General features: G+C 37.0%; 2 protein-coding genes across 2 annotated transcripts; both read left to right on the top strand.

Moving 5' to 3' along the window:
• The first annotated feature begins 99,293 nt into the window (after positions 1-99,293).
• On the top strand, positions 99,294-100,286 carry LOC131692555 (centromere protein J-like). The gene is made up of 2 exons (XM_058979659.1): positions 99,294-99,855; positions 99,913-100,286. The coding sequence occupies exons 1-2, from the start codon at positions 99,308-99,310 to the stop codon at positions 100,253-100,255; spliced, it is 891 nt and encodes a 296-aa protein (XP_058835642.1). The 5' UTR covers positions 99,294-99,307; the 3' UTR covers positions 100,256-100,286.
• A 34,162-nt stretch (positions 100,287-134,448) lies between these two features.
• LOC131691697 (BEACH domain-containing protein lvsD) lies at positions 134,449-254,628 on the top strand. Its single transcript, XM_058978291.1, has 5 exons — positions 134,449-135,374; positions 202,442-202,930; positions 203,011-203,115; positions 217,999-218,102; positions 253,441-254,628. The coding sequence occupies exons 1-5, from the start codon at positions 134,807-134,809 to the stop codon at positions 254,134-254,136; spliced, it is 1,962 nt and encodes a 653-aa protein (XP_058834274.1). The 5' UTR covers positions 134,449-134,806; the 3' UTR covers positions 254,137-254,628.
• The last annotated feature ends 33,730 nt before the right edge of the window (positions 254,629-288,358 follow it).

Here is a 288,358-nt window from a genome sequence, read left to right as displayed (position 1 = left end):
CAGACTACGATTCCATGGCTGGTTACGTTCAATACAATGGTGGAAATGAATATTACATGTTCAGTACGATTTGCACATACGTACAATGGATCGACAGCCACGATCTTGAGATACTATGTGATACTGAAACATCGCTTGAAACCAGCGGAGAATCATGGAGAAAGGTCCGGGAGGTCCAGATCCCGCCGAAAATTTTCAACTTGTTAAGAAATTTTAAACTAGTTTTAATTTTAAAGTAGCAACCCCTCACTGCATACTCCCTCCGGGCCGGTATGATTGTCGATTTTTAGAGTGATTGCATAACCTTTCTATATGAGAAAGGCAAAAATGTACCAAAGTCCAAAAAAGTCAATTTTTGTCAAACATCTCAATGTTTCATGCATTTTAAAGTCATTTGGCATCAAAAATACAAATTTGATTTTGAAAATTTTTCATTTCAGTTTATATGGGAATTTGAAGTGATTGCACTCTTCAACTCGTAACTCCGGAACCGGAAGTCTAATCAATAAAAAATTCAATAGCAACCGATGGGAAGGTTGTACCTTTCATTTGAGACTAACTTTGTGCAAATCGGTCCATCTCTGAGAAACAGAGGTCACATTTTTTCCACATACACACACAGACATTTTCCGATCTCGACGAACTCAGTCGATTGGCATATGACACTCGGCCCTCCCGGTCGGGATTAGATTGACGAATTTTAGAGTGAACGAGAAAGGCAAGAACATTTTTAGCAAATGTTGAAAGTTATGCATTTTTTTGGTGAGCAGTTCTATGTTTCAGAGACATTAAATCAATTTTAACTTCTCTTCCAATTAAATAAAGACCCTTATTACAGTACATCTCTACAAAAACGAGATCAATTTGAAAATAAATCTGAGGACTATGATTGATTGCAGAACTCTGTAATTTTCTATTGGAATGTTTTCAGGCAGGAATTTGATATTGATGCTATTAGACAACTGTGAAATCAAGACCAATAGATCAGTTACATATCAGGACCCCATTCCGACAATTTATCAAAAGTCCTCATGATGTTTACAACAACAAGTTATCAATCTACGGATCAGATAATTGTTATTGTAATATTGAATTAAATCAGTCAGCATCAATAAATTTTCAACTCCAATCCAATTTTTATTTGGTGTGGTGGGGGGGGGGTCTGTATGGTGTTAAACCCCAAAACCTTCTCTTGGCTTCGCCGTTGCTTGGAGTTATTTATTTCGCTTTTCATTTTCCGAAAGATTTCAGATCGATCCGATGGTCATAAGTTAGAAAAATTTCAGTCAGAAGGTTCGCACAAATGAACATTTTTGCACTGATAAGTTATCAAGTTCCTTCCAGACAACTTGGAAATGTTCAGTGATTATTTCTAGCGGTTGTAGATAGAAAAATGAAATACAAAATTCGATTTGTCGAAATAATGTTTGGCTTATTTCAATGGATTATTTCTATATTGAACAATAAATAGGCGACAAAGAGTAGTCCACAAACAACAAGCCATAACTTTTAAAGTATTCAAAATAGATATTTGAAGTCTTCAGTAAAGTTATTCGCAAAAGTAAGAGCTACAAATTTGTAGAAAGCATCATTTCGATATAATCACTTCCAATAAAATTTGTGAAAATATCTCACTCATAGGGAGATTAATCAGCAAAAGCACAATACCAGAAGAAAGGGCATATTACCTCCATTAAATTCTCCGAAGATACTATTGACCTAAATAAGCCGTTTTGGCGTTAATAATAGATTACATGTTTTTGGTCATATTTCTGGCAATGGGAAATAATAAAAATCTTTCGTCCGCATTTAATGTTAAATATCTCTTTTGATAATAGTCCGATTTCAACAATCTATAGCTTGTTCGAAAGGTATTCGTTAAAGCTGTCTAAAAACATATAAATTGTTAATCTTTATTGTCAATTTCGGCAGATAATACAAAAAAACTGCAAAAAACGCCATTTTTACGCATTCAAACATTCATATCTTGGAAACTAAACATCAGAATCAAAAACAAATTAATAGCGTTCATACTGTTTTTTAGTTCTTTCATTTAAAATTGGTTTGGATAAGATCGGTTCAGCCATTGCTGAGAAACACGAATGAGAATTTGTCCGTTACATACACACACACACACAGACACACACACACACACACACAGACATTGTCCCAAATCGTCGAGCTGAGTCGATTGGTATATAAGACTCGGCCCTCCGGGCCTCGCAAAAAATCTTGAAAGTTTGAGCGAATTCTATACATTTCTTTTATAAGAAATGTAAAAAGTTACTTAAAATGCAAATCAATGATCGAAATACAATGTTTATTTAAAGTTGTTTATTGATCCTCCCTAACTCAACACATAATTGTAAAACAGAAATATTTATGACATCTTCGATATGTTATATATAAGTCGATTAGGAATTGGATTAAATTGTAAAGTTGTTCGTAATAGTAATATTATTTTTACAAACGTTGCTCTTTCGCGGAATTTCCTGAGTGTCGAAAGAATAGAGAATGAACGCTTTCGTTATTAAAAATAAATTGACTCGTATTCGCAAAACTGGAACGTACAGTCGATTGCCCCCAAAATGCAAAAGACAGATTTCTTCTCAATGTAAAGATCGAGTAAGTAGAGATTATTCTGGCCTACAATATTGTGGTTCATCACTGGAACCGTTAGAAGTTCCGAATATTGAAATCAATGAACAAGAAAATATGCACAATAACGAAGTTCCGTTTGAATTATTTCAAGAAGCTTGTAAAGTAGATGATTCTGAAAGCAAAGGTATTTTTTACTTATTATTTTGAATTGGACATAAATATGTTCTAGTGTCTAGGGTCACTAATGTCTGCTATCCGAAACTGGGCTTCTGAATACCAAACATTGCAATCTGCTCTAAAATCACTTATTAGTGTGCTGAACACTCATATACATGCTGATCTACCAAAAGATCCCAGGACGCTTATGAAGACTACAAGAGAACTAGAAATAATTAACATGAAGGATGGTGGAAAATACTAGCATCATGGATTGAGATCTGGTCTTCAGAACCGTCTAAATCATCTCTATCAACATCAATATCGACGATCTGCCAATATATAAAAGCATATAACAATGTATCAATAATTATTTTCGATACTCATGAGTTATATAAATGACCGGTTAGCAATTCAATTTATGTCAAACCTAATCGCATATATTTCCCAATAAAATCATTTAGCGAGATATCACGCATTGAATTCTAAGCAATGTTAGAGTATCATATTTGGATTCGATTATGGTATTTCGAAATCGTAAACACAAAAAGAATAAGATGGGCGAATATTACCACTCGTCAACGGAATATACATATATATACATATAGACCAATGTATAACAGCTACGCTGCGGGTACAGATATCTCAGGATCGAGACTGGAAGCAAAAGGTAATTTAAATTTAAAATTATATGTTCAGAGAATAACGACTTCAACTATGAAATATTAGCAGTCTTAGCAAATTCAGCAAAAATTATCCAGATTTATGTATTTTGAATGTATAGGAAGAACTCTCTTTCGCATTTTTAAGCAAAATGCAACCCGTATTCGTTATAGGATACATAGCTTAGGGAAAATGTACTTTTGCATATAAAATATTTGAAATAATCCATAAAGAATTGTAAAACGATCCATAAAAAAGTTGTCAATGTTCCATAAAACAAAACTGAAAATCCATAAAACTGTGTGAATGATCCATAAAAAAGGGTGATTTGATCCATAGATTATGTAAAATTGAACCATAAAATGGTCTCAAAAGAGCACTAAAATAGTAATAAAAGAGCAATTAAAATGAACCAATGCCCCATAAAAATATTGGAAATGTTCCATAAAATGATACATTTTGCGCCATAAATTAACTGACATTGATCCATAGAATATTAACAATGTACATTAAAACACGTCGATATGTTCCATAATATCGACAAAAATGTTCCACGGTATTACAAAATGGAGCAATAAAATGTCAGAAAAAGTTCCATAAATTTGATGAAAATGTTTGCTAAATAATTTTTCTTGGTCCATAGAAGATGTAAAAATGAACATTAGAAATGATTCATATATCGAACGAAATTATGGTTCATGGATATTTACAAAACGATCCATGAGAAAAGAAAATGTAAAACGACCCATTAATATGTGCTTATGCATTAGAAAAAATAAATTTAATGAATTCATGCGAAATTTTATGGTAAACTTAAAAAATAAGTTGTGCTTAATAATTCTCATAACAGTGACAGTGTTTTAACAAGTGAGCTTATACTGGGAGCTAGTGTGATGCGGCTTGGCCGCATATCCGAGGCCAAGGATCCGAAGCGGCGCAAAGCCGCTGAGGATCCGTTGGACGAGGCATTGATTAACCCGTATCTGGAATTGCAGGCAAACCTGTGATCCTCTCGTTTGCCCGGTTTACTTAAACATAGGGGCTATAGCTAGTTAAAAGCCGACTGAGCGGCAGCGAAGTCGGACAGTGCACAAGAAAGCAATGTGGCGTAGCCACATTAGTCAGTGTTCGTGTATAAAGTGTCCGTTTTCGCTTCAGATAGTTATTCAGATAGTATTTGCGACTCATGCCAGCCTGTATAGGTGGTCTAATAACACTCAGCGCTCTAATATCATAAATACCCTGACGTTTAAAGAGTTGCCATAAAGATTTCAGGTTAGCTAAGGTCAGTTAGCTGACTAGTTGGGTACGGAAGCTGAAGTTTAACTATAATGTATGCATTGTTTGTTGTAGTTTGACATTACAACCAAATGTAATAAACTTTATTATTAGTTCGAATAGCAAAAATTTCGCATGAATTCATTAAATTTAATTTTTCTGGTGCATAAGCACATATTAATGGATCGTTTGACATTTTATTTTCTTATGGATCGTTTTGTAAATATCCATGAACCATAATTTAACGTTCGATATATGAATCATTTCTAATGTTCATTTTTACATCTTCTATGGACCAAGAAAAATTATTTAGCAAACATTTTCATCAAATTTATGGAACTTTTTCTGACATTTTATTGCTCCATTTTGTAATACCGTGGAACACTTTTGTCGATATTATGGAACATATCGACGTGTTTTAATGTACATTGTTAATATTCTATGTCAGTTAATTTATGGCGCAAAATGTATCATTTTATGGAACATTTCCAATATTTTTATGGGGCATTGGTTCATTTTAATTGCTCTTTTATTACTATTTTAGTGCTCTTTTGCGATTATTTTATGGTTCAATTTTACATAATCTATGGATCAAATCACACTTTTTTATGGATTTTCAGTTTTGTTTTATGGAACATGGACAACTTTTTTATGGATCGTTTTTCAATTTTTTATGGATCATTTTTGTTGTTTTAGCGGCGCAAACTTAGGGCTGCCCATAGCTTATTTTAGCCATAAAGTTGTATGAGCTTCCCAATATAACTGTGCAGCTAATCATATACAAATTCAAAAGAAAAATCTGAAGGATTGTATAAACATTTTGATGAAATTAACATACATCGTATATCACATTGTATCTATAGTCCGAGTTGTACCTATATGGCCTCCACTTTTGTTCATATAGAAGGATTGTATGCATTTTATACAATCATTTGCATCGTATAAACGTATGTTTAATTAGTTTGTAATCGGTAAAAGTGAATCAAAATGTTGGCTGGGCCTTTTTTCCGATTTGGACATTGTGTCGACATTTGGTGCTCTGGTATTTCGCTTGCAGGCCAACTGCGGTATGGGTGATCGAGAGTACTCTTCGTGAATTTTGTTAGCTACACAGAAATTTTTTTTTTGTAATTTTAAGTTTATTTTCATGCACATATTTGGAGCATGAATATAAATGTAAAATTAAGTTCCACCAAAAATCCGCACGACTTGTCGTGCTTTCTTCAACGAATTTTCTTATAATTCTACACGTGGATTAAAAATTACAGTTTCTTCAATCGGAAAACCAATGCACTTTAATGTATTTTTTACACGCTTATTGTTGTAAAATGAATGACATGTAATATTACACGAATGAAAGTGTAAAATTCTATGCTTTTTGATGCTCCAATTAAGTGCATTGATTTTAGGGACCGTTCATAAACCACGTAGACCGAATTTTGAGTATTTTTAACCCCCCCTCCCCCCTAGTAGACCTTAGTAGACTTTTACCAACCCCCCCCCCCACGCCAAAAGTCTACGTAGACTTTTAATTTTTTTTATTCGCTGCAAAAGTGAAATTAGCAAGAAGCCCATTATAATGTTTAATTAAAAATTAGCGTTTAGATTTATTTCAAGCTTTTTAAATATTAAAGAAAGTTTTTTCACATTGGGTTTTTGTCTATGCTTGATCAAATCAATTAATACCAATTCAAGATGGTTTCCAACGTTTGTGTAGCGGAATATTTCTTTTCAAGGTTACTCACTCAAGTATATGTAAAAAGATATATTGCTATAACTAGTTCAAATTTTGGCCGAAGTGCTACATACACCAACAATGCACTTTTTGAGCCTTACTGGTGCATTCAAAATTGTTAAATTATAAGAAACAATTACAAAATAATACTGTCGATGTGTACTATCATCTAGACTAAAATAATAAACCAGACATGTACACAAATTTCACTTTTCGTGAACAAATTTTAATATTTCTAAGATAATAAGATAATCTAAATTGCCTTATTTGATTAAGGAGACGAAGCTATTTAAATCTTCCTAAAAATATTCATTTTTCTTATGTAATTAATAGCCACATCACCTGAGAGTATTATCGCAAAGTATCAAAGTTTAACTCCGAATATTTTCCAAGATAAATATAGTAGAACCGGTTTGCACGGAGTTGCGTAGGGTGTTTCAGATGATTTCACAGTCAAAATCTTCCGTCGAGAGCAATTTTGGATGATCGTCTTTGGAACTGTCATTTTGTATTATTCCTAGATCAAAACTATATCAAAATATACACAAGAAACAACAACGTGTTAGGTTGTCCAAAAAAATCATGGGTTCTGGGTTGAGTGGTCGCTTAACGAGTAGTTACCTCAATAGTGTACTAGCTTTGAAGTGTCTGCATAAATACACCTAGCTTAATAGACCGATATTTTGAATACAACTCTCTTTAAATCCCATTTATAATTAGTAATACGAGAATAATAAAAAATAAAAGTCAACGTAGAGTTTTTCAAAGACCCCCCCTCCCCCCTCGTAGACAAACGTAGACTTTTGCCAGACCCCCCCGTCCCCACTATGAGTCTACGTGGTTTATGAACGGCCCCTTAACGTAATTTTCAATCAAAGTTTTGATTCAATCTTTGTATGTTTACATTCGTATTGATTTACATGTCGTTTAGATTTAATTATTTTTTTGTGTGTATGCCAAGAATCGTGCAGTCATCGCCGGATGTCCTTTGGAGAAAACCAGACCAATTGAGTCTTTTTCGACTTAAGCCATTTCTTCTGAGCTGTCGATAATGTAGGGTGAAAGTCAGCTTTCTATCCAGAATGATACCGAGGACCCGGACTTCTTTTCGGAGTGGTATAATGGAGACTTCCAGCCGCACTGGCTTGTCAGTGGTTCGGCGATTGGGTGTACAGCAGGGGGATATCACTCATTTACTGGTGGATAACCGGAACCCAACTGAGGGATTGTATGCTGACTAGGTACTAGGGTGCCGATCCTTGTGGAACTCCGTTTTTGTCCATAAATAAATCGGAGCAGTTGCCGCCGACTCCGACACGGAATTTTTGATTAGCCAGGTACTGTTGAATAAAAATCCGCACGGATCCCCCATTTATGTAATTGCTATAGTACTCTATCCGTCTTCGCTTGATCTAACACTTCTCCGAGGTATCCGAGGTACATACTGGTATATATCCCCCTACAAAACGCGAACTGATGACGATCGAGTCGATTGCCCCTCTTAAGAACGGTTACGAATCTTCCATGGTAAGAGGCTGATGGGTTGAAAATCTTTCGGTGATCATGTTGCTTGGTTCTTTTTTGGTATCAGTATGATAAGGGCTGTACGCCAGGAATCTGGGAAATGATCGCCTCCCCAGATATTGTTGTAATTGGCCAGCAACGCCTGCCCCCCCCCCCCCCCCCCCTTTATGCGGTAGGTATCTTAACAGCGGTTATCCATCACCGTTGATACCTGTTGTCTTTCCATGTCCTTAGTCGAGAGCCGCTGATAATCCCGTTTCAGAAAAGGGTTGAATATATTCCTCACTGGTGTCGGATGCGAAAGTAATTGGTGTGGCTCCTTCCATTTCCATTTCAAAAACTCGGGTGGCAGTGATGAATTCGCTGATAATTAATACGGGATACATGGTTGTAGTACCGTCGATTTTCAGTGAAAAGCCATGTTGTCTTTTCTTTCCTGTCAATGCGTTTACTCTCCGCAAGAGTTCGCTCGTCGGAGAGTCCGAATGGATCCCATTTAGGAACTCGGCCCAGCTGGCGACCTTGTGCTCCTTGATTGTTTTCCGGCCTAGATGTCGAAGCCAGCAGTACCCGATGTTTCTTCCCAGAGGATGTGATTGGTGGCTGTCCATCGAACTACCCGGAGTGCTTTCCGTCGGCTGCGGATCACCTTGCGGGTTCCAGGTTGAAGGAGGGGCATGGTTGAAAGATCTCAATCTCAATTGGATTGTGATCGCTACTACCCATGCTACTGTTTGTTGACCAGAGGCAGTCCCGGGCTAAAGCAGCAGAGCACACGGTCAGGCCGATTGACGATATCGTTGAGCCACGTAGAAAGGTGGCATTTCCATCATTCAAGAGCACATTGTTGTCCTCTGTAACCTCAAGAATGTTTTTTTTTCCATACGTTTATTTGACACGGCATTTGCAAAAGCTTTTTACGCCAGTTTCTTTTTTTACATAGCACGTTACAAAAATCCTTAAGACTAATTTTAACTATACTAGTACTTTGTCTAAAACTAACACTGAAATCACTTTATTGTTTGCTTTTTTCCTTTCATTGTTGTATTTCATAATGATCTAGTATTTTCGGGTGTATTTATTTACTTTTTTCTGTTATTGTCTAAATTTAAAAACTAAATATTCTAGGACACTTTAATTGGTGAATGATTAGCCTTGGATGAGAGTATGAGGAGATGAATTTAATTAAATTTTGACAGACGCTGTTTTTAGAAAATTATAGATAAGTTCCATGTATAGAGGATCGCGATAGGCCAGGATGTCTCTAACAGGAACATGGATTGGTCTTCCTCGGACTTGTAAAGAATCTACTAATTGTGATCTGGCTTCACGATATTCAGTGCAGGACCAAACAACATGCTCAATGTCATGGTAACCTTCTCCACAAGCACAATGATTACCCTCAGCGAGCCCAATACGACGGAGATGCGCATCTAAAGTATAATGATTGGACATGAGCCTAGACATCACACGGATGAAGTCCCGACTTACATCCAATCCTTTGAACCATGCCTTCGTTGATACTTTAGGGATAATTGAGTGTAGCCATCGTCCCATATCTCTTTTGTCCCAAGATGTTTGCCAACTATCAAGTGTCCTCTGTCGAGAAGCGCTATAAAATTCATTGTAAGCGATGGGTCTTTCATATATTTCACCATCTAGTGCACCAATCTTGGCTAAATTATCAGCTTTCTCATTGCCCGCAATAGAGCAATGGGCGGGGAGCCACACTAGGGTAAATTTATAACATTTTCTTGTCAGGTTACTCAGAGATTCTCGTATCTTCCCCAAAAAGAATGGATCGTGATTATCAATCCTCTTTGAGCGTAGAGCTGCAATTGTGCTGAGACTATCAGTGAGGATAAAGTAATGGTTCGGGGGTAAAGTATTAATTATTTGAAAACTATAGTGAACTGCTGCTAGTTCCGCTATATAAACAGAGGCGGGTTCTGCAAGTTTGAGAGAAATTGAAAAATTATTGTTGAAAATACCGAAACCAGTGGCCTCACTGATTCGTGACCCATCAGTGTAAAACATTTTAAGGCAGTCTATATGTTGATATTTACTTGTGAATATTTTAGGGATCTCCCGCGAGCGTAGATGATCCGGAATTCCACGAATCTCTGCTTGCATGGACGTGTCGAAGAATAAAGTGGATTCAGGAATATCTAGTATATTGACGTATGTGGGAACATACCTAGCAGGCGTTATTTCTTGTGACATGTGATTGAAATACACTGTCATGAATCTGGTTTGGGGTTGAAGCTCGACAAGTCTTTCAAAATTTTCAATTACCAGTGGGTTCATAACCTCACATCGAATAAGTAAACGAGAAGAGAGATCCCAGAATCGGTCTTTTAAAGGAAGAACTCCCGCTAGTACTTCAAGACTCATCGTATGGGTCGACTGCATGCAACCTAAGGCAATTCGTAAACAGCGATACTGTATCCGTTCCAGTTTAATAATGTGAGTGTTCGCAGCTGAACGGAAACAGATGCATCCATATTCCATTACTGAAAGTATTGTTGTTTGATACAATCTTATCATGTCACTTGGATGAGAACCCCACCATGATCCAGTTATTGTTCGCAGAAAATTTATCCTTTGTTGGCATTTCGTTATTAGATACCTAATGTGGCCTCCCCATGTGCCTTTAGAATCGAACCAAATTCCAAGGTATTTAAAAGTCAGGACTTGGGCTATCGTTCTACCAACCAACTGAAGCTGAAGCTGAGCTGGATTACGCTTCCTTGAAAAAACAACCAACTCTGTTTTCTCCGTAGAGAAATCGATGCCTAACTTCAAAGCCCAACTTGATAAATTATCCAAACTATCTTGCAGTGGTTGTTGTAAATTTAAGGCTTTTGGTCCTGTAACAGAAACCACCCCATCATCTGCAAGTTGCCTTAGAGTGCATGGGCTGACAATACAATTATCAATATCATTCACGTAAAAATTGTAGAGAAGGGGGCTTAAACAAGAACCTTGTGGGAGGCCCATGTAACTTATTCTGAGTGTCGCCAAAGCGCCATATGAAAAATGCATGTGCTTTTCTGACAATAAATTGTATAAATAATTATTTAATATCGGTGAAAGACCACATTGATGTAGCTTCTCCGAGAGAACATCAATGGAGACTGAGTCGAATGCTCCTTTTATGTCTAAGAACACAGACGCCATTTGTTCTTTTTTTGCGTAAGCGAGTTGGATTTCTGACGAAAGTAGCGCCAGACAATCATTCGTTCCCTTTCCCCTCCGAAAACCTAACTGGGTATCTGATAGCAAGCCGTTCGCCTCAACCCAATTGTCGAGACGTCGTAGGATAATTTTTTCCAACAATTTCCTGATGCAGGATAGCATTGCAATCGGTCGATACGAGTTATGATCGGAGGCTGGTTTTCCCGGTTTTGGAATAGCGATAACTCTCACTTGTCTCCAGTCGTGCGGGACAATGTTCTGCTCAAGAAGCTTATTGAATAAATTCAACAAGCGTCTTTTTGCTAGGTCAGGCAGATTCTTCACCAAGTTGAATTTAATTCTGTCTAGTCCCGGAGCATTATTGTTGCATGAGAGAAGTGCAATTGAGAATTCCATCATTGTCAAAGGCGAATCTATGAAATCGTTACTTGTGGGAGCATCGCGAGTGATTTTCTGCGCAGGAGCAGAATCGGGACAAATTTTCTTGGCAAAATTAAATATCCAACGATTCGAAAAATCTTCGCTTTCATTAGTCACGTTTCGATTCCTCATTCTTCTGGCTGTGTTCCAAAGAGTACTCATTGATGTTTCTCTTGACAAGCCATCAACGAAGCGTCTCCAATAACTAGACTTTTTGGCACGACGGAGACTGTCAAATTTGTTTTGCAAAATGAAATAATTTTCAAAGTTCTCACGTATACCCCCTTTCTGTTTCATAATTTCTTTGTAGGCAACTTGTTTAGCTTCATATGCATCAGAGCACTCTTTGTCCCACCAAGGATTAGGGGGCCGTCTATTTATTGTCATTCCAGGATTGCATTTCGTTTGGGCTTGTTCTGCTGCTTCAATAATTAAACCCGCTAAGAATTCATATTCTTCGGTAGGGGGTAGCTCTTCTGTCGAAGCAAGAGAAGTGGAAATTAATGTTTCGTATGTTTTCCAATCAATATTTCGTGTTAAGTCATAAGGAACATTGATTGAATTCGTAAGGCCTAATTCACTGTTAATTGAAACAACGATTGGCAAATGATCGCTACCGTGAGGATCAGGTACAACCTTCCACGTGCAATCTAACCGAAGTGATGTCGAGCACAGAGATAGATCTAATGCACTTGGACGTGCAGGAGGTCTGGGGATGCGTGTTGTTTCGCCAGTATTTAAAACTGTCATATTAAATTCGTCACAAACATTGTATATCAAAGAGGATCGATTATCATTGTAGAGGGAACCCCACAATACTCCGTGCGAGTTGAAGTCTCCCAGTATCAGACGCGGAGCAGCCATGGATTCCACTACCTCAAAAATTTGACGTTGTCCAATTTGAACTTTGGGAGGTATATATATAGAAGCGATAGACATGTCTTTGCCTTTAATGTTCGTTTGGACAGCTACAGCCTCAATGCCCGCAAACAAGGGGATGTTAATTCTATAGAAAGAATAGCACTTTTTAATTCCTAGAAGCACTCCTCCATACGGGGTGTCTCGGTCTAGGCGAATAATGTTGAAATCATTTAAGTTGAAATTAATGTTTGAGGTAAGCCATGTTTCACATAGAGCAAAAGCATCGCATTTTAAATTATGCAGTAAAATTTTTAAGGAATCAATTTTAGGTATGATACTTCTGCAATTCCACTGTAAAACAGTGATGGAATCTTTCATTGGAGGAGGTGAATTACCCATTGAAAGATACAATCGCTGCAAGGATGGGCCATTGAGCAATCAGCTGCTCTAAAAATGTTCTAATTGTTGGGAGGAAAGCTGAAAGTATACTCTTTAGTGGTTCAGAAATATTGAATGCTTTAAAAATCCAATCAACAATTTCAGAAAATTTCAATAATCCTACTCCCGGCTGAGGCTCAGAGGAAGTCGAAATTTTATTATTTCCAGTAATGGTGTTCTGTTTGGATTGTACGTTCCCAAAACCGGGCGGAATTGATTTCGGTTTTGAATCGGAATTTTTCGGTTTTGGGCGCAGTTTATCTATTGGTGGAGAAATTTTAAGGCCCTTTCTTGGCAGCTTGGGAAAAGAAGACTGTTTTCTTTTTCTGGAATTTCCGGGTAAAACAAATGATGTACCTTCGCACGCTCCGTCAGAGTCAGACTGTTCCGAAAATAGAGATGCGTAAGTGTTTTCTAAGAAGATGGGTTTAGGGGTAGCATTTTTCAACATTTCTGCATAGGAGCGCTTAGACCTCTCCTTCAAGGATCGTTTAATTTTATCCTCACGCAATTTATAAATGGGGCATGCAGGGAGCTCATGTGAGTTTTCTCCGCACATTAAACATTTTTCTGAATTTTCATTGCATGTATCCTCTTGATGAGAACCCCCACATTTGCCACACCGTGCCTTATTGGAACAGTAAGTGGCTGAGTGGCCAAGCTGTTTGCAATTAAGGCAATTCATTACACGAGGGATAAAAAGGCGAACAGGGAGACGAATCTTATCGATAATGACATAGTTGGGCAGCGCAGACCCAGCGAAAGTCACTCGAAATGAGTCAGACAGTCGATAAACTTTTTTATCTCCTTCGTGTGATACTGAATGCAATTGCTTGCATTCAAGTATTTTTACGTCTTTAAGTATGGTGTCTTTGAAACGGCCAACCCCATGCTTAACTAAGTCATCAACAGTCAAACTCGATTCTGTGATGACCCCATTAATTTCAATTTCCTTTGAAGGAATATACGCTCTATACTCACGCGTAAAAAGCTCGCAAGAAGCAATTGCATTGGCTTGTTTGAGACTACCAACGACAATGCGTATTTTATCTTTATTAACTTTGACGATCTCTTTTACATCCGAGAATCGCGAAGTCAAATCTTTAGAAATTTGAATGATATTTAGCGCCTTTGCTTTACGCCTAATAAATACAATCCATGGTCCCGTTGACGACTCTGGGTAAATTTTAATTCTAGTCGGATTTACATTTTCAGCATAAGGCTTAGGGGGAGGGTCTGTTACTCGTTCTCCCATCTCTTCATCCATTTTACCTAGTAAGAAAAACTATCACAAAAAGGAATGAAAAATATACCTGTTATCTGCTCTCTATTAGGTGACGAAGACACCGGTAGAACACACCTCATGTGTTACGTTGTAAACTCGGTGCCCGTTGTTTGACAATGTGACACTTGCTGTCCTTCTTCGTCGCGTTGCTTCTTCAGTAGAGAAATAGTCCTACCTGCAACACTTCAAAACTCTCTCCGATTAAGCTGCTCGTCGGTATCACCACCACAAGCGCGCTCTCTCCGTTTCCACCACCTCGGTAGACAAATGTGGCTACCTGTGGCTTGCTGCGAAAATCCCACTGTCGATGCGGCACTTTTCGGTGCCACTTGTTTTCCTTATTCGTCGTACCCCTTCTGCGGTAGACAAATAGAGCAAATGGGTCTACCTGTGACGCTTCCCTCTCGTCGATTAGAATTGCCCGACGACACCAATACACTATATTTTTTTCTGTGTGTACAGGCACGATCACTGTCGATTTCTGCCACCGCTGTAGGCAAATTCGTCTACCCGCCGTTTGCTGTCAAAACACCACTTGTCGAGGATGCCGTTGACCACGCCTCCAACGTATCAACTGTCGACTCTCACTTAACAAACTCGTCTCTCTCTCTCCCACAATAACGCATACAGCGTCTCGCACTCCGTGACTCTCTCGAGAACAAAACCTTCCACCTGGAGGCACAACCGTCTCGTTCGGTTGCAAAAACTGTTATGCTCAAGAATGTTGTTTTCACATCGACAGCAGTTTTTGGGTCCCCAAGCAATGGTGAGCATTGAAATCGCCCATGATTAGCCACAAAACAGGGAGTTGGTCGATCAGTCGATTGAGTTTGTCCCCGACTTGGTTGATTCCTTGGGGAATATACAGCGATACTATCGTGTATGGTACTTAATTTTTCGGGCAACTGCCAATAACTCGGTGTTTAGCTGGATGATGGTACTCATCCAGTGACCGTACTCTGTCTTGCCAGGTATTTGATTCAACATTCAATGTCTTCCACTGTGAACTCGCTCAACAGCCGTAAGCTATCAGGGGGTGGTGTGCTTATCGCCGTTCGTCGTGGTATAAAAGCCCGAGTGATCAATGATGACCTGTTTTTCGCGATGTCTTATCAGATTGTATCTATTGCAAAAGGTCCGGATTGGACCAATGTAAATTCCACAATTCACACATCGATTAAGCGAAAACAGTTGATATTATCCAGCAGATCTATAAACACGATAATGAACTTGATTCAATTTATTGTTGTTTCCCACAACAATCTAGTTATTTGGCATATTTTTTCATTTTCAATGAATTTCAAAAAAGTTTCTGTTATAGATTGTAGTCTACATTAATTGCAATCAATTGATGTATAAATAAGTATATGTCACTGCTTTGAATTCAAAGTTATAGGTTGCATAAATGAGAACCACGCTTGCTTGCACATTTTCTATTCATTGTCGTTTCATAATGCGGCAAAAGCTGTGACAGCGATTTTGGTCCAAGTATGTTCGCGGCAACGCAACCTGTTTAAGTTTTCATTCTGTCAAGTGCATAAAATTAAACAAAAATGAGATTTTTCGAATAGGGAAAATCACTATGAATCTGTATCTCTTGACGGTTTCATTGCTGATTTAATCATTACAATCGGTTAATAGGGGCGTCTGCAATAATTTTTTAAAACCAAACGGACTATAAACTTTAAATGGTAATATAATTTCGCCAACAATTTTTTTTCGCAAAATCCATCTGGATTCGAGTTTCCAGTGACTACCGAAAAGGGGAACTGTTTTTGAAATTGTAATTTTATTCTTTTTAGGTATTTTGACTCAAATCCGTTACGCTTGATACTTAGAGAAACTTCTTCTCGGTAATTCCTAATGGCTTTATGTAGTAAGATAGCGGGTTGATAAACGTATTCTTTCCAACGTGATAATACCATTCAAAACACACGGAACAAACCAAACCAGGGCAAACACCTATCAAGGACAGATTAGTTTTTTGCACATATTGTATTCAGATGGCAGGCGGTGGCCTGCTATTTTCGTCCGCGTCCCTTATCATCTATTTTCATTGAATATTCAAAATCTGTCAGCAGTGCAGCAGTTTGACAATGAACCATCTTGGTTATGCAACTATTTTTTCCGATTTTTTTTTGCACACAAATAAGTATTTAGTCTTCACTTTATTATATTCAGAAACGCACACATTTTGTCGCACGTAATTTTAAATGTTCTTTGATCCGCCGGGTGATGCCGATCGAGCTGACATTTTTTTGGACTGAACGAGCTAATTTCTTTGTTTGTTCAGTGACTATTTGACCAACAAGGGAACTGACCCAGCGTTTAGGTTGCGTAGGGAATACGCATGGTCTTGTCTGAGTGGAACGGTGACTGTTTAATCATGTATGAGGATTGAGAGTTGACAATCCGTGAGAAGAACCTACCAGTTACCAAGTCAGTCATATCAGCACAGTATGATTGTCATATGCATTAGTTCATTCAATTATAATAATTGTACTCATTATACTGAGTATTTTCATATATTTTGGAGTAGTACAGCATTGTATTATTGATTGTCATATTAAACATGTTTCTTCAATATTGTAGCTTGATTATTGACGTGAACGTGGGCAAAACCAGGAGTCCCTTCTTGATATCTTGTATTTGCTCCATTGTTGTTTTAAATCATATTTGTTTTTTTTTGTTCTTACTGTCTCCTATCTAGTTCTAGTAATCAGTGGCGGCGCGCGGTGTTTTGGCGCTCGGGGCAAAAAATAAATTTAAGAGGGGCGTTACAATGAATTTTCAAAAGAGTTTAATAATTTCCTACCTTTTCATATGAAACAAATATGATAAAAATATTAGAAAGGGTCTACACAAAAATTAACTTTTTCACATTTTATTGTCAATATTTTGTCCTGGCAGTATAGTGTTGCGCATACATTTCCTCGCAAAAGGTGTGGCTACGACTCCTTTCACATGTTCGCTCCGCTCTCTTGTCCTTTAATTATGTCAATAATTGGAACCTATTTTTTTTTGTTTGAGCAAAGAGGCCATTCTTCATTTGGTTTATAACTACTGGTATAATAAAATATTACATATTTAAACAAACTGATCAAAAAATTGGACAATTCATTTCAAAATATTATTCTTGTGAGATATTGGCGATCAACCTTTTTTTAATTCTCTAGCTGAACGTTCAGAGAAACATAATTTATCTTCAACCCTTATCAAAACCATTTTGTTTATAAGCAATAACGTTTATCAAGTTATAGCTGAGGCAAGACTAGCTTATAAAACTAATTATTGAGACAATTTAGACTGTCTTCGACTACCTTTTCCATACAATTTGATTATTGTAAACATTGTAGAGGGATTGTATTGAGCATCGGATGGTAAATTTTGAGCAGCTTGTAGCATTGCGAAAGAAGAACCTATCTTAATTAAAACAGGTTTTTATTCTCTTTGATCGTCACAGTTTTGATGAAAAATTGTTTTGGAGCTCTATATGCACCAGGGAAAAGTGGGACTTGTATGGGTTAATGTATATTTTTTAATTATTAACTTTTCAACCTCACAACGTTCACTTTCTTCATGTCTTTGGAGTATTACAAATAACACAGTGCTATAGTTATTTTGTACTTTTCAAGTATCTAAGATTGTAGATTTCATTATATGCAACATAAAATAATATATGAAAAATGCTGCATACCCTCAAAATCTTTATTTATGGCCAAAAATTTTATTTTTCGGAACCTTTGCCGCTAAAAGATTTTCTACGCGGTCATTTTTTAACCAATATTCAATTTCTGTGTTCTGCAAAGAAGAAGAAAGGACCTTACCAACGGTATGCTATGGCATGTTCTTTTGTTTAAAATACTCTGCGGTTTGGAACAACAATTTGTAAACAATCAATACTTTGCGATTTTTACATGTAAATTAGGAAAATTACTCAACAATTTTATTAAAAATTTAGAGAGATTTAATTCTGAATCTAACCAATGGCATTGACCTGCCAAGCCAAACTAAGTTTTGGTTTATTAATTGTCATCAGCTTATATTATTCTGATCGCAGTAGGCCTACGGATATTTTTTCAACAACAAAATTGAAACGTATTTTTTTCAATTTTCGTTTTATTCTTGTGTTTGCTTCATTTGTGTCAAGAAAAGATTGTGCAAAATTAGTCTTCCCGATTAACCATATCTAAAGAAATTTAATTTCAACGCGGATCATTCGGAAGACGTGACAGGTTGTCCCGTGGACGGCGGATGCTACGCGTTTTACAAGTCCTTTGTGCGTGCAAAATAAAGTGATCTCTGGGCCGAATATGGTTACTCGAATATCGAGTAACCAGATTAGTGAAAATGTCAGCATCGGTATTGGTCTATGGTTTGCAGCCAGACCAGCCACCCGGATCATCATCGATGCCTTCCTCGTCAACTTCGCCTGAGATATTTTATTATTGCGGTATTCCATTTAAGCGGAATGCTCGGAAAAAGTAGCATAACGATGGTTCTTGAAGCCTGCACCTGTTGCAGACCAGCCAAGTGAATTTGGCGAGATCAATCTAATTTATAATTAATTTTTATTATCCATTTAGTTGATATTACATAAATCACTCCAAACCTAATCCCATTTGCTTCCCTACTAACTAATTCTAACATCCGTAATGCCTATAGAGATTGCGTGGGTTTCCCGCATCTTCATAAGTAGGTATTTAACTAAAATTTCCTTCCCTTTGGCGATCGTAAGGATATGGCCAGATGTGCAGTGAACTATGCTTAAGTTCATACAAGCAAGTTTCTAATTTAGAAACGTTGTCATTTTTTAACCGATTGTGATTGAAAATACCGCATAACTCTTTTAACAAAAGAATATAACGTAGCATACCGTTGGTAAGGTCATTTCTTCCTCGTTACAGAATACTCAAAAAATTTAAAGACGGTTGAAAAAGGACTACGTAACTAATATTTTGGACTCGAGAAATAGTTTTTTTTTCCATAAATCAAGATTTTGAGGGTAAAGTAATTTGATCAAATGTGGCTTTGTATTGTATTAGACCTAACCAACAACTAGATTACTTGAAAATTCCCTTTTTTGTAACCTCGTACTAATACCAAGGCCGTTGAATGGAGTATACTCCCATGTGATCGCCAGCTGCTACCTCGTGCCTCAGCTTTGTAAGTAATTATTTGTCACAAATTGGGTCCTATTTATATGCTCCCAAACGACCCCAGGTGAAAGGATGGCCAAAATGTATCTGCCATAATTTCAAATTTACGTAAACAAATTAAAAATCGTCATCATTATCTTAGTGACCTAGTACCGAACAATCCGGATAATCCGAAACATAATTGAATGTATTTTAGAGTTCCAGGTTATTTGATAGATAGATTTCTACCTCGAACCCAACACGACTGCTACGTTCTCTACCAGCTACCATGTACTTTGTCTTGTCAGAGTTTACAGTCTGTTCGATTCTTGCAGCTTCCCTTTTAAAAGGCAACAATGCCTTCTCTACTGCTCTGCGATCAACGTCAATGATGTCGATGTTGATCGCGAAGCCAAGAAGTATATGAGATCTTGTGATGATGGTTCCGTCCTTTTGCACATCAGATCTTCGTATCGCTTGGTTTTATCCCACCCAGTGTCATACGAATCAGATTAATCAGTTTTGTCGGGAAAACTCGCTCAATCATTATCTGTCACAGTGCATTTCGTTTTACTGATTCGCATGCCGCCAAATTCACAAACAGATAGTGAGTCTGCAAGTTGTATTCCCGGAATATATCCAGAATTTGTCGCTGAGTAAACATTTGGTCCGTCATTGATCGTCCTTCTCGAAACCTGCTTTGATATTCACTGACAAAGCATTCAGCCAACAGGCGCAGTCTCCTCAACAGAACACAAGAGACTGTCTTGTAGGCGGCATTGAGTTATGCCTCGTAAGATATTATGTTCGAGTTTGTAGCCCTTCTTGAAGATAGGACATATGAGGACATTCAACCAATCCGAGGGCATGTTTTCTTCCACGCAGATTATCCCGGTCTCGGAGTGGATTGCTCCTCACAGCAGGTCTCTTTTTAGACTTTTAGAATTTCTCCAGAGATTCCGCCCTTCCCAACGGCTTTATCTTTGTTAAGCTTGTTGTTAAATAGTAAACAGGCGCCAAAATATTATAAACTCAAGCGTTTCACCCGCATCTAATTAGATGACGCGTATACATTAGGACAGTTCATGTTTTACCACAACATTACACTTTACAAGAAAACACAAAGTTTTTAATCCTTGATAAAGGTGGAATAAATCCATTGAAACGTTGGAAGTAGAGCAATATTGTTGTTTTCGCTGTCTAATTTATGACTGATTAGCCGAAAAACTCCTCATAATAGAAGCTCGACAGTCAAGAAGACATTCATTATAATGACAACTGCAAAAGCTGCGTCCAGCACCCCCAAAAGAAAAGCCCCATCAGCGAGAAAGCTAATACAAATGACGGCAGGATTACACTCGTGAGCCATAAGTGCAGTAGACAAGGAAGAATAATTAATTTAACGATGATGATATTGACGTTAACGAATAAAAAGAGAGAAATGAATGATTCCCCACGATGCAGCGTTTTCCTGTTGGGAAAGAAAGCCTCCACGCGCAATAGCACGTTGTGGGCACGACATATATCAGACACTGAATAATATTTGATTTTATTTATTTTATTTAATTGCACAAATAAATATATTTCTATTTTGAAGTGTGACTACAGGTTTGCTCAGGAATACAATTTGTGTCTCCGTTTCTTGGAGTTAGCGTCAATCTGTCACAAAATTAGTGTCGGATTTTGATGAGACGAAGTCGAAATGCAAATTTCATAACTAATTTAGTTACAGGTTATGTGCTCGTCACACGAAAAGATGGTTTTAAACACTTTTCTCTCTAATGGAGAAAAAATAGTTTTTACTAAAATTGTTCTCCAATAAGGAGAAATATGGCATAATTCTCTACAATTTCTTTTTAGTTGGTAACATAATCAGTTCTTCACTGTAAATGCGTGACAAGTTCCCATTCTTCCAATTGTCCCACTTCAATGACATTGCTCAGTCGATCATCTTGTACTCTGTTCAATGTAAAACTGATACCCCCCTTTCAAAATCACCCCTCGAATTACCGGGGCGTACTTCTTGGCGACTAAGCATTATTTTGTAGGAAAAAAAAAAACTAGTATTTTTACCATTATTCAGTTCAATGTCGAATCGCCAAATACACAACAATCTCAGCCCAGCGGGGCAGTCCAAAGTTCGGCACGGATTCACTGGAATGACGAGTGTAAGCAAACAGATTGGAATCAATCGAACACACGAACAGACAAACGTCGCAAGTGTTAGCAGGCTTTGAGAAACAAGTTTTATTAAAATGTTAACGCATTAGTCGGATAAAGACGGTAACCGTACCGAAGAAGCGCGGGTTTTCGAGGGGGTACTGAGACTTTCAAAAGATGGTCATACAGTCATATACTTTGAATGGGTGCAGACATACGCCGAAAACAAAATGCCGCCGGCGAGAGATGGTTTATGGTTGTTTGTTTCTTTCATGCTGTTTGGTTGCTAGGAGAGGTTCATGGTTACTGGTGACTCGTATATCTTACCGTTTTTTGGCTCTTCAAACTTGGCACAGTTATGGTTTTTTGGTGATTAATGGATATTTTTGAATTGGATTTTTTTGCGAAACATACATAGTAGAGTAATGTTGAAAAGGTCCGAAAGCTGCATATAATTACAATCAAACAATTTCGGGCTTGCTTACTGACGTTATTTATTAAAGAGATGCTTGCCAAAAGAGAATGAGAGGCAGCCAGCCACCGGTCAGGTGTTATGCAAAACTGTAAGTGTGCACAATTTGAGTTTCGCCGTGTTCTATTGCGCAGGCAATGAAAAGGTTAATTTTTCGAATGCAATTCAACGTCTTTGGCTTTTGCTCTCTGGCATAGAAAAAAAGTTTTAATAAAGAGCCCGGTCGCGAAACATGAAAATTTAAGCCTCGGCAGATTTGCAAACGATAATTATTCGCGCTTTAATGGCGACCTGCTGGCGCAAGGCACTTGAAAGAGTGATTTCGACTGTGAATTTTTTTTGCGCTATTGGGAGCTTGTACGAAGGAAATTATTTCGTTTATTGCTTCAATGAGAAGCGTTAATGAAATTTGAACACTATTAGAAAAGTAAAACCTGATTAAGTTCAAAACCTCTCAACCTCATCACCGTCATTTCCAAAAGTTAATCAAATCAAATAAGTTTCTCATATTTGGAATCCCCTCTCATTCTGCCCATTCGCCCAACCGCCTTCTGGTCACTGTTAGCGCGTTCAACCAAATGCTACCGCAGACGGCAACCGGCCTGACCAAAACTGCCAATGCCTACTACTGTAATGGATGTGAGCTAATCTATTGGAACGGGAAATAAAAATGTTCCTCTCGTGAATCATGTATGCGGTGCGGGGATGTGAGATTCAACGGTCGCGCCACAACGAAATCACGACCCTCACCGGGGCAGAGAAGCAAAACAAAAAAAAACCTACCGACACACGAGTTTAGCAAAAGAAACCAACTTCTAACGGACGGCGGAGAGGAAAAAAAATCACATACAAGTGCTTCTGACAGCTTCATCGTCTGAATAATTGTATGCTTTTTATTGCTCCCTTTTTTCCGTCGGTTCCTTGATGGAAGCGGGAGTTTTCCTTTTTCCACTCGTCGCTTATGGGAGATTTGCGGGAAAAAAGGTTATTGATTAAAACTCTTTATTTTTAAATTGCTTTCGAAAAGTTTAAACTTTAACATTCGAGGAAAGAACACGAAAATTTTGGAATGGGTGTAGATTACAAATTGTCATGTATTTCGTAGAACATAATGAGTCCTAATCATTCATTTCCCAGGGTTAGTTATTCAGTTACCCCTTTCGTCGAACAGCAGTTCTTTTCAAGTCTGAAAACATGCCCATTACAACACACTCGCTAACAATGTTTTGACAAATTAAACTTCGATTTCATTCATCTCAAAGTGTCATAAAATTTTAAATTTATGACTTAGTTTTAAAATGTTTCATTCAACCTAACCCTCACTGAAAAGAAGCAATTCAACCGGCCAGGTACAACGATGGAACATGCCCGGTATCCTTTTCAAACGCCAAGCAAATTGAGTTCCGTTTTTCGCCAGCAAGAGGGAAGGAAGGGATTGCTTAACCGAAAGTCAAACCTTTTTCTGTATCCCTCTCTTTGCCTGTTCCGGGTCGGGTCGATTAAGGGTCTTAATTGTTGTCGTTTTACTGCTACAAAATGTGTGTTTGTTGCTGACTGCCAAAGGGTTTCGATTAATAAGTGGCACATTTTCTGGCTGGGAGGTGAATTAATAAATGAATTTAGTTTTCAGCAGCTACCAACAATGGGAGCGATTGTCTCGAACGCACTTTGTTCCGATGAGGAGGGTTTTGCGATGTTTGTAATTGAAAACAATTTGGTACTTTAAAACGGGTGATTTTGAATGAATTCAAATTTTATAGAAAGACACTCACTTTTTGTATCAGTTTCTAAGTTTGAATTTTTTGTTGAAAGGGTTGGGTTGCAGAATTGCACATACAGCAAAACTATTCACTGCTGCTGGGCAGTATATTTAGATACTCTTTCCTAACAAAATCAATTTTATTCACGTTTAAAGATTTTGGTTTAGAATAGAATCTTTTAATAAAGAGAACCCTTTCAAAATACCTGAAGCTGCAAAAATATGAGATTTTATATATAGAAACTTTCGTGGTGAATGTGAACTTTTCGATTGTGAGGACTGAATATATCATAGACTGCATAGCCGAAAAACCCCATTCATATGATAACTTTCGTTTGTGGAAAGTTATGAATCGCTTTTTGTTCTAATTACTCGAAAACTGTAATCGCTTTCTTATTTTTTTGTATATAATTCGTTTATTTGATACGGTATATTAAAAAATTAAAATTAAAAAAAAATATTAGTGAGATTCCGTCAAATGCCATGAGTAGTTTGCGCGCGTAGATCTTTTTCGCGGTGGGGAACTATTTGTTTCCTCGCCAACTACATCTTGTGGGTCATTCATGTCTTTTGTTGACGTACACTTCCATGATATCATCGTGGTGGCTGATGTAAGGTTCGTTGTCAGATGTTGTTTCTAACTTCATGCCCTTACAAGTCACGAGTGTAAACCCTTCATTTTTGTTAATCGCTACTTCACTAACGGTACTGGATGTTAATTTTGAAGCAATAGGCGTAACTTTGCAGTTGTCGTTATTGATGAAACTGCAGCCACAAATTTGGCACCCATTTGTAATTGATATTGGATTCTGTATGTTGAAATTTATTTCCGCAGATACAATTTGAAATACCTTGAAAGTAGTTCCTCCTTGTGTTCTCTGTAATGGGTTCCACTTCTCCGAAATAAGACGTGAATCTTTGCAAGTAAGTGATGACATAGATAGACAACAATTTTTCCATATGGGGATCTTAATTTTAGCGTTGAGCTTGAGCTTTAGATTGAGCTTGTGTGAGCACCCCTGGCTGATTCTTTGTTATCGATCTGGACTAGCTGAACTTGCACAGGGAATCAGTAGGTAATTATGCTTGGGAATAACTAAACATCTTTCAATGGACAACTCCTGGTAATCCTAAAGTGTTTTTATTTATCAATACCGGCGCCGATTAGGCCCGAATGTTGGGCCGATATTTGCTTTTGCTAGAGGCCGAATATACTACTGCGCACTCCACAAGTATCACGGGAGGAGGAGATATTTGTTAGTAAGTATAGACGTTGGATTTTACATCTTTTTTACCGACGCCAGAGAGGTGACTCCACTATCTGGACTAGATATCGCTCCGGGGACCAACGGCGTTACTTCGCTTCCGAAGGAAGACGTGATCACAGATTTTTTCACCTCAGAAAAATCTCAACGACCTCGATTGGGATTGAACCCAGACCAACTGGAATGAGTGGGGGTCACACTTACCATTCAACCATCGGCGCCGTTGTCACTTAACTTAACTCCTTTGGCTAGCACCAATTTGTTGAACGTTATCAGCATTGAATACCTGACGTGGTGAAACTGGATGAAGGCGACTTCCGTAAGCCTCCATTTTCACCTCGCATTCTCGAATGCTCGGACATATGCGAAAAGATCGGAAGTCAGTGATGGCAGATTGTCTCGATATTAATTCCGGCGATTTGCTCAGCACAAAAAAAAAAGAAACAAAAGTATCCCAAATAATGTTTCACCCACTTTTAGAGATTGTGTGCCAAAAACTAATTCCGAGTGGAAATTGTTTTCATCAGTGTATTTGATACTTAAATATTTATTACTCTACAAATACTTCGTGCCGGTACGCAGCATTTTGAATGAACAACAGCAGTAAAAAGTGCAGTTGGAAGTGTACTGTCTGATCACTACATTGATAACCTATTGTTTCAAGCATTATGGGGACTTTTGGAAAATTGTGGCAATGGGATCTTGTAAATGATCTCCTAACCGAGATCCCCTAGTTAATAAATGATATCAACGACAAATACAATACTCGTGTGAGCTCTTTTTTGAAGAAATGCTCCGAAGTATAGATTAGGGATAATTTTTTGAATGTGAAGCGAAGTTTGAATGAGTTGATTTTCTATGAAACACAGAGTAGCTCACCGAAAAATCGCATTCATTTCAATATTTGCTTACCCGGGCCCCGTGGTGGTGGAGGAACGCTACGTGGGAAGCTGAGCTGCAAGCAACCGGGCGGGTCATAGGTGGTGGATAATGCTTAATCGCGATAGCAACTAGTTGTGATTCGCGACCCGAACCAGCAGCGGGGGCTGACTGCGGGTGTGGTAGGACGAGGTAGTGGGCCCTATACGTCCTAGGCCTAAATACCACATGTCCTAAAGCAGCCCTGACAAGGCGAGCCAGCGCCGCCTTTAAATAAGCGCTTAGCCCAAATCTCTCTCCTCCCGTTATCCTTCCTTCCTTCCTTCCTTCTGCGGCTGTTCGCCCATCTAAATATGGAAGCTGTTCTTCAATGTCAGCTTCTTTCACCGAACAGACTAGATAAGCCGTGTAGTGTCGGTAGTGGTTGTTTCAACCGGCTAAGAATAACACTACGGACTACCTGTTTCAGTGGTAAAAATCTACCAAACAGGGAACCCCAATTCCATAGTGTCATGCGACCCGTGCTATGGGTAAAATTGTTGAGGGGGTTTAAAACATTCTCAATGGCGAACGGAGCCTGGGAAGAGTCGGGCGAACTCCCCAGTATGCTGCATTACGCAGCGGAACGTTCACTCTACACACCGATTTTTTTTTTCACCGATGATCCACTTAATTTTGCCGAATTTTTGTTGGCTGGGGGTTTGCTGAGACTCTCGGCTGATGGTAGTTCGGTGAAGTTTTGCTGAGTTTCGATTATCAAATTTCGATGTGTACAGATGAACCTGCCCAGAGGCTGTGTGGTATCCGGCCTAGAATTGAGCCACTGGAGTCCTGCTCCCATGTCGTAGGAGGCGACTGAAAGTAGGAGACCCTAAGTCAAGGTGTAGTTCCGTGCCGAGGACTTAATGACTGGAGGGTCTAAAATATGCCAGTCGCGAATGGAGCGTTTTGGGTTTTGCCCTTGCTGTGTTATGCGAATCTCTGACACCATTATTTTCTTCGCAAATCGCGGGAACCAAATGATCATGTCCCATTTAAACCTGATATGGCTCGCTAAATGCGTTAACATCCCAACTCGCTTGGTGTCCTCTAGTTGTTGTGCAATTTGTGTTGGAGATGAAATGTACAGTTCTCTAATCAACAATGGTTAGAATAGCACAAGTCAATCTCCAACATAAACGTACAGCAACTATGAATTTATCTCGACTCATGCAGGAAGGTAAAGCTTCCATAGCATTGGTTCAAGAACCGTATTTCCATAAAGGAAACTTCTATTTTGGAAAGTTACTTAACACTACCTTCATTGCTTACAACAAAACAGGCATGACTAACCCACGTGAAATGCCTCGTGCTTGCATTCTTGCAAATAAGGCTGCTGACGCGTGTCTCATATCGGAGCTCACAACTCGCGATATCTGTGTTGTCACAGTTTCACTGACTGTCGGAAACGTAGACAAAAAATACATATATTGTTCAGCATACCTACCGCATAACGAATGATCTCCTTCTGATGATTTCAAAAGCGTTGTATCATATTGTAGCAGAAATGGGCTTCCGCTCATTATCGGCAGTGATGCGAATGCTCATCACATCATTTGGGGCAGCTCAGACATCAAGCTGAGAGGCTCTGAACTGATGGAGTACATAAGTAGTACAAATCTCCATATTCTGAATGTGGGAAACCGACCAACTTTTGCGAGGTCCGGGAGGGAGGAGGTGTTAGACATAACACTTTGCTCTGATAGAATTTTGCATGAACTGGGAAATTGGCAGGTTCCAAATGAAACTGAATCGTCTCTATCCGATCATAAATATATATTTTTCGAGCATTTTGATGTCACCTTCAATGTGGTGACATATCGTAATCCTAAGTCTACAAACTGGGACCTCTTTTTGGAAAACTTAGCGACTAAATTTCATGGATATTTTCCAACAATTAGTCAACTAGACGACTTAGATGACGTCGTGGATACGACCAACTCATTCATATTAGCATCCTACGAAGAAGCTTGTCCACTTCGTACTGTTAAATCGACTAGGGGAACCCCTTGGTGGAGGGCTGAGCTTGAAAGAATGAAGAAAGTTATGAGAAGAGCATGGAACCGGCGTCAGCGTGATGACTCCAGGGCTTTCAGGTCAGCTCGTAGTGCATATAAGAAATGTCTTAGATCTGCAGAACGGGCTGGCTGGCAAAGCCTATGCACTAATGTCTCTAGTCTGAACGAGGCTAGCAGATTAAATAAAATTCTCTCCAAATCGAATGATTTTCAGATGAACTCCTTGGAAACCAGAGATGGTGTTTATGTGACGGACGAAAAAGATGTTCTTAATTGTCTCTTCGACACACACTTTCCAGGTTGTATCGATCCGGAGTTGAACAATGTTCACAGATCTCATTCTGGTGATTCGGACTCGTGGGCGTTAGCACGCACATTGGTTTCCACTGAATCGGTCAAGTGGGCGGTTGACAGTTTTGCTCCATACAAATCACCCGGAAAAGATGGAATACTTCCCATGCTACTGCAAAAGGGATTTGATATTCTTAAACATGTCTTGAAAAAGATTTTGCTTTCCAGTCTTGCTACCGGGTATATCCCGAAAGCATGGCGAGAAATAACTGTTAGATTTATTCCCAAAGGGGGGCGCTCAAGCTATGAAGAAGCCAAGAGTTTTAGGCCTATCAGCTTAAGTTCTTTTCTTCTGAAAGCTTTGGAACGGATAATCGATCATCACATCAGGAACGTTAGTTTAGTTGAATATCCACTGCACAAAATGCAACATGCATATCAGTGTGGGAAATCCACGATCACTCTGCTTCACGATGTTGTTTACAACATTGAGAAGGCCTTCTCGCTCAAGCAATCTAGCTTGGGTGTATTTCTAGATATTGAGGGTGCTTTTGACAATGTGTCCTTCCAGTCTATTCTGGAAGCTACGCACGGTCATGGGATACCTGCATGTATCTCAGGTTGGATAAACGCAATGCTTAGTAACCGCATACTTTGCTCGTCACTGCGACAGGCTGAGATACGGAAGTTGAGTATTTGCGGTTGTCCTCAGGGCGGCGTTCTGTCACCTTTGTTATGGAACTTAGTAGCTGACGGCTTGTTGAAGAAACTCAATGAGCTTGGATTTCCAACCTACGGGTTTGCTGACGATTACCAAATACTAATTACTGGATTTTGCATCGGAACAATCTTTGACTTAATGCAACAGGCATTAAGAGCTGTCGAACAGTGGTGTCGACAAGTTAAACTATCAGTTAATCCAAGCAAAACTTCAATGGTTCTTTTCACGAAGAAGCGAATAACAACCGGGGTTCGTCCCTTGATTCTGAGCTACTGTGTGCAGATCAAGTCAAATACGTTGGAGTCATATTGGATTCCAAACTGAATTGGTCTGCTCACATTGAGTTCAGAGTCAAGAAAGCGTGTATGGCCTTCGGGCAGTGCAGACGAACTTTTGGAAAGACCTGGGGTCTCAAACCTAAATACATCTATTGGATTTACACGACAATTGTACGTCCAATACTGTCATACGGATGCCTTGTGTGGTGGCAGAGGGGAGAGGTGGTGACAGTCCAGTCAAAGCTAAACCATCTGCAAAGAATGGCGCTCATGGCGTTGACTGGTGCTTTCACCACGACTCCGACTGCTGCTCTTGAGGCACTTCTAAATATCAAACCATTACACATACACTTAAAACAAGAAGCACTATCATGTGCATACAGACTGCAGGTTACTGGGCTTTGGAACAGTAATCATGTTGATCTTGCTACCAGTCATACACGATTGTGGTCACAAATGGTTACATGGGGTGAAGATATTCTTGCTCCCAGCGATATTACACTCACTTGTAGTTTTCCTTACAGGACATTCCATGTGAAGATTCCCTCTCGAGAGGAGTGGTTGTCTGGTTTTATGGAAAGACAACAACAAACGCAAGTGGTTTGTTATACTGACGGTTCTCTGATGGAGGGACGTGCTGATGCTGGTGTCTACTGTCGTGAAATGAGATTGGAACAATCTCACTCACTAGGTAGATACTGTACTGTATTCCAAGCAGAAATCTTTGCGATTATGTGCGGGGTGCAATCGGCCCTTCAACAGAGTTTGTCCGGCAGAGTTATAAACCTCTGCTCCGATAGTCAGGCTGCAATCAAGGCCCTTAGCTCAGACAAATCCCGGTCCAAGCTAGTGATCGCGTGCCGAAGAACTAAGCATTGTCAACACTATCTACCTTGTCTGGGTGCCCGGACATTGCGGTATTACTGGAAATTAATGGGCTGACGAATTGGCCAGGGCAGGTTCAGCGATTGACTTCGTTGGTCCTGAGCCCGCGCTGCCAATTTCGACAAGTTGGATAAGGGAAAAAATACGGTCCTGGGCTTCGTCCGAGCACCGCAATTATTGGAGAAATCTACAAACGTGTCGCCAAACAAAGGCGTTTCTAGAACAACCATGCCCAGTGGTTTCGAAAAATCTCTTACATTTTTCGAAGCTCCACTGCGGCATGCTGACCAGGGCTTTAACCGGCCACTGCAAACTCAATTATCACATGGCAACTATTCAGCGCGCTGAGTCTTTTTCATGTGATCTTTGTGAATCCGATTACGGAACTTCATATCATCTGATATGCAACTGCCCAGCGCTAGCGCAATTGCGATTACGAGTCTTCAGCCGTCCTTATATAGACGAAACCATGTTTGGTCGACTGAAACTCAGAGACATACTAAAGTTTCTTATCCAATGTGGTAAAGAGCTTTAGGCTTATTCGCAGGCAAGTTGAACTACTTGTGAGTTTAACTTACCTGTTGTTTATTTTTGTTTTTTGCTGTTATTTTTCCCACCCTTCCAATTCTACTTCCCCACACCTCCTTGTCCTTTCCTTCCGCTCAGGAAATGATGAAACACACGGCAAGGCACAAATCCCCGACTATGTACGGGGAACGTGCCATTTGAGCTAATATATTCTGATTCCTGATTGGTCTTGAAGGGCGCAGGTTGGTTTAGGTGGGCCGCGGTGGTCCCTCCCATCACCCGTCCCGGGTATGGCGTTGTGAATGGCTAGTCGTTGTTCGATGGGGAGGCCTGTAGGCGGGGGCTGAGGTGCGCTTTCCTTGTGGGTCGCGGAGAGTCCTCCCATTACCCGTGCTGGGTGTGGCGAGGGGCCCGCGGTTATGTGCGGAAGGTGAATTTTGATGTTCGATGGGCCGCGGTGAGCCCTCCCATCACCCGGCCCGGGGGACCGCTGTGTGGGGTGTGTTGCGGTAAATTCCAGCGGATAACCCTCCCATCACCCGGTCCGGGTGTGGCGAGGGGCCCGCGGTTCTGAGTGGCAGTGTAGCTGGGTGGTATGCCGGGGTTGGTGAAGCTAGATGAGTTCAGAAAGTCCTGAGTCTTTTAAAAAGTTGAGCATGACCTCCTCTCTCACAGGATCGTTGGAGAGTGAGTCGCGGATGGAGAGTGGTAGGTCGTGCATTGCTCGTAGGTCTCGTAGCTCGATGCAGTTTATGAGCAGGTGCTCGACTGATTTCCGAGTCCCGCATGTGGTGCAGGAGGGAACGGGTGCGTTGGCGATGGTATGCTCATGGGAAATCCTGGTGTGTCCGGTCCGGAGCCGGGGGAGAACCCTTTGCTCCTTCCAGCTGTCCCGGTCATCCCATTTGGCGGGAGTTCCCTTGACTCTCTGCAGATAACCACGAGAGGTTCGCCAGTGTTGGACGAAGTGATTGTAGATGGCCTGGGTGAAGTGGCGAACAATGTCCTTGGATGGAATCTCCTTGGTTAGCGCTTTCCTCGCTGTCCTACCCCGGGCTGCAAGGGAGTCAGCCTCGGCGTTCCCCTTTATACCACAATGTCCGGGGATCCAGCAGAGGGTGTGAGAGAGTCGATCTCCTCTTCGATGGCCTGTACGAAAGGGTGGCGGGACTGGCCGTTCTCGAGGGCGCGAAGAACCGAGAGCGAGTTGGTGAAGATGACGGTTGCAGAGTCGGAAGGTCTTCGGGCTAGGGCCAGAGCGATGGCTGCTGCCTCGGCCGAGAATATGGAGCACTGGGGCGGAAGCCGGAAGGAACAGCCGTTCCTGACGCCGACTCCAACCTTATCGTCCATCCTCGATCCGTCGGTGTATATTTGAGTGTGGTTGGAATACCGTCGCTCCACCAGTTGGCTATATGCTGTGCGAACGACTTCAGGGGCTTCTCCGGCCCGGAGAGATTTGGAGAGGGAGGTATATATGAGCATGGGAGGGGCGTTCCACCGGCGAGGCCAGACCCGATGCAGTCGGGCAACTGGGGGGAGTGGTTCCCCGGTGAATCGGGTGTATATCTCCTGAGCTGTCTGTAGTGTCGTAGATTCATCGCTGCTGTAGGTCCTCTCGAGTACGCCCAGGGCCCGTCGGAGGATGACGAGAGCAATCCTCCAGCGGAAAGGGAGCACGCTGGCCTCAACGCATGCGCTCTCGGCTGGGGTGCTGGGTAGCAGTTTGGAGGCGTTTCGGATGGTTCCGTGGTACAACGGTGCTAAGATCTTGATGAGGCTTTCGTAGTTGTGTCCCGTAATCTCGATTCCGTAGAAAATTCGGCTGTAGATGAGGGCTTCTCCGACCCGCAGTGTTGTCCCTCTGTTGCACTTGGGATGTCTGGCCGAAATTGTTTGCACCAGACGCTTGCGGTTGGCACATTCCCTTTTGATTCTCCTGAAGTGGGGGATGAAAGATGTTTTGCGGTCGAAGGTAACTCCGAGGATGGTCGGTTCCTTCTTGAAGGCGATGGGGGTGTCGGCCATACGGATCGGGCGGTCGGTGGTCCGGTGGAACGAGTTGCAGAAGTGTGTGTAGAAGCTTTTGCTAATAGATAGCCTGAAGCCGATTTTTGTCGCCCATTGTGAGACGGCGTTGACAGCGGTTTGTAGTTTGATTCGTGTTCGCCCTTTGGTTTTACCGATCGAGTCTAAAACAATATCGTCTGCGTAGACGAATATATAAATCCCCTTGGGGAGGGTGACGAAGATGGAGTTCATGGCTATGAGGAATAGGGTGACCGCCAGGACCGACCCCTGAGGTACCCCGTTCTCCTCATTGTTTCGGACTCGTTGCCGCCGATTCCGACCCGGAACTGGCGGTTTTGCAGGAAGCGTTGAATGTAAAAAGCTAAATTACCTCCGATTCCCGAGTTGGCGAAGGATGCTTTCTCGCCATACGGTGTTATAGGCTTTCTCGATGTCTAGCGCTGCGACGTCTACGTGGAGTCCGTCTCTCCTGGCCTGGGCGAGTGTTTCTCCGTGGGATGCCAGGTAGGAGCCGGTTCCCTTTCCCTTCCGAAAGGCGTGCTGTCTACTGTCAAGCAGCTGGCGATGTTCAATGATGTCTATCAGTCTCCTATTGGCCATTCTCTCGAACGTTTTGCTGAGGCAGGAGAGAAGACTAATGGGTCTAAAGTCTTTGACCGTTCGGGTTCCCTGGACCCGTTTGGGGATTGGGATGATCATAGCAGTTTGCCAAGAGTCCAGGAGGGGCCCCACCCTCTCAGATTCTGTTGTAGCTTTGGAGTAAGGCCCGTTTTCCGATTGGAGGAAGGTTCCAATCATTTGAATAGAGCGTATTTTTCAGTGAAAATTATGTATAACTTTTGAACCAGACAAGATAAAATTTGTCTTCCCTCAGCAAAAGTTGCTCCTAATCATGCTCTAATAGTTCAGAGATGAGTATTTTTGTGAGAAAAATCACACTAAAAACGGCACGGAGAAAACTGTTTTTTTTTTAGAGACACCCTAAGTTATGACATGGAACTCACTTTAAAATGAAAGCTGTTTGAGATACAAATTCAGAATTTTCAACAAAGTTGCTCAGAATTGATTCTTCTAGAATATTGCAGAAGAAAGTATCATTCTGTCTCAACTAGAATGTGAAATAATTTCTACAACTTTGACATTTTAAGGACCACCCAAAAACCGTTTCAGCCAATAGATGTAGTTTATCACACACAATAAATGTTTCTAAGACATCCAATCTTTAAATCTAAAGATGAAAGCGTAATCAATTGTTTCCCGCTAATTTCGCTTCCTAGACCACTGTGCATTGTGGGAACTTTTGGAAAATTGTGGGAATGGGATCTTACAAATGATCTTTAGCTGAGATCCCATAGTTTTCAAATCATACCAAATAAAATATTCGCATGAATTATTGTGAGCTCTTTTTGGAAGAATTGTTCAGACACATAGATTAGGGAAAATTGGGCACCCCGCCATGTTCCGGTTATTAAACTTCTGTTTCGGATACCTAATGTGACATCTCCGACCTTAAGAGTCGAACCAGACCCCGAGATATTTGAAAGTTGAAACCTGAGCAATAGTTTGACCCATTAATTGAAGATGTTGTTGCGATGGTTCACACTGCCTTGAAAATACGACTAGCTCAGTTCAATCCGTGGAGAACTCGATACCCAGCTGGAGGGCCCAAGCAGAGTCGGTGAAAGAGCATGCTGGTGCAGCTTCTCAGAAAGAATATTGATAGAAACTGAATCAAAAGCCCTTTATATATTATCCCTTTATTACCTCTTTGCTACCATAAGCTATTTGATTTTCGGTTGAGAGCAACGCAAGACAGTCGTTCGTACCTTTGCCTTTGCGGAAACCAAATTGTGTATCTGACAGTAAGCCATTTGCTTCAACCCAATTGTCGAGGCGAAACAAGATCACTTTCTCGAACCACTTTCGGATTCAGGACAGCATCGCAATCGGTCGATACGACTTGTGGTCGGAGGCTGGTTTTCTTGGTTTTTGAATGGCGATGACCTTCACTTACCTCCAGTCATGAGGGACAATATTACCCTCAAGAAACTTATTAAATAAATTCAACAAGCGTCTCTTGGCAGAGTCTGGCAGATTCTTTAACAAGTAAAATTTGATTCTGTCTGGCCCTGGGGCTCTATTGTGCCATGACAAGACAGCAAGTTAGAACTCCATAATCGAAAACGGTGTTTCGTTCGCGTTATCGTGAGGGGACGCGGTGCGGTAGATCTTCTGTGCCGGGGCGGAGTCCGGACAAACCCTCTTGGCAAAATCGAATATCCAACGGTTTGAATATTCCACGCTCTCGTTAGTAATGTTTCGGTTTCGTAAGCGCCGGGCCGTACTCCAAAGAGTGCTCATCGATGTTTCTCTCGTTAGTCCGTCGACGAACCGGCGCCAGTAGCTACGTTTTTTTGGCTTTCATCAAACTCTTCATGTGCGTTTCCGCCATCGCGTACTGTCGGTAGCTAGCCGGCAGCCCGTCGTCCCGGAAGGTCTTATACGCAGCTGCCTTCTCCGCATACGCGCACTCTTTGTCCCACCATGGATTGGGAGGAAGCCCGCGTGAGTTCGCGTCTGGTACGCGTTTAGTCTGAGCTTTAATCGCGGTATCGAGAATCAAGCCAGCCAGGAACCCGTACTCTTCCTCCGGAGAAAGCTCTAGAGTGCACTCGATTTTGTCGGATATCGCTGACGCGTAGCTCTTCCAATCAATATTTCGTGTGAGGTCATACGAAACATTGATTGTATTCGGTGGCCCTCAACCGTTAGCAATATTAATTACGATTAACAGATGGTCGCTGCCGTGGAGATCAGAGACTATCTTCCACATGCAATCTAACCGCAGCGATGTTGAGCAGAGGGACCGGTCTAAGGCGCTCGGACGCGCTGGAGGGGCAGGAATCCGTGTCATTTCACCCGTGTTCAAAATGGTCATATTGAAGTTGTCGCAAAGCTCATGGAGTAGGGTAGATCGATTTTCGTCATGCCGTACCGTGGGAGTTGAAGTTACCTAAAACTAGCCTCTAGGTGCGGGGAGGAGTTCCGCAATATCGCGGGGAGGAGTTCCGCAATATCGCGAAGCCGTTGGTGGCTAACTGAGACTCTAGGGGGGATGTAGGTGGAAGCAATACAAAGGTCTTTGCCTTTAATTCTGGTTTGGCAAGTGACAACTTCAATACCTGGTGTCGGGGGGAGGTCGATTCGGTTGAAGGAATAGCACTTTTTGATCCCCAAAAGTATGTATGGGTATGGTATGGGACGATATGTTGTTTGGTCGCTGAGTAGAACTAGCATTTTCTGTTTATAGTCATCTGCTGAAATGAGAACTGTTTTGTTCCCTTTGTCTCACTGTTTAATGAAAAAATCCGGATTGTCACTGATAAAAAATTTGGTGACCTTGATTGCCTTTTCGCAGAACATTGTCAGCTCATCTTTACAGGCGTGGTGTTGGTTGTAGTGGATGTAGTTGAGGGTTTAATTGGTTATTGCATATCGTGTTCTATCTTGTACTGTCGTATCTGGGTTCGTTTTTAATATGTTTTCTACGTCGGCTTTTAGATGGAAGAATGGGATTTCCTGAATTTTTGTGGTTGGAAGCGCAAATTTTGGACCAAGGCCAAGCAGTGTTTCCATTTCGGACGGTATGTGTTTGTTTGTTCCGTTGTGTATTGCTTTTTAATTATAGACTGGGTTGGTACTGTTTGATGCTTATGCTGTCCTAAGATGATCCTGTTGAATTTTCGTTTGGTGTTGTCGTTTCTGTCGCGGAGGTGTTTGCTATGGTAATTGGATTGACTGGCGAAGAACGATGTTGCGATATCTTCGAGAATATTCGAATCTCGAACACGTGTTTCTATTGCAGATTGTTGATGCCTTAGTGCTTTTAGTTTGTGGAATGTGTTTTCAATTTCAATATTGAGAATGGCTTTCTTAAATTTTTAATGCATTTTTGTAATTTTTGTAAGTATGGTCCCTCTTCTAGTAGTGTGTAAGTGAAATGGAATTTGGTTGTAATATGCGCTGGAAAAATGCCTCTTTTGCAACAGCGTTTCAGACGCAATAAGTAACACGCAAACTTTTTGATAATTATAATTATTGACATTAATTCTCGAAAATAGCTACTACTGGACGTCATTAGAAATCATACACACTAGACAACCAATGTTAGACACACAGACACACACAACAATAAAACGCACAGCTTCTGTAAGCAAATATTTCACAGACAAACGGAAATAGTTGTAACGAATATATTATAATTATAGATTCCTTGAAAAAGGTTAAATAAATCCCCGAAATCGTCGGACATTGAAGCAATACGTCGTTTTTGCTGTTTTTTTTGACTGTTCAGCCGAAACTTGTTAACGAAAAAAATCTTCACAGTCGTTAAACATCCACAAATATTATTCTAAGTTAAAAAAATCGTAAAAAGATCTTAAAAAATTACCTTTCATTGAAAGTTTCCAGTTCGGCCATTCGGCCATTCGGTCTAATGACCCATTCGGTCTAATGACCCATTTGGCCTAAAGGCTTATTCGGCCTAATGACCAATTCGGCCAAATGACTTTCGGCATAGTAACCACTTCGGCCTAATGGCAGTCAGCCTAACGGCATTCGGCCAAACGACTTTCGGCCTACCGGCTTTCGGCCTAATGACCCAGCACCAACAAAAATGTATATTTAACTGGCGAGATAAGCTATGTAAGACAATAAAATATAGGTTGGCGTCTACCTGGTATGTTTATTATAATATTATAATTATTATAATTATCAACTAGAAAAAGATCAGTTCGGTTTCTCATCTCGCTCAGGCCAGACGCTAGAAATCGCTCCGCTGCTGTAGCAGGGCAAGTAATCGAATTTACAAACGAGCCGCTTGGTCTATTTGCAAAGGCAAAAATTGATTCCTTCTACCTAGTGTGTGAAACGTGAACAAACAATGAGTGACAATACAAAGCAAGAGTATGTCCCGTTGCGGGCAAACTGTGTCGCTGTATACTTCTCGAAATGTCCGGTAAGACCATCGATTAGTGAACATGAAGCTCAACGTAATGCGGTGCAATTCTTCTTTTTTGTCGTTCTATCAGCGAGAGAATCGAAACCCCGAAAACATGCGATCATTTGTATTTCAAATTACAAGTTCATTGAAACTAAAGAACAATAACTAGCCGGGCCTCTTAGATCCCTTGTCTTTTTGTGGGTTAAAGCCGTAACTCCGGAAACGGATTCAAATCGACATAAAATTCAATAGAAGCGGAATTTTTTTCCGACATAAAATAACTTCATATCCCCTTAAAAAAATTCTGGCTTGTGTGGGAATTTCATATGTGACCGGAAGGTTCGGTCTATATTGCCCAAACCATATAACCGAAACGTACGAAATTTCATGGACATCTATGGCGATTATATACCTTTCATTTGGGACTAAGTTTGTGAAGATCGTCCCAACCATCCCCGATAAACTGGTGTGAGTTTGTTAATTTTTATAGGTGGCGATTCTTCCGGGGCACTTCCGGGACTGTCTATGATGGCCAATGCGGTCGACGAGACTTCGGTTGGCCGTCAGTGACCTAGAACGGCTAATGCAAGTTGCTTGACACGAAGATATATTCATTTTAGCGAAATTTTTACCTTTTCGCCTTCATCGAGGTATCATTTTGAATCGGAATTTGTAGTTAGATGTAGTTAGTTATTATTCTTGTATACTTCCGCCTGGGCTTCCGGATCCGTTGATGGTGGTCAATGTGGCCAAAGAGACTTTTAATAACTGTTAGTGACATAGAGCTACAAATCCAAGCAGTTGTGGTCACATTTTTGAAAAAATTTCACCTTTATGCAATAATCGCAGTATCCGTTCCAATCGGGATTTTCTGCGTAATCGTACTCATCATCCTATAATTCAGGAACCAGAAGTCCAATCCACACAAAATTCAATAGCAACCGATGGCAACGTTGTACCTTTCATTTAAGACTAAGTTTGTGATAATCGGTTCAGAAAATTCCGAGAAACCGATGTAGACAAATTATAACAAGATTTTCTATGTATTTGTATTTGTATTTGTATTTGTATTTGTATTTGTATTTGTATTTGTATTTGTATTTGTATTTGTATTTGTATTTGTATTTGTATTTGTATTTGTATTTGTATTTGTATTTGTATTTGTATTTGTATTTGTATTTGTATTTGTATTTGTATTTGTATTTGTATTTGTATTTGTATTTGTATTTGTATTTGTATTTGTATTTGTATTTGTATTTGTATTTGTATTTGTATTTGTATTTGTATTTGTATTTGTATTTGTATTTGTATTTGTATTTGTATTTGTATTTGTATTTGTATTTGTATTTGTATTTGTATTTGTATTTGTATTTGTATTTGTATTTGTATTTGTATTTGTATTTGTATTTGTATTTGTATTTGTATTTGTATTTGTATTTGTATTTGTATTTGTATTTGTATTTGTATTTGTATTTGTATTTGTATTTGTATTTGTATTTGTATTTGTATTTGTATTTGTATTTGTATTTGTATTTGTATTTGTATTTGTATTTGTATTTGTATTTGTATTTGTATTTGTATTTGTATTTGTATTTGTATTTGTATTTGTATTTGTATTTGTATTTGTATTTGTATTTGTATTTGTATTTGTATTTGTATTTGTATTTGTATTTGTATTTGTATTTGTATTTGTATTTGTATTTGTATTTGTATTTGTATTTGTATTTGTATTTGTATTTGTATTTGTATTTGTATTTGTATTTGTATTTGTATTTGTATTTGTATTTGTATTTGTATTTGTATTTGTATTTGTATTTGTATTTGTATTTGTATTTGTATTTGTATTTGTATTTGTATTTGTATTTGTATTTGTATTTGTATTTGTATTTGTATTTGTATTTGTATTTGTATTTGTATTTGTATTTGTATTTGTATTTGTATTTGTATTTGTATTTGTATTTGTATTTGTATTTGTATTTGTATTTGTATTTGTATTTGTATTTGTATTTGTATTTGTATTTGTATTTGTATTTGTATTTGTATTTGTATTTGTATTTGTATTTGTATTTGTATTTGTATTTGTATTTGTATTTGTATTTGTATTTGTATTTGTATTTGTATTTGTATTTGTATTTGTATTTGTATTTGTATTTGTATTTGTATTTGTATTTGTATTTGTATTTGTATTTGTATTTGTATTTGTATTTGTATTTGTATTTGTATTTGTATTTGTATTTGTATTTGTATTTGTATTTGTATTTGTATTTGTATTTGTATTTGTATTTGTATTTGTATTTGTATTTGTATTTGTATTTGTATTTGTATTTGTATTTGTATTTGTATTTGTATTTGTATTTGTATTTGTATAAAAAAAGTCCAACTGACAATTTGTCTTAATGAACTATACTAAACTAAGGTAAACTAAACATAATTAAAATAGTGACAATACACGACGACGAAACTGCGAAGAGTTCATGACGAAGTCGAAAATTTCAGCAAACTCGTTGAAGCGACGACTCATTGCTAAAATTGGACTATTGGTAGCGTAGTTAGTGCTGCGCATTTCAGAATGCAGCAGGGCTCGAGGGCGAAGAGAACGGGTAGGCGCATAGAGGTTGATTTGCGCTAGTAGCTCCGGATCATCATATTCAGCCAGCAGAATCTTTGACACGAAGGTAGCTTGCGCAGCATGTCTCCGGCGTGTTAAAGTATTAAGTCCTAAAAGACGACAACGGTCCTCGTACGGTGGCAGGTTTAATGGATCGTTCCACGGCAATTCACGTAACGCATATCGTATAAATTTACGCTGGACTGCTTCGATCCTATGGCTCCACGTAGCTTGATACGGGCACCAAACGACGTTTGCAAATTCCAACTGCGGGCGCACCAATGAGCAATAAAGAGCCTTGAAGCATAGAGGATCCCGAAATTCGTTGGATATTTTGAAAATAAATCCCAGCAAACGATTGGCTCTGTCGAGGGTCGCTGAGACGTGATGAGTATACGTTAGCTTATCATCAAGAATGACTCCTAGATCCTTCACGTGGTCAACGCGTTGTAGTAGAGTTCCTGCGATGTTATAGTTGAAGGTAACCATATTTCTCGTTCGGTAATAGCTGATGACAAAACATTTTGCAACGCTAAGGACCATCATGTTTCTTACACACCAGCTATAAAAGGTGTCAATAAGATGCTGTAGCTCACGGCAATCGGCTTCATTCCGTATAACAAGAAAAAATTTTAAGTCGTCGGCAAAAAACAGCTTTCCTCCACGGCTTAGAACGAAAACCGCATCGTTCACGAACAGTGAAAAAAGTAGTGGACCTAGCGTACTACCTTGAGGAACTCCGGAAGTGTTGAAAAAGGATTCTGAAACAATATCGCCAATTTGAACAACGATTTCACGGTGTATAAGGTAGGATCGAAGCCAATGGCAGAATCTAGTAGAACACCCTAGCTTATCAAGCTTTGTTATCAGTATCTCATGATTAACTCTATCAAAAGCTGCCTTTAGATCAGTGTAAATAGTATCCACCCGCAATTTCTTAGACATTTGTTCCGTGCAAAATGACGTAAAGCAGACGAGATTCGTCTCGACTGAACGTCCTGGGAAAAATCCGTGCTGAGATGTACTAATGTAGTGTCGACAAGCAGAAAATAACGCCTCGTTGATAATTGATTCAAACACTTTAGATTCGACTCCTAGCGAAGTGATTCCGCGATAGTTCGCTATGTTGCGTTTGTCACCTTTCTTGAATACCGGGAACATAACTGAGCATTTCCAATCCTCAGGAAACGTTTGCTGCTGAAGCGATAGGTTAAAAATATATGCAAGTGGTGTTACAAGTAAGTCCGAACATTTTTTCAATGCAGTTGAAGGTATAGCACTGAGGCCGGGTGCATAAGATGACTTGGTTTTCCGAATTGCAGATATAACCATTTGTTCAGAGACAGTAAACACATCCAAATCAACAGCACAAGCAGGAACGTCGCGAGAGGCGTTTTCGAGTTCGTTTGCGGTTGGCGAGTCAGTTGAAAAAACACTCGAGAAGAAACTGGCAAACAGCGTACATTTCGCCACAGTTGTCGTAGCTTCTTCGCCGTCGTAAAGCATCCTTGATGGAAGTCCAGTTTCTTTTCGCTTCGTGTTGACAAATGACCAAAAGCCCTTCGGGTTTCGGCGTAAATTATTCTGGATACGGTTTACATAGCGTTTGTACAGAAGCTTGTTGTAACAACGATACTCATTACTGGCTAAAGTGAACATGCGCTTAGAAAGAGGACACCGTCGATTTGTGTACGCACGTAGGGTTTTTGCTCGAGTACGTTTTAGCTTTCGAAGAGTGCTGTTTGACCAGGGCGGCTTGCTAGGAGGCTGACATTTAGGCACTGAGGTCTCAACACAGTTCAGTAGTAGTCGCTTGTAGATGGCAACTGCAGCATTAACACTCACTTGGGCATGCAGTACACTTCAATCAATTTGCGACAGAGAACTGCGCAGCTTTACAAAATCAGTTTTGCGAAAGTTGAGACGGTCGACAGAAAGAGTTTCTACGTACTGAACTGATCGAATAGTGCCAATTGAGATTTCAAGCGCGGGATGAAAGTTGTCAAGTGGAACAATCACGCTGGATGCTTCATTGACGGAACATACAGGTATAATAGTTTCACTAACAAAGACGAGATCCAGAAAGCGTGACTGGTGGTTAGGAATCATGCTTACTTGACTTAGCCCGTTGAAAGCAAATCCGTCCGGTAGCAAACGACTGGCGATGTTGGTTGTCGAAGCAATCGGGTCTGGGTAAGCGTATCCGTGTCGTGACGGCACCCAAATGAGCCCTGGCTGATTTAAATCACCAAGGACAATCATCACGCCATCCGCGCCAGCTTGTGAAGAAGCGTTATTCACAGCATCCATGTGAAGTTGCATGATATTGCAGTCGAGTCGCTTTTCAGGAGGAATATAGACAGCACCAATATAAAAGTTCCTCGATGGAGTTGTAATTCTAACCCAAACAGCCTCAACACTGGTTAAACTACATACATCAATCTCACATGAGGCAAATGCGGTGGAAACACCAATCAAAACTCCTCCTCCACGTCCGCGAATACTCTCTAAAATATTGCTCAACCAGAAGCCGCCATCTTGGATTTTAAAATGGTTCCAATTGTCCATTTTCAGTATCTACTTGTCAAGCCCGTTCCAAAAATACCCATATTGTCAGGGTTATCGAGAATATTGCTCAACCAACGAATATTAATAAGAATGTGAAGCAAACTTTTTTACGAACTAAATCTCAAATAACGAACACTTTTTTTACGAACTAATTCAATTTACGAACCCCCGGTTTGGTTCGTAAATGGAGGTTTCAGTGTATTTGTAAAGGACTCTTTAATATATCAACAGAGGCTGAAGCAATTTGAAACAAACAATATTTTGTTTGAGATATGGCAGATTGCGTGAAATGCGTTGAATTGGCATTTTTAAATTTGCTAGGGAATTATGAACCATCACATAAAGTTGGAGAAATGGAATATTGTTGTGGTTTATTTTTATAGACGATAAATTTTAAGATATTTTTAAACTAAAGATGAGTTAGAAAAGTGATCTGTTTCTGAATATTTAGATGATAATACGATTCGCCGCAAACCACCTGAGGTCGCGGTTACGGCATGGGACGATGTGGAAGAATTCTGTTCTACGCATAAAATTGCCAATGATAAAGTTGGCATGACAATAGAAACATTTAACAGTAGTTACCAGATTTTGATAATTTATAACTTAGCGGCTAATGACGGCATTCACCATTCCCAATGGTTCACAACTCCCCACCATCCCCTACATTTTTCCATGTAAATGTTTTTAGCTTTCCAGTGGAAACAAAAAAATAGGATAAGTGACATACTTTTTATTCATAGCTAGTATAAAAGAAAATTAAATAAAAAGTTCAACAACCAAACACATGGAAAAAAGGAGATAAGTATATGACGTCAAAGAACTAATTAAACTAAACTAAACTAAACTTTTTTCATATGAAAAATCCGAAGCATTAAAATAATGATGTTAACTATCTAAGTTTTCTAGAAATTGACCAAAACTCGACTTTTAAATTTTACTTATACTCAATAACTGAAAGATTTGAGGACACCTTTTAATATGTGATTTAAGCTCAAACAATCAAGTCCTCATTCAATCATATGTCTAGTTTAGTCTAGTCTACACACACAGCCAATACATGTAGGGAAATTGGAAAATTGCAGACGTTCGCCCACAATTTTTCTTGTCATTATTAATGTTTGTGGCACATATTGAATATGACACAAGCATTAAAGCGGCCAGGCCAACTGTGCAGCGTACAAAATAAAGATGATTCAAAATTATACGGCAATTGAATTATTCATTTAATGAATAATTTAATCAAAGGATTATTTTGAACCTTGAATAAGGAAGAAACGTGGACAACCGTACACAACCGTTTCAATTTGATGGGGGTTTGATAAATCGTTGGGAGTGACTTCACTAAGAGGGTTAATGTCACTCCTTTGGTTGCTGGGATGGGACAGCGGTATTTAGACCTGTCCTGGCTTATGAGCCTTGGTTATATCGCCTTTATTCGCTCCATGTCCTCATTCAATCATATGTTTCATTAAACTAAACACTCATAATGACTAAATGGCGTTCGGCCGAATTGAATTCCGCCAATCGGCATTCGCCTAGTTGACCTCTTCGGCCAAATGACCCCTTCGGCCGAATGGCCTTCGGCCAAACAACGTTCGGCCAGCCAGCATTCGGCCAAACGGCATTCGGCCGAATTACCGGGCACCCTAAGATACTGATGCCAATCTATACGCATCGCTGCTTACATAATGATACACTGCGGCGCCTCCCCCCTACTAGGTCCAAAATATGCTCTTTACTCTATTAACTCAGTCAAATCGCAATTATTTAGCTACGCTAGTTTAACAGTACATTAATCGAAGCTCTACTCTATCGCACTATTATTGCACCAACAATCCCGGGAGACCAATCATTCTTCACATCTGACCACAGCAATTCAGTAAACAATTTAACAATTATCCTCTAATAACACCGTCTACCGAATCTGCTATTTCGGCATACGATAGTAATTGCAGTAAAGCCGATGGTGTACAGTGGTGCAATATTATGCTGTAGACACTATGATGCTGCTTGCCGGTCACCAATAACCGACCAACAATGGCAACAGAATTGTGCTCATCTCGTCACTATATGGGACCGAAATCATCTCTTAACTCCTAACGATTATCCATAGGCGAGAACCAGTGGGTAATGTCAAACGAATTTTCTATGGCAGTTAATTGTCATAGCACCTAAGTACCGGAGCCAAGGGGCAGCAATGCAAAACTAACGAGGTCCATACGCACCAAGTCTGACATAGAAACAGCACGCCATCAGCCCATTTTCCTCTCAATCGTAATTAGATATGTGTATTGGTATTTACAACAGACCAAGCTGTTAAAGAGCGCCGTTCATGTGCTATTTTGTTTCACTCGTGGGTCCCAAATTGAAACATAATATCTTGATCGAGTCAGTGGTTTTTAATTGCATTTACGTCTGGACCGAAACAGAACACAACTAACGATAAATACTACACAGTTTGGTCTGCACAAAAGTTTCAACTACTATTTGCAGCCGTATGACCAATTTATTGGAAGAAGAAAATAGTAAAGCACCCCCTCTCCCCAACCGATCTAACCTAAATTTGAGCCGATAAATTATGAAATTATGCTCTTATCTAACTGCGAAACAGCTTCTTTCCTTTCTCGCTTGGTCCACCACCATGACCCACTGTCCGCGTACAGCAGCGCAGCCGGGCAGTGTGTTAGAAGTGAAAATGCAATAAAATGCAGTGCGGTGGGTTCTCGACTGCATTTTGCTGCGGTGGTTGCGGTCGTCTAATCTGTGACCGAGGGTCGACAGAACACGACACGGCGGCGACGACAACGGCAACGGCGGTGGCAGCGAACCGGTTGAGAGCTGTCCTTTCGCGCGAATTCAGAGAAAAACATGTGAAATGGCTTTCGACACAAGCTTTCAGGTTTGTCCACATTTACGATGGGGTCAACACACCTACCGCATTTCGTAGAGCAAATAAAAAAAAGTGCTGCATTTGATTTCATGTGTCATGCTTAATCGGAGGTTTACAGCGAGAAATAGGTGGATATGGGTTGTTGTCGAAAAATAAGGCTACTGGAACGAAAATTTCGGTTGGTGGCTCCTGGGAAAGTAGAGCAAGTGAGACAGCCGTTAAAATTCTTCAATTTTAATACTCAACGTATCACATTTTCTGAAAAAGACAACTGTCAAATATTAGAAACATAATTTGTTGAATTGGCTTCCTTTTATATAGCCTTGATTCGCTAGTTAAATCTTTATAGCAGCTTTTAGTTGCAAACTAAACTGCTCAAGCGCAGGAATGTGAAATAAACACGAGATGTGCACAAGTGACATGATTACGGTGTCGTTAAAAATGCAGTTATGCTCATGAGCTAGCAACATCATCCACAAAAGAACTTTAACCCTGCAGAACTAACGACTCTTTTCTGGATTACACAAGTCCGGATGAGACCCAGGTGACCAATGCAATTTGACGGTTACATTTTAAACATCTATAATAAGTCACCTTAAAAGCACATTTGTCAAAACAAATGTCTGCGTTACTGCTGTGTCATGGAAATTTTTATTTATGGCTATTGTGAAATCAAACTGCTTAGCACTGGCAAGAAGCATTGAAATAGTTTTTACTATGCTAATTTCCAACAATTATGCTACCCGAACTGATCGTCTGCCACTTTTTTTTTTTAATTCATTTCGTTTATTTGATAGGCACAAATGCGTTAGCTTGGCGGTGCCAAATGCTTATGTTTTTACATTTTGGATATCTTAAAACTAGGAGGTTACAATGTTGAAATATTTTTTTTACAAAGGAAAAAAAAAAGTTTACAGCTATCTTAAGACTAGAAATAAGATTCAATATACAAGAGAGGGCTAAAAGATTTTTTTATGAAAAAATTTAAAACAAGGGATTCACTTTGATATACAAGAGGGGGAGTAATAGTATTTTACGAAATATTTTACGGTTATCTTAAAACTAACAATATAGTTTAGTACACAAAAGGGGGAACAAATATTTATGAGAGACTTCACAGAAATCTTAAAACTAGGGATTCAATTCTATTTACAAGATGGAGGACAAGAGTTTCAATAAAGAGTAAAAATTATAGCTATCTTAAAACTAGGAATACAGAATACTAATTTGAATTTTTTAACTAAAACTTACGCTTGGTCAAGATATTCAGAGGGTGGCTTATTTCCGCATCAGTGTAGCAGCAGTTGTATCAAGGACAGGGGAGAGACAGGGAAAGAAGAGCAAAACTTGCAACTTTCGCTCGAACGGGGGGGGGGGGGGGGGAGGGGGGAAGGGGGATCAGCGAAACAAATTTGCGCCTCAGTCTAGTAAGTCGTCGAGTACCGGATTGGCGGATGGTATTCTTCGGACCCGCGGGGAATCCTTCAAAAGTCATCGGACCTCGAGTCGCTCTCGCTTCAGTTTCCTTCTATGCAGGCGTAGTGGTAAGGGCGACGGCGGTTACATAGTGGCACTCTGGAGCTGATCGGTTCCACAAGGCAGGAGGAAACTCTAAAAACGAGAAATAAAAGAGAGGGGCTAAATTGGGATATTTATCGTTTTTATGAAGGTATAAATAAGGGACATATAGGGGAAATCACGAGTTGCCAGCATATCTCGGACTGGTACATTGGGTGGTCTACCTCGGGCCCGAAGGGATTCCTTTAACTGAGACCTGGCGTCACAATACCCGGCGCATACCCAGACAACGTGTTCGATGTCGTGATAGCCCTCGTCACAAGCGCACAGACTACTCTCCGCAAGCCCAATACGCCGCAAATGCGCATCCATGGTGTAGTGATTGGACATAAGTCGGGACATTACGCGAATAAAATCCCGACCCACATCCATCCCCCCGAACCAAGGCTTCGTTGATACCTTTGGGATAATCGAATGTAGCCATCGTCCAAGTTCCCCGTTGCTCCACGAGGTTTGCCAACTGTTGAGCGTCCTCTGACGACAAATACTAAAAAATTCGTTGAAGCAGATTGGTCTTTCGTATATGTCACCATTTAATGCGCCCGCCTTTGCTAATGAGTCGGCCTTTTCATTGCCCGGGATAAAACAATGAGAGGGGACCCAAACAAAGGTAATCTGATAAGATTTTTCAGATAACGTACACAAGGACTCCTGTATCTTCCCCAGAAAATACGGGAATTGCTTTTTAGGCTTCACCGCACGAAGAGCCTCGATAGAGCTGAGGCTGTCCGAAATGATGAAGTAGTGATCTGTGGGCAGAGTGTCGATGATCCCAAGGGTGTACTGAATTGCAGCTAACTCTGCGACGTAAACTGAAGCGGGATCATTGAGCTTGAATGAAGCGGTGATAGTATTGTTGAAGATACCGAAGCCAGTGGACCCATCGAGATTTGATCCGTCAGTGTAGAACATTTTGTCGCAGTCGACTTCTCGGAATTTATTATAAAATATATTGGGAATCACCTGCGGGCGTATATGGTCCGGGATTCCACGAATCTCTTCCTTCATGGATGTGTCGAAGAATACAGTAGAATCAGAAGTATCTAGGAAACGGACACGGTTGGGATTGTACGAAGAAGGATTGATGCTCTGTGCCATGTAGTCGAAGTACAAGGACATAAAACGGGTTTGAGAATTAAGCTCGACGAGCCTCTCGAAGTTTTCAATCACCAACGGGTTCAGAATGTCGCATCGGATGAGCAATCGATATGAGAGTTCCCAAAATCGATTTTTTAGCGGAAGAACGCCCGCCAGCACTTCGAGACTCATCGTATGGGTCGAATGCATGCAACCCAAGGCAATGCGCAAGCAACGATACTGGATTCTCTCCAGTTTGATGAAGTGTATGTTCGCAGCGGAGCGGAAACAGAAACACCCGTACTCCATCACCGACAATATCGTTGTTTGGTATAACCTGATCAGGTCTCCTGGGTGAGCACCCCACCATGTTCCAGTTATTGTTCGGAGAAAATTGATCCTTTGTTGGCATTTCTGTTTCAGATACCTAATGTGACATCCCCAGGTACCTTTAGAGTCGAACCAGACCCCGAGATATTTAAATGTGAAAACCTGGTTGATCGTTGCACCCATTAATAAAAGCTGGAGTTGCGCCGGCTCACGCTTCCTAGAAAAAACAACCAACTCAGTTTTCTCCGTGGAGAACTCAATACCCAGCTGAAGAGCCCAAGCAGACAAATTGTCCAAGGTATTTTGTAATGGTCCTTGCAAGTCGGCAGCTTTGGGCCCTGTAACAGAGACCACCCCGTCGTCTGCAAGTTGCCTTAGCGTGCATGAATTGGCAAGACAATCGTCAATGTCATTCACGTAGAAATTGTAGAGCAGGGGACTTAGACATGAGCCCTGGGGAAGACCCATGTAGCTAAATCGCGATGTTGTTAAATCGCCATGCGAAAAGTGCATGTGCTTTTCAGACAACAGGTTTAGCAAAAAGTTATTTAAAATTGGCGAAAGACCATGCTGGTGCAGCTTCTCTGACAGAATGTTGATAGAAACTGAGTCAAAAGCCCCCTTAATATCCAAGAAGACTGATGCCATCTGCTCTTTGTTAGCATAGGCCATTTGGATTTCTGTAGAAAGCAACGCAAGGCAATCGTTCGTCCCTTTGCCTTTGCGGAAGCCAAATTGTGTATCTGACAGTAAGCCATTTGCTTCAACCCGATTGTCGAGGCGAAACAAGATCATTTTCTCGAATAACTTCCGAATACAGGACAGCATTGCAATCGGCCGATACGAGTTGTGGTCGGAGGCTGGTTTTACTGGTTTTTGAATGGCGATGACCTTCACTTGCCTCCATTCATAAGGGACAATGTTACCCTCAAGAAACTTGTTAAATAAATTCAACAAGCGCCTTTTTGCAGTGTCAGGCAGATTCTTCAGCAAGTTGAATTTGATTCTGTCTAACCCTGGGGCGTTATTGTTGCACGATAAGAGAGCAAGTGAGAACTCCACCATCGAAAACGGTGTTTCGTTCGCGGTATCGTGAGGAGACGCGGCGCGGCACGTTTTCTGTACCGGGACAGAGTCCGGACAGATCTTCTTGGCGAAAGCGAATATCCAACGGTTTGAATATTCCACGTTCTCGTTGGTACTATTACGGTTACGCATACGTCGAGCCGTACCCCAAAGAGTGCTCATCGCTGTTTCTCTCGTTAACCCGTCGACGAACCGGCGCCAATAACTGCGTTTTTTGGCTTTCATTAGACTCTTCATTCGCCTTTCTAACGACGCGTACTGTTGATAGCTAGCGGGTAACCCGTCTTCCCGGAAGGCCTTATATGCAGTGGACTTTTCCGCGTACAGCTCTGAGCACTCTTTATCCCACCACAGGGTGGGAGACCGTCCATGGGTATTCGCGCTGGGTACTGGTTTAGTCTGAACTTGATTCACACTGTCGAGAATCAAGCCAGCCAAAAACCTGTACTCTTCCTCCGGAGGAAGTTCTTGAGTGGATTCGATTTTAACGGATATCGCGGTCGCGTAACTCTTCCAATCAATGTTCCGTGTGAGGTCATACGATACATTGATTGTTTCCGATGGTCTTGAACCGTTAGCAATTGAAATCACGATAGGCAAATGATCGCTACCGTGGGGATCAGGGATCACCTTCCACATGCAATCTAACTGTAGCGATGTCGAGCAAAGCGATAAATCCAACGCGCTTGCGCGTGCTGGTGGTGTAGGAATCCGCGTCATTTCTCCCGTGTTTAAGATGGTCATGTTGAAATTATCGCAAAGATCTTGGATTAATGTTGATCTATTATCATCATGAAGACAGCCCCATACCGTACCGTGCGAGTTAAAGTCTCCCAGAACTAGCCGCGGTGCCGGTAAGGATTCCGTGATATTACAAAGCGTTCGGTGCCCTACCGAGGCTCTAGGAGGAATGTAGATGGAAGCAATGCAAAGGTCTTTACCTTTGATTAAAACTTGACAAGCGACAATTTCAATGCCTGGTGTCGAAGGGAGGTTAATTCGGTTGAAAGAATAGCACTTTTTGATCCCCAAAAGTACTCCTCCATAGGGGTTTTCTCGATCCAGACGAATTATATTAAAGTCGTGGAAGTTGAGATTTATATCGGAAGTTAACCAAGTTTCACATAATGCGAAAGCATCACATTTTAAACTATTTAGTAAAAATTTAAAGGAATCGATTTTCGGGAGGATACTTCTGCTGTTCCACTGTAGAACAGTGATCGAATCGGTGACCTCGTTCGATGACTTAGCCATCGAAGGATACGATCGCTGCAAGGAGGGGCCATTTAGTAGTCAACTGCTTCAAAAATCTTTGCACTATAGGGAGAAAACGTATCAGAAGGCTTTTAAGAGGATCAGTAACATTGAAAGCTGTGAAAATTAAGTCCACTATGTCAGAAAATTTCATTAGTCCGCTACTGGACTGAGTATCTGTTTGAAAAAAGGGGACACTTGGGGTTTTGGATGTCCCTGGAAGTGGTGGGTACTCCTTGTTAGAATTAATATTTCCAAGTCCTGGAGCAAATTGCTTCGGCTTTTGTGCATCACTTCCGTTGGATTTATTGGTTGTAGATGGCGCACTCTGAGTGGACGACACCTTGGCACCCTTACGAGGCAATGTAGGGGAGGCTGGATTTCTCCTCTTCCTGGATTCCCCTGGGTTAACCAAAGATGTTCCCTCTCGTGGGTCGTCAGATTCTTGCGCAACGTTAGCCAAACCAGCATAGGGATTTTCGGACAGGACAGATGGCGAAGCATTCTTTAGCATTTCTGCATAAGAACGCCTTGAGCGTTCCTTAAGGGAGCGCTTAATTTTATCCCCGCGCTGCTTGTACGCAGGACATGATTTAAGAGCATGTGAAGGGCCCCCGCAGCAAATACACTTTTCAGTTTCTTTGTCGCAAGAGTCATCCTCATGCTCTCCTTCGCATTTGCCGCATCGTTTCTTATTTCCACAATATGTGGCTGTGTGGCCCAACTGCTTGCAATTGCTGCAGTTCATGACCCGCGGTACGAACAGGCGAACTGGTAGGCGAACCCTGTCAAGGAGGATGTAGTTGGGAAGAGAGGACCCGGCGAATGTCACCCGAATCGAGCCTGATAGAGAGTAGGTAGTCTTACCTCCCTCGGTGTTTGCGGTATACAATTGTTTGCATTCTAAGATCTTAATCTGTTCAAGAGAGGGGTCCTTAAAGCAGCCAACCCCGTGCTCCAACAGTTCTTCGCATTTCAGGCCCGGTTCGGACACTACCCCATCGATTTCACAGGCCACACAAGGCACGTACGCTTTAAATTCCCGCGTAAAGCGCTCACAGCAAGCAATCGCGTTTGCCTGGCCGAGATCACTCACTAGAACACGTATCTTGTTTGCCCGAACACGTGTTATCTGAGTTACGGCCGAGTAATTAGCAGTCAGATCTCGAGAAAGTTTTAATATATTAACCGGTTTCTCTCCGGTCCGAAAATATACCACCCATGGCCCAGAGGAACCTTCTGGGTACTGCTTTATACGGGGAGCAATGCGAGTATTAGGGGGATCAGGGACTTCCATGATTACATCAGATGGTATTTCGCCCTCGGCCATTTAAGCACGAGGGCAGAGCGTTATATAAACGGAAATGTGTCTTATTATTTGATTACAAGGTAGAGTAAAAGTAGGGAAAAGGAAAGAAAGCAAACGAGGAAATAAAATAAAGCAAAACTTATCTGCAAACAACGTCGATTGTTCCGCACCAGCGAAAACAATGTACTGGATTTACTGCCGGCACCAGCAGAATGGCAGCTATCGAACGAACAAAGGATGACCTTGAATCACTGAATTTACACACCGAACACCACTGTGAAATATAACGATCCGTTCCGTTCAAAGGTTGGGAGACGTATGATCGTCTGCCACTTGATCACGCGGATCCCGCTCAGGGAGAAGGTTGCCAGCTGTCACACGATGCACGTGTTTCAGTGGTGAAAATTTCGACTTGATATGTTCAGTAACAGGTTAACCAAGATGGAACACTAGAACAGGCAATTGATCCTGCATACCGAACACCCATTTCTACAGGTTTCCGAACAAGTTTTTTCTGGCTCCCAGAAAATCCAAGCTAGCTTCGCCGATAAATTTGCCCAAAAACTGATGATCTCGCAAGGAATTTACAGCTACAGACTTAAAATCCAGCTTTTCATCCCCAAGAAAATGGAAAAACATATACTTCCTTTCACTAAGGCTCACAAAGGTCCGAAGAAATTTTGGCTACATTTGGCAAGCTACTTTTACTGTCGGGCAGTTCTGCAGTGATACTGAGACAATCAAGTGACAAGAAAATTAATCCGCCCAACCGTTCCTCCTAATTGAAAAGTATTTGCCAATTGTCAAGCGGCAATATGAGTCAGAACGCTGCCCAAAAAATGCGATGTTGGAACAATAGGTTGCTGGGGTTGTCAGGTTTCCAACGTGCAGGATCAAATTTTTTCTCGTGTTTCGTCTTGCACAACTTATTTTAGACTGCGTGTATCGAGGCAACACTTTTACCAGTCAAAGACGTTCATAAATCCGATTGCTAGAGTAGTGAAGGGTATAAATGTAAGTAGCTTTGTTGACAAAAAGCAGTGGAAGAAATAGTCCGAATAAAATGATGATAAAGAAATTCCATTCTCTCGGAATGAACTTGATCTGAATAATTTTGAAATATGTTTAGGTTTGGGGACTAAAATGAAGGATATTTGAAGTAAAAGAAAGGACACATCTTAAAGCCGTTGAAATTAAGAACATGTCCTTTAAAATAAAGACGGTTGGTAACTCTTATTGACACCCATAGACCGTAATGGTCTCGTCATCGTTACAAATATTTTATATTCTATGAAGATCCTTCGTATGATGAAAGCACTCCTTGTATTTTCTGGGGGAAAACACGGAAACTTCTCAGTGCTTTATTTGAAAAATCATGCCATTTTTTAGTTTAGGTCGCTTCCAGTTGCTCGAATCCGGGTAATGAGAAGACTATAATGTGAGCCCATTAGAAGGTGATTTTTATGAAAGATCAATTGACCTCAACGAATTTTACATTTTTGCTCGTCAGAAGATAATCGAAAGATGACAAGCCTCGTGGAGCAGTTGAGACTTAGGAAGATGGCTACGTTCTATTATCCCAAAAGTTGTGATTTCATTCGAATGATGCTCCGGCTCATTTTACGTTAGATACCTTGTATGGAACGGGTTTTGAGCATGTGACGACAATTATCACGACATCCAGCATGTTGTCAGGTCATGCGACAAATATTGTGGTGCCAAATCCCAGTTAAACGATTTCTTTTGGGTTCTGCATGTACTGGCGATAACTATCCAAAATGTAGTTATTTCTTTTCCTTTTCTATCATTCTAACATCAGAGGTTAGAAAATTCAATGCTGCATAAATGAAAACCGAATGCTAGTAAGAGCTCAGACGCTTGGCCCCTAAGCCAAGACCAGTTGAGATATCTTCCGTGTGCCATAATGATGCAAGTTTGTGTTCACCTTCTCCATGTCATCGTTGTCCGCTGTCTCTTCCCTCTCCCTAATATCGCAAAATCTCAAAAAATGAGATACGTAATGATAGCACTGGATAAAGAATATATTCAGCTATATTCGACTTTTGCCAGCATTGTAACATGTTAAAACTGGAATGAATTATGGCAAAATAAATTTCGAATTATAATGTAAAGGATGCAGCGATTCAAACTTTAAAGTCGTTTTTCTCGAAGTCAATACAATGTCATCTAGTCCAGTCTGACTTAGCACTTAACAATCCACTCTTGTGAATGTCGCTCTTATGAATATTTTTTCACAGAATTGATCCCCCATGTGAATGGGGGCTCACTAGACTGCCCAGAAAAAATATGAATTTTTGAAAACTCAATCGGCCCACCCCTGATTCGATTCCTAGTCCCACCAGGAGGTCTTGCACCAAAGATGAAGCAAATCGGACAAGTCTAGCTACCGGACCAACGCGCCTGAATTTTGTATGAGATTTATTGACAATTTACATGGAGAAAACCCATTAACTCGCATTTTTGCCGCTAGGTGGCACTGTATGCATCGTATTATCACTGTAAGTGGAAATAAGAAAGATAATTTAATTGTCTACAACTTTGTCAAAAACTTCTAGCCAATCCGGCTTTGTTAAAAGAAGTTATTAAAATTTTAACGAAGTGATGTCTGAGTCAGTTTTCCATGGGGCCTAGCAGTGCATGGTTGTGTATCAGTACTTGATATTCACGAACTATATATTTTTGTGAAATAATAGTTAGGTTTAGCTCAATAGTATGTTCAGAAGAATTATACTACGTAAGGTTGGAAAATTTTAGTTCCAACTGTGACCGGATAGAGGGCGCCAACACTAACTTTTCATAGAAGAGAGATAGAATATCGAGATGTTCGAAAGAATTATTGCAAAATGTCTTTTCTACAACTTTGTGGAAGACACCTAATTCCTATCTCTCTCCGTTGAAAAGTTAGTTTTGGTGCCCTCTATGCGGTACAATGTGGAATTAAAATTTTCTAACCAAAACATGACTCCTATTATTTACTACAATTCTTCTGAACATACTATTGAGCTAAATCTAACAATTATTTCACAAAAATGTTTAGTTCATGCGAATCGAGTACTGATACACAACCATACACTGCTAGGCCCCATGGAAAACTGACTCAGACATCACTTCGCTAAAAGTTTAATAACTTCTTTTAACAAAACCGGATTCACTAGCAATCTTCGACAAAGTTGTAGACAATTAAATCTTACAGTGATAATACGTTGCGAACAGTGCCACCTAGCGGCGAAAATGTAAGCTGGTGCCTTTTCTCCATGTAAATTAATGTTGTGATGCACTAGTATTAAGAGGATTAAATTGTAAAACAACAACATTGCACAGTGGTCCAGAATGTAAATTTAGCAGGAATTTTATCTTTTTGCCAAAATTAAAAGACTTAGCCTTACAATATGTTTGGCAAAGTTGTTGAATTTTGTAAGGGCCTTCTTTTTGATTTTAGAAAAAATTGCTGAAGGCATGCTCTAGCTTTTATACTTTCCATTGCACGAGAAATCCAAATGTAAGCTCTAGGGTGTTTCTTAAAAAAACGGTTTTATTTCTATAACTTTTGTAGTTTTATTTTACACAAAAGTACCCTTTGGACAACTTGAAGGTTATTTTAGGGCGCATAATTTGCTTTAAAACACCAACAACTAAATCTTTTCGTTTCAAAGTTATGAGAACTTTTATATAAAAATCCTATACATTTCTTTTGTAAAAAATGTAAAAATATAACTTTTTCAAATGGCATTATCTTCGATTAGAACACTTAACAATAAATACTCTTACTGCCATATGAAACATCATGCTGTATAGTATAGATCACCAAAAAATGGATAATTCTTCATATCATGCAATATTTACTCATTAAATAGTTTATTTTTAGTAAAAAGTTTCTTGATTTTAATAAATAAAATGATTTTAATTAGTAGAAAAGTATTATAAAGTACAATATTTTATCGTGAAAACGAAACTATATTTTTTATTTTCTCCACCGTGAAAGTAATTTAAACATATTACAATTTAATTTAAACATATTTCAATTATTCATGAAAAAGCAATTTTTTAATATAACTTTTTCAATTTTCATTTTTTTTCTAACCTAACCTTCTGATGTTTTTCGAAGCTTTTGACGACCAACATTTTCTTCATACACATTAAAACTCTAGCTTCTCTCGTTCAAAAGTTATAAGCACTTATGTTATCAAAAATAGATTATTTTACTCAAATTTATGAAATTTAAAAAAAATCGTATTTGCCATTTTTTGCACAACGATAACTCTAATCATGACCTTATTGATAGTTGAAAAAGAATTACCTTTGTTTGCCCCAATGAGTTAAGTTTTTATTGCAAAAAACCCCATTTTTAGTGAAAAATTATTCGCCTTAAAACAATCTGAAAGTTGTCTGAAGACTAGTTCTGTTTTAACTCTATACCGCAAAAGTTATTTGAATAAAACAGTTTATCTAAGAAGCACCCTAACCTTCGATTTTACATTTGTTTTAAAATGAAAAGTTTGACAGCTAGAGCTTACATGTCTTCAGCAAACTTTTTCAAAATTCGTCGTTCTACAACTTCGCTGAAGGCTTGTTCTACAACTTCGCTGAAGGCTCTAGCTGAAATGATTAAAAGTTATTTTTTTGATCTCGGGAAAATTAGAACCACCCTGACTGTTGTTTTAATAAAAAGAAGATGCTCATAAACTACGAAAACTTCTCCAAATACTTAATGAGGTTAAGTTGTTTAGTTTTAGTAAAATTTCAAAATTTCTGCTAAATTTGCATTCTGGACCACTGTGCACTGTTGGCACGTCAGAACGTCAAACTAACGTTAATTTTCCAGTTAACATAAACAATATGAATAAAAAAAATTAATCACTACGGAAGAACTTAAATAAATATTTTATTTGCGTCAGAGTATATAACATTTAATGTGCTACCGTTTGTGTTCACCACTGTTGTGTTGTTTTCAAATGTATTGTCATGAGTTGTACTTATCTTGAAACAAATTAATAGTTGCTTTAAAATTCTAAGTAGCTTGTAATAAAGAATACTCTGAAATTTGAAATAGAGCAGGGTTTTTGATGAATTCAGGTAACTAGCAGATTCAATATTTTGCCCTGTTGTCCCCCAATGCGACATTTCGACTCTGTACTTTGCAATTTTTAACTACATCATGGAGTTTTTGATAATTTTTTTGGAGAACATATTATGGAGAGAGTTAACAAAAACGTGATTTAGCAAATTATTTCTGAATGCAAAATATAAACAATATTATTTCGTAACGTGCTTACCAGGAGTGATAAAAAAAAGTTCTGATAAGTTATTTTTATGTGACAACGGCCCCTTTCGTCTAAAATTGAATATGATTCGAAATCGAAGAACACAACGTGGAATGCAAATACGAATGGCCCACTAAAATTTTTTTAGTACCAAATACATTTAAAAGGGTACATCGGTAACCTCTTTATGTCCACGATATTTATAAACTACAACGTTGATACACTTGAAACCTACTCTTACAGTCGTCGACAAAAGTTACAGCCAACGGGCTTAGATTGCTAAACAGAACACGAGAGAGTACCTTGTAGGCAGCATTGAGAATCGTGATGCCTCGATAGTTATTACGCTCCAGTTTGTGACCCTATCATTTTTATATACTCTGAAATATAGGTTCCGACTGAATTTGAATTATATGCGAGTTTCATGAATCCGTCTGTAATATGTCCTGTGAAATTCATATGTGGCATAACCAAGAAAATATGTAAATTGAAATTTATTATTTATTTATTTAGAGGCTTTGATTTACTGGGTCATTCGCCTTTCAAATTTCAGTTTTACATCGCTTTGTAATGTTGTTAATGTTTTGTGGTACAGGTGTAGTTGTTACTGGAGGAACGGTGTAGTTGAGTCCATTACAACTGGTCGGCTAGGATCTCTTCTAATGGAGAACTAAGCTTCATATACCTATCGTGAAGGGATCAATGTAGACTTAGTGTGGTGTATTAATTAGTTACGAAGATAAATGACCCAGAGTACTACATTATCAGAGAGCCGCATACTGTGGCGATATGCTTTGAGATCCCGATTTTTGGGACAGCAAATCTTCGTAACGGATGAATATTTTGATGCAATGAGAGTTTCTAAATGATTCTAACCCTTTATTTTAGGTATCATAGGAAAATGGACGCAATTTAAATTGCCAAAACAGGGGAGAACGTGAAAGAATACAGATGCAAGATTATCACTGATCTCATTGAACACCTTGGGATTTTATGCAAATTTGGCTGTAAGTGGGCTTAAATTTACTGGATAAGTAAGTTCTATAATATTTGCTATTGTTTATGAAGGCGACCTCAAATGTAAGTGGTATTCTTGTAATGGATCGTTGGATGCTATCGCCTTCATACCGGCTTGAACCTACGTTCGAACCGGTCACAAATCTTGATAGCTCCTGGTTTACCTAGAGTTTTTCAACAGCAGCAGTCTTTCTCAAGGCTACCTATATTTTCGCTCGATAAGTCTTTCTCAAGACTACCTATATTTTTTCGACAATTAGTCTTTTTCAAGACTACCTACTTTTTCTACTCAATCGGTCTTTTTCAAGACTAAAACATGTTTCAAGAACAATTCAGCCTAAAGAAATATTTAATTCTTCCAACATGCCTGGGTCCTCCCAGAAAGGCCGTGTACCAAAAATTAAAGCTAAACGGAAAAGGGTATCTTCTCCGCCCGAAAATTCAATTGACTGCAGCAACTCATTCGATGTTTTATCCGAATGTGAAGCTGATGAAATTTCTAAATATCCTCGCATTGCGCATAATGCCAATGAGAAGAAAACGCAATCACCTCCACCTATAACAGTGATGATCTCAGACTTCAAAGCCTTTTGAACTGAGCTTTCGACGTTCCTTCCGGACGTAAAAGTCTCTTTTCAGATTGGCCGAAGAGAAGAATGTCGAGTTACAGCGGAGGAATTGATTGGCCACAAACAACTACTCCAGTATTTTACGAAGAAGTTATATAAATTTTATTCATATGATTTCAAGACAGATAGACCATTCAAGGCTGTCTTGAAAGGGCTACCTCAAGGTCAAAGTTTGGATGAAATATCCAACGAATTGAAAAATTTACTTGGCTTTTCTTCTTCACAAGTTATTCTTATGAAGAGAAAGGCTAGCGGCGATAACACGCCAGTACGCTCTGGAATTATTCAGGAGCTTTATTTAATTCATTTTAACCGTAATGAGGTTAATAATTTGAAAGTATTTGAAAAAGCACGTTTTATGCTTCACGTGCGAGTAAAGTGGGAACATTATAAACGACATGGGGGCAGAATTCAAAATCTGACCCAGTGTTGTAGATACCAAGGCTTTGGGCACGGCACAAAAAACTGTCATTTGGATTCCAAATGTATGATCTGTGGTGATAAATCGCACACGAAAGATACTTGTCCGGTGAAAAAAAACACAAAAAGTTTCAAATACGCTAATTGTAATCATAAATCGAATTTCTGGGGTTGTCCCGTTCGAGAAAAAATTATAAATTCTCGTTCTAGACAACAAAAAAAAAACAAATAAAAAATGTACCTACTTCTTCAGCTACACTTCATGAAAACACCCCCAAACGTGTTAATCCGATTCAAAATAGATTAACAACTTCTTCTACCACTATCCTACAATGGTGTGGCATCTTATGCTTCAGTGGCAGGTTACAAGGCCAAAATAACGGCTACAGTTACCACGCCCACAAACTCGTTTGCACTCAACGCTTCCTTTAGTCAAATGGACCTAGATAGCGTAACGGAAGAAAAATTAAATTACCTCCAGGACTCAATGTTACCTATGATGATTGCCATGTTAAATTCTACCTCCATGTTTGAAGCTTTTCAAGCGGGTTGGGAATTTGCTAACAAAATTGTAATGAAATTAAAGTTTAACAATGACTTTAAATAATCATTTAAATTTATTAAATTGGAATGCTCGTTCATTAAAAACGTGCGAAGACGAATTTTTCAACTTCTTGAGGATACATAATGTGCATATAGCCGTTGTGACCGAAACTTTTTTAAAACCAAATATTAAATTGAAGAGTAACTCTAATTTTGTTATTCATCGATTTGATCGAACTGTTGGATTCGGCGGAGGAATCGCAATAGCGGTTAATCGCAGGATCAAACATTCCGTTACGCCGTCTCAAACTTACAAGAAATCGGTCGAAATTCTTCATAATCGGTGATTTTAACGCCAAACACCGAGCCTGGAATAATGCTCAAAGCAATTCCAACGGTAAACTACTTTTTAATGATTGCACTGCTGGTTATTATTCAATTTTGTTCCCGAATGGTCCTACATGCTATTCGTCTGTAAGGAATCCATCAACAATTGATTTGGTTTTGACCTTTGTAGCGAATTGATTACACATGCTGACTTTGATTCTGATCATCTTCCAGTAACTTTTTCACTTTCTCAAGAAGCTGTTTCCAATCACAGTAGCTCAGTGTTCAATTATCACAAAGCGAATTGGGAAGGGTACAAAACTTATATTGAGAATAATTTCAATCATGACCTTGATTTACAAAATAAAGCTGACATTGATACGGCATTACAAAATTTAAGTATATCTATAGTTAATGCTAGAAATTTATCAGTACCAACAATACAGAAAAAATTTAATACTCCTATTATTGACGACGATCTTTAACTTCTGATTCGCTTGAAGAATGTTCGAAGACGTCAATATCAACGTTCTCGTGATCCTGCTATGAAATGTATCTATCAGGATCTACAAAAAGAAATTAAGCATAGGTTCACACTCTTAAGAAATGAAAATTTCGCGAAAGAGGTTGAACAAATCAAGCCAAATTCTAAACCTTTCTGGAAACTTTCCAAGGTTCTTAAGAAACCTCAGAAACCAATTCCAGCTTCAAAGGAAGCTGACCACATACTTCTTACAAGAGAAGAAAAAGCTCAAAAACTTGCTCAGCAGTTTGAAAGCGTCCATAATTTTAATCTTAACATTGTGAGTCCTATTGAAACCGAAGTCTTACAAAAATATGAAAACGTTTCAAATCAAGTATTGTCTCTAGACGATATTGTTGAAACAAACTATGATTAGATCAAATCCATCATAAAAAAGTTAAAAAATATGAAAGCTCCAGGTTATGATGGAATTTTCAACATTCTTCTTAAAAACCTTCCCGAAATCACCATGAGATACTTGGTCAAAATATTCAACAAATGTTTTGAATTAGCATACTTCCCTGAAAGATGGAAAAAGGCCAAGGTTATTCCTATTTTGAAGCCAGATCAAAACCCGGCAGAAGCATCTAGCTATCGACCAATTAGCTTCTATTAGTAAATTATTTGAAAAAATCATCCTAACTAGAATGATGTCTCACATCAATGAGAATTCTATGTTTCTTCCTGAGCAGTTTAGATTTCGTATTGGACATTCAACTACTCATCAACTTGTGAGAGTAACTAACATGATAAAGGCAAATATCTCAGAGGGCTATTCCACTGGAGTTGCTCTTCTAGACATCGAAAAATCTTTCGACAGTGTTTGGCACAAAGGTTTAATAGCCAAAATCTGGGATTTCAATTTTCCAATTTACATAATAAAGATAATTAAAAATTATCTTACTAACCGCACCCTACAGGTTTCTTATCAGAATTGTAAATCTAATAAGCTACTCGTTAAAGCAGGCGTCCCTCAAGGATCAAGCGTCGCACCAATACTGTACAATATTTTTACCTCTGATCTTCCAAATCTACCTACAGGCTGTAAATAGTCACTTTTCTGTGATGATACTAGCATCTCAGCCACTGGGAGGAGTCTTCGTATTATCTGCAGTCGACTGCAACGAAGCTTGAATATTTTCAATGATTACCTGAAAAAAATGGAAAATTTCCACTAATGCGGCAAAAACACAATTGATTGTGTTTCCGCGTAAGCCAAGAGCTTCTTCTCATAAACCAAATAATAACCATATTATTAAATTTAATGGTTTGAATTTAACGTGGTCAGATCAAGTTAAATACTTGGGTTTGATTTTCGATAAAAATAACTCACTTTTAAGGATCACATTGAAGGAATCCAAACAAAATGCAACAAATATATAAAATGTTTATACCCTCTTATAAACAGGAATTCTAGGCTCTGCCTAAAGAACAAACTATTAATTTATAAACAAATATTTAGACCGGCAATGCTATATGCAGTGCCAATCTGGGCAAGTTGTTGTGCTACTAGGAAGAAAACGCTTCAAAGGATTCAGAATAAAATTCTGAAAATGATTTGGAAGCGTCCTCTCTGGTTTAGCACAAATGAGTTGCACAGACTCGCAAACATAGAAACATTAGAAATTATGACGAACAGTATTATAAGCAACTTCCGACAAAAATCGTTGCTATCTTCAATTGCAATAATTAGCTCTCTTTATATTTTATAATTTAGTTTATAAGATTTGTTTAGCTCCTTATTCACAAGACAAGTAGGTTTAAAATATCCTACTAAAAAAAATCTTAACTGCGAAAGCATATTATAACTTAATAATCATTAACTGAATCATGTAAACAATAGGGATGAAAAGTCATCACTTGTGGCTGAACACCCAATATACTAAATTAGAAATGGAATGCAAACAAAACAATATAATCAAATAGATAATAATATATACATAAAAAAATGCTATCGCCTTCCACCTCCAGAGCTAAAAAATGTTAACATCTATGGATGAAAACCTATATTTATAAATGGTACAAATGAGACAAATTGCTTCTTTAAAATTTCTGGGAGATATACACACATGTACACAGAAGATATTGACCTCAAACTTCCACGTCAAAAGATTTAGCGCGAAGATGTTTTTTCAGGATGTTGATTGATATGTTTTATGCTCTCCATTTTTTTAAGCAACATTTTCTAGAAATCAACGCTTTTCTGTAACTTATTTTTGATAGCAAAACCCTTCGTTGCGGTCTAGCTATTCAATAAGAAAGAATAATCTATTCATAAGTTGCGCTATAATATGGAAATGTTTCGGGGCAATGGCCTGCAAATGCATCCAAGTTTGCTTTGGAAGCACACAAGTCATTTGAAAAAATATATTTCGCAGAGTTACCGAATACCGGGAATGATAAAATGAAAATTCTTGGGACTCGAGAATTCAGAGAAATCCTAAAATCCCGGGATTTCCAGGAAAAAAATCCCGAGATAAGAGCTCCAGTCACCACCTTCAATACCAAGCTAGTCGAACACAGCATAGTTCACTAAAGGAGTCGAACAGGTAACCTCAATAAAGTAAAGGGAGGCCCCGATCGGTGGACAGACAGTTTTAGAAGACATTAGCAAATAACATTATTACGATCGGGCGTCGGGCAGCATCAGAAACTCGCATCAATCCGCGACATATCGTCTAACGACCCCACTTCAGACGAAACCCTTTTTACATTTCTTATAAAAGAAATGTATAGAATTCGCTCAAACTTTCAAGATTTTTTCCGAGGCCCGGAGGGCCGAGTCTTATATACCAATCGACTCAGCTCGACGATTTGGGACAATGTCTGTGTGTGTGTATGTAACGGACAAATTCTCATTCGTGTTTCTCAGCAATGGCTGAACCGATCTTATCCAAACTAATTTTAAATGAAAGAACTAAAAAACAGTATGAACGCTATTAATTTGTTTTTGATTCTGATGTTTAGTTTTTAAGATATGATTGTTTGAATGCGTAAAAATGGCGTTTTTTGCAGTTTTTTTTTAAATTATCTGCCGGAATTGACAATATAGATTAACAATTTATATGTTTTTAGACAGCTTAAACGAATACCTTTCGAACAAGCTATAGATTGTTGAAATCGGACTATTATCAAAAGAGATATTTAACATTAAATGCGGACGAAAGATTTCTATCATTTCCCATTGCCAGAAATATGACCAAAAACATGTAATCTATTATTAACGCCAAAACGGCTTATTTTAGGTCAATAGTATCTTCGGAGAATTTAATGGAGGCAATATGCTCTTTCTTTTGGTATTGTGCTTTTGCTGATTAATCCCCCTATGAGTGAGATATTTTCACAAATTTTCTTGGAAGTGATTATAACGAAATGATGCCTTCAGCAAATTTGTAGCTCTTACTTTTGCGAATAACTTTACCGAAGACTTCAAATATCTATTTTGAATACTTTAAAAGTTATGGCTTGTTGTTTGTGGATTACTCTTCGTCGCCTATTTATTGTTCAATGTAGTAATAATCCATTGAAATAAGCCAAACATTATTTCGATAAATCGAATTTTGTATTTCATTTTTCTATCTACAACCGCTAGAAATAATCACCGAACACTTCCAAGTTGTCTGGAAGGAACTTGATAACTTATCAAGGCAAAAATGTTCATTTGTGCGAACCTTCTGACTGCAATTTTTCTAACTTATGACCATCGGATCGATCTGAAACCTTTCGGAAAATGAAAAGCGAAATAAATAACTCCAAGCAACGGCGTAGCCAAGAGAAGGTTTTAACACCATACAGCCCCCCCCCCACCACACAAAAAAAAAATATTGGATTGGAGTTGAAAATTTATTGATGCAAACTGATTTAATTCAATATTACAATAACATTATCTGATCCGTAGATTGATAACCTGTTGTTGTAAACATCATGAGGACTTTTGATAAATTGTCGGAATGGGGTCCTGATATGTAACTGATCTATTGGTCTTGATTTCACAGTTGTCTAATAGCATCAATATCAAATTCATGCCTGAAAACATTCCAATAGAAAATTCCAGAGTTCTGTAATCAATCATAATCCTCAGATTTCTTTTCAAATTTTCAGCTTTTTCCTACACAATATTACGAAAGCTTATTACACAATTTTTCCTAATAGGTTTGTGAAAATTATAAACTATTTGAAATTTTTTAATAGTTTTATTTTTTATTTAACCGTGATTTTTTAATAAATAGTGATCATCGCTTCACAACGTAGTCTATTTTTCATGGCTTGCGGTGAGCACGAACTCTCGAATTGCTGAACTGAAAATTGTGGAATAGAAATTAATTTTTAGTATTCCGTACAGACCCGCTGGTGCCCTAAGACGATTTCGCTAGATTTTTAGAGCACTGTGCACTAGACTGCCCAGAAAAATGATGAATTTTTGAAAACTCAATCGGCCCACCCCTGAGTCGATTCCTAGTCCCACCAGGAGTACTTGTACCAAATTTGAAGCAAATCGGACAAGTCTAACTACCGGACCAACGTGCCTGAAGTTTATATTGGATTTTTCAACAATTTACATGGAGAAAACTCACTAGCTCGTATTTTCGCCGCTAGGTGGCACTGTATACAACGTATTATCACTTTAAGTGAATATAAGAAAGATATTTTAATTATCTACAACTTTGTCGAAGACTGCTAGTATATCCGGCTATGTTAAAAGAAGTTATTAAACTTTTAACGAAGTGATGTCTGAGTCAGTTTTGCATGGGGCCTAGCAGTGCATGGTTGTGTATCAGTACTCGACTCCCGCGAACTATATATTTTTGTGAAATAATGGTTAGTTTTAGCCGAATAGTATGTTTACAAGAATTATAGTAAATAATACGAGTTATGTTTTGGTTAGAAAATTTTAGTTCCACCTGTGACCGCATAGAAGGCGCCACTACTAACTTATCATAGAAGAGAGATAGAGTATCAAGATGTTCAGAAGAAATACTGAAAACAGGCATCTATAACTTTGTAGAAGACACCAAATTTCTACCTCTCTCCGTTGAAAAGTTAGTGTTGGCGCCCTCTATGCGGTAACAGGTGGAACTAAAATTTTCTAATCAAAGCATGACTCGTATTATTTACTATAATCCTCCTGAACATACCATTGAGCTAAACCTAACGATTATTTCACAAAAATGTTTAGTCCGTGTGAATCGAGTACTGATACACAACCATGCACTATTAGGCCCCATGCAAAACTGACTCAGACATCACTTCGTTAAAAGTTTAATAACTTCTTTAACAAAGTCGGATTTACTTGCAGTCTTCGACAAAGTTGTAGACAATTCAATTATCCTTCTTATTTTCACTTACAGTGATAATACGATGCATACAGTGCCACCTAGCGGCGAAAATGCGTGCTGGTGGGTTTTCTCCATGTTAATTGTTGAAAATTCCCATACAAATTTCAGGCCCGTTGGTCCGGTAGTTAGACTTGTCCGATTTGCTTCAAATTTGGTCCAAGTGCTCCTGATGGGACTAGGAATCGACGCAGAGGTGGGCCGATATGGGTCATTTTTTTCCTGTCACCCTACTGTGCACCCAGTGCATTAACGCAAGTGACGGAAGGTTATCGAAAAGTTTCGTGAAAATGAAAGTTCCAGTAATGATGATGATTTTCCCAAACGGTTCGTTTTCGTGAGGTTTTTATTTGTTCTTTGGCATTAGGATTAGCGATAATAATTCAAATCAAGAATACTACTGGGAAGTCACCTTTAGAAAAAGTCGATGTCGAAGTAAAATTTGAAACTATGCACGCATGTACTTCAGAGATAGCGTGATATCAGGAGCTGCGATTTCATTTCAACGCTTTTTGTGAAAAGGGCTATACTTACAAATGTAAACATAGGGCTTTTTTCTTACATGCGAATGAGGGAATAATTCTACGATATTCCTTTTTAAACTACAGCAAAAAATACATCGGGCGAAACTGTATTTTTGTTTGTTTATTTAAAGTTTCGCCCTCCACGCTCCATGCAAACAAACAGGGCGATACTTTTTTTGCTAGCAGTTTAGAGGCGAAACTGTTTTTTCGTATTTTTTTAGGATTATCAAGCTGATACCAGCTGTAAATAGTAACAATGGTCGCTATTGAAAAAACCCGGACGAAATCGGTGGGGTAGAACGGTAGTTATTGTAAAAAACGTAAGGGCGATACTTCAATGCTGATAGATGGGACCGAAAAAGTAAACAATCGCCAAAGGGGCGATACTATCATTTTGTCAATTTCAATAGCAAAAACAAATTTTAATTTAATAATTTCAAATACTTTATGAAGTTTTGGGTTTCGATCACTGAATCATGCAATCTAGGATGTAAATGTAAAAATCCACCACAATATAGATATTTTATTAACAGAGCGTTAACAATAATTCGTTGGTATGTCTATTTTATGGGCCATTTTTTCGCTTTCCCATTGATTTGGTTTGAGATTTCTAGCACTGATGTTGTCCTATGCTGATTTGAGCGATTCTCTGAGTCCTGCCACTATCCCATGTAGTATGTGTTACCAAAAACATCGCGAAGCATCAAGTTCTAAATGCTCTCAAACGATATAATATCCGAAGATAGTGATAAGAGTTATAAGAAATGTCTCATCACACTGTTAGGTGGATTAAACACGTTTTTCTTTCCTAAAATATGCCAACTTACTTGCTGCGATTTTAAACTAGCCAAAGCAAAGCACAGCATACTGTGATGAGCACAATAAAACCATCACAAATAGCTATACTGGCACCAAACGGATTTCCACCGTGTTTTGTTCTAATAAAAGGTCGGAACCGAACTTCAGATTAGATCACCGGTCAAACTGCTGACCTCTGCTATCAATTTTAAACAGAAATTATAAAGGTAATAATCCATATTTTCTAATTTAGTGAAATGAGAGAAAATGTTGTCCAAAATAAATTGGGAATTCAAATGAAAATCTGATATTTTCGAAAAATATTTAGATTACGATCCAAACCAACCCCTTTCACATTCCGTCGTTCTACTCTGAATCGCTCAACAGCTACACGCTCGACTTACGCCGTTTAGCAATGACACACGTGCAGTTTATATGCGTCTGTGCGACGCAATGCGAATGAAGTGAAAATTTGTCAAGTGGGAATTAATTCGGTTTGCTGTCGGGTGTTTTGACTCCCAACGATCATCGGAACAGTGCACGCACTGTGTAGCAGTCGCCATCTTTTGGTTGGTGCGAGAAATGTCCCACTCCTACTCGGGCTGCTGTACATGGCGAAAGGTAGCGGTCACAAGCGCCTAGGGACGTGACTTCTCCGAAAGGCTAGAGACAAACGTAGGCAACTGATGCTATATTGGGATGCCCAAAGTTGATTCAAAATGGATAAGGCTGGTGACTTTATTCGACGTGTGGCTTAAATGCCTTAAATGTTCTAAAATAGCATCGTTTAACAGCATCAATTTTAAACAAGATCACATAACCAAGAATTTAAAAATGAGGTACATATTGCTTAATCCCATTATCACTTTCAAATAACTTCACTGGTACGTAGGAATTTCGTTTATTAATTGTTAGCTTCTTCAATATGTTCTTCTTGGTAAAACTTTCTATCATTAAAAATCTTTTATTGAGGCGGACATAGCTTAGTTTCCTGAGTTAGGTTCCAAATTTTTGCACATAAGGTTAGACTATTTCAAAAGTGAGGTGAAAAATTCTAAAGTTTATAATTGAAATAAAAAATCGTTTACGGGGGTTCAGTACGTGCCACTAAAAGTCTTAAACCAACCGAGAGTTACTCACGAAGAATTAAATAGAAACCTCAGAAAGTTAATATTTCACAAATTTCCTCTCTCGAAAAACTACTAGATGAATATTTAAAAATGCATAGTCACAAACAACTTTCACAAAGAAAAGGTAGAAAATATAATCATCCCTAGTTCGGTTTCGCCACGAGCGACGAAACCCACGCTCCTCTGGACCGTGTGTTCTTGATGTGAAGCGTGAAAATGGTAAAGTGTAAACAGTTTTTTGGCCACTTCTCATTCCACCTGCGCGCAGTGAAAAAGGGCGGGTGGGCCTACAAACTCAGTGTGAATTTTAGCCCTAAGCAACGACGTATGTACGGTTCCGAATGTGTGAGGAAAAGTGCCAGTATGAGTGTTTCGTAAAAATATTTACATGTCATGGCCGTCAGGATCCTTTCTGCCTCGGGCCGGGAAAGTGTCGTAAAATATTATTCTCGTCCTTTGATTTTCAACCCGCCGCCAGGGTTCCGGATGGACATTTTTCATTTTCGGCCGACCGCTCTCATCTGTGAGCTATTCCTGCGCTGGCTTCTCGGTAGAACGGATAGCTCGACAAATCAATCCAGTCAACTGCACGATGAAATAATAAATGTTTTTGCACAAGGGCGTTCCATTCTTGGTAGTTAATTGAGATCCAAAGGGAATGGCGGCAGCTCACCCGATATTTACCTTTTTCCAGTTCAACGGCAAAACGGTATGCACGCACAAGCATTCCAACACGCGTTCTTCGGGTTAACCGGATCGAAGTAGGCAATGCTTCGATCCGGCAAGGTTGTCGCTGTCAAATGAATGAAGTGCATGGTGTTATTAGCTACCCATGTTTTCATATTTCTCGTGATTAGCGACAGTTCCGACGCAACGTACAACTTAATTACTGCATTTGCATTTGTAACCCGTTCATCACTGCTCGTGTCCGGCTAAAGTATCTGAACTGCGCTTGACTTAAACTATTACTCAGAAGTTACACAATTTGCAAATTGTTGAATATATTTAAGGAACAAAGGTGTCATTATCGAAACAATGTGGTATGTTATACATATTTCATGCTATTTTAATCGAGTTGAAGCAATTCTGTTCTCACATTAGAGATTTCTTTTAGATTTACTGAGTAGCGTAAATGATTAGGGAAGTTTTATGAAAATTTCGTGATTTATTGACTGACAGAAAGTATAAATAATCACGGAACATGTTAAGGATCAGGCTCTTACTGTTAACTTTCATTATTCAGCATTTGCTTTTTAACTTTCGGTTTTAATTTTCATTTACGTTTTGACTTTAGACTTTGGTTTTTTGGGGGTCAAAAATCAAGACTTTGGCCTTTGACGTTTGACTTCTTTTTTTGACTTATTGCTTTTTACTTTTAAGTTTAGACTATAAACTTTAGACTTTAGACTTTAGACTTTAGACTTTAGACTTTAGACTTTAGACTTTAGACTTTAGACTTTAGACTTTAGACTTTAGACTTTAGACTTTAGACTTTAGACTTTAGACTTTAGACTTTAGACTTTAGACTTTAGACTTTAGACTTTAGACTTTAGACTTTAGACTTTAGACTTTAGACTTTAGACTTTAGACTTTAGACTTTAGACTTTAGACTTTAGACTTTAGACTTTAGACTTTAGACTTTAGACTTTAGACTTTAGACTTTAGACTTTAGACTTTAGACTTTAGACTTTAGACTTTAGACTTTAGACTTTAGACTTTAGACTTTAGACTTTAGACTTTAGACTTTAGACTTTAGACTTTAGACTTTAGACTTTAGACTTTAGACTTTAGACTTTAGACTTTAGACTTTAGACTTTAGACTTTAGACTTTAGACTTTAGACTTTAGACTTTAGACTTTAGACTTTAGACTTTAGACTTTAGACTTTAGACTTTAGACTTTAGACTTTAGACTTTAGACTTTAGACTTTAGACTTTAGACTTTAGACTTTAGACTTTAGACTTTAGACTTTAGACTTTAGACTTTAGACTTTAGACTTTAGACTTTAGACTTTAGACTTTAGACTTTAGACTTTAGACTTTAGACTTTAGACTTTAGACTTTAGACTTTAGACTTTAGACTTTAGACTTTAGACTTTAGACTTTAGACTTTAGACTTTAGACTTTAGACTTTAGACTTTAGACTTTAGACTTTAGACTTTAGACTTTAGACTTTAGACTTTAGACTTTAGACTTTAGACTTTAGACTTTAGACTTTAGACTTTAGACTTTAGACTTTAGACTTTAGACTTTAGACTTTAGACTTTAGACTTTAGACTTTAGACTTTAGACTTTAGACTTTAGACTTTAGACTTTAGACTTTAGACTTTAGACTTTAGACTTTAGACTTTAGACTTTAGACTTTAGACTTTAGACTTTAGACTTTAGACTTTAGACTTTAGACTTTAGACTTTAGACTTTAGACTTTAGACTTTAGACTTTAGACTTTAGACTTTAGACTTTAGACTTTAGACTTTAGACTTTAGACTTTAGACTTTAGACTTTAGACTTTAGACTTTAGACTTTAGACTTTAGACTTTAGACTTTAGACTTTAGACTTTAGACTTTAGACTTTAGACTTTAGACTTTAGACTTTAGACTTTAGACTTTAGACTTTAGACTTTAGACTTTAGACTTTAGACTTTAGACTTTAGACTTTAGACTTTAGACTTTAGACTTTAGACTTTAGACTTTAGACTTTAGACTTTAGACTTTAGACTTTAGACTTTAGACTTTAGACTTTAGACTTTAGACTTTAGACTTTAGACTTTAGACTTTAGACTTTAGACTTTAGACTTTAGACTTTAGACTTTAGACTTTAGACTTTAGACTTTAGACTTTAGACTTTAGACTTTAGACTTTAGACTTTGGACTTTGGACTTTGGACTTTGGACTTTGGACTTTGGACTTTGGACTTTGGACTTTGGACTTTAGACCTTAGACTTTAGACTTTAGATTAGGGGAATTGTGGGTAAGACGGACAGATGGGGTAAGACGTACAAATGGTTATTTTAGGGATATTACATTAAAACTTCAATTGCATTGTATGTATACCCTATCATTATGGGTAACCTTGAATTATGAAACACTTAGTAGGCCTTGAATACTGCTAAACGTGTAAAATTTAAGCAAATATTGATAATCAGTAGTGCAGTTTCGTGCGGGTGTAATTTTCAAGTTTCCGATTTTAAGGTTTAGCGATAAAAAAATCCATTCTTTCGCGGATTTTTTCCTTTATTTCGATTTCGATAAGTAACTAAAGACACCTTAGTGGAAAATAACAGGTAAGTTTGTTTATGCGTGAATAAGCCGTTAGCGGGATCGTTGCATCCGTACTTTGTTTCTGGTACGCTCTGCGGAGATCGGACACTACCAGCAGTTACCGAACTCCAAGCTAGGACCTCAACAACCCTTTCGCGCAAGGCAGCGCAAAACAGCTGCGTCGTCGTCGAATAGCTTTCATTAAATTTGGTGCAAGCAGCGCGGTACCAGCAGTACGTCACCGTTTTAAAGGCCACTCTGGTTTCGGAAGCTGATTTATTATTGGTAGTTATTGGGGACTCTACCTGTGATGATAACCAGTAGTTTGGTCGCGATCTTTTGATTATTACTTGGTGTCATCCCGTGAGACGGAGGACTCTTCGGCTTTTGCGTCTGCTGTTTCGTTTTCCCCAAAATTTAGCAATACTTATCCGCCTTGGGGTTGGGTTTCTGGTCGGGCAACCTTGAACGTGACAAGTGGTCCTCGTAAGAGGTGGCGCTTAAACGGCTTGTTCGGTGAACTGGAAAACGCTAAAGCAGATAGATCCGTAGCTATATCTTGCAGGCTACAGTTCAAACAACGTGAATTTGTATTTTTGAAAATATCATTTATTCTTAGAAAAATAGTTTATATTATATTTAGAATTATATGTTCCTCTGTATGTTATAGTGAAACAAAAATCGTTTAGCAATATTATATATAGAATAAAAATGTAAAAATGTCGCATACCAATCATAGATAGTTCATCATTTTTGAAGCAGAAGAATAAAATAAACAAATATATCAAAATTGCCGCCTAATGTGGCTACGCCACATCGCTTTACTTCGACCCTATGGTTGAGTAAGCCGGGCAAACGAGTGGATCCCAGGTTTGCTTGCGAGGGGCCGCCGTTTCCGACGGCGGGTCAGCGGCCACCTCGTCAACCGGATCCTCAGCGGCTTTGCGCCGCTTCGGTTCCTTGGCTTCGGTTATGCGGTTACACCGCATTACGCTGGCTATGCAATCAACTTAAAAGCAGTTCCGTCTTAGCTTCATCGAACATATTTTGTGCCTGGCACTATTGAATATTTCACTACTATAATTAATTGTGACAGGCGATCAAAATACGATGTGTTGAACCCCAAATCGCAAATCATCACTGAGAAAGGAATATAATTGACTGATCAATCATCATGTAAAGAACAGCTCATGTTATAAAGAAGGAAAAACACCAAATTCAAATTATTGTATTTCATGATTTAAAATTTTTATAGCAAAATTCAAGTTCATGGTAGAATTCATTATTTGTTAACATATAAGTTGAAATCGATTTTCAGTAGTTTCAAAAATATAACTTTATTCAGATTATTTTTAAATTTAAAAACTGCCAAGACCGACGCAAGTTTTAAAGTTGAGGAGATACTACTTGAAGAGAGTATAGCTGCGTATGAAACGACTGATGAATGATTGATAACAAACGGCAACGAAGCAGTGACGAATGAAAACAGAACAATACACAGTCAATAGTAGTCAGAGAAGGCAAAAATAAAAAAAGGAATGGTTCACTCTATTTAAACACAACACAGTAACGAACTAAGCAAATAGAAATACATGGTTAATAATGAAATGCAATTGAATAGTAACAGACAGTAAAAAACAGTAATTGATCGTCTTGGTTGTTTACATTCAGTTATGATTCTAATTAAAACACTATGTTAAGAAATACTGCGATGGAATAAGAAACCGCGTGAAAAGGTCCCTTACGTTTAATGCCTTTCAATATTGCATCTTTTCGATGTTTTGTCCCTTTCGGCCTTTTGTCCATTTCGACCTTTTGTCCTTTTCGACCTTTTGTCCATTTCGACCTTTTGTCCTTTCGACCTTTTGTCTTTCGACCATTTGTCATTCGACTTTTTGTCTTTCGACGTTTTGTCCCTAAACCTGCCTAACGCAGTTGCCTGCATAACAAAAAATTTGAAAAACTCCACAGTAGGTCACTAGATGGGAAAACTGCGAATGAACGATGAAGCTTGAAATTTTAGGAGCAGTGTCATATATTCACTCGTGAATGTTTGTCACATAGCTTCACGAAGCTCACAAAGGTTTGTTGATGTATGAATAAAACATACTAACATTTTTTCAGTGTATTTTTACTGACTAAGCGCTTTGTGGGTAAGTTTGTGATAGCCTACAAATAATTGTAATAATATATTGATCATATTCTACGAATATAAAAATGAAATAAAACGGTGCGATAAAAATTCTATGCAAACCGCAAGTCGATGCTAGTTTCGAACATGGTTTCCGCCAATTAATTGCCAAAATTGATTTACAGTATGTGAGCTAGTTCACATTTTATCCATAGATTTAGGGACAGTTGACCATAGTTGGTTACGAAAAACCATGAACCATATGTTTTCATTCAAGTAGTTTATTTATTTATTTATTTATTTATTTATTTATTTATTTATTTATTTATTTATTTATTTGTTTATTTATTTATTTATTTATTTATTTATTTATTTATTTATTTATTTATTTATTTATTTATTTATTTATTTATTTATTTATTTATTTATTTATTTATTTATTTATTTATTTATTTATTTATTTATTTATTTATTTATTTATTTATTTATTTATTTATTTATTTATTCATTTATTTATTTATTTATTTATTAAGGCGTGGACCTCAAGGGTCATTCGCCTTTTTGAAAATAATATACATTCCAAGAAAGCAATTAAATTTACTTTTCAATATGGATAAAAATAAGTAAGAAATCGTTTATTATTTCTGTCTGCTGCCCTGGGCGCACTGCTATCCGCTCCTAGCGTTAATTTTTCATTCTTGGTGGTGAGCAATGTCAGGTTTACCCTCGCTGATCATTCAGTCTGCTTTCTCTTTCGCTTGTGTTTGTGTCTATCTTGCCGTCGATAAAGCATTGATTTTCGCTGTTCCATGTTTGATGGCTTTTGTGTAATTTTGGATAAATAAGCGTTTTTGTACAATGCCGCTTTTGCCGCAACGCACTCATTGTGGGTTGCCAAACGTATTCACATTCATTGAACATTTAAGAGTCATGCGAAGAAATCCCTAGTTTGGGAAAAATTGAATAGCTCTGTCATTTTTTGAATGATTTTTTTATCAGAATGTCGTTGGACACGGAATTGAATTTTTTTTTTCAAATTATCATAGCAGCAGCTTCGGAAAATATGTTGAATAATTTGCATGAAATATGACAATTTTCATACTGTCCCAACAGCCCACAATATTCTTATAAAACAACAAATATTTTTATAAAACAACAAAAAGATCTATTTCTTTTTCTTTCTAAAACTTTTCAGATTCGAAAATCAGCTGAAAAATGACAACATTGTTTTGGTAGCAAAGGTACCAGAAAATGATTTTTTGCTATAAATCAAGATTTTGGGGGTATACAAAGTTCAAAATTACTGTGTAGATGTATAATAAGAATATTAAAACAACACTGGTTACCGAAGAAGGGTGCAAAACATAGCACCTATCCTGATAGCGTCCGATATTGTCGATATTAGACTGGAAAGCTATTTGCATCGTATTAACGCACAGCTGCGAGAATTCTTGTTGTCGATATTGAGTGAAAGTAAAATGTTATTTTTCCATTGCAGAAAAAAAGTTCAATTATCACCAAAGAGACAGATTGTCATCATTCCCAATAAAATATGCTCCCTGCGCAAAAAGGGTCACAGGTTCATCGTATTGATTTATTGACCTCAATATAAATAGTAACAAAAGAAAATAATCACCCCATCACAGGAAAAAAAGCGGCCGCCTTTACTCACCCCTAGCGGAACAAATAAATGGCAACGCCTGCTGCGTCCCATGTTTGCAGAGTCGCAAACAAAGTCATTAGCAGCATCAGTCGTCGTCGTCGTTGTTGTCGTCATTGTCGAGTTGTTTAGATCTATCTGAGATCACGACATCCCGGAACAATGCTCCCGCTAAGCAATTTGAGCGTTCCAGCATCGGAGATAGGAAAATCCAGGAATGGTATTCCCCCCGCTTCCGACGAAGATGTGAAATCACTCGATTCCTTTCGAAGCTCTCACGTATGTAATTATATCTGTCGGCACTCCATGATCGGTTAGGTATGTAGATTTCCATTAAAAATGTTCCAACCATTCCAAGAGCGTCGCAGTTGCCGCGTGCGGCTTATTACAAACGTCCGATTTATATCGTAGGAAGATAAGTAATACATTTCGTCTGTTTTTCGCAATGAGGTGCGCAAATGGGATTCGTTGTAGTGTTATTTTAATGAGCCAAATCGACCGGTAATCAACACCGGGCAAGCAATGCAACAAACAATCCGCATTCCGTTCGGATGTTACTTTAACCCGCTGATGGGCCTCTAATGGTATGGGAGTCAAAATGCTATTGTTACATAGTTGCCGATATATGCACGCCAATGACTCCAATTACTTTCATCGTTGGTACAGTTTCGTGCGAGTTGTACTGTAAGTTGCATGAAATAGTTTAAAAAGATGGTATCTGTAATATTAATAAATTGCTATTTATAGATTTTGAGAATAACGCAAATACCTTTTGTCAAAGAGAATTTACTTGGAACCGTTCGAACAGTATCTGTTTCCCAAATATCGGGTATCGCATTAGTACTACAAACGGCAGAACTGTATGCAGTTTGTTTTGCTGTCGCAGAATACAACCGCCTGTACCGGAACGAACAAAACATGCTGACGCATTGTAAATCAACGCCCTGATAGATACAGGTTAATCAGTAATCAAACACGTGTAGTTCTCCGTAATTGTATATCTCTTTCACTTATGACGCAACAGGTGGAAAACCGGGGAATCACATCAACGAGAATCGGATTCTTCGAATCTCCAACAGGAAATGATTAGCACATGTCTCAGACGGACCAAACACGACAACAAATCCGAACTAAAAATAACTCGGTTCTAAAGACGGATCGGAAAAATTTGCTTCTTCAGACCTCAGACGACCTGAGAAGTTCATTGGAGAAACCTCGACCGCAGTTGCTGGAAGTGTATGATATAACCGAAACCGAGAGCCGTAATCACCGGTTAAACAACATTAATAGAGCGCTTAATTCAACACTTGCACCGACACGATGGGGAGACGAAAATGATTGCCATTATTGTTTGTTACATGTACTCACTCACCCTCATTACCATCACCCTGTGCTATAGGCATCGCTTAGGAAAGTTTGCATTTCGGCATGAACCGTGCATTTAGAGACACACCGGTGATTCCTATCTGTGCTGGTATCTTTTCCCCCGGTTGTTGTACGACTTAATGGAAACCCAACCAAGTTTTGATTGAGCAAAATTGTTCCACTTTTTTGAATCTATCGATGGACATACCAACATATGAACCAGCTGAGCCACGAAAGATTAATATTTACAAACCACCTTGCGACTCCCAAGCAAAGGCCGATCAGGCCAGACCAGACCAGCCCGGAGTCCGTTTCGTTCATGAAGGTAATAAAATTGCACTTTTCTATCCTCCACGGCAGTGGCGGCGGTAACCGCGTGAAATGGGGTCACCAAGCTTTGCGTGGACATTGAGCAATGAACTTCATCTAAATGGGCTTTGTGCGGATCGGTTGAGTGGTGGCTCGAAATGTTCACTAATCGCAACGAGGTTTTGCACAATACAAGGGGCCCTTAGGCGGCAATTGGACACAAGGTTGGTAGTAATTGTGGCTGGTTCGCAAGATTTGAAAATTTCCCGTTTATCGCCGTATCTAAAGAGCGATTGTCAGCTGCCGTAACAATAGTGATGGATAACTACGGGCATTCTAGATAAAACAGGATTGAGCGCCAAACATTTAAGGATAAGATTCGGAGTGATTTCTGCCCGTGCTGACGAAAGTTCAGATATGGCGTGTAAAAGTGAAATTGAAAGTTCCCTGATAATAGCTGTTGACCCTTTGTAAACTTGCTTCATTACGTATGCTACAAATGTCCCATAGCTAAGTACCAATATCTCTATTCTTTTAAATTTCGTTGCATTAATTTTTCATTTCCTGCGGTAAAACCTTCTTTACTAAGTCCGCAGGATAGTGTTGACTAATGGGAATGTACGACGACGGACATCCTTTCAGGCTTAATGAAGGTCGATTTGAACATTTCTCCGATGGCAAAAATAATGCCAATAAGTCACCTTTTCAATTCAAATTATATCCATCAATAGAAGCGGCACCCGGATCGTCTACTTCCGGACCAAAGACATCATCGATATATCGCTTATTTGGCCTACGTACCCGCCCAGGAAGTAGAGAGTGATGGTGTAGTCTACGAGAGGGGCCTTAATTGCGAAATATGGGATTGACTTCTTTCAGAACGCTTTGCTTCAGTCAGTGAAAATTCTGGTATGCAAGTAATTGCGTTCATAAAAAATCAAGGAGTATAAGAAAACAACTCATTTCCTTTGAACCTCATTTTGAGCCCATCACCAGATCTGTTCTTCCAAATTTTGTTCTTTTGAACGGGGCTTGTCTACCTGTTTGCCCTTTTGTGCTAGGGGGTATGAACTGCTGTCGTTGTAAACAATGGGGCCGCAGGTTTATCCATTGTAGCAACAAGGTACTATTTGGAAAAGGCGGAGAAAATCATAACCAAGAAAAGTTTTCTTTCTGTGAAGAGACTCCACAGAAACTGGCGACATATCCCGTATATGAATTATACGAAGACAAACTGAAGCATTATTTTAGGTAACGCTCTGAGAAAAAATGCTAAAGAGTGCTACGCCATCGACCACAACTAATTTCTACGCTCCCTCGTTCACTAAAGCGCGAGATGACAATCCCATCGAGGAAACATCTTCAAATGTGCCTTTAAATCTTTGAAAGAGGTGAATCATTTCCTCTCCTAAACTTCCTTGTAAATGCCTAAGAGTGTCCCTCAATGGGTGCTATTACAAAACTAAAGTAAGTGGCTCCTGGTCTCGGAAATTCTACATAGGACATCCAAAATCAAGTGTATCTAAATATCAGTCCTACTATTTTCATAGGTTTTGTAAAATGCTTGCATTGTCTAAAACCTGGTTAAATTCCGACGTAGATCTTCCACAATCCGCCTGGGCCAAGAAAACACAATGGAGGAACGTTTCTGTGGATCAAAATGTTCAATTATTTCAATGGGATTAGCCTTCCCTCGGTACTAGGAATTCAAGTTGTCGCTTGTCAAATCCGAATCAAAGGCAAAGACTTATTGGTATTGTTTCCATATACGTTGCATCGCAGCTGATTCTAGAAAACTTCAACTATCACAGTATATAATGGAGTTGTCTTCAAAATGACATCCGATCTATCTTACTGCATGATATTCGCGACAATTTCAATATGACCATCTTGAATACAAGAAATTCCTCCGGTGGAAGCACGTTTTGATTGACTTGATTCTCTACACTACGATTAAGGGTCACACGAAACGTGTACCCTGCGCCAACAACCGTGGGCGGTGTCCCACCACGTGGCTGGCAGTGAGTCCTAAAAAATGTACGCGAACAGGTTCTTTAAGAACTTTTTGAACGTTCGATCGCCGGATTTTTTCCGAATATATACGTGTCGTTGGAAGCGCAAGCGAAAAACTTGATGAAAGCTAAAAAACGCGGTTATTGGCAACGGTTCGTCGACAGATTAACGAATGAAACAATATTTCGTCTAGTGGCTAGGCCCTACGTTGTGTATTCGATTTAACCTTTGATTGGAATACACGGAACCAAGAATCCTTCTTCGACGACAACAGCCTTCCATGTAGATCCACATTCTAGACGATAGACGTTTTGCGATGAAATGTTATTGCTGTGATTGCTGTAATGATTGTTCTTCAAATCCACAAATTTATCTAACAGCAAAGATGCATTGTAGCGCTCATATTATCGTAACGTTCGTCAGAATATGAGAGCATAGCTTCAATGCTCATTATTATGATAATGCTGATGAGGGCGATCTTAAAAGAGGCTGTGCTGCAAACATTTTCCCCACAAAATTTATCATTTGATATTCACCTATCAACCACCTATCCAATGAGGCTCTCCGTTCGATGAAGCATGGGAAGAAAACCTTGCTTTTCCTGGGCAAAATATGGGAGTTCACTCAGATTTATCTGAAAAATCGCATCAGATTACCAGGAACAAATATTAGCTTAAGTTCTTTCGCATTGATCTATTCCGGGTAATGAGAAAAGGTACACTTAGAATGGTAATGAGAAGGCGATATTTATGAAAGATCCCGCAGCTTCAACGAGTTTTTAAATATTTATTGTCAGAGGATGCTCTAAAATTGGCAAATTTGGTGGGACAGTGGAAGTTTAGGAATCCCAGAGGTATCAATAAACCATTGTTAAAGGGGATGGATGAAGGTCGCGACTTTCTTCGGTTGATACCTTTGGCCATGTCCAATCATTAAACGTTGAATGCGCATCTCCGGCGTATTGGGCTCATGGAGAGTGGTCTCTGCGCTTGTGGTGACGGTTATCGCGATATTAAACATGTTGTCTGGTCGTGCACCTAGTGCTCCAGCGCCAGATCTCCATTCAACGAATGCCTCGTTGCAGTCCAAAATGTGCTGCTCGATCTCCCCAATATGGATAAGCAGGTATCCAAATTTAGTTGTTATCTCTTCTCTTTTGGTTGGCATGCTATCTGCTACCAGGAATTATGTACCCAAAAGTGTTCCCAGCGGATCCAAGGAGTCCAGTCGGCGACCCAGTCCATGATATACTGACAATATCCTTCCGTTTGCCAAAATGCTGCAAGTTTAATTTATTTTTTCCCTGTCATTGTTGACAGCTATCCCTCTTTTCACTTTTCCTGACACGGTTTCTGCTACTCTGATTCTGGAATCAATCCATCTTATGTATGTATTTTGCCTTCCTTATAAAAGCCCAATATTCCTAACTGCATCATTTTGTCTGAATGAAAGTGCATTAATATTTTTTGTGCATCGATCTGAATTTCTTGTTTTAAGATGTAGATGTGTCAAAATGTATTCCCCTTAGTATTAATATAAACAATTATTTCAAATTGCAAACAAATCTTAATTATTACCTGACATTTTCAAAAATATTGCATCTCAATAAAAATATAAATCTGTTGTACATCGAGAATTTCAGATGCATGCATTTTGTGTGTGAGACACATACGTGGTTAATCTCAGGTTTTGGTTTGTTCCAAACTTTCGAGTGGGTAGTCCCCCTCTCGGTGATTTTCGAGTGGGTAGTACTGAATATAAACAATTGCAAAATTTGTGGCAGCTGCTCTGGTAATATTGACAGCAAAAGCTGCGTCGAGTATCTCCAAATCTACAACCAGTACCATTATTGAGGAAGTTCACACCGTACGGGTAAGCAGCAAGGAAGAAATCACATATTCGCGAACAAAAAGGCAGCAACTACGATATTGATACCGAAAAGTACAAAAACGAGATAGTTAGAAACGAAGAACAACCCTTCCCCAAGACGCAGTTGGAGAAGAAAAAGTATTCCCTCGCCTCGTAAACAGGTTTCCACGCGCAATAGCTAAACGCTTGCGCGAGTTCTGCTGGACAAGCATTAAAACTCGTTTTATTATTTTAATTGTTTGCATAATGGAAATATATAAAAGACTCAGGGCTCCATTTTTCATTTAAATGATAAATTTTTGCACACAATTTTGAATTTCTGTGCAATCTGTACTCTTAGTATAAACACCAGGGATAGCATTCAAGCGGGCTATACAAAAAAAAATATTTCAATTTGTCTGAAAACGATACAGCCGAACCGTTGTTATTGACACTTCATTTAATTTTCACGAGGAATTCGTTCCGTACTAATACACTGTTAATCCGAAAAGCCGTGATATCTTTAACAAACGTGTAAAAGTAAAATTCGTTTGAATGTGGATAGGTCAAAAAGTAATAAAACATGAAACATAATGAACTCGTGTATTATCTTTGCTAATATTAAGAAACCTACAAAGTAGAAATAGAACTAAAGGTCGTGATTTCGGTTTTTTCTTTCAATCGGATACTAATTGCTGCTAATTCACATATTAGTCAATCAATCAAAAAATTGATAGATAATGTTTACTTTCAATTTTTGCTTTTAGGCAAAGTTCACACGATTTAAAGTTGCAACCAGCAGCATTTTCTTTGGCTTCCATGTAAGTTTGAAAATAACGTGACAATGCAGGGAGCAGACATCAACAGGCAGTTACAAAGAGCGACTAAAATGTTGTGACTGGTTGAATGTATATGCCAAAAAGTTGGGATAAATGCTTCGATTTCACGTGTTCACTATGTGACAGTCTTTCGTTCTGCTTTTTTCTCGTCACGGAATAAAATTAGAGAGATAATCTTAAATCAGGGAGAAAAGAGAGGAAAAAAGAATCAACCATTCGAAATCGACTCAAAAGCACTTCTTCCATCTTTTCTATACACTCAACACGAGGGCTTTTGGAATTGCGCTCAGATCTTTTCATTTTGGTTTGAATACGACATTTTCGTCTTTGTCATCCGTACAATTTTGATGTTTTACGTGCAACAACTTAAATTGAAACTATTTCTCAAAAAGTAGTAAAACAAACCAGTAATCAGACAACAACAACATTAGAACATTCTCTTCCAATCTTGATGATAATTGTAAAAATCAAGAGCTGATTATTTTTATTCAAAAACAAACCAATTTATGATCAGATTAATGTCAACATATTTGTTTGACGAATTGACAAATGTTTTGAAAAAAAATCACGTGAAACGGATAATTTGTTGTAATTTAAAAACAGACAATTCTAAAATAAAGCGGCAAAGGAGATATGTTCACTTCAATATGTCGGAAGCAAGTGATGCTGAAATTATTTCTAGTTATTTTGGTGGTGTCATCAATGTTACATTTGACAAATTTTACGTAAACTAGAAGCTTTCAGTAATCAGTGCTAAGTTATTTTCTTTCGATTAGTGAACAATTTCTGAGCAGTGTCCCTCGGTAGATTGAATTCTGGATGATTTCCAGTAGATTAAATCATCGAAATATATATATTTTGAATTGTCCAAAGACCCATGAACTCAGAAATACAATCTTCACTATTCACATATAATATTTGCTGAATCTAAGTAATCTTATCAAGTCCCAACGGTTTTGCAAGAATTCTGAATAGAGCTAAGGTTCTTATTTTTACTTTCTAGTGAAATTAGTAGTTTTTTGCACACACTTTACACCTTGACTTTTATCATAGTTTCAGGGATCTAGGAATTCTTTCGAACTAGAAATATCCGTCTGTGATATTTTTAATTTGTAACCTCAATGATATAAATGTATTAATTTCATGAAAAAATTAGGATCTGTGAAAGAATGTACTTAAATAGATACATATACAGGGTTTTTGGCTCATGGTTAAGAACCTCTCGAGGGATGATTGACTGTCATATTTGGAGAAAAAAAATCGTTCTACACATACCATGAAATATCGACCGTTACTAAGTTATTGAACTTTTTGTGTTAAAAACTTAGTTGTCTTACAATAGCTCTAACTCAAAAAATATACTTTGTATTTCAAATCTTTTAGATCCATTGGATAGGTGAGACAATTTTCCACTGAAAAATGTCCTCAAATGTTTCAGCTAATTAATTAGGTAATCTTTTCACAGTAATTTATTTAAAATTTAACAATTTTGATCGATTTTTCGTTCACTTCGCGAAAATCTTAATAGTTAACATCACTATTTTAATAATTTAAATTGTTAGTCTTAAAAAGGTGTATAATTTGTTCTTTGACATGATACACTTATCTTGTCTTGTGTTCATGTGTTTGGGTTATTGAACGTGGATATTTTATCTCATATTCACTAATACTAGCTCTTATTGCAAAAGTATGGCACTTAATCTACCTTTTCTTATTTTCGAAAGCCAGGAAAATTTTGCAGAGAAAAATGTATTAATACCTTTCAGTTAAGTGAATTTAGTATTCTTTTAGAAGTTAATTAGTTTAAAGTTAGTGTTAGTATTAGCATTTTCGTTATTTTCTTAAAATAGTAAATAATATACTTCACCATTATTATCATGGAAATATTGCATCTTAGCAAGTTCTAAAATTCTTCTTTTGACTCTATTCAATTATCTCTTTTAGTTTCGAAGCAAAATCATATTTATCTTCTCGTTTCATAGGCAAAAACAATGATTTCGAACTTACTGCATTTGTGATGAGGCCATCCTGTGTTAACTATTAAATTGCAGCGAAATGAAAAGCGATAGGGCTAAAGTGTCAAATAACAAGTTGTAGAGAATATTAAGGGGCACGAAATGAACAATAGTTATGATAAATTTAGTTGATTAATAATTGGAATAATTACAAAAATCACAAAAAAACGCAAATTTTGAGTTATTTTACTAGTAAAAAGCCATGTAGTACACTTAACTAAAAGATATCTGTACATACATCGCAAGGAAATTTTCTCAGCTTTCCAATGAAGCTCTGATAATAGCGCTATAAAGCATATTTTTTAGATGAGAGTCTTTTATGAACTTGCAAGTCAATTACAGGAAAAGTTTAGAAGTCAAATTACAAGGAAACGAGAAGAGATAGGAATATTATGTTGAAGAACAAATTATGAATCGTCCTCAAACCCAACTTTTGGATAATAGATATTGCTATAATCATAATCCATTATTTTGAGAAAATTAACAAAAACCTCATCAAAAACACTAACTTTTAACTACTTTACAACTAAAAGGTAATTAAAACTATTATTTGAAAGATGTGAGGACATTATTCAATAGAAAATTTTCTCACCTTTCAAATGGCACTAAAAGATTTAAAATACGAGGTATACTTTTTGAGTTAGAGGTGCTTTAAGATAAACAAGATTTTTTACACAAAAAGTTCAATAACTCTGTAACGGTTGAGATTTGATGGTATGTGTAGAACGATTTTTTGCTCCATTATTATCTGTTGAAGGCAGGGATTGTAATTCTCTCTCACTCACGCGAGAAGTAGCTTATCCGATGTCCAGCTTTTCCGAGATGAGTCGCAAAATTCTCCGTCTCCACAATTAGCGTGAGAATGATTTTCCGGATAAAATTTTATTTGACTTTTTCCATTTCACCAGAGAAGGTGATAAAATTTTAATTTCGTGGAAATCAATTAAAACTTTAAAAAATACACTTAATTACAAAGAAAAGCGGCAAAGAAGTATGATAGGCTTGTTTTTTCGCAAAGCAGCGAATGTAAAAAGGATACCGTGATAAACTCATTCACTCATTCTCCGGCTGTTTTATTTATCCGGAGAAATAACACGTTGTATTTATCCGGAGAAGTTGTGTGAGTGCCAATAACTTTTCGTGTGAAAATGTGAGTTTTTATTGTCGCAGAAGCAAACTATCCGGGCGCATTTACTCATATGAGCGATAAATGCAATGCCTGGTTGAAGGGAAAGGTTGTTTGTTTCTTTCCAATTTTAAGTATTTATCCGATGTAAGTAGCGCGCTGCTGGAAGAAACGGCAAACCATAGTTGCGGCTGACTGATTGTTCCATTTCGCATTTTTTGTAAAATAAATACCCTTTTAAGGGCTATAACCAACAATGAAGAACAAATTTGAAAAAGTCCTGACAATGACAGCGATAACCTAATTCCGCCGTTAATATTCGTTACTTGTTGCTTGCGCGTACATTGACAATCTGACATTTACAACAATCTGTGATTTGTTTAAAATTATCCTTCAGAAACAATACAAAAATGTACAGCTATTTAAAAGTATATTGCCATGCTGAAATTGGCGAAAACCAAACCAAATCCAAAAGTCTGCGATATTACAGAAATTGGAGGATGTAAAAAATTCGCATATATTTTTTCGTTATTCTGCATGAAGGCAGTCCTTCCATCATCATTGCGAAAGTGATAAAAGCCGATGTTCCGATTCAAGCTATCAGTATTTCATATTAGATGCTGAAGGTAAAGGTTGTTTCTTTTAATTTCGAAATATTTATCTGATGTAAGTAACGTGCGGCTGGAAGAGATGGCAAACCTTTTTTGCAGTTGACTATTTGTTCCATTCTGCATGTTATTTTTGATAAACCAAAAGCCCTTAGTTAGTTTAGTACTTTTCATTCCATAGCATGCATTTTTGTGTATCCCACAAATAGTCCTTTTCAGGATTCCACCAATGGTCCTTTTCAGGACCCCACATACAAAAGAGTTAATTTGAATGATTCCCTTAAAACGGTTCTTTTTAGGACCCCAAATATAGAACATTTCAGAATTAATGTTAATTAAACCACCGAATATATAAAGATACATATGTTAAACTTTCTTCGTTTAAGAATAGTTTGATTTATGACCAGTTATTTTTCTATCATGCTTGCAAACATTTAATTTGATAGCAAGTATTTAAAGATAGATGTAAGGTTTTGTTTGTGAGCATCATTAATTTATGTTCCCATTTCGGGGATTTGAATATAACTTTTTTAAAACTTTAATTTGTCACACTGCAGGTTATCGATTTTAATTTAAAAATTCAACAATTATCTCTAGTGAAGCATGCATGTGTGTAGTTCTGAAACAGTCGATGGCATTAAGGGGTTTTAATTTTGCCACGGATAATATTGCTTGCTCATAAAACTGGCTGCATTTTTAATGTCATCGTGGTCGTGTCTTGTACACAACCCTTAATTTTTTTCAGAGCTGAATAAATGGATTAGCGATGGGGTGGTTTGGTGAGAGAACCGCGCTCTCTTGTTCTCTAAATTATATGTGGCGTCAGGTGCTTGTACAGATAAATTCACCACGGCGCGCGTTCCAGTGTGCACCGTGGTGAAATTATCTGTGTGTTTGTTTCCTCTGACAAGCCGTAATGCGTACTGGTTGTTTCGTTGTGTAAAGGAGATGGTGTTGGCTTATTGGATACTGATAATATGGTTTTCTGTTGATGATTTCATACGAGTTACTTCGGAAAGTTTATTTACGAGTTTATAGAGCATTTTTACACTACCAGGGGAAATTTAAAATACTCGGTCCTCGGAGCAAACTGAGAAAAAGTTTTACGTATCATCATGTTATAAACTCAGTTAAATAACGGTCCGTAAAACAGATTAACTGTATCCACATTAAGCCCGGCTTATTTTGTATGCGGCTAAATGACGCAATGTGCTTTTTACTTATTTTGTTTGCGAATATCGCGGCTACACAAGTGAAAAGCTCCATTATTGTGAAAACTCCACTCTAAGACACCTGCTTGGTTAAGGCTCGAGCATATTATTATTTATGAAAACATGTGGTAAAACGCGCCTCCTAAGGAAATATGATCATAGTTTAGCTATAGAACATTAATTGGGAGTATTTAATTTGAATGATATTTATTCAACCAACATTTCCCCCTGCAATCATAACGCTTTGAAAAATGTTCAAAATTTTAATGATTCACAACAACAACGGGACAGAAAGCTCGTTGGACTAACACGTAATTTTGTTTTCTGTTGAGATTTAACAAAAGTGTAGCTTTAAATCGTCTTAGGTTATGCAATTATTAGGTTTTCAAAAAATTGTTCTTTTTTAGATTAGAAAGATGGGTAGGTAATGTCAACGACATTACCGAAATGAAGTAGCATATATTTTAAGTTGTTAATACAAATGCTGCAATTTTTACTAATTTCTGAAAGGTTTTATTAAAATAAGTTATTTCGGTATTTCTAATGGAAATAGCGAAATAACGGTACAAGTATATACGATTCTCTACTGTTCCCAAATATATTGATTCACTCTCATTTAATATTCTTTTCAGGGTTACCATATAAGGATAAATATGTTGGAATATTTTAGGTTTCGATGTACGTGTACTTATATTTCGGTATTTCCATTAGAAATAACGAAATGGTTGGTTTTAATTTAACCTATCAGAATATAGTCAAAATTGTAGCATTCGCATTAACAGCCTAAAGTGTATTCTACTTCACTCCGGTTGTCTCTGACATTAGCCACCCATATTTTTTATCATGAAATCTTTACAGTTGATATTTATGTGAAGTGCAATTCAAGCACGTTCGTTATTCATTCCTTTATCTACATTACCTGGAAATGGAAAGCTTATCCTGATCTATTTTATGACTGATCCTCACTTATTTCATAAAGCAGATCAAAATTGCAGCTCGGCGGCCTTGTCGAGGGCCAACCGCACGCTACGGACCTGACTCCCCTTCCCACATATGTCACGACCTGTCACAAGTTGGTTGGTTGGTTAAAGAATAATCATAGTGTCGAATAATACGCTGTTCTATCTCCCAGTTCTGTGGATTAGTGGCATCATTCATATCTATTACGACAATCACTTCATATGTGGTCTAAACGGGAATTTACTTAGTGCTTGAGTTGTTCATAGAGTGTGAAATTTCACACCTAAACGGTGAATGCATATAGGTTGTCATCTGTTTTCCGGCAACGTACAGTTCGTCACAGCCGATAAGAATGTTGTCGTGTATTTTCAAAACTTCACTTTTGTACGTTTTCCTTATATATCCATGTGTACTAGAAAAATCACATATTTTTTAATTTTTTTCGCCTTTTGATGATTTATCAAATGTAATCACTAGTACCATCTAGTATTGGTACTGGGTTCGATTTCGCCACCTGTGCCGCTTTTAGTGCAAAATGATGCTAGCTCTACTAGCAAATTAATGAACATAACCAAATGTGTTTGTGAAAGAAGGCATTGTAGCGCAATAGTCACTGAACAAAAAAAAGATCAATCACAAAGATATAAAAATCCCGACATCATGACACGAAAAGGCAGACTACCTAAAAATACAAAACAACCTGCGAAAAAATAGTCCAGTCGTCTGCCAAAAACTCTCATCTGAACAGAATAATTCGACTGTTAAATTGAAAAATAATGCCCTGGCAGCCAAAAAAAAAAAAGATCAAATCTTGCATTGCAAAAACAATATCGCAATGGAGTAGCTAGGTCCACAGAAGCACACCTGGATGAGTTTGCGAAATAAAAATTCGGCAGACACTGTGTGGCTATACGGAGGCGAATGCCTCGGTCGACAGAAACAAAAAAAAAATAAAAAAGAACATAAAAAATGTGCGAATCATTCTTTTGTGCAATGTTTGTTGTTTTATGGTTCTATTTAACCATCGGCTTGTTTTTCACCATAGCACCAGGATCGCGGATGTTTTTTTTCGGCTGGGCCGCGGTACGTTCGCGCAGTGTTGCATCTCTTTTACCGGTTTATGTAGGTAGTTGCTGGTAGATTTTTATTTCTTTAGTCCTTATCGCCATATGTGGGCGCATGTTCTTTTTCGACCTGGTGGAAATGCATTTTTTTTTGTTTTTTTTTTTCATTCGGTTAGTCAATTCCGTCCGACTGATAGGGCGAGTTCCGAGTTGGTGGTCGTTCGTTGGGATGCGCTTGCAGAATGAGGGTTGCGATTTTTTTTCTCCAGATATGCTCACCGTTGCTGCTGGACAGGAAATGAATTTTCAGTTATTTCGTTTTTTCGGAAAGTGAATGCTCGCAAAAAACGATCAATGCATTTGAAGTGCGAATGTGCGGTTTTCCATTGTGGTGCACCAAATTGCAGGTTTGGTGGTTTTTTTTCGGGAACGTAGTCGCAAAAAGCGATGAGCATGTTTCTTCTTTGCTGGTGGGTTTGAATCGATCCTGCGACGACTTGAAACAGTTCCAGGGTGTCTTTTTCAGCAAGTATTAATTTAATAACCAATTTGTTCAACACATGGGATGGAATACACAATGGTAATTGAAAAGTACAAAAATAATTTTTTAAGCGATTTCGACACCAGAGAAATGGTATTCAGCATTATCTGGCTGGCGTTTTCTTGGAGAAAGTTCAGGAGCGAAAATCTATAGCCCGTTCATTACTTAAAGCTAAAAACAAAAGTCGATTCGTTAGAATTCTAGAGTAGTTTTTAGTAGTTAATAATACCGGAAAACAACAAATGCCCTGGATGTAGAGCTGGAAACTTCAAAGTTTATTTTAACGTTGTCTGTTACAAAAAGGATCTAACCAGACTCTCACTTTCATTGTTTTTGAATATAACGGTATTTTTACTCGAAATCCAATGAAAATTACGAGTAGAAAGCAAGTTTTATTCTAAAATTCTAAATTTCAATAAAACAATAAAAGATGACACTACACAATTCGTGATTGCACTCACTGTCAACTAAAATCTAATGACATTCAACGGAATTACTTTCCACCTGCCGGTCACTGTTCCCAGATATTTTCTGTCTTGTTATACAGTCCTCTGAACAGATCTTCCGTTCCCTAAAACAGTAAAACACGAATGATCTTACAGATAAATCTTCAGTGAATCCACATTTAGCTTTTAACAAAATTTTAGTGTTCGCTCGATGGTCCTTATTGATTCGAAATTTGAAAAATTGGTTAATATTTTCCGATTAATTAGTGCACATTGTTCAATTTCATTTACAGTGAAAGTAACTAATATTCAAAAACTATTACTACTTTTTGCTGAAATTTGGTTCATTTATATTGAAAGGAGTCTCCAGTAATTCATGAGAAGGGCCGGAAAGGTCAAAACTGACTTTAGGCACAAATTCCGGACTGCGCGTTTCTCACAGAGCAAACATCACATCAACAGATGAAGTAGGAAGCTTTTGAGGTATGACTTACGTCTTTCTTTATTATCATCTCAATATTTTCAAAACGGAAGCGTTACATACACTTTGACCCCAAATAACATTGTTCCTACTAAACGGATTGCTAATCTTGTTTCACAAATCGAAAGAAAAATGTTCAATACTTGCTACCGTCATGTCTTCAACAAAATTAATTTTGGAATGTCTTCAACAAAGTTTTTTTTTTCATTTTGATTATAGAGGCTTTAACCTTAGGGTCTTTCGGCTCTTTTTCTGGTTGGAAAAAATTGTATCTTGACGTACGGGGGTTAGGAATTGAACCCAGGTGAGCTGACCCTTTTTAATATGTTTAAATTAGTTTCACAATTGACAATATAAAAGATATAGCTTCATTCTCATGAAAAAATGCACTTTACAAGACTTTTTATTATTTTAAATAGTGGGTATCCCTATATAACCTCGTGCCTAAATGGCCGAGGGTGAGAATAATTAAAACCTTATTGCTGAGCCCCCTGATATACTAATGGATGTTCCCAAAACTACTCCCTTCCCTGATTCTTCCAATCCTCCTCGTATTTAAACATACCCAGCTAGTTCAAATGAACCCTGGGTGGTCTATTTCCGGCCCAACACCAAGTCACCTAACATTCTAGAGATCTCACGGGAGCTGACTGCTAACTACCCGTCCGTAGATCAGTTAACACGTGTTCGAGCTAATAAGATACGCGTTATAGTGAATGACCTCAACCAGGCAAACCAGATTGCTCGCTGCGAGCGTTTTACAAAGCAATTTAGGGTGTATGTGCCTTGTAGGGCAGTGGAGATCGATGGGGTCGCCGCCTAACCGGGTCTGAAGTGCGAAGACGATATTGTTGGTGATGGAGTACGGGTGTTTCTGTTTCCGCTCAGCTGCGAACATAGACTTCATCAAACTGGAGAGAATCTCGAAGTGCTGGCGGGAGTCTCCCCGCTGAAAAATCGATTTTGGGAACTTTCATTGCTCATTCGAAGCGACATTTTAAACCCGTTGGTGATTGGAAACTTCGAGAGGCTTGTCGAGCTTAATTCTCAAACCCGATTTATGTCCTTGTACTTCGACTAAATGGCATAGAGCATTAATCCTTCTTCGTATAATCCCAACCATGTCCGTTTCCTAGATACTTCTGATTCTACTGTATTCTTCAACACATCTATGAAGGAAGAGATTCGTGAAATCCCAGACCATATACGCCTGCAAGTAATCTCAAATAAGTTCTATAATACATTCCGAGAAGTCGACTGTGACAAAATGTTCTACACTAACGGATCAAATCTCGATGGGTCCTCTGGTATCTTCAATAATACTATCACCGCTTCATTCAAGCTCAATGATCCCGCTTCAGTTTACGTCCCCAAATTAGCTTCTATTACCCTTGGGATCATCGACACTCTGCCCACAAATCACGACTTCATCATTTCGGACAGCCTCAGCTCTATCGAGGCTCTTCGTGCGATGAAGCCCAAAAAGCAATTCCCGTATTTTCTGGGGAAGATACAGGAGTCCTTGTGTACGTTATCTGAAAAATCTTACCAGATTACCTTTGTTTGGGTCCCATCTCTTTGCTCTATCCCGGGCAATGAAAAGGCCGACTCTTTAGCAAAGGTGGGCGCATTAGAAGGTGACACATACGAAAAACTAATCTGCTTCAACGAATGTTTTAGTATTTGTCGTCAGAGGACACTCAACAGTTTGCAAACCTCGTGGAGCAATGGTGAGCTTGGATGATGGCTACATTCCAATATCCCAAAGGTATCAACGGAGTGTAGCCTGTGCCCTTGTGACGAGGGCTATCACGACATCGAGCACGTTGTCTGGGTATCCGCCGGGTTCTTGTACCTTGTTTATATTTTCATAAAAACGATAAATGTCCCAATTTAGCCCCTCTCTTCTATTTCTCGTTTTTAGAAGAGCCTTGTGGAGTCGATCAGCATCAGAGTGTGACCTCCGTCGCCCTTGCCACGCAATTTAAAGTAAGAGCGACCCGATTCTCCGCAGGTCCGATGAATCCCATCCATCAATCCGGGTTTTGACGTCTGAGTAGCCTGAGGCTCTAAGTCATGTCGCAGATCTCCTGTTTGCCTAAAAGCGGCAAGTTTGGTCTTCATATTCTGTCCCTGATATAACTGCTACAACACCGACGAAGGAAATAAATCACATTTGCATTCTGTATTCCTAGTTTTAAGCTAGCTGCGTTTTTGTTATAAACAAAAATTCTTTCCCACCTTGTATATCGAACTTCATTCCTAGTTTTAGAATAGCTGTAAAAATTGTTATAAAAACTTATTCCTATTGAAACTGTATTCTTAGTTTTAAGATAGCTGTAAATTTTTTCGTTAAAAAACCCCCTTTTGTATATTAAACTCGATTCCTAGTTTTCTAAAAAGCTTTTGTATCCCACTGTTGTATATAGCATTGCCTTTCTAGTTTTAAGATAGCTGTAAAAAAACCCACTTGTTGTAAAAAAATATTTCAAAATTGTAACCTCCTAGTTTTAAGATATCCAAAATGTAAAAAAAATGAATTTGGCACCGCCAAGCTAACGCATTTGTGCCAGAAAAAAAAAGTCCAATGAAGGTTCAGCTACGTTTTAACTATACATTTTTAGCTAGCTGCCATAATAGCTAGGAAGGCTACAATGATACAAAGACAATGGAGTTTGTCAGGCCCGTGCGCAGAACATTCTCAAGGGGAGGATTTTGATTTTTTTTCGTTTCTTATAAAATAATGGTAGAGAAACCCTCATACTTTGAAGATTTCTGCTGATTCTTGGAGGGCCCTATTTTGTGTACCAATCAACTCAGCTCAACAAAATGTAATGTATCGTAAAAGAATCTTCAACGGACACCGCTGCTTTCAGGCTTGTGGTAGAGTCTGATTGGTTTGTAATAGCTAAGCCACACATAACAGACGTTTAGGCTCGTTTTAAATCGTGTGTAAATACCCGCCACTGAAATTCCTAATAAATCAGACGTCTGAAACACGTTTGGCAAACGTTTGTAGATGGCGCAGTGATCGATACAATGCAGTTAGAGTGGAGCTGTCAAACACGTGTAGCAAACAGTTGCACAGATGGCATTAGTGAAACACGGATTTCCAACAGGTTTTTGAAGAAATTTTGTTCTAGCCTAAACGTCTGTTATCTGTGGTTAAGCCGACAAAACAGAAATCTCTTGTATCTCGCAATCCTCATTCATTCGGGACAGTTTTTAGGTACTACTTCAGTAGGGATTGTTCTTTTGCTCTTTTTCTTTTGTGTTAATCGTTTATTCCATTGCTGTTTTTTCCTGTTTGCTGTCCAACCTTCGAGGTATACCTGACCTGCTCAGATTTGCTGAAAATATCGTCACCTCTTAAGACACAAATCGATCCGGAAGTGTCGACCATAATGATTTACATCTCTACAACCACTTTCGTATGGGTTTTTACACTTCTTTACGCTACTCGTTCCAATGTATCTGCTAGCTGGTGCTGAGAGTTCCTCGGCGGCGGTATTTCTTCCGATACCGATGTTTCGCCAGCCATTTATCTGATATCCACTTCAACGGAGAGATCAGCTTCGGAAAAATTTCTCCAGGCTACGATATCCAGGTTTTCTCCAACTTTATTATTATTCTGTTTAGCTCCTGCTGATTGGCTTTGCTGTGTAACTAGTATACTCACAACTATTGCTAATATTGAAACTTGTCGAAACGTGAACCGATCCAGAGAAGCCGACCAGCTTGAAACCCTTTCAAGCCACCCTCGCAAAGTTTCTTCCTTGGTTTCTTCAACGACTTTTTCCTAGAGTGACCGAACTCAAATGAAATTTTATGTATCAACACGGATCGCAGTATAATTTTTTTCCTGAACAGAAAGTTAATAAATTTTTAAAAGTAATTCAAAACCCTCATGGGAGGGGTTTGAACCCCTAAAACCCTTCCCTTGCGCACGGGCCTGGAGTTTGTGCATCTCAAAGGAGCTGTGTCTGCCAAATTGTTACCAGTTTCATCTAATAGAGAAAACTGGGGTGAAAATGAAGCGAAAACTAATGCTAAAGAGAGCATTTAATAACGACTTTGGGCGGATGATGAATCTGTGAAATCTCAACAGAAAAGTGTGAGCATTTCTTTGAAATAACACAGTTCCATGAAGTGATATGTTATATGTTTCATCCTTAAAATAGTGATATGCCTATGTTTCATCCTTAAAAAAATAACGACTGAAGAAAAGGTTAAGATTTCTGATTTATGAGTATTCTCAACAGAAAAGCCTAATTTCAAGTGTCACTGAAAGTTTATTTTATCCTATTAATTGCGTACTGAACCAGGAACGATTGGAAGTTTCAGAAACTGCAACCTGCGTTAAGTAGAATTTTGGCGTTAAGAAACTACAATACTTTTAGGAATGTTTGAGCTTAGAATGTAAAAAGCAAATAGTCTTTAAACGGCTCCTAGTTAAAATGTTCGATCCATTTTGATAAATTGCTTTATGAAGTCCGTGACCGTGACAGTTGATGTTAAGTATTGTCGTACCCATTCGTCTTTTCGTGATGTGACTTGACGTGACGTGATCATTCCTGGGTAAAATGACGTTGACAGAGATGGCATAACAAAGAGAAATGGGATCAACTGCATTCGAGATTTGACAGAACTGGTACATAGATGTTTTCAACGATGTTCGAGTGATGAGATTGCGACATGTCTGACCAATAACTTACGGCTTGACTTCATGCACTGGAATTGTAAGCCGGAATGCTCAAATCAAGTTACGTGCGTCAGAATGAAAATAATGCAAATACCTTTTTCAAAATAGCTTCTGATTGAAAGAAAGTGGGGGAGGGGGGTACGTGCCCCTTCGTGGATCAGCCAGTGATCCGCTAGCCAACATCGAGGGACCACCGAAGGAGCCTGCGAAATTAGCACGGAAAGAACTCATTTGATGCTGCCCTGGCCGGTTTGATTAGACCAAACGCCCTCCCATCAAGCAATACCTGCAGATAAGCACCAGCAACGGTGAGGTGAATTGATGAAATTGAAGGAATTTAACTTCTTTAAACAATTTTGAGTGACTTAGTCGCGGAATGTTTCCTAAAGTGATAATAAAGTTGATTTGTTTTCCATACGAAATCCGAAATAGTCGTGGGATGCATCTTTGCCACCTTGAAACGAAGGGAGGGGTGGCAACCCTAATGTCAAACCATCAGAATTAATTCATTCACGTATTAAATTTTTCCGCCCCTTCCGAAACAAAATCCTGGCTACGGGTCTGAATGTAGTAAAAAAAACTGGTCAGGTGTGAACTGCAATGATAATACTATGCAGCCTACTGCGATTGCACTTGGTCTTTCCATATCTGTATAAAATCGTGTAAATGTTGCTTTGGAAGGTCACCCAAAGTTAATGATAATGATAATCACGTTACGGTGATTGGTTAATTTTGTTCAGTTTTGTTTTTGTCCTATTTCGAGGGTAATTTTTCTATCTAGTAATCAAGACCTTATTGACATCTGCTAGTTGCAGAGAGGTTAATCTGTTGTCTTGTTCGCGATTACCCTGCTGATATAGAAATTGTGAAGATTTGCTTTTTTTGTTTCTACATGATAGTCGTTGTTTTTTTTAGTGAAACTGCATATCTGAAAGTCAGTTCGACTCAATATTCCGTAAGATATCGACACTAATACTTAAAGTAATATCAAGTCCTTCATAGTCCGACAGTTTTGATTAGGTCACCTGACCAAAGATCTTCGGTATCAGGGTTGATAATAGGTTTAAATCAACTCAAAGTTTAAAAATCACTTTGGTTAAATCCAGACATGCAAATAAAAGAATTTTAATCTCTGTTCAGAAGATGTCAACCGTGGCTGAGACCATTGTATTTCATAAGCTTTTAGGTGTTTATGTTAGACAAACCGAAGAAACAAAGTAATCGAATTAGTATGACGAAATCAAAGTCGAAAAGCAAACGATTTTTTTTTTTGAAATTATCCTTGCAAATTCCAAATACTGCGACTAATTCAAGCCCCGTGCTGATAACAATCATCAAACGACATAAACCCTGTCATCAACTTCAAAAATCGTACAAATACCACTTCTGCATCATCATCTAGGCGCAAATTGCTATCATTTGTTTAACTTTCCTGGTAAAACCTAAAATAAACGTCAGAAACAGTCCTCTTTTGCCCGAACCGCCCGCCATCCAGCGCAATGTGGCACGCGGCCTTTGTACCGAGAGTGTGTCTATGTGTCTACAGACAGTATGACGCCGCCGTGTCCCCCAGGTCATTTCTCCTATTCCTTGTTTCGCTTTATTCCCGAAAGTGTGACGTTTGCAAGTGACATTCTACCGCACATACACACACACGCGCGCGGTACAGGGGTGACACACGTGGTTCGTTGGTTGCCGAAAGCTCTAATCACGTTATACACTTTTAATACTCATTTCACGCGGGCATGAAATTGGATCGAATAAAAAACTGTCTCCTGCATTTTATTGCTATTTTTTCCGGATCGCTAGCTGCGACTGCAAGGAGATGGCCATAAACACAGTACTTTGAACTAGGTAATAAAACGTTCGGTTGTTCGCTTTAGTGCAGAAGTTTTTCCCCGAGCAACCGGAGCGTATTTCAATTGCAATCCATTTAGTAATAATAGGCGAATCTAATACCCTTCAGTTCAACCTCGAGGAAATCTGGACCAATGCTGCAAAAGTAGGTTTATTAGTTACTGAAAAACTTGTCCTTGCTATCTAATAGAGAAAAAAAACTTTCATTGAGAGTAATTTAATCGGCATGCACAATAAATTTTCCTCTCTAATAGGTGGAAAATCGCAGCTCTGCGGCTTTTCCCCCTTTCAAGCAGCGCTCACAGTTCCAATATAAACAAATCAGTTATGGTCACGTGTCAACTGCAAGCAAAGCTCGCATGAAAATTTTCGTTATCCATGCTAATGTGGTCCGTCCGTCCGTCCATCCATCTGCTCGGTCGGAGGATTCTTTCGGTGATGCGAGACGACCGATCTCTCTTCTCCGTGTGGAAGAGTGATAAAATGTGTTTATCCTATTTTATCATTTTTCATTAATTTATGTTTCTCCTTTTCTCCGGTTCGGCTCGGTCGGATCAAACCTCAACCGGGTGGCAGTATAGTGTGACACCATCATTCCGGCAAACCGTTGTTGGTTCGTTCGTCCGTCCGTTCGTCCGTCCTGCCGTGCCAGCATGCAAATAATTAATTAATTTCTGTTTTGACTTTTTCGACACGGCCCCGTGGTCGAACATTTTTGGGAGGAAATTTTAATAATTTCGGATTTACTTGCTTTGGTGGAGGGGCAGCAGGAAGAAATGAATGGTGGTGATAAAATTTGAAAAGGGTTGATCTTAACGACAGAAAAAGCGGTCAGGTTGCATAGTAGAGGTATAAGTTGATTATACTATGTGTATTTCAAGTATTATTTCATTTTATGTTAGTCAAAAAATCAAAAATAAAAAGCACCAACTTTTGCCTATTCATTTTTTAAGAAATTGATCATAGTTGGCTATAGAAAAAACTAGCTTTTGAACGAAAATATATTATGGCTGGCCCTTCTCTAGTCGCGTGAATGACTCACTGAACGAGTAGGCGCTGATGTTCAAAAACGTTTTCGCTTGGTTTTCTGAGTGGTGCGCACAGGGCCGGCGGATACCGAAAATAACCGAGAGGGGAAATACCCACGCGAAAGTCTGGAACAAACTAAAAACTGAAATTAACTGCATATTTGTCTTGCGCACAAAATGCATGCGTCTGAAATTCTCAAATCATAATTGAATTTTTTTTATTAAAATACAAATTTCTTTTGGCTTATAATTTAAATTTCTTGAACATATGGTATAATGATTATGATTTGCTTAAAATTAAAACTTATTTTTTTAGTAATACTAAGGGGAATATATTTTGACACATCTATATCTTAAAACAAGGAATTCAGATCGATATAAAAAATGCATATGAGTTTTTTGAGACTGAAGAATGCAGTTAGAAATATTTTCAAAGACTAGATATACAATTTGTTATTTTTAAGCACGAACTATTATTTGATCAACAATTGAAACAAGGAGAAACACTATTAGGTTTATTATAAGAAAGGCAAAAGACAAACACAAGAGGAATTGATTTCAACATTAGAGTAGCAGAGACCGTAACAGGGAAAGTGAACAGAGGGTGGACAACAATGACAGGGAAAAAAAGAAATTAAACTTGCAGTTTTTTGGCAAACGGAAGACTACTGCAGGAAATCATGAACCAAATCGCCGACTGCCCTCCTCTGATCCGCTGGGAACTTTTTTCGGACCAGATTTTCAGGTAGCTGCTAGCATATCAACCAAATGAGAAGAAATAACTAAATTTGCCTAACAATCATGTTTAAAAATCTGTATATGAGCGACATATAGGGAGATCGAGGATAGCTAGTACACCTCGGACTGGAACGAGACCGAAGGGAGTTGTTTAACGGAGATCTGGCGCTAGGGCACTAGGCGCACGACCGGACAACATGCTCAACGTTGCGATAATCGTCACCACCTCGCAAAAGTATTGTTCCTGTCCGTATGAAACCAATCGATGTGATAGAAAAGAACGTCGGCAAGGTGGCTACTGCAAAAGTAGTCAGCCATCCAAGAGGTAGTACTGAAAGCAGAAAATCTGTCCTTCCAAGCGGGTCTAGCAGTGATAATGAATCGATTTCTTCCGAGTGTGATAACTCTTCTGCATCAGAAGACAAATCCACTCCGAGTAAATCTCAGACATCTCGTTCTTCATATTTCCGTGGCAAGGCGAAAAAGAATCTTTTCCAAACTGGTGATGATCAAGTTAAAAATAATTCAAAGGAAGAACCAGATCGTTCCTCGGAAACGGCTGATCTGATCAAAAACCTCAAACGAGAGATTGTCAACGATGATGGAAGCAGAGATATCTGGTACCCAAATGGGAATTTGAAGAAGATCTCCCCGGACGGACTGGTGATACGAATGTTGTACTTCAACAAAGACATCAAAGAAACGAATGTCAGTGAAGGAACAACGAAATATTACTATTTTGAGACAAATACATGGCACACGACCTATCTGGACGGTCTGGAGATACTGGAATTTCCGGAGTAAGTATATTTGATTGGGTTGATTAGGTCGAATAATTAATTCTTGATTTTCTTCAGTGGTCAAACGGAACATCGTTTCAAGGACAGCTCGACGGAGGTACACTTCCCCAACGGATCCGTTAGGACCACTAATCCAAACAGCGCAGATATTGCGGAAGAATGGAAATACGCAGACGGTTCGACTGTGATTGTGAAGCGCAACGACGACATGGTGATAACGCTTCCGAACGGACAGGTGGAGATTCATACCAAGGCACACAAACGACGTATCTATCCGGATGGGACGGTTAAGTTTCTTTATCCGGACGGGAGCCAGGAGAGCAGGTACTCGAATGGACGCGTCCGGTTGAATGACAAGGATGGAAACCTTATCTCCGACACAGGTGGCGGAACCAATTGACTGGTACACTTTAGTAGTAGATTTCTTCTAAGCTGACAATAAATTGTTGATTTCTATCGCGTAGTGTAGCGATTAATTTAATTAAAAATATACTAACTTTGGAAGAACAAAATTAAATTGATCTAGTGGCGGTGCTATTCTATCATATGAGCCAGCAGACGAGTAGTACTATTCTCGTGATTCACACAATGACTCTCGGAGCGTGTAGATGTTTTTTCAGTATAACGCTATAAAGCAAAGCTAATTAATCCGCTTTCAAGGTTATCTTGAGCGTTCTTTGCTTCTTCGAGGGATTGGATTTGGAGCAAAACAGTGATAAAGTTTCTCATCTTGTGAGCTGCCTCGATACCGTTATAAAAGATAAGTACCGCTATTATATTACCTTCACCTTTCTTGTTTCTCCTACTAACGTGCACGGGGAAATATGTTCGTGCAAAAATGACTTCCCCCTGACAATAATTCGCCTCAAAATCAGATGAATGTCGAAATAAAATCGACTTCCCGGCTCAAGCTATATCTAAGCTCTGATCTTTTTCCGGGTCAAAGAAAAAAATTGTTTGGATTTATTGTAGGTTTCTCGAGCTCGGAATGATATGCGACCGTGACAGAAATATCGAAAATTCACCCTGATAAGCTTCGGATGGCGGTAAATACTTTTAAACAGACAAATGATATTGCCTTATTGCGGGCCTTGTACGAAGGAGCACAGAGTAAATAGGGTTGAAATTGATAGGGTCGTCTCCGATTCGAGTTTGAGTTGCGTGGATCCCCATTCTTCAGCCAGTAAAGATACTGCTTGCAGCTGATAGGTAGATGGTATGTTAGCTGAGACTCCTGTCGGGTGACCTTCGCCGGGTTTGCTCTACCTAACTACACTTTTTGACAAGGTTAACCTTTTGACCCGCTTTTTTGCGACATATAGCTTCCCATTGTAGCAGTAAGGTTCGTAGTGGGAAGCATGTGGATGATTCCTGTGGAAGAGATGTTGTCTCTACTGTGGGGGAAACCCGCATGATCTCCCGACATGTCCCGCGTACAAACAGTGTAAGGAGAAACTGAAGCGTTCCCTTCAAGGACGCTCTAAGTGATCTTTTGCAGATATACTAAAGATAGCTACGTCACCGGTCTCTCCGAATATCTATACTAACTTGTCCAGTGACGAATGTTATTCGGATGACCCCCAGGAGGGAATATCTTCTGCTGTGCGGCTGTGACGATCTTGTTTCGCTTAGACGCACTTCCTGGGACATCAAAAACCCCATGACTGGAGAAAAGTGAGTATAATCGCCTTTCCAGGCTCCGATCACAACTCAGAGCGGCCGATTTAAATGCTGTCTTGTATCCGAAAGTTATTTGAGAAAACGATCTTGTTTCGCTTAGACGATTAGGTAGAGATAAATGGTTTACTGTCAGATACACAATTTGGCGTCCGCAAAGGCAAAGGGAAATTCAAATGGCCTATGCTAACAAATAGCAGATGGCACCAGTGTTCTTAAATATTAAAGGGGCTTTTGATTCAGTTTGTTTTAACGTTCGTTCCGAGAAGCTGCACCAGCATGGTCTTTCATCGATTTCAAACAACTTTGTACTAAACTTGTTGTCTGAGAAGCACGCTAAAGCAGCTTTCAGATGACGGTGTGGTTTCTATTGCAGGTCCCAAAACTGTCGATTAGCAAGGACCATTACAAGATAGTTTGGACAATTCTAGGAAGCGTGAGCCACCCAAATAACCACATGCATTATATTGAAGCATTATTTTAACATCGATAATGTTCATTTGCTCTAAAACTACTTTCTTACAGCAGTGATACCATAACACAACATCCCAAATGTTTCAAGACATTGCCTCTTATGAGCAGGCATTATACACACCTTTAGAGCAACGGTTTAGTGTTTGATCGCTTTGCATTTACAAATGCTTTGACGCTCTACTGTGCTACACTTGAAAAGCATATAATGCATGAACTAAAAGTTATGAAACATTAAAATAATTTGACTTTTATGAAGAAAATGTTCTAATCAAAAAATATCAACCTGAAACAACATGGAGAATAGTGTGGCAAACGGACAATTTTCTACGAACGGGGTAAAAGATCGGAGCACTGGAGATGCTTATCCAAAGTATAAATACTGGACATGACCCGAGATATCATCCGAATGAAGTCACGAGCGTTATCGATTCCCTTTGACCAAGACTTTTTTGTGCCTTCGGGATTCCTAATCTTCCATTAACCCAAGAAATTTTCCAGTTTTGGAGCGTCCTCTAACAATATACTGAAAAACTCGTTGAAGCTACGCGATCTTCCATGAGTATCATATTCTAATGCCTAATTGTACGCCTTTTCTCATTACCATTCTAATCTAAGTGTCACCCTTCTTATTACCCGGAACGGAGTAATACAAAAGAATTCAAACTAAGCTAATCTGATATGATTTTTCAGATAAACAACTAAGGAACTCCCATGTTTTCCCCAGAAAATGAAAGGAGTGCTTTCCATGCTCCATCGAATGGAGAGCATCCTTGGAACTGTGACGATGTGGACATGGTCGTTAATCGGTAAATATACAACCATCAGTTTGGTGCGGAGAACGTATGCAGAACATCCTCTTTTATAATCATCCTAACCACTTCTGTCAACATTTAACGAACGCTACAGTGATATGCGCACTGCAATGCTTAGCGCGAGCATCTTTTTTGTCAGATAAATATGTCTTCATAGAGCTATCATTACGTTTAAACAAAGTATTTTCATTCCATCGCGAAACATCAATTGTTTGAGTGGAAACATCAAATCTATATGGGATGCTGTTGCGCCGAAAAAGGATTCTTGGTTCCATGTATTCCGATCGACGGTTGAATAGAATACACAACGTAGGGCGTAGCCACTAGATGAAACATTATTTATCTCGTTAATCCGTAGACAAACCGGTGCCAATAACCGCGTTTTCAGTATTCATTAAGTTTTTCATTTGCGTTTCTAACGTTATGTATATTTGGAAAAAAATCTGGTGATCCGACATTCATAAAGACCTTTTCGCGTACAATTCTGAATGCTCTCTACCCACCATGAAATGTGAGACCGTCCACTGCTGTTTGCGCTGGATCTCGTTTCGTCTGACCTTCAATCGCTGTGTCGATAATCAAACCAGTTAAAACCTGGTATGCTTCCACCGGAGGAAGTTCTTGTTTTGATTTGATTGCTTCCGACATAGTGAACGCGTAGCTGTTCCAATCAATAGGCACACTAATTGAGGTAAAGTACAATGATAGATTCAACGCGCTTGGCCGTGGCTGTGGAGTAGTCGTGATCGTATTGAAATTGTCGCGAATATCATGCAGTAAGATAGATCAGTTATCAACATGAAGAAAACCCCTGTGGCATACCGTGGCAGTTGAAGACTTCTTGAACCAGCTGAGGTGCGATGTATAGGGGAACAATGTCTGCCTTTGATTCGGACTTGACAACCGACGACTTCAATATCTGGTACTGAGGATTAACTTGGCCCTGCCGAATAATATTAAAATTGAGTAAGTTCTACGTCGGAAGTTAACCAAATACATCGTGTTAAACCTAGGAAAATCATAGGAATGAAATATAGGGACACTTGGGGTTTTTGATGTCCCATGAGGAAATTCCGAACAGGTAGACGAGCCCCATTCAAAAGAACACAGTTTGGAAGAGTAGATCCGACGAAAGGTTCGACATGAGACTGATTGATAATAAGTTCTTATACTTCTCGATTTTCGATGAACGCAAATACTTGCAAAGCAGAATTTTCACTGGCTAAAGCAAAGGGTTCTGGAAGGAGCCAGCCCCATATTACGCAGTTAAGGTACCTGTCAAAGACTACACCATCAATTTCTACTTCCCAGGCGGATACGTAGACAAGATACTTCTTCCTATACGGACGAGTATTGTTTAGTTAGTTTACGCGATATATCGATGATGGTAAATGGGTTATAAGAAGGGCGACAAGCCGGAAGGTGAGAACTATAGAGCGATCAGCATCCTGAATGCTGCCTACAAAGTGTTATTCCAGATTATCTTCCGACGCCTATCATCTATTACAAATGAGTTCGTGGGAAGTTTTCAGGCCGGTTTTGTCAACGGGCGCTCAACAACAGACCAGATCTTCACCGTGCGGCAAATCCTGCAGGAATGCAATGAATACCAGGTCCCAACGCACCATCTGTTCGTCGATTTCGAGGCGGCATACGATAGCATCAACCACACAGAGCTATGGAAAATTATGAACGAACACGGCTTCCCCGGGAAGCTCACAAGACTAATTAAAGCGACGATGGAGGTGGTGCACAATTGTGTGAGGATATCGGTTGAACTCTCAAGTCCATTCGGATCCTGCCGGGGACTAAGACAAGGTGATGGTCTCTCGTGTCTGTTGTTTAACATTGCACTAGAAGGTGTTATGCGGAGAGCCGGGTTAAACAACCGAGGCACGATTGTTATACGATCTAGCCAATTTGTATGCTTTGCGGATGACATGGACCTTATTGGGAGAACATTTGAAACGGTGACTGAGCCTTATACCCGACAGAAACGAGAATCAGCAGAAGTTGGATTGATGGTGAACGTGTCCAAAATGAAGTACATGCTGATAGGAGGGGCTATAGGAAGCAGTATAACGATCGACGGGGATGTATTCGAGGTAGTGAAGGAATCGAATCTCTGCTAACGGCTGATAACAATAACAGTAGAGAAATCCGAAGACGCATCATCAATGGAAGTCGAGCCTACTATGGGCTCCAAAAAATTGCTATCAAAAAATTTCACTCGCGCACTAAATGTACAGAACGCTGATAAGAGCAGTAATCCTCTACAGGCACGAAACCTGGACCATGCTCGGAGAGGACCTGAAAGCACTCGGAGTCTTCGAGCGCCGTGTGCTTAGGACTATCTTTGGCGGTGTGCAGGATAGCGGTGTTTGGAGGGGAAGGATAAATCAGGCTCTACGGCGAACCAAGTATCCAGAAGGTGGCCAAAGCTGAAAGGATACGATGGGCAGGGCACGTTGCGAGAATGCTGGACAACAACCCTGCTAAAATTGTGTTCTGCTCAAATTCGGCAGTTACAAGACGACAAGGAGCGGGTGGAGAGAGGCAGCCGGGAACCGAGTTTTGTGAAGAAGAATTGTTGATCAGATGTCTGTCTGTATTAACCATCCTAACTCCCACTGTTCGGCAGCGGTTTACAGAAAAAAGTTATTTTCATGTATTTAAATACATACCTGCAAATAACTTGATTCCAGCATTTAGGTAGGTGCTAGCTCAATTAATTTTCCGATTACCCATTTCGTATACAGGGCAAACCGTGTTCCGAGGTAATCGTTCCATTGACCAGCCCCGCCTTAATGTATTGTTTGTATCAAATGGATTATAACATTACAATAAGACTTTCGATTCCTTACATGATATAAGAAATCGACACGTATTTAGTGTATTTAGTTGAATATAATTGATATATAAATTAGAATATGTGCTAAGCAGCGGGCGCGGAGGTGTATTCGTTCGCCCGGCTTGTTTTCGTTCCCGACGATGCTTCTCGGGTGAAGAAAAACTCCGAGAAGCGATTTTTCGGGCTGTCGCACTCCAGGAATCTATTTCCTTTGGCGTATTCCATAATGTTCGACTATCCGATTATCCTTTGAACACTTTTCCAGCGAATAAACACCCAAAACACGTCCTGAAATGACAGCAATTTGGGGATTTCACTTCCCACACGACCAACCGACTTACTTGTTCAGATAGAACTCCGAAGAATTGTTGATCAGATTGTATCAAATTAATTGATCATCATATAAATAAATAAATAAATAAATGGGTTATCTTCGGTCCGGAACTAGACCTTCCAGGGGTCTGTTGTATTAGACGATTATAATTTATATCGAAAATGAGATTTATTGGCATTATTTTGCCATCGCAGAAATATTCAAATCTACCTCCAGTAGACCAGAGGGGCTGTCTGTTCCAAACCCGCGGAAAGCAGGTTTTATCCACGGAAACAAAAAATAATGTAATGAAATTTAAAAGAATAGACTATAGAGTAATTGATACTTAGCTGTGGAACCATTGTAGTATCAGTAATCAAAAAACACATTCTCGGTGAGCCGTCGGTCACACAGCCCGTAACAAAGGGTATTTCCAAATAGCCACCGGATATTATCCGGAAATTTTCACTTTCACTTATATACACTGTGTTTGAACTTTCGTCACTTCGAGTAGAAACCACTCCGAATCTTACTAACCACTCGGGAAAAACGATGCGATGGGTCTCTAAATATTGATTACGCATTTTAGCAGTTTCATATCAACTTAACCGAGTCCCTCACGAAAATGCAGCTCATTTGGAGAGAGAGACAGACAGAAAGGGATAACTCAAAATTAGAAAACCCAATCTGATATTCAAATGTCTGAATTCAATTAGCATACCTCACAATCAGAAAGTCATGTTTTGATGGTCGGAACCCGAATCAAAATAAGTCACTCTCAGTTCACCCTTTCCAGTGCAAACAACCAACTAATATGAATATTCCATGTCATCGAAATGTAAATAAAAAGACATTCCGTAAACATTCCAATCACACCGTGCACACAATGGCCACAACAGCTCACAGCAGAAGCAGATCCAGTGCAAAAAGCGACAGCTGAAGGTATGCACGACCCTTCTCTCCGGCGGAAGCGATCGAATCGATTCATATATTTGCCAGACCGGACGGCGACCAACCGGGTGAGAACGAGAGTGAATGAGCAGCCGCATTTTAATAAAATCTGATTTAAGCATAATTTCATTCATTTAAAATAATTAAAATATTACCGTTTTTCTCCCGGGAGCTGGGGTTGATTGTGTTTTTTTTCTCCCGTCAGCTTGTTCGATGTAAATTAAATCATTCTCACACTCCCATCGTATCGGTGTGATGTTCTGCTTCGGGAAATTATGTTACCAGTCGACCACACGTACATACAACACTGCCACTCGACAACGAACGAAACATACAACGATTTTAATGAGCTTCCCGTTTTCCGGTGCCCCATTTTCAACTGAATGGAGGGAGAAAGAGGAAGGAGTCTGTTTAATTTGGGATTGATTTTAATATTGCTTGTCATACCATTTGTTTAACATTGTAAACAGTGGATCGAAAGCGAGATGATCGAAGTAGGCTTCGTGTGAAAAGGGATATTGAGTGCTATGAGCGCAGCTAATCATTTGGATTTTGAGAATTTTTGTTTGTTTTTGTGGAATAGAGGAATTAATTCGTAAATTAAGAGTCAAAAAAATCGACGTCACTCGGAATAAGAAAGGCTATGCGTTCGTTAGGAAACAGTCGTATTCCATAGTGCTATCTGTGTCGAAGAAAAAGATAGATTTAGAAGTATTAATGAAATACGCATAGTTGGGAATGCAGGGGAAGGGTTAAAATGTAATCAAAGTACAGGAATATAAAACGGATCTGAGGATTGAGCTCGAGAAACTTCTCGAAATTTTCTATCTTCATCGGGTTCAATCTTCATCGGGAGTACCCAAAATCGATTTTTCTGCGGGAGAATTCACGACAAGGTTTCATCAAATGGGTCGGCTTCAAATATGCCGAACCGTGTCACAAAAAGTGCTCGACGTTTCTCTCGTTGGGCCATCAACGAACCGGCGCCAGTAAATAAGTTTCTTGACTTTCATAAACAGAGCCGTAGCAACCTAGGGGCAAGGAGGGGCTTTTACCCACCAAGCGTTTTTTTCACCACAGCACACATTTTTCTCATATATAAAAAGGGAAACATTTAAAGTACAATCAAATTAAAAGCAAGAAAGAGATCGATTTGAATAGTTTGCGTTTACAGTTTATTTATTATTTTTGTATTTTATAGACTGATTTCACAGTTTATTTATTATTTTGTACAATGATATTCAACCACATATTAATTAAATTGCATCTTGATCACTTTGAGAGTGGATTTCGCTGATAATGGCTGCTGAAACTTGTTCAAAAATGAATCTGAAACCGCTCTCAGAGTGATCTGAGAGGGTACACTCAGAAACGATTGAGCGGAAAATCAGGCCCGTAGCGTGCGGTTGGCCCTCGCCAAGGATGACAGGCTTGGGGGGCGGGATGCTGAAATTTTGTAAAATAATAGAAATAAGTTAAAAAAATCAAAATCACTGTCCCATTACCAAGTACACTCAGGTACAGGCCGCGTAAATTAAAACCGCGTAAATTTCAAAATCCGCGTAAAAATACCGCGCAAAAAAACCGCGTAAAAAACCTGAGTGTATACTTTAAATTATTGTTCGAAAGTCGAACTGAAAAACAAAATACCAAAGGACGCGCGAGACGACCTCGTTACGGCCGTTTTCAGTTCCATTCAGAATCAGATTGAGTGCTTAGCGCGTCTTTTAAGGGATCGGATCAAATTCTCTTGGCACTGTTTGCTCGCGGGGAATGGTAATATCTAGGCGGGCTGTGTAACATTATTAATGTAAGAGTTATTCTTAAGATCCTCTGCGCGCTTGCCAGCACGAGCCTTTGTCATTCAAAATCTTCGCAGTAGATCTACGCATGACAAACTCGATTCGGTGATCTCTCCATCGATCTCAACTTGGTGGGCGGGCATATATACGCGACAGTCCTTAAGTTATGTAGTGTGTTTGATATTATAATGCTGAGCTTATCTGGGCGAACTTTCGAGTTTTCCGTCTTGGCTGAATATTGATTCGTCAATTTTTTCGAAATCTCCATATACTTAGCAGATTATCTTCACACCAAAAAAATATGAATTTTATCGGTGACGTAATTGCAAAAATGACACAATTTAACAAACTGTAATTCACGAAATGACGGAACATAGCCGTGTTCCGTTTAATTTTACATTAAACATATACTTTACATGCGCAATGACATAAAATTACACTCACAACCATTTAGAACAAACGCTATATGTGGAGTAAAATTACGTGATTTAAGAAATTAAACGTCATGTAAAATTACAATCAAACGTAAAACTATGACATTTTTGATGCTCGTATATGTCAGGGTCAGGAAACGTAAATTTACACGATTTTTTCTAGGTGTGTTTGATTCGAAAGAAGAAAAAATAAGGTTCAACTAAGTTCAATTTGCATGATTTTCAATAGGAAGCATTCGAAGACAAATCTTGTTCGATATCTATTTAAGACAAAATGAAAACTTTAACCTTCTTTAGGTGTTAACTTTTTGTAACGAATATGGTGTTAGCGGGTCATATTGACTCCAATTTCGAACACAGTTTCACAGACACATTTTCAGTCAAACCTATATGAACTTGTACCCGAGTTGTGTACTAGAGTTTCAATTTTCAGTTTCTGGTAAATATTACCGTTTTTGACCAAGTTGGCTAGTGGGAATCGGTGCCGAATGGGGTCATGTTTAGCATACATAGATGCTTGCAGAACAGTCATCATCAATCACAGGTTTATTGACAAAATACTGATAATAAACAGTAACAAAACAAAAATAAGAATGTATATACAAAATTTGAGCACGATGCGACCAATCTTAGACGTTCTGGATTTCGATTCCGATGCCGATTCCGGCGAAATAATTGAATGTCTAATAATGTTGAACAAGTGACAATGTGGTCAATGAATGAAACTGATACCAAGAATTTGTAATAAGCTTGAAAGTTTATATAAAATATCGTCTAAAATGATATTAACACTGTGACTCAACTATTGACCCTATGGATTCTACGTGAAAATCACAAATTCGTATTTTTAAATGGAAAATTGGCCTTTCCGGAAGATCTGGAACATCCGCGCATTCGCATAAATTCGTACTTGTAACTGGGACAGAGACCTCTTGACCTTTCGGATGATCCGGCGTAGAATTGACCAGTTCACAAATAGGGTTTCTGTTCCGGTCACAAATACAATTTATTTGCAATAATAATTCTAAAAAAAACTTTCGAGGAACGCATACGCTTCCAGAGCCAGTTCTGGATCTTCCGGAACGATACGAATAAGGTCTATATTCCGATCAAAAGTACGAATTTATGCTAATGACATTCCAAAAAAGCTTAGAAGTCTAGGACAAGGTTCATAAATTGGCCAGTTGCACTGATGTTCCAGATTTTCCACAAGTTCATTATGTTGCAAAAAAACACATGTGTCAGTACGAATTCGTTCAATGAGAATTCAAGAAGCACTAGAAACCCATGGTTTCAGAACCAGCTTTATGAATTGATCAGTTCAGCGAAAGTTCCAGATTTTCCAGATAGGATCAACTGATTTCACAAAGTCTCCTTAAAAAATCGTTTCGATCGTGTTCCTTGTAAGCTCGCTGTTGAAAAACTGAGGCGAATTGGATTTTCCGACTGGTTGACCAATTGGATCTCTTCGTACCTTACAAACCGCAGTGCATCTGTGAGACTTGGAACGGCACTTTCAGATCCTTTCGATATCACATCGGGTGTACCTCAAGGGAGTCACTTTGGGCCTCTCCTCGTCGTGCTCTTCGTGAATGACCTTTGCAGCGAATTGGCATCGTGAAGTCTGGTAGATTGTTGTGCACAGGAACCCGGACCCTTTACAAAATCCCTTCCATGTTTACAATTAGTACAATTCATGAACGGCAGCACAAAAAAGTGAACAGGTAGACGAACCTTGACAAAAACGGGGTAGTTGTCTAGAGCAGACCCTACTATCCTCTTTTCGTCAACTGTGACTAATGCTGAATGCAAACGTTTGTACTCCAGCATCTTCACTGGATCAAGCATGAGTTCTTTAAAACAGTCAACCCCTTGTGTTAGCAGATCCGCGCAATTAAAACTCAAATTTGAGACGACCCCACAGATTTCAACCCGATTGGCTGCTACATATACTCTGTACTCTTTCGTAAAGGGCCCGTAGCCAGCAATATCATTTGCCTGCTTCAAACTGTTTACCACCACCCGATGTGTATCAGGGCGAATTTCTGTCACGGCCGAATATCGTTTCGCCAGAACTCGAGAAGTCTGCAAGGGATTTCAAAACTTTTTGTCTTTGGCCCGGAAGAAGATTGTGATCTTCGTAAGGCCCGGTCGAGGAACTTGGATATATCTTGAATCGACGAGTTGATTTTTTGTCATCTATCTCACCTTGAGATGAGTCATTCTCAGGGTCTAGGGTCTAGTGCAAGATAATAGAAGAGACAAGAATGGGCATGTAAAAAAATAGCCGTATTTAACTCACCTAATATGATACCTTAAAACATAAGATAAGAGTTTGGTGCAAATTCTCTGAAGTTCTAAGAATCTCCTTGTACGTTCGCAATCTCCAGAAATTTATAAGACTTTCAAGATACTTGTAAGGTGTCTTTAAAGCGTGTAGGATCCTTGCTTTCGTTAGGAGGCAGGATAACATAGAGATTTGTTTAGGATTTGACGGTGTCGTTGCTTTCTTCAGAATTTCTGCGATAGAACGTTTGGAACGTCCCGCAAGGAAGCGTTTATCCCCGCATAGTTTGTATGCGGGAAATTCCGAAATATCATGTAGACTCTCTGCACAGTAAGGACACATCTCAGTATTCTTACAGCACGAATCATCGAGATGATTGTCACCACATTTTCCTTATTGCTAATGTATGACTGTTCCACGGTACAAATAGACGGACAGACAGACGGACATTGTGCAAGAGGATGTAGTTCGGTAGAGCGGTACCAGCAAAGGTCACCGGATAAGAGTTTGATTGGGGGTACGTTTTTGAACCATCTTCTGCAACTACTACTGAGTACAAACGCTTGCACTGCAGTATTTTCACCAGCTGAAGTAAACGGTTTCTAAACCAGCCAACCTCGTACTGCAGCAGATTCTCACCTGTCATATTCTCATCGTTGACCACACCTTCCGTCTCTACCCTTTCCGCTGGAATATATACATTATAATCTCACGTCAAGTGCGCACAGGAAGCAATATCGTTTGCCTGATTTGAGTTGGCTAGCAAGCCTTTGAAATTTCGATCACAGCCGAGAACCGTTCTGTCAGGTCTTTGGAAATCTGAAGAATATTCAGCGATTTAGGCTTGAACCAAAAGATCATAAATGGCCGAGTTAAGCGTTCTGGGTAACGTTCAGAGAGGGGTCCTTTAAAGTTGAACCCGATTCATTTGACCATTCGGAGAGGGAACCATCGAAATGTCAACGGGTCAGCGCCAACGAAGACGGAGGAAAGCAATACATGTGCTAAGAAAGATAAAAATTACCATCTTTAAGGTTCAAGAAACCTTTTTTGAGCATGTGTAAAAATTGAACGCTTAGTAGTCTGCTTAGAAAAAATTGTGGTTAGCTTTGCCACCGGTTTATCGATATAAAACCTTTTCAAAACTCCAAAAGAATATTATCAATCGATTTATTAGATCATCACGATTCAAGTACCACCAAATAGTTGGTGAAAAAACAACTGGCGGATCGGAATGGTGGCTGTGATTTTTTGTTAGACTACCACACTGTGCTGGAGCACGCCACAAAACTGCGCAATGAAAAAAACCACAGCCACTTTTTCAAAAGCATCATTCCGATCCGTCAATGGTTTCTTCACCAACTATTTGGCATAATTTGAATCGTAACTTTCCAATAAATCGACTGATATTCCTCTTTTATAGTTTTGAAAAGGATATATGTATGAACCGCTGGCAAAGCTGAATACAAGTTTTCCTACGCATATTGCTAAGCGTTCAATTCTTACACATGCTCAAAAAAGATTTCTTGAGCCTTAAACTGATTTCTAACAGTAAGACACAAAGATACACCGCGACAAAGCGCCGAATCGCACAGCACATAGAAGTATATACACACCCGAACTGTCTGAGAGTTACGGTACGAATGGTTGCAAAAGCGATAGTGATCTAATCTTCGACCATATCCGGGCAAAACCAAAAGCTTAGATATGAAAATATGACGAAATTATACAGGGTCTGGCAACTGAACTGCTGCAACCTTTTTTTATTATTATTATGCACGATAAAACAAGTTGTGTGATTACAATTTCGAGCGCCAATATCCCAACATAGCCGATTTTAAAGTTGTTCCACATTAGAAGAGTTAATTTGTATAAGAATCTGTCTACCAAAAGTTAATATAGAAATACAGAATTATTTTTACGAATACTTTTGAATTCAATGCGAAATTTTTCATCCAATCATCGATTTGAATTGATTCCACCTACAACTCCCGAAGAAAAAACTTAAAATAAAATTATTGATTGTTGTCCAGTGAGTATTTACTGAAGGAAAGTGAGAACATAACAAGATACACTTATGCTCTGTATTGGCAGATGCAATAATCAGCAAGATTTGTATTATAAAAATTATATAATATCAACAAGCATCTAAACAACACAATTTATATTAACCTAAATAAGATCACTAGCTCCCCCCCATCATCCATAACGATCTGGCAAATTGATTCCTAAACGATGACGACCTCGTTTTCAAGCTCTAAAAGATAAAACGATTAGCTCTTCTGCAGGAACGACGGCGTTGCACCACCACGGCCGTGCTGCTCGCTGATATCCCTGTCTGATGTTGTAGCAGATGTTTTCCATCGAAAAACTGCGTACAGCTTTCCCAACCCAACAATCTGACTGAGGCTGTTTCGCTACATACCCGTATGTACAGTAGCTGGGGTGAGCGAGCCACTTTACACCACCCTCACCGCGTTTCAGTCGGAGCGAGTTGTCCTTGCTTCGTTAAGACTGAGGAGTCAAAGATATCGATATGACGATGTGCTGTTGGTTTTTTTTTTCTTTACTTGTCGTAGGCTTAGCATACCGATTGGCTTTGGTTTTATTGCTATTGAAACGCTTTCCATTTTTTTTTCCATTATATTGCAATTACCTAGATGTACACGAGAGCCTGGAGCGTTAGACCGGTACGATGAACCGAAGCGAGCCGACGAGACGATTTGAGTTGTGGGAGCTAAACGTTGGCTTGCAGGGTGTGAATTTCAGCATACTTTCAGTGTTTTCATATGTACATATGAGATGACCTTTTACTTCTTTAAAATGTGCGCTGCCTTTAATGACATTTGGTGGTATCACCATTAATGGTTCGACATAAGTGGCTACCGAGAATATATTTTCTAGATAGATGGGTGCGTAATGTAGGTTGGATCCGTACTGCACGATTTGGCGATTCTAGAGTTAAAATTAATCAGTTCAGATAATGACTGTGAATGGCCTTTACTGTAGAGCAACTTTTAGATACCTTCGGTAGATCTACAGTGAAGAACGCTGTATTTAGGGATCGGTCCATGTTATTTGGAGGTTTTGAGTCATACTGCTGTCAACGTATTAAAATGCATGAACAGCTATTCTTGAAACGGATTGTTGAAAGGACAGTACAGCTAACACCTTTCATCTCCAGGGAGATGGTAGGTGTTAGCTCTAATTGTAGACATATTAACATTTATGCATGATAACGAAATTAGTTTCTACTAAAAAACGCTGGATAGTAGGAGATGGATTACATCTACACCAAGACATTCATACTAGGGCACCGTAGCTCTGTTTTGATCTGACTACTGTGAACGATTTTACATCTAAACTCTGCCATGTTCCACGCATTGTCCAGTTCGGCACCACGAGTATGAAAAGTGATCCTCCTATTTATCATGGAAAAAGTATTATCAGTTTATTAATAGTAACGAAACCGACAACAAATCATTGCCATTGTCAGCTAAAGAAACTTGTAATAATAAGTCAGCAGCATCTGTTACCACCGTGACCCTCTTCCAACAGCTAAATGTACGTACCACTCGTATAACCCATATCACCAACACTCTGAGCTTCTTTTTTGCACCCTTCACCCTGTCCGGCGAGTAAATCTTCTAACTATAGCATATGTCCATTCGCAATTCATAACTATACCATCTTATCGCTTGGCATACTTCCGATTTCTTCGGGAAACTTTCTCCATCTCTCGGCTGATCCTCCCCCCCCCCCCCAAAACAACACTAAAAACGCCCACTCGCCTCCCTTCTGAAATGTATTTATTTTATCCTGTCGCCTGTCATCATCATTGCCTCGAATATCCTCGTCATATTATTATTGTTATCGTTTATTTCTTGCTCACGCTATAGGCCGCCAGTAGTAGTCATACGCCGCACCATCAGTGCGCCGGTTATTATTATTTCAACTTTTGTAATAATAATATATTTTATCATCCCTCTTAAATAGCAATAAAAATGAAAATTTTATTAAAAGATGTCTAGAACAGATGTCGCCAAATAGTCTTTTTTCTCTCTCTCTTTTCCGCCTTCCATTCATTCCACAAGAAGGAAACGTCACGCATTTCACAATCGGATTTCCTCGTTACAACTCGGCGGTAGAACTTTCCATGCAATATTTAGGCTCACGCGGCTGGGTGTCGGCAAACGTGGCTGATGAAGGGCGGTTGGGTGGCTACCTTTTTAACGGCACTGCCGCACAGATTTTCCCTCTCCTGTGCTCCAACTTTTTATTTCTACTCAATATGGAACCTTTGAATGAAGTAGGAAAAAAATGCCGTCAGGTTTACTTGGGAAACATAATTTGATTTCACTTCTCGCCATACTTTTATTTTCCACTTTATTATACATACCTACTCTTGTCTGTATTAGATGAGATTTTCACGATTCAGGGAAAACGTAGTCTCGCTTCATTTTCTCATATGTTCGAAAAACAGGAAGACAAGGATACTCACATGTGTACTCTACACTCCATTTAATTTTCGTTTATCGTTTATTTCAACGCAACAAATCGTTAGCGACCTACTCTTTACCCAGCCTACTGTGAATAGCCTGCCACCGAATCGACACAATGCAAAACAATCAATCTTTCGCAATTTTACGCCTCATTATGAGCAACTTACTTCGCCACACCGAGTCCAAAGCAGGCTGCGTGATTTGAGTCCGTATGTGCGCGACCAAGAACCATCCCGTCCCGTCAGTCGCCCTCTCCCCGCTGCTCTTGCCTCTATTAGTCTATTCGATGGCTGACAGTTGTCAGCTCGAGTTTCGCAAAACTGGAAATTAACTCCGGAATTCAGTGCGCTCGCAAAACCGAACAAAACACTAATTTGACGGCCGTAACATCATCAATCTAATTATTCATCATACATCATCTGCATTTGCCCAGTGCCAGTGATTGGCATATCCCGAAGAAGCGCACCGCAAAAGTTTTTCGCTTGCACGATAATTGAATTATACAATTGTACGAGCATCGTTTTATCTTTCTCTCTTTCTATCACCATACGGTTGACTCGAGCTTTTCAATTAGGATCTTCCAAGCTGTCACTTTGCCCCTTCCCGGGGGTTAGGTTGGGAAACGGCTGATTCGTTTCGCTTCTTGCCAACATCTGACGATTGCGTGAAATATGAAATGAAATTTTTATTGTTCCGAATCGATTCGGTTCAGGAAACAAAAAAAAAACAAGAGTCACTTTCGCTGTCGGCTGTGGCCGTAAAAATGGTGATCCTGTGATCCTACGGATGATGAAAATACTGCCGAGTTAGTCGCCAGTGTTTCTATGCAGAAAAAGCTGTTTCCGAATTCGTGGCCAACTCAGTATGAATGTTTCAGAAGGTCACATTGGAACGCTTACGGATGCGGAGCATTGTTCAAATTTTACTTCGGGTGATCAAGAAAGGGATCACTAAAATTAAACGTCATCAGCCTCAGAGAATGTGGACGGATTGGTCTCGTAAAAGACGCACACTTGAATCATTAGTCCACCAATTAATCTGAAGTTATAGAGATAGATGAACCACTTTTTTATTAATTGTAATATTTCTTAAACTTTTTACAATGCAGGATTCTCTACACCTTACTTACCAATCATTTTAACGGACCACTTCAATATCAACTGTGGTAATATCGCACCTGCATTATTTGATTTTTTCCTCTGTTTTTGGCAATCAGAATTGCGTCCAATTTTCTTCAATGCCTAAAACAAAGTGTAACAAACATTTAAAAATACTCGTCCAAATTGAATATTGTGTGGTTGCGAAAATTCCCTGTCCGAAAAATTTGGAGTGCGTTGCAGATCGATCCATTATATCGCTTGCTGACACTGCAGCTCTCTGGACAAGCTATCTACGTAACTACATCATGGAAAACACTAAACATACCTTGATCCCTTCGTGATAAGTAGAGGAAACTTTTATAATTCACAGTTCCGTGAAAAATACCACAGGAACCGAAATTTTCTGTCCGGAAGTTTTTTTTGTAAATACATGTTTGTTTACATGCACTTCGGCAACACTATGGCATACGCTAAGATTTGTGTGCACTGTGTGAAATGGGTTGTAATGTGGTCAAAATTGAATATTCAACATTTCGAATGCCAAATATTATATTATAGTGAAGAGTACATGTGAGATAAATTATCGAGAGTAGGTTTTATTTCCGAAAAAAACAATGTAGGTAAGAATTTTCCTCATTTCCATGAAATAAAATAATGTACACATTCCAGTATAATTGACCATTTGTTTTCGATCGTTTGTTACAGTGTGAAAACTGTTGCACAAAATCAAATCCTATGGCCAGCTAGCTATAGATTCGCTTGTTTGTTGATAAAAATGACATGACTTTTTTTGGTGTCAAGCTCGATATCTAGGAGGCCAATTGAAAAGGGTTTATATCAACTTTAGAGAATCGATGCGGTGGAAAATGAAGAAATGTTGAAGTTGATTTTTCAAATTCAACTAAAGCCCAATGTTGAGTAGACTACATGAGCACTAGGAATCAGGATAGGTATAAAAAGTTTTCCAGCAAAGCAAGCATGAGTAATAATGCTTGCTTTTCTGAAAAACTGCTCGTAACAAACTTCGACGATTTTGTCCGCATACCTAATGGATTGTGTGCATGAGTATGATGTACGATTATGCTCCTCTGTCTGGTCAGCTTAGGTATGATTGGGCTGAATAACTCTGACGAAAAACTCCATGCGAACTGTTTGTCTGAGCGAAGTGAACGATCACACTTCGTTGCGGTAGGGTGCACGGATTTTTCCGTCAGAGTTGATCAGCTTAACGTATGATGTATCTACTGGGAAAATAATTGTGAATAATAAAAGTAGCGTAGTGCACTGAATGCACAGCGTTCTGAAATCCAGGTGAAATTTTCTTGGAGATTCATGTGGCCGCAAATATATACAATGACGCGTCAGCTAGAAGGATAAGGAAGAAAGCTTTTCTCTTGCATTCATTAGCCACTTAGCAAGCTTCGATGCATTATTGTTTCTAAAAATCAATGCGGTATAAGACCTTCTATTTTCAAAGACTTCGATCCATTCCAAGCATACAACGATTTATGCTTATTGAATAAAAGAGAATCGAATAGAACAGGGGACCTGAAATTGCCCAGATATCCTCGAATTCTCACGAGATTAGCAAATCTAGTTCCAGATGAAATTCAATTTAGTTCCTTTATACGATTTTTCATGAAACTGACCAATATTATTCATGATTAATCTGTAGGTGTCAGATATACAATATTTTCATGCGAGATGATGAAATATTTATGAATATGGCCCTCGAATAGCCCCGAAAAAAAATTTCGCATAAATCAGGAACCAGTTCTCTAGCCGAACCAACAATGCTTATGGAGCTTGAAATAAAAGCTAAATCACTTACAGGTTGTTTGGCAGAAATCAGTTGATAATTGAGAAAACTAGATACAACTTCATAAGTGAAAAATATCTCGAGTGCGCAAAAGATATCATCAACAAAATTCTTATCAAATACTGCCACAAAACCTAGACTAAGTTGATAAAGGACCGAAATTTTCGAGCGGAAGATATTGTAGACCGTTTAGGGTGCAGTTGATGGCAAAACAAGGAGACGGTGTATGATCAACGAATCACGCTAACAGCTTGGATAACATCCCCATTCGTCGCTGCAGTGTTCTGGAAATGTCGAGTCAGAACCAAGTAGAAAAAGTTCGCGAAATGTACTCCACAGATAAAAGGTGCAGCGTTTTGTAAAATTTTCAAGTTATGTATGGTTGAAGACGTACAGCCATGAGACGCGTTGTTTGGAGACGACTTTCTGAGACAGTAAAGGACATCAGCACCTTAGACTTTAGGTTTGCATGGCAAGTAAGAATTGGCTGCGAAGCAATTGGAAAGAGTAATTCTGATATAGAAATGAGCATCCAGTCGGAAAATCAGCCGGAATTCTGGCTCCAGTCACACAACTTATTCTAATTAGAAACGGTTGTGTCACTGGAACCGGAATACTAACTGGAACCAGCCAGAATTATATCTTATCTTCCGGCTGAATTTTTCATGAATATAATGAATGAGTTATTACAAAAGATATTTTCAAAAGTAACCTTTGGTTTTGTACTCAATGTGTCTTGTCAAAATCCAATAGTGTTCCTAGAATACTTCCGCTGTCAGTGCATGTTTTTCATTGAAGTGCTCCCTTAAGGCCGCTATGTCATTTACTGAATTAAGAAGTCCTCTCCAGCCGCGCTTAAAATGAATCTTCCTTGTCCTCCGGTATCGCGGCGTAAGGGCAGTGCACGGCCTTTGATGTTCACTACACATATCTTTTCACTAATCGCCTGGCACTTGATAATGTGTTGAAGCATCTTACCCAGCACTGTGAAGCCGGTTCCCAGCTCATTTGTTGTACCGCCACTCACTCTGGTAAAGTGTAGCAGCTCGATTGCTACTTTTCCTGTTCCTTCTGTCCCGCCAAGCAAAGTCCATGTTACACTACGACTTCAAAGTTGCGAGTTTGTAGCTCGAGCCCGGGGAAGCCAAGCGACTTGCAGTTCCGTGGGTCTTTGCCGATTGTTCCGATCTGTATTGTGTTCCTGATTGTTCGTAACGTGTTGTTTTTCGGGCGACTTGCTGGTGCATTCATGTATGAACATGAAAGATCAATCATGGATTTCTATACTACATTTAATACTATTGGAGAATGAGGAATAACGTGCCATCATAATCATGAATTACTTATGAAAAATTGTCGTTTATTCTTTTGTTATTTGTGTTGTTGTGCAGAATATTATTAAAGTTGCATGTTTTTGTGGAAAAATAAAAATGACAAACATTCGTAATGGTTCACACATCCCCACTATACTGACAAAGAAACTTTGATTGTTTTAAAGCAACAACAAACATTTGACTCTATCTCAAATGCGTGTGAGGTTAGGCTACTGAAAGAGCTAACACAAATCAAGTGTGTACATATCAGCTTCATACGATGTGTCTAGAAGTGCTGGCGGGCGTCCTTCCGCTGAAAATCGATTTTGGGACCTCTTATATCGATTGCTCATCCGATGCCGATATCTTGAACCCGTTAGTGGTTGCGAATTTCGAGAGGCTTGTCGAGCTCAATTCTGATTTAACTGTCTTCTTCGACACATCCATGAAAGAGGAGATTCGTGGAATCCAGGATCACATACGTCCCCAAGTGATCCCAAGCATCTTTCACAGTAAATTTCGAGAAGTCGTCTGCAACAAGATGTTTTACATCGACGGGTCAAGCCTCGACGGCTGCACTGGCTTCGGTATATTCAATCAAAACCTCACCGCCTCATTCAAACTCAATGATCCTGCTTCAGTTTACGTCGCAGAACTTGCTGCTATTCAGTATTCCCTTGGGATTATTGATACTTTGCCAACCGATCATTACTTTATTGTCTCGGATAGCCTCAGCTCAATAGAAGCTCTCCGTTCAATGAAACCTAGAAAGTACATTTCACATTTTCTGGGGAAAATGTGGGAGCTCCGGCGTGCTATATCTGTAAGATCGTACAAGATTACCTTAGTTTGGGTTCCCTCGCATTGTTTCATCCCAGGTAATGAAGAAGCGGACTCTTTAGCTAAGGCGGGCGCATTAGAAGGTGACATATACGAAAGACCAATCTGCTTCAATGAATTTTTCAATATCTCTCTCGGAGGACGCTAGAAAGTTGGCAGATATCTTGAAGCAATGGAGAGTTAGGACAGTGGCTAGATTCTATCATCCCGAAGGTATCAACGAAACCTTGGTTCAGAGGAATGGATGTGGGCCGGGATTTCATTCGTGTGATTTCTCTGCTCATGTCCAATCACTACACGCTAGACGCTCATCTCCGACTTATTGGGCTCGCAAATAGCGGTATTGTCTGGGCATGCGCCAATTACTGTTCTGCCAGATCTCAACTATTGGCTTTCCTTCTGGCCCGAGGAAAATCACCCAATGTCCCGGTTCGAGATATACTGGCAAGTCGCATTCTCCTCTCTATGTCCCTCGTATGCACCTTCCTAATAACCATCAATATCCAGATTTAACTACCCCTATTATTTTTCTTATCATTCTCAGAAGTGCCTTCTTCCGCCTGTATTGTACACCTGACGCGACTCCAAGACGATACAACATTTCTCTGTCATTCCCCAAAAAACACATCACGCGCGAAACGCGCTGTGTTGCCGACCTGCATCTGAGCCGTACTACGAAATCGTCTGGAGGAGCCCCTATCGGCTCGAGGAAGACCGCCGTGCGTTCCAATACATGATGCATCTTGATGAGTACCGCCCGAGTCTGTAATCCCTACCGTTGATTCCCGATGCCGGAAACTGAAAGTTAAAAAGTCTTTCTCCCCCTGCCAGCTTTGTCCACCCTCTCTCACCTGTCTCTGATACACAGATGTAGGACTTCCCCCTTAATATCAAGTTTTAATTGATCAATATATAATCTCGTTAAGAAATTCCCAACAATACCACTACCTAAAAATTGCCCTAATTAATCCCCCCTAATCTTAATAAAATTGAATTACTCCCTCTAGTTATTCCTAACTTTAATGTGTTTGTAAAATGTTCCGCTTAGTTAATAATTAATTGCCCCAATAATGCCCCTTCAAAAAAATCATTAAGTGCATTACTATACAAAAAACACACAAAATGACACCTCCCAATCTTACGAATATCATATTATCCTCTGTTATATGTATAAGTTAGCTGTAAAATATCCCCAGTTTCATCATATAAAAACAAAATAATATTTAAATATGTAACCCCCTAGTCTTAAAAAATTTAAAACGTAAAACAAAGAAAAAATGGCACCCTTAAGCTAACGCATACGTGCCTTATCAAATAAACGAATTGGAAAAAAGTACCTTGTTCACCTTGAAGTCGTTGTCCAAATTGGTGACAATGTACTTAAATGCTTTTCCAACCATTCTGGAATTCCTCAAGGTAGTACTCTTGGCCCGCCACTGTTTTCACAGTTCGTGAATGATGTGGTTTTCATGTTCATGCGTGGAGAAAAACTGTTCTTCGCCGACGACTTGAAAATATTTCTATTTATAAGGAAAGAAGCCGATTGCCGTGAGCTACAGTATCTCGTTGATATTTTTTATAGTTGGTGTAAAAGAAATATGATGGTTCTTAGTGTTGTGAAATGTTTTGTTATCAGTTTTCATCGAACGAGGAACATGTTTACTTTCAACTACAACATTGCTGGAACACAGCTGCAACGCGTTGACCATGTAAAAGGTTTGGGCGTCATCCTAGCTGAAAGGCTAACGTATAACAATCACTTCTCAGCGATCATTGACAAAGCTAACCGTCTATTAGGTTTTATGTTCAAAATATCCAACGAATTCCGGGACCGTTTGTGCTTCAAAGCGTTGTATTGTTCACTGGTGCACTCACAGTTGGAATCCGCAAACGTCGTCTGGTGCCCCTACCATGCAACTTGGAGCCAAAGAATTGAAGCCATCCAGCGCAGATTCATACGATATGCGTTACATCAATTGCCTTGAAATGATCCGCTGAACTTACCACCATACGAAGACCGTTGTCGATTATTAGGACTACACACTTCAGAAGCTACCTTCGTGTATGATGATGTTCCCGATCTCCTATCACAAATTATCCTGTACGCACCAACCCGTGTCCTTCGTCCTCGAACACTGCTACAGACTGAAATGCGCAATGCTAACTACGCTGCCAACAGCCCAATATTAGCAATGATCCGCTGCTTCAACGATTTTACCGACATTTTCGACTTCGTCATTAGTTCTGCACAGTTTCGAATCCGTTTGTTGCCACTTTAGGTTAATTGTGTATAACCTAGTTATAGTTCATAAAGACTCAGTGTCAGTTGGACTTAAATTGTTTAATTACGAATTCAAATACAAATAGACCGGCTGAAACCAGTGTCGATACCGCGTTTGGAACTACAGGCTGCAATACTGGGAACACGAGTTAAATTTTTAGGTGTCTGAATTTCTTTTTAAAAAAGCTCGACTCTACACTCCAGCTGCTAACTCAAGACTGCCTTTATTACTTCGTTTATGATTTGGATTGAAATATGAACACGTGCTGCTGACATCAGTGGTATCGTCGTTGGAATGCGGCCGAGTCTGGGTAGCGCCGACGTTAACTCGCCCTTGCTTAGTGATGAACCTCCAGGGGCATGGTATCCGTAGATGAAAATGTACTAGGACATCTAATGTCTTTTCCGAGTTCCGATCTTCCAGGATGATGGTTGGTGTGTGGCATCGTCTCTAACTTGATGTTGGTTGTTCTGTGGGAGAAAACTCTTAGAAGAATAGCAATACCGATTATGGTGGGAAGGATCGTCATTCCTCCAAACAGGGACCAGTGTGGAAAATGTAAACTGTTGTCTGTTCAAGCTGAGTAGGTGCAGATCTTTCCGTGTTTCTGTTTGCAACTTGTGGAGATGTCCCATGCTAAGATTTAATATATCGCTGTTTTTGGCAATAGTGATTCCATCCAAATGAAGGTGAATAGGGTCTCCGGAAATGTTTCTAGTTCTGCTGGTATACGAAATGTTGTTGATTCGTATTGTGCAATTTTCGAATTGAATCAAATATGATCCGGTGAGAATTCTCTCGGTACCGCAGTCGGATGATAGGGTGAAGTTGGTTGCAGTATTAACCAGTATATAATGCTTGTCGATGGAAACTATTTCTCGTTGTATAGGATTTGATGTATAGTTGCAAATGGCTGGTTTCTCATCTAAAAGATTCGGAATGCACGGAGAGTCAGCTATTTTAGTGTCCTCGATATTGTAAATGGTAGGTTCTAAAGTTTTGACGATGAATTTCTGCGTTGGGTGAATTAGGAAGAGTCTTTCGGTTGTGTGGATTTGTTGTTGGTCATGGAATGTCGGGTAAATCTGTATTTTGCGGAAACTCCTGGGGTCTAGCTTCGGTGTTTTGATGAGCAGTACGATCTCCTGGCGATTGGTGGCGATTGATGCTTGGGCATAAGATACGACTTCTGATGTTGAGTGAACAGTAATATTTTCTCTCTCTAAATCGTTCCTAAACATCTCAATTTCGTTCCTAGACAGAATTTTCTCGTTCAAAATCCCTACTTTTGCTAGCATTATAGTATTGACTATATCGTCGACTTTATTGTTTAAATCTTCAAGATTAAAAAGGAATGTTAATAGAGTATAATTCGGAGGATTTGGATTCGAACAATTGAATGGCATCTTTTGTCTTTGAAACTATTTCTTTTAGTTGTAACGTCATTTCGCGATTAATCTTAACTTGTTTATTATTATTGACAATGAGATCATTCATAGTTGAGTTGATTAGCCTTAAGTCGTCCGCGTCGGGTGATCCGGCAATGAATTTCCAAGCCATACCTACTGTATCCCAGCGTTTTTGCCTCCTAGTGTGTACAATGTTTTCGAGTGAAAAATTTATATCATCAAATTTTTGAGTTATTATGTCTGAAAACTGAGTTTTTCCAATCCTATCAAACCTATCTCTCAACTCGGTTACGTGGTACTTCAAAAATTTTATATTAAAATGGTGCATATAATAATATGATCTAACCTGAATTCTGCTGAGGCCGTGATCGAAGACCAAAATTGGTTGGTCCAGCCTTTGTATCTGTAGTGTCCATGTCTGTATCAGTAACGTTGAAAGTCTGGAAAGAATAGCGTTATGTCAGTCTAGTACTTAGTCATATTTTTCGAATTTTAATATCATTTTTATGAACACGTCTACCGTCAATCGTTTTGATGGTGCTGTTATGAACTTTTTCTATTTTGATTTTCTTGTATCTAGGAGTCGTTTTTACCCTACGTCTAGTCTTTTCATATGCGTCGGTTCCTTCTGCGATATTCTTATGTTTCATGTTACGGTTATGATATTTCAGTTCCTTCGCTTGTGTTGTCGATAAATTCTTATAAACCGTTTCAATTATGTTTGAGCTTTGTGAACTTGGACTTACTATTTCATATGGAGTGTATTTAGTGGAAGAATGGATGGTATGGTTGTATTTTATTACGGAGATGTCAATAAATTGTTTTGGGGTTTTGCCAGGGTTTTCTGTTTTTGTGATTCGATAAATTTCCAATAGTGTTGAATGGAAACGTTCTACAACGCCATTCATTTCACTCCGACCTGTGGCCACGATATAGGGCGTAATTTTGTTTGTGTTATAAAAATTCACTAAATCTCCGGTCATGAATGATTTTTCTTGGTCCATTACCAATGTTTCGGGAAATTTGAATTTTGATAACACCTCTTTAACGGCCGGGATGAGGTCTATAGCGGCTCTAGATTCGATCAAGCGAGCTTGTGCATATTTTGAGAACTTATCGACATATGTTAGGTATTGAAGGTTGTCTATGAAAAAAATGTCTATGTGGGCTATTTGGAATGGCTGATTCGGTATGGGAGTTTTCTGTATGGGAAAGTGGATAGGCTTTCTGTCATATTTATTCTCGTGACAGATTTGGCAATTAGTAACAAAATCGTGCACCTTTTGAGAGAGTTTCGGAAAGTAAAACTTCCTCAAAAGTTGCCATTTATTTTCTTCTGCGCCACGGTGCGCACGGTAATGTTCTTTATATATAAGGTTCCATTGCTCCTCTTCTTCCTTGACATCTTGAAGTTGCTTTTGAACGAAACGGATTTTTAACAATCTTTTATCGCCAAAGTGTTCTTTGTACACTTCTTGTAATTTACCCATTATCTCTTCTGTTGTTAAAAGTCCGTTTACCTTACTAGTGTCAAAATGATTCTTGAGTACCTGTAAAAGAGAATTGTTATTAATTTCTTGAATAAATACGTTAACTCTGGTAAATCTCTCAAAGGGGTGTTCTATCGTGACTTTATCGGGGCCTTGCTTTAGGATAACCTGGTGCCTAAAGACGTTAATGGGGGCCTCTGTAGATATTATGTAAAAATCATCGCTGTTCTCTGCTGAATGCTGAGAAGCAGTCATAGAACAGACTATTCTGCTTAAAGCGTCCGCAACTACGTTGCTTTTGCCTGGCTGGTATTCGATGGAATAGTCATGTTCCTCTAAGTAAGCTTTCCATCGCTTTAATTTCGCGTTGGTATTTTTCGATGATAGTGAGAATGTCAGCGGCTGGTGGTCGGTGAGAATTTTGAATTTAGTGCCGTATAAGTAGTTTCTGAATGTTTGTAATGCACAGAAAATGGCTAGCATTTCCTTTTCTGGTACGGAATATTTTTTTTCTGAACTAGATAAAGTTCTTGATGCGAAATGGATTGGTTTGTCGTTATTTGACTCCCCCTGTGAAAGGACAGCTCCGATGGCAAAGTCGGATGCGTCTGTTGTAAGTGTAAATGGTTTATTGTAATCTGGATATATCAGAATATCGGAGGAGGACAACAGACTTTTCATCTTTGTAAAGCAAACTTGTTCGACCTCATTTAATTTTAGTTTTTTGTTAGAATGGCATCCCTCCCCTCTTAAAAGGTTAGTAAGGGGTTTTGCAATCTTTGCAAAGTCCTTAACGAACCTCCTATAATAGCCCATCATTCCTAAAAATGATCTGAGCTCCTTAATGGTTGTTGGTTCAGGATAATTTTCAATTGCTTCAATTTTCTTAATGTTCGGTTTTAAGCCGTCTGCCGTTATGATGTAGCCAAGAAATTCGAGTTCTTCATGCAAAAATTCTGATTTATCAAGATGGATTTTTAAATTCGCATCATTCAATGCTTTAAAAATTATATCGAGGTTATGAAGGGTTTCTTCGAGAGTTTTACCGAATATGATTACGTCGTCGATATAAACGTAACAAATTTTTCCAATGTGTTCCCTCAATACGTCATCGATAGCTCGTTGAAATATTGCAGGAGCATTCTTTAAACCGAATGGCATACGCGTGAATTCATATTTGCCATTATTAATCGAGAAAGCAGTTTTGTCGATATCGCTATCTTTCATTTTGACCTGGTGAAAACCAGAAGCCAGATCGGGGGTTATAAAATACTTTTGACCTTTCAGTTGGTCAATAACATAGTTAATTTCAGGCATAGGATACCTGTCCGAAATAGTTTTTTCATTCAATTTCCGGTAGTCTACTACCATCCGAAATTTTTTCTCTCCAGAAGCGTCAGTCTTCTTAGGGACTATCCAGACTGGAGACGTCCAGGCTGAGCGAGATGGCCTGATTATTCCATCTTGGAGTAGTTTAATAATTTGCTTGTTTACCTCCGCTGCATAGGCAGCTGGGTAGGGGTAAACCTTCTGATGAATAGGTATATCGTCAGTGGTGTTAATAGCACATTCCACAACTGTACTACATGTAAGTTTCGAGTCGGGTTTATAGAATATTTTTTCATGTCGGTTCAGTACACTTAACAGCTGTTTTCTCTGCTCTGATGAAAGATGAGACGTTCTGTATGTATGCTCGGTCAGGTTTCTTTGATAAAGAGTTTGAGCTTCGTGAGGTGTGTTCAGTTGAACACCGTTATTTGATGAATTTGTTATGGTTTGCTGTGGGGAATATTGATGTAGTGGCACGTTCAAAAGTTCATTTCCTTTATTTAATTGCAGTGTGTGATTTTCGAGGTCAATTTTTGCATTGAGTGCATTTAGTAAACCAGTCCCAATAATTCCGTGGAAGAATGGGTGGAAATCATGCAACAGAAATTGAGCGGTGTGGTTAATCTTGGGGTGGAAAAAGTTCAAGTCAATTGCTGACTTAGCATTAAACTTTCCGTTTGCACTACCTATATTATTAGCTGTGAAAGAATATGGTTTTGCTATAGAACAGGAGTTCGCTAACGATGGATGAATCAGGTTTATGTTCGCACCTGTATCGATGAGAAAAGGATATTCTCCAATGTTTGTTTGCAAGTTAATATATGGCGTCGTTGGTACTACCAACGGGGTTGCCATTCTAAAAAATTGGCCTCTTCTGATTGAGAAGTGTTAGGTTCTGGCTGTTGTGGTCCCGAGGGTTCTCCTATTTCATAAGCGGGGTGGACAGACTCGTCATATGGGTTATTGTACCATGAATACGGGTTGGTGTCGTAGTTCTGTTGGTCGTAATTAAAATATTGATCGTCATACCAGTCAATGACTTCGGGTTGCTGGTGTGTAGTTTCTAATGGATGAGCCTGTCTTTTGAAATTTGAATGATATTGCTGGGGAGATGGATGAGGACGTTTGTAATTTATTGGTGGCCGATTGCCATAGTTGACGACCCTTGTTCTCATGCTAGGATCGACATCCATTGGCTCGGCTGGAGGTAAAGGTTTTGGTGTTTGATTTAGTCTGAAGGGGTTTGGTTGAAAAGGATTTGGTTGTGCGAAATTCGGTCTGAATGGGTTTGAGTTAAATGGGTTTGCGTTAAATGGGCTTGAGTTGAATTGCCTGGGTTGAATTGGATTTTGTCTAAACGTATGATGGAACGGGTTAGTCAGATTTTTTGGTGGGATCGTTGGTGGGAACTGTTGCATATTAGGTCTAGGTGGAATTCTCGGTGGCTCTCGCGGTCTCGGTGGGAGTTGTTCTTTGATTTCGTTCCGAAATGGTGCCGATCGAACATCCATATTATGGTATTCGAGGCAGAATTTGTAGGCTTGACTTAGCGTTTGCGGGTTTGTGCTCTTTAGGAGCATGCTAAGAGGCTTGTCCAGTCCTCTAATGAATGAATCTAGACACTTCTCCCTAAAGTAGTTTATGTGCGCCGCTGCGTTTGGGCTCAGATTGTCGTCAGTTTGGACCTGAGCTATTATAAGTGATAATAGTTCGGTCACCCGACTATAGTATGAATTAAGACTTTCAGTGGGTGATCTTTTGATCGACGTTAGCTGGTAGTCCAGCGTTTTGACGTCTCTCTGATCCTTGTAATATAACAGCAGCGTATTCTTTATACTTGTCCAATCTGTCAGAATGTTATTGGAATTTAATACGTCTCCTGCTTCGCCGTCTATTTTCCTGCGGATCGTTCTCTGTAGGATGCTTAGTTGTATGGGTGTAGCCCTGTTTTCCGTGTATGTGCGGAAAATAGCGTCTACGTCGGAAATCCAGTTTATGAGCTGGGTAGGATCTCCCGAAAAAGGTCTTACATCTCTAACGAAATCCGGAACCTTCCCCAAGTCAATGAATTCTTGGGTAGTCATTGGATTTGTTACTGGTTGGGCCATAATGTTCTTATAATAATAATCTACTCTGTGTTTTTTTATGGAAATTTTGAATAAATCGTTTGATATACGGGATTTAGAAAAATTATGAATTGCACTTTGATTCACTCACGAGCACTGTTTGAAAAAAAAAAGTAATTTTAGTACTTACAGTATTATCAGCATGGTCCTCGTTGAAGAAGGGGGGAATGTCGGCAGGTGCGTCGGATTGTTCCTTTTTGCTTCCGCTACTCGGGCTCCTGACACCGATTGGGTTGCCCACAGTGTCCGACGTTCCGCTTCTCCGGGATTGTTGGCTCTTGAGACCAACTTGTTGGTATCACTTCACCGTACGGCTCTTTCTACCGTTTTTTGATCTTCCAAGATTTTCACGGCACTGGACACATAACAGTTTCGAACGGCTCGGCTATTTCTACCGGAACGATTTTCTTTTTTTTCAAAAATCACTGAATATTTCTGCCGAACTTCAAGAATTTACACTCCCGGATTATACTGTTCCCTATGCTCACGAGGTCCCTATTCGGGCGCCAGTTAAATTTTTAGGTGTCTGAATTTCTTTTTAAAAAAGCTCGACTCTACACTCTAGCTGCTAACTCAAGACTGCCTTTATTACTTCGTTTATGATTTGGATTGAAATATGAAAATGCTGCATCAACACCTCGTCGTCGATGTGCCATCGACTGCCCTCGATATCTGCTGATGGTGCTTATGGCGCTGGTTTGCCATACACGTGCTGCTGACATCAGTGGTATCGTCGTTGGAATGCGGCCGAGTCTGGGTAGCGCCGACGTTAACTCACGCCTGATGAAGTTCGACTTAGAAAGTCACCCGCTAAAAATCACCAGAAGAGTTCTACATTCATTTAATGGAGAAACTCTTTTTGTAAAAAAATTAGTCTGCGTAGTCACAGCTGTCGATTAGCGCTTCATGAATTTTCTTTGCTATGGCGTGTGCAATCGTGTACGCAGACGCAAGCCGCTGACCGGTGGTTGCTGGAATACGAGGTCCGAATATCCCCATATGCTCATTTCACACAAAAGTGATGACTGTCTTGAAAATATCTATGTTTTCACAGAAACAAAAATCATTCCAATAAATGGAAACCCCAAGCTTTCCAAAATGCATACCTGTTATTTTTTTCACTTTTATTTGTCACTTCAATTGCGGTTTTGCCATTATAATGATTTTTGTTTTGAAGATAGCAAAAAATGGAACACTTTGTATCTACTGTCTAAAAAAACTGCGGTCATCTGTCAACAGTATAATGTTTCAGAATGGTGCTTCTACAAATATGTACGACAGTCAGAAAGTCTTATGATGTTCTGAGAAATCGAGGGGTCTTATTTAACTTATTTTCAAATAATGTGATTTTCACAACCAAATTCGTTTTGTTCTTTTAAATTATTTAGTTTTTTCAATTTTATTCTGTGCACTATTTTTTAAGTTTATTCATTTCATGAATTTTATTTGTTTTGTTTATTTTATTCATTTTAAAATTTTTACTGATTTTAAATATATGATCGGTTTGTTTGAATCATTTATTTTATTCCGCATTATTTTTATTCATTATGCTCATTTGAGCTTGTTTTATCTATTTTTTCATTTTATTTATTTCATTTGTCTTACATTATAATTTTGTATTTTTTGTTTTATTCATTTCATTCGTTCAATTCATTTCTTTCCTTCCATATATTCTATTATTTTTTGCTGATTCTGTGCAGTCATTACTTTTATTCATTACATCCAATTTAATAATGAATGATTAATTTTATAAATTTTTCATATTGTTTAATATTTCATTTAATAAACTCAGATGATTTGTGTTATTTTTTTCATTAATTTGATTTATAATAATCATTTTACCCATTTTATAAGTTTGAGAAAAAATTTCCATTATAATTTATTAATTTGTATTTATTTTATCAAATCTCTGTAATTTATTCAGCTTTTTAGAGGTTTTACATATGTGTTCAGTACTCGAAAGTATGTTAATTTCTCCTCTAGTAGGGTGCCTATTTCGTATGAATATGAGCATGGATCACTTCCCTGATGTTTATAAGGTTCTTTGAATTTTGACGAGAATTTAATTAGAGTTTACCAATTATTGTGAAATTGACCTGACTTTCGCACAACATTTTCAAGACTTTATCTTCGAATTTGGCGTCTAACTGACGCGAAATAGGTGTCAGTTATTGAAGAGATGAGTTCGAATCACCAAAATTTAACTCTTCTAAGTTAGATGTTAACTTAACTAATTAAAGTTAGACCCGAATTTATCAGCTGCCGATTTTGTCAGCCTCATATGAAAATCCGTTTGATGGGCTCTAGCAGACAAACCAAGTCAAATTCAAGTAAATCATGAGCATATTTTTCCTTAATGATGCAGAGTATACAAAAATTTATTATGTTTTCATTTTTTTTGCTGAAAGACCCCCGAAGGGAATTTTATACAAAATAATCTGAGAGGGTTATGATGCTATTCCTAGCGATTCCTAGTTAGTATTAAAATGATCACACTTTTTTCACCTTATTTATGCGATCAGACAGACAATATTTGTTATTGTAACCCGACTGGTGATTTACTAAATGATTTCTTAGTACAAGAATAATTAGAACTGAAATATACATACTTTCTCAAATGTGGATTTAAATGCTTGCTAGGTAATTGTTGAATCCATAAAGATTATACCAATCGTCAATCCTGTTATCAAAGACACGTACTTAGGCTCGTGGTTTTGGTCTCTTGGTTCCGGCACCCTTGGCTTATAACTCCTTAAATTCTAAACTATAAGATCCTGTTGAATTTCGGCAAAATGTGTTGATCAATAGCCTTATCCTGTCAGTTACTAGTGTGTCGTAGAACTATTGATATTGTGAAAGATCTTTGTTGCATGAAAAACAAGTATAGTTTTATGTATTAAAATATTATTAATATCCTAAATTTGTTCAATCCTAAATTCGTCTAAATTTGCAGTTAATTATCCACACGATTTAAAGCAGTACGATGTTAAATTAACATTTTGAATAATTATCGAGAATCAAATCATCCCTGAACAATCCATCTTTTGCAAACAAAACACAACCGAACAAATACGATCCCATCATGAATTTATCCAATTTTCCACCGTATCTCCACGTCCCCTCATTGGCGAAAATATCTGCACATAGGACGCCCGGTCCCGGGAAACCAAGCGCACAAGCAATAACAATATCAATAAAAGGACATAACAAACATATTAGCAGATAGCAAGCAAACGATGATCTCGGATTACTACCCACTCTACCACTACGTACCAAAGTCGCTGTCGGCAGGACGAGGGAAGGGATCTCATACAAGATGGCAGGCGAAGCGAAAGGAGAGAGAACGACAAAGTATTATCGCACAGGAAAAGTTAAATGAGATTATGCAAAACCCTGTCTCTATTGGAAGAATGCCAGAGATGTTGAAAAAAAAATCTTCAAAAAAAAGGATAAATTTTTATTGGAACATATATAAATGGAAAGGACTTTTCCCCATTGCCATCATTATCAGTTCTCACACACTCATGACACGAGTAGTGGAGTAACCGAAGTCGGAGTATCTAAACACGTGCTCATCCGTGTGATCACTCACTCCTGTGAATGGGGTGCGATTGTGTAAGTTGGGAAATAAAAATGAAATCCTAAATACGATATCAGATGTGCGGTACATAACGGGAAACAGTGATGGCCAGCGAGTGCAAACGGGGTGCTAGTAGACTCCGCCCATTTTCGTCCTTTGCAGGAGAATCGAAGAATGATAGAGAGTGTGAGCAATGGTTAGTTCGTGAGAGAGCGAATGTTTCACCTCTCTCTTTATTTTACTTGACCGGTTATTGCTTTGTGTTGGTTGCTGTGATCCTTTTCGTTTGTTTTCCTTTGCACTACAGCCTACTGCCTAGCGTGGTGCCGGTTTGCTTTGAAGGAGGGATTATTGAGCAAGAGGGGGTTGGGTGAATTACGAAGAAGATGACTGCTCGTTCTCATCAGTAATGATTGTTCAATGATTTCGTCCTACTCGACTGCGATTCGTTAGAAAAAGTGTTACCAGAAGTATCAGGTGCTGGTCAACGTATTGGTTGTTAGGTTTATTACGCTATTCATTATATTTAGTTACTGTTCTTGAACATTTTTTCAAATAAATAATCTCAAAACGGACCCTGCTCCAGTAGAAACGTTGGCGCTATCCCTCAGCCCCTGGCTACGACACTAACTAGAAAAATCAATCTCGCTTACTACTTACAAGAATAATTTTGACACGATTCCCATAAATTTATAAATGTTTCAACCCAAATTTCAATTTAATTTATAAAGTGTTTAATTCTTCACTAATTACATTTTAGACATTTGCGAAAAAACTATATTTTTTGCATAAAAAACTAAATTTATTTAAACATTCGGAAATATAAAAATCGGAATTTCGTCTATGTGAGAATTTTTTCCACCAATCGGCAGCCCTGCTCCGACTCCGCGTGATGAATATCAATCTCAGTCGGATAATCATCATCACCATCATCACGATCATCATATCCTTCATCAGAACCCACGGCCGTGTTGGGTGGAGGGCGTCTACAAAGCGAAAGCACCCCTTGTCGAATCTATACCCCTGCCATAAGGATACGGTAGTTAGGACTATACTACACCAACTGGATAACGCAAATATGCGTGCGATGGCAGCACCGTCCCGTTGCAGTGCCCAGCTCAGATGCTTGTGTTTATCCTTGTGCTCCTATGTGCTGCCACTGGTGCACGCGGTGAAACCTCCTTGTTTTGTGAGCCTGTACCGACTGCTGTTTCAACTCCTAGCAAAATCGAGGGCTGCTGTGATTTGTGCCATTCGACTTTCGACCCTCGCCAGTAGGGTGAATGCAACCAGTGTGAGATCAGCTATTCCCGGGACTAGAACTGGAACCGAGACTTCTGGTGCAAGTTGACAAACAGGACGAGTGTGCGGGCAGTGTGATGCAATTTTGAATAACATTTATTATTATCGTTATTAGATTTTATTGGTGCGTGATTTGTTGCGAAAAGGGGAGAATTTCCGATGACAAAAAGCGACGAGTGGTGTTAAGTGATTGTTATGAGGCTTTTGTTCGGAAGTGTTTCTTGTGGGAAATCAGTTTGAATTGGTTTGTGTTTCAGGATGTCCACCGCTTTCATGGTTGACAGTATCCTGCAGGAAAAGGATGTAGGGCACTGTTCCCTCAATCGTCTGCATTCGTCGAGTAGGATCAGTGCCGGTGGAGACTCGTCAATTGCGTCCGTGTCCGGCTCGGACAGCGAGTTTGAGGAACACGTGTCCGATCTGAAGGATTCCAACAGTTTGTGTGATTCTCCGAAGAGTTTCAACAGCTGCATGAATGTGAACAATTCGTCCTTCTCCGACGATGAGCTGGGTCCGACGACAACGACGGTCCTTCGGTCCTACAACGGTCCCAGTGCGAACGATGAAAACAATATGCTGATGGATTATTGCTGTGGCAAGTGTGGCCACTATCAGTCGGAACCGAACCCGGTGGTCCGGAATGGTGCGCACGAGAAGAATAGCTTCTCCAGTGAGGGTGATTATGTGTTTCGGTGTCAGAAGTGTGGTTTTAGCGAATTTATTGCCTCCAAGCGGACCATACTGAAAGAGGCGACCAAGCCAGTGCTCAAGTTTAGCGTATCGGCGATCCTGGGTGATAAGAAGGAGTGCGTGAAAGTGCGGAATGGTAAGTTGCATTGTTTGGTAGATGGACACCTCGCACAGCTTCAAATTTCCGATTCTATCGGCTTTAATAATTAACGCTTAAGTAAAAATAAGCCGCGAATATGTTTTAAACGACTATTTACCATGTTTAAAGGCATACCAGTATGTGACCTTATGCTACTCCTCCATAAATTACTGAAAGCGTGTGAATAATCCAAGTAGGCTAGAAAAAAGTGTCTCACTTTTGCCTTCGTATGAGCTTTTTTCAAATCTGTACGTTTATTGGTTTTATGGCGCATATTAAAATTTAGTTAATACCTAGCACGGGTCTGTTTCACTTAATCAAAATCAAAATCAATTAGTTTCATTATTTAAATCACTGCGTAATTTTAACCTCAAAAATCGCGAATTACTACCGATGATATATTATCGTTACAGTTGAAACCTGGAAAATTCAATCAGCAACAATCGTTTTTTCTCTTGTTTAGTGCTAATGTCGGACGTAGTGCACTGTATAGCGCATCATTGTACGAATACAGCGCACTACTTCCGACGTGATTCCATTGTTTAGAACCAGAGAAAATACGGTTATTGCTGGTTGAATTTTCCACTGTTCAACTGCAACTAGAATAAGTACAAACTTTGTGAGATATTTTAGATATTGAGCGTTTTTTGAGTGAGGATATTTATAAATAAAAGTAGGAGACAAAAAATATGTTGAAGGTGTAGAGATAAAGCACAATTGTCTTTAATAGAATTGAAGTAATTTCTTCCATAAAACAATTTTCAGATAGCTCATATTCTTTCATTTAGTGAGAGCAATAACAAATGGAGGATACTTTTTTTTGATTTGAAGCAATTAATAAAAACTGAAACACGATGCAAAGATTAACGACCACTTTGTTTCCAATACTAATTGAAGGCGGTTGTTCGCGAATTTCTTAAAATACACATTTAAAAAAAGACAGCTCCTCATCCTGATCAATTGCATCAATTGGTGTATAAAAACTAATCCTTTTCAGACCTTGTCATCGTAGGATGGTATAAAGGTTAAAGCTAGTAGTAAAGTTATGGAAATAGCATCAGTTATGGCATCATTGGAAAAGATTATTCGTTTATCGATCAAAACCATTTTTTATTACCAAATTTATCGCATCAGGTTGAAAATATAGTACATATTTTGAAAATTTTAATTACTTTGAGCTGCAATATGAATATTGTCCAATCAATGTTTTATTTAATACTGCTGTACCCGGCATGATCTTAAGCAAATCAATCATGGGAACAATAAATTCTAACAAACAAACAATTTGATACACTTCTTATAGTAAAGGGAAACAAAATATACATATATATAAAATACACTACTGATACAGTTGGTATACTGCATTACACGTGTTCTTTATTTCGTATCATGCGTAGTAGGCCATTTTTCACCGTTCCAGTAGTGGCTATACAATTGTTTACATTTACAACTCTGAACCTACCTAGGCACAACTTCTTTGAGTTTATGCATTTACTGTTGTGTTTAAGGACATTATACAAGAGAGCCACAATAGAGCCCCTACGCCGCACACACCCCTCTCCCCTGCCTAACCATGTATCTGACATGAGCAAAAGTAAAAATACGCTTTTAATACACTAACCTTGCCGGTGTACCACAAAACTGCTACTTGAGGAAACTAGAACAGTTTCCTATACAATCAACACGAGTTTTTGACGGAATTCTATCTGTAGATCTTATTTTGTGCGAAAATATCTTTTCGAACACTCTTATTTTTATTCTTCTCATTTTCAGTGCACTTTTTAAAATGCACTTTAATCACACACCACTGCAAAAACATCGGCGAAACTTAAATCGTTTTATCGAACAAAACTTCAAATTTTCTGCCAATGTGCAGATGACCGGAGGAAAATGTCCGAAAACTCCCATTTGTGCGTTTGAATTTTCACTTCGAATTCCATTTTTTCTCAATGTAAACAAGCGCGTCGGTGCCTAGCAACAAGCGTGCGTTCCTGGCTTCCCCATATCTTCACCTTAATAAACTTTGAAATATTTAGCGGATTAATGGTTGACTTTGGATACTGTCGAATGCATTTGTTAATTCGTGATATGGAGCATTTATGTATGGTGACAATGTAGTTTAAGCTTACAATCACACATTACCAAAATATGAGGATTGCCGCACTGATATCAGTTTAGTTAAGATGACTAACGTGATCGCGTTGCCGAGTATGAGTATGATTAAACATTGCATTTCTCAATGAAGAGAGGTGGAATGTTTCGTTTGAGACTATCGACTATCTACAATGGCGATGAAATTTTTCTCCATCATCATCCAAAAACAACAAAAGTTATTGCTCTAGTTGGATCCCGTTACGACTATGAAGTAGAATAGGTTCCTGGGAAACTCCAAACGATTCTGTCCGGGAAACGAATGCATGAAAAGATGGGTGGTTTATGTCAGAGACATAACCGAAGTGAAATAGAATATTCTTTAGGCTGTAATTTTTTTTCCATCGCACTTCTGAAAGGTTAATATAGATAGAAGAAATACCGAAATAACAAAATAAATATCGGTACACGTACATCGAAATCTATGATTTTTGGAGCAGATCATTTTCTTTGGCCGTCCCTTCGTCACCTCACGAAACAAACCAAAATCGTTCAAGCTTATTCTGTGATATAAGTGTAATAAAAAAATATCAGTTCCATTCAGCCACCGCCACCGGCGTTTGGTTGTAATACAGGCAACAGAAAACAGTTGTAATACAGGCAAATCAATAGTAAACAAACGGTTTTACATTTCTTACAAAAGAAATGTATAGGATTCGCTCAAACTTTGAAAACCTTTTCCGAGGCCCGGAGGGCCGAGTCCATATACCAATCGACTCAGCTCGACAAATTGAGACAATGTCTGTATGTGTGTGTGTGTGTGTGTGTGTGTGTGTGTGTGTGTGTGTATGTGTGTATGTATGTATGTACAAAATGTCATGTAATTATCTCAGCAATGGCTGAACCGATCTTAATGAAATTAGTTTCAAATGAAAGGCCTAACGTTGCCATTTGACACTATTATTTTTGATTTTCGATATGTTGTTTACTTTCTGAGATATGGGCGATTTTGTCAAAACACAGCAGGTTTTTTGCAAATAACTTTCGAACAATGCAATAAACTGCACATAAATAGAAAGCTTGTAAACATACCTTTCTAACAAGCTATAGATTGTCTAAATCCGTGCACGAGCGGCGGAGATATTAGACATTTTGTATTTTTAGTCCTCGCTTACCCATTTCCTCTAATTAAAAATGAGATTGTTTCATACAGAGTATTGCTTTACTGGTGTTTTAGGGGCAAAACTAAACCGATTTTGAATATCGGGGTATGAAAACACATCTACGTGATTCAAGGAATTCGATGTTGAGAACATTTTGTGAATTACCTTTATAGTAAATGAACTATTTCTCAAAAATTAAAAATATAAGTTCACTTCAAAGACAAAATAATGTGTTGATAAAGAAACATTGAGTTCTAGTATTTATTCCTTGGATTAGGCATTGCGTTCAATCATGAGGTAAATGTTGGATGGTATATCAATACACAGATCAACAAGTAATTCACCTAGTAGTGAGATAAAAGATTTCTAATATAATTATACTTGTGGCGTCACCGAAAGCAACTGTATGTTTGAAGCCCAAAAATCTAGCGAAAATTTAGCTCTTTTGCAAGATTTAGGTTATACTGGTTATGGAGCAAAAATTAGTACTTACATTATTTATGATAAGAATGTAAGAATCAATATATCATAATATACCTATAAAAATAATGTCACTGCACTAACCATCATTTGCCATTCCTCACACGCCCCCCCCCCCCCCCCCCCCCCATCAATCTCTCTCTCTCTCTCTCTCTCTCTCTCTCTCTCTCTCTCTTCTCTCTCTCTGTCTCTCTTCTATCGCATCTATCGCATCTATCTAGCTATTTCTGTATGCATTTCTAAGTTGTGTGATAAGATCTTCTGCCAATCTGAAATATTTATTAATTGTAATTGCGAAGGTTTGAGGAAACAAAACTATTTTTTGTCTGCTGCTACATCAACTCAACTTTAATTCAATTGTATTCAAAGCCTGTATCTACACTATAATTAAGGAAATTCATGACCATATTAGAAAAATATTTGGTTTAAATGGGTAATATGAAAGTTTGACGATGGAAATTTTCAAAAGAGACATTCCACGTGCGATATTTAAACTATTCGTATCTCTATTGAATTTTGAATGAAATGTATGCTCAAAGACTGAAAGCTGAAGCCAGCAGGATTTCGAAGACAAAATACATGAGAGGAAGAGGTTCTAGAGACGACAATGTGAACCTCCGGATCATAGACCAAAAATATCCACAAATTAGATCCAGGAAAAGAAGTCCCCAAAGTACCCACTCTCGATGGGTGATGCAACTACAATGTGTCTTCTAACTTATCGTCGTCCATATTTGGATATACTGAGTAGTTTGAACCATTTCTTTTTCACAATATTGGTCTGTATAGGACTTATTTATCCATATTTCCTGCACGAGAATTCCGAACGAAACAATACAAACACGGTTTTTATGCAATCGACATAGCCTATACATTTCACACTATTTACTTCAATGCAAATAAAAACTTTGAAATATCTACCTGTCTCATTCACGAATCGCATTCTACCTCTGTCGTTCTCTGTTCAAGGGGCTTGAAAGCACATGTGACCTTGTCTCACTTTACTATATTCAATTGCGCGTTAAAATACTGGACCAGTAAATTCTGTTCTGCACATAAATCTTTTCTCGGGAATATGCGACCAAAAAGTAAACTTTGAATTCGTCAAGTAAAGAAGCATGAAAACAAAAAGAATAAAACCAAAAAAAGATGGAAGCCCTAGAAAGTCCATTGCATATTTATTAGCCTTTTCTCAGAAGATGGGATTTTCAAAAACATTTCAAAACTTTCTGATGCAATGGTTTTCAAATTCGTACAATCCGGTTTATTCATTTTCTTTATTCAAAAATGTGTTTGGCTTCAAATATATGACCATTTCATTTTAATTAATTATTTCATTCCGCATCTTTTTATTCGTTTTGTTCATCTGCGTTCATTTTACTTATTTTATTCGTTTCATTCTTTGGATTCACTCTGATCAGTTTATTCTTTATGTGCATTTTACTGATATTATTCATTGTTTTCATTGTATGCATTTTATTAATTTTTTTCCAGTTTATTCATTTTGTTCAGTTTCTTCATTTTAATAATCTGACTACTTTTTCAGTTTTAATCATTTCATCCAAATAATTTATTTGATTCAATTTATTTCTTTATATTAATTTATAACCTTTTACTGTTGTTCAATTTTTCATTTTAATCAATGCATTTAATTCTGCTCATTTTCTTCTTTGTATTCATTTTATCACTTCAGCTCATTTTGTTTATTTGATTCTTTTGTTTTATTTATGCATTTCACTTATTTTTTACTTTATTCATTTTGTTCATCCATTTTTTTTATTCATTTGATTCATTGTATTCACTGGATGAATTAAATCAATTTAATTCATGTGATTCATGTGATTCATATGATTCATTTGATTTATTTGATTTATTTGATTTATTTGATTCATTTGATTCATTTGATTCATTTGATTCATTTGATTCATTTGATTCATTTGATTCATTTGATTCATTTGATTCATTTGATTCATTTGATTCATTTGATTTATTTGATTCATTTGATTCATTTGATTCATTTGATTCATTTGATTCATTTGATTCATTTGATTCATTTGATTCATTTGATTCATTTGATTCATTTGATTCATTTGATTCATTTGATTCATTTGATTCATTTGATTCATTTGATTCATTTGATTCATTTGATTCATTTGATTCATTTGATTCATTTGATTCATTTGATTCGTTTGATTCATTTGATACATTTGATTCATTTGATTCATTTGATTCATTTGATTCATTTGATTCATTTGATTCATTTGATTCATTTGATTCATTTGATTCATTTGATTCATTTGATTCATTTGATTCATTTGATTCATTTGATTCATTTGATTCATTTGATTCATTTGATTCATTTGATTCATTTAATTTCATTTGATTCATTTGATTCATTTGATTCATTTGATTCATTTGATTCATTTGATTCATTTGATTCATTTGATTCATTTGATTCATTTGATTCATTTGATTCATTTGATTCATTTGATTCATGTGATTCATTTGATTCATTTGATTCATTTGATTCATTTGATTTATCTAATTCATTTTATTCATATCTTTAATTTTATGCATTTCATGTTCAGTCATTCGTTTTGTTTCATTCAATTTGTTAGTATGAGTCAATTTATTCTATTAATCTTATAACTATTTCTAAATATAATCTTATTTTTTATGTAATAACCTAATCTAATTTGATTCGTGTATTTGGATCAAAATTATAATGATTTCCATTAATTTTTCTACTCATTTTATGAATTTAAAAACCTATTGTTTCATTTTTTGCTTTGCTTTTTTATTTCGGTCGTTTTGTTGATTTCTATAATTTATTCAGTTTATTCGAGATTTTATTCGTGCAAGACTAGAAACTGTTTTCATCCCACCTCTAATTGGGTGCCTACTTCTCGTGAGTTCTGCAAACTAATCCAATAGTGAAATGTGTAAGAAATGTCTCATCTCACTGCTAGGTGGATTAAATCGGTTTTTAGCATAGCTATTGATTTGTTTATTTATTTTAAACAGTAATTTTTCTCGCCTATGCCGAAGATTTATCACTATTTCAATGGGTGTGCTGTTCCTCACGCTAGAAAATTCATGGGAAATAGCATTAACGAAAAATAAGCATCAATAACTTTTTGGAAGTAGATTTTGTTAGTCCTGAAAAGTACTGTTTTGGCAACATTGGGGACGCGCGAGTTTACTTCTTGCTGGCGGTGATCTTTCTTGGCAGGTGCAGCGGCCTTTTTGGCTTAGGTTTAGGGGTTGTTCGCTTCAGCCTTCGATGGTTTGGCGATCTTCTGTTTAATGTCCCCTTTGCAAGGGCAGCTTTGACCTTCTTCGCACCCGGTTTCTTAGTGGCTTTTTGACCTTCCTACCACCACCACCAGTATTTTTTTCTTCTCTCTGGTGGTAGCTGCGTTCTTTGACAGCAAAATCGCTTGTATATTAGACAATAAACCACCCTGAGAAACAGTTACGCCGGAGAACAATTTGTTCAGTTCTTCGTCATTTCGAATGGCCAGCTGCAGCTGTAATGATCCTGGTCTATTTGTTGTCACGGGCAGCTTTATCTGCTAGATATTCCATCTCTGCCGCCAAGCAGACGGGTGCTGCGGCACCGACACGCTCGGCGTAGTGACCCATTCGCAGCAAACAATGGATTCGACCGACAGGAAATTCTGGTGTAGCGAGCACTAGTGTAACACACGAATGATGCCGTACTCGCATGCAACCACCGGTTTTGTACTTAGTTCAGTTTACGTTCGAACGAATGTAACATCCGGACGATATTGCCATGATGTTGTTCGTTTAATATTCGAGCAACGAATGCTTAAAACGGACACGTGATACCTCTAGTTGTGAACTACCCGCATTTGATTGAGTCACTTAGGTCAATGTCAAGCCATTTTCTATGTGGCCAAAAATACTTAGCGTCTACCGCTTATTGTACCGTCTGGATATTATAGTCAACATTTTGCTCGTTTGGCAAGTGAGCATTGACTTATACAAAAGCGCACGCGTTTAAATAACTTTCCCGTATGTGATGAAACGCTTAGATGCTCTTTTTTGATGAGTCTGGCTGAAATAGGTTTGCAAATTTCACATTTTCTCCCTCGTTTTCGAAGTGTTTTCTAAAAATTCGTTTTTGGTTTATTTATAGTAGTCGTACATTTTGTCAAATTAAATGTAAAACACGTGCACATATTTCCGATCAGAAAGTGAAAAATGCAATTTCGTTCAGTGGAACGAAAGTTATTCGCATTTAAAAACTAGGAGAATTTCTCAGAAGACATGTTGGAAAAAGGATCCCTGTATTGAAACGTTAGAAGTAATCTACTTTTAAAGGAAGTAGCAATTATTGATATAGTAAACCAAAGTCATGTTGTCGAGAGAGACAGCGCTGGAATCATGTCCACGTGTATATGGAAGATGATAAAATAGAAGTACACGTACATGATTTGGCATCGTGTTCTCATGATAGTGAGCCAATTGCAAATTTCTTATTTCAACTCGGAGAGATGGAATCTACTACTTGGACTAAATATGAAAGGAACTAAAACTTCGCAAATAACACTTTGCGCTCATCAAACACTGAGGTTTTCGTGTCAGGTGACACACCAGGAAAACCATACGCGGAGGCTGCTAAGGAACAACCATCTACTGTAATTAAACGTAAGTTTCACATTTTAAGCATAATCCCAAAAAGTTCTCCGAACAGTAACTATTTTCCGGGCAGTAACAAACACCCACTCAAAGAAAGTTATTCATAGCTCCTGCAAACCAACAAATAGCGCAACCAGTTTCCTAGCAAGACGGATAGCTCAAGCAACAGTTGAGGGCTCGAAAGCACGCTGACCTCCCCAGGATTGTAGAACTGTGGGTCAGCTAAATAAACGGAATGGGCCTAGCTTCGATGTTCACTGGGTGTAGTGATAGATCGGACAAAATTTGATCCAGCACAGAGAACGTTGGTTTGACGAATGGAATATCTGGAGGCAATTGTCATTGAAGCGCTCGCACCTACATAATGGCAAGCTCGTGAATGAGACCCTTAAAAATCTTAATCAGCTCAAGATTTTTTGATCATATTAATCTCCGAACAGAATGGAGCCCACCGTATTTATGGAGGGCATAAACGTCAGCTGTCAGGAGAAATACATTTATAGCCGACTAGCTAACACCCATCGCGCGTTGCTGCGACTTTCAAGGAAATAGGAGGAAAACACAATTTGTTCCGAAGCGCCATCTGGCGGGCAGATAATACTCAACCAGAGAAATCAAGGACAATCTAACATTTTGAGCAATATTGGGAGCTTGAAGAACAAATAACTCTCGTGCAAAATAATTCTCCCAGAATCATCGTGCCACGGACGTAGCAAATTGGAGCTTTCCATTCGTTTTAAAAAGTATGTCATCCGTTGTTTGGTGCAGCAAACTGCACAGTTTCCCGTGGGTTTGTGGAGCGCAATGCTTCTTATAAATCTTTGACCCAAGTGTTCTGACAAATCCTTTCCTGTCTTTTATTACGAACTCAAGTACAAGCCAATATTATTGGTCAGAATACTTTTTGTACCTATAAAGACCAGACCACCACGTGTCAGTATAAGGAAAGCCCTGCGCAAATGCTGTCAACTGCAATCAAAATCAGCAGTAGTGGGCTATAAGCCTAACAAAGGTACCAACCATCAACAAATATTTTCTCATTGATGCATCACACTAAAATCATGCGATAACAAAACTATTATCCATGAAATTAGCTCAAATAATAATTGAAAAAATTGAGTTTATTCGAATTTCGAACTCCCTTGAACCTACAGTTAATCTAATGTACTTATAGTTGCATGTCACATAAGAAATCAATAGGATTTGTAGCAATAGGAACCGAAATTAGCAATTTCACCACTTTTGTTACATATGTTCCTATAGTGGTACAAGCAGTTTTGAATACATAAATTGGTTTATAAACAATCTTTATTTTTTTCTATTAATAGATATTGAAAACTTTATATGTAATTTTAAATGTTCGTTGATTTGGTGGCATTGTAAGGGGATACGTATCCGCTGAGTGATGCCAAGCGAGTTGACATTTTTTTGAAGTGAGAAACTACTACTAAACTGTTTGTTTAGTGTTTATTTGGCCAACTAGGGAACCAATAACTGTTGAATCGTATATGGGGGCTTAGAATTGACAATTCGTGAGAAGGATCGTAAACCAGTTACCATTTTTTTTTGTTTTGATTATAGAGGTTTTTAACCTTAGGGTCATTCGCCTCTTTGTTGGGTTAGAGAAATTTATTTAGAAAAATCTCTAATCCTATGTGCGGGGTTGGGAATTGAACCCAGGTGAGCTACGTACAAGGCAATCGATTTACCAACTACGCTATCTCCACTCCCCAGTTACCAATTTGCGGCAGTCATATCAGCAAGAAGAACTGCAGAATAATTTGATTGCATGATTATTGTTTATTTTGGGCCGCTCAAAACTATTTCACCTTCTCGTCGCGAAAGCCATCGATATTTTTTTAGTCGTAGCCTCAGTTTGCTTTCCACTAACATTTAATCTTTCCAAAATTTGCTTGCTTTTGCTAGTTTGTTTTCTGTAAAAGTAATATTTAATTGAGGTACACTGAAACCTCAATATACGAACTCTTTTTTTACGTAATATTCGATTTACGTAACTTTTTTTACGAACTAAATTCGAAATAACGAACTCTTTTTTTACGAACTAAATTCGAAATAACGAACACTTTTTGGAAAGTTTGAGTTCGTACATTATAGCATGAAGTTATATACTTATGTATTCTTAGTTAATTGTTACTAATATAAGTTGGGTATTTTCGAAATAGGATTGACGAGTGCATGACGGAAATCGATGTCTTGAGCCATTTTGGAATCCAAGATGGTGACTTCCGGTTTAGATAAATTCTCTATAACCTCAACAATATGGGTATTTTCGGAATGGGGTTGTCGAGTGCATGACGGAAATCGATGTCTTGAACTATTTTGGAATCCAATTCTCTATAATCTCAACAATATGGGTATTTTCGGGATAGGGTTGACGAGTACATGACGGAAATATAACCCATATTATTCGTTATCATCGCTTTACCGGCAATCGTCATATTGAACTTGGAAAAGTTTCCAATTGTCAATTTTCATCATCTACTTGTCAAGCTCGTTCCAAAAATACCCATATTGTTAGGGTAATCGAGAATATTGCTCAACCGGAAGTCGCCATCTTGGATTTCAAAACGGTTCCAATTGTCCATTTTCAGCATCTACTTGTCAAGCCCGTTCCAAAAATACCCATATTGTCAGGGTTATCGAGAATATTGCTCAACCAACGAATATTAGAAAGAATGTGAAGCAAACTTTTTTTACGAACTAAATCCCAAATAACGAACACTTTTTTTACGAACTAATTCAATTTACGAACCCCCGGCTTGGTTCGTAAATGGAGGTTTCAGTGTATATTTCTGGACGTTTTCTCGCCATAATGATATGTCTAAAACGTATTTTGGGTATCTTCTGAGTCTCCTGGTGGCCGGGTGCCCAGAGACTCATCAAATCTTGAAACACGCGTGAACTTCAGCACAATTTCAAAACCCTATCCTTACTGATAATTTCTCTCTTCTCGTGGCAGTTATGAAGTGCGCAGTTGTATATGCGGCCTCTAGCAAAAGTAAGTGTCGGGCTAACATTTCTTCCCTTTACTTTCGATTGTCATTGAAAATTTCAGCTATACTTGATGCATTTGTTACGTGACGTTACTTCGTATGGTGGTGGGGCCACACTGTACTCAGCAGCTGTTAGAATTGTCTCACTATTGTCTACCGGATAAATTCTTTTGGTGGACTTTCTTCCCATACTATGGTCACACACTTTTAATTTATTATTGCTATTTTTTTATTTTTACGGAAAAGCTACTATGACTATCAAAAGCATCTCTCCCGCAATGACCTTTTTTGTGAAATGTTCGTAGAAATTTGATGAATTGGGAACTTAGTTCTAGAGTATGCCCGGAACCCGGCGCTTCCGGAATTGTCGATAGTGGATAATAATTCCAAAGAAACTTTGATTTGTGAGCTAGATCTGCAAATCCAAGTAATTCGTTGCCCGTCCAAATAGGCTTGAACCTCTGAGGTATTACGATTGTATCGGTTTATGTGGGAAATTTCTGTGTGATCTCAGCAACCCATCTGTAACTCCGGAAAAAAGCCAGATTTGAATAAAATTCACTGGCAATAAATGGGAGCATTGTATCTTTCATTTGAAATCAAGTTTTTAAAAATCAGAAACTCTACAGCAGTTAATAAGGATACTATAGTTACTTATGACACTAAGTTTGCGTCAACGAGGGTGTAGTTGGGTATTAATGACACAAAATCTCAAATCCCAGCAATTATTTTTTTTATTAGCAGCATTTAGATAGCAGGGTGATACCGCTTTCTATTGTAATTTAATTCTTCAACCCGTATCTCCAGAGCCAGAGCTCCGATCTAAATAAAATTTAATAGGCGATGTTACACCTGCCTAGTCATTTCTGAGAAAAACGAAAGATTTCCCCTACCCGTGTTTCCTTTGTGGACTTTTCTGGCTTTTTCCGGTAATTTCAAATTACAGGAAAATATGGATTTTTATAACCATGCTGGATCCTAAAAACATGTGATTGAAAATCAATTGAACTTAGTCAACTGCATTTGAAATCACGAGCTTTTAAAATTTGTGCATCTAAAGGCATTTTTTTCATTTTATCGTATCATTCGTGAATTGGATTATGTACAAAGCTTTCAAATCCAAAAAAATAATTGCGATTAACGAAATTACAGAAGATTGGATCAAATGTTCCTCGGAGATAAATTTTGTAATATTGTGTTTTCATTATACAGAAATTTCTGTATAATGAACGTGTGTTTTAAATGTTTTCTACTATTGAAAAAATAGAAAATGCGCATGCCAATGATGGTGCAAATATGTTTTAGATTATAATAAAGGAAAAAAATGATTAAGAGTCCAGGTGGATCATTCCCATATGCCCATCCTCCTCCCATGGACATGCGTGGCCTTTCCGTACCTCCTATCCTCATCTAAACTGTCTACTGGGTATATGGACGGTCCCTTATACTATTGTAGTAAATCCTTGCTGTAATGGCAACTTGCTAAACGTAACTGAACCACCATAAGACTTGACGAAGGGTAAACTTGGGGTAGGGGAGAGAGGGTAACAATGAAACACATTTTTTCTACAATTTAATTTTGATGATAATACTTGTTATTTGTGTAACCAAAACTGATACATAGTGCCACTCTGTTTGTTAACTAATGCATATATTTTTCCCAGCTGGTAAAATTCACGGGAAATAATATTTTTTGGATAATAAACAGTCGGTGGTAAAATATATCAGTGTGCCCCATGGGTAGGAACTATGAAACACGATGTCGTCTATAGTGAAATATTCTACTTATAAATTTTATTCTTTTGTTTTGACTAAGAATGATCCTAACGCTTTGAATTAAAGTCATATTGAGGCGAAAATCGTTTGTTTACGAAAGAATCCACTATATCATCGCGTAACATCGAACCACCATATATGCATATTAGCTGCAATCCTGAAATAAGAGACAATTTCTACAAAACTTGCCCAAATTTACTAATTTTGCACTATATGAGTAGTATTTACTGTGGAAAATCGGAACCCATTCACATTTTGAGACAGACCACAAAAACAAAAACAAAATCACTGTTCCCCATACGCCATCGTTTCACAGTTACCCAATGGGTCTATTCATGAAAATTGTGAAATTACACAGAACCATGAGAAGTTACCAAAAAGCTTCGTTCGCGGCAAATGTTGAGCATAAAATTTGCTATAAATAGCAATAGACTAAACATTTATTCAATGAATGGTAACTCATAAAGGTGGAATAATGTTTTACATTTCGTATAAAAGAAATGTATAGAATTCGCTCAAACTTTCAAGATTTTTTCCGAGGCCCGGAGGGCCGAGTCTTATATACCAATCGACTCAGCTCGACGATTTGGGACAATGTCTGTGTGTGTGTGTGTGTGTGTGTGTGCCTGTGTGTGTGTATGTAACGGACAAATTCTCATTCGTGTTTCTCAGCAATGGCTGAACCGATCTTATCCAAACCAATTTTAAATGAAAGAACTAAAAAACAGTATGAACGCTATTAATTTGTTTTTGATTCTGATGTTTAGTTTCCAAGATATGAATGTTTGAATGCGTAAAAATGGCGTTTTTTGCAGTTTTTTTGAATTATCTGCCGAAATTGACAATAAAGATTAACAATTTATATGTTTTTAGACAGCTTTAACGAATACCTTTCAAACAAGCTATAGATTGTTGAAATCAGACTATTATCAAAAGAGATATTTAACATTAAATGCGGACGAAAGATTTTTATCATTTCCCATTGCCAGAAATATGACCAAAAACATGTAATCTATTTATAACGCCAAAACGGCTTATTTTAGGTCAATAGTATCTTCGGTGAATTTAATGGAGGCAATATGCCCTTTCTTTTGGTATTACGCTTTTGCTGATTAATCCCCCTATGAGTGAGATATTTTCACAAATTTTCTTGGAAGTGATTATATCGAAAAGATGCCTTCAGCAAATTTGTAGCTCTTACTTTTGCGAATAACTTTACTGAAGACTTCAAATATCTATTTTGAATACTTTAAAAATTATGGCTTGTTGTTTGTGGATTACTCTTTGTCGCCTATTTATCGTTCAATATAGTAATAATCCATTGAAATAAGCCAAACATTATTTCGATAAAACGAATTTTGTATTTCATTTTACTATCTACAACCGCTAGAAATAATCACCGAACACTTCCAAGTTGTGTGGAAGGAACTTGATAACTTATCAGTGCAAAAATGTTCATTTGTACGAACCTTCTGACTGCAATTTTTCTAACTTATAACTATCGGATCGATCTGAAACATATCGGAAAATGAAAGCGAAGTGAATAACTCCAAGCAACGGCGTAGCCAAGAGAAGGTTTTGGGGCTTAACACCATACAACGCCCCCCCCCCCCCGCCACCACACCCACAAAAAAAATGGATTGAAGTTGAAAATTTATTGATGCAGACTGATTTAATTCAATATTACAATAACAATTATCTGATCCGTACATTGATATCCTGTTGTTGTAAACATAATGAGGACTTTTGACAAATTGTCGGAATGGGGTCCTGATATGTAACTGATCTATTGGTCTTGATTTAACAGTTGTCTAATTGCATCAATATCAAAATCCTGCCTGAAAACATTCCAATAGAAAATTCCAGAGTTCTGTAATCAATCATAATCCTCAGATTTCTTTTCAAATTGAGCTCGCTTTTGTAGAGATGTACTGTAATAAGGGTCTTTATTTAATAGGAAGCTAAGTTAAAATTGATTTAATGTCTATGAAACATAGAACTGCGCACCAAAAAAATGCATAACTTTCAGCATTTGCTAAAAATGTTTTTGCCTTTCTCATTCACTCTAAAATTCGTCAATCTAATCCCGACCGGGAGGGCCGAGTGTCATATGCCAATCGACTCAGTTCGTCGAGATCGGAAAATGTCTGTGTGTATGTGAGTGTATGTGGAAAAAAATGTGACCTCTGTTAATCAGAGATGGCTGGATCGATTTGCACAAAGTTAGTCTCAAATGAAAGGTACAACCTTCCCATCGGCTGCAATTGATTTTTTTTATTGATTGGACTTCCGGTTGCGGAGTTACGAGTTGAAGAGTGCAATCACATAGCAAATTCCCATATAAACTGAAATGAAAAATTTTCAAAATCAAATTTGTATTTTTGATGCCAAATGACTTTATAATGCATGAAACATCGAGATTTGATGTAAACTCGAAAAAAAATAATGTTTGACAAAAATTGATTTCTTTGGACTTTGGTACATTTTTGCCTTTCTCATATAAAAAGGTTATGCAATCACTCTAAAAATCGTCAATCATACCGGCCCGGAGGGAGTATGCAGTGAGTGGTTGCTACTTTAAAATTAAAACTAGTTTAAAATTTCTTAACAAGTTGAAAATTTTCGGCAGGACCCGGACTTCCCGGATCTTACTATGTGATACTAAAACATCGCTTGAACCCAGCGGCGGTCAAGCGATGTTTCAGTATCACATAGTATCTCAAGATCGTGGCTGTCGGTCCATTGTACGTATGTGCAAATCGTACTGAACATGTAATATTCATTTCCACCATTGTATTGAACATAACCAGCCATGGAATCGTAGTCTGGACACATGAGAAAAACACAATTGCACCACTAGGTGGATTAAAACAGGTTTTATTTTGGGAATGCGTCGAGTTGAGACGAAAACGTAATATGATTAATAACGAGGATAACACTTTCCGAATGTAGAGAGAAATTTATGAAAAATGACGATTTCCATTCGACTCTAGCAGATCCTGATCGATTTGATGAGAATTTGATTTTTGTTGTATGACCAATTATATGTATAGGTCAAATGTTTAAAAACAGTAATTTAAGGTCAAGATAGCATCATTTTGAAACCGCCAATTTCGGAGGTTTAGTATCTTCGATGAGTTTTACAAACGTTAAACAGCGCATCATTTGATAAAATAATTTTGGCGGTATATCGTCCAAGAAGTATTTATGGTGAATTTTCTCAGGTTAATATTCATGACTACAATAAAGTCTCAACAAATTCGCTAAAAACACGGACTCTGTTACTATTTTCTGAAAAATTAATTCTGCATAATTTTAAAACTTCAAAAATTACGGTTTCGGAATTATGCCGTTTGTACAGTAAGATCGATTTTCACCAAACCCCCACCAATTGTAAAATTGGTATTGTAAAAAAACGTAAGGGCGATACTTCAATGCTGATAGGTGGGACCGAAAAAGTAAACAATCGTCAAAGAGGCGATACTATCATTTTGTCAATTTCAATAGCAAACACAAATTTTAATTTAATGATTTCAAATGCTTCATCAAGTTTTGGGTTTCGATCACTGAATCATGCAATCTAGGATGTAAAAAACACAATAGTTCTTAAATAGGAAATAAAACCAAGTCTGGAAATATTCACTGTTGATTTTCTTTGAATGGTGTCACTGCTAGTATCGCTTTTTTCCAGAAGAAGCGTTGATTTTTAGGTCTCAGTCGCGTTGGAAATTTGAGTAAAGTATAAACTTCATTTCGATTCAAAAAAAAATTCGATTTTTTGGCTCAGTACAATATACATAACCCCTTTGGGAAAATTCAGTTTTCCCACCACATTGCATTGATTGAGGAATTTAGATATTTTATTAACAGAGCATTAGCAATAATTCGTTGGTATGTCTATTTTATGGGCCATTTTTTCGCTTTCCCATTGATTTGGTTTGAGATTTCTAGCACTGATGTTGTCCTATGCTCATTTGAGCGATTCTCTGAGTCCTGCCACTATCCCATGTAGTATGTGTTATCAAAAACATCGCGAAGCATCAAGTTCTAAATGTTCTCAAACGATATAATACCCGGAGAGACTGATAAGAATTATAAGAAATGTCTCATCACACTGTTAGGTGGATTAAAAGCGTTTTTCATTGCAAATTTACTCTGGCTGTCACAAAACAAACAAATATCCATTAAAAGAGATACAGTTATCAGATCTCTTCCAAAATATAGCAACACGTGTAAAGAATTAGAAATCGTGAAATATGAGGGAATGAGACGATTCTGATCATGCATTATGATTTTATTGCGAATGTTTCATAGTTCCTGCTGATCTACTGTTACCCTCTCTCCCCTACTCCCTTCGCGTTACTTTCACATTCATAGTCTTATTCGCAACAAAATGCTGGTTTTCCCGCCACAGGTACAGTTCCCTTGTCAAATCATAATCTTATCTCATCCGGGAAAGCAACGTGAGAATTTCTGAGAGAAAACCTTATGGAAACATCGATTTTAACTCATAACCGCACTTTTTAAATCATAAAACTAAAAGACATAGAAAGTGCTCAAAGATTTTTTCCGAGTCTCAGAATATATTGCTATCACTAGAATACCTTTCTATCGAGCTGTAGTTTGTTGAAGTCGGAGTATTGCGTGCACATATATTTAACCTTCAAAAAGGCAAGCTAAAATTGTAACTTCACGATTCATCGCTACTAACACCCAGTGCAATCAAAAGCCTCTTTTTTGTTTTTTTTTATCAGTAAAAGAGTCGAAAGATCGAATACGCTAGATCATTTGTTTTTCAAATTACAAGTCATTGAAGCTAGAGAACTGTAACTAGTCGGGACCCCTTATCTTTTTGAGGGTTAATATAACACGCAGGCTACTATTTTATATTATTTGGCACGTCTTCTAATATGATTGGTTGGTAGTTCATGGCCAAATTATAAATATAATTTTATTAACACCTAAACGAATAAGTTTTGCTCAAATATATCATCGATGTTTTCATAGATTAATGCGCTCAAAAATTATAACTGTTGCTAACAACATTGCTGAAGGCACCACACGCGTTTGTCTTAAATAATTTAAATGTAATATTTTGTAACGTTTATTATGCTAGTACGTTGTGTAAATAGCGACTTAAGGCAGAAGTTAAGAATATTATTTTTATCCTGCTAACAACACAACGTGGAATAATTTTTCACATATTCATTTGGAATGGCAAGCGCATTTTTTCATTGACAATGAAAAATATTACTGTGTATAAAATATCGTCAATTCAACACGTAATTGTAAATGTAAACGTAAACAATTGATTCTGATTATCTGTGTATTATCCGATAATATCATTCTCAATTATCGAATCAAGCACCTGCGACCACGGATAGCCAATTTCCATTAGCGAATACATCCGAAACCGTTTAGCCCACTACCGGAACCCGACTGGCAGAGCTGCAAGTGTCGACAAAATTACAAATAATTAACCAACCACAACAGCTCAATCGGTGGTGGTCGGTGTCCAATAATTGCTTAACAGCAGTCACTAACCTACCGGCCGGCAGTCGATTCCAGCTCACACCTCGTGTTCATCATCATTTCAACGCGGGCTCAATCCGATGACTCTATCTTATCTTGTCCCGATAATCGAGAGCACGATGTTCATTTGTTTGCATTAAATGAGGTGTTAATTGCAATATAAATTATTTCTGCATGGAATCCCTGCCGCGTGCAAGAGTGCAGGACGGATGCGCCATGACCGTGTGTCCATCCGTGGTGACCTGTGCTGGACGATGGAACGGCAGCGTTGATAGTGACGTCGGTAATCCAGCTGCTGCTGCTGGCTGGTTGTTCTGACGCGAATGACAGGCCAGGTTAGTTTATTACTGTGACATATCCGCTCGGGACCTTTGCTGGGTGGCGGATGACAATAATGCGGGTGTGACATGATAGACTTGAACGCGAGAGAGTTTATAATGGTGGATGAAATCGGATCACAATAATTATAGCTTGCAGCATTAGGTTGTTTGGTTGAAATTACTGACTATGGTCTTCAGCTAGAGCAAGACCATCGTGTTATGATACGAGCATCAAGCGACCGTCACCGATGTTTGCCTTGTGCTAAGGATAGTGTGTTTAATGGCTATTTCGATATACGCTCTGTAGCAACGTTTCGAGGATTACGATGAACGGCTGCACCAAAGTTCTACATGATGACATCCAGATTTTGAATTACAATTTTCAAACGAATTTTTATGCAAATTGTTAGAATGTAGTATGTTCGTTACATATTAAGGGTACGTGTTTGATAGTTTAATACAACCGAATTGTGTTTCGTGCACCTGACGGGATGTTCTCAAATCTGATCTGGGGAAAAAATTAATTCAACTATCTGTTAAAGAATTGGCCTTAGCGCCACTGTACCATTGGTTTCTTCTCGTATATTTATTTTAAGAATGCCTGTGTTTATAAATCTTAGTAAAATTCACTTGTTTTTAGCGCAATGACTACAGCTAGTTGCAATTCGCCGCATTATCGACGAATTTTCCATAATTTAGAAGTATACTATTTTCCAATCTTTAAAATAGATGAGCTTTGGACAGCAATTTAATTATAATCGTGCAGATTTGCAATAAGAATTTCGAAAATTTTGTACCATTACTATTTTTCTTTTTGAATTTCAGTGGCTACAAAACACAAAACAATCATATGATTTAGCTTCCAATGTCCAGATTGCGAGTAATCGAGTTTTACGTTTTAAACCTTCCAACAGATTTAATACCACTATTGTGTTCAGTTTATTGGATACCGACCGCCAATTTACTTTGACTTATTTTCCCATTTTTTGGCCCGTTTGACGAGTTTCGACTGCATTTGTTCTTGGGTACTTGTAGCTCGTTGTTGGAGGTATACCATTTCTGAAACACTTTCTCGATGTTAAGCTAGGTCTGGCCAAAATAGTACGAAGCAACTGAGTTTCTTCGAAAAAGCGATTTTGAAAACATTTCTCAACATAAATACCTGGATTGACAGTGCCAGTTGCAACGAAAATTTAGCTTGAATGCCTACATGTGCATATCGCCTGTCAAACCAACTATTATTTTTTTTTGCAAAAACTTTTTCTTCCTGAACTTATCTTGAACCATTCCTCATATAAAACTTATGACCGTGAACATTCTGGAATTCCACCTTGATGTATGTATCATCGTTCATTACAATGCAATCAAACTTGGTCAACAGTGTTGCTTTTAGCCGTGCTATTTCCCTTGTCATCTCGATTGGGTGTCACTCTGTTCATATATGTGGAACACCCGGCTCGTTTATTGGCTCTTTGCACTGTTGTGCGGTGCGTATCCCCCGCATAAAAAACGAATTGACATTTTATTTAACCTTTAGAATATAAAAGTTCTAATCTATGCCGAAGACATGAAGCTCGAGGAACAAAGTAGACAAAGTATTTGATGTAGCAAAAGCCATCTGCAACTATTCATTATGAAAACAACTTTATGTAGGATGCGAAATGGTCAATGTTAAGTCAGACCGGACTAAGTCGCAAAACAGAAAAAACGAGATAATGATAGCATTGGACGAAGAATTTCTTCAGTTATATTCGAATTTAATCAGGTTTCAAATATGTAATAAATTGCATAAATTATGGCAAAAAGTATTTTCCAATTATCATGTAAAGGATGCTAGGATTCAAACTTTTAACTCGTTTTTCTCGAAATCAATAAATTGTTACTTAGTCCGGTCTGACTTAACACAGGGTGGTTTTTAAAAGCTTCTCAACTTATTTTTTAAACAAAACCCTTAAATGGAAATGTTTTATCCAAAACATTGAAATTATTTTGGACGCATGGCCACTAGGTTTCGCAACACGGAAGTCATACGGTCAGACTAATTTTGACAGTATTTCACATAACTCTGGCCGTACAGTGTCGGGTTTGACATAATTCTCATGACCAACGACTTGACATAATTCCGTAAAAATAGTCCGGCGGTGCATCTCGTAACCTTGGTGGTCAATAGGCTGGATCAAAACGGAACATGACAAGATAGCCGAAGAAACTTTTCATTAAATAAAGCGGTAACTGTATGCACCATAACTCCCATGCTGGACTCAAAACTCTACAGGAATCACCTATGATGCGACCGGCGTGTATTCCACACCACACAGCGCACTTCAATAGGTGCAACGGGGTCTCAAGAATGTCTTGTCAGTTCATCCTTGCCGAGTTTCACGGGTGAAATTTTTTAAGCGATGCCTATGCTGAAGGATCTCGGTCCGATTTTCTCGCTTGAGATTTCTTTTTGATTTTTATATTCTAATATGTTTGAAACGGGTTATACGAAGCATGTTCTATCCTTGTGACTTTTATTTTCGGTCGCTCATCTCTTCCCAATCGGCCTCGCAAGGTTTCTTCCTTGATTTACTTGATTCAAGAGTGGCCAAACTCATTTATGTTACAAACAGCTCGCAGTATTTATTTTCTTGATTAGAAAGTTTAGAAAATTTTCGAAACATTCTACATTATTATATAATTATAACTACACGGATGCTGAAAGTTTTTCTCACGCACAATAGAGAAATATAATCATTCGAGGAATAGGTTAAAACCAGTGACGTAGTCGAGGGGGGCTTTGGGGGTTAAAACCTCCTCCAAACAAAATTATTTGCATTGAAGGGGAAAATATCGCTATTAACTATATAAAATGAATATCACAATAATAATATGGATTGTTTAAGCATCATTGGGACTTTGGGACGATTGCGGGAATGGGAATTTTCGAACTGATCTTGCAGTCGTAATTCCATAGTTGTCATACCATATAAATATAATTTAAAATACCTGCATGAGAGGACTTCAATAGCAACTGATCCTGGAGCTCAGAAAATAATAATCATTACCCTAAGATTTCAAATTTTCCGAGAGGTCACTCTGAAGGGATGTACCAAAACATAGATTAGAGAAAAATTTTCGAAAGGGAATCGATGTTGGAATAAGTTGAATGCCTATAAAAAATAGAATTGCCTATCGGAACACTTGCGGAAAATAAAATGACAATTATGAGAAATGGCGTTTTCTGTTTGTCTCCAGCAGGTCAGAACCAATTTTAATAAGCATTTTTTTTAATCTTAAATACGTTTATTTAGGCCCAAATGCTTTAGCTCAACGAGGCCGATAATTCATTTTTTTTATTTACATATCACATGTTAGTGGGGGAAGGGAAAGCCGTATTTAGGGGCGGCTTACTCCCCTCTTATGTAAGTAAAGGAAAAAGGTAGGAAGTGGGATACATATTGTGTAATTGACATCGTCGTTTGCTGATTGATCATTGTGGCGGATATGCACACTTTGTTGTAGTGTTGTAGTTTCCAGCCTGTAATCGCAGGGGCGAGGGGAGGGTCGATATTTCGGATAATTATTTGCACTCTGATGCTGTCCTGATGTTCTCTATATCATCTGCATGTGAGGCATGACATACCTGGGTAGACGGTTATCAAGAGGGGTATGCACCGAAGACTCGTGAAGCAATGCCATATTGTAGATACAGGGATAGGTTGGTGAGATTCTACTGTGAATGAGAGAGGGGAAAATATATTAAACTTGGACATCAATAGTTTTCAAAAAGATATAGATAAGAAAAATATAGGAGTGGTCACGGCTTGCCAGGACGTCCCGGACTGGCACATAGGGTGATCTACCTCGGGCCCGAAGGGAATCTATTAGTTGCGACCTGGCAACACAGTACTCTGCGCACAGCCAAACAACATGCTCGATGTCGTGATAGCCGTTTTCACAAACACAATGATTACTTTCAGCAAGCCCTATACGACGGAGATGCGCGTCAAACGAGTAATGGTTGGACATGATCCTTGCCATCGTACGAATAAAGTCCCGGTTCACATCCCTTAAACCAAGCATTCGTTGATACCTTCGGGAAAATGGAATGTAGTCACCGTCCCAGATGCCCATTGCTCCAAGAGGTTTGCCAACTATCGAGCGTCCTCTGACGAGAGATACTGAAAAAAACGTTGAAGCAAATTGGTCTTTCGTAACTGTCGCCTTCTAATGCGCCCACCTTGGCTAAAGAGTCCGCCTTCTCATTGCCCGCAATAGAACAATGTGACGGGACCCAAACCAAGGTAATCTGGTAAGATTTTTCAGATAAAGCACTCAGATATTCCCGTATTTTCCCCAGGAAATACGGTGAGTGCTTTCCAGGCTTCGCCGCACGGATGGCCTCAATGGAGCTGAGACTATCCGAAACGATGAAGTAATGGTCTGAGGGCAGGGTGTCAATGATCCCGAGAGTATACTGGATGGCAGCTAATTCTGCGACGTAAATTGAAGCAGGATCATTGAGTTTGAATGAGGCAGCAAGATTTTCGTTGAAGATACCGAAGCCTGTGGACCCGTTGAGAATTGATCCGTCAGTGTAGAACATTTTGGCGCAGTCGACTTGATGGTATTTGTTATAGAAAATATTTGGGACCACCTGTGGGCGAATATGATCCGGAATTCCACATATCTCTTCCTTCATGGATGTATCGAAAAATACAGTTGGATCAGAAGTATCTGAGAGATGAGCACGGTTGACGTTATACGTAGATGAATTGATGTTCTGTGCCATGTAATCGAAGTACAAGGACATGAATCGGGTCTGAGAATTAAGCTCGACAAGCCTTTCGCAATTTGCAATCACCAATGGGTTCAGAATATCGCATCGAATGAGCAATCGATATGAGAGGTCCCAAAATCGATTTTTCAGCGGAAGAACGCCCGACAGCACTTCGAGACTCATCGTATGGGTCGAGTGCATGCAACCCAAGGCAATACGCAAGCAACGATACTGGATTCGCTCCAGTTTGATGAAGTGTATGTTCGCAGCGGAGCGAAAGCAGAAACATCCGTACTCCAACACTGATAATATTGTTGTTTGGTACAGCCTGATTAGGTCTCCTGGATGGGCACCCCACCATGTTCCAGTTATTGTACGGAAAAAGTTGATCCTTTGTTGGCACTTCTGTTTCAGATACCTGATGTGACATCCCCAGGTACCTTTAGAGTCGAACCATACCCCGAGATATTTGAATGTTGAAGCCTGAGCAATAGTTTGACCCATTAATTGAAGCTGTAGTTGCGCTGGTTCACGCTTCCTTGAAAATACGACTAGCTCAGTTTTCTCCGTGGAGAACTCGATACCCAGCTGGAGAGCCCAAGCAGACAAATTGTCCAAGGTATCTTGCAGTGGTCCTTGCAAGTCGACGGCTTTAGGACCTGTAACAGAGACTACACCGTCATCTGCAAGCTGCCTTAGCGTGCAGGAATTGACAAGACATTTGTCAATGTCATTCACATAAAAATTGTAGAGGAGAGGGCTTAGACATGAGCCCTGGGGAAGGCCCATGTAGCTAAATCGTGATGTCGATAAATCGCCATGCGAGAAATGCATTTGTTTTTCAGACAACAGGTTTAGCAAAAAGTTATTTAAAATTGGCGAAAGACCATGCTGGTGCAACTTCTCAAAAAGAATGTTGATCGAAACTGAATCGAAAGCCCCCTTAATATCCAAGAATACTGATGCCATCTGCTCTTTGTTAGCATATGCCATTTGAATTTCTGTTGAGAGCAACGCAAGGCAATCGTTCGTCCCTTTGCCTTTGCGGAAGCCAAATTGTGTATCTGACAGTAAGCCATTTGTTTCGACCCAATTATCGAGGCGAAACAAGATCATTTTTTCGAATAACTTCCGGATACAGGACAGTATTGCAATCGGACGATACGAATTGTGGTCGGAGGCTGGTTTTCCTGGTTTTTGGATGGCGATGACTTTCACCTGTCTCCAGTCATGTGGGACAATGTTACCCCCAAGAAACCTATTAAATAAATTCAACAAGCGTCTTTTGGCAGAGTCTGGCAGATTCTTCAATAAGTTGAATTTAATTCTATCTGGCCCCGGGGCTTTATTGTTACATGATAAGAGAGCAAGTGAGAACTCCACCATCGTAAACGGTGTTTCGTTCGCGGTATTGTAAGGCGACGCGGTGCGGTAGATTTTCTGTGCCGGGGCGGAATCCGGACAAACCTTCTTGGCGAAATCGAATATCCAACGGTTTGAATATTCCACGCTCTCGTTAGTACTGTTTCGGTTTCGCATACGTCGGGCCGTGCCCCAAAGAGTGCTCATCGATGTTTCTCTTGTTAACCCGTCGACAAACCGGCGCCAGTAACTGCGTTTCTTAGCTTTCATTAAATTTTTCATTCGCTTTTCTAATATCGCGTATACTCGATAACTAGCAACTAAACCGTCGTTCCGGAAGGTTTTATACGCGGCAGCTTTCTCCGCGTACACGTCTGAGCACTCTTCGTCCCACCACGGGTTGGGAGAACGTTTTTGGGTGTTCACGTCGGGTACTCGTTTCGTCTGAGTTTGAATCGCGGTATCGAGAATCGAGTTGGACAAACACTTATATTCTTCCTCCGGGGGAAGTACCTGTGTTGAATCGATAGTTTTGGATATCTCAGCAGCATAGCTCTTCCAATCAATGTTTCGTGTGAGGTCATAGGGAACATTGATTGGTGCCGATGGTCTTGAACCAGTGGTGATTGCAATTACAATTGGTAAGTGGTCACTACTGTGGGGATCAGATATTACCTTCCACTTGCAATCTAACCGTAGTGATGTCGAGCATAAAGATATGTCCAGTGCACTTGCTTGCGCAGGTGGTCTAGGAATCCGTGTCATTTCCCCCGTGTTCAGAATTGTCATATTGAAGTTGTCACAAAGGTCTTGAATTGTCGAAGATCGATTATCGTCGTATAGACAGCCCCACCCCGTACCGTGAGAGTTAAAGTCTCCAAGAAGCAGGCGGGGCGAGGGAAGGTGTTCAATCACGTTGGAGAATCTTCGATATCCCATCATGGCCCTAGAAGGAATGTAAATAGAAGCAATGCAAAGATCTTTGCCTTTGATTGTTGTTTGACAAGCGACAACTTCAATGCCTGGCGTCGAAGGGAGGTTGATTCGATTGAAGGAGTTGAAGCACTTTTTGATCCCTAAAAGTACCCCTCTATATGAGTCTTCTCGATCCAAGCGGATAATGTTAACATCGTGGAAGTTGAGGTTTATGGTAGAAGTTAGCCATGTTTCACATAGGGAAAATGCATCACAATGATTGTAATTTAGCAAGTGTTTTAATGAATCAATTTTGGGGATAATACTTCTGCAGTTCCACTGTAAAACAGTGATCAGATCCTTGATTCCGTCTAATAAGTTAGCCATCGAAGGATACGATCGCTGTAAGGAGGGGCCATTGTTCATGTTTATATGTTTATGTTTATTACCTTCACCAACAGGCCCCTTGGCCCCAATGGTGGTTTCTTAAACTAATTACATTTTAAAATTGACAAAATTTTCACTTTTATCGCATTCCGCGTCCTGTTGAAGTCAAAGGCCGTCGCCACACTGTTAAAAATTCGTTGGAGTCCGGTAACGGCGCTCTGGCAACCATAGTTGGTTCTCCTGAACGGAACTCGCAGAAGGGAGTTATTGCGTAGAGCTCGAACGCGGGCTTGAATATCCAGACGTCCGAGGATTGTAGGGCAATCCACTCTGGCAGAGAGTAAGTCCGAGACGAACAGGGCTCGAGAGCAGTCCCTCCGAATGCTGAGTGTATCGAGGTGTATTAGCTGGCAACGGTTTTCATAGCTCGGCAGCTGAAATCTGTTTCGCCATGGGAGATGCCGAAGGGCGAAGCGTATGAACCTGCGTTGAACAGCCTCGATTCTGTCAATCCCGTTCTGGTAGTACGGATTCCAAACAGCTGAAGAATATTCTAACGTTGAGCGGACCAACGCACAGTAAAGCGATTTAAGACAATATACGTCCCTGAAGTTTTTCGCTATTCGGAAGATGAACCCAAGCTGTCGTGATGCCTTATCCACGATGTATGACGTATGTGGTTTGAATGTTAATGCCGAATCCATGATGACTCCGAGATCTTTGATGTGAGAGTGTCTTGGAATGCTCGAGCCGAAGAAATGGTAGTTAAACTGAGTCGGATGGCGTTTCCGCGTGAACGTAACGATTGAGCATTTGCTCGGGTTTAAAACCATTCTGTTTAGATCACACCACGTACTAAAGCTGTTCAGTTCCCTCTGAAGAAGCTCGGCATCGGTTTTATCCCGTATTTGTTGAAAAATTTTCATGTCGTCGGCGAAAGAAAGGCGGGGTCCTTGTAATGTGAAATTGACGTCATTAAAGTAGAGGAGGAATATTTCTGGACCGAGATGGCTTCCTTGTGGTATGCCGGAGCATCGGTTTGCAATCCATCAGCGAATCCATCAATTACATATGTTGTGAACGAGAGCAGGTTTGTCGTTGTCGATCTTTTAGGCATGAAACCGTGTTGGTCATCTGCAATGTAGTGTTTTTCATGTTTTTTATGGCCCCTCCTTACAGGGGATTTGGGTGCCCCGGGGAGTGCTGGGAACTCCTGGTTGTAACTCAAGTTCCCAAAACCAGGAGGTATTATCTTCGGATTTGTACCAGCACTTCCAGTTGATGAATTATTTTTATTTTGTACCCTTGTTTGGGACAACCTAGGACCCTTACGAGGAAGTTCAGGTGAGTTTTGATTAGGTCTTTTCCTAGAGTTTCCAAGCGGAGCCAAAGAATGCCCCTCGCAAGGGTCGTTAGAGGCGTTATCGTCAGTTGGCAAGAGAGCGAATGGGTCTTCGGAGATAAGTGGAACAGCTCTTTTAAGCATTTCTGCGTAAGAGCGTCTGGAGCGATCTTTGGCGGATCGCTTCAGTTTATCCGCGCGAAGTTTGTACGTTGTGCATGTCAAAAGCAGTGATGGTGATTGATGAAAATATTGTTGATCTAAAATGATGAATATTAACGTTGAATGTTGTATACTGAACCAATTGTCCTTGCTTATCAGGTCATCCTATTTGTAGTAGGCGATAAAATCCAAATACATAACGCACCAAATAGAACTTTTCATTCGCAATCGAAAACTTTCGATGCTTGATGAATGAATCAAATAGCATTCGTTGCAATTTTTTGGGCATGAAAATGAAGATATTTTGGCATCAATAGCACTATCCGAGGCTCTAGTACCATAAAAGCCCGTAACTATAGGTTTCAAATGCCCTTCTTATGCATAAGAGCATCAAAACTGTCTCAATCACTTCGATTGAATTCGAAAAATATTATGGATCTCGTGTCTCACTTCTGAATGGATAAGAATCGAACATAGTGAAGCATACTCAGATTGAAAAATGATCACGCGGAATGAATGAATGGAGGGAATGCAAACTAGCGAACTTGGTTACGTATTTCATCGATACTGATTTGTTTGCAACTTGAAAATAGGTTACCATGGAAGGTTTTTGGCTGTACACATATTCTTGCATCGAAACCATGGATTACTATCAGGTTTGATTGGGTGATGAGTGTTAATTTTGATGAAAATTGGCTTCACTGGTCAAAAGTGCATGTGGATTCTCCCCACAGTAAACACACTTCTCAGCGGGCCTACTGCAAGTATCATCCGCATGGTGTTCCCCACATTTACCGCACCGTTGCTTGTTGCTACAGTAGGTGGACGTGTGACCTAGCTGCTTGCAATTGGAACAATTCATGACCGCGGTACAAGCAGGCGTAGAGGTAGACGAGCTCCTCCCACTTCAACGTAGCTCGGAAGTGCAGATCCGGCGAAGGTTACGCAAAACGAGTCTGATGGATAGTAATTCCCATCTTCGATGGACTTTGAGTGCAATTGCTTGCACTCCAAAATCTTAACTGATTGAAGGTTAGGGTCCTTAAAGCGGCCAGCCCCATCATTAATCAGATCATCGACAGTTAGACCCGCATCACTTACCACACCGTCGATCTCCACATCACGATACGACGCGATACTTCAGCGTAAAGAGGCTATTGCTAACGATATCAACGATATCATTTAAAATAAGTTATTCTGATATTACCTTGTATGGAAAATCTCTACTGTTGTTGATAAACAATAAAATTTACATTTTGTTCAGGACATGAGACATTCTCAACAACTTTGCTAAAGACAAGAAGTCTCTTACTGTTTTTTTCTCCATAATTACTTCTAGGGGAATTAATTACTAAAATTATTATATCAGCATACGCGCTTTTTTATTGTTGGTATCGGAATCATGTCATTTTAACCGGAAAAAAAGTTTTCGACCATTTATTTCACTTGCAAAGTTTATATTGTTTAACTTTTACCACGAATCATAACAGATAGTTATCTGTGGAGGTGTGAAAGCTGTTTTATATCGATTCTTTCTGTTTATAGACTATTTTATCAAAGTTAATTCAAATTCCAGCATTTTGGTAAAATCACCGGTTTTCACCAAAACCCTCACCACTGTCCGTCATCACTCCCTGTTCTCACCAGAAGCCAAGTTTCCTTCCAATTACCTGACTATTTACTATCAGAATGTCAGTGGTATGCGAACCAAAACAATTGACTTTCACATTTCACTCGCGGGTTGCGACTACGACGTGATAGTGTTGACAGAAACATGGCTTCGATCGGACGTTGTAAATTAAGAGGGTCTCATCGTCGTATTCCATTTTCCAGCGCGTTCGCAATATATCAACAAGCACATTAACCCGTGGTAGTGGCGTCCATGTTGCTGTGAAAACATCACTAAAATGCAAAGCAGTATCTCTAGATGGTTGCCGGAAATTGGAACAAGTTGGAGGAAGATATAAATACATTGCTGCCCAATCATGCATCGTCGGAACAGGAAATTATTCTCACAGAGTTGTTGTTATACGTCGGTTTACATCAAGTAAATGAATTACTGGATATAAATGGTATGCTTCTTGATTTGGCATTCGTCAATGAGTTAGATTGCGTAGAGAAAAAAATTTGAAAATAGGCCATCACCACAAACCATTCGTATTGAAACTTAATTTACATGGCGCTATAACTCTTAACCCGCGTACAAATGACTATGTAATAGAGTTTGACTTTAACCGTTGCGATTTTAGAACGCTGGGTAAGTAAATTCTGTATATCAACTGGGATGAGCAACTGGAATCAGTGTCCACAAATGAAGTAGTATCTGTCCTATACCATAAAGTCAATGAAATCATAATGGCAAATGTAAATGTATTTTTATTAGAAGCCATAGAAAAGGTAATCAAGAACCATCCACCGTTTTTACGATATAAACTGACTCTCCAAAAAGACTCTGCCAATCTATTTGCCGAATTCTTTCAAAGTATTTTGAATACTGGAGCGCCAATACCTTCTTTTAGCACTTGGAACCGCATTGTTAATTATAACCTGAATCTCCCATAATTAACAGTCGGCCTAGTGGAAGATGAAGTTTACGCCGCATTTACGAAAATTGATACTTTCAAAGGTCCTGGAGTCGATAGTCTGCCGCCACTTTTTGTAAAGAATTATGGTAATGCTTTGTCACTTCTCATAGCGCACAGCTTTAATCTATAAATTTCTGAGACAACCTTTCCAGAAGGCTGGGAAACAATTTTTGTCATCCCAAAAAAGTATTTAAAGGCATATTTTACTACGTTTCGTATTGCGCATCGCAACCAATCATCTCTGAGTTTCAGCACGGTTTGGTAAAACAACACTCGACAACAACTAATCGCATGTGTTTTGTAAACAAAGTTATGCATGAGATCGAGAAACCGTGACAAGTTGACGTGATTTACACAGATTTCTCAAAAGCATTCGACAAAGTTCCAGATGATCTAGCAATTGAGAAGCTGATACGTCTTGGATTTCTCCTCTTGGGTAACAGGGTGGCTGCGTTTATGCCTATTGGATCGTTTAGTGCATGTTAGACTGAATATTTCAAACTTAGATTCAACTGTTAACTAACTTCTGGAGCTCGTCAAGGCAGTATATTGGGACCGCTCATCTTCATACTGTTTGTGAATGATTTATGTCTTCATGTGAACTGCGACAAAGTTTTGTATGCTGATAACCTGAAAATGCATAAAACTATCTGTTCTGCTGAAGATTGAACAGATCTACGATTGGACATTGACTTGCTATTGCGATGGTGTAAAGACATTAGCTACAATTTGGCTACATGGGTCTTCTCCATCTTTCTTTTGGCCACCTTTTGTACGAATTGTATATAAACAACATCGATGAATGATTGTCAATTTTTGCACGCCAAAGCAAGTTGCAGATTATGGATACGTTGTAGGGTTCAAAGCAAACGATCTGCAATATACTTTGGACAGTTTGTCAGCTTGAACTTCTCAACTGGGTATCGTGTTTTCCGCTGAGAAAACAGAGCGCTATCCAGCACAATTACAGTTTCTATTAATGAGTTAATATGTTACTATGTTTTAATTGCCGCAAGGTTCTACTGTTAAACAATCGCTCAAGTTTTTACAGTAAAATATCTCGTGATCTGGTTCGACTCGAAAGGCACATTAGGAATCTCATAGAGAAATGGCTACATAGGATCATTATTTCCGTAATATAACACGAATATGGTGAGGTGCTTTGACGTATCAAAACTCGACGAGTCCACTGACTTCGACATATTCAATAAAAATTTGACCACTTTTTACAAACTGCTTCAAATTATGTCTCAGAATTAGTAGCGTTCGATGAAGCGAGGAAAGCATTCCTCGTATTTTCTGGAGAAACTCTTGAGTGTTTTATACGAAAAATCATACCGATCTAAGTTTGAGTTCCTTTTAATTGCTCCCTTACGGGTAATGAGAGAGCGCAAACCTAGCTAAGGTGAGCGCATTAGAAGGTGATTTTTATGAAATAGCAATTAATTTCAACGAATTTTACATTTATTTATCTCGTCAAAGCACACTCGAATAAACGCGAGTCTCTTGGAGCAGTGGAGGCTAAGGCTGCATTGTATTATCCCAAAAGTGTCGACGAAACCCTGTTTCAAGAAGATAGATATGGGTTGTAATTTCATTTGGGTGATGTTGGGCTTCTGGATAACCGTTTTTGGACTTGTCACGACAGATTTTCACGACATCGAACATGTTGCCTGGTCGTGAGACGAGTATTGTGGTACCAGATTTCAGCTGAACAATTTCTTTTGGGTTCTGGAAGTGCTGGCGAAAAAAAAATCCAATATTTAGCATTTCGTTCTCATCTACTACGAAACTGTCAGAAAATCTAATGCTGCACTTTTGAAAACCGAATGCCAATAACGGCCTGGAAGTCTGGCCTCTAAAAAAGACTAGCCGAGTGACTTATTAAACCGCGAGATACAGATCTGTGTAATTTATATATTTTAAAAATGGAAACAAAAAGGTTAAAATGGTCTTGTAGTTATTACTTTACGATTACTTTATGATTAATTGATTACACCGTATCTATTGTTGATTACGCGAATTATTTTAAGAACGAAGACAATTACTCTGATTATTATTGATTAATCAATGGAATACCGAATTACTTCGAAAAATCAAAGTAATTTCTAGATTCTAGGTTAAGTCTCACTGGAAACCCTTTGCCTTCTCCGTTACGCCTTGAGGCAGCTTCCATGGAGCAATCTGCACCATTTACCTGATTACAAGAGCTGCTATCGACTCATTGACCTTTAAACATTCATTTCCGACCAAACGTCTTCCAACAACTACTGGTATTCGATTCATTTGTTGACAACATACATTGCTCAATGTTGATGTAAGCTATTGGGGTAAAAAAAAATTATTCATAAAAATTATATTCAGATGTATGGCTCATTTGATTAAATAGAAACGAGCCGTTTGGTCTAATATTTCCCAAAAGTATTCTACCCTGTTTCTACTAAAAAGGGTGGGCTATAGAATACTTTGACGCAAAGTTCAACTGCGATAAATATCGTAACATATACTAACTATTTGTATGTTATTTGCATCTGATAATACACAGATTCATTCTCTCAAAAATAAAAGTTTAAAGACTTACTTAGTAGGCTCTTATGGGATACTTTACGGTGACATCTCAATCCATGTATACAGTATTCATGAGCTGTCAAGAAAAGTGAGGTTTACTGTGTCAGAAAAGAACCTAATTCTTGCGTACATTTTTAAATATTATTTTGAACTTTTTTACTGTTTAACGACATTCAATAGGCTAGAGATTAGGTTCTCATGGCAGAGAGGGATAATTTTGTCTTCGCCGGGAGACATGTTGGTAGACTTGAGTGATTCGTAGTAACACTGCCTAAGCTCGACTACTGCCAGCAGAAGATAAAAGATTACTCTGTAGGATTTTAAACCTAATGACCCTACCACTTCTAGTTCTCCGATCTGAATATTTCACATCCTTGCTCTCACTTGAGTACTATGGCTCTAAAATTTTCATAACTTTCCCTACTTAGTAATCTTTAACTAATTGAATACCGTTAAAAAGTAAAAATGGAACTGTGACTACATAAATCGAAATGAAAAAAATATTTTGAACTGTTCGTATTTTTATACTCTTGTACAGAAAATTTCAAGTGACCTACCCTACGTTAAAACATCATTTTGAACCTCAGACAGCATTTCCTCAAAATTTAACGCAACATGGCCCAACTCCCAAAATATACCAAAAAGCATAAATTAAAATTCACCACACGCCTGCTTATCATCCTGAATACCATATTGCGGTTTTACGCATCGGTGAGACTGAATGGTTGGCGGTTTTCACATACATCAACATGGAAAAACGCAACGGTTTGGAAATTTTACCTCACGAAATTCATCCGCGAAATCATACTCCTACAAATGGTCGTATTTCAGGTTAACTGTACAGCAAATTATTACTCAATGTTCCACAATTACCATCGCGTGTGGCTATAGCAGAACCGTTTAGCTTCCCAATAATAGCCCCAAACATGTTCGCAAGCTTACCAAAAAACATGGCTTTTCCTAGTCAACAACGAGTCGGATGAGGGTAGGCGAAAAACAAAAAACTAAACCATTCATCCATTTCGCTAGCGCAAATAATAAATTGTTTCATTTTTGTCCACTTTACAACAACAAGAGCATTGTTTTACGCACATAAATTGATCCCTGCCCAGCAGCAGCGGTCGAAGCAGGCCTGGAGGTCCGAGGGAGTGTCATAATTTTCCCACCATAAAACAACCAACGCCGGTTTTGCATGGTTCGGGATTGTATCAAAAGCTGATGGCGAAAAATGATTATAATTACGGGGAAGCCATTTGCAGTGCAGAGTGTATTCGTTTTTCATGCACTGCATTCTTGTTGAGTGAAGTGTTGTTGTGTAGTTTGGAAAACAGCGAGTTTTAATATGTGTTTTTGTTGGCTGACCGCGTGAAACAAACAACGACGACGACGACGACGGCGCAAATTGTTATGGGTTCTGGTAAAATTGTTTATGATGTGAATAATAAATTTTCTGCACAATTTAGAGCTGGCGGGGGCGGGTAACAGGAGGATGCAAAAACGCGACTATGGGCCATAGAAAAAAAAGCGCAATCGCCTGAATACTATACCTTAATATCGCAGGAGGCGGAAAATGGGGAAGCAATTTCCCACCTCGTTTGTCCATAGGCGGTGGGGAGGAGTGGGTGTAATTACGTGTACATAATTTGCTTCCGGTCGCTTGTTCTCGCCCACGGGAGCTGGCTTGCATTGATTAAATTAATTGTTTATTAATTGTGTTGTAATTCAGGTTGAATTATGTCGAGCTACCGATGAGTTGTTGTGTATTACGATCGGTTGAATTTATGGGGAACAAGCCGGGCCGATGTTTTTTTTTATGCTGGTTATTATCTGATGGTGGGGATTTTTTATCGTGTCAATTGATTGCTCTTTAAAATTTTACATTTGATTTCAATTTAAGTGAATCTAAATATATTTGGGGCTTAAAAATTCCGAAAATATTTAAGGAATTTTACACTTTTTCGCTTTTTGTTTTCAAACCTAATCTTTCTTTCAAGCTGCATTTTTTAACAATCGGTTCAGTGCAGGCGGCATCAAACTGTCATTAATATCGATCCTAAAACATCTCTTCTGCCTTCTCCATGAAATTCTCTATGGTGAACTCACCACCAAACATGTCCCAAAAAATGTTCCTCTATTGACGCATACTTCTTCCAGCACACAATCTGTTCCCAGTTCCCCTCCCTCTACTGTCACCAGCCAGCAGCTTCCATTGTTCGAACAGACACCATTTACGGCATCTTCGTTGTCTAACAACGACCCACCTAAATTGAGTTAAATGCGAAAAACACTTAGCACGTAAACTGTACCAGATTTTGGCAGCACCAGTGAATCGTTGCCAGCCAAAAATTTCGGAAGAAGGCCTAACCATCGAAGCTGCTAAGCCCGACGGAACGTTCACCCATAGACCTACCAGAGATCCAGGCGCCGGATGACTGCCACAGACGATTCCAATCCGTCCGATGATGGGAGGATGAGAAACCGTACACCATTAGGGAGGCGTCGTTTTTTCCACCGCCGAAATTCAATTCCCCCCGTTTGAAGAGAATCGATTTCGCACGCCCGGCGTCGTTTCGAGACTCGGGCCCACCCAGGCTCGTAGTGGTACAGTTTGGCTGGAAATAATATAATTTGCGTCAGCTGGCAGCTCACTTAGAGAATCATCCACCTTCTAACTTTTCCTGTTGTCGTCCTACCCTGAGCTATACCCACCAGGAAAATACAGTCGTTTCCTTGGTAAGCCCGATACGCGGGGAGACCTTGAGCCAAGGAGGTGGTTGGCGGTCGTTAGGAAAATAAACATGTTAGAATGGAGGAAAATTTGGCACCTAGCCGTGCTTGCTTGGGTGTGTATGTATTTGTAAGGTGCGAGAATAACGATGTTTGATACAACGCTGATGTCGTAGTTAAATTTTCCTAGTTCGAGATATATAGTAGCGGAGCGATTGTTGGTGTCGTTCCACAGGGAAGTTTTTCGAGTCGACGGAGAAATCGTTCAGAATGGCCAAAAAAGAAGGTAAAAACGGATCGTACCTCGTTGATCGTTTGGCAAAAGATTTGCTAGGCTTGTTCTTGCCAGATGCAGATGTTACACTGCCGTGAGAAATTATCTGAAATAGTTTATCAGTTCGTTTATTTTCTTTAACTTGACGGTGCCATATTTATTATTTAATATTTTTAACTTCTTAGAAATTAGGGATTACAATTTGGAATATTTTTTTTATTAAACTAAGGGAAACATTCTCGAAGGATCTTCAATCAATACTACAAGCTGAATTTCTTGGACCTGAATAGTACTATTATCGTATGTCTTATATCGGACCAAACAACTTTGTTAACATAGACTGGAAATACATCCATTTTTCTGCAGAATCAATCGCACATGAATCTTCTGTGATTGATGGTTACAAAAAGATTGTATCACATTCTAGTAGTGATAAGAAGTTCCTCTTATAATCTGCTGTGACGCTAATGTTAATTGCATAATTTCGACCAGCTCGAACATCAATTTTAAATGCTTCAATTTGATAAAATACCTCTGTAGCATGAATCTTTATATATTCACTTCAGCAAAAATATTGCAATATCCGAGAAAATGGGTGTTAGAAAAAACTCTTTTCTCCGACAGAATTCGCTGTTAGCTGATAAATTGGATCGCAAATACATAGTATTTGGAAATTTAAGCTTCTAACTTTTTTTCCTTTTTTTATTTCGATTATGTTAGTCACATTTTCTTATGCTATATGTATTACGCAACTGAGTATGACAAATTTTCTTTTTTTTACATTTTAACGACATTCAATTAGCTAGAGATTACTGGGTAGGGAAAGTTATGAAAATTAGAGCCATAGTACTCAAGTGAGAGCAAGAATGTGAAGTAAACAGATCGGACACCTAGAAGTGGCAGGGTCATTAGAACAGGCTTAATATTGTGCGGGCTTAATATTTGTCTTCTGTTAATGAGGGTCGAGCTTAGGCAGTATAACTACGAATCACCCAAGTTCACTAACATGTGTCACAGTTCTTCATTAAATGCTTAATGCCTAGATTTCGGGCCGCTTGGTTGATTAATAAATTCTTCAATAAAATTGAAATTATTCTGCTTATAGCTTTCTATGATAGCAGTTGATTAATCGGCCTGAGCTTCAGGGGATTTATTGAAATTCTCTTTAGGATACACTCCTTGTGAAGTTGTCCATTGCATAGTGGTCTGAATCCACAATTTAGGAAGACCAAAATATTTGTAGCTGAACCTTAAATTTTAGAATTACACGAATCTTCACGATAAGTAATCGACATCAAATAAGCCATCTAAGGTAGTATTAGGGTGACTCTTATTATTAGGACGATTTCAAATTTACTTTCCGAACGGGATGAGATGGATGATTTCAGTCTTCAGCACAATTGTAGAGTAAGTTATACCAAGTACTTTCCAGCAGACGCGTATCTCTCCTAGATGGTGTCTTCGAACAACCTTAAAGTTTATTGAAACAAATTTTGCTTAAGATAGTAGTACTTAGATATTTCAAAACATTCAAGATATTCTTTGGGCACTGCTTGCGGCAATATTTTGAGGTAACAGTCGATGAAAAATCGTACACACCCTACAAGATTCTACAGGTACCTTGCTAAATCATTAACCTACGACAGAATTTGTCAGTGAAGACAAGTTTAAACTAGGAGATGTACGATGTCCATTTTACGTAAGGTTTCTCGTCCAACGGAATACATCCGTTATGTTCGAACAGCTTTCTTGCGTGGTTTTCGGTATCCAGGTTTTGTTTCAACGCCACGTTGGGATGTTTACTAGCATCATGCGACCGAAAACCTTTTCGCATACAGATCTGTCGAATTGTACTGTGCGACACGCTATGGATTACATGTGCCTTTTTTCGGTACAAAAATCGAAAACTCCAAAAACGTTAATTTTTTAATAAAATATGTTTGGTTTTGTAATATAAATTCATAAGAAGTATCTAGCGTCGTCCTTTCTAACATTATTCTCAAAAATTTATTTTTGAGCTGGATAGTACCGAAACGTCTTTTGTCAGTAAAGTTGTAGAAAAATGTTTTTCAAATACGAATTCCGAACGCATGAAACATAAAACATAAAACATAAAACATAAAACATAAAACATAAAACATAAAACATAAAACATAAAACATAAAACATAAAACATAAAACATAAAACATAAAACATAAAACATAAAACATAAAACATAAAACATAAAACATAAAACATAAAACATAAAACATAAAACAGAAAACATAAAACATAAAACATAAAACATAAAACATAAAACATAAAACATAAAACATAAAACATAAAACATAAAACATAAAACATAAAACATAAAACATAAAACATAAAACATAAAACATAAAACATAAAACATAAAACATAAAACATAAAACATAAAACATAAAACATAAAACATAAAACATAAAACATAAAACATAAAACATAAAACATAAAACATAAAACATAAAACATAAAACATAAAACATAAAACATAAAACATAAAACATAAAACATAAAACATAAAACATAAAACATAAAACATAAAACATAAAACATAAAACATAAAACATAAAACATAAAACATAAAACATAAAACATAAAACATAAAACATAAAACATAAAACATAAAACATAAAACATAAAACATAAAACATAAAACATAAAACATAAAACATAAAACATAAAACATAAAACATAAAACATAAAACATAAAACATAAAACATAAAACATAAAACATAAAACATAAAACATAAAACATAAAACATAAAACATAAAACATAAAACATAAAACATAAAACATAAAACATAAAACATAAAACATAAAACATAAAACATAAAACATAAAACATAAAACATAAAACATAAAACATAAAACATAAAACATAAAACATAAAACATAAAACATAAAACATAAAACATAAAACATAAAACATAAAACATAAAACATAAAACATAAAACATAAAACATAAAACATAAAACATAAAACATAAAACATAAAACATAAAACATAAAACATAAAACATAAAACATAAAACATAAAACATAAAACATAAAACATAAAACATAAAACATAAAACATAAAACATAAAACATAAAACATAAAACATAAAACATAAAACATAAAACATAAAACATAAAACATAAAACATAAAACATAAAACATAAAACATAAAACATAAAACATAAAACATAAAACATAAAACATAAAACATAAAACATAAAACATAAAACATAAAACATAAAACATAAAACATAAAACATAAAACATAAAACATAAAACATAAAACATAAAACATAAAACATAAAACATAAAACATAAAACATAAAACATAAAACATAAAACATAAAACATAAAACATAAAACATAAAACATAAAACATAAAACATAAAACATAAAACATAAAACATAAAACATAAAACATAAAACATAAAACATAAAACATAAAACATAAAACATAAAACATAAAACATAAAACATAAAACATAAAACATAAAACATAAAACATAAAACATAAAACATAAAACATAAAACATAAAACATAAAACATAAAACATAAAACATAAAACATAAAACATAAAACATAAAACATAAAACATAAAACATAAAACATAAAACATAAAACATAAAACATAAAACATAAAACATAAAACATAAAACATAAAACATAAAACATAAAACATAAAACATAAAACATAAAACATAAAACATAAAACATAAAACATAAAACATAAAACATAAAACATAAAACATAAAACATAAAACATAAAACATAAAACATAAAACATAAAACATAAAACATAAAACATAAAACATAAAACATAAAACATAAAACATAAAACATAAAACATAAAACATAAAACATAAAACATAAAACATAAAACATAAAACATAAAACATAAAACATAAAACATAAAACATAAAACATAAAACATAAAACATAAAACATAAAACATAAAACATAAAACATAAAACATAAAACATAAAACATAAAACATAAAACATAAAACATAAAACATAAAACATAAAACATAAAACATAAAACATAAAACATAAAACATAAAACATAAAACATAAAACATAAAACATAAAACATAAAACATAAAACATAAAACATAAAACATAAAACATAAAACATAAAACATAAAACATAAAACATAAAACATAAAACATAAAACATAAAACATAAAACATAAAACATAAAACATAAAACATAAAACATAAAACATAAAACATAAAACATAAAACATAAAACATAAAACATAAAACATAAAACATAAAACATAAAACATAAAACATAAAACATAAAACATAAAACATAAAACATAAAACATAAAACATAAAACATAAAACATAAAACATAAAACATAAAACATAAAACATAAAACATAAAACATAAAACATAAAACATAAAACATAAAACATAAAACATAAAACATAAAACATAAAACATAAAACATAAAACATAAAACATAAAACATAAAACATAAAACATAAAACATAAAACATAAAACATAAAACATAAAACATAAAACATAAAACATAAAACATAAAACATAAAACATAAAACATAAAACATAAAACATAAAACATAAAACATAAAACATAAAACATAAAACATAAAACATAAAACATAAAACATAAAACATAAAACATAAAACATAAAACATAAAACATAAAACATAAAACATAAAACATAAAACATAAAACATAAAACATAAAACATAAAACATAAAACATAAAACATAAAACATAAAACATAAAACATAAAACATAAAACATAAAACATAAAACATAAAACATAAAACATAAAACATAAAACATAAAACATAAAACATAAAACATAAAACATAAAACATAAAACATAAAACATAAAACATAAAACATAAAACATAAAACATAAAACATAAAACATAAAACATAAAACATAAAACATAAAACATAAAACATAAAACATAAAACATAAAACATAAAACATAAAACATAAAACATAAAACATAAAACATAAAACATAAAACATAAAACATAAAACATAAAACATAAAACATAAAACATAAAACATAAAACATAAAACATAAAACATAAAACATAAAACATAAAACATAAAACATAAAACATAAAACATAAAACATAAAACATAAAACATAAAACATAAAACATAAAACATAAAACATAAAACATAAAACATAAAACATAAAACATAAAACATAAAACATAAAACATAAAACATAAAACATAAAACATAAAACATAAAACATAAAACATAAAACATAAAACATAAAACATAAAACATAAAACATAAAACATAAAACATAAAACATAAAACATAAAACATAAAACATAAAACATAAAACATAAAACATAAAACATAAAACATAAAACATAAAACATAAAACATAAAACATAAAACATAAAACATAAAACATAAAACATAAAACATAAAACATAAAACATAAAACATAAAACATAAAACATAAAACATAAAACATAAAACATAAAACATAAAACATAAAACATAAAACATAAAACATAAAACATAAAACATAAAACATAAAACATAAAACATAAAACATAAAACATAAAACATAAAACATAAAACATAAAACATAAAACATAAAACATAAAACATAAAACATAAAACATAAAACATAAAACATAAAACATAAAACATAAAACATAAAACATAAAACATAAAACATAAAACATAAAACATAAAACATAAAACATAAAACATAAAACATAAAACATAAAACATAAAACATAAAACATAAAACATAAAACATAAAACATAAAACATAAAACATAAAACATAAAACATAAAACATAAAACATAAAACATAAAACATAAAACATAAAACATAAAACATAAAACATAAAACATAAAACATAAAACATAAAACATAAAACATAAAACATAAAACATAAAACATAAAACATAAAACATAAAACATAAAACATAAAACATAAAACATAAAACATAAAACATAAAACATAAAACATAAAACATAAAACATAAAACATAAAACATAAAACATAAAACATAAAACATAAAACATAAAACATAAAACATAAAACATAAAACATAAAACATAAAACATAAAACATAAAACATAAAACATAAAACATAAAACATAAAACATAAAACATAAAACATAAAACATAAAACATAAAACATAAAACATAAAACATAAAACATAAAACATAAAACATAAAACATAAAACATAAAACATAAAACATAAAACATAAAACATAAAACATAAAACATAAAACATAAAACATAAAACATAAAACATAAAACATAAAACATAAAACATAAAACATAAAACATAAAACATAAAACATAAAACATAAAACATAAAACATAAAACATAAAACATAAAACATAAAACATAAAACATAAAACATAAAACATAAAACATAAAACATAAAACATAAAACATAAAACATAAAACATAAAACATAAAACATAAAACATAAAACATAAAACATAAAACATAAAACATAAAACATAAAACATAAAACATAAAACATAAAACATAAAACATAAAACATAAAACATAAAACATAAAACATAAAACATAAAACATAAAACATAAAACATAAAACATAAAACATAAAACATAAAACATAAAACATAAAACATAAAACATAAAACATAAAACATAAAACATAAAACATAAAACATAAAACATAAAACATAAAACATAAAACATAAAACATAAAACATAAAACATAAAACATAAAACATAAAACATAAAACATAAAACATAAAACATAAAACATAAAACATAAAACATAAAACATAAAACATAAAACATAAAACATAAAACATAAAACATAAAACATAAAACATAAAACATAAAACATAAAACATAAAACATAAAACATAAAACATAAAACATAAAACATAAAACATAAAACATAAAACATAAAACATAAAACATAAAACATAAAACATAAAACATAAAACATAAAACATAAAACATAAAACATAAAACATAAAACATAAAACATAAAACATAAAACATAAAACATAAAACATAAAACATAAAACATAAAACATAAAACATAAAACATAAAACATAAAACATAAAACATAAAACATAAAACATAAAACATAAAACATAAAACATAAAACATAAAACATAAAACATAAAACATAAAACATAAAACATAAAACATAAAACATAAAACATAAAACATAAAACATAAAACATAAAACATAAAACATAAAACATAAAACATAAAACATAAAACATAAAACATAAAACATAAAACATAAAACATAAAACATAAAACATAAAACATAAAACATAAAACATAAAACATAAAACATAAAACATAAAACATAAAACATAAAACATAAAACATAAAACATAAAACATAAAACATAAAACATAAAACATAAAACATAAAACATAAAACATAAAACATAAAACATAAAACATAAAACATAAAACATAAAACATAAAACATAAAACATAAAACATAAAACATAAAACATAAAACATAAAACATAAAACATAAAACATAAAACATAAAACATAAAACATAAAACATAAAACATAAAACATAAAACATAAAACATAAAACATAAAACATAAAACATAAAACATAAAACATAAAACATAAAACATAAAACATAAAACATAAAACATAAAACATAAAACATAAAACATAAAACATAAAACATAAAACATAAAACATAAAACATAAAACATAAAACATAAAACATAAAACATAAAACATAAAACATAAAACATAAAACATAAAACATAAAACATAAAACATAAAACATAAAACATAAAACATAAAACATAAAACATAAAACATAAAACATAAAACATAAAACATAAAACATAAAACATAAAACATAAAACATAAAACATAAAACATAAAACATAAAACATAAAACATAAAACATAAAACATAAAACATAAAACATAAAACATAAAACATAAAACATAAAACATAAAACATAAAACATAAAACATAAAACATAAAACATAAAACATAAAACATAAAACATAAAACATAAAACATAAAACATAAAACATAAAACATAAAACATAAAACATAAAACATAAAACATAAAACATAAAACATAAAACATAAAACATAAAACATAAAACATAAAACATAAAACATAAAACATAAAACATAAAACATAAAACATAAAACATAAAACATAAAACATAAAACATAAAACATAAAACATAAAACATAAAACATAAAACATAAAACATAAAACATAAAACATAAAACATAAAACATAAAACATAAAACATAAAACATAAAACATAAAACATAAAACATAAAACATAAAACATAAAACATAAAACATAAAACATAAAACATAAAACATAAAACATAAAACATAAAACATAAAACATAAAACATAAAACATAAAACATAAAACATAAAACATAAAACATAAAACATAAAACATAAAACATAAAACATAAAACATAAAACATAAAACATAAAACATAAAACATAAAACATAAAACATAAAACATAAAACATAAAACATAAAACATAAAACATAAAACATAAAACATAAAACATAAAACATAAAACATAAAACATAAAACATAAAACATAAAACATAAAACATAAAACATAAAACATAAAACATAAAACATAAAACATAAAACATAAAACATAAAACATAAAACATAAAACATAAAACATAAAACATAAAACATAAAACATAAAACATAAAACATAAAACATAAAACATAAAACATAAAACATAAAACATAAAACATAAAACATAAAACATAAAACATAAAACATAAAACATAAAACATAAAACATAAAACATAAAACATAAAACATAAAACATAAAACATAAAACATAAAACATAAAACATAAAACATAAAACATAAAACATAAAACATAAAACATAAAACATAAAACATAAAACATAAAACATAAAACATAAAACATAAAACATAAAACATAAAACATAAAACATAAAACATAAAACATAAAACATAAAACATAAAACATAAAACATAAAACATAAAACATAAAACATAAAACATAAAACATAAAACATAAAACATAAAACATAAAACATAAAACATAAAACATAAAACATAAAACATAAAACATAAAACATAAAACATAAAACATAAAACATAAAACATAAAACATAAAACATAAAACATAAAACATAAAACATAAAACATAAAACATAAAACATAAAACATAAAACATAAAACATAAAACATAAAACATAAAACATAAAACATAAAACATAAAACATAAAACATAAAACATAAAACATAAAACATAAAACATAAAACATAAAACATAAAACATAAAACATAAAACATAAAACATAAAACATAAAACATAAAACATAAAACATAAAACATAAAACATAAAACATAAAACATAAAACATAAAACATAAAACATAAAACATAAAACATAAAACATAAAACATAAAACATAAAACATAAAACATAAAACATAAAACATAAAACATAAAACATAAAACATAAAACATAAAACATAAAACATAAAACATAAAACATAAAACATAAAACATAAAACATAAAACATAAAACATAAAACATAAAACATAAAACATAAAACATAAAACATAAAACATAAAACATAAAACATAAAACATAAAACATAAAACATAAAACATAAAACATAAAACATAAAACATAAAACATAAAACATAAAACATAAAACATAAAACATAAAACATAAAACATAAAACATAAAACATAAAACATAAAACATAAAACATAAAACATAAAACATAAAACATAAAACATAAAACATAAAACATAAAACATAAAACATAAAACATAAAACATAAAACATAAAACATAAAACATAAAACATAAAACATAAAACATAAAACATAAAACATAAAACATAAAACATAAAACATAAAACATAAAACATAAAACATAAAACATAAAACATAAAACATAAAACATAAAACATAAAACATAAAACATAAAACATAAAACATAAAACATAAAACATAAAACATAAAACATAAAACATAAAACATAAAACATAAAACATAAAACATAAAACATAAAACATAAAACATAAAACATAAAACATAAAACATAAAACATAAAACATAAAACATAAAACATAAAACATAAAACATAAAACATAAAACATAAAACATAAAACATAAAACATAAAACATAAAACATAAAACATAAAACATAAAACATAAAACATAAAACATAAAACATAAAACATAAAACATAAAACATAAAACATAAAACATAAAACATAAAACATAAAACATAAAACATAAAACATAAAACATAAAACATAAAACATAAAACATAAAACATAAAACATAAAACATAAAACATAAAACATAAAACATAAAACATAAAACATAAAACATAAAACATAAAACATAAAACATAAAACATAAAACATAAAACATAAAACATAAAACATAAAACATAAAACATAAAACATAAAACATAAAACATAAAACATAAAACATAAAACATAAAACATAAAACATAAAACATAAAACATAAAACATAAAACATAAAACATAAAACATAAAACATAAAACATAAAACATAAAACATAAAACATAAAACATAAAACATAAAACATAAAACATAAAACATAAAACATAAAACATAAAACATAAAACATAAAACATAAAACATAAAACATAAAACATAAAACATAAAACATAAAACATAAAACATAAAACATAAAACATAAAACATAAAACATAAAACATAAAACATAAAACATAAAACATAAAACATAAAACATAAAACATAAAACATAAAACATAAAACATAAAACATAAAACATAAAACATAAAACATAAAACATAAAACATAAAACATAAAACATAAAACATAAAACATAAAACATAAAACATAAAACATAAAACATAAAACATAAAACATAAAACATAAAACATAAAACATAAAACATAAAACATAAAACATAAAACATAAAACATAAAACATAAAACATAAAACATAAAACATAAAACATAAAACATAAAACATAAAACATAAAACATAAAACATAAAACATAAAACATAAAACATAAAACATAAAACATAAAACATAAAACATAAAACATAAAACATAAAACATAAAACATAAAACATAAAACATAAAACATAAAACATAAAACATAAAACATAAAACATAAAACATAAAACATAAAACATAAAACATAAAACATAAAACATAAAACATAAAACATAAAACATAAAACATAAAACATAAAACATAAAACATAAAACATAAAACATAAAACATAAAACATAAAACATAAAACATAAAACATAAAACATAAAACATAAAACATAAAACATAAAACATAAAACATAAAACATAAAACATAAAACATAAAACATAAAACATAAAACATAAAACATAAAACATAAAACATAAAACATAAAACATAAAACATAAAACATAAAACATAAAACATAAAACATAAAACATAAAACATAAAACATAAAACATAAAACATAAAACATAAAACATAAAACATAAAACATAAAACATAAAACATAAAACATAAAACATAAAACATAAAACATAAAACATAAAACATAAAACATAAAACATAAAACATAAAACATAAAACATAAAACATAAAACATAAAACATAAAACATAAAACATAAAACATAAAACATAAAACATAAAACATAAAACATAAAACATAAAACATAAAACATAAAACATAAAACATAAAACATAAAACATAAAACATAAAACATAAAACATAAAACATAAAACATAAAACATAAAACATAAAACATAAAACATAAAACATAAAACATAAAACATAAAACATAAAACATAAAACATAAAACATAAAACATAAAACATAAAACATAAAACATAAAACATAAAACATAAAACATAAAACATAAAACATAAAACATAAAACATAAAACATAAAACATAAAACATAAAACATAAAACATAAAACATAAAACATAAAACATAAAACATAAAACATAAAACATAAAACATAAAACATAAAACATAAAACATAAAACATAAAACATAAAACATAAAACATAAAACATAAAACATAAAACATAAAACATAAAACATAAAACATAAAACATAAAACATAAAACATAAAACATAAAACATAAAACATAAAACATAAAACATAAAACATAAAACATAAAACATAAAACATAAAACATAAAACATAAAACATAAAACATAAAACATAAAACATAAAACATAAAACATAAAACATAAAACATAAAACATAAAACATAAAACATAAAACATAAAACATAAAACATAAAACATAAAACATAAAACATAAAACATAAAACATAAAACATAAAACATAAAACATAAAACATAAAACATAAAACATAAAACATAAAACATAAAACATAAAACATAAAACATAAAACATAAAACATAAAACATAAAACATAAAACATAAAACATAAAACATAAAACATAAAACATAAAACATAAAACATAAAACATAAAACATAAAACATAAAACATAAAACATAAAACATAAAACATAAAACATAAAACATAAAACATAAAACATAAAACATAAAACATAAAACATAAAACATAAAACATAAAACATAAAACATAAAACATAAAACATAAAACATAAAACATAAAACATAAAACATAAAACATAAAACATAAAACATAAAACATAAAACATAAAACATAAAACATAAAACATAAAACATAAAACATAAAACATAAAACATAAAACATAAAACATAAAACATAAAACATAAAACATAAAACATAAAACATAAAACATAAAACATAAAACATAAAACATAAAACATAAAACATAAAACATAAAACATAAAACATAAAACATAAAACATAAAACATAAAACATAAAACATAAAACATAAAACATAAAACATAAAACATAAAACATAAAACATAAAACATAAAACATAAAACATAAAACATAAAACATAAAACATAAAACATAAAACATAAAACATAAAACATAAAACATAAAACATAAAACATAAAACATAAAACATAAAACATAAAACATAAAACATAAAACATAAAACATAAAACATAAAACATAAAACATAAAACATAAAACATAAAACATAAAACATAAAACATAAAACATAAAACATAAAACATAAAACATAAAACATAAAACATAAAACATAAAACATAAAACATAAAACATAAAACATAAAACATAAAACATAAAACATAAAACATAAAACATAAAACATAAAACATAAAACATAAAACATAAAACATAAAACATAAAACATAAAACATAAAACATAAAACATAAAACATAAAACATAAAACATAAAACATAAAACATAAAACATAAAACATAAAACATAAAACATAAAACATAAAACATAAAACATAAAACATAAAACATAAAACATAAAACATAAAACATAAAACATAAAACATAAAACATAAAACATAAAACATAAAACATAAAACATAAAACATAAAACATAAAACATAAAACATAAAACATAAAACATAAAACATAAAACATAAAACATAAAACATAAAACATAAAACATAAAACATAAAACATAAAACATAAAACATAAAACATAAAACATAAAACATAAAACATAAAACATAAAACATAAAACATAAAACATAAAACATAAAACATAAAACATAAAACATAAAACATAAAACATAAAACATAAAACATAAAACATAAAACATAAAACATAAAACATAAAACATAAAACATAAAACATAAAACATAAAACATAAAACATAAAACATAAAACATAAAACATAAAACATAAAACATAAAACATAAAACATAAAACATAAAACATAAAACATAAAACATAAAACATAAAACATAAAACATAAAACATAAAACATAAAACATAAAACATAAAACATAAAACATAAAACATAAAACATAAAACATAAAACATAAAACATAAAACATAAAACATAAAACATAAAACATAAAACATAAAACATAAAACATAAAACATAAAACATAAAACATAAAACATAAAACATAAAACATAAAACATAAAACATAAAACATAAAACATAAAACATAAAACATAAAACATAAAACATAAAACATAAAACATAAAACATAAAACATAAAACATAAAACATAAAACATAAAACATAAAACATAAAACATAAAACATAAAACATAAAACATAAAACATAAAACATAAAACATAAAACATAAAACATAAAACATAAAACATAAAACATAAAACATAAAACATAAAACATAAAACATAAAACATAAAACATAAAACATAAAACATAAAACATAAAACATAAAACATAAAACATAAAACATAAAACATAAAACATAAAACATAAAACATAAAACATAAAACATAAAACATAAAACATAAAACATAAAACATAAAACATAAAACATAAAACATAAAACATAAAACATAAAACATAAAACATAAAACATAAAACATAACCATATTATTATTATGAACTTATTGAGCTAAATCTAACGGTTATTTCACAAAAAAGATTAGTTCGTGCGAATCGAGTACTGCTGCACAACCATGCACTGCTAGGCCCTATGGAAAACTGACTCAGACATCACTTCGCTAAAAGTATAATAACTTCTTTTAACAAAGCCGGATTGACTAGCAGTCTTCGACAAAGTTGTAGACAATTAAATTATCTTTCTTATTTTCACTTACAGTGATAATACGATGCGAACAGTGGCACTTAGCGGCGAAAATGTGAGCTAGTGGCTTTTCTCCATGTAAATTTTCGAAAAATCTCATACAAACTTCAGGCTCGTTGGTCCGGTAGCTAGACTTGTCCGATTTGCTTCAAATTGGGAACAACTACTCCTGATGGGACTAGAAATCGACTCAGAGGTGGGCGGATAGGGGTAATTATTTCCTGTCACTCTAATACACCATATTACTGTCACGGTAACCATATTTCTTGATGAGCATAAAAATATTGTAGCTGAATTATTGACGCAAAAGATGACAAATCACATGTCATCGATTGTATATCCGGCATACAAAGTTAGTCGTTTCAGGTATTTCGGTAGAGCTTATTTTATACCGTTCAAAATGTGCCTTAGATAGCATAAAAAAGCACGCGAATAATTTAAACATAAGAATTGTTCGCAGGGAAAGAAGCCAATACATAATTGTCATTAATAATAATACCAAAATTTATACACGATAAATAATGCGTGCATTACGAAACCTCGAATTACATACATATAAAATCATTATATTTTATTGATTTTGGAATACCGTGTTTCGCCAAAATGAAGGATATTAGTGTACTTTCGACTGTTATTGTGACAATTTATGATTTAAAGATCGGCGATTCAGTCAATAAAAATCAAGAACACTCGTTGCTCTCTTATTCTAACGTTTCGGCCCTTATTGGACTTTTTTCAAGGAATCGAGAATTTGTGTGTGTTCTATTGTCGTTTTGTTCATGCTAAACAATGTAGCTGTCATACTATCATTCATCCGTACGGCTGTTAAACCAACTCGTCGTAATAAACGTTTAAATCAGACGCTTTGAATTGGGCCACGATTGGCGTCACTGCACTATTTATATTTATAATAGTGCAGTGACGCCAATCGTGGTCCAATTCAAAGTGTCTGATTTGAATTGTCAAAATGAAGGAGCCAGAAATAATAAAATCGTTCACCTGCCGCTTGATTCAATTAATTGTAAGCAATACTCCCGACTGTCGGCCCTCTGGAGCTGAATTTGCGTTGCAAACCGAGCATTTCCAAATTAATTCAACAAACGATAAATCTATCATAAATTCTCGGCAACCGGCTGCCCAGAGCAAAAAATACATGATGACACTACTGACAGTTGCATAGAGTTGCATCACTCATCAATGTGAATCCAGATTTGTGTAACTCTTTACCCCATCCTACTAACAAAAACTCCTTCCCGTGGTAAACTTGGAGACACAGAAGTATACACGGTTTCCATAACAACGTTTCTTGCAACAACATTCCTTCCCATCTCCGATGACTGTAAGGACGTGGACGGCGCCGTTATTTGCATTTCAAAGTATAGGGCTCTCGAAACGTACACTTAGAGGATTGATAGCTACTCCCAGGCCCCATTCGTTGATTCTCTGTGCAATTTCACTTGTTCTGATCAATCACGGAGTAGCAACTACGAATTGTACGGTCATCATGCCCATGCTCACTAAGGAGAAAATTGGATAAAACCACATTTGCGCAGAAAACCTTTAACTAAATTAACCACAACTGAATTAGTTAAAAATTTGTTAACCGAATCTAGTTGAAATAGTTGTCTATTATGTGATTATGTAATAATATTTCGTTTCGTTGAAAAAGTTAAAATGGGATTACTGATAGAAGACACTTCAAATCTTTTTTATCGTCACGAAAGAATTTGTCTAATAAGGAAAAATATTTACATCATCACCTGAAACTTACTTACTTACCTTACTCAACGCGTGTAGCAGAGTTAAAAATAATCGAAGCTCTTTTTTGACGGCTGAAAATGAACCTGATGCGACTTGTGGTGAATAGAAAAAAATATTCATTCAAAAATCCATGTTCTTCATTCAGTTGAATATCGTACAATAATATTCATTTTACTAATTATCTAGGAAAATGTTTTCACATACCGGTAAAGCATATAAAATAATAATTAGGTTCTTTACTGACACAGCTAACCTCACTTTTCTTGACAGTTTACTAGTACTGTTTACATGGACTTGGAACTTTTTTGCGGACGACTAGATTCGCACGAAGCAAATGGCGAAGAATTTTTCTAAGCCCATGTAAACAGTACAAGCGAACAGTCAAAAATGAACACTCAGTTCATTTGTGACGTCAGCGTAAAGTATTAAATTATCATCGCTTACATTGTGCCTGGGCCTACTTCGATGCGTTTGATTCGTTGATGCACGTTTGCTTCGTGTAATAATCGGAGACGAATGAAAATCTGCATGGTTTAATGGCCGATTTGATCGTTTGACATTTTCAGTAGCGCAACTGAAAATTGAAAATGAATTCGGCTGAAAATGATCGATTTTCATCCAATAAATTTTAATATTTGTAACTCTGGCGTGTAGAATTGGGAGCGAGAAAGGAATTTTTGATATTTATGCTAAACCGCTTCTCGAAAGTTCAAATTCCTCTGAAATTGACTTGCCTTCCGCATAAACGTAATTAGTTTTTGTTTATTTTACAAATTCACAACAAGTTTCGACTAATGATTGATAGAGCGCATTTCCCAAAGAACTTGTAACTTGTTATTGCAGTCAGCTTTCAGCTACCGACGATAACGGTCGTGATAACTACTCAAAGTAAACAAAGGAGAAAAAATACCAATTACTGCCAGATAATCAGCTTACCGAAAACCTTGTCCTCAAAAATAAATTTAGACTTCTTGGGAACACTGCCATGATCCCTAGCAATATAAATCTGGTGCCATTGAAGTTGTTTGAAGTCAAGTTATTTATGTCAACTGTAATATCAATATTTTTAGTGAGTGGAAAATTTAGGCAAAAATTTAAAATCAGCGGCCCATCTTCGTGCTGATGATTCATGTCTTTAATTTGAATAAACTAATTTTCGAGGAAATTTTCTCACTGTGCTTCCTAATCATAACTGACAGTTATGGAAATTCCTACTGCAGCTTGAAGTTAAAATATCAATTATCTAATCCCACAACATTAGCATGGTCTGGGGAAAAGATGTATTATTCGACCTGTACCAACCAAGTACAGTTTTAATCGAATGAGCAAAATATAAATGAATTGAAACCCACACTTGCATTGAACAAATTCGTACAAAGTCATCCGAACTTCCCTGTATCATGAGCAAGACCATCCCATTCGATGTTCGATAAAGAGTGTTTATAATTTTATGCATATGCCTTCGTGCTCATAGACTCTATCCAAGAACCTACCATAGAAATCCCATTTCAATTTTTCATGGGATCCAGCCGCCTCATTCACTTCCCACTGGATATTATTCGCATACATATGTAGCACATTTCCGCTTCCTAGCATATTATACACACCGATTCAGAATACTACAAACTGAATCCCCTGGTTTCCCATTTTGCGGGAAACTCGCCCAAAGATCTTCCCCCTAAAAACGAGGGGGTATCCTGCAATATCCGCGTGAACATACGGCAGTGTCTCCAACAGACGACCATAATCATAAACGAGCACACTTTTCTCGATTTGCTCGCCCGGTACTCGAGGCTAGAACTCCCGGGTGGAAAACCATAACATCGTCGTTTCCATCGGAGGTTTTTCTTGTATGGCGCCATCTGCGCACTCGGGAAATTGCTGATGTGGGACATGGGCCGGGAGATGAGAAATCAAAGCGATATATAAATTGGATTTTCTCCAGCTCTTGCCCCTTACTCAGGCCGCTATCCTTGCTCTGACAGCTGCAGGATCGATTACCGAGACGCCTTTTTCTTGTGGCGACGGCGATGACGACGACGACGACGACGGTTTGGTTCAACAGATCCAGCTGGAATATTGATTCTTTCACCATTGGACCGAGTGGGGGAGGAAAACTTTTTCGTCCCCCCCCCCTTCCTTCCATTAGAAGAGGCTGTGTGGATGGCGATTTTTCTACGAGCTTCTAATAATCCCATTCGCCGTTGCTAAGTGTCGAATAAATTATTCGATAGGCACATAATCAATTGGCAGCTTAAATGGGGAGTTCGAACCTTTGGGGGAAATGTGCAAGAAAATATGCCCATCGGATTTTCATAGGCAATAAATTTGCGATTCAGTGTACTTGGTGGAGTGCATTATATTTCAATCGAAGAGGATCGTTATTTGTGTGGAAATAACTTCTCCAATAAAGGAAGACACGTCAACGCCTTCTCACCTGTCTAGACAGATAATGTTATTCGCGACGGATGCTCAGCTGAACTCATTGTCTTATCCTAATTGAGGAAAACTTTTCATGTGTCAAACAATCACCTTTATTCAACGAAGCCCGCATCCTGAAAACACCTTGTCATATATAGCGATGTGTAGAAGGCAGACAATTTCAATCCTTTTTCACTCACCCTCCCATAACATATGAAGGTACGTCGTTTTCTAGCACAAGAATGGTTCACATAGCTGCCTACCATTAGCTCTGTATTGTCGGAAGCAGCCGGATAAATTGTTATCGTATGAAATCCCATCATAAACGAAGCATGGGAAATTACTACACTTCTTCTTATCCATGGAAATGCTAATGAAATAATCGTTGCTTGTAAGCTTGTGATGATCCACTCAGTGGTTACGAAGGAAATTGTCGTAAAGCCAACCCAATACCACTGGGGACATAGCGGGACCAATATGAAGAGGACGGTCAAAACAGTTTCACAAAATGGTGTTCTGTATGCTCTACAATATCTCAAATATTCATGTTATTCTCAAGATTCACAGGGCGACAAATGAAGAACAACTTAAACTTTATATAATGTTGAAGTTTGGTGTTTCGAATGTATTTCTTCAGTAACTAGTACCAACTTGGGGCTAATTAAACAATAAATCCAAACAGACATGCCACCTGTATGAACGATAGGGCATTGCAAAAAATTTTTTTTTTTGAATTCTCAAAGGCCCCCCCTCTCATATTGTGACAAGTGTCAAAGTAAGCTCAGATGCCAAATTTCACATCATTTGGACAATTTTAGACCACCTCGCTTGAAATTTTTTGAAATTGGTGGTATGGAAAAATATGGAGGAAAAATACATTAAATGCTATAACTTTTGAAGTAGCAATCAGAAAATTACAATTTATACCTCTTTTGAAAGGAAATAATCTTAGTATTTGAATGAAAATATTTTTGTTTCCAGAAAAATACGGAAAAGTGGGGTACCGGGTCATTTTGGCCCCAAAATCTCATATTTTTAATGATTTTTCTGCTCCGTGATGCAAATCATACATATTTTATAGTTTTTCTAATGTAAAAAAATCTCAAAAATCGATCGAAGATTTTTTGACCTTAGTCCAAATACGAGAAGCTGGGGTTAAATGGCCTTATGTCATTCATATTAAACTTCATCATTTTCTCGTGCATATATCTCTATTATTCTTCACTCAATTTTCATAAACTATACCTTATTGAACGTGGAAAATCCTTAGGATTATAACAAAAATAGATTCGTTAGCGGTAACATTTAGGAACATCAAATTATCTGATATATAGTGTCGATTTCACATTTTCATCATAAAATCGCACATATTAACTCCATTTAACAACAAAATTCTTATTTGATTTACTACTTTTAGTGTCAAATGTGCTTAGGGATCACATGAGAAAAGTTTCATTCCTGGAAAAATAGGGGAAGTTGAGGTATTAGGACAAATAATGAAAAAAATGAGATTTGTAGAGTAAATATCAAAAAGTTTGATGTTTCTGAATTTTAACTCTAACGTTTTTATTTTTGTTTTGTTCCCCAGAATTTTACACGTTCAACAAGTTACATTTTATGAAAATTGATTGAAGAATAATAGAGATATATGTATGAGAAAATGATAAAATTTAATATGAATGACAAAAAGCCCTATAACCCCAACTTCTCGTATTCGGACTAAGGTCAAGAGGGTTCCGTTCGATTTCTGAGATTTTTTCACATTATAAAAACTACAAAATATGTATAATTTGCGTCACGGAGCAGAAACATCTTGAAAAATATGGGATTCTGGGGCCAAAATGACCCTGTACCCCACTTTCCCGTATTTTCCTTAAAACGAAAATATCTTCATTCAAATACTAAAATTATTTCCTTTCAAAAGAAGTATAAATTGTAATTTTCTGATTGCTACTTCAGAAGTTATAGCATTTAATGTATTTTTCCTCCATATTTTCCCATACTACCAATTTCAAAAAAAATCAAGCGAAGTGGGCGGGGGTCTAAAATTGTTCAAATGATGTAAAATTTGGCATCTGAGCTTACTTTGACATTTGTCACAATATGAGAGGGGGGGGGGGCCTTTGAGAATTCAAAAAAAAATAAATTTTGCAATGCCCTAATGAACGACTAAAGAAACTGACTGATTCCGAGTGATGTCGCGTGAAGCAAAACAAAGGTTTTTATGAGAAAGCGGTGTCATCTTGGTACTAGTTTGGATTCATCTTCTAACTGACCCCATGCTGGTGCTAGTTACCAATGAGATGAATTCGAAACAACATAATCCAACTATTTCTAAGTTTGGGGTTGTGTCCTTATGCTCACAAATCTAATTTTTCCTCCTTTTGAGAGAAAATTGTGCATAACTGTTTTTTTTCCTTGGAAAGGTGTAGGAAAATTATGAAAATGGCGCTTTCCGTTTATTTTAACAAGTGTAGCAAGTTTAAGCTTGTCAATTTTTCGTTATCTATATATGCAGGGTGTTTGATTCATAATTAAGAACCTCTCGAGGGGTGATTGACTGTCATATTTGGAGAAAAAATCGTGCTACACATACCATTAAATCTCAACCGTTACAGAGTTATTGAACTTTTTGTGTAAAAAACCTATTTATCTTAAAATACCTCTAACTCAAAAAGTATACTTTGAATTTTAAATCTTTTAGTGCCATTGGAAAGGTGATTTGGAAAATTTCCTATTGAATAGTGCTCTCATATCTTTCAGTTAATTAGTTTTAACTACCTTTTTTGATGATGTTTTTGTTAATTTTCTCAAAATAATGAATTATGATTATAGCAATATCTAATCTCCAAAAATTGAATTTTGAGACGATGCACAATTTGTTCTTCAACATCATATTCCTATCTCCTCTCGTTTCTTTGTAGGTACTAAAGGCAGTAAATGTAATGTTTTCTTTCGAACAAAAAAGAGGTGCAGAACATTTTTATTCCATTTTCATATACAATTGTATAACAAATATACAAAATAGGAACTTTTCAGGTCGTATAAAAACGAAAAACCCATGTCTTACGACAATTTCATTGCTGAAACTGGAATCGGTCAATTAGGTCGCCATTTTTAATTTATTAAAAATAAACAGGCCAAAAAACTTCAAATGTCAATATTATTGTCAAATGTCAATTTTTTTCGCTCATCCCATCCGGATTTGATTTTGCAATGGCAAGTAACACCAAAAATAGTATCTTCCATCGAAATTGCGATTTCACCTGGCCCTGGTGGCCCGTTTGAGACATCTTGGCTCTGTTTTATTTTTATATTCATTTGCCATATTGAAAAAAATAGTAATGGAAACGAATTAGAAAACATCCTGAAATTTGAACTAATATTGAGAATAACAATAACTTTATGTTCACCGCAGACACTTGATGTCCTCGAAAGCATTTTTCAGAACGATTTTCAGGATCACTTGGACGAAGCTGATAGCCCATTAATTGTTTTTAGTTTTTTCTTAAAAACCTCTTGAAAGGTTATTTTTCGCAAAATATTTTCACTTCCCAGAATGATTCAAAACGAATCTTATGAGACGACGGACGAAACTCGATCATTCAACCGCTTATTTAGGGGACTTATATCACCAGACCATGGCAATTGATTGAACAAATGGAACTAATATATGTTATGAATACCCAGGTAGCCACCAAGCAATAATACTTGCAGTACAATAGCATATTATTTACATTTTAGATGCTTATCGCAGTATATTAGCATATTTTGATTCCATAGCTCTTGTAAAGTAGCAGTTATTTAAGTTTTTCTTGTGAGTAATAAGTATTTCAAATAAATGCATAATAGTCGCACATAGCATCGCCAAACATTATTAGCGTACTCAAAATGCTCCTTTAATGCTAGAAAATTGTTTTGAATCAAGGACTATAATAACTCACTCAAAAACAAAAAAAAAAGATTGTCCGGAGCAGGGGCGGATCCAGAAAAAAATTTCAAGAGGGGTCCGAAATTTCGATTTTAAAATGAACATTGTATATTTCTTAATACGTAATAATCTTATTTAATAAATACCAGTTTTGTTTTGAAATGATTTTGAGATGGAAACTAATATAAAATTGAAACTCATTAAACATTTCTCAACAAGTAAAATAATTTCGGAGGGGGTCCGGACCTCCAGGACCCTGCCCCTGGATCCGCCACTGGTCTGGAGCCCCACGCGACTTAGGGTATTGAGAAAAATGGCCTACTTGGCATGATGCGAAATAAAGTACACGGTTAGTGCTGTGTATTAGTTTCTGCAATGTTGCACGTGTAAGTATGGGTAAAGGGTGTACATTTTGTTTAATAACAGTGTGACGAGTGTATGGGTAGTGGACGTGCTTTCCCTAACGTCCTCCGAAGGTAGTCGGTTATAGGCGAAAATATTGCGGGTGATATCCAGTGAAGTGTTTTAGCTGTTTTAGGGATGTAGCTCCCTATAGTGGTGCGAGTGATGCCAAATATTTGGTTTAAACGCACATAATTTAGTACAGGCCAGTGCGTAAGGGGGGGGGGGGGGTTGGGGGATCAGCCTCCCCATGAGGGTTTTGCATTACTTTTAAAATACTTCATTCCGAGATAATTGCGTTTAAATTTTTGTGTTTACTTCATTCGTGGGAGAACCTGCGCGCTGCAAACGGCTTTAGTTAAATATCTAGTGCTCCGATCAGGATGAAATTTCTCACAGCTATTTTCAAAAGTATGTACTTTCAGAACATTCAATAATTTTTTTTTAGATTTTTTAGTTCCAACTTTGTATATAACCCCTAAATTTCCTGTTCAGGAAAAAAGTACACTGCATTTGAGCTCTCTTCTATGTCACTCTAGAAACAAGTCAATGAAGAAAGCAAGGACGAAACTTTGCGAGGGTGTCTGGAATGGGATGTATGTTAAGTTGGACGGCTTCTCTGAAGGATCGGTGCACTTTTCGACTAGTTTGTATATTAGCAACAGTAGGGAGTAGATAGCAGATGTCGGACAGCGGGTTACCAACGGCAGTTAAACTGGAAAAACATGAAGTTGGAGAAAATGGGGATATCGTTGTCTAGAGAAATTTCATCGCCGATGATTGTTTCGTTGGAGTGGCAGCGAAATGGATCACGAAAATGAGAATCGCTATAGGGTGAAATACCGCCGCCGAGAAGTTCTCAGCACTAGCTAGCAGATAAATAGGAACGACTAGCACCAAGAATGATAAGAAGCCCGGCGAAGGTGGTTGTAAAAAGATGTAAATCCTTATGGTCGACATCTCCGGATCGGTTGATGTCTCAACAGGTGACGATATTTGCGAAGGTTGGACAGCAAATAAGGAAAAGTAGGTATGGATAAAAACATGACTATTAACACACAACAAAATAAGCAAGAACACAATCCCTACTAAAGCAGTACTGAACGGTTGCCCCTGATGGATGAGGATTACGAGATACAAGAGGTTGAGGTTTAGTCGGTTGGCTTAACAACTACTACAAACCAATCCAAATCCACCACGAGACAGCAGACAGCGCACAGTGGTCGTAAATCCCAAAAACGTGAACTTAATTCACTAGAGGCTAAACCATCGAATATATTCGCAGGGTGTCTTTGGAAGCATTATTTTTAAGATTATTTACCACAATCTGATAAAAATTAAATTGAGGCATGGCTTACTATGATTGAGCTAGGAAAATGAACTATTTATACTGACGAGGTAGAAAGGTGGTTTTCGAAATGCTCATAATGAAGAATTTTGTTGAACAATTTGAACTTGCAGGACCAGGCATGGGAAAAATCATTTCACGAAACGGTCAATTTGAAATCATCCACCAACATGCTCTTACTGTGAAACCCGATCTCGGCAACCCTTCTTGTGCAGAGTTACGCGTTCATGCGAAAGCGAGAGGCAAAACACAAAACTGAAAAAAGTGTCAGCGCCCGGCTATGATTCATTCTCCATCGCATACGTAGTGTTTTGAATGAAAGCAGAAAGGATCGCAAATGAATGCATTCTTTCATTCACAAAGATTCATTTCAAAACATTCACCGGATCGTTCTAATAAAAAAAACTTGTCGTTCTTGTTTATAGACCTATGAAATTTTCACTTGGTGATCTCTTATTGTTGAGTAAGTAGTTTGCAATGTGCTGGTGAAAAAAAATAACTTCTTAAAACGATTCCGTGCATATCACAATATCAATTTCAAGTGGATTGTAGTGCAATCTACTTCTCAACATTGATTATAGTGTACATTTGACCTAACCCAACCAGAGTATACAATGTCACATTCATTTGTGAACTAAAAGTTGATTCACTTGTGAACGTTTACAGTACAATCTTCCGATTCAATCCGCGTATGAAGAACACGATCTTCTTCATTCAACATAGTACGTGTCATTCGTTTAACCTGGCTCACATCTTCGGAAGTTCATCTCTACTTACGTTTAGATGTGTTCTTTTGGAGAGTTTTAGTCGGATCGTGAATGAACGACTGGCTGCTGTTAAAGCAATGAACGGATTCGCCAAGAATCATGCGAATGAATGATAATTTTCATCCCTGTGCAGGACTTCGTCGTACTGCTGCAAGAACGGCAAAATGCGCTTCTCGAGGCACTCAGATATGATCTCGCCATTTTACTGTGCCCTTTGTCACGAAAGGCTCACTTCTCAGTCCGCAAGAGCAGATGGCCTGCCAAATGAGATATTTGGAGGCGATCCTCGACATTTTCTTCTTCTTAAATTTGTCGTCCACATAGAATTTGCTCTTGCCGGTGAAAAACTCCAACCCCGGAATTTGCTCAAAATCGGCCTTTATATGCGTTTCGTCGTCCATCACACAGCAGCCATATATTGTCAGCATCTTCTCGTAGAGCTTCTGTGCCCGAGTTTTAGCCGTCGATTGTTGCCGCTCATCGCGGTTTGGGAAGCTCTGTACCTTGTATGTATGTAGTCCAGCTCTCTTTGAATTGTGGGCGTAGCTCTGCGACATGCCGATCTTTTTAGCCAAATCACGGCTTGAGACGTTGGGATTTGCTTTAATCATCCGCTTCACCTTTCCCTCCGTCTTTTTGTTCTCCGGTCCCGGTTTTCTTCCAGCTCCTTTGCCGTGGTCCAACGTCAACCGCTCCTGGAACCGCTTCAACACTCTGGAGACGGTTGAATGGTGAATGTTGAACATTTTTCCCAACTGCCGGTGCGACAGGTCAGGAAATTCCAGGTGTTTGGAAAGAATTTGTTCTCTCGACTCGCGTTGGTTCACCTCCATTTTCGTTGAATCGAAAAACACGACTTCGAGTTTGACAGCATGTAAACAATACACATCAATGAGAAAGTGTGCAAAATTTGGTTGATTTTTACCCAATGGTAAAAAAGTTATGCCCTGTTGGATGTGTCGCAATTATTTCGTGTTCGCCCTTTAACAGGGAGTGTTGAGCGTTACGCTTAAACTGATATATTTTACACCGAATTATCTGAAGCTTTTGATAGAGTGAACCACAACAGACCAATCGTTAAACGAAAATTTGGAATTAACGGTAGTTGTTACAATTGTTTCGATCCTAGCTCACAAATCAAGGGATAATGGTTGTAGATTGGCAGGCACCCACATTTACTTCTACATCAGGAGTCTCCAAGGGAAGCTACATGGGACCGTTGTAGTTTCTGCTTTACATTAATGACGTGTGCTTAGTGTTGAAGATTCCTATCCAGTCTTTCGCAGACGATCTCAATATATTTCATATCTTCCGATCAAATTTAGCGGCAGTTAATTACTGTTATTTTTAGTATCGAGCAGAAGCGTACTGAGCTCAAATAGTTTCGTTTCACGCAATCGCTCTGGTCAAAATGAATCAAACTCGATCTTAGACGTCAGTTGACAAAACAAACCAATAAAGAGTATTCTCTGCACTGTTTCTTGAATTCTTTCAGGAATTTTTACTATTTCTGAAAGGAACATGGCTTGCACAAGAAGTAGATTCGAGACATTTTCTCATTCTACTTGGCAGCAAAAACTCGCGCGAATATCTCTATCTGAGCGATGGTTAATTTCGGATAATGATGTATTTTTCTTATTTGGAGCTTAGAACTTCAAAACTCTCTTAGCAGCTGGAAAAATACTGTTCGAACTTCAAATAGAACAGACACGGAAATGGAGAAATTCTGCCAGAAATGTTCCTTATATACCAAGCGAAGAGATTGGCATGACGTTTTACAGTGGCAGCCAAAACCTCAAAATTTAACATTATTCGTTACCGTCTTCGGATTTAAAATTGTTTAATTTGTAAAAAATGTCATATAAGCATTTTCTAAAAGTTGAGTTGTGTGAAGATTTGAGATATTTCCCGCTTTCGAGCCCATTTGACACGCCTAACTCATAATGGAAATTAGAATATTTTTTAATCTAAAGTGAACCCTAAAAATGAATCAAAAGTCATGCATATAAGGGACGATCCGTAAATGACGTAGCATTTTTTGAGTGATTTTTAACACCCCCCCCCTCCCCCATCGTAGTATTTCGTCACAAATCTCTAAATACCCCCCTGGTAATTACGTTGCTTGACGGTATTTCTCCCCTCCCCCTTATCGCCGAAAAATATAAAAAAATTAAAAAACGATGTTAGTTATTCCCCTTTTAAAAAGCTACGTAGCATGACATGACCCCCTACTCCCCTGTCGTCACACATCATCACAAAATACAATACTCTCCCCTCCCCCAATAATGCTACGTCATTTATGGATGATCCCTAATACCAAAGCGAAACAAAAATGAATTCAAAATCAAATATATCTGAAAGTAAAAAAGTATTAGCATATTTTCAAATAATCTTGATCTGTATCTCATATATTATATATATTATATATTCACATATTTTTATTTCAAATCATATAAGATGAAGTGATATTCAAACAAACGATTGATCCCTTATTCTACAAGATTGAACTTGAACATTGTGCAGACCAGATTAAATTAATATTATTCCTTCGCAAATTTTTGTTCATATTTCATCAAATTTCTTTGAACTCTTCCATATTCCCAGCTGTTTTAAAGAGGGGCTCTTCACAATCGCTCAGTAATATTTAATGAGCAGAAACTGAAAGCCATTTGGTGAATTTCTCAACGAAATGTATATCATTTTCCATGAGAAAATTGAGCGTTATTTTGGTGTAGGGCGCCAATGCTAGATCCGGTCAAAACAGTGCTATGATTATCACAATATTCTGCTGAAACTCAGATCGATGGGTTTCTGCATTTAGTAGTTCCCGGGATATAAAAAAATGATTGACTTCAAGCCGCAGGAACATATTGCTTGCCATACCACACTTTTCGATCAAATTTCTACACTAGAATCGACCTGTCCGCGTCGCTTATATCCTCCCCTACGATGCATGTATAATATTGTGAAACTGAAAGAATGTTGAAGTTTTCTTTCATATATGTTTCGTCGTCCATCAAAATGCACGCTACTTATATTCTGTACTTTGTTGGGCGATTTCGTATTTTCTTCTGGGTCTTCAGGTTGTTCCGTTTCTTGTTACGTTGGATCATTCCTACGCTCGTTCCCATCTTGTTGACTAAATTACGTGTTTTATTGATTTATTCCTCCTAATTAGAGATACCAATTTCTGCTCCAGATTCGTGTTGAAAGATCCGAGTTTTTTGCCTTTTCCTGCCAGTTCATCCAGTGAATAGTGTTCCCCAAACTCGCGTGATGAATCCACCAATTTTCACATATGCTGATTTCGTTTTTAGAACGGAGTCGCTCTAGGTTCGCTCTCAGCTGTCACTTTTGTATGGATTTTGTAAATATTAGAGCGAACTTAGGGCAACTCTGATCTAAAACCGAAATCGGCAATAGTTACACCCTTTTCACTGAGCCTTGTGTTCAAAATCCTAATTTACACTTCATCGAGCAACACATTGGAAACAAAGAATTTACATAAAGTAAAGAAACGAAAGATGACAGTCAATCACACCGCATGCTGCGATGAGCACATTAAAACCATCTCAAATACGAGTATACAACGCAAATGTATGGCGATAGCTTATTTTCGATAGAGTTCTTTTACTCGTCATAACTTTTACTTAGATAGGAAAATTCTAAAATAACGGAGTTCGAGTTATTGGAAATTTCATCTTCTTTTAAGATGCCATAGAGGTGTTTTACGCCAAGGTGTACAAATAACTATTCTGTTTTCAAAAATTTAATGCAGTAACAAATTGGTTTTTATTATCTAATATGGCAATAAAGGTAAGTTTAGAAGTATCTTATAAATATGCAATTTCAAATGGGTTTAGAAACAATGATACTACATTCCTACAACCAAGATTTCATATTTTAAATAAATCGTGTCATCCCAGCAATCGAAATCTACCCTTCGTTCGTTGATAGCTCGATGAAATTAATAGTCCTGACACTAAGTTAGTGTCGAATTCTGACGAAACGAAGTTGAAACGCAAATTTCATAACTAATGTTTTAGTACCACCATATACCCGAACACAGGTTAAGGGTTGCCCTATATATTAATTGAACATGAACAGATTATTTTTCAAACTTTGAAAAACAATTTATTTTGACCTCCAATTTTGGTAAATTTCCCTCAGTACAACGACCTTAACGTACGTACGTGTTTTTGAAAATTAACCGACTGTGATATTATCTAACAAAGCAAAAGAAAATTTAAATTTCAAATTGTGATGCTTCTTCGAACTGCTGTTGTCAATTTGAAACACCTAAATGCATTGGTGACAGCAGTTTTGCTAGTCACTGAAGTCTAAGCAGGCGGTTGCATTGTTCGTTTAAATCACGCGCTTCCTGCATAAGGATTCTCTAACTGTAGACAACAAACCACTGCCTGAAGCAAAACCGACCACTCGTTCGCCGCTTACTCAGCCGGAGCGCTATAAAACAGTTTATTAAATCTTCTAATCCCAAACAAAAATAAGAGGCGTATCCGAACTGGCGGTTCCACTGGTTGTGGTTACCGGTCCTTCACTATGTACTACTCTTCCATCATCGCTACCATCATCACCGTCGTCGACGTCAAATACAGTTCAAATACTGCGCAGCAAAAAAAACCTCGGGGTGAGCAATTTCGCCAAATCCGTTCTTGAAAAACCAAAAACACGTATGTAACAACATTGCGTCAAACAACAAAAACATACCATACTGACACAAATCCTTCGAGGAGAGCGGAGCAGAAGAAAAACAATGCCGAATTTCTCCCGAGGACAAAAGGCAGGCTGTAAAAACATCAATTTATAATCATGTTTAAATTATTGTCTAAGGGCTCTGCGATCGGGCGATGCACGGTTTGGGTTGTAAAATGCACAACTGTTTGTCAGTTTGGGACCCCTTTTTCTTGCCGAGAGTAACGTAACTGTTTCCGATTGAGCGCGCTCCGTCCGTCCCCTAGCTGCTGCACATTTTCCAAAGGGATTTGTTGTTGCTTGTACGACTGGGAAAGGTTGCGAAGAGCAATGATAATCAATTGTTATTATTATTTTATTTCATGCTTTATTGAGAGTGATTAGGTCTATCATTTTTTTTTTGTTGTTGCTGTTGCATCCTAAACCTTGACAAACGGCATTCAATCAAAAAATATGTGCAAGTTTTTTTATGGCCTCGACCGGAGGTCCTGCCAATTTTTCATTCGATTTTTCGGGTGGGATTGTCTGTGTGGCGTGTCGAGGTGATTATCGGCTTGGGTGAATCTTTTTATGCCTTTTTATTGCCCATCTATTAAATGGCATATAGTCTATTGAAAAGCAATAAAAGAACTAGCGAAAAGTGGGACGCATACATTTTTGTGTGCCGGTGTGTTGTGTGGGACAATCGATAAAGGGCATTAAACACTCCGTTTTTTATCCGATAGCGCACGTCCGGGATATGACCGACAGCTAAAAGTGGGCTGGACTGGTCATATTTGAATGGTACTATTTTATTGACGAAATATGTTTTATTGAATAGATTGATGGGATTTCATTGTTTGGAACTAATTGCGGACTTTTCTTTCATTTCAGAATTTATCCAACCTCAACATCTTTGGCCTTATATTCAACAAAACCTTATTCAACAGAACCATTTAGTGAATCCTGCGTTTTTCACCAACCACTTCCCGCCCCATCACCCCCATCAACAACAACCACAGTCTCCTCATCATACGCATCATCTAGTCAACGGAGGAAGTCCAACCGCGGGCAACAATAACAACAACAACAACAACAGTAGCAGCAGTAACAACAACCACAACAATAGCAGCAACGGTAGTAATTGCAATAGCAATAATAGCTGTAGTAACACCACTAGCGAAGCTGGCAGCTTACCAAACAGTCCGGACCTACAAGATGATGGTTCTCGTCTCCAGCAGCAATCAGCAGCACAGCAGCCTCGAGATAATAAAATCATTGCGAAACCACTCCCAAGCCGGCCGATGCCTTTCCTGCAGCATGGACTGAACCATCCTCATCTTCACTCGCTGCTTGCCCACTGCCGGAATCCTTATCTACCGGGTAAGTTCGAGTTCGGGAAACTAACTACATACACAGACACACATTCTTACCATGTTACGTTTGGCTTTCTCACACCGCAGGTGGTCCGCAAGTGTTCCCACTGCCGCCGGGACAGGGATTTCCATGGGCGCACTCGACACGAGGGAAACCCCGACGGGGGATGATGCGGCGGGCGGTGTTTTCTGGTAAGTTGATGTATTAATATTTTTTTAATTTTGAAGCTTTAAACCATTTTGTAATGCCTATTTTTATGTATTTTAGGGGATTCTCTTACATAAATGTTGCAAAAACTACCTGATGTTTAATAATTTTTTTAAGCAGTAAAATGACTTACACACTAAACCAGCCAAAAGTTGTTCAGTAATATCTTTTGACGATATGATCAGTAAAATTATATTTTTACGGAGATTTCAGCAATTGGTTAGAAAAATTGCGGAAGTGTTTTCATTTTTCAACGACTATCGATAGTTTTACAAATCATTTGCTGAAATCCGCAATATTTTTCACTGAATTTATCATTGCATTTGATTTGTTCGGTACATTAACATTATACAGTAATAAGTTGACGATTTCTTCGGCAAAAAATGAAACAACATTTCTGAACCTCGTCAAAAACTTACGAAACAACTACAGCAAACCATCTGTCAAGTAGCCATTTACAAAAGAATAAAACTTGAAGCGACATGTTTGCCTATTGCGAATAATTATTTGCAAATTATAAGAATGTTCAACAGAACTCAGTGAAGCTGTAAAAGTGAGAATTACTGATCGTCATGGTGTTTGAGGTGCCCTTATTACTTGTTTAAGGGGTTATATACAAAGTTGTGGTGAAAAAGAGAGATAAGTTCGCGTTTTTTTTTTAAAGCGTGCTATGCAATTTTTTTTTGAAAATGCAAAAGGCAGCTCGTTGGTAGTGCTATTGAAGTTCGAAAAAACAAGTTGAATTAAAAATAATATTGAAGGTTGGCGGAGTTATGGACCATCCCCCGTAGCGAGTTTTTTGGCAGAGGTTTGCGGTGAACGCTCTCCAAGCCGAACCGCTCAACTGAAATAAAAATAAAATGAAAAGATTATTGAAGAAAAATGCATTGTGATGTACTTGAACGAATTGGTTTCCCAATAAAAAAAATTTCCTGCAAATAAAACGTTTTAACTAATAAATGAGTTTTGTGGTGCTCAAAATTTTAAACAAAAATTCATCGCAAAGATTCAAAATTTTTTGGATAAAAAAGAAGCCGTTCAAGTACACGAGAATATAAATACAAACAATTGAAAAAAAGTAGATGAATATCGGATGAATAGTTTTTGCGATATCACGTTCACCGCAACGGTGCTTTTCAAACAACTTAGTTTCGAGATAATTGCGTTTAAAGTTTTGTGTTAACTTCATACGCGGAAGAACCAGAGCGCTGCAAACGGCTGTAGTTTGAAATTTAGTGCTCCGATATGGATGAAATCTCGCACCGGTATTTTCAAAAGTATGTACTTTCAGAATATTCAATAATTTTTTTCGATTTTTTGAGTTCCAACTTTGTATATAACCCCTTAAGACATTTCGTAATGTATAATGGATTTGTCTTACAAGGATACTAATTGGAAGGCGAATGGTGCAAAGAAGTGTTGATTATACCGCGAAAATGCCGCTTATTGTTTCCAATCAAATATAACATTCATTGGCAGTCCTGTTTTGTTTCAACATTGTTGGTAATTTTTGTGAACAAGCTATTTTTTTGATTTTTTTTTTGGAGATGTAAGGTTATTCTTAATAAAGCATAAGTGCACATTAGACACCAAAATGATCAGTGCTTATCCGCTTATCAGCATTAAATGATTGGGGAAAGCATTTTATTACATAGATAGAAATTTCAGATAATTTTATTTACATTTCTAGAATTTATATTTTTTCGTACAACCAGTAAAAACTGGTAAAAAAGTTACTTTCACTAGAAATTCGTCAAATTCAATTATTAAATTGCTGAAGTAGTCAACAATTCTTAACTGAAATATACCGCTAATGATTTGAAAATTTTGCTGACGTTTTGATAAAAAGAAATTATTGCGGAGAGTTCGGTAATAGAATTGTTTTACTGAATTGATTACCGAACGGTTTGCTGTTCAAAGCCCCAGTAAAATTTTGCGGTGCGATTTTGCCGTTCGGTATTTTTTTACCGATCAACTCGGTACTTTGCGCAAAATATCTTATGCTTCCGCTATTTTCGTTTAAAATGACGAACTCCGCTTATTCTGCTACCGTAAAACAGTTTTTCAAAAATACAATTACCGATCTGGCTGTTATTGTTTACCGAGCAACTTCTAAATTTTGACATATGTCAACAATGCTGAAAAATTCAGTAAAAAATATACTGCACAACCAGCATATCGCCATACGTTAACGGATTACTCGTTACAATAATTGCTGAACCAAGCTGTAAGCTATGCTGACCGCTATTTTCATTTATAATATCAAACCGATTTAGTGGTCATCTCCGATTCCTAAAGATTCTACTTGCATCTTAATGCAAACATTGCGAAGAAAATGAGCAATGGCTTAGATTAGTAAAAAAATAAATCATTATCGTAAGTGTTCTCTTTGCGGATTAAAGGCATTTTAGAAATAAGGCTCGCGGAATTTGTCATACTTCGTTAATCCGCATTAATTTACTAGGTTTTTCATTATAAAAATTATTTCCTTGTACTTGAGCTGAATAATAAAAATTACCGATTTCAAATGTTATGTTTGACGATTTATACGGTTGTATTTGCACGTCAAAAATTACTGACAGAACAGTATTTTATTTACTGAATTCTCGTTATATTTTACCGATAAACCCTGCAAAAGGTGATAGTTCAAAAAAACATTTCTTTTACCGAACGTTCGTCAAATAAACGACTTACTGAACTTATTGCGGAACGTTCAGCTGTGTATAGGTGGTAAAAAATGCGAGGTTTCATTATGTTGCTTTTTTGCCTTTCCCATATAGAAAGGTTATGCAATCGCTCTAAAAATCGTCAACCTAATCCCGGCCTAATTTTTTTAGCTTGTATGGGCTTAGGTAGTAGTATGCAGTAAGGGGTTGCTACTTTAAAATTATAACTAGTTTAAAATTTCTTAACAAGTTGGAAATTTTCGGCAGGATCGGGACCCCCGGATCTTCTTCCTTGATCCGCCGCTTCAAGCGATGTTTCAGTGTCGACACATGGTATCTCAAGATCTTGGCTGTCGATCCATTGTATGTATGTGCAAATCGTACTGAATATATAATATACATTTCCATCATTGTATGGAACATAACCAGCCATGGAATCGTAGTTTGGACAATGGAGAAAGGCACAATTGCACCACTAGGTGGATTAAAACAGGTTTCAAATATTTGGATGCAACTGTATTGGTAATACATCTAAAAAACTTAAAATGTGCTTTGGTAAAATTGAAAAAAAATCTCCACTTGCAAGGGATAAATATCTCGAATGCTATTTTTCATTTGGGAATCTCTATTTTCTATCCCGAAAAAACCAACCAGGGATCAACACGATATTTGTATGTCGCGATGTAAAAAACAGATACACAAAACGCACGTGTTATTCGAACAAACTTTTGATCATGTACAGTATGAGATTGAACTTGAACATTGTGAATATTCAAACATTTTCTTTATTACAAATTTCAGGTGTAAATTTTATAAATAAATTTCAAGACCTCAATTGCTTATTCATCTGTTCCTCATATAGGAATTGTTTTAAGTGGTTTATTAACAATAAGCTGTTGGGGATTGAATAGAGCATATAGATTAATAACTACTCGTAGTTTATTGTGAAGAAAGGTCGATCGTTGCCTTCTCGATTTGAGAAAAAAGAAATTTGCTAATGGCGTTGGCAGAATAATTCACCAGTCCCCAGCGAGTTTGTGGCCTTAGTGTTTCAGTGCGTAATACCATACAGTGAGTCAGTGCTATTGTGGCTAAGTCCCCAAGCGAAGGGCGTACTTTGATTGTCGTTACTTTTCAATTCTACCACCACACAAGGCATCCGTATGCCGGCACACATAGGAGCATTTAACTGAAAAAGTTGACCGAAAGTTAAATTTTCAAGGGCAGTATACCGTATCATAATATTCTCTAGTAATTTCTGCATTAGTCGGCACCCATGTTGCGTGTATTTGTTAAAGTTTGGCAACGCTGTTAGCTGTCAAAGGGTTTTTTGATTCTGCTTGGGTTATTAAAAGTCGCGCGTGGAAACAAAATGTTCAGACATTGGTGATTCGAATTGTTCCGTCTCAAATATCCTATATTTGGTCAGGGTCATATTTTGGCGTAGATAGACCCGTGTATTCTAAACAAATATCAGCTTTACAGAACTTAGATACAAAGAAATAAAAAACCGGGATTTTCTTACTTTTCAAAATTGAAAAAGTTCATGTTCCCAATCCGTCTCAGTGAAAACTCTTATACCCTGATAAAATTTAATTCAAATACTGCTAGACCGGCGAAAAAAAACTTGCGCTTGATTGGGCCATTTTGGATGTGAACTATTTAAATTATTTGATATTTTGGACATTTTTTCTCGTTTTACTACATTGTCCGTGCGAAATAATGGATAATTCTAGGCAAGAGTCAGGTTCAGTTACTTGGGAAACAAAATTAAAATTTTATTAAACCAGAGCGATCCAAAGTGCTTTGGCACCAGCTGATTCATTTCAAAAAATAGTTGAAGCAAAATATGTAATTCAATGCACGAAAATAAATCGATTCATAACTGCACATAGAGAATAGCTTAGAAAAACTAACTTTAATCCATTTTGTAATACCTATTTTTATGTATTTTAACGAATTACAATTAGCTTGAGATTATTGAACAATACTAGTTTTGAAAATATAAGAGTTAGATTATTCGACCGAATAACATTTAAGGGGTAACATATGATGAAGTCGACCAAAAATCGAATTTTTTTATTCTTCTAACCTGAAGTTCTTAAAAATGTTGTCTCAAATTTTTATAGAGATCGGAGCAGTAAACGCAAAGTTATAGCGTTTTTCATCTTGCTCCCTTACGGAGCAGTGGCTTATACTTTAAACGCGATTTTCTCGAAATCACGTTTTCCTAAAAACGTCTTTGTGGTGACTACGATTGCTGAAGAAGTTTTTAAACGATCTGATAAATTGATGTGTCCTTGAACGATTCCATGGTTTGGTCAATAATTTCATATTAATGCTATGCATTTTTTAATATTTTTTTTTCAGCAGAAAATAGTATTTTTTTAAATCGTTCCAGTTTCCAAAAAGAAGATTTTTTTCACCAAATCGTTTAAGGGCACCACAGGTCCATATACTATTGATTTTTTAAGGTTTATGCTTTAAGTTGAGGTGTTGGATTGGAATCGTAGTTACGGCAAACCTCTTTAAAAAAACGCGTTTTGCGGAAATTGCTATAACTACGACAATTATCAATTTTTTGTAAAAATTTCTTAAGGGGATTTTGCAAATTGGACATTGTACTACGCTAGATGTATTACAAGTATTTTATAAAAATATGGCTACACACCTTTACAAAAATTTAACTTTTCCTTTTTTCTCGCATCTTAACATATATAACCCCTTAACCTAACACTGTATAGACGAATGGGTCATTAAGCAGAACATTGCTATTTGCTTAAGCTGACCGTTTGGCCGAAAGCTAAAAGACCGAAAGGGACATTTGACCGAATGTTATTCGATCGAATACAACTTGATCGAATGCCACTAGGACTAGGAAAAGAGTTTTATTGAATGCCACTTTTTTATTCAATTTCGTCGCTATATTCCGTATTGCAAATGTGTGGTATTGGCAGATTCAAACTGTTCCTCTCGATGGCGGATGCAAGAAAAGACGATCGTTTTGATACGAGTAAATGGCGTTAGTGATGAGCTATTTAGCTTTCGCAATTACCGTGTGAACAATTGGATACATGGAAAACGACATCAGATAACTCTACGTTCGCTCTAATGTTTACAAAAATAACAGTTTCGAGCGACTATCATCTAAAAACGAAATTAGCATAAGAATACCTTGATTTCAATATGTGTACAAAGATTCGAGTCTTGATCAAATCTTTCCGCATTTTTTGCGTAGATATTGCTCTGGTTACTTCATCTGACGATGAAGTTCTTCTAAGGATTATGGGATCAACACAATATTTATATGTCGAGATATACAAAACATATGCACAAAATGCACGTATTATTCAAACAAACGTTTGATCCTTTACTGTATGAGATTGAACTTGAACATTCTGAAGATTCAAACATTTGCTTTATTACAAATTTCAGGTGTAAATTTAGTTTTAGTTTAGTTTGGAATTAGTATTAGATTAATTGGGGGGAGGGAGTATTAGATTAATTGGGGGGGGGTTGATTGACTGTCATATTTCGAGAAAAAAAATTGTTCTACACATACCGTGATATCTCAACCGTTACAGAGTTTTTGAACTTTTAGTGTAAAAAACTTATTTATCTTAAAATACCTCTAACTCAAAAAGTATTCGTTGTATTTTAAATCTTTTAGTTTCATTGGAAAGGTGAGAAAATTTCCTATTGAATGGTTTTCCTTTATGCTTCAGTTAACTAGTTTTAATTATCTTTTAGTTATAAAGTAGTTAGAAGTTAGTGTTTTTATGAGGTTCTGTTAATTTTCTCAAAATAATGAATTATCATTATAGCAATATCAATTATCCAAAAGTTGGGTTTTAGGACGATTCATAATTTGTTCTTCAGCATCATATTCCTATCTCTTCTCGTTTCTTTGTTATTTCATTACTAAACTTTTCCTGTAATCGATTTACAAGTGCTTAAAAGATGCTAATATAAAAAATATGCTTTATATCGTTATTTCCAATGCTTCATTGGAAAGCTGAGAAAATTTCCTTTCGATGTATTACGATGTATGTATTGACTTACGTGTATTAAATGAGTTTTTACTAGTAAAATAACCCAAAATTAGCGTTTTTAGAGTTTTGCAATTACAGGTAATTTTCGATACAACGTACCCTCGATATAGCGTCATTCGATATAACGTACATTTTTCCTCGATATAACGTACATATTTTTTAATTTATTTTTCAGGTCCAAATTTATCTTCAATTACGCATGTATTCCATATTTTAAGAATTCAGTATGTTATACACAATCTTAGAACGTACTAATTGGGCTTCTAATGAGAATGTTAGGAATTGGCTACTTCATTGAAGGTTACAAGAGCGATTTTTTTTAATTTCATTTGCGTATGATTGTGATTTATTAAAAACAACCATTTATCTCAACAAATAACCCAATATCAGTAGGGGAGCCCGAGGCTAGTTGGCGGTTGGGGTAAGTTGGCGGAATCCCTTTTTCTCCGTTTCTATTAGACATATAGCACTGCCTCTCGTTATGTGTTTTGGTTGCAAAACATTTTGTATTGTGGAAGTTCTGGGCGATATTGTGTTTTCGAACATACCTAGTAAATTTCCTAAATTTTAAACACTGTGTTATTTAGGGTAATGGCGGTGCTGCTCGCGGAGCAAGTTTGCGGTACTATTTACGATGCAAAAATAGTCATCAAAAATTTTTATTTCTGAAATTCACTCCAAAGTAAGAAAATCTTTTTCTTATGTATCTTGTCAATGCAGGAAACATTTCCTTCGGCTAGTCACCTGAAGAATTTCGAAAATTTGCTATTGCTTGCTATGAAAATTTGCTATGGAGTACGCGTCAATGTCAATATTCTGGGATATTGAGACTGAAATATAATAGCAAATGTCGATTAATATACAGTTTTCTTGAAAAGACATTCAGCATGTTTCAAAAGGACCCATGAAGTATTTGATTCTCCATTTGATTGCTTATTTTATGGTGTATCCATACATACCGCCAACTTACCCCGGGGCCGGGGTAAGTTGGCGGTTTTTCCGCATCACATATTTTTGTCTCTAAAATGGAGACAATGAATCAAACATTTTAATAAAATTCAGAGATATTGCCAACAGTCTGCCCTTCCATGCCACGTGTTCTATTTTGCAAAATCTAGGTACATCAAAGCGGTAAAAAATGAAAACTGAAAACACAGCCAACTAGCCCCGGTCTCCCCTAAGTTCTAACTGAAAACTAAAATTGATAATATTTGTGTGACCATTGTTGGTTGGTTTCGGGACTGCGGAATCTGATTATCTGGCCGAATGACAACGTTTAAGTTCCACGGCATGCTATGCCACAAAAATAATGAGAGGTCATATTTGTAGTTACACGGACAACTGTGCACGCTTCAATACCCCAAAATTTAGGAAATTGGTTAGCGGACTGAAATATATCTTCAGAAATTTTTGAATCGTGGATACAAGTGGATCTTTATACTCTATTCTAATGATTAAAGTTCATAAATTGCTTTTATTGTATGAGGCGCAGACGGTGAAAATATTGAAAACACTTTACAAGCCCAGACAAAATAATAATTAATGATTTAATAATTAGGAAAGGAGTCAGAATAGAGAATATTTTCGGAGGTAGAGATAGCGTAGTTGGTAACTCGATTGCCTTGTACGCAGCTCACCTAGGTTCAATTCCCAACCCCGCACATAGTGTTAGAGATTTTTCTAAAGAGATTTCTCTAACCCAACAAAGAGGCGAATGACCCTAAGGTTAAAACCTCTAAAATCTAAATAAAAAACGAATATTTTCAATAAATTTAATTCATATAAGCAAAAAAAAAAGATTATGGCATCTTTTTATGGATCCACTAGAATTTTCTTATTAGAAAAGTTGTTTCGCACTGCAAGGTAGGTAAGATTTTCAAAATTAGTTACGCGTTATCAAAATTCTACAAAATAAAGTACCACGAACAATAATTCTTTGAACATTTTGCATGCTTCGATATAACGTACAATTTTTAAACCGAGATGTACATTATATCGAAATTTACCTGTATTCTAATTATTAATCAACTAAATTTATCGTTACTATTGATCATTTAGTGCCCCTTAACATTTGCTATAACTTGTTATTTGACATTTTATCCCTATTGCTTTTCATTTCGCTTCAATTTAATAGTCAACACAATACAAATGTAGTCGGTTCGAAATCGTTGTTTTTGCATATGAAACTAGGCAATAAAAATTATTTTACTTCCAAACTAAAAGAGATAATTGAATGGAGTTAAAGAAAAAGTTGTAGAACTTGCTGAGATTCATTAATTCCATGATAATAATGAAGATGTTTATTATTTACTATTTTAAGAAAATAACGAAAATGCTAATAATAACACTAACTTTAAACTAATTAACTTCTAAACGAATACTAAATTCACTTAACTGAAAGATATTAATATATTTTTCTGTGCAAAATTTTCCTGGCTTTAGAAAAAAAAATAAGAAAAGGTACAATAAGAAAATGAGATAAAAATTTTCAATTTCAATAACCCAAACATATGAAAACAAGAAAAGATAAGTGAATCATGTCAAAGAACAAACTATACAGCTCTTCAAGTCTAATAATCTTAATTATTAAAATGGTGATGTTAACTATTAAGATTTTACGCGAAATGAACGAAAAATCGATCAAAATTGTTAAATTTTAATTAAATTACTGTGAAAAGGTTACTTAACCTCATTAACTGAAACTTGTAAGGATATCATTCAATGCAAAATAATCTCACCTATCTAATGAAACTAAAAGATTTGAAATACAAAGTATATTTTTTGAGTTAGAGCTACTTTACGACAACTAAGTTTTTAAAACCAAAAGTTCAATAACTTAGAAACGGTTGAGATTTGATGGTATGTGTTGAACGATTTTTTTATCCAAATGTGACAATCAAAAGGTTCTTAACCATGAACCAAACACCCTGTATGAAGACTTCAATTACTTATTCATCTATTGCTCGTATAGAAATTGTTTTAAGTTGGTTATTAACAAATAGGACTTAAATGGAACATACAGTTTAATAACTACTCATGGTTTATGGTCAAGAAATGTCGATCGTTGCCTTCTCGATTTGAGAAAAAAGAAAGTCATCGATGGGCATCCGAATGTAGGCATCCGTATGCCGGCATTGGTCTAAGAATTGTTATGTAGATCCACTGAACGCACTTGGGTTTGAGTCCTCAAAATTCGCCATAAGCCCGTGTACATTGACCGAATAGCATGCAACCTTTTGCGATTCTGAAATCTATGTGAGCTGTCTAATTGAGTTTGGTGTCAAGAATCACCCCAACGTATTTAACTTGATAAGCGACAGTAAGTTCAGAGTCAGAACGTTGAATTCTTCACTTGAAGATATTATTTCTTCAGCACGATCATAGCTGAAATATTTTCCGGGCATGATTTAACATACGTGATACGTTTTTTTGTTAGCCCATACGGATTGATTGTGTTATATACAAATTCAGTAGCATCGAAATGTACAAGCTAATATTGGTTAACATAATTTGATAGCGTTGGCTCGAAATTTATAGCTCTAATCAGAATGATCAAATAAATTGTATAATGGTGAATAAATTTAAAAAAAGGAAAGTACTGGAAAATGCCTGATCCGAGAAAAACAGTGTGAATCCCTGTATGCTGCCCGATTTTGTTGCCAAAAATTTCTTCCAATATTTTGATAAAACTGGATTAGTCTTCAACACTAATTTATCAGCATAAGCTACCAAGAATCGTTTCAAGAATATCAAAGTTTGCACGGAAATCTTAAGGTTCAACTGAGCCTTGTACACAAATTAACAACGAGAAGCTTTCTTCACCAAGTGTGCTAAATCTTCTTTAAAATCCATTAGTAGTACTAGTTCTTTTTAAGATAATATTCTTGATGATTTAGCACACGGCGTGGACATACACTGTTATTTTCGTTACGATCGTAAATTCTCCATTTGACCTTAAATGTCAACAATAATCGTCCTAAAATTCATGACAATAATTCAACGAGGATGGTCATAAGATTGACACTCATAGAAACGAATTATTACTGTCTATCGCCCAAAACAGGAAGAATAAAAAAACTCTTCTAGAACTTCAATCATGCCATATTTCTTCGATAACATAAAACGATAAATGGTTCCAATTTGATTATATTATTAGAAGACTCATACATTTACATTAATAAAAAAATAATCGAGAATTTTATACAAGTTATAGCATCACTTCTTACACAAAAAAGTTTTTGATCATGGACGTTCCATAAATGGCTCAATAATTATATCAGAATAAACTGTTAAATTCAAAATATGTGAAAACTTTACAATGCAGAGAAAATCCTTTTTATTTGACTCCCAACTTTGGTGAAGTAATGGATGAGATATTGATCATTTATAAAATTGTAGGCAACGTTTTAAAGTTTGAAACCATTTACTAAACATGGTATATCTCAGTCCCACGATCCAATTTTTCCAAAAAAAATTACGAAAAAAAATCATTCAATAATCTCCAAGTCAGCAGACGTGAGTAGAGTATGGACAAAAACAACAACCAAGGAAGTGAAGCGAATGACCCTTAGGCGGCATCAGGTGATACTGAAAACGTCTCATCTCCGCGGAAAAGAATCTCACTATGTGATAAATTGTATTTGAAAGGTTCTATGGACATTAGACCGGCAACAATTTTGATTTTTTTCGGAACACTTTCAAATCAAAAGGTAATTGGCCTCACACACCACACACCATTTGAAAGATTCATGAAATATACGAAAATTTCAAGACATTATTCTAATTAAGGGCCTCAATTCTAATAAAAATTTAGAGAGAACATTTAATTTCGGCTCCAATGACATGTTTATCATCAAAGTCGGTTGAAAAATGACAGAGTTACATACTAATTATTTTCCAAATTTGAAACTTCTCTCTAAACCTACAATAAAACAAGTACGCTTCTTTATAAAAATTTTGAGCAATTTTCATATTTTTGATGGAAAAATCACAAAATAATGTTTTTTTGTTGTTGACCCAAATCCGCAAAATACTTTTAACAAAAAAACATAACATAGCATACCGTTAGGAAGGTTAGTAGTAATCGAAATACCGGTATCTGTTAAATAGTGAAGTGCAAGTGCATTTAGTATTAGGAACCATAAGCCAATTTACGAATTCATGAATAATACTTTGTTTTTGTCAACTATTTTATGAGCACCAAAGTGGTGACTAGTACGTTAGGTATTATGAATTATTTTACGATGATGGAAAGGATTCATGAATAATATTTCGAGTTTCGTGAAGTAGTTAGCGAGAAAATATACTCTTGATTTTGTGAATTAGTTCACGACCACGAAAAACGGATCATGATCAAGATTTAATAAATTATAAATCAGTTCACATCGTATAGTCGAACTGTACCAGAACCAAATATTAGTCCAAGAAAGCTAAACACCTATTGCAGAGAGTATACAGATTTCCCGAACTTAAAGATTTATATGGCAAAGCAAGTTTTAATATATTTTTATAATAATATAATAATTCAACCTCGTCGGAACAAATGAAATTTTGTGAAATTTAGTTTAAATCAACTTGATGTAAAACTGACTTATTCCGATCTTCAGTCTACGATTTTATTCATTTTTGGACGCTTTTTCTTCTTTAGAAATGGGATTTCTTCTCATATTTTATTACACTGATAGCGTTATGTTAACTTTTAACATAACATGAACTTAACCATTTAATACAGAGACTTGCTTCAAAATTTCGAAACAAGCAATTTAACCCTCAAAAAGGCAAACAAAATTAATGGCTTCAGGAAGCATAGCTCCTAAGGCCCAGTGAAATTGAAAACCTCTATGCTCTTGTTTTTATCAATGAGAGAATTGAAGCTTGAAAACGCTAGATTATTTCTATTTCTAATTTCATGTTAATTCAAACTAGAGAATTGAAACCAACCAGGTTTTGAGACCTTTTGCCTTTTTGACTGTTAATATGTATAACTCCCGTTGTAATGAACTAATGCAGCAATATTTGATGACATCCAGACTTGTGAACATTTTATGACCGGGTCCGGGGAATTCAATGTTAGAGAATTATCGAACAATAGGCTTTAGACGTTTACATGTGTCGCGTGAACTGATTGAAAGGTTTGTGTCTAACTAGTGCTCATTTGGGTGCTAGTTTACTGACGAAATGAATTCAAAACACAAAAATCAAACCTAATTCAACTTATAATCTTATAATGGCGGTCTCAAGCACGCACAAATAAACTCTCATTCCCACGCTATCGTAAAATTTCTACGCCAGCACATGACCTACACTCAATTTCATAATCAGAATCATGACCCGCTGCAATTGGCCTTAAGCAGTGTTTTAGCGGTTGACATTCCCCGTCTCGTCTGCAATTATTTTGAGTGATTCTGACGGGTGCACCCTTTCTGAGAACAACTTTCTAAAAAAAATGGAAATTGCCAATATTCTTAAAAAAAATATCAGAGGTTTCCAGCTTCAACCTCGTTTGACAGTCTGGTCCGCAGATGGCATCTGTAACAAATAATTGTTTTGGCATTCCAATGAAGTAGTAACCGTGTTCCAATCCAAGACCGCCAAAAACTATTCTAGTACTTAGCGTCATAAATATAAATAAATTAAATTGCCGTCAGTTTACAATACATTTTAAGTGATATTTGTCTCGCGTCGGTAAAAAAACTCAATGTGGTACACCACTTATGTTGCGAAACACAACCTTTTCCATTTGTTTTTCTATACGTCGACAACAAAAAGCAAAAGAACGATACACTGACTCGATTCAAGAATGATCTAGTTTACTGACACTTGTTTAATGCTCGATATCAGTTGCTAATCCTCTGTTCATTCCTGTTTATATAACTGACACACAAACAATTTTTTGTTTGACGGTGCCGGTGATTGAGTTGTAAGCGTGACCGCCACTCATTCCAGTTGGTCTGGGTTCAATTCCAGCCGAGGTCGTTGAGATTTTTCTGAGGTGAAAAAATCTGTGGGTCATGTCTTCCTTCGGAAGGGAAGTAAAGTCGTTGGTCCCCGGTCCATGAGTTTGATGGATCGATAATCTAGTCCAGATAGTAGAGTCACCTCTCTGGCGTCGGTAAAGAAGAAGTAGAATCCAACTTCTATACTTACTAACAAATATCCTCCTCCGTTGATACTTGTGGAGTGCGCAGTAGTATATACGGTTTTAGCAAAAGCAAGTATCGAACTAACATCCCTTGCGTTTCCTTCCGCGATCTACGTTCGGGCCTGGCCAGCGCCGGTATTGATCAATAAACACTTTAGGATTCCAGGAGTTGCACATTGAAAGATGTTTCGCTACTCCCAGGCATAATTATCTACTGATTCCCTGTACAACTTCAGCTAGTCTAGATCGATAACGGCAGCGGAGGGGTGGTCGCGCAAGCTCAAGCTCAAGCTGCTGACACAAACAATTTTTTGTTCATTTACGCGTCGCCTGCTTTGATAGATTGTGTTATCGAATAATTTCTTGCTAATATGACACGCTCAATCAATTACATTTTATGGGTAGTGTTTGCTTCTTCATCCCAGTCCAGCACTACATGTTTACCACTTAAGATTTTAATGCCTAGAATTGTCTATTTGTTTATGAGATTACCTATCTAGATAGGCGGTATAAGTCTGTAAAGAAATTCAAATGTAAATGTAAACTACTTATGAGCCCTTATGATTAGTAGCCGCACAATAACTTTGAGGCCGACACACTAAATGTCGATACGAGGATGGATTCAACGGGAATATCTCTTGACAGTGATACGGTCAATTTACGTCAATTAGTGTATTAAATCTGATAACTCTGTTATGAGGCCAAATATTACGTTCTTGTATGATTTTTACCGACAAGAAAATATTGATTAATTGTATGTAAGTGAGTCATTGTTGAAAGATGATTTTAATAAAAAATGAAGAAATAATCAATATGAAACGATTACCAGCTACTCTTCCACGTGTTTTAACTCGTGCAGTTCAATTAGAAACTTTGAAATTTAATTTTGCTAACCTTACGGTCTGAATAGTAGGTCAAAATTTAAACCTATTTTGCCTAGTTATCAATTTCATACTATCATCCGACGGGAATAACCGCAACCATTTTGTATTTTTCTTCTCCCTTTAGACTCTCAACGAAAAGGACTCGAGAAACGGTTTCAGCTGCAAAAGTACATCAGCAAACCAGACCGAAAGAAGCTAGCCGAACGACTTGGTCTCAAGGATTCCCAGGTTGGTATTGTCCATTAAGAAAAAAAAGAACTCAAACCACACGCGAAAGTACTTACATACATACCAGCAAACATATCACCGAAGTCGTTACGACTCGGGCAAAGCCTTCTGCTAATGATTTATTCATCTGTTTACACTAGTCTCGTTTGTGATTTCTTGTTTTGTCATCTAATTGAATTTCAGCCGTGAATAGTGCCCGTACATAAATATCAAATCTTGAAATCCCCGGCCCGGTAAAGAGCCACCGGTTGGAAAAGAAATGAATTTTATAGCAGTTATCAGTTGCTGCCCCTTCGTCCTATTGTTCGCTCCGGCTAACTACAGGCAGGATTATGTTCAAACTATCAGCATCCGCTAGATTTATGTGCTAAACCAGAAAAACAACCACCGTTAGCCAGATGGGCGGTTGTTAACTATCGGTTTCATAAAGGCAGAGGTGAAAAAATCATGCTGCTCGCGAACATAAAAGAGTGTTGCTCCGCCTCGCTTTTACATAGAACCATTCGTATTTATGTGTGTCGAGTTGGCTGAGAGCATTTACGATGATCACACAGCTGTAGCCTAGTTTTTTTTCGTTTCTCGAAACGCTGGAGTTATTTAATTCATCGCTACTACAGGAAAAATGCTTTGTGAGAACCGCAAAACTCAGTTCATCTCTCCGATTCAAATCGTTTGAATAAATTGTCCTCGCCAGAGTGGAGCCGTTTTTCAACACCAATATAACCGCGGCTCGAGTTAGGTTTAGTGTGGGAAAATGTCCGCTTTCTCCGCTTGTGTGCAACTACGATGGGAGAATTTTTGGGGCTGGAAAACGGGAGCGAAGGTAGCAGGGAGAGTTTCCACCCACCGTGAAAATCGCGCAGGCGCTGCATTCACCGCAGGACCAAAACAGATGATGATAACAGGCTGATGACGAATGATGATGACTTGTTCGCTCTTTGGTCTACTCGGAGGTTATTCTGTCGTTCGTTTATTGGTTTGCAATAAAAGCAGGGTGAAATGGTGGTTTAATATTGAGTTAGTCGTCTTGGCTTAGTTCGTTGGCACGGTTGGCAAATGATTGATTGTCATGTCTCATCACTTATTACAAAACAAACTTTGTTTTCGTCTCGTGCCAAAGAAGAATTGTCCTTTTAAAAATATCTCTTATTTCTGTTAACCGATTTGGCCAATGGGACACTTAGATTAAAGGTTGGAGAGTTTTCTTTAACTTTATGGAGTATACTTTTGAGGTTTACCTGGTAGTTCAGTTAATGGGACGTATTGAAAAAGTCATACTGGAAATGGTAGAAATCACAAAGACCAGTTACTTATCATGCTGGCTCTGTACCTAAAACAGTACTAAAGGAAATATTTCGAGTGATATTTCTCTGTTTTGTAAAACCCAAAACTCGAAAACCTCTGTTTACAAATCTGGAAATGTCCAATGAAAAAGATATTAAAATTGATGTTTTCAAGTGCGATTCTACAGGGTGGCAACGTGAACGTTATAAATTCATTAGAGGGAGCTCTCATTTTAATTTCGGCGAAGGGATGTGCCACGACGAGCATATCTGGGATGCGGTCAACAGAGTAGTGACGAGCTGCCGAGGAAGTGGCGAAGGGACCAACCAAGTAGCACCGCCGACTAGAAAGCTGCCGAGAAACAACAAATCGGGTTCGGAAAAAAATTCCGGCGCCGGAGTAAGCTACATCCACCGCCGGGGACTAGATCGAGTAGATCGGGACGAAGCGGGGGGGGGGGGGGGGGGGGGGGGGCTAAATTGCTCTAGTAAAAACGCATCGGTATCGGGATAAGCCCACCGCCGAGGAATTTACGGTAGTGTAGATTCCAATTGGCTGGGAGCTAACTGGCTCACGAAACAGAAATCGGTACCGAGGGAAATTCCACCGCCGGTGGACTCTCACTCTGAGTAGTGTACTTTCCGCACTGTATAATATCCGAGTAAATTTCGATAAAGATAGGAGGTAAATGGCTCAAGAAAGCGGGTATCGGTATCGGGAAAAATTTCTCCGCCGGGGAAGCCTCAGTCGGACTATGATGAGTTCACCATCTGGGACTATCCGAGTAGATCGTGAAAAGACTGGGAGCTGAATAATTCACGGAAACAGGAGCTAAGTGGCTCACTGAGAGGAGAGCTCAATAATGACATAATAGATGGAAACAAGAAGCAAGAGAAGTCATAGGTCGGGCCATTTCATGGATCAAGTGAGGCTCCGAGATAGATGCGAAAACTCGCGAGTAGAAGAAAGAGGTGCGACGAACGAGCCCTCCCCCCACGAATTGATACCTTGATATTCCACACAGTTCCAATACACTACCGGCCAGGCTTTTGAAGATTTTTAAACCATACACGGTGTGTTTGGTGAAACAACCTTATTCGAAAAAAAAACAGCATAGCTGAAACTTCAGCATGTGATAGAATCGACTTTTCCCTTTCATTTGAAAGTAACATTGAAATATTCTATTGGGGGCTCCAGAACAATTTTTTAATTTAAAGTTTTTTTGTTTGAAAACTTTGGTGTTTTTCAATGAAATTGGTTGACATTTTTACCCCTAGGTAGTATTATAGACATTCAAATATTAATAAATGTGAGAATCTGATAGACAATTTCATTGTCTACAACTTCGTAGAAAACTACAGCTCAATCTAAAATCGCCAGAGAAAGCTATTAAAATTTTATCATAGTTTCCAGATTCGCACGGGGTCTACTGGTTAAGAAGTCTAACAGTGTGTGCAGAAGAACTTGAGTGATAATAAAGTCCCACCTTTAAGCAGAAAATATGAACGAAATTAGTACTCTTTTCGAAGATGCTAGGTAATACAGCAAATAGAAACATTTTTTTCTGTCAGAGATATATTTGTTTCTTCTATTTTATATCTTCACTCATTCTGGAGTGTGCTTGATGTAATCTTGAATCAACCTCTTTTCTCACCAGCATCTTGTGGGACAAATTTGGCTTAAATTTAAACTTTATATTTGATCTAACTCGATTAGATATTCAGTCATTTGATTTGATTTCGATTGAGAATTCTGATTAACAGTTTCATGAAGGGTAGAAAAATAATTCGATGAGATTTATGTTCAAGTTCGTTAACTTTTGGTATATATTCGAGTACTCAACTCACACGTTGTTTCAAAAGGACTAAATTTCACATAACTTAAGAAAAAGGCGTCAAAGCCTACTGCCATTATTTTCTATGAGAATAAATTCCGGAATCGCTATACACTGAACAGAAATTGCAATAGTAAATGAGAAATAAAGGTTTTGTCTATTGTACGAAGATAGCGATCTCAATATAAAAGTAGATATAGAAAGTATCACCTTTACTCGAAAGACGTGCTGCTGTTACTGTTTGCAGATTTGATTTTTTTCTTTTTTCCTAAGATTATGTGAAATGTGTTCGATTTGGAAATTAAATGCAATTTGTGGGCAAGCAAAACTCTACATCTATAAATTCTGGTGAAATTGTTCTACCCCAAAAGATAACAAACATGGATTCAAAACTCAAAGAGCTTTTTTCTCTTTCAATCATCTTTCTTTTAATGTCGATAAGGACAAACAGAATTCTCAATCCAAAGTTACGATTTCATTGTCGTATATTACAATGACTCGAACTGTCTACTTCAGTTCATTCAAATATAAAGTTTTGAGTTTAAGCCAATGGTTTTTAGGCAGGATAGGGAAGGGAAGAAGAGTCATTCTAGATTATATTAGATATCTCCTAGAGCGAGAAAAAATAAAAAAGTCACGAATGGATGATAAAATCCGTTACAGCATTTATTAACATCTTGAAAAGGCAAGACTATCGAATAAATGTAGTCAACACCTTTCCACACCTTCTTGTTCATGAAATACCATTGGAGTCCAAGAACCGGAGGAATATGAAAATATATTTCTTCTGCTGAGAATGGGACATTGTAAACATTGAAATTTATCTGAATATACGACTTCTTAATCAATAGGCCCCGCGCACATCTAAAATCTGTTTAAATTTTAATAACTTTCTCGGGTGATTTTACATCGATTTATAGCTTTCTACGAAGTTGTAGACAATGAGATTGTTCACCAGATTCTCACCTTTAATATTTTTTGAATGTCTATAGTACTAATTAGTGGAAAAAATGCGAATTAGTTTTATTACAAAACTTAAGTTTTCAAACAAAAAACTTTAAAATAAAAGGTTGTTCTTGACCCCCGACCGATTATTTTGAAATGAAAAACTCTATTCTTTCATATCCTGAAGTTTTACGGATTCCGATTTTTTTTATAAAGTTGTTCGTCAAAGACTGCCTACCTACTGTAAAAAACACAGATATTGTCCCAAATCATCGAGCTGAAACGGGAATCGGTATTAGGAGAAACTCCGCCGCCGCCAAACTCTCAGCACCAGATATAACTATAGCTTTTAGAAACGAGTAGCCTCAAGAAGGATACTACAATCTTCACATTAGCGCGGATATCACTTGATAAACCGAAGTGATATGGGTATCACATTAAAATATTCACATTTAAGCGAGCTGATGACGCTTGACATTTGAATTGACAATTTCAATTATCGAGGTGTGGAGATCCTTTGAATTTGAATCATAATCACATTTCGCAAATTAGTGCGTTCAATGCCGCTATCCGTTTTGTCAGTCGTTACTACAATTGGACTTGATTTCGTTTATGTTATCCCGGATATCACTTAAGATGATGATATGAAATGTTATGGAGTCGTAGGGGATATCAAGTAATATAACACTTAATATCGTCGGATATCATGGTAATTCGCAAATCACTTGGTAGTAGTGCTAATGCGAATATAGTATAAGACAATCTGCAAAAGTTTATTTATTTCAAGTCGTCAATCAGATGTAGACCGCGTTCTTACAGTAATTATTAAACTAACTTAACACTAGTTCAAATTTTGATTTACTTTAAACTGCTGCTTAAGTTTTGTTTTCGACATAGTAAGGTCAATGGTTTCGCAATGCTTGTTGTAAATATTCATCATTTGATTTAAAGGGCCAAACTTAGCATAATTAATACGGTGGCGAATTGAACATAAGGTGCAGCGGTTACGTAGTTGTCGAGATTGATTGAATCAATACGATGCGACACCATGTCGTTTACAAATGATACCATAGAAAATTCACGACGATCTTTCGAAGTTTGAATGTCAATTAGCATGCACCTTTGTTAATTATAGTGATATAATGATCTATGAATATAATTTTGGAATCTATAATAACTCATAGATCTCTTATTCTATTACACTTTTCTACTTGTTGATTTCCCGATAAGACTCTATTGTTCTGTATATTATTCTTTCTACTTAATGTTATGGAATTACATTTTTTACATTCAGTTTCAGAAGTCTTTTATTATACCATCTATAAAATATATTTACTTCATTTTGAAATGTCTTAAAGTCTTATTTCTACAAAATTTTCATTTCTTATTTCTACAAAAAGTTTCATATCATCAGCATATATAAGAACTTTTACATTTTTGAAAATGAAGTAAATATCTTTAACAAAAAAAATAAAGAATAGTGGACCTAAATGAGAACCTCGAGCGACTCCTGATGTAACTTGAATTGGGATTGATTTTATTCCTTTAAACCTAACAGCTTGTTCACGATTTGTAAGATATGATTGTACCCATGTAAGAAGTCCTGGTTCAAACCCTATTTTTTCTAATTTAAAAAGTAGCATGGGTATTAGACCGGCAAGAATTTTGACTTTTTTTCGGAACACTGCTAATTCGAATGGTAATTGGTAATGATAATCATATGCCAAATATGAGCTTTTTCCGATAGATCTAGTTCACCCACAAGAGGTTTCAAGTTTCTATAGTAATATATATGAAAACTCGAAAAGAAAAACTTAAAATCCAATAATAAATTCCACAGTAACACTGCATACCTCAAAACTTATGGTCGTGTAGCTTATTTTATAACGAACGGCTTTGTTGAAGATCTCATATTGATTGGAAGTTCCCATAAAACGTTATTTTACTCTGAAGACAAACCATTTTTTTTAAATTTCCTATTCTAAGCATGTGCGAGAAAGAGAGGCAACACATAACTTTATATGAGAATATCTTTTTGCTGCGAAATCGGATCAATTTGCAGTCCTCGGCAATGTTGATCCTTACACTTTGAGCTATATATCTACAAATTTTGGGATGCACAATATGGTACTGGCATTTTGTACTGAATTTATTGTTTCAATTGCCTATTTTTCATATATTTTACATACCAACTTGAAAACTCTTGTGAGTGAATTAGAGTTTTCGAAAAAAGCTCATATTTGAAAAGTGGTATGTGAAGCCAATTACCGCTTGATTTAACAGTGTTCCTAAAAAAAGTCAAATTTGTTGCCGGTCTAATGGGTATGTCGATGCGATCAAATGCTTTGCTAAAATCTGTATAAAGGGCTTCTACGTGGTTTCCGTTATCCATTACTATTAACGTGTAGTTAATGAATTCGAGTAGATTTGTACTTGTAGAACGCCCCTTTGAAAAAACCATTCTGTTCTTGATTTGGTGAAATAAATTTTCATTAACAATCGCCTCGAAAATCTTGGGAATACACGAGTTCATAGCTATTCCACGATAATTACGCACATCGGATTTTTTACCACTTTTAAAAATTGGAACTAGGAAAGAGCTTTTCTATGTTTTAGGAAAAAAAGCTGATTCTAGAGACATGTTAAAAAGCCAAAATAAAAGAGCGGTTAGTTCCGTTGACACAAATTTTAAAAATACCGGTGGAATGCCATCAGGTCCAGGGCTTTTAAAACTATCCAAGTTGTTTAAAGCATCCATGATTATTTGTATTTTTACCTGTTTAATGTTAATATCTCTTGAAAGTTCTGGGAGAAATGAAAAGTATTGACACTCTCGATCCTTCTCCGAAAATGTAGTGTAAACTTCTTGGAAGAATGTTGCAAAAAGATTGCAGATTTCCTCTGAGCTATCGCATACCTTTCCGACAAGATGCATTTCTGTGGGTATACCCCATTAGGCATAAATACGTTAGGCATAAATTATGATATTGAAGTATAATTGTAAAGAAATCACTTTTGGCGTTGACGGCCTCTGGTCGTAATAGCACAAATGCTTGAAATTTTGAATGTTATAGAATTACTCTAGAAGCTGATCAAATTCGATCAACATTTTATTTTATTGTATATACTTGAAGAAATCTTCACTCATATAAAAGATAACGAAGGCTTAGCATGCGTAAACTCAGCTTGCGCTAATGTCTTGGCGAACAACCGATAAATTACACATGACTAAAATAAGCTAAACATTCTTGTTTAAAATCAGTTTCATTCGTATTTGGGTATAAATTAAGTACATTAACCCTTTCATTCCCATGTTTTTTTTATAAACAACAACGTTTTTAAACAGATATAACTTTTGATTTAGGTAGTATTTACTCACAAATACAAGTAAGACTAGTCACTGGGACGATTACCTTTCATTTCAGCGCTAAAAGTCCAAGCATAGAACTGAAGTTATTGATATTAGCCTGATAGAACTCCACTAGAGCAGTGCTACCAGTGCTATTTTCCGTTAGCGTTGATAAATAGAATTTGGATATATTTTCGTTATTTCTCATTGTTATTGAAAACTGCTTAAACGCATCAATTTGGACCGCCTTCGACTATCTTTTCGTAGCATAGTTCGTTTCGATAACAAAAAAACTCTCCCTTTTGAACATATTCTAGGATGATTGTATTGAGCATCGAAAGGTAAATATTGAGCAGCCCCCAGCACGGGTTTTAAAAACGGATTTTTCCTTTTTTTCTAAACCCCATGAAAGCTAGAAACATTGAATGAAAGGGTTAACTTAGATTAGATCCTGTGTACATGCATGGTGTAATTGTCCAAGAAGAAAATATATAACTTTGAAGAACAACTCTTGAAAGAAAGAATGATGCATTTTATTATTCATTAAACGAATATACGAATATTACTGCTTCTATATTGATTATCTCTCATATTAATAAAGTCAATGATTATATTCTCGAGGCCATTAAAAATAGAACTACGGAAACTGTCTGCTATGAGGGAGAGTTTTTTCGTGTACTGTGACGAGTTACCGAAACGAAAAAGGTATCGTCATTCGAAACAAACATAAAATGTGCACCCTAATGCTGATGCTGTACATAACACTGCAAATTTCCATTGGTGCCTAAACTTAATGTTTGCTCATTATTTTATAAATATTTGGATACAACTGTATTTGTAATACATCTAAGAGGCTTGAAATGTGCTTGTACCAAATCTGTTCACTTAAATGAATGAGTACTTTATTCATTTCGTCCACGGAAAAAATAAAGAAGAACTCTACACTTGCAAGGAATAAATATCTCGCTTGCTATTTTTCTTTCTGGAGTCTCTTTTTTCAAACCCTTTTGGGTTTGAAACACGCGTAAGGTTGAAATCTCTATATTAGGGAAAGCCCTGCGATTATTTTTTTTACTTTTGTGAATTATGCCTATCGTCCATTATGCCTAACGTACATTATACCAGTCGCCCATTATGCCTAACGTCCATTATACCTAATGTACTTTGTCAAAGACACTATACCTCTAAAACGAAAGATAAGGAAAGGGCCTGTGTTAATTATGGGTTATCCCCGAAAATGCTCGTGAATTGATAAGTAGTACAAGTAATGATCTATTTTTTGTAGTCAATATGAGTCAATGGATGTATTTTTACAATAAAACCCCTGTTTATTTGGAACCGCAGAAGTTTTTTCCATTTTCTGTAAAAAATGCAAAATGTGAGTTAGTCCCTTTTGTACACCACATACCTAGAAAAAATCATGTAAATTTACGACTTCGTTTGATTTTAATTTGACGTTCCGTTGGATTTTGCGAGTCACGTAATTTTACTACACATATGTAATCTTCCATGTAAAATTAAACAGAAAACTGTTATATTTCGTCATTTCGTCGATTACGGTTTGTTAGATTGTGGCAAGTTTGGAATTACGTCAACGATAAAATTCAGATTTTTTTGGAATGCAGCTATTCATTTGTTATTACTTAGGATAGACAATCCACACTACTTAGTATAGAGTAAAGCCATGTCAAGTGATCCTCGAATTTTTCGCAAAATCACCGATTTTCATGAGGTATATTTTATTGTATAGGGATTATGGTGAATAGCTTTTGGTATAAATATTTCGTTAAAACTCCTTTTTTTCTTTGAGATATTAACCCTTAAACTTTATTGCATGATAAAATTGTAAATTTTATATCTCAAAAACTACTGAAGATAATTGAATGAATTTTTGTACACTTATAGAATGATATTAACACTATCTCACAAAAATATATCTATTGTATAATTGAGTAAATAACGGTACTTTGTATCTATTTAAAAATTTCAATTACATTTCTTCTTGTGTTCTTCACGCTAAAAATTTTCATGAAGTATGTCAAATTACGCAGCAATCCTTCACCTTCAATAATCTGTATTGATAATTTTTCATTTTTGTTCCTATCGAAAGTTATGGATGATTTTGTAACGGTGTGTCCCTTCAACGCATGGCCCACTTTGATGCAGCCCGCGAACACTTACATATTGGCAACGCAGCACGTCGCGACGTTCTAATGCGCATCGCGTTGAAAGTGTGCATCGCATGACTAACAGAAGCTATATCTCTCGATTGCTGCAACAGAACAAACTTTCCTATAGGGATTAACGAAGATGAATGTTTTCCGGATATTTTGAGATTATTTTATATTTTTTTGACCAAAGTGCACTACAAAAATCATAGTAGTTTCATAAATACTTTCTTATTATAATTTATCGTTACTCACTATATAGCTATATAGCTTTCCATTTAAAGTTGTAACTCCTTTATCATTTTATCCTCTGGGTATGCCAAGTGGTAATCATTGATAGTTTTTCGTGCATAGCATTTGATATCCAATGCCGACTAATCCATTAGATCTGATCCGGGGACACCCATTGATGTTCCGGAATGGCAACAATTCGTAACCGGAACCCTTGAGAATACGGATGTCACCATTTTTTTTTAATCCGTAATTTGAAGTATTTTAGACACCGCCTTGTAGGTTGTCATTTTGAAAGTATTTTTTGGGGGAGTTGGTCACACTCCGGGGTGATCTCGGAACTTTGTTCCACCAGGAAGGAGAACAATTTTCGACCCTCGGAGTATTTCGTGAATCTGGTTCCATCGTGAACGAGGACTGTTTTCGTCCCATTCTAAAACCAAATGAAGCTTCACGGTGTGTTTGGTAGAACAATTTTATTCGCAAAAAATCGGCATCTTTAAAACTTCAGTATGTGATAGAATGGACTTTTCGCTTTCATTTATAATCAAAAGTAAAATATTCTGTCGGGGGATCCAGAACAACTTTTTGCATTTCTCATATAGAAAGGAAATGCAATCACTCTGAAAATCGTCAACCTAATCCCGGCCCGGAGGGCCGCGTGTCTTATCCCATTCGACTCAGTTCGTCGAGATCAGCAAATGTCTGTATGTGTGTGTATGTGTATGTATGTATTTTCTATTCTCACTCTCTATTCAAAGAGATGGCTGAACCAAATTGCTCAAACATAATTTCAAATGAACGGTATAACGCTCCCATAGGCGTTATACCGTTTGAAACTATGAGAGGGGGTTATGCCCCCTCTCCCCCTCACTGCTCACCCACCCCTTTGAATCCTCCTAAGATCACCCCTCATTGTACCCCCCTCAGACCACCACCCCATCTATCGCTCATACCTCCTCCTCCTTCTCAACCCCATTATCTTTATACCTCCGCTATATCACAAGGCATCCCAAGTTAAGTCGGGGAGTGGTTCGGTCGAGAGCTTTTCACCCTCCTCACACACCCACCCCCGCGTGACAAAATTAGTTAACTGGAAGACAACATTGAATTAATGCTGATTAGGCTAATTAAGAATGATATTTTTTTTTTGTTTCGAGTGTTTCACCGTCTACACGTAGCTCATCAGGTTCGTGACTGGCGAGCCATTGTGTGCAGGTGCAAAGTTTACTCAGAATGTACTAGATAATTCCACAATGAAAACGAAAATAAGCAGCCATAGAACCATAGTTTGGAGAAATGAGAAAGGCAATATTACACCACTAGGTGGATTAAAACAGGTTTTTTTGTTTGAAAACGTAGGTTTTGCAATGAAATTGTTTCATATTTTTGCATTCAAATATTACTAAAAAAGCGATTCGGATGAACAATTTGTCTACAACTATGTAGAGAACTACAAATCGATCTAAAATCATTCCGGAAAGTTATTAAAATTTTGACAAAGCTTAAAATTTACATGGAGCCTATTGGTTAAAAAACCAATTTCAAAAAATATTTTCATTTGTGAAAAATGGTTTGCTTTAATTGAATAGTGTATTCAGAGAAAACTAAGTGCTGACAAAGTCCCACCTGAAAGCAAAAAATCATAATTCCAGATTCCACCGGTTCTTACACACAAATGATATCTTAAGACCAACGAGTTATAGAAGAGAAGACAAAATTTGTATTAAATTGGGACTCTTTTCAAAGAAGGAACAGTATTTCTATAAAAACTATATTTGTTTCTTCTTTTTCTTTTCTACCCTCCTTCTGGATGATGACTGATATAATCTTGAACCCACCTTTTCCATCAACATCCAGTAAGATAAATTTGGCTTAAAATTAAACATGCATATTTCAACAAACTTGATTAGATATTTAGTCATCTGAAAATCCTAATTAGTATAAAAATGATGAAAAAATTATAATTCTATGAGATTTATGTTCAAGTTTGTTAACTTTTAGGAAAAATTGGAAGATTTCCATTCATATCGTTCGATTACAAGCTCAAATAACAATTGAAGTTTTATAGCACGCTACAAGTGCAATCAGTGGCTATAAAACTACCATAAAACATCAATTGTTACTTGGGAGGATTTTCTTTACTCCAATCACACTTTGGCTTTAAAAGGAACACATTTCACGTAACCTAGGGGAAAGATGTCAAAGCATACTATTATAATTCTCTTTGAGAAGAAATTCCGGAATTGCTATACGCTGAATACAAATCGCAATAGTCAATGATAAATAAAGGTTTTGTCTATTGTACGAAAATATATCAATATAAAAGTAGATATATAAAATTCAACCTTTACTCGAAAAAGATGTTGGTCTCCAGATGTTGGTACTGAGTTTTCAGTTTTGTTCATATCCGTCATTTGTTACAATGACTCAAATTGTCTGATTCAGTTCATTCAAATAGAATGTTGTGAATTAAACCAATTGTAATCTACCATGCAGAATCTGATCAGGAAAGAGAGTAATTCCAGATTACAATAGCCATCCCCTAGATAATATTATTATAGATATAGAAGACTTGAATACATGATTGGAAAAATAAAATCTGTTTACTATTATAATTAACATCTTTAAAAGGTAAGAGTATCGAATAAGTTTGGTCAACATGTCTTCCATTTTAATAAAATATCATTGGCGCCCAAGAACCGACCGAATTTGAAAATATAATTTTTCCATTTAAAATGTAACTTTGTAAATACCTAAATTCATCTGAATACACTGTTCAACTAAACCCAACATTTTTTGTGAGTCGTTGCAAAACGAGTTTTTAACCAGTAGGCCCTGTGCAAATATTAAAACGGATAGAATGTTAATAACTTTCTCGGATGATTTTATATCAATGTACAAAGTTGTAGACAATGAAATTTTTCATCAGATTCGCAATTTTAGTATTATTTGAATGTCTATAGTACCACCTAGTACAATATATACGCGAACGGAGGTCTTAGTGGAATGTACGTAATGTTTCAAAGGTTTTTTTTCCATTTAATTCCACTATGTTTCATAGTGTTGTTGTTGTTGTTGAAACATAGTGGAATTAAATGGAAGAAAACCTTTGAAACATTACCACCTAGTAGCAAAAATGTGAACTGGTATATCATTGCAAAACCTATGTTTTCAAACATTTTTGAAATAAAATTTTGCTCTAGACCCCCCAACCGATTATTTTGCGATCAGTTTCAAATGAAAGGGAAAAGTGGATTCTTTCGTATCCTGAAGTTTTGCAGATGCCGATTTTTTTTAATAAAGTTGTTCGACGAAGACACCGTGGCTTCACATGTCCTCCAGTGCACTTATTTTGCAAAATGATGAAAGTTGTGGTCACAAGACATGTTTTAGAATAGGTCGAAAATTATCCTCCTTCCCGGTGGAACCACGATCCGGAAATTACCCGTGATGTAGCCAATTCGATCAAAAACATTCAAAATATTTTTCATCATCCTGAGCACTATCATTTTGAAATTTACTATTTTTATTGAAATGGATGTTTGGGAGAATAAATACACACGAAAGAGGGAATTTCGAACTAAACATTGCTTCAATCGTTGACGTTTTACTTGCTTTTTAACTTTGTAGAACATTATTTGTTTCTCTAAGCAACAGTTTCGATTTATTGTCAAATTATTGAAATGTGCACTTAGTACACGACGCGACTGCTTATGTAATTTGTTTGTACGCGAGATCCGGAAGGTTAAAGTACCTAGCAATATTTCTGGTCTGACGGTTCAGAGAACAAGGCAATTGTCCTTAACATTCAGAATCGGTAGCGAAACTTGTCAAAACGAAAGGTCAAGTTTCATTACGGAATGTAGCACCAATGCTTTGCGTTGTTTTTAGCAAGAGCTCTTTAAACCATCTAGGCGTAGTCTATGCTTAATTTCCTTACATATCCTAATCGCACGGTGTTCCTAAAACCGTTATTAACAAAAAAAAAATGACCATAAATTTGTCATACGGCATTCGAAAGATACAGTATCCAAGCATCTTCTCAGTGAATTTCAAAATGATCCATCGAGGGATTCGAGAGAAATTGCAATTTGAAATTTTTTGACACGTTTCATAAGGCTACCAGCAAACACCCACGGGTTTGGTCCTATCTCTACAAACAATTTTTTTGGTCTACTTGTTTAGTACATGGCATTCGAAAGATATAGTAATCAAGTATATCTCCTGCAAGTTTGAAAATATTTCATTGACGGAATCGAAATTTATAACTTATATAAATTTATAATCCAAACCGGATGTGGTATGCGGTCATAGATGGGTTTTCTACCAGAATTCAAGCGTGAATTCATGTTTGTCCATTGACTATTTAGATCGTTTATACGTGCCGCGGTTTTTAAAGGAAAACCTGACCATTTAATTACATAAATATAATGTACAAAAGGTGTTATTTATATGGTGAACTGAAAAAATATGAAAATAGGGTTGTCTACCAAACGTTAAATACAATGTGTAAATTAAAAAAAAAATGGATAAAAGTCGGAATGTTTACTTCAAAAGACCATATTTCAATGGTTTGTTGACCGATTCTAATTATTTTTTCATTATTGAACAAGTAGACGTTTCATCGTTAATTTTCATTAAGAAGAACATAAAATAGAGTTGCCTACTGCAAACAATAGACAACATAATTATCCTCAATTATATGTATTATCACTATTTAGTGAATATCTTTGTATTCAAAACGATGACCTATACATTAGATAATTGCAACGAACGCAAACTACAAATGATGGAAAAATAAAACCATAAATTTAAAAAATAAGAAGGTATTTGCTGATTCAGATCAATTTATGTTATGATACGGTTTTTGTTGGAAATTTTGTACAATCGCTGGTTGGGTTGACAGATGTTAAAACTGGTCAAGGGGGATGTTATTAGTACAAGTTCATCTGCTCATATCTCTAACTATTGTCAGTTTTATTGTCGAATTGAACTTATCATGAGAATTTGACATTCAGATGTTTATACAGCAATTGCAATCAACTAGTATATAAAAATGGATAGGCAGCTATTTTTGAAACAAAAATATTTACTAAATAATGATAATACATATAGTTGAGATCAACTATATCGCCTATTTATTGATGTAGATGACTCTGTTTTATATTCTTTGATTAACAATGAAACGTTTACCTGTTCAATAATGAAAAAAAATAATTAGAATCGGTCAACAAACCATTGAGATATGGCCTTTTGAAGTAAACATTCCAACTTTTATTCATTTTTTTAGTTTTCACATTATATTTAACGTTTGGTAGACAACCCTATTTTCATATTTTTTTCAGTGTACCATATAAATAACACCTTTTGTACATTATATTTATGTGATTAAATCGTAAGGTTTTCCTTTAATAACCGCGACACGTATAAACGATGTAAATAGTCAATGGACAAACATGGATTCACGCTTGAAGTCTGGTAGATAACCCATCTATGACCGCATACCACATCAAAACTGTAATAAATTTCGATTCCGTCAATGAAATATTTTCAAACTTGCAGGGGATATACTTGATTACTATATCTTTCGAACGCCATGTACTAAATAAGTAGACAAAAAATTTTTGTTTGTAGAGATAGGACCAAACCCGTGGGTAGCCTTATGAAACGTGTCATAAAACATCAAATTGCAATTTCTCTCGAATCCCTCGATGGATCATTTGAAATTCACTGAGAAGATGCTTGGATACTGTATCTTTCGAATGCCGTATGACAAATTTATGGTCATTTTTTGTTAATAACGGTTTTAGAAACACCGTGAATCTATACACTAGCTGGATAGACGTAATAACTATTTACTCTCGGTTACATTTGTTAAAAAATGCACAATAAAATTTATCTGTGTTCGGTTAAAAAATTTGCAATTTGTGATTTGGCAGGCAATTTGCAAATGAGGTGAAAAAATGATTACCTACTTTACTTTTGGAACAAAAAACGATGGAACGGAGTGTTTCCAGAAACGGCTCTTGCCATCAAACAAAGAAGCACATCGGGTGGACTCGGTTTTGCCCTGATCTAGCGTCCTGTCAGTACACTCGAAACACGTTGAAATCGAACAAGTGTGAATTTTGTTGCAAGAGATATTAAGCTACCAAATTCGTCGGAGCTTCGACTAATTGGAAAGATTGGCTTGTGGTAAAGATAGCACCTTGAAAGTATCCTAAAATATTGGAAAGAAAGTCAGCGTGGCCAAAACTTTTGATGAATGATTGCTCAAAAATGGTGCAATAAGTTATTCGAAATTTAATGGGTGGTGAAAATGAAAGTGTGGGTATTCGTGATAACAAAAGAAATTGTATACAATAAATCATGTTCTTGATTTAATTCTGTATGTGCAGTTTTTGTAAATTCTCTTTATTTATTGCAGTTATGCAACTCAAGTGATAAAATTAACATACTTCAAATGCAATTGAAGATTTCAAAATTTTAAAAGGGGCCTCAAGAGTGTCATAAAACATTAATGATTACTAAGGAGCTTCTAACCTCAGAATCTTTCAAAATATTCCGTAACCATTCAAGAACCAACATTCCACTTATCTAACACACGGGACATTAATACATACACTCCGTGCGTACCGCCAACGAATCTGCCCAGAAACGATCGAATGTCTGTTTGTGAGTAATTGCAGTCGGAAGGTGACAGTAGCAGCCAGCAGTGTAATTTTCTATGCCAGCCCAGCCCACCACTCGGTAGGTGGTTACCCGAACTGTTGCAGGCAAGGAATGTGTTGCAGCTCGACACTTTCGAAAGAGTTGCTATTTTGTGTCACGTTTAAATGTTCCCCTTTCCCTGCTGTCGTTCGAAAAGTGAGACATTTTATGAGTGTCATAGCCATCAACAAGAATTCCAGAGAAAAGATAGCATGGGATAATATCCGTGTTAGTCCGGGATGATGCGGAACCCGACCGGACGAGTAAGTTGTGCCGTTTTGAATATTGAATTGAATCGGAAAGTCGTGGGATTGGCACGACTGACGGGGCAGTATCTGGCACCGAGGATGGAAATTTCATAAAACAGAATTAAGTTGTTATCTCGCAGACAGATATCCGAAACAGAATTGGGATCTCGGATGAGTGTACGAAATGTACACATGCTTGCAGAGGGTATCATTTCAATCATGTGCTTGCCCCGGGGAGGATTAACTCTAACGAACAACTGCTGCTTGAGCTGTGAATGTTGGTTCGAATATCGCTCTGACAGGAAGCAGGGAATTTTAGCATTTAACTATACGACTGCAGATGATTCCCTGCAATAGCGATGAGTGTGAGAACTATTCAAAACATTTCAATTTCCCTTTCCGGATCCGCTTTGTGCAAACAAGTTGTAGGTTTGAATCCTTATAACGAAATTTCATAATTTTTTTAAGAATTTAAACACACATATTTAAATTTTCTTGAATTAATTGCAATTTAATTCCGTTAAACTGAACCCTGTTTCTCATTCTTTCGATTGCTTTCAACCTTCCTTCCGGTCGTCCGGTGCCGCGAAAAACTTTGCCCCAGTCACACCCAATCCAATAGCAACTTTATTGAAAACGGAAGAATAAAATTACAAATCCCCCGTTTCAGATTTCCTTCTATCCGGAATCGCCACCACACTCGTTAGCACTTCTTTGGCCTTCTTTACCCAATGACGGTAATGGTAATGGCGATCTAATACAATAGAAGTCCACCCGCACCGGCACACTTTATTCCCCACGAAAACAGGCAACGGATAAGATGCGATGATAAGTTAATTGAAGATTAATCGCGTCGGAAGGCAAATTCATGGTTTTCATACCGTCTCTGGAGTCTGGAGTGCTCCCCACCCCACCCCGTAAAGCCTGGAACTAATGATCCCTTTGGAGAGCTGGTGATTTCACGGCTCATGAGCATCTATATAAGCTATTCGTACCCTCGAGCAGAAGTCGAAAAATCGAACCCCGAACAGCGTAAGCGTAAGCGGAACGAATGGCGAAACCATCGGCAAAAGCGGGAAATATTCATTACGCTCTCCGATAACATCAGATTAAATCAATTTCAAACTCTTGGTTCCGGGGGACCGGAGAAAACATCAAAGTCGGAAAAATGTCAACTGCAGACGTCGTTGGTTGGGTGGTTGATTTTTTCCCGTCACCATCACGGTCGTCGCCGCCGCCATCGTCGACGGAGTTGTTTTTCTTTGCGTTTGCTCTGAAGGAAAAAAAGGGACCGACCTAACGCATGCCGATGCCCCGGCATCGAGAAACGATGGGGGTGGTTCTGCAATCGTTTCTTTATTTGTCATGTTGTACAATCTTGATTGTTTCGGTTGCCAACTATACGACGGCTGGGTGAAAATTTGATCTCACCCGAATCGACTCCGGTGGCTGGATCTGAACCCGAGTGAGGTTTGTTCCAACCCAAGGGCATCCCGACGAACGATGGATGGTGAATGTCAGGAGATCGTCAATTTGTTCAGTGGTTCGAAAGAGAGAGCGAGTTTTTTATTTCGTATTTTTACTCTATTGTACCAATCCGTTCGGATTTCGTGTCAGCGGACAGTGGAATTCGGAATGGCTTTGTGTGCACCTAATAGCCTTTTCACTTTTTCTTCCACGTCGTTGCTAATTGATTATGCACTCATGTTTGATTTTCTGCGATTCTTGCTTGCCGTGAGCGATTGCAATGCGAGGGAAAATACGATCGGAATTGATGGGGTTGACCCAACCTGAAATCATTAGTTGTGCTTTGAAGAGGTTTCTTGTCATTAGAGCTTCTCATGTATCATTCTTTTAATTTGAAAATTAAAAATTAATGGTTCCGTAAAATTTTTGAAATTGAAGGACTTAAAACGCTTTCTCTTATTGTGTTGTAGAATATCTTATTATTATCAACAATGTTCGTAAAGAGTTCTAAAGAAATTTATAAAGCAGTCGGCCATAAAACTCGACCATCCTAGAATCGGACCAAATTTTCAGGTTGCGTTCAGTTTAAGAATCGATTTAGAACTAATTTGGAGTAGTATAAAAACCTTTAAACAAAGTTAGCATTAATGTAAGAAATTTAAAAAAAATCGAAAAGGAAGATTATCACGGAATCAGGCATGACGACTTGAACAGTAATACTCTTGCCTAAACCTTAGCTCATCCCTTGGCTTAAATATTGATCTGCTTTATAAAATAAGTGGAATAAGTCATAAAATAAGGTAGATTGAATGTATCATTTAGAGGTTAATTTTTGTCCAAAAGTTGAAATGGAAAAGAAAACCATTGCAAACACTAATAGGGGCGCAACACTGATACTCCACCAAAGGCCTCAGAAGACCACGCCTCGTCCATGTCAGTTCTAGTCAGTTCAGATTTATGTACAATAAATAGTGTTGTTCTCAAATATAAAGTAGATCAAAAAATGAATTATGACAAACTTCATCACTCGGTGGCCTCACCGTCGATCTCAACTTTGTGGGCGGACATGTAGATGGCCTTCATAAAATGCTTTTCACCAATAATGTCATTTTCTTACTTTAGACTGGATACCAAATTTCTGAACTTTTCAAGATGTCCATTACGGCTGAATATTCCTACGAATTCGAAATCTATAGAATACTTAGTGGATTAGACCTGAAAGAAGATCAGATATGGTCCGACTGAGATCATTGTGTATGATTTTACATGGGAAGTTGGAGTCATCGATGTCGAAGCTTGTTGGGCTTCTATTTGACGATGAGTCACAGCTGACGCTTGAAGGAACTTTTTCCCCGGTTTTCCACCCTGTGTTCGTGTGGTAAGAATGCGTCTGGCCGAACTAATTCCTTCATACGTGACTATTTTATACAGATGAACCGAAAATGGAATTTTTAATCAGAAAGCACTAGTCACTTCCCCCTAGTATATGCAAAGCGGGTTTTATAAAACGTATTCTGTTCTTCAACCTTTTAGTTTCAACCGTTCATATGTCAGTAGCTGCCTCGCTAGCATGGTGATAATGAAAACTTGATTTTGCAACGCTAATTCTTCATCGATCTAGATGGCCGCGACTTCACGGTTATGTAAAGTTTCGGGGAGCGATTTTTGCAGAATGTCGTGTCAAAATAAATGCGAATCACTCCATGGATAGGGATGTCCGATTTTTCCAATTAATCGATTAGTATCTAATCGATTATGTTTTACATCACTATTAATCGTAATCGATTAAAACCAAGAAATAATCGATTTATCGAAGTAATCGATTAGTTTAAAAGTTTTTCTGGGAGCAGGAACAGAAAACACAAAAATATAAAGGGGGATTCAAAATATATGGAGAACACGGACTATTCCAGGTTTCCACTACCTGATGTTGCTGATGTCCAAATATCGTCGAAAAAGAAAGATAATCTGAGTGCATCTTAAAAAGTTATTTGTTTTCCTGACCGAAAGTGGCAAACGGGCTAACACACTATATGCGGTGGTGGAGTTCGAACTCGGGTGAGCCGCGTACAGTGTAGCTGACCAGGGTAGTATGGGTTGTACAACCTACTCGAAAATTACCGGAGGGGGGGAATTACCCATTCGAAAGTTTGGAACAAACCAAAACCTGAGATTAACTATGAAAGTGTCTCGCACACAAAATGCATGCGTCTGAAATTCTGGATGTAAAACAATTTCACCTTTTTTATTCAGATACAAATTACTTTTATTTACTATTAAAAATTTCTTGAAAATATGGGATAAAAATGAGGAATTGTTTGAAATTTGAATTTATTTTTCATATTTATATTAAGGGGAATACATTTTGACACATCTACATAAGCGGCCATCTTGGAAAACGAAAAAAGCAGTTTTTTCTCACACCGTTGCAAAAATCTTCTTGAAACTCAATCAGTAATACTCTACCAATGCCCCGAACACGTTGATTAATTTTTATGAAGATTTTTCCAACGGCGTGAGAAAAAACTGATTTTTTCGTTTCGAAGATGGCCGTTATTTGAGTCTTTCTCAGTTGAACCTCAAAACAAGTAGTTCAGATTGATATACAAAAAATATTATTGCAATTTTTTTCAGACTACAGCATGTAGTAAGAAATATTTTAAAAGGCTCGATATACAATTTGTCATTTTTAAATTTTCATTTGAATAAAAATTGAAGGAAAGAAAAACACTAGTAGGCTGTTTATAAGAAAGACAAAAGACATACACATATCGCGACCTGAACCCGTAGCAAGTCATGGCCTACCCCGTTTAAACTAAGGTTTGTTAATACCTTTGGGATTCCTAAACTTCCTTACGAAATTTGCCAAGTTTCGAGCATCCTCTGACAAGCAATCCTGAAAAACTCGTTAAAGCTACGCGAGCGCTAATAAATATTACCTTCTAATACCTCAGTGTTCGTCTTCTCATTACCCGGAGTGGAGCAATGTGAAAGAACTCAAACTAATATTTGTATTGGGTAGGCAATCTGGGACAATTGTTCCCCTTTTAGCATTTTCTCTCGGAGCGTTTCTCAAACGAATGCTTCAGTTTTTCCCCGTATAATTTATATGTGGGATATGTCGACAGTTTATCAGGAGTCTATTCATAGAAGCAAAACTTTTCATAATTCTCTCCGTATTTTACACACCGTACCTTGTTTCTACAATGGGTAACTCCATGGACCCATTGTTTGCAACGACGCGCGACACGAAAAGACGAATAGGTAGACCAGCTTCGTTAAAAAAAACAAAGTTTGGAAGAACAGATCTGGCGAAAGGCTGAACGCAATAATTTGCATACTGACTGACTAAAGCGACTGGAAGGAGCCAACCCCATATTCCGTTATATAAAGCCCCTCCCGGAGACTACACCATTAATCTCTACTTCACGGGCAGTCACGTAGACAAAATACTCTTTCGAACACGCCCGACTGTTTTTTAGATAAATCACGCGATATATCGATGATAATCCAGGGGCCGGTTGTATTAAATGGGTATGTTTTGTATTGAAAAGGATTTTTTTGCCTTCAAAGACCATTGAGCCTGGAAGGATGTTGGTCGACGGAACTACCTCCCCATTAGTCCACACCAGGCATTGCATTTATCACTCATATGAGTAAATAATTTCGAATAATTTTCCACTGCGACAATAAAAATTCACATTTTCACACGAAAGTTTATTGGCACTCACATAATTTCTCCGGATAAATACGACGCATTATTTCTCCGGAGAAATAAATCCGCAGTAGAATGAGGAATGAGTTTATCGGGATATACTTTTTGCGCTCTCGGTCTTGCTATTCCGCTATTCCAAGCCACGAACGAACAAGTCTATCGTAATTCTTTGTCGCATTTCTTAGAAATGAAGTGTACATTTTGACACTTTAATTGATTTCCAAGAAAATAATATATTAAAACCTTCTCCGGTGAGAAGAAAAAAAATTAGATAAATTTTATCGAAAAAATTATTCTCACGTTATTTGTGGAGACGGAGAATTTTGCGACTCATCTTATCTCGGAAAAATTGGACATCGCGTAAGTGAGTGAGAATTACAATGCCTGGTCCACACTATCATGCAGGCTGTAGTACCCACCAAAGAAGGTTCTATCGCAGGGAATGGAATTTTAAATGAAAAGAGTAATTGGGACTTAGCTCCATGTAGTATCAGTAATCAACTAACACGTTTTTGCTGAGCCATCGGTCATACAGACCGTTAACAAAGGGTGTTTTCAAATTACCATCAGCTATTATCGGGGAATTTTCATTTTCACTTACACGCGCCATGCCAGAACTTTCGCCAGTACGGGTAGAAATCATTCCGAATCTTACTACCTACTCTGGAAAAAAAGTGTTTTGCGGGCCCAGTAGCTGATCTACCAACTACTCTGTAGTCTTCCCAGACGGTGTAATCTGACCATCGAACCAATATTCCACTTCGCTTACAGATGGCCTAATCTTATATACTAATAACATTACGTTCAATACGTTAGTTGTCGCGTAAAGTTTGTTTAGAGTTACTTTCAAAACGAAACATAAAAATTACTCGAATCTATCAGTATGATCGGTATCATTCCCTTCAATGCCAGTAGTGTAAAACAGTCGGAATATAAGAGATCCCTAGTGTCCATAAACGGAGGTTTTGAATTTAGCCAGGAAAAACTGAATTTTAAAATCAAATATATTTTATTTCAGCTCTACAAGAATATTCATCTTGTGTGAAGCATACTTTGAATATTTATAATAATATTTACGTTACAAAATGGTCGAGGTTCTTCAAATATTCTCAAAATGCACGCACATTTATCATGACCTATTTAGTTAAATCTAGGGTAAACCTAGAATAGATACGTGGAGACACTTTCACAAGTGCTCAATTTATCTTTTTTTGGGATTTCACGAACGTTTACCTTCATTTTTTTTATTCGGCAGAATGTAGTACAAAAATAACATCATTGGTTCTGTATCAGTTTAAGACTGACAGTTTAAGAATGAAACATGCCAAATCCGGCCAAAAAGTGTGGAGTCTTCGTAGGACCTCAAGAAATTACGTTTGGACGCTTCCAGGTGGATTTGTCCGTTGAAAGACCATTGAGATGCGATTGAGAAATGAAAATTTTGCCACATCCGCAGTTCGCTTGCCAAGCCAAGTTTTTTGTTGGTTGGCTGAGGTCCGCGGTGACTTACAAACTTTGCATTCGTAGTGTACCAAACGTTGCATTGTTATTAAAAATAAATTGAAACTTGAATGTAAAGGTTGGATTGACGTTTGAATTGGTTCAGTAGTCATGCAATGCCTCGTTTCCTGCCGCTGTGATGTTCTTGAAACATTTTCATCACACGGGATACTGATTTTAGTGAGACAATTTTTATATCGAATCCGGCGCGAATTACGAAATGTTTAATTCGTAATCCCGCGATTGATCTAATGTTACCAACGGATCGGATCAAATTATGATCGTGAATGTAAGATTTATAAAAACGTAAGTTTATAGTGTTTCAAAACCCCCTATGAGTGAATTTAAAAGTTACAATTGACAGCACAATATGGATATTTTACAGGTATTAAAAAAAAGTAATCGACGCTAACTAATCGATTTATCAGGACCATCAAAAATCAATTTGAAAAAATGTGCGAGATTCAATCTTCACACAATTGCTATTTAAAAATGCTCGCAAAATTTGTTTTGATTAGTTGTATCATATCATTATCTCAGAATCTCCCCATCAAAAATCTAAAATCGATCTAAAAGATTTAAAATTCACACTGTCGCTCTAATACACTGCACACGACCACTTACTGCATGTGCCGTAAATCCTCTTCAACCGGAACAAATACGCAAAGCCGCACCCTGCGGTGATTGCAGTGTCAATTGAATTCTAGCGGTGCGTGTAACAAGCAACATATTCTTTTAAACTACCACCCTCATCCTGCCCAGCACAGCAATGAAAAGAAATCTCAAATATTTATTTGTCGGCGCCCGTTCCGGCTTTGCTTCAAGATGCGGTTTAACGCCCTGGGGTCGACTTTCCAACCCCTCTCTCTCTGTGGCCTACCGATGTCGGGGGTGGATTTACCATTCTCCCGAATCGGACGGAGCATGTTTATTTATTTGTTTGCGAATGTAAATTAATGATCGTTGAGGGATTTGCTTTTGTTCGACGATTGAAGAAAGATGTTTTCTGTTGATTGGATTAGAACCGATTAGACGATAAGTGCAGAGGCGTTCGAGCTGCTGGGAAATCTGTGTGGGAAAATCTTACGATAGTTGAAGTGACATTGCCGCCGGGAGAATAGTTGGCGGCGAGTTAAGAATCAAAGGGTTCTAGTGAGTATTGTTTACTATTGAAAAAGTACTATTTGAGATCGATGAATGGTCCTATATGTCACACTTTTGAATGAATAGACAATTTGATAAAAGTGCTAGGAATGACAGCAAGGGTGAAGCGAATGACCCCTAAAAGAAAACAGGCATAACTTTCTCAGCCGTGAAACAAGGTCTCCACGTTAAATGGAAAGTTGTAGGTACATGATCTGCCAGACACCCGCTAATATTAATTGTATTACTTTTATTTATCTATTTACTTTATTTTATTGAAAGTCAATATATAAAGAACCTTGGGTCAGTTAGGATACCGTATTAGGTCGTGTTAAATAAACGAATTAAATAAAAATAAGGAGATAAAATGACACACATTTCAAAGCTGAATTATACTACCCTTTTTTTTCTTTTCGTAATACTTTTACAACACATAATGAAACCACATTAATTCACAACCTTCACAGCAGAACGATCTAAATTTGAGAACAGTTCCCCTGTCGTTCTCACAAATAATTGTCGCACGCGTGGCCTCCTGTGTCTGGCGATGACACCCCATTTGCCCGAAACGCATCATCACAATTTCGCTTTAAATTATGGCTCGAAACGTCCTTTCCGATCTCAAGCACTTGGTACACAAACACTGGGCTGGTTGGGCAAAGATTTTATGTAGCTACTGGCTGGTACTGGTGCTGCCTACGGGCTCAAAACAGACGCGGGTTGGAAGAACTTTCGTTTTCTCTCACAGCTCTGCACAGCCTAGTCTGTTACTGGACAAATAAACAAGATTCAACTTTGGACATGGTTTGTTTAGATTGTGTTGCGCAGACTTCAAGTGATAATCAGAGCTAGGGTGACAATGAGAACTCAAATCTACTGTCTCGGTTTTGGGTCATTTTGGTGATAGATGGATAGAGATTAGATCAGCACAAATGTTGATTTTTTTTCTCAAATGGTAATTGGTTCCACAAACTATATGTCGAAAGCTCTAACTTCCTCAGAAGAGGTTTTAAGATTCTTTGGTTATCTATTGGCAAAATCGGAAATAAGAATCCAAACACCAATTTAACAAATCCCACGGTAACTCTGCACAGCCGAAAACTGTAGGCTGCGTAGCCTATTTTATTATGAACAGCTTCGTTGAAGGTTGCATATTGATTGGAGGATACCGGGCAATGTTGTTTTACTTAGATAGTCGAGAAAATTTTCGAGGATTTTGGAATGCACAAGATGGTACCGGCATTTTTACTAAATTTACTGTTTCCATTGCCGTTTTTTCATACATTTTTATATACAAGATTGAGTAACTCAGGAGCAACCGAAAAAGTTTATATTTAGCATGCGTTTATTACTTTTTTGCTATAGAGCAACATACACATTAGCAATAGTACAAGTTGCTGTGCTTTTGTCGTTTCTTTCAATCGAAATATCGAGCTAGTGTTAAATCATTCATCGTTAATCAATGACTTAATTATCTATCACATTTTGCTAGTAGATTATGTCCACACGCGATACTTTATATTACAGCTATCAGCAGCATGTTAGCCGCTCTTCATGATTACCAATGGATGTTCATGGAAATATACATACGACGCAATGAAGCAGCAGAGAGATAGCGGGCAATTCCGGAGGGTGACTAAAATGTTGCGACTAAATTGGTGTGTGGCAACCGCTTTGTCCATACACATCTTCTAGTGACTCATTAGAACATGATCTTAGAAAGCAACGAAACGTTTCGATTATCGAGCACGAGGTCAGGAAGAAAAGAGAGGAAAAAGAGTCTTGGGAATTGATCCAAGAGCGCTTTTTCATCTTTTCCAACTTTTCCATCCTTACACTCAATATAAGTGCTTTCGAAACCTCCTCCCGTCACCGTACGGTTTTGATGCGTTAGATGGATTATTAACCAATTAATCAAACAAACTTTATACTTTCTTCAAGACGTCGAACATATTTTTCTTTCTTGATGCTGAGTGTAAGGAAAAACTAGAGCCAATTTATGTTCATTCCGAAAACAATTTTTTGTGTATTTGTTTAGCAATTCATGTGCTAAAATTTTCCTCGCCCCCCATTTTGAAATTGTGAGCAATTAAAAAGTATAGAGGTCATTTCAGAGCTTAAGACTATCGAAAGCATGAACTGATTTAAGATTTGGATAGCATCGAATAAGGTTAGCGTTGCTACAAAAACCCAAAGTAAAAACGCGTTCATCCGCACGAATTCAATGACAAACACCTGTTTTTATTTCTTTAGTGTGAATGTTCAGGCTAAGTTGACGATTATGTTATTGTCTATCGCATAAACTCGTTTCGGAGATATGGATTGTGGATTTATTCTCCATACAGAGTTCAGGGAGTCTTTGGGAGACTTTTTTCCGTCCAAAAATATTCACAAATTAGTGTGAATATTTTTGGACTTTGACATGTTATTTTTCTTAAAAGTTCAATAAATATGCAAATTTCAATAATATCATTTCAAAACAGGTAATCTTAGTTTTCTCGTGATATATTTGAACATATGATTCATTCAAAATTCTATAGAGATTCGAATAGTTTAAGAAACACAACGAATATCTCTTTTCAAAATTTTTATCTTCAAACATCCATATAATCCAGTTAAGTCAAATATTTTTCTGAGACACCCAAGGATTTCCTTAATTATGGTGTATATGAATGGGTTAAAGAAGTTACGCAAACTGCATTTTATCAAACAATCCGGTATACAAAGAGGCAGCACTGAACTCCTAATTCCCTGACATATAAAACGTCGACGTAAGCCCCTTGCACATCGCTATTGTACTAGCAGCGAACCATGATAAGAAAATTTTCACAATGAGAAAACTATAACTAATTTGTTGTTAAACCCTGTTTTCCCCTGAATATGAAGGGATATCCCTTCGAAACATTGCACTATGGGGAGGCATATGATAGAAGATCGAAAACTACATCAACTCCAATTTAATGCAATTTTATACTGAGTGTTTATGCCCATGTTGTTTGTGGACAACAACGTTTTTAAACGGCTATAACTTTTGATTGAGGCAAGATTTGCACTTAAAAACAAGTAAGTCTAATAAATGTGACTATTTGCTTTCATTTGAGTATTAACAGTTACAAAGATTAGCTCTAGAACTGAGGTTATTGCAATTAGTCTGATTGAATTCCGATGGAGCAGTGCTGCCAGGGACAGTTTACGTTTACGACGAAAAATGAATTTTTATATAACTTCGTTATGATGCAGTATTAGTGAAAACTGATAAAACTTATCAATTTGGACTATTTTTGGCTTCGTTTTCCACGCAGTTGGACTATTGTAAATACTCTAGGAGAACTGTACTGTGCATTGGAAGGTAAAAATTGAGTAGCTTGTAGCACTGCAAGGAAAGCACCTACCTTTATGAAAAAGGGTTTTCGAGTTTCTTGACGCCTACATGCGCTAGAAAAAAGTTGGGCATGAAAGGGTTAACTCATTGCAACCGGTTTTGAACGGATTCTAGTTTATCGGTTTCATCACGGGGTCAGAGCTCATCGGTTATCGTTCGTGAATGACAGGGCGTTAAAGATATAAAAACGAACAAATAACTTCATTGTTTCTTCCACGTATGCTTCGAAGAATTCTACCTAAATGACTAGCTTGGTAGACAGCTCACAAATAATTGCAGAGAATCTACGTACGCTTTCCTCCTTAATTAATGTTATTCTTGTCTAGATCCAGGGAAATCGTCGAGAGTGGAACCAACTGTCATTTATGTTCACTGATGTCAACTAAACTAAGCAATTTAAGAAAATAAAAAGAACCTACCTTCGGTTGGCAAGGGTTCAATGAGTGCACTACGATCAGAAACTCTTGCGAAGTTGTCTTTGAACAATAGCGGCTGCTCGTTTAGGGTGCCATATACACTACTTCCGAAGCGTTAAACATCGAAATTTCAAATAAAAATATCTCAAATATAGAAAAATGTGTATTCGGCATGCTTTCACATTTGGTAGGACCTATTTGGTACATTAACCGCTGTGTGTTCGACGCGGTACCCGGGTACCTTTTAAAGATTCAATTAATTAAATTCCTATGTTTTATCCATAATTGGAAATTGAAACTTTGTGACATCTTAGAACTTCACTAAGTCAAGCTTTTGGGTTAATAATATTGTTGATATAGTAAGGATGGGAGTGAGGAGGGGCTCCTGAATTTTTTTACTACGTAACAGGCCGACGTGGGTACCCGGGTACCCACAAAACTAAATTGCCCGTAACTAAGGTAATATACAACCGATTTCGATACTTTTGGCCGTTTTGGATTTAGACTCATCCACTTTTGGACTTGGTAAAAATAAATCGGATTACTTCATTTGGTTCCCGGGAATCCGGGTTTCCGGAAGAAGGTTCCAGTGCTGGGGTACTATTTGCGAACTTCAATGGAATGCTAGCAATATGGGTATCAAAATTCTTGGAATTGCATCAGTAGGCTGTATCTCGTAGTTTTGGAACCATTTGGTGATCTGACCCCGGAACGGATATTCCGGAGTAGGTTCCCGTGGGGCCGTGAGTGGCCATTCCATTCCAATTCCATTTTTCAAATTGCCATAGGGTCCCGTAACAATAAAAAACAGACTTCCGAGACAATTTGAAGAGTTTTGATACTCATATTGCTAGCACATTATTAAAATTTACAAATAATATCCTAGTACTGGAACATTACTCCGAAAAATTCGGATTACCAAAAACCAGATTCCTTATTCCGGTTCCATTGTACAGAATCAAAAAGTGGACGAGTTCCTGAATCCAAACTATCTAAAAGTGTTCAAATCGGTTAAAGGAAGCCATAGTTATGAGTATTTCAATTTGTGGGTACCCGGGTACCCTCGTCGGCCTGTTAAAGGTGTTTTTTTGTTGGACACATAACTGTTAAGGAACGACGATGACATTTTGCCGCCATACGAATTTCCACTGGCTCAGCCATCTATTCGGTGAGAGGGATGTGCCTGCGATAGAAAATACCTCTCACCTCTCATTGGTCACAAGAAGATCGTAAACACAAAATGACGAAAGTAAGGGCTATGAAGTCATGTTGAAAAGTGTTCTAATAGTATTTATCTTACACTTGACATTAGTAATATGCACTCAATATGCCTAACGATTTGTATATCATTTTTGCAAGTTAAAGATATAGGAATGCAATCTTGGTCACACCTAGCTATTACGGACACAAACACGTTATAGAACAAAGATTTTACGCTGATTCACCGCTTTGCATACTTTAGCCTGCCAGGACTATATAAACCTCACAGGTTCAAAATCGCAATATTTTTCTATATTTTTCTGTACGTATTTCTTTATTTCTACATTTAAGATTTTCAGTGAACCAGTCGATATAGTAAAATATATATTCAAATTTTCAATTCAAACAAATTTATCAATGATCGATAAATATTTTAACAAAAGGTTGGTTTTTGTAATATTCTCAACCTTATTATGAAAAGTTGATTTAATAAAATTTAGCAATTTTGTTTAGAGAAAATGATAATTTCTAAACTTTTTCGATGCGCAATATGTAAACCCTTAAGTGTACCCATTCATTTTGGACTCCCATTTTTACATAATGGAATGGGAGTAGGTTTGTCAAATTTTGGAAGAAGTTGATAAATTAACCTCTTAATAAATTAACAAAAATTTGGCGTAGTTCTTATCATCAAAAATGAGGTGAACCTATTAATGTGGGACAAAGTGAATAATAATAGATAGACAGTATTGTTATTATTGTTGTTTATTTGATCGGTACATTCATCTGACAATTGTTACCCTAATAAAAAATACAGTTAATCTAGTTATTAGTAGTACAATTGAAAACTCGTTAAAGAAAATCGTTGATCGGAACGTTAAAATCGATAATTCGAATTCTTCGTTGAACCGAAGGCAGATCGACCGAGGTGTCGATCAATGGAGAGCATTCCTTACGAATCTTTATCTGTATGGACTCGATCCTGGCAATCCAGTTTGCATGGAAAGGATGCCATACAACAGTATTATTTTCTATAAGAAGTCTTCCCAAATGAACACCGTACACAATGTTCGCTCTGGTTCTGTGCGAACACGCTATTTCGTACCAAAACACGTGCACATGTTCGCCTGCACAATCGAATTCTATGTACGTACACGGTGTGCATACACCTCTCGTGCACAAAGGTTCGTGGCACCAGTTTTCTCCATCTCACTTTCATTAGCAATAGCGTTGACTCTTGTTGCCTTGTGAGAATCGTTCGCTTGGGTTCGATGTGCAAGTTCACATCGAGACGAAGCATGATTGAGGTTGAACTCGGGTAATGATGTCATCATAGTGAAGCCTAAACATGAGTCTGCTGTCCACGATGTCAGCTAGGTCCGTGATGTGTTGTACGCGTGTGAGTGAGTATTCGGAGATAGAATAGCTGAAGGTGATTGGGTTCAACTACCGTTGGCAGAAAATAATGCGAAATTTATCTATGCCTAACGTCAACAAGGTCGACGAACACAACGCAACAAAAGTATTCAGGATACGCTGAAATTGCAAGCAGTCCAGCATGTTGTTAATGAGCTTGCATGATATCTTATCGTCAGCATAAAATAAAGCAAAATCATGAATTACGATCGAAAACATAGGCGGTTGCTGCTTTATGGAGCTCCAGACAGATTTGAAACAGCTTACGAGGTGGATGATCCAATTTTCACGCAGAGAGTGCGATTCGTTAAATATGACCTGAACCTTGCAACGATAGTCGAAGGCGAGTCTAATCTCTTGAACTTTTCAAGTAGGCATCGATTTGAGTACCAGAATTTATGTTGCGCAAATAAAGTGATGTAAATAGCATGAGATTTATAGCGACTGATTTTTTCGAGAAGAACCCACGTTGTTCGGTATCGATGTAATTTTTACACCAGGCAAAAAGTGCGTCGATCTCTAAAAATTTCGGACAGACACATAAGAGCGTGAAACCTCGATAGTCGGAAACATTTCGTTTATCTCCCTTTTGGAAAAAAGATATGAGAATTTCCATCTTGTGAAAAATAACTTTACTGCAGCGATGCCGCTTTAGAGCGCTTAAAAGCGGGATAGGCCTTAAGAGGCCACGTGTCCCGTACAGAAACGGACCGAAAGCACGTGAAAGTCTTGTGACCACAGCATATTCGGCAATAATCACCCGATAAATGCCACGTCAGTTAGTCAGATCCAGCTGTACCCGTCGATCGCAGCACAACGTACCCAGCATCCTCTCGGAGGCGACCACCCAGAAACTAACCATTCTTAGTAACATTCATCAAAAGATCCACCCAGCAGCCTATCTTCGATCTCAAGCGTTCCGTAGCAGTAACCGGCCGGTAATATTCACATACACAAAAGCACACCTAATAAATTGCAAAAAATGCATCCCACTCTTTCTTTCATACGAAACACACCTTAGAGCTTAGAGCAAACTCACGCGCTCCTCTCGACTACCACCCTAACAATAGTTATTCATAAAATGAACAAATTAGATATTCTCTTGCTTTGAAATGTCTATGTTAAAATTTCTTGAAGCGACCATCGGAATATTGTTTCGAGCGTACGAAAATAAATCACGTGTTACGAAAAATAGTTTTTCTTTGAAAGTTGTATCTGGCCAAATATAGACAGCAACCAGCAACGTTTTAATATCTTTTAGCAAACTTTCCGTTGCACAAATGTCACCGTTATTATCAACCAAAGATACTCCCCACTAACTTGTTCGATTTCATGGATAATCGCCATAGGGGATCCAGAAATTTTCTGATAAATTGCAATACCACCATCTCTAGAATAGGAGCTAGTGGATTGAGCAATACAATTAAAACCATGTTTATCCTCAGTAGAACAATTGTTCAACCAGTAAGTTGTCAGTTCAAATATCTGACGAATGAGTTTGCAAACTTAGTATATTGAAACTTAATAGGCTACAATTGTGAGCTACCTTTTCAATGAAATCCAGCATTACACAGCTCATAGAGAAAAAAAACAAACCATTCTGTTATTTCCGTTCAAAACTGACGCGGCTGCCAAAGTCGATGTTTTGAAACGTGATCTCTATTTTATTGTACGTTAAAAATCCTTTCCAGTTTTACCGAAATACAATTCGGCTATTTCTCAATAAGCCCCAATTCCGATGTGTCCGGGGGGTTAAGATCCTTTGACAGGATATTGCCCTCCTTAGCCTGATACCACTCTTTCGAGTAATGATACGGAACTAACTCCGACCAGAAAAGCGTAAGCTCATCGTGAGAAATGGAAGTAGATGCTTTTGGCATTCTTTCAAGTACACCTGCCCATTGACCGTTCCGGTTGTCACGAAATCGGTGCTCTGCTTTGCACAAGTGTAAATTGCCTGCCAAATAATGCATTTTTTGAAAAACTTACACATCTTCTACTTTCTAACTTCCTCACGATCGTCGAACTTATGACGAGCAGTGAAGAGAGGAAAGTGCTGGAAATCTGCCTTCACATAAGTGCGGTTTCATCAACAGCTGAGTGTAGAGTTTCCGTGCACACGATTTCCTCTCCGCTGCTAATCGAGATTCGGCGACTTCTAAACCTTGTAGGTACATTTTTTTCATCACGTCCATCACTAAACTGTTGGAATTCCTGATGAAAATTTCGACTACCCTCTTGTGATTCTTTTCACTATACGAAGATCCATTTAGGCCACTTTTGTTCTTTCTATCGACAGTCAAACGTTCTTTGAACGCTTTCAAAACACGACTTAGCTTCTTGCTAATGGAACGTTGAAAAAAACCCGTATTTTCTAGGTACTTGCGCAAAATTAGTTAACGCCGCTGATGTACTTCTGACTCTTTTTTCGCAACGGTTGCCCAATCGCTAGCGAAACTTAAGCAATTTAAGCAATAAACATTGAACTTATTTCATCCAAAATATTAATAGAAAATACATAATGGAGAGAAGTTGCAGCATTTTGACAGTGATGCAATTTGATTCCGTACACCCTTTGCGTCCATTGAAATAGCGAATTCTGGCTAGAGATGCTTTGTATAGACATACGTTCATCAATTTACACTTCAGTTAGGTTGGTATACTTAATTACACATATAGTGTGCGAATTGCATTTTTGTATGTATTCTCAGATGCCTGTCTTAAAAATTCTGATTGAACTTCATTTGATTAAAAAATTATTCCACTCCCTCCCTAGTCACTTTTCGCTCATGCCATTGCTCATAACTATCAAAATGACAAGCAATATCCCTAAATGGGATGTATACGCTCTAATAGACCATAGTTCCGATGCCGAAGGGCCTTTCTCTGACAATTTGCCACACAAAAGAAGAAATAAAAATCAAAACCTTTACACAACAATACATAAAAATCTGTCAAAATTCAATCCATCACCCGACTGATTAGTTCTACAACCGAACAAACGTGACGAATGGCAAACCCCTGGTGCAATGACTTTATCACATACCACGTCAAAGTAGGCTAAAATTATTGCCATCATCACGGTCATGGGATAATGGAAATTGATTGATCTTTCTGGGCGACTGTATGTACCACAGTTGGACTCTAGGAAATTCGCGCCTTTCAGCACTCTCGCAACCTTTTGTTGGGATGATGCTAATGAGCCTGTCTACACGCGCCCACCAGTCTGGGCCTACAGAACGATCGGTCAGTTTCTTTTTTTTCAGTTTCTGCTTTGGTCACACACCTGGTTACTTCATAAGATGAATTAATTTTTGCTAATAGATTTAGGAGATGAGTCGGACCGCGCGACAGCGGTCAGGCTGGGGTTTTTACTTATTTGCGTCAATATAATCAGTCGTCGGTAGAAGAACCGGAAACGAACTGCTGTTTGCGAGTTCAATTATCTTGGACCCGGTGGTCTCCCTAGACGTGGACAAACAAGTAATCAATATAACAACTACGTATGTAGGCGTATGGAAGCGGATCCGCTTCTGGAAGGTTTTTGATTTCGTTTCATTTGCTTTAGAAATGTTTACTTCGCCAATAGAATTCGTGTACGCACTTACTAACCTACAAAAGTTTGTAATTTCTGGAAATCGCCAAAATGTGTGTGTGTGGGACAGCAGATGACGATATTCGCAACCGGATCCGGTTTCCACTGCTGAGAACTAACGATTTGTAACTGTTTAGTTGTTTGCCTGTTCCATTGCTGATGATTCAAAAGTTCAATGTTTAAAGAAGGTTTGGTTTCATTCACTTAGCTGAAGTGATACGACACAATGAACAATTTGATCTTTCATGGAAGGGTGTTTCTATTCTCTGGCGGTAAGAGGCTGGCAAAGAGGGATACGAAATATCTGGCATTTATCGATTTTTTTTCTTTCTTTCATCAGTCGACACTGTTCTGGTGTGAGAAGAATAAATTCAGTCGCAATCGTTGCGATTTTGTTTTGTTCAGAAAAAGTTTAAGGTTAATCTAAGAAACTGTTTTGGTCAAAAACAGCAAATCATTGAAATGTCGAAATGCCACGTGGAGAAGAAGTGCGGACATAAAAAAACAGCTAATAAAAGATTTTAAACTGTATACTTTTAATAGCACCTTTTAGCAATAATCACCAGACGCAGTTTTTTACGCCATAAAAACTATACTTGAGTGTCAACTGTCGCAAAAGTTTGCGCACTTACAGTCTGCAATAAGGTCCATAAAACAATCGCCTCTGGGCACCAATGATTACTAAATTAATACAATGCATTAACGATTACTGTATCTTTTCTTTATTCCAGGTTAAAATATGGTTCCAGAACCGTCGCATGAAGTGGCGTAATTCGAAAGAACGCGAACTTCTTGCCAGCGGAGGATCCCGCGATCAAACACTACCAAACAAGAACAACCCAAATCCGGATCTGTCGGATGCACGTGGAGATCGGGCCCATTCACTATCACCACCCTTATCCCCACCCCCAGCACTATCAGACCAACAGTCACCACAGCAGCAGCCGCAGCAGCAGCAGCAGCAACAACAACAAACGCACTCTCCCATGCAGCAGCAATCATCACCGCCATCAATGAAAGCCGCTCTCGTAGTAGGCGCGGAAAAAACAGCAGCACTGATAAACTTCAAAACAAAATTTGACCTGGCGAAACCGTCGACCATCGGCGTTGAGTTCAAGTACGAGTTTGATGACATCAGCGGTGCCGGTGGATCGACCAACGGTCCCCATCATCAACAGCAACAACATCAGCAACAACAGCAGCAACAACAGCATCAACAGCAGCAACCGAGGCCACCGTTGATGAACAGTTTCTATGCTAATGCGGATCGTGATCGTGAAATGCTGCTGGGTGGAGTTGGTGGCGGCGCCGCGTTCGCTAATCGTACTAATAGCTGCTCCTCCTCTGACAACATGTCGTCCGGGATGTACTACGACGAGTACGATAGCAATTCGGACGATTCTGACGAGGAGATCAATGTTACGTGACCTGATAGTGAGGTGGACTCTAACTAGAGGAAGAAATGCTTCCCAAACTGAAGTTGGTCGGTGTAGATTTGGAATTCTTATTTCGTGAGCTCGTTTAGTTGATAAGAAGAAGTAAGTCTTGTACATTTGTAAAAGCAACTCGAACGGTTTTAAAGTAACCCTAAACAAGTAGTGTATAGTTGAAAGTTGAGTCAGTGAGGCATTTCGCACCTGTACATAGTCAATAACTCATTCACTGGTTCTCTGATTGGTGAAGAAAAATCATTAGCATTTAGGAAGTTCTTAATATATAACTAATACACACACAATTTTTCGTCTGGCGCTTGCGCGCAAGGACGTTCAAACATATAGGAAGAAACTTACCGAATGTTAATTGTACATTTTCTACGGCGAAAAATTGTATCCGAACACTAATAAATTAATTAACTTATTATGAATATTAAGCAGCGTCACTTTAAAAGAAGCAGAAAGACATCTAGCCTAGCAGTCTATCGGAAGAGAATAAATGTATTTCTGAATATGGAATCGGTTGTCTTTGTTTTTCGATTGGGTGGGAGTCGTCGATGGTCGTATTATTTGATTTAACGCCACCATTAGCCAGTCTCCTTGGAGGCGCGTCTCATGTGACTGTGGTGTTTACCCTGAAGCGGTCGCTTTGTTTTGGATTTTCTGCAACACATCAACTACGATTTTTATTTTGCAATAATTTTCCACCGATGGCCGGAAGAGCAATCTGAATTTAGAGTAATAAATTTTCGGTGGGTTCAAGGGTTTGTACAGAAATATTTTCAACAATATTGTTTCAATTTTGTATGGTATCTTCGAATTTTTCTGTAGAGCTATGGTTTTCAGTCTTTTATAGGTAGAATTCGCGGAATCTACGGATTTGGTTATGCGGTAGCTTATATCCTCATAGAATTGAGCTTGTCGGGCTCAATTCATCTATATTTCTAGGACAGCAACCATTTTGGGGGAAGGCGCTGAAATTTGGATCTGCTTTGTAAATAAAATGGGATAACAGTATGAATTCATTTCTCCTAGGTGCCGGTAGAAGTTCAGCATTAACACAAAGTTCCCGATGTCCAACCTAGACTTAACCAATCCTGCACTAAGTTGAATCTCTGGTTGAAATGTTACACCACCTGTTTTTCTGTTGATGGAAGCGCTAGCATCTCCTTATTTGATCTTAAATTTCTAAGACTAGCGGCTGTTTGCTTCGGATTTGTGCTAGCGTTGTCTCTAACTCTTTATCGACAAATCAAGAGAAAACTTTTAGCCTTTAGATGTTCTCCCAATGGGATCGTCAGAGCAGCACTCTTCGTGAGCCAAGTTAGCATAACGATTTGTCATGGTGAGTGGCGTTGCTCTCAAAAAATAGTTCTTATAGTATCTTTTGAGAGAATCCTTAAGATTCTCCAAGCACTATTTATTAACAGATCATGTGGACTCTTCCCCCAATAGGTAAACTTTTCGGCATTCCCAATCTAAGAGTCATTCTAATAATTTTTTTGCGCATTTGACATATCGGGAGCTTATTGCTACATTGGCCCACTCGTTTGTGTTTAGTGCAATGAGTGGTATTAGTATTAGTGGTACACATAGCGGAACAGCCAGAGATGAGCCTTGTCGAACAAGACGTAGTTGGGCATAACAGTCCCAGCAATGATCACCCGACACAATATTGAAGGGACATTTAATTTTGTTCCGTTCTGCGCCATTGCCATTTAAGGTGAAGATATGTGGAAGCCACGTTGCTAGGTACCGGCTCGCTTGTTTACATTGAGAAAAACTGAAATCTGAAGTGAAAATTCAAACGCACAAATGTGAGTTTCCAAACATTTTCCTTCGGTCATCTGCACATTGGCAGAAAATTTGAAGTTTTGTTAGTAAACGATTAAAGTTTCGCGAGTGTTTTTGCAGTGGTGTGTGAATAAAGTGCATTTGAAAAAGTGCAATGAAAACGAGAAGAAGAAAAATAAGAGTGTTTCGAAAAGAAACCCCAAGTGAAGAGGGGTGATATTTTCGCACAAAATAGAAGCTACGGTTGGCATTCCGTCATAAACTCGGATTGATTGTATAGGAAAATGTTCTAGCTTCCTTAAGTAGCAGTTTCGTGGCACACCAGCAAGATTAGTGTGTTGAAAAACGTATTTTTATATTTGCTCATGTCAGATACATGGTTAGGCAGCTGAGAGGGGTGTGTGCGGCGTAGAAGCTATGTTGTGGCTCGCATGTATAATGTCCTTAAAATCTTCGCTCACGGAGGGTCCTTCAAATAGCAAAAACGGGTGAACACTGCGTCGATTTCAACTTTGTGAACAGGCATGTAGACGCAGTAGGCTTTCGTAAATGTCTTACTGCTAATTTGCTTGCTTATGACAGAATTTCACAATTCTGAGCATAGCAGGGCGAACTTTCGAGATTGTGTCACGGCTGAATATGTCTTCGTCAGTTTATTCGAAATATTCAGAATACTTAGCGGCTTATCTTTAATCTGAAAGAAGATCAGATATGGCCCGACCGAGTTCAATGTATATAACTTCAAATGGGAAGTCGGAGTCTTTGATGACGCATATTATTCGACAACCACTTTACCATCAGTTGTCTTTTATCAGAAGAGTTTCTTGGTGTAGGGGCTTCGAGTCTGGCGCAAAAAGAAAACAAACGTAAAGAATACAAAAGGAAGTAATAAATTGAAAAACAAGTTAGAGGATACTAAAGTAAATATATAACTGGAAGATATCGATTTTCTTAGTAACTGGTACGAAGAATGTGAAGAATCATATATGAGCAATAGATCATAAAGCATCTTTGTTTCACACTGTGAAAATAAGTTTTTTTTGGTATTTGTATTTCAATTTATCATCTGACACGTAATCTTAATGAATATGTTAGAATATCAAAACTTAAACTTAGATTAATCTAAAGCTACCAATTCTATTTGCAAACCGACTAGAATTTTCTCCAAAATCGAACAAATTCTCTACTAAAGCGAATATGCGGATACACGATGTGAGCGGTTCACTGTATCTGAATGATGTTCTGTGGAATCTTGGATGCAACAGCGTTGTACTACGAGACGATCTGGATGGTGTTCGAAAGTCCATTAATGACAATAGATGCGGTACGTCCATTTCCATTTTCTTTTAGCAACTTTCCAACGAATAATGCTTGTTGGGTCTTCCTACGTCGTTGCAGCGTGTCAAGTCCTAATAGTCGACATCGATCAGAATATGGAGGCAGATTCAAAGGATCACGCCATGGCAGGTTTTTCAACGCTAAACGAATGAATCGTTTCTGTATGCGTTCAACCCTCAGGCACCAAGACGTCTGATGTGGACACCAAACAACAGAGGCAGTTTCCAGTATAGGACGGACTAAAGAACAGTAAAGTGCTTTCAGGCAATACGGATCGGTAAAATCCTTCGCAACCTTAGCGATGAACCCCAACTGACGAGTAGCTTTTGAAATAATGGCTGACCGATGTGCCTCGAATGATAACTTAGAATCCAACAGCACGCCTAGAATCTGAACTTGCTCGACTCTGGTCAGTGAAACACCTTCAATGCGGTAGTCGTATACAGGGCCGCAGAGAGAAACTACGGGCCCGGGAGGTCTAACATACGGGGCCCCTACCACTTTGTATTGCATGAGTACAAAAAAGTCAATGTTTGAAATCCATTTGGGTCCACTGATATTATGTATAGTACACTGAAATTTTATATTTATGTACCATTTTTTTTCTCTATTGGTTTGTAGTGGTAAAAAAAGGAGATTTTTTTAAACTTTGGGAGTTTTTAATACCTCTTCGACAGTTTTGGTGACTTTGAAAAGCGCCATTTTTGTTAATAGTATTTATAAAAGTAAGGAAATGGTAAGATTAAAAATGTAGTAATTACAAAAATTAAAAATATCTAAACAGTGATCATCGGCAAAAGATAAAAAAACAATAGTAAAACTAAATATTAAAAGAATGTACAAAAGAGCTAAAAACAACAAAATCAACCAAATAAACATTAATTGTCAAAAAATGTTTAATCGAGAAAAACCGAAACAAAACCTATAAAAAATTGATAAAGGAAAATAGGAAACTAGAAAAACATATTGCGAAGATTAAAAAAGTCGAACATCAAGAATCAAGAATAATACAATTTATTTAACAATTAAAATAAGACATATTTAAAGCAATAGAAAAATAAATAAAATGTTAAGAATGCATAAAACTAGAGGAGTATATATAAAAGACAAGAATAAAATAACCATAGAGAAATAAAAAAAAATGGACGAACAAGAAAATTTTGAAAAACTGGAAAATTTAAATGATGAAAAGACGAAAAAGTAAAGAAAATTGGAAGTATTGAACAAAAACGGAGCAAACAGACAAAATGAAAAACAAAAAAATAGTAGAAAGCAGACATACTATAGAAACACAAAAATAAAGATATTAACACAAAAAAATGAATAAAATGGATATTATTTAAAGAGTAGAAAAAGTACTAGAAATGAAATTTGAAATAAATTCAAACAACGAACTAAATGTAAAATTTAGAAAAAGTGCGCTGAGCGTTTTTTTTATTTAGATTATAGAGGTTTCAACCTTTAGGTCATTCGCCTCTTCGGGTTAGAAAAATCTCTGGTGTAAATTTCTAACCCTATGCGCGGGGTCAGGGCTCGAACCCAGGTGCGCTGCGTACAAGGCAATCGATTTACCAACTACGCTACGCCTACCTCCCGCGCGCTGAGTGTCAAGAAAAGATAAATCAAATGTTTTTTAGGAATAAAAAAATCAATATTAACGTATAGGAAAATGGTCAACTTAAAAAGTATTTTGAAACTAGGTTAAATGGAAAATATGAAGAAATAACAATAACGAATTAAATCTTAAGCAAAAGGTATAAAAATAAATAAAACTATATTAAATGAACGATGGGAAAAAATAAAACTGCGATAAACGGAAAACTAAAAAATAGAAAATTAAGAAGAAAATAGGAGAAAGATAAAAAATTAAACAATAAGACAAATTGGAATGAATTTGAATAAGTAAAATTGCCTTCAGAAATGCAAAATAATATGAAAAAAAGAAAAAGAAAAAGGCTATGACAAGAATAAATGTAGTAAATAGACAAATTCTAAAAATTAGATGGAATGGCAATAGAAACAAATAAAAAAGCAGGGTATCAAAATATGAAACAATAAGAAAAAAAAATAAAGAAAGCAGAATTTTCTCGAAAAATTGCGAATAAAATCAAATAACAGAGAAAAAATTATGAATTAAAGTAAGTTATAGTGATAGCACAGAGAACAGACGTCCATCTTCAGCATTCAACTTGTGTAAAATTTCTAACGATTTCGAAGGTAGTTGGGATATCCAAACCAGGTGCGCTACTGTCGACATGTTTTTTTGTGGCTGAGTTCGACAGAATTGACGGCGGTTATTTCTCTACCCAGTCAAACTAGTCCGGAACGGGTTTGGACTTCCAGCATGAATTCCAGCTCAAATGCATCAACCGATAGAGTCGGAATCGGTTGTTTTCTTTGAGCAAGATACTGAAACCATTCAGGATTTCGAACCGGTTCCGGAATGGATTTGACGGATAATTGGGATAGGTTGGTGTGGCGGCGCTAGTGTTTATTGTATATTAATTCAAATGTTTTCACACGTTTTTTAAATATTTAAAATTCAAAAAGTTGGATAAAATAAAGTATGCAAATAGATTAAAAAAGGCAGAATCTTACAATTGTAGACATATACATACAATCCACAACTTGAAAAAATAGATCAATGAAATTTTAACAAAATAAAATAAAACATGTAGCAATAAAAAATGAAAAAAAATGAGAAGCATGGATCAAATTTCAAATAAAGGCTTTGGTTGGATTTTACGCTATGCTGGTTTCGAAAACAATCATAATCCTATAAAAACATGAATTATTCTTTTATTTGTTTTGGTGTGTTAGCACAAGTTAAAATATTTTACAAGAATGTTGTAAGTGATTTCTAGAAAATAGTTCAATAAAATAAAATCGTTACGTTTAGGAAGCGTCGTTCAAAATCACACGCTCACTCCTCCAAAACGAAAAGATTTTGTATGCGGATTTAACTTGCTACATTAGTTAGCCAATCTTGCTAACTAGTTGGTTTAGTTTGGTAGCAGAGTTAAATTTTCTCTTCGAAATCAAACACAATTTAGCAATTTAGTTAAACGTATGCTTCTAAGAATCATTGACAGCTGCAAGATTGTGAACTGAGAGATCTTCTCTGCATGCTCCATGACATATAAATTCAAAACAAAACTATTAACACTATACTCGTCACGAAAGGGGCTTGTTGTGTACGCAATTTGCTGTTATAATGCAAATGTTGATAAAAAGCCGTATTTGAAAGAATTGTAAAACGTACTTTTTTCCATACCTGGCCTCTTTGCTAGGGGGAATTGGTAGTCGAAAATCGCCGAAAAAAGCTATGTCATTTGAGTATGACCCCTTTACAAAAATGTTTCGGTATCATCTCGCATCTGAATATAATTTTTTATAGATTTTGTATCAATGAACGGCAAACAAAATATATTCTATTTTAAATTTAAATTTTTGGATTAATTGCGAATTCTTTTGGTATATCAAGAGTTTTTGATGACTCATTTGACCAATTGAGCTCTCAAATAGAGGTAGGGTTACCGCCTCTAGTGGTACTTTGACCAGCAGAATTTTACTGGGCAGGGGATAGACTTCAAGAGACACAAGGGTCGTTGAAATCAATTCGAATTTCGAATTAAAGTGATCACTCGACAGAATTTTGGAGCGCTTCCATTGCTTTTTATTGTATAAAACGCTTAAAAGCAAATAAATGTGCACTTTTTTCATATGTAGCTCGTTGCACTAGGAGGAAAAATATCTTATTTTGGTCACATTCACCGTAGAGTGTAAAGTTTTGGTAAATCACTCCACCGTTCTGTGCCGTTCACATTTAGTTGTATGTTTTTGCATTTGTTAAGAGTTTTGTTGATTTAGTTGGATGTAGTGATTCGCTGTCTCGGATATTCACATGGAATCCAAAAGCACCAACCACTCTCGCTGTGAAGGATAACCCGAGCGAGCTTTGCTCTGCTCCTCAGTAAACAAACACGGGGTGTGAAATCACACTTCAGTTTCTTTCGAGAATCTTTGTGAGGAACATTAATACATTGAAGCGAAGGTTCAATGGGGTAAAGTAAACCCAAATGGCACTTTTAAAATAATATTTGTCAAAGCCAAGAGGCCCTCCTTAACAATTAGGGCCTGCAACCCGAGGATGATGTTTATGAGGACTGGGTGCTGGGTGATTCCTGGTAAAGAAAAGGGCAACGCAAAATTGCAAAATAATCCAATGGATTCTTCCGGCCGAATTCGGATTTACCTGAACGAAGACATGGAATTCACCTCCAAAACCGGTGTGGCAACCCTAAGCAGGGCTTGTTTCTTTCAATAATTACTTTCGATACTAATTCAGCGCTTTCGGAGATTGGAAATTAACTAAATAAAAAAAAATCGATTTCAAATTGGCGAAATTTGAAGACAACCTCATGACTTCCATTCAAACCATTTAATTGTTTAACCCTTACAATCCCCCCCCCCTCTCGGCGGCCTTGGTCGTATACAATCGGTGTTGCAATACGATGGAATGTGATCACCACACATTTGCGGATACTTACAACTAATTTGTTCTTCTGACACCATAAAACGAACAAATCCAGTAGTGCTTGAAGACGTTCGCAGTCCTCGATCGAATGTACAACAAAATATAGTTTTAGATCATCAGCATAAACTAGCTTACAGCCGGAACAGTGTTACATCGTTGAAGAACAGAATAAACAACATGGGACCGAGGTTACTACCTTGAGGAACTCCAGACGCGTTGGAAAATGCAGTCGAAAAACAGGAGCCCACCTTTACACGTATTACTCTGCCAGTTAAATACGAGTTCAGCCAAGCCACCAATTGTACCGAAGCTCCGAGACGCGACGCGATGGTCGATTTTGTCAAAAGCAGCTTTCAAGTCAGTGTAAATTGCGTCAACCTGAGATCTGTTTTCAATCTGTGTGATGCATGTCGAGGTGAACTCCAATAAATTTGTCGAGACAGATCTTCCAAGCACGAAACCATGTTGTTCGAATGAAATGTAATTACGAGTGCTTTGTTGAATCATGGCGCTTACTATGATTTCAAATATCTTTGAAGCAGTAGACAGGCTAGTTATACCACGATAATTCCTCACGTTTCGTCGATCTCCGTTTTTGAAGACAGGCAACATTGTGGATTGTTTCCAAATGTCGGGAAATTTCGCCTCGGCAAAAGAACGGTTGAAAATACAGCACAGAGGTTCTATTAAAACGGCAAATACAGTGACAAAATATTACTGCAGGAATACCATCAGGTCCAGGAGTGTACGAATTTTTCAATTTTAATGCTGCCGAGCTGACCATTTCTGGCGTTATAGTAAACGTTCTTAGGCCAACCACGTCGAAAGCGGCCGACGCAGCTTCCTGCATAGAGGCGACATCAATCGAAAAAATGGAAGCAAAATGATTCGCGAACAATTCACAAGATGTTACAGCAGACGTGTAGATTCGGTATGGTCCAAGTACACGGTAGACAGCACTGATTCAGATTTCCGCTTGGAATTTACAAAACTCCAAAATCCTCTTGGGTTTCTCCTTAAACTTGATTGGACGCGTAGAACATACGATTTGTATAGTGTATTGTAGTTGCATTACGGTAGCGGTACGCATTACTATCACGATGAAAGCAATCTTCAGTTTCCGGAGTTCGCTGTTGTCGAAGCTTACGTTGACATGCATTTCGTACACGTTTTAAATTCCTTAACTCTCGGGTACTCCAGGCAGGCGACGCAGGGCGACGTTTCCGCGGCACGTTAGAGGCCAACCACGATTCTATTTTATTACAGAACATCTTCGCCATATAGTCAACTCTATTCAGAGCGGAAAGTTGTGACCAGTCAATATTGCGTAGATAAGCATGCATCGATTTTGCGGAATTTGAGAGAATCAACTACGGACACGAGAGGCGGTTCACTGATGTTATATACGACTGGGACTGAAATTTCCAGCCATGGATGGTGTGTGTCGACTGGGAGGAGCAAAGGATCGGCGCAGCGTACGACAGCATACATAGAGGAGCAGAAACACAAATCCAGTATGCGGCCCAGTAGATTGGATACACAATTAAATTGGCCGAGATTAAAGAAGTCTATTCCGTCCAAAAGAGTAGCGCTCGAAAGTGGCAGCTGAGGAGAGTTGTCACAATGAATGCCATCTTCCCCCGAAGATCAATGCATCTGCGGTTGATCGCCACAAACAATTACCGTATCGCTGTGCGATCCCATAGAACACAGTTCCTGAACAGATGCCAAATGCTCATTGATTGTGTTTAAATCTTTGCTCCTATCGGGTGGAATATAGGGGAATTGTCGGAAAAACCGACACTGTGGGTAAAACCGACACCCCACAACATTTCCTAGAAATCAAATTTTTATTCATTTCATAATGATACATTATTATTAGTACGTTTATTTAGAGCATTTGAAGAAAAATTGGATTTACGTTAGTACGCTGAATGTCATAAAAATAAACAAAACATACGACAGCAGCGTTCATACTCGTCTGGATGTTAAATTTCGTTAGTATATTTTAAGGTTTTAACCGAACAAAAGCTTTTCAAATCACCACATTTTTCAGTACCTGTTATTATCGGTCTGTCCTATGATCAACTAGGTGTATTGAAGATGAGTTTGAGAAATTCAATATTTTTAATTGCTTTTATAAAAAAATGTGCGCTGTTAGGGTAAAACCGACACCCTGTGGTTAGGGTAAAACCGACACGCTGTTAAGATGGTTGTGTATACTTGCGATTCATTTCAAAATACTGGGGATCTTTGTGACACTTCAATTAGCCTATTATAACACTATAGTATTAGCAAAAATACACAGAAATACTTTTATTGTGTTTATTTCTTGGAAGTCTCTTTAAAAATCAAAAATTGGAAATTTTGCTTATCTGACTATCGAAGCTTTTGCTAATTCTGCAAAAAGCTCATCAAACCGAATTTCTTTTGTTCTCTTGGTTTGTCATAGACGAAGTTTATCACAATGAGACAATGATCTTATGTATACCCCAATAGATCGTTGATGATCAGAGTCCGAAAAATCAAATCTAAAAAAGATAGTTTTACTAAGAAGTGTGTGTGTGTGCGTCACTTATAAGTGAATAAATCCAATTAGCAGAACGTAGAACGCTTGGAAATCTTCTCTTGCGAAATAAAATGACACTGGAAGTTGCAATGATGTGCGCAAGGATTATTTGGAAATACTCATATCAATAAATAATCCTATAGCATAAAATACTCTTATTTATAGAAACATGGATCGTAAATTAAAGGGGGTGTCGATCTTACCCGCAGTGCCTAAAAAAAGTCACTTTGTTTTCCAAGTTTTACAACCAATAATTTTTAATGAAATTAATTTTTTGAAGCGCTGAAAAAATTCAGTCTAGTTAAGAATTTTCTGAAGAAGAATTCTGCATAAAAACTATAATTTTATTGGTTTTGTAGCAACTTAGAAAAATTGTTAAGCTTAAGGTGTCGGTTTTAACCATAATTCCCCTACACCGCACACATCCGCACTTTCAAGCCTTTGATAGAAGCGAAAACAGAAATCTGCTCCAGTCCCTGGCCGCTAACTGTAACGATGAGGCTACTAATATAGCGTTGTGCGACAGCGATCAACACGTCTCCAAGTCGTGATTTTGTACTATTACGGGCGGAGCGGTCACAACGGTAAACGTTGAAAGCAGTTCCAAACAATTGAAGATCATTGATGCTACCGTCCAGGCCTGTTTCTGTTAGCACTATTACGTCATAGCTGCAATCTGATACCATGAGAAACAGGTCGTCGATTTTTGTTTTCAATCCACGAACATTTTGGTAGAACAACCAAATCCTGCTTTCGTCCTGATTAGAGCGCTGCAACAAAACGTCATTGTGTGCGGGAGAATGTTTATTACCATTTAAATACTCGCCTCTGATGGGAGCCTAATGGCCCCCACCTTCCAAATGCAAATGCGTTGAGTAATTATTGTAGCTGGATTGGAGTTGCTGTACTCCTGACTCCGTCAGTTTTTTGGTTGGTTGACGAATTCACGAAATTCAAATTTTTAAATTTTAAAGTTTGCCGCATCCAGAGCCTGTTGCTGAATAGCCGGATCAAGCCCAGTTTTGAATGAAACGAATGTCATTTTGGAAACATCACTGCCCTTCGGCACTAAGCGAGTGATGTCCACCGGCGCAGCCAAGTTCAGACAGCGAGAAACTAGTTTTTGCACATCATCATTTGTAATCAATGGGTGAAGTCCAGATAAATATAACCAGAACTTTGGAGGTGAAACATCGGGTATAATAGATGGAACAGGAAGATCATTGAGATTAGAGTGGACCTAGGTGTTCTAATAGATCCAAAACTTCGTTTTCACTCTCACGATGCGTCGATTATTTCTACGGCAAATTGGCAGCATCGCTTAGGATCAAAGAATCGAAGGATTAAGGATTTTGCAGATACACATTGTCTAAAGTCGTTGTATTGTTCACTCTTGCGATCATAATTAGGAAATTCGTCGGTTGTCCACCCGCTACGTACCGATTGACGTCACAAGGATCCTATGAAATCTACCGTAATGTGGCACTTTGAATCTTTCAGCGTATCCTTATAAATGTCGACTAATTGACCTCGAAACGAAACATTGATCGTAAATGAAAGACTCAAGCAAGCAACCTTTGTCATTAAACTGCCAAACGGCGATGTCGACTGCCCTCCCATCATAAGGTGGCTTGTTTATATTGCACCCTTGTGATACGGTGCCTGCTAAACTTTCCAGGGAACAAAATATCAGAGAATATTGCTGTTTGATAGAAGAAACTCGATCCGGTTCCTTCGAATGTATGCATTTGCCCCAATTTCCTGTACCGGTTGCGTACAAACTTTGAAGCAGTGGTAAAAATTGTATGCATACATCTGTTTCATACGTTTCTTTGTTGCACACAATTTCATGCAAGTAAGAATTATATTCATGCACCTTGACATTGCAATCAAGCGCGTTATTTACAATGAAAGCTTGCATACAACATTTGATACTAGAAATATATCTCTAACCACAGAAACCAGAAGGCCGAATAAACAAAAAAGCTTGCTCTGAGAAGCTTTTTCACTAAGTCTGTACTCTAAGCAAAATGAAGTTGAATTTGGGTATTTACGGATAACATAAGCTTATTTTGTGATAAGCACAGTTTATGAAGAGCAGTTACGCAAGAAGTGGAACCAAGCTTAACACTTCTAACCCTAAAGCTTAAAATTAATCGTAACGCTATTTTGAGTTGCTATATCTCTACTCATCTCGCACAAATCTGAAAATGTTTTTGATGCATATCGATAGCCCCAAAATTGTGCTTAGGTGCCACAAGATTGATAATTGGTTAATAATTAGTTTGAAAATCCAATTTTTGCCATGTCAAGTTTTATTTCCCTGCAAAATTACTGTATGTATGCAATGCTCTTGTTCCACTGGGATATTTTTTTTCATGAAACGTTTATTTGACACGGCATTTGCCAAAGCTTTTTTACGCCGGGATTTTTTTTTACATAACATGTTACAAAAGTTCTTATGACTATGTATCACGTTAAAATAAAAATTCATTTTCTAATGCTAACACTGAGGATAAGGGACCATTCATAAATTACGTAACGCTTTTAGGGGGGGAGGGGGTACGACAAGTTGTGACAAGTTGTGACATAGGGGGGAGGGGGTGTTAACTAGATCGTTACGTAACATGTTTTCGTCGAAGAAAAAATTTTTTTTCTTGGAATTTGTTACGTAACAGGGGAGGGGGGGGATGGAAAAATTTGTGACAATTTGTTACATAGGGGGAGGGGGGGGTCAATTTTGGGCAATTTTTGCGTTACGTAATTTATGAATGGTCCCTAATCATCATTTTGAATATTTTTATTTATACTCTACTTTCTTGAATTTCATTGTAAACCTATTGATAGTTTTTCTGTAATATTTGTTTATTTTTTTCTTTATTTATATCGTTTTATCTAACTTTACTAACTCCGAAGAAATCTAAATTGTTTGTGGGTAGCAAGGGAGAAAAACTAGAAACATTGTGGGGATATTTATATTTGAATATTTATTGTTTTCAGGAAATGATAAATATGGCCCATGTATGTAAGATCTCGTAAAGCGAGGATATCACGAACAGGAACATAGGGTAGTTTTCTTCTGGCTCGTAAGGAGTCTATTAATTGGGATCTGGCTTCACGATATTCAGTGCAAGACCAAACAACATGTTCAATGTCTTCGTAACCCTCTCCGCAAGCACATTGATTATCTTCTGCGATCCCAATACGGCGGAGACTGGGATATTGGCAATGCTGGAAAATTCGCTGTGTGTTGCATAAACACAGGATATTTTGTGTGGGGGAACTGTGCACATGATGGACACCTTAAGGTTGAATAGCAAATTCGACTCATCGCAAAATTCTCCGTCTCCACAAATAGGGTGAGAATAATTTTCCCGATAAAATTTATTTATTTTTTTCTTTCTCACTTCTTTCTTTTTTTCTATTTTTTTCAAATATACACTACATTTCAACAAAACCGACATAGAATTACGATAGTAGCAGCAGCAAGGTTAAGAGTGCAAAAAGGATACCGGGATAAACTCATTAATGCGTTGTATTTATCCGGAGAAGTTATGTGAGCGCCAATAATTTTTCATGTGAAAATATGAGTGTATATAATCGCAGTGGCAAATTATCAGAACCCTTTTACTCATATGAGTGATAAATGCAATGCCTGCGCGTAAGAAACATATCCATCTTGCTCTACTGCACTGCCCAACTAACCAATAAGGATTATAACGTAGCCTAATAAATACTGATATAATGCTGGTATTATGCCAGAAAAGGAGAAATATAGTGCTATTACTGTGCAGAAATCGACAGCGCGTTTCTGCGGTACTAATGCTCTTATATAGCACCAGCGCACAAATGTCAAATTTGGAAGCCTTATATTGGCACTACTAATGCTATTAAAAAGTTTCAGCTGGCTGTCATTGTCCGTCATGGTTTTAAAACCATTTCTTATGTTTCCTTTCGGTATGATGAGCTAAAAGGAAAAAAAATTAAAATAAAATGTTCTGTTTAAAACCGTAATTGACTCTTTTCTAATGCATTGTAATGAATATCCTTAATGGGTTTCGTTTTGACATGATATGAACGTTTTACGAAAATTACCTTTAGTAAGTCTCGAACTGAGGTACGTTGCTTCGTCCTTCAGGGTAAGTGCGCTGCGTTTGCTGCCTGGACTATATTGCATATGTTCGATTGAATTGAAACATGCCGAATATAATCTTCAAGAAGAGTTTCATGACAAATAAACCCACAGCATTGCAATAGCATTATATCGGCTTTCTATTTGCTCTATAATGACGCTAAATGCACATGTAAAGCTTACATGCTTTAAAGATCCTTGAAGCGTGTACGCTAGTGTGGGACAAAAATTAGATTCTAGCTCCGAGCAACTTTTTAGGTACCATTTGGGTCCTAGAACAACTGTGCAAATTCTTAGCTCGATGGGTGAAACTATATTTTTGCGCCCACCGTTTAAGGTTTACATGGGATTTTGTATGGGAAAATTAACTTTTACAATATAATTCCTCCAGGAGTCGCCCATTACTTCCTAAAAATAAATCATTATGTGGCTTTTATAGACAATTTAACAAAGAAACAAAGTCTCGAAAACCACGAAACGATTTGACGCTTGGTTTCGCAAGGTTTTGAGGGATACATTGAGGCTTCTTTTGTACATAATAAGAGAATGTTAAAAATATTGTATATATTTAGACCATCAGAAGCAGTGATGCTATGAAAAGTGAAATTTTCATCAATCTTCAGGGCATCAATCGGTTTTTGCTTAATAACTTTTTCCACAATCATCAGATCGTTTTGCAGTCTTCTAGACTTTGTTTCCTTGACAAATTTCTTATAAAAATCAGCCATCTACTTATATTTAGGAGATAACGGGTGACTCTTGGAAAAATTAATTTGCAAAAGACAATTTTCCCATACGAAATTCCATGTAAACTTTAAACCATGGGCGCAAAAATATAGTATCACCGATCGAGTTAAAAATTTACAGAGTTGTTCTGGGAGCTAAATTGGATTCAAAAAGTTACTCGGAGCCAAATTTTATTTTTTTCATATAACCATGTCCCACTCTACTGTACGCATTATATCAGCTTTATATACGCATATGGAGCAAGCGATAATGCTATATTTCGGCTGTGCATTTATGCATTATTGATGTTAATATAGAGCTTCATTGCATTGGCAATGCTGTACCAGAGTTTCAATGCAAAATTAGTGCAAATGAATAGCCAATATAGTGTAATGGCTCTATGCTTATGGTTACTTGGATGTGTCCGTCGTACCTAACATGATACCATTTAGGACTGGTGGTATCCAACGGGGAAAAACGATCGGAAATGGTGAGTGAAGCTAAGCAATCATGTGAAAAAAATTCACCACCCAGAGGCGAGACTCGAACCCGCAACCTTTGAGACTCCGGCCCAATGCACTAACCCTTATGCTATCCCTGGGTATGGTGACATCCCAGAAAGAACATATGATTATCCCACTGGCGACGGTGATCGTACCCTGCCTGCAAAGCGAGGAATCACACACAACGGCAGCTGATCACCCCAACACATTTGATCTATTTAATTTCCCCGCTAGATACCATGGCCCGGGTTTTTATAATCGTCGTTGGATACCACCAGTCCTAAATAAGGTATTGGCACTTAAGCCAAAAGACCAAAAAAATTGAATTATTAGTTTAATTCGAACGGGCGGGTTCGCTCCCGTCATACCTCTGTTCACTGGGCAAGGGACCAGAAATCGACAGTCTTCATTAGCTCTGTCACCCACCGAAGTACGATGGGTAATGAACTAAAAATTAGACATCAGACGATTATAAAAACCCGGGCCTTGGTATCTAGCGGGGAAATTAAATAGATCAAATGTGTTGGGGTGATCAGCTGCCGTTGTGTGTGATTCCTCGCTTTGCAGGCAGGGTACGATCACCGTCGCCAGTGGGATAATCATATGTTCTTTCTGGGATGTCACCATACCCAGGGATAGCATAAGGGTTAGTGCATTGGGCCGGAGTCTCAAAGGTTGCGGGTTTGAGTCTCGCCTCTGGGTGGTGAATTTTTTTCACATGATTGCTTAGCTTCACTCACCATTTCCGATCGTTTTTCCCCGTTGGATACCACCAGTCCTAAATAAGGTATTGGCACTTAAGCCAAAAGACCAAAAAAATTGAATTATTAGTATGATACCATTTTTTTTAAATTTTCCTAAATCACGAACGACTCATTGAAATTTTTGTTTTTTTTTTCAACCAGTCAAGTGCTAAATAGCCAGTACATCATGTCAACCTAATTTTTTTCCGAGATCAACAGCTTTCAGGTTTAAATAATTATTTTCTGGTGTCAAAAGATTATATCCGGTAGCGTGCTCTCGAGAAAAAAAAATATTTTGCTTAAATGTCTGATAATTTACGTATTAGGTAAAAGCAGTATCTTTTTTTTTATATTTCGATTATAGAGGTTTTAACATTAAGGTCATTCGCCTCTTCGGGTTAGAAAAATCTCTTATGAAAATTTCTAACCCCATGTGCGGGGTCGAGGCTCGAACCCAGGTGCGCTGCGTACAAGGCAATCGATTTACCAACTACGCTACGCCTACCCCCAGCAGTATCTTTCGGAATCATTTGATATCTTTTTCTGTGCCAATCAACTGAATTTTTCATTTTGTAAGAAACGCAATTCATTCATCTTACCCACAGTGTCCGTCTTAGATGCAGTTCCCCTACAAAAAAAAACTTATCGAAGGAAAATTGAATTTTCGTAAAAAACATTCTAAACACCTTTTCAAACTTGGGGCTATCCATATGAATCAAAATTTTCGGATCAGTTGGAGAACAGTGCAAGGGGTATATTGATATATTTCACATGCCTGTGCAGAATGAGTTGTTACTGTTTTTTTTAAAATTTATGATTTGTGATTTTGTAATTTTATTTAATACGGTACCTTGTCAGTACAGACTTTGAATCAGGTCAAAGAAGTTGAAACATACATCAATTAGGTGGAATTATGGAATCTGAGGGTATAGAATTCGCTATTAAATTTAGTGATAATAATTTAAAAGAATTCTTCGAAAATACATACTGTGTTTAATTATCGGCATTAATAAATTCCTCAAAGGTTTTTCCACACAAGACATTTACGCTAGAATAAAATTTACTTAAAAGCCATGTAAACTTTCAGATCGATAAAGGTTAAAGCGTGATTTCAGTGTTTCACTATTGCCATCTACATAACTGTTCGCCACACGTGTTGACAGTTACACTCCAACTGCATTTAAACCATATTTTATTTGCAACTGATAGCCAAAAAATGATGTGAGATTCAAACTTTTTTTGCTGAGCAATTTTTTTTTTTTGAGTGTTCTACCGTCATATTCAAACCATAAACTTGCCAATTGAATCAATCACAATTAGAATTAGTTTATTACTATTATTGATATGGTTCCTATCGAGAAAAAGTACTATTTTCTTAGGTGGTAATTAGAATGGTCCCCTTGAGACGCGATACATTTTGCCAAAATGCGGCATTAACCCTCGAAACGCGGAACATCTGGTCGTTTTAGTACAGCATCAAACTGTTTCTTATGTAAGTTGAAGCATTTGCTACCAATATTCGTACTAATGTCAAAAGAGGCGCTGAACATTTCACTCTTTAAAACATTCCATTACTTTTCAATTTATTTGTGTTCACCAGCACTATGCTACGTCGTTAGCAATATTTAAGATTTGTTTTTGTTTACGCATCATGTCCCCCTACTGGTAAAACCATGAACATGAATATTACCGTTGATTACCATGATCATTGCGATATTTCTCGAATAAAAAATATGCTACTAATTTGTGCTTTGGGTAGGCCAACTATATTGCTTGCTGCAAACACTTTCCGTGGATCTATCGTGTTTACGTTTCCGCCCGGGATATGGAGATAGATGGTGTGGTCATTGAACCGGGTTTGAATGGTGTAGAAGTACGGCGTTAGCTGCTTCAACGGCCCCTCACTTCAACAGGGAAAAACACTGGACTGCAAATAATTGCATTCAGCATGAGGTACGGTGGAAAAGACTATTTCCTATTATCAGTCAAACTTTGCTCGGTCTTTTCTTCATAATTAGGTCCTGCTCTACATTCGTCTATCTTTTCGACTGTTTGTTTTGTCAAAAACAAACAAATATTTGGGCTGTACAAGGAAGGAAGGAAGGAACTTCAAATGTCCTGTGTACGAGCTGTGTGGTGATATACTGAAGCTCTTTCTTTGGGAACATCTTTTGTACACACTTAACCGAAAAACAGAAAACTAATCTCACTTTACTGAGATATCAGTTGCTGAATACACAGCTGTTGGGAAATTTCCGAGCCGAATTGAGTGTGTAACTCGGGGGGCGTCTATGAAAAGTAGCTTTCTCCTAGACTGATCAATTTATAACATTGCCCCTAACAGTGAGAACATTTTGGGACCAGTTAATTGATAAATTGCACTTGACTGCAGTGATTGATTTATCCTTCGGTGGTTGAGTCAGCAAACGAGGTCACCGATTTGATCACTGTTCTACAGTAAAAATGGATAAGAATGCATCTTCCAAAGTTTTACTAAACCGTTTGAGATGAGATGCTAAACTGGAAAATTAGCCTCCGATCAAAACTTATATCGGCCGATCGCAACGTTGTTCGTATTCGGAAGTTGTTTTAAAAAGCAAAGGCATGATTGTCTTACGTTACTCTCAACAGATATTCGAATGGCTTATACTACACAGCAAAAAAAAATAAAAATTTACTTAAGCGTATTTCAACATATCGCAGAAGAACTATTCGTGTAATTCTGTTTCATGAATAAATTTACGCTATATATCGTGCACATAAAATGAGGCCTGAAAATCAAGCCAATCTGTTTGTTCCTATGGAAATTTGCATTAACTTGCTCGAGACTTGCGCGCTATTCATTCAACCAGGGAGGGCGTCTATAGTGATTTTGGTGGGGTATTAGGTCACCAATGTACCGTAATTTCAAGTGTTTTGGTGGTGTCATTTGTACAGGAGCACGTTTGTTCTTTTTTCGGCACTGGTGAGTAAATTGATGTTTCTGAAAAATAATATGTGTAACGCGAATCAATTTACATCCGATTTCCAATAACTTTGTACTGCTGGAAAGGGTATTCAAAACCCAACAAAATGGTATAACGGTTACCAGTGTAACCTTATATTTGTTTGTGTAAATCGTGATTGTTCTCGAAAATATACATTGGGGTAGGTTGGCCGAGCTCTGTGCAGGGCTGATTGGACGAGGTGTAAATTTAGTGTAGAGTAATGTGCACATTGATATTTGTAAAATGTCAACCTTTTTCAAAGTAAAATTTGATATTATGCTAATATTGATGATTATAAAGAAAAATATACACGAGAAATAAGTAATAAACATAATTTAAAATTATTACCAAATAGAAATAAGAGATTAGAATCATTAATAGTTGATTCCGATATTTTATGAATTAAATGCCAAGCTGGTTTCAGAGTCTCTGGCGTGTGCCGCTTCAATCCTGAAATTTTTCCTCCTGAGGAGTTTCTGGCAGAATTTGTCACAGATCGACCCGATCGACCCAACCCCGAACAAAACTTGTCCATTAGCATAGAATCTGCTACAGATGTAAGCCTCTCTGAAGACGTCAGACCTCTTCCCAAGGCGAATGCACGATCTGATTCGAAGAAGTGGCAAGTTCGTAAACGCCGATCGTCTCAAATTTTGACCAGTTCCCCAATTAAAGCAGTATTGGAAGAGCAGAACGTAAGCGTACGCTGGTGGAGGAAAAAAAATCAGCAAGAGCTAATAAAAAGTTCACTAAAGCTGCCAAAAGTAAGTCCAAAAAGGTTAAAAAGCCTAAAAAGTGTTTGCTAAGAACTTTTTCCCTGATTTTTTTCATGAATTAAAAAAATTACATATGTGCTCAAGGGTTGTATCTTCATGACAGCGCAAACCAGTTTTCAAATATTCTAACCAGAATGAGTACAGAAATTCTGAAAGCAAAACTCAGCCAACCAACCCCGGTCTCCCCTACTATAGATTCGTCACGTAAAATCACTGCGTATGAACCTCGTTTGAAAACCTCATACGTAGAGAGTTTCAAACGTGCGCATTAAAAGGTGCATTGCATCACAACAAAACGTTCGTAAAAATGTACCATCCTTTTCAAAGTTTCAGGGAACAAAATAATTGATTTTTTCCGTATTCGTTTCATTCAATTTCATGGCAATATCCGAATGCACTTACCTTCCTCTTAACTCTACTCATAAGGTCTTGTACAACGTTTGGGCCAACTAGTTTTTGTGTGGAGATCTATTTTTTTTTCCTAATCTCTGCTTTCGATTTCGTCTCCTTAGGATGCTCCAGAAGGGCGTGCATCATGATGGCCCAATATTCTCCCTGGCTCCAGAACATCTTTTGAATAACGACACGGGGTTAAATTCGACCATAAAAACGTAGAAAGCTCGTGAAATTTCAACAGTGGAAAGAGATTTTGGAGGTATTTTTTCAAGTCTGCCTGCCCAACGACCATCCCGGTTATCACGAACGGGGTGCTTCGCTTAATTTTTTTTCCACACGAGCAAATTGCCTGCCAAATCATTCATTTTTTTTTAGCAAACTAGACATCTTCTGCTCTCCAAGAAGGAAAAGGAAGCTGAAGGAAATTTGCTATCATATAAGTCATAATGACGAGTCATTAATGACGAGATGAAACAGTTTCACACGTGATTTTCCCACAGTATTCTGTCATTTATCGTGATTTGGCGCCTTTTGAATATTGTAAGTGCGTAGTCCCACATGTTTTTTGCATCTTGCACAAAAAATTTGGTTTAATGCGCTTTTTGGACCACATTTCGTAATGAACTATTGTAATTCCTCTTGAAAGCTTAGGCGTCCCGCTTGAGATCCTTCTCACTGGACGGAGATCACATTTGACCACATTTTCCGTCGGGTCGATGGTCAAACGTTCGTTATACCTTTTTTAACATTCCGGAAGTCGCGCTAGTACACTGAGTGCACGCTGCTCTGCGAAATCGTCGTAGCGCATCAGCGGCTGCTCGTTCAGTGGGCCATTTGCGCGAATTACGGAGGGTTAAGCACGACTTATCGTAGATTTACGTAACTGATATTTTTCTGGCTCCATATTTGCCGTGGGTGCAGAATTGTTAGTGAAACTTATGCAATGTAAACAATACACGATGAATTAAACGAACCTAAACTTTCAATTGATACTTAAGCCAAAAAAAATACAGCAATTTGAAAGTGATGCAGTTTGATTCCGTACACTCTTTAGTAACTATAAACATGCTTTATAGTTGCAAGCTTATTCCGGAAAATGCGCTTGTACAAATAACTTCTTTACTGGAACATGAGTAGACGGAGGTTGCAGAAGAACATTTTTGGTTGTTGTTTAAAAAAAGATTTTCAAAGATGGGAGTACTGCCTTAAGGTTACTTGAGGTGCTAATCGATTTAGATACGTTATCAAGTTTCATGAAACTCTGCTGAATACACGAAAAAGCCATCGAAATCCAATCTACGCCTCGGAATGTTTTTTTGGACCATTGAGCGCCGGTGTTTGAGTGGTAAGCGTGACTGCTTCTCGTCCCAGTGAGTTTGAGTTCTATCCCAGCTAGTTTCAATTTTTTGAGGTGAAAATTTCTGTTCACGTCAGTCATTGGTCTTGTTCCTTGCTGTTGATGGGCCGACTTTTTTAGGTACAGATGTTAGAGTTACCTCTATGGCGTCGATAATAGGAACTCAGTGCACAACTAACTATAGTTAAAATAGCGGGTTGGGTTTACTTTGTACAAAATATATTCAAACGGATCGTCTACAAAATAAGGGAATTAACTTCCGCGGGACTTCGCAGCCGCAGAGTACTGGACGAGGTGCTATGATCCTTCCGATCACTGAAAACCCTTCCGGCCGAGTGATGTCTGACCATCAAACTAGCGCCAATTTGGTGATGGTTTGGACTTATCTAACTAGTATTAAGTTGGTGTTAGTTACTGATGAAGAGAATCTGAAATACTAAAAAAACCAAACTTGTCTTGTGTCCTTATGCACAAAAAAATGTTTTGTTCAAATTTTTTACTCTGGGAATTTTGCACAGGACAAGTATGTGCTAATTCATACAAAAACATACGTGAACTACAGTAGAGTATCTCAAACAAAATTCAATATCATTCCGAAGCCACATGCAAAAGTAGAGGTTCTAACCGGCTTCTTATCCAATCCAGCTCACCCGCCGCTTTGAACGCTGCCCTCATTGACTCCTATTTCCGATTCCTTCATTTCCGATTCTATTCTCTAGATCCGTTCAAAAATTACTTTCCATAACTAAGATTCCCCTCACGCTCAAAGGGTGTTGAAATAAAACCGATTGTTTGAAATTATATCTACGGAGGCATAGCTTGGCATCAAAAATATGAATTCGATTTCTGAAAATTTAATGTGGTCCCCCCTTTGAAAACTAATTTATTGTTCCGGCTTATATGGGAATTTCATATGTGCCCGGACGATGCAGTCTTTATTTCCGGAACCATATAACCGATGCGTACGAAATTTTATTGCAGTCTATGGGGATAATATTCCTTTGAGATTAATTTTCTGAAAATCGACCCAACAATCTAGGACAATAAGTGGTCAATGTGACCAATGAGACTTCGCAGGGAAGGGAGAAGGAGACTTTAATGAGGGGTGCAACCAACCGCATATTACACCTTCCATTTGATACTAGGTTTGTGAAAATCAGTTTAGTCAACACCGAAGAACTGATATGACATTAATGCTGGAATATGCCCGAGTCCCGGAACTTTCGAAATTGTCGATAGTGGACAATAACTTCTTTAATTGCACTATGCTATATTTCACCATATGGAGGAAAATTTGGTAAAAACCAAAATTTCTCACTAGGGTGAAAATTTGTTGGTAAAAACCAGTCTTTGTACAGGAGGGCACAAATCCTTATTTCATACTATGTTGCGTTTCGGCTTCGCCTCATCAGAAACCGACACTAACTTATTGTCTTTAATTGGCCATCGGTGATCTAGTTCTGCGAAGCGAGGTAATTTCAGTAGATTTTTAACCACTGAGATATTACGATTGTAACGGTTTATATGGGAAATACCTGTGTAGCCGTGCTAACCATCCTATAACTCCGGAATCAAAATTCAGATCTTAATAAAATTCAATAGCGGTTAATGGGAGTGTCATATCTTACATTTGAAATCAATTTTATAAATTAGTTAGTAGTGAAAATGCATATATTTTAAAATGTATTGCATCATTTGGCCATCATGGTGGTACCAGTTCATATGGAAATTTGCTGGAATGCGGTCATTAACCCAAAACTCTGAAACCAGAACTCCAATCCAAATAAAATTCAATAGCGGCCTATAGCGATGCTACATTTATACAATATTATATAGTGAGTTTATTTGAGTTTACACCCAGGCACGTAGCCAGAGAAAGGGCTAGGAGGCTGAGGCCCGCTCCGAAATTTTTCAAAAATTAATGTAAGAAAAAATCTTTTTTTTCGGTGACTATTAACAAATTTGTATCTTGTTTGGTATGAACAAATTAATTAGAGAACATGGAGGAAGATTGCTATTTCAAATCACCACCGGACACGATACCTACTCAGAATGTTTAGTGTAACGAAAACAGTTCCTTCCATATTGTGTGACTCGTCAGAAGGAAAAAAGAAACTGTTACTTTCATTCTTGCTGTAGTGATCTGTCGAGATGAGTGAGTCGCAGAAGCAAGAAGTAGTGCTCCGGCCAAATACGGTGGTTATTAACTTCCGACCATTTCGCATAAGACGCATGAGGCATTCGTGATGTGAAGCATTTGCGGATTTCACCTTGGAGGTTATGCTGAGGAAAGTTGCCCTTATCGAGTTCAACTATGCCGGGCATTCAGTGTTGATAGTGTTCAACAAATTAACCTATGCGAAACCAGTCATTTTGCATAATAACTTGTAGAACATGGTTTCTACGAGATCGCTATTATTAAGATTCCCACATTTGGAAGAAATGGAATTCATTATAAATATAGAATGTAATTCCCCGTATTTATAATGGTGTTTTTGTGATAAGAATATACGTGGAGCGACACATTACCTCCTATCTGAACCTGTACGTACAAAACATAATGCGATAGTATTACTACACACATTACATCTTCGCATACCCATAGTCTCCGACAGGCTTGTTATTTGCTCACACAATGTGCCACAAAGAGCGAAAAACACCGATGAAAAATAGAGCAGCATATAAACACTTCGATGTGCAGAACGACCACACAAAGAGAAACTTGAAAACGAAAAAGTGAAAGATCTGTGCACCAATAGCGGCACAATTTCGTTCAAAGAGTCACCTTGAAGAGCCACTTTTAGTGCCTCCCCTCACTGGCAAGCTCCTACCTGGCGAATCAAACTACAAATTAGATAGAGTTTGATCGGAAGAACGATTTTAAAATGTTTTTCGGTTGCATTCCCTACTTCTGTGCGCGTGGGACCAAGATTCACACTAAAGAGCCTCTTTATTTCTACTCTTTGAGGTGTGCAGCCATGGAGTAGAATGTACGTATGGGAGCAACACACATCGGAGTGAAAAGGTTTATTGTGAAAGAGAAGAGCGGTGATACTCATGAAAAGTGCAAAGATCGTTTTTTTATTCTTCTCTTTATTTGCTCTGAGGTGCATTACATCCCTGGTCTCCGATACGATTACTTGGACCACACACATGTGCTGTTCAGATAATATTGACGGCAAAAGCTGCGTCAAGTATCTCAAAATTAACAGCCAGCACCATCATTGAGGAAGTTCACACTCGTGACCCGTAAGGATATGAAACAAAGATGAAATCAGATGTTCGCGAACATGAACAGGACAGTTACCAGGATGATGATACGAAAGTATACGAGATAGAAATGAACGACCACCACGACGCTGTTGGTTAGGAAAAATATTTCTCAACGTTGTAAACAGGCACCCAAGCGCAATTGCTAGTCACTCGCAGGAGATCTGTTGGACAACCATTACCGTTCAATCATTTTTATTGTTTACATCATGGAAATATATAAAAGACCCACAGCTCCGTTTAGCTAACGCATTGAACCGAATCGAATAAACGATTTATATAATAAACAAGTTTAAGAGAAAATTGAGCACAAAACCCTTCGAAAATGAGTACTTTATCGCCACGTTTAACAGAATAAAGTTAGTTAAATTTTACGCTAATTTAATGTCTGTGATAGGTTAGTGCACTGTACGGTTAGTATAAACACCAGGCATCTCAATCAAGCGTGCTAAGCAAAAAAAAAACAACCAGCAGCAACATTTTAGTCGCTTTCGATGGTTTCCAATAAATGTCTATGTAAGTTTGAAATCGACATGACGGCACAGTAAACAGACTTCAATAGGCTATCACGGAGAGTGACTAAAATGTTGTAACTGGTTGAATCTATAAGTCAATAAGTTGGGATTATTGTTTGAATGTGAATGAATGTCCCATGTTTTGAGTATTTGATAGTCTTTCGTTTTATTATGTTCGCTATGGAATAAGATGAGAGAGATGATCAAAAATCACGAAGAAAAGAGAGAAAAAAGAATCAATCAATTGAAGTCGAGTCAAGAGCACTTCTTCTATCTTTTCTATACACTCAACTCGAGTGCTTTCGGAATTGCGCTCTAATGCTGTCATTTTCGAAAGATGCTTAAGTCTTCGGTATCCGTAGGACTTTGATGCGTTAGGTGCAACAGCTTTAATTGGAACCGTTTCTCACATTGTGGTAAAACTAACCCGTAATCAAACAGACACTACAGCTCAAGTAGTCGAATATCTTGTGGAAAAAATTAGAGCAAATTACTTTTATTCAAAAACAAACCAGGGTGCGCGACGTTTGGCATAAATACGTTAGGCATAAGTAGCATAATGGACGTTAGGCATAATGGACGGTTGGCATAATGTACGTTAGGCATAATTCACAAAAATATAAAAGTAATTGTGAGGCTTTCGTTATTATAGAGATATCAATCCTACAATTGTTTTTTCGGGTTTAACGAGAGACTCCAAAATGAAAAATACCATGCGACATATTTATCCTTTGTAAGAGTAGGGTTTTTTTTTCTATTTTTTCCGAGGACGAGATGAAGAAAGTATCCCTTGATTTAACCCTAGAAGGTTGCACTGGGGTACAAATGTACCCCACGCCTTCTTTGGGGCCGTGTGAAAACGAGAATTCGGTATTTACCGACCTGGGACCCTAACCATAATTCAATTTAGAGTTCCTAGTAGAAAAAGATAATATAGCGAGTTTGCTTATAGCCTTCGTGGAACCAGGTATCAAAGTTGGCGTGGGGTACATTTGTACCCCAGTGTACGGTTGCCGTTAGTGTTTCGTCAGGTTTCGTGCTGTCAGTGAAAATGTGATTCGTGACAGTACCAGTTTAAATACTGGTTGTTTTACTACGTAGGTACCAATTAGTTTTATATAATCGTTTTAATTACTTATTTAATTATTTTAATTTAATTTTGAAGCGGAACAAAAAATCAAATTTTTGCTGATTTTTGTTTTATTGTTTATTTTTTATAGTTTTTCAAAGCTCACAAGTATAATTTGCGCACAATAACTGCTGTAACAGTAACATTTCGTGTTACCAATGCATTACTGGTCAGAAATATTTTTTTCATTTCAATTTCCAACCCATTTCCTGGTATTTTTCAAAGCCCGATTTTTAAACTTTCACTCTTCAAAACATTTTTTTTTTCAAAAGTATCGAAATTCCATTTTATACCCTTTCAAGACGATTTCAGAATCATTTGATTTTTTTCAAATCGGTTGAAAATTCACAAAGTTATAATATTTTTTGTGAAAAAAGTCAAAACCGCGATTTTTTCACTTTTTATTTCGTTCAAACCAATTTATGTAGCATTGATTCAATAAATTTCGTAAGCTGTTTTCGCAATTAAAAAACGAAGAAAATGAAGTATTATACATTTCATTTGTTTGCATTTTCACCTGCAAAATTGCGATCTAACGCGTGGGGTATATGTGTACCCCACTGCAACGTTCTAGAAAAACGCAAGTGCAACGTTCTAGAGTTAAATTAACAGTTTGGTACAAGCTTGTTTCAAGCTTATTATATGTATAGCTAATACAGTTGGATCCAAATATTTAAAAAAAAGGCAAATAATGAAAAAAACATTAAGTTTTGCAATGTTATACACAGCATCAGCCTTAGGCTACAGATTTTACGTTTGTGACGATACCTTTTTCGTTTCGGTACCTCGTCACAGTACACAAATATACTCTCCCTCGTATCAGACAATTTCCGTAGTTCTATTTTGTTGGCCTCTAGACTATAATAGTTGAACTTGATAATATAGGAGATAATCGATATTGAAGCAGCAATATTCTTATATTCGTTGAATAAATAATGAAATGCATCATTCTTTCTTTCATGAGCTGTTCTTCGAGAGCACATATTTACTTCTTGGACAATTGTTCCATATATGTATGTAAGAACTAATCCAAGTTGATGAGCATTATTCATACATTAAGGGGTTATATAGAAAGCTGTGGCGATAAAGTGAGCTAAGTTCGTGATTTTTTTAGAGGGTTTTCTGCAAACTTTATTTGAAAATGCAAAAGACAGTTCGTTAGGAGTACTATCAAAGATAGAAAAAGCAAGATGAATTACCATTTTTTTATAAAATTCAAAACTTTTTGAGCGACTTGGCGGAATGTCACAATTAATCTTCTTAAGACACATGTCTTCCGTTTAATTCCACTATATTAATAATAATAAAAATCGATTGCTTTTCAACATCAATCAGATACTAGTAGTCTTCTTCAGTGTTCATATCAGTCTAAAGAAAATTTCCATTTTAGTCATTTGCAAATTATAGGTTTTACGTAGAGAAATTACGGCAAGCTGAATTCCCGCATATCACGCAATCGGTTTGCAGGTTCAAAAATTTACGCTCTTTTCATTCTAGGCCAAAAAAAATTTTTTCTGGAAGTGATAGTTTATGCCTAACGTCCATTATGCCAATCGTCCATTATGCCTAACGTCCATTATGCCTAACGTATATTATGTTTAACGTCCATTATGCCTAAAGTATTTATGCCTAACGTCCATTATGCCTATCGGACGTATGCCAAACGTCCGTATGCCTAACGTATTTAAGCCTAATGAGGTACACCCCATCCAAAATCGTTATAGAAAGTTGACCTTACAATTTAATTTTAAGTAAATTAGAAAATAGTAGTAATCAGTGTTAAATGATTTTCTTTTGATGTGTGGACAATTTTTTAATAGATTAAATTCTGGGCAGTATCCTTCAATTGATCAAATCATTAAAATATATATTTTAATCCTATTGATCACCAAGAATCTTTTTTGGCCGGGCTCTGATTAGCCAGGCTAGAGCCAGCCTTGAAAATAGTTTCATTTAAATAAAATATTTTCAAAAATTGTGTTAGCGTGATGATATAGGTAATAGTGGTAATAGTGATAAGACGCCAGATCAAAAAAATAGAAGTTGAACCGTATCTGCCCAACTACAAATCGCCTGCTAAATCAGAAGCTTTAGTAGAATTTTCGTAATTCTCTTCGATCGAACATTCTAATAATACTTTTCTTTTTATTTCGAAGTAGCCTCATCTACATTCTAGCTACGTCAAGGATTGTCATACTCGGTTAGCATATAAATACCTTGAACTCTTGAATATCCGTTGTTGTAACGAGAGTAAATTGTAGCTATTAAATAAATAATAAAAATCAAATTCAACATTGACAATCCGTCGATGTGCCATAGCCTTCATCGTGACAAAGAACATGTTTTAGGTTTTTAGTTTATGTTGTCTTACATTTGGAATTGTTTTCATAAGGAACATAAGGTTTCATAAGATTTATGCAATAATTTTAAAGCCCCTCCCGAAACAAAATCCTGGCTACGGAGCCTGTTACACACACACACACACAAACATACATACATTTTCCGATCTCCCGTACGGAGTCGATTGGTTAGCAAGTCGAAATTCCGAGTGAATGCTTAACCTTTCTATACGAGAAAGGCAAAACCTTCAGAAAATTCCTTCAAACATTAGAGAACCTCGAAAAAAAATTTTTGGTTTTAAGGGAAATCTTAAGAATTTCTTGAAAGTGGTTGAGTGGAAAGCGTGACCGCTTCTCACCTCAGTGGTACAATCCAAGCCGATGCCGTTGGGATTTTTGGAGGAGCAAAATCAGTTGTCACGTCTTCCTTCGGAAGGGAAGTAAATCCTTGGTCCAGGTCCATGTGTTGAAGAGTCGATACCTAGAGTCCAGATGGAGGAGTCATCCCTCTGACACTAACTGCGGACAGAGGCGAACAAAAAATAAAACATGATTAAAAAAAGAATTTCTTGGGAATCTAAAACACTTTTTGGATATTCTATGAACTTCTGAGACATCCTACTAATTTCTAAGGAAATTTAGGGGAATCCGAGCATATCTGATAATTTCTAAAAAAAAGTGCGATGTTTTCGTGTATTTTTTACGAATTTTAAGGAAGTCCTAAATTTTTTTCGGAGAATTCTACAAACTTCAAGGATCTTCGAAATAGTAGTGATGTTTTTATGAAAAAATAAATATTCAGTAGAGCATATTGTCCTTCATTCAATGTTATAGGCAAAAATAACATCATGAAATTAAATTTTGTGGTTCGACCCTAAATAAATAGCAGCTGTACGTACTTTACAATAGTAGTAGTACCAGTAAGCATTATTATATTGACTTAATTTGGAGCATATTCTGAAAGTCACGAGAAAATCACATTTCCACTATTAGTGGAGCATTCGCCATTTCTTACCCGACTGTACAACTAACCGATAGACCACACCAGTCCAGTTTATTTACTGAATACCCTTCATCACGTTTGAACACTGCTCTGGCCACCTACGCTCACCGACCAACATTTATCTCCAGTCCCAAGCAAAGTGAATCTTCTGGAAATGAAAACGCACGAACGAGAAAGATATTTATGGAGCAAATTGCACCTAATTAAGGGTCAACTCGAGACGTTTACCCTTCATTAGTGGAAGTAGTTTCTAAGCAGTCAGCAAGAATTGAGTAGTCCCATTTGCTTCTAGCCACTTCCTATATGTTAGTCAGAAGAACTTCACGTCCGTTCTTTCACACCGGCTCCTTGCGAATGCAAATATGTATGCAACAATTTAAACAACAAACTGACGTTGAAATACACTCTAGATACAGCGGCTTTCCATTGCTAAGCAAGAACAAAACAGAATATTTACCTCAGTGAAAAGAAAAACATAGCAACCATGTGAGCCTTTCCACAAACCAAGTGGAATGAGTTTAGAAGAATTTTCATTAAATGTTTCCACTTCCATCACATTGCATTAGGATTGTCACATTTCAAGCTACTTAGTGAGGATAACAGGGATCTAGGGTGATGTTCTACGGTGTGAATTGCACCAGTGTGACCAGTTCTGTTACTCCGTTGTGCTATTTGAAATTGTCCCAAATATGAATGCCTACGAACTAACTCTCAACAAGCACATGAAAAGACAAATTTCTTTTATCGTGTCAGTTGGGAGCACTGCTTCCCTACGGCAAGCTTCAGCTTAAGATGGTTTTGGTTAGGTGAAAAATATATTGCATTGCAACGCAGCTTGAGTAAAAACGAATTGCAAAAAAAACGAAGGAATGAAAATCCAAAATGAAAAAATAAGCAAACTGTTACCCCCCAGTTGAAAAAACATACGCCCTCACTCCACTTCCGAACGAAAAAAAAACAGAAGGAATCCAAACAGGGAGACAATCGCACCTACACACTGCGGAACGATTCGAACCGGAACAGACGTGAAACAAAGAAACGAGATCTCCCGTCACTCTGGCAAATATAATAAATCTAGATTTGGAAACTCGGGATACGCTCGGTGGGGCAGTGAATAGGTACTGGGCTAGGGCTCGTGTTGGATTGGGTATGCTTTTGGGGAGCGTGTGGAGTCAATCAGTTTGGAGGAAAGATGCCGGTGCGGGAAGAATCAACCAGGAAAGTAATCTCAGGTCCGAGGAATGGCGAATCAGTACGTGCGGGGCAAAAAATATTATCGGAGGGAGTGGTTTTCTTCCGATTAATGGAGGGAAAAGCTAAAATGTTCCAACGATTTCGACTGACTAAATCCCTGCCGAAAGGTGGAGAGCGTATCAGACGTCGTGTAGATTTCAGTAAGTTTGGGTTAGTACACTCAGGTTTTTTTTTACGCGGGGGATACGAGCCGCGTAAATGAAAACCGCGTAAATGAAAACCGCGTAAATTTCAAAATCCGCGTAAATGAAAACCGCGTAAATTTCAAAATCCGCGTAAATGAAAACCGCGTAAATTTCAAAATCCGCGTAAATGAAAACCGCGTAAATTTCAAAATCCGCGTAAATGAAAACCGCGTAAATTTCAAAATCCGCGTAAATGAAAACCGCGTAAATTTCAAAATCCGCGTAAATGAAGACCACTTAAATTTAAGAATCCGCGATAAAGGGAACCTCATTGATGGATACCGCGTAAATTTCAAAATCCGCGTAAATAAAAACCGCGTAAATTTCAAAAACCGCGTAAATGAAAACCGCGTAAATTTCAAAAACCGCGTAAATGAAAACCGCGTAAATTTCAAAATCCGCGTAAATGAAAACCGCGTAAATTTCAAAATCCGCGTAAAAAAAACCGCGTAAAAAATACCGCGCAAAAAAAAAACCGCGTAAAAAAAAACTTGAGTGTATTTCAATCATCTGGTCGACTTTATCGGTCTGATCGAGACCACAATTTCAGCGATTCATTCAAGTTAATTAGTTGAATCAATTTGCTGCATGTTAACCATGTAGTTCTTAGGAACATTATGCAACAGCTCAGAAACTTAATCGATTATGGACTATCTCAGAATTAGTGATACAAATATACAGTTTTGGAGTAAGAAGAATAATTTTGTGCCAAACAAAGATACTTAATAATCTGACGAGGTTCGATATACAAGGCGAGTAATTGGGAGCTAAATTTGGATATTAGTCGCATTTGACCAGATCTATAGTCATATTTTAATGGTTTGCCAATACTTCCCGAACCGAAAAGTTGGGTAAATTTCCTCGGACCCAAAAGAAATCAAGTAAATTGAGAACTGACGCCACAACACCCGGTGCACGACCAAACAACGTGTTCGATGTCGTGATAGTCTTGTTCTTTCGTTGATGTCACTGTTCTCTTTTTTCGGTAGGGAGCGCTGTGAAGTGTTCCTAAACTAAGGCAAGCTGGTAAGCTGAGGTTATCCGAAATGAATAAGTGTGTCCTGAATTACTGAACAAATGATATTTTCATTATTGATACCAAATTTATTGAACCGATTGAGATTGCATAGTGACGTCATTGTAAAACATCAAAATCTATCTTCTCGATCCTTACAGATCGACAACTGGAGCTCAGGAGTCGTACTGAAAGGTATGTTTCGGTTGTTCGATTCGTTACTCATTCGTGCGGTACAGCGCAGTCATTCAATTATTTCCGGTACTAATTCAGCTTCAGTTGTAAACTAAAATTTGTTTCTACGCTGGCTGTGAGGGGAACTATCGAACCAATATGCATCAGACATAGATTACGCAGTTCATCTATGTTCGAAAATGTAAAATATAACACCTTCTGCCTTCATTATATAACAAATGAATCATTTTATTGGTGAATTAATTACATTTTGCTCTGAACTGAAGATATTTGATTCTGCGTGAAACTTCAGTCAGCCTGAAGGTGAATGAATGAGAGTGGCTTGAATAGGCAACCGAATTGGATATTTCGTACCACTGCCGAAACCATTCGGTTTTATAACAGAGATCATCTCGTTGTCTGCAAGGCACAAAGCTTCGACTAACATGGGGAACATGCCAATCGAGCCAAAATAGTCTGATTTGAGATTCTGATTCCTGGCAGGCTCTGCATTCAATTCTGAGTTACATTCAACGTACATCGTTTCGTTTCATCCATATTTTCATCAATCATCAACACTGGAGTCAACACCTTGGGTTACTTTGTTAAAAACTGTGTAAAACATTTTCGTGGCATCCAAAAACACTGATGATATTAGCTCTTGGCTATGGCAAAATCCTCATGAAAATCAATCAGTAGTATTCTATCAATTCCCCGAAAATATTGAATGATTGTCTTTAGATTGTGTTAATGGTAGGGAAAAGAAATTGCTTTCATCGTTTTCAAAGAAGCTTTCTCATGGTGTTTTGAAAAACCCAGCAGAAGAGCAGGCCACCAGACATGTTTCATTACAATTTCTGCTAGAAAGTGCAAATCCAGTGCAAACCACTACCCCGGTGTTTTTCAATGAAAAACGACATCAGTTGAACCTAAATGTTCTTATCACAGCATGCTGTGCGTCTGGCTGTCACCTTTCGTTTGTTTACACTTTTGTGTGGTTCAAATTCTTTGTTTCGCGCATTGAAAATTACGCAAAAAATTAGTTTTTGTACATCTGGCTAAGTGAACAGGGTGTAACTATGAGAAAATTGACCAGTCGAGTGAAAAAACCATCATGCATAAGTTTGAGGAATACTATTTTTTGGGTGAACTGGCACGAAGAGGCAGTAAACCCGTATCTTCCAACCAGAAACTGAACTAAAAAGTGACATCTGTAATTAGGAAGGATACATCAATATCGACTCGTGATTTTGAAAATAAAGCAAGAACAAGCGTTAAACTGATCCAACGTATCAAGAAACGGAACAGCTTGAAATCTTACAGGAAGCAGAACATCGCTAAACAAAGTGTATGCACGAGTTTTGTAGCTGCAAGATGCATGCATTTTGATTGACGATGGGACCTATGTGAAGAGGACTCGAAATCCTCCCAGGCCTACAGTATTATATTACCGTCTTAGTTGTAAGCGATGCGG

This window comes from Topomyia yanbarensis, chromosome 3 (assembly GCF_030247195.1).
Source record: "Topomyia yanbarensis strain Yona2022 chromosome 3, ASM3024719v1, whole genome shotgun sequence".
In the NCBI taxonomy this organism is placed as follows: Eukaryota; Metazoa; Arthropoda; class Insecta; order Diptera; family Culicidae; genus Topomyia; species Topomyia yanbarensis.
Note: the sequence above shows the minus strand (reverse complement) of the source record. Positions and strands in the feature narration are given on the sequence as shown.

What these genes read in the sequence shown, in the direction of transcription:
- LOC131691697 (XM_058978291.1), top strand. Translation starts at nt 134,807, where the DNA reads ATGTCCACCGCTTTCATGGTTGACAGTATCCTGCAGGAAAAGGATGTA. An exon ending in GTGCGTGAAAGTGCGGAATG is followed by an intron (nt 135,375 to 202,441) that starts GTAAGTTGCATT and finishes CTTTCATTTCAG; the next exon opens with AATTTATCCAACCTCAACAT. An exon ending in TTGGTCTCAAGGATTCCCAG is followed by an intron (nt 218,103 to 253,440) that starts GTTGGTATTGTC and finishes TCTTTATTCCAG; the next exon opens with GTTAAAATATGGTTCCAGAA.
- LOC131692555 (XM_058979659.1), top strand. Translation starts at nt 99,308, where the DNA reads ATGAAACCAATCGATGTGATAGAAAAGAACGTCGGCAAGGTGGCTACT. An exon ending in GAGATACTGGAATTTCCGGA is followed by an intron (nt 99,856 to 99,912) that starts GTAAGTATATTT and finishes GATTTTCTTCAG; the next exon opens with TGGTCAAACGGAACATCGTT.